General features: G+C 48.4%; 7 protein-coding genes across 18 annotated transcripts in view; 3 read left to right on the top strand and 4 right to left on the bottom strand.

Annotated features, from left to right (window-relative positions):
* The first annotated feature begins 55,198 nt into the window (after window positions 1–55,198).
* Window positions 55,199–69,230, top strand: CUEDC2 (CUE domain containing 2). Of its 2 annotated transcripts, none has more exons than XM_068400013.1 (10): window positions 55,199–55,282; window positions 56,261–56,388; window positions 61,821–61,914; window positions 62,761–62,904; window positions 63,228–63,289; window positions 65,132–65,265; window positions 66,317–66,487; window positions 66,830–66,891; window positions 68,548–68,608; window positions 68,998–69,230. In XM_068400013.1, exons 3-10 carry the CDS (start codon window positions 61,841–61,843, stop codon window positions 69,142–69,144), a joined length of 855 nt encoding a protein of 284 aa, XP_068256114.1. In that variant the 5' UTR covers window positions 55,199–55,282; window positions 56,261–56,388; window positions 61,821–61,840; the 3' UTR covers window positions 69,145–69,230. The 2 variants fall into 2 exon arrangements, with proteins under 2 accessions (XP_068256114.1, XP_068256115.1); XM_068400014.1 differs by lacking the exon at window positions 55,199–55,282 and adding an exon at window positions 55,420–55,567.
* Window positions 67,798–73,586, bottom strand: FBXL15 (F-box and leucine rich repeat protein 15). Of its 2 annotated transcripts, XM_068400011.1 has the most exons (4): window positions 73,534–73,586; window positions 72,475–72,725; window positions 71,219–71,721; window positions 67,798–70,846 (listed from the first exon to the last, which is right to left on the bottom strand). In XM_068400011.1, exons 2-4 carry the CDS (start codon window positions 72,655–72,657, stop codon window positions 70,657–70,659), a joined length of 876 nt encoding a protein of 291 aa, XP_068256112.1. In that variant the 5' UTR covers window positions 72,658–72,725; window positions 73,534–73,586; the 3' UTR covers window positions 67,798–70,656. The 2 variants fall into 2 exon arrangements, with proteins under 2 accessions (XP_068256112.1, XP_068256113.1); XM_068400012.1 differs by lacking the exons at window positions 72,475–72,725; window positions 73,534–73,586 and adding an exon at window positions 72,346–72,465.
* Window positions 73,587–86,850: 13,264 nt separating this feature from the next.
* Window positions 86,851–124,037, top strand: PSD (pleckstrin and Sec7 domain containing). The gene is made up of 16 exons (XM_068400001.1): window positions 86,851–87,627; window positions 87,707–87,809; window positions 88,340–88,808; window positions 94,487–94,930; window positions 106,487–106,681; window positions 107,169–107,249; window positions 107,807–107,919; window positions 108,696–108,754; window positions 109,271–109,360; window positions 119,027–119,070; window positions 120,363–120,541; window positions 121,390–121,460; window positions 122,031–122,188; window positions 122,527–122,671; window positions 123,374–123,517; window positions 123,798–124,037. The coding sequence occupies exons 1-16, from the start codon at window positions 86,851–86,853 to the stop codon at window positions 124,035–124,037; spliced, it is 3,312 nt and encodes a 1,103-aa protein (XP_068256102.1).
* A 1,501-nt stretch (window positions 124,038–125,538) lies between these two features.
* NFKB2 (nuclear factor kappa B subunit 2) lies at window positions 125,539–137,359 on the bottom strand. 2 transcript variants are annotated; one of them, XM_068400003.1, is made up of 24 exons: window positions 137,321–137,359; window positions 134,028–134,219; window positions 132,891–132,935; window positions 132,329–132,407; window positions 131,800–131,840; window positions 131,599–131,697; window positions 131,206–131,357; window positions 130,291–130,397; window positions 129,959–130,117; window positions 129,747–129,851; window positions 129,516–129,601; window positions 129,253–129,391; window positions 129,053–129,172; window positions 128,782–128,964; window positions 128,505–128,646; window positions 128,242–128,356; window positions 127,841–128,048; window positions 127,581–127,750; window positions 127,315–127,417; window positions 126,954–127,183; window positions 126,695–126,764; window positions 126,419–126,591; window positions 126,231–126,342; window positions 125,539–126,133 (listed from the first exon to the last, which is right to left on the bottom strand). In XM_068400003.1, the coding sequence occupies exons 2-24, from the start codon at window positions 134,070–134,072 to the stop codon at window positions 126,012–126,014; spliced, it is 2,805 nt and encodes a 934-aa protein (XP_068256104.1). In that variant the 5' UTR covers window positions 134,073–134,219; window positions 137,321–137,359; the 3' UTR covers window positions 125,539–126,011. The 2 variants fall into 2 exon arrangements, with proteins under 2 accessions (XP_068256104.1, XP_068256103.1); XM_068400002.1 differs by lacking the exons at window positions 134,028–134,219; window positions 137,321–137,359 and adding an exon at window positions 133,778–133,827.
* A 1,722-nt stretch (window positions 137,360–139,081) lies between these two features.
* TMEM150A (transmembrane protein 150A) lies at window positions 139,082–148,373 on the bottom strand. Its single transcript, XM_068400015.1, has 7 exons — window positions 148,207–148,373; window positions 146,026–146,073; window positions 143,731–143,802; window positions 143,503–143,570; window positions 143,249–143,376; window positions 142,088–142,265; window positions 139,082–139,387 (listed from the first exon to the last, which is right to left on the bottom strand). Exons 1-7 carry the CDS (start codon window positions 148,284–148,286, stop codon window positions 139,143–139,145), a joined length of 819 nt encoding a protein of 272 aa, XP_068256116.1. The 5' UTR covers window positions 148,287–148,373; the 3' UTR covers window positions 139,082–139,142.
* A 3,933-nt stretch (window positions 148,374–152,306) lies between these two features.
* GBF1 (golgi brefeldin A resistant guanine nucleotide exchange factor 1) lies at window positions 152,307–260,229 on the bottom strand. Of its 8 annotated transcripts, XM_068400000.1 has the most exons (41): window positions 260,010–260,229; window positions 254,185–254,290; window positions 252,813–252,879; window positions 198,094–198,225; window positions 192,849–192,967; window positions 192,114–192,222; window positions 191,691–191,751; window positions 189,938–189,992; window positions 188,395–188,493; window positions 183,291–183,426; window positions 180,790–181,019; window positions 179,670–179,838; window positions 179,272–179,483; window positions 178,496–178,594; window positions 177,891–178,085; window positions 177,313–177,499; window positions 176,732–176,872; window positions 176,090–176,178; window positions 172,730–172,932; window positions 172,154–172,277; window positions 171,723–171,848; window positions 171,017–171,099; window positions 168,520–168,756; window positions 167,560–167,653; window positions 164,654–164,830; window positions 164,088–164,152; window positions 163,863–163,986; window positions 163,336–163,407; window positions 161,871–161,965; window positions 161,258–161,411; window positions 160,818–161,040; window positions 158,998–159,161; window positions 158,440–158,686; window positions 157,857–158,056; window positions 156,749–156,899; window positions 156,263–156,393; window positions 155,822–155,923; window positions 155,120–155,233; window positions 154,702–154,879; window positions 154,344–154,481; window positions 152,307–153,994 (listed from the first exon to the last, which is right to left on the bottom strand). In XM_068400000.1, the coding sequence occupies exons 1-41, from the start codon at window positions 260,015–260,017 to the stop codon at window positions 153,708–153,710; spliced, it is 5,703 nt and encodes a 1,900-aa protein (XP_068256101.1). In that variant the 5' UTR covers window positions 260,018–260,229; the 3' UTR covers window positions 152,307–153,707. The 8 variants fall into 8 exon arrangements, with proteins under 8 accessions (XP_068256101.1, XP_068256094.1, XP_068256095.1 ...); XM_068399993.1 differs by lacking the exon at window positions 188,395–188,493; XM_068399994.1 differs by lacking the exon at window positions 188,395–188,493 and having other exon boundaries at window positions 157,869–158,056.
* Window positions 260,230–267,037: 6,808 nt separating this feature from the next.
* Window positions 267,038–285,417, top strand: part of PITX3 (paired like homeodomain 3) — a 22,263-nt gene continuing 3,883 nt past the window's right edge. Inside the window, exons 1-2 of one of the 2 annotated variants that reach the window (XM_068400009.1) lie at window positions 267,038–267,299; window positions 281,645–281,782. In XM_068400009.1, the coding sequence (XP_068256110.1) occupies window positions 281,677–281,782 (106 nt within the window). In that variant the 5' untranslated portion in view covers window positions 267,038–267,299; window positions 281,645–281,676. Of the gene's footprint in view, window positions 267,300–267,332; window positions 267,412–281,644; window positions 281,783–285,417 lie in introns of those variants that run through there. The other variant, XM_068400010.1, reaches the window with a different exon arrangement.

Here is a 285,417-nt window from a genome sequence, read left to right as displayed (position 1 = left end):
TCATTAAATGAAAATTTTTATAATTTCAAAGCAATTGCAATAATAATTTCTGTCAAAGTGTGAACAACAGCTCCAACAAAAATGCTGATGGTATTGGCAACACATTGTGAAATGCATTAGTTTTGTTAAGCAAGCAGTTGAAAAGTCAATAAATGGGAAGTTTGATAGACACTATCAGATGTCTTCTTCAGACAAACAGCAGATCACAACAAATACCAGCTCATACCCAGTGGGTTTTAGGATTCTACCCTAGGCAGACAAATAAGGACAACTTCTCTTCATTATTAGCTGCTTCAGATCTTTGGAGAAAGCCCAGTTAACAGTAAAGAATTGATCACATACTTAAAGGGAATTTTCCCCAGACAGAGCACTTTAACTAGAAGCTCTGTGGGACAAAGTTATCTTTTATTTTGCTTCTGTACATTACTGGTGCTAGAGAACCCATGACCAAGCCACCACAGGTCAATTAACCTTTCATGGCAGCGTAAGAATGCATTTGAAGACTGACCAAAGCCCCCCATTCTCTACACAGCATCCAAATTACTTGTAGAGTCCCAAATTCCTTTCTCCAAATTTCTCCTCTTCTTCCTGACATGAGGTGACTTATACACCTCCACTTCTACCGGTCATGACCTAACTATCAAAGTGCCACAGTCATGTTGTAAATACTTTGGGTGAGATGCAAGCAAACTGTCAACCAAACTCTGGATTCTACCAAGATGAATGGGTGAGCAGGTAATACCCTTCTACAATATTCATCGGGGATCTGATAGAATAATCAGATACAGTAAGTGTCCCATCCTTCCCAGGACAGTCTAGGTTTTGCTTACATCCCACCTTTACCAGGAAATTCAGGTGGAATCCTTTGGATCTGGCCATCTGTGAATACATACACCAGTGGACAGATACCCTGGGCTAGACTGTTATAGCCATTTCAAAACTAAGCAAATAGCTAGTAGCTCTCAAAGTCTTGCTTCTACTTCAAGCCTAGCAATAATTGTGGGGACTAAAAACTCTGATCCTGAATTGTAATTTGGCATCAAATTAGAATGAAATGAGAGGAAGCTAGAAGCTAAGCTTAGGAACCAGGGAACAAATCACCTGACACTCTGTAACAGACAAGCTGTTAGAGGTCTTCATAAAACAAGTTTGAGTGGTGTCTGCCCATTCCAGAGCTGAAAGGAGTCCAGAAAAATTTACACTCTTGGAAATTAGAAAGAATTGAGAGGTGAATCTAGATTCTTTTTATCCCTTGTCCTCTCTTGTAAAATGATGCAGGGCACATACCACACCAAGACTGCTGAGCGTTTGATTTCACTGAAGTTGTACCTATTAGTCTGCTTTCTGCATATTGGACTACAGTTCTGTCACTCAAACCACCCCTGATTTCAGCAAGAATTGATTCTGGCTCTGTTCTTCCTTCTGTGGCACTGGCTGACATTGGGAAAATGAACCATACCGAAAAGGACTTATATATTAGCCTCACCATCAATGCCATGGGGGTAGTGCAAAAAGAGCCTGGGTTGACATCTCACAGAAAGCAAGGGTCCTCTGTTTACACAGCAAGTGAAAAATACTTGCTGCATGCAGAGACAACAAAGTAAGTGAAATTAAGTCAGTACCCAGATGGTGCCTAGCAACTAATACAGGATTAGGCCTTAACACAGCAAGAGTAAACAGATCTAGAATGAGTGTTGCTTACATACACAAACAAAGTCTAGGGATGCGAGTTGCAAGCAAGACATCTTGCAACGCCTTTCAAAGATGAAGCCTTGCTCCTCCAGTTCAGTAGAAGAAAGAATCCTACCCTTTTGCCTTCCTCCAGATAAGGAAGCATCTCCATTGTTGCTCTATAGATGCCAAATAAATGTGTCATGCATTTGTCCCTCTCTCTTTCCAGTAGGAACAGAATTGCATCCTAGCATGGCAGGGACCCTAAGTGGAAGGAGAAAGGATCTACTGGGACAGATGGATGAGCAGAGATGCAATTCCAGAGCAAAGCTGCTGTCATCCCATTAAAGATGAGGTTAAAGGTAGCAGCAATGAAAGAGTGGGAGATATTTCACTGGGGGAAATGGAGTGGCACCGAGCTTTGAAATTGCACTGCGTGAGAATATTAATAAAAAAGTTAATGACGCAATGTGCTTTTTGCTCCACATTAATTACACTTTTACATTCCAGTTTTTAATGCATTTTGCACTAGACTTTATTTCACATTCCAAGAAGGGGAAAATATAATTGCAGCTTTAATTTCTATAGCCAAACCCTGATAAGATCACAGCTGTGAAAATCTCATAAAAAGCTTTAAATTAAGTTTAAAAAACAGTTCCCTTCCCTCCTCCCCCTGCTGCTCTTCCTGTATGAGGTGCCATCAGCAGAGATGGTGAAAAGTGTTGGTTCAAGGTACCACTGTTCCCTGGCATGGAGACCTTTTCTGAAGTCACCACCAGTTACAAGGCCTGGACCATCCAACACCAGGTACTGCTGCTGGGTCTCATCTACCTCTTTGTGCCATCAGTAGGAATAAAGCCCCTACCAGTGATCACTTGGGTGCACAGGGCCCCAGCTGAAGTATACACAGTATTACTGCTGTAATATACGTAGTTCTGGTTATTACCAAAGGCACAGACCCTGTGCTGTGGCTGTACGTGCAGACAAGTCTAAAAAGATCACACTGCTACAGACTGAGAACTGAGGCTCAGTGAAATAACTGGTTTACATGAGATAAACCAGAAAGTCAGTGTGAATGACAGGAATTGCAGATTATTGTTCGAATCCTGTCAGAGATGCCTCCTATCACTGCAGAAATAAAGATGGAATCAATAAGATATCATGAAACTGAAGTAGCCTGATGCTCCTACCTTCACACAATGTCTTTGTAGATGTAGTGACCCCTCTACAGCTAGACTGTATCAAGTCCTAAGGAGTCACTCCACTTATCCCCTGCCTTTGACGCTCCCTTCACTCAGAAATCCCCATAGATCTCAGGATCCAACACAGGCATCATGCAAATCACAGCACGACTGCACATCTACGTCACAGACAGTCGTTTCATTCAGGAGTGTGAAGAAGGGCCATCTCGTCACTGTGCCTGCAGCCCTTAGTGCAGCTAAAGCAGCACAGCCGCACTGTGTGTGCACAGAGGGTTGGTGTCTTACTGTGTTGGTACAAAGATATACCAGTCTGTATATGCTCAGAGCAGTCTGCTGGTATAGTGTATCTTCATTCCCCTACCAGGAAATTGCTTTACTTATGGAGACAAATTGAGACCTTGCTCACACCTGGACAAAACCAAAGGGGAAACAGACCCTCATCTGTTCCTAGTACCAGTCACCTACAACTTGAAACAGTCGAGCAGCCCTTTCCATCCATTTCCTCTTTGCTATTTGTGCTGTGTATCCTGCCCCATCACTTTGATCCTCCACATCCTCATCCCAGGAACTCCAGGACAAGCCACTGACTTTGTCACGTCATGCCCAGAGAAGCTGCGGATGCCCCCTCCTTGGCAGCGTTTAAGGCCAGGTTGGATGGGGCTTTGAGCAATCTGGTCTAGTGGAAAGGTGTCCCTGCCCATGGCAGGGGGGTTGGAACTAGATGATCTTTAAGGTCCCTTCCAACTCAAACCATTCTATGATTCTATGAAAACGTATCTATTCCAATGTAATGTCAGTGTTCCTAAATTTGTGGATCCTTATCTCAAGATCCTTAATATAAGTTACAGTATCATAAAAGTGAGAAATCGGATAATCCATCCTCCTGCACTTGAAAGGATCACTTATACAAGCATCTTCCTTGACATGTATTCTTACATGGGCCCAGGCCACTTCTGTTGGAAGCCTGTGACCTTGCAGAACCACTGCTCCTTGGATTCTGACCTCTTTCCCTCTAAACTATCCAAACTGGCTCTCCCCGATTTTTTTCCCCAAATTCAAACCTGGTCCTCCAATTAGACTTGTCTCTGTATTCCTGTCCACCATTGCCACCTATGCCTGTTCTTGTGGCTTTATTGGAGAGAGAACAAATCTCACCCATGAGAGTTTCTGCAGTAACAGCGGGTAGAGTACCTCATTCCAAAACCCCATGCAGACTGGACAACAAGAGCTAAAGAAAGGTTCACTTCTCCATAAAGGCTTTGTTGAACCTCTTGAGCTCCTTCTCCAGGATAAGTTCCCAATTTACACCTCTGTAAACAACAGCAGAATCCATCACTCAGCCATATTATTTTCTTTGATTGTTCCCTACATGCAAAAAGCAGACAAGGAATGTGTTTTCACAAGTGAAAGAGAGAGAGAGAGGGAGAGAAAAAAATAGGGGAGATTGAGAGAAAGGAAGAGAGACAGGCTCTAAAACCTCATTTTCCTGGTAATTTACTCTTCTATTCAGTTGAGTCCTGCTGCTCGTAAGCCTATTCCTGTTACAATATTAGATATAAACAAGTAAACTGTGTAATGGATCACATTAAGCAGGCCCTGCATCTTGAGGCAGGATTTAATTTGCATGGCAGATTATCTTGTCTGCAGTAGGAGAGGCACCCTGGGGCACTGACTGCATTAATAGGATCTAGTCTCTTAAAATCCATTAAGTCAATTGAGTGGACCAGTCTATAATCTCATTTCAAATCCAGCGTGAAAATGCTTAAACACTAGCCCTATGACACCGACAGCAGAGAAGTGACTAAAGGGACATTGGAGACCGCACTGTGCCATATTGCCTGCCTGCTAAGAGCGAGGAAGGGAGGGGAAGAGGGTAGGGCTCATTCTCTTTTAGCAAACTCCATTCAGAAAGATGCTGACAGCAGGAGCGAGGTGAGGAGAGGAGGCAGGAGCTATGTAAGGGGAAAGACAGCGGAGTTTATCAAAAGTAATGACAGTGGGTTGTTAAACAATGTGAATTGGCTGATGAAGTTCTGGATACCTTATTGCTCTGACATACTGGACTGCAAAGGGGGTATGCCTTTACAGGGATGTTCTACTATGAGCCACTGAGAATAGGGATTTTCAAACTGTACAGAAAATAGGATGAGTCTGGGAAATGTGGCATTGCAATTAAAATGCAGGGCTAGAATATGAGAATGTCAAAGCTATGGAAACCTAGCCTTGTGGCCCCTTTGCTCTGGACTGCCACCAGCAGGCAACGTTCTTGTACTCAGACACATTTGCACAAGGTTATTCTTGGCCCAGCTGATCTGAGTAAACTTTTCCCATTTGCCCCATGGGAGAAAACTAGATAAAGGCTCAATTTGTCTTAAAAAGCCTGGCCACAAGCTCCCTGAGGTAAAAACCGTTTTTGGTTTGGATATATGTAAAATATTTAGTATAAGGGTCTCCAGTCTGAGGTCTGAGCACCCTGACCACATTACACTAATCCTGTAACCACAGAAGTAGCAATAATAGCAGTAGAGGACAAAGCCAGATATATTCAAAACAGACAGATAGAAACTCAAAATGAAGCAAAAAAGACATAATAGCATAACTAAAAATTGAAATAGTAAGAAACCTCCAGGACCAGATGGCATTTATGCAAACACTCTAAAGAAATCAAAGTATAAAGAAGTTACTACAAAAATATTCAATTTATCATTAAAAACAGCCACTCTCCCACTAGGCTGGAGGGGAGCCAACACTCTGCACTTCTTTTAAAAGAGGTGCTAAGGGCAATCATGGGAATTATAGACCTCAGTGAGCCTTACGCCAGTACCAGGAAAAATAGCTGAGAAAATCGTTAAAGGCAGAGTTATAAAGCACCAGGCTAGGTGAGCGTATTGTGATAAAGAAGCAGCTCAGCTTCTCCAAGCTGACTTTCTGACCTGCTAGTGTTCCTTGGAAATGTCAGCAGCTCTGAAGAAGCAATGATAAGTAGGAGTCACCTAGCTATTAAGGATTTCACAAAAAACACATTCAAAGATTTTAGGGCTCCACTCCTGCTAATATGCAGAAGCCCCAAGGGTGGGATTTTACAGCACGCCATTGATTTCAAAAGAAGAAGAATGAAAGTGCTACTAAGTTCTTTTAAGAATCCCATTCCTCATAAATGGTGGCAATGTCTCTAGAGGGGATCAAATTTAGGCACTAAAACCCAAAAGACAGGCCTCTCCCACACAAGCTACAGGTGAGCTGTAGCAGCCAACTCTAGCAGGCTGCTGAAGTGTTTGGTTCCTGGGGAACATGCAGGACTGCATGTCCTGTGTATCTGCAATGGATTTCAGATGACCATACCAGGTACGTCCTTAATGCTGAAGCATGTTGGGAGCAGGCTGCTGCTGCAAGGGCTGTAGCAGCACTATTCAATAGCCCACTATTGAAGAGCGGCAGAATATTGCCCAGAACCATTCCAAGCTGCCATGAGTGAGGCCAGCCCCACAAGCCCACGGCATCCAAGAGGTCAGAGGCAAATTGATCATGTTCTTAAGCATTTAGGCAAAACCCCAAAATGGCATCGGTAAGGAAAACCTGCTCTATAGCCAATAAATCTCCCGCTTCTAATCCCACAACTGTGTGGCTTTGCTCTGATGGATTTACAACATTTTGAATCGACTTGAGTTACATGCTTCCACTTCTCCTTATTCCTTCCCAGCTGGAGATCTCCCAGCTTGCCATGCCTGGCAGCACTCACACTGTTGGGAGCCTGAGGGACTGATATTCATCCACTAGTGGCTACCAGTTGTAACGAGCCCAATATATTCTCCATTTCAAGAAATCTCTCACCTCTGATTGCTAGATGCTATACATCAGAGAGATCACTATATACCCATCCTGTTCTTATACCCTTCCTTGAATATTCACTTTGTAGGGAGACAGGATTCCACGGAAATGGATCTTTGGCTTGGTCCAGTGCACCAGATTTTATATTCTGAGCACTGGACTCTTGCACACCAGAGTTTTTCCAAATTTGCAGAGGCACAAGCACAGCCCCACTCTTTTCCTTCAGAGTTGCTTACTCTGAGTGCCACCCTCCCTAAATGGACATAAACATTCACACAGCAGTTTCTGTTCAAGCTCAACATTTTCCCAGCAGTCCTCACCCAAATTGCTGAACATAACCTCCAGGGTCATGAGGGATAATGGCAGTCACACTCCTTTGAACTCCAAAATTGCACTAGGCAGTGCCACAGGACCCCTGATGGGGTAGATGCCCGCAGACAAATACCTCTTCCACAGACAAGTTGATATAAGAAGGAGGAGCACTTTTGCCTGGGGTGAACAACTGCTACATGCCCTGGAGAGACACAGAAGGGAATTTTCAGCTTGTGGGGTTTTATTGCTGGTTTTGGGCCATTTCCTGCTCTCCCTAAAGGAGGCTTGTGGCTTAAAGACACAACCAAGGCTGTCACCTTTTCTTAAACATAGACCATGACACAAGTGAACTGCAACTTGTAGAGCAAACCACATCATCCTGCCTGCTCCCAATCGCTCATGTGATGCTCTGCATTATCACAGATTTACACTATTCTTTTTCTTTGAAGTAAAGAGAACCATCAGCTGTTTGCAAACCACATTATCATCTACCTCTCCCACACAAACCACAGATCAAAGGCCTCCCCTATTCCAAACCACACAGAGGTCCCAGAGGCCCGAAGAAGATGTCTAGCAGTTCACTTTCTGCTAGACACACACATGCAGGACTGTGCAGTCTCTGCAATATATGGTAGAAGGGAAAACATTTCCCCTTAGGTACCCCAGGAACATATCTGAGATACACAAAACCACCCAGTCACTCATATCTGCCTTTAGGGAGGCACAGGAGAAAGTGAGGAGAGCAGGTGAGAACTGTTATACAGAGCTAGTGATACACAGCTCCAATGTGGAACACTGGCTTATAAATGGAGTACAAACAGCAAAGCAAGGATGAGAAGTTTGCTTCTGTACGTTGAAAAGCAAGACCCAAATTACAGCAGGATATATCAGGAATCATTTTAACACCACCCCTTCTGCTCTTCAACTTCAGCTTCCATTCTACAATGAAGCAGCCCACCTCTGCCCTGAGCATATAGGGAAAATTGAATGTGTACCATTTCTGAAGCCATTGGTATCTGCTCGAGTCTGACAAGTTATTGAAACAACACTTCTGAGAAGCGCAGACTGCCCCATTCATCTCCCTGAGTGGCTCACTTGCCTCCTAATGACAGTCTGCTAAATATCTCCACTTAATTAGATCGCTGTTCCTTGAAGCAAGTAAGAATCCAATGTGAAGATTGTGCTAGGACTATCTTTATATAAGCTACTCAAAGAGACAGTTCATTTGGTTGAAAAAAAAGAGCTGGCAGTTTTGGGGGATGCCTCAACTTATCTTTTCCTCATCAAGAATGACTCGGATTCAACAGGCCCAAAAAGACACCAAGACAGACAAGCAAAAGGAAACTACAAAGTTCTTGAAGGTGCCCTCCAGAGCCCACAGTGTGACTGAGTGGATGCTGTGGGCTTCTGGTGTGCTTCAGAGAAGGGTCTATCTGCATTTGGGGGTAAGAAGGGTCATGAATTGCACTTAAGTGAGGATGCAGGGGAAATATACAGTTTCAGGAGACTAATAGGAACATTAGAGAGGTCTCTGGCTTGCAGAAGTGAGGAACAGAGAACAAAGCAAAGCTGGTCTCTCTGGTCAATTTAAGTATGTATCCCTAATAGAAGGAAATAAAATAAAGGATATATACAAGAAGAATAATCTTTGAAAAGAAGTCAAATATTATGTTAGCACTACTACTTTATCCAGGACTGGCAAGTATGGTGTGAGTGTGCAGTGAAGAGTGTGAGAATAGACAGTAGAATTTGGCATCCATGATGGGAGCGTTATTTAAGGTGAAAAGAAAGATGGGTTTCCATGGGCCTCAGCAAGTCAGAGATGAAAGAGGAGCTTCCATCCAATAACAAATTCATTAATTTTCCCTATTAAATGTGCTGAGCCAAGACATATATCCCCCAACTGGGAAAAACTAGGAGCTGCTGTCTCCTGGAGCGTCACAGTGCACTGGGTGACTGCAGGCAATCTCTAAAGCTTGACAAGGGTATATCTGCTAAAGAGTAAGGACTGAGTGATCAGAAATCAAATCCTCTCTTTGGCAGCCCACTGCACTGCAGAAAAACAGATGTGAAAGCTGAAGTGTATGGGCTGGACTTATCCCTGGGTAAGTCCACAGAGTCCAACTGACTTATTAGAAATGGCTTTGGTCCAACATGCGTGTGACAGTCAAAAGTGGGCATGGTCTACGCCAAGCTTTGGCTCAAACCCTGAATGGAGATCATCTAGAGTGCCTTTAACTAAAATTAAACATGAAGATTATCAGCTCGCAGTGAGTGCAGAAAATAGAGTCCCCAGCCAGAAGGAGAAAGGAAAAGTGTTAGGCAAGGTCACTAGCAACCCATTCTTCACGTTCTGGATGGTGGCATTTGTTTCCCTGTTACCACGACATTGGTTCTTCCCAACTGTATGCTACAGCATCAGTAACAGACTGCCTTGCTCCCATGTATACATTCTCTTGCTTCCTATCCCACAGTGTACTGCTTCTATATCCCCCAAGCATATGGAAAGCTAACCTTACATAATGGATATTTTATTTTAAAGAGAGAGAGTTCTGCTAGAACCTCCTCTTTCTACACAAAATGACCTAGAAAGGTAACATAAAAGCAATACAGAGTTCAGTTTTATTTGCTCTGTAATGCTGACATTTTAGCATGTACTAATATTTATGTACTCCCAAGCTGAAGCAGTGGCATCTAAGAGGGCATCCTGCTCTAGACTAGGATGTGCCCATCCGAGAGCACTAGCCCTTCTGTACCTGTAGCGAGGAAGCATGCAGGGCCCATACATACCAAGGGATCCAGGCACCAGACTATGAGGTGAGGAAGATGAAAGCAAATATTGGTAAATAGCCGGTGAGGGAATCCCACTCATTCCTTCCCCTAGGTGCTGAGTCTACTTTCCTGTTCTATGGTCTCTATAATGTGTATGTAAATCTGAAGACCTATAGACCCTGGTGGTCTCAGAGTCCCAGGAAAAGGGACTTTGAACATGTAGCAAGGAAGGAGTTCAAGGTAGTTAAGCTGTTTGTCTCCTTAGCGCTGCAGTAATTTCCCAGCTGATTTCTGAACTCCAGAAGAAAGGACAAGGATGGAGGGGAGGGGTGGAAGCAGAGGAAATGACGACTTCATCATTCAACAAGAGTTTGTGAGAAAGAAGGTTATATTGGGGGACCACCAAACGCGTCGTCTTTCATTGCCCCACCTCCCACAATGCAAAGGTGCAGTGTTACTTCTTCTCCCCCCCCCCCACCTCATCTACCCTCAGCCAAAGTACTCCAGAGTTCACTATATAATGCAGTTTTTCATGGCATGCCTGCTTATCAGGGCTCTGAAACTATGTGAGACATGCATGCAGACAATGGGCCTGTCTCTCAGCCAGGGAGGGCTCTGAAGGGATCCCTTTCAGCACTCACAGATTGCTCTGTGTTCCCTTAATTGACAGACCCGGCCAAGTCTGACAGCAGTGGCGTGCAGCTGGTGCGGGCTGCTCTGTCTCAGGTAGGCCACCTTTCAGCAGGGAAATTGCTTTTGATTGGCTTTATTGGAAGTAGCTTCTCCTGTTCAGCTGGCAAAAGTCTCTTGTATTTTAATGGCTGACAGTTTAGGACCAAACTCTCTTTCCCAGAAGGTTACCTCTTTTCCCCATTTCCAAAGCCTCTTAGACCTAAATAAGCTATCTTGAAAAGGACTGGACCTCAATTTATTTGGTCAGAACCGCTAAGGATCTGAGACTTTCTGGAGCCCAGTTTCTTTTACCTCTCAAATCTCCAAGATTTTGGCTAGAGCCTACAAAAACTAAGAGCACAAAGCAAGAACAACAGATGAGCTGACAAGTGCTAACAGGAAGTTCTTGACTTTAGTGCCTGCTCTGGAGCCTCAGTGTGACAGCCTAGGCTACGACTTTCAAGAAGGCCTGCACGAGTTGATCTCTACCTTCTATAAGTCAGTGGATGCTGAACATGAAATTCCACTCAGGCTATCTTCAGCCTCAGGTATCTACAGCACCAGTTATTTACAAAGAGTCTTTAGTGTGCAAATGAGCATTTCCTGATGGAAAAAAAGGAGGATGATGAGACTGGTATGCTCATCTCTAAATTGGTAGCCTGAATCTGACTATCTTGTCTCTTCCTTCACTTTCTAGTATGCTAGATGAGGCTGTACAGGCTAAGACGTCACATGCTTCATGGGCTACCAATGCAGTCCCTAGTTCTTTTTTGCATTCAAGATATCCCATCTGGGAGAACGGAATAAGGCTTCAGCTTTATCACAGGGAAGTGTAAAAGTAATTTCCAATGCCCTCCATAGCCATTTCTTTTCCAAAGTTTTGTTGGCCTTAAGATTTTTTTTTTTACATCTGCACTTGGCTTTTCACTGCATTTTATTATAGCCCTTCTGCCAAGCTTTGCTTAACATCATATAGAAAGAGGTTCAATTTTTAGGGGTCATTAGTAAAGACCACTTTGAGAACCCACTCAGAAACCTGAGAAGATTAAACTAAACTACTTGGGCACTCAATGAGCTATGCTTCTCCACAAATGATGACTCAAATGACCTAACCAACGAGTTCTTCGATGAAGGGAGAAAAGAAAGAGAAATGGAAAGAAAAACATGAGTTCAAATAATTAAAAACTGCAGTTTTCTCAAAAAACAGCAAAAAGAATTTAAAGCTCTCTTCTCTGATTTGCTGGTGCAGGAACAGCTGGGGCAGCAAGTTGCTTCCTACTACCAGCAGTAACACACAATCTAGCATGCCTGTGCCAAGTCAGGACTCTGCCCTCTGCTCTCCCAGGTAGTAAGGTGGCACTAGGTTGCAGCTGTCCACACAGCCACCCCAGCCCACTTCTCCCACCCATTCCTCCTTCCCTAGCCAGTCTTGTTAGCCACTGTCGCCACCAGGCATTTCTGCCTAGCCACTGCTTTTCTCATCAGTTGCTCTCACTTGCTGCTCCTCATTTGTGTGATATCTGTGCTTTAACTAGCATAACATATGTCCTGGTTTGGCCCAAACCAGGCCAATTAGTCTTAGAGAAACCAAGGTCACTGCTAAATTCCTCACTGCTTATGAGTGAAGAGCCAAAGGGGGGTCGCACCTGCAGGGAGGAGCAGATAGGGCAGGTGACCCAAGATTGACCAATGAGGTATTCCATCCCATACATGTCATTCTCACTTTCCTATTTATCACTAACCCACTGCCTCCTGGAGGTGGGGCCCAGGAGGGAGGGGCCCTCCTGTCTCCCACTGATTGGTACCAGCTTTGCCAGTTTCCAGTTAAAAGCCTGCAGGTGTGATGGCAGGGGGAGCTATTGCATTTTGCCCTCTGCCCGTGCTGGGGGGAGCTACTGCATTTTCCCCTCTGCCTGTGCTGGGGGGAGCAACTCTGTCTGAGGAGGATTTCCAAGCTCTCAGTCTTGGTTTTGTATATATTTGTATATATTTGTATATATTTGATTATTTCTATTATTATTGTTATTATACTCTTTTTCATTATTATAGTTTATTAAAACTGTTTTAACTTTCCAACCCATAAGTCTCTCTCTCTTTTCCCTTTCCCTTAGGGGGGCGGGGAGAGGGTTAACAGAGAGCATCTGCCACCTGGTTAATAGCTGGCCCAGCTTTAAACCGTGACAACATAACATGCACTCCATGAACAGTCTGTATTGTCTGATAAAAACTTCTAAAACAGCTTCTTTCCTTAAATACAAAGCTTTTGCATTCTGGGGTTGTAAGTTAGAGTATCCACACCCATAAGGTGCCCTCAGGCAATTGCTTTGTCCAGCTTCATCCAGAATGTTGCAACTACATCATTCCCCCAATTATGACAGCATCTTTTTAAAGAGAAACAATGCAAATACACGAAAACATAAAAGCAGGTTAAAGCTGTGCCAGACCTCACACAGATCCCTTTCCTCTCTCTCTACCACATGACAAGAGGATGTTCCTGTTCTTCAGGGCTCCAACCTTCCTTCTCCTTCTAGGAAACACTTCTCTTGAGGTATCAAGCTACTAGAAATGGGATCCCCGAGGTCCTGCCTGTTCAAGAGATGGAGGTGCTCCAGAAGAAGGCACACGTGCTTTTGCAGTAGACTCCATGCTTGAGTAATTTCCCACTTTAGCCAACTGTGCCACCTCTGCTGAAACCTCTACAAATGGTCAGCACAGATGAGGACTGAGGGAACTGACATCCACCATCAGATACAATGACTGCGTGTTCATTGGCCTTGCTCTGTCCAGGTCTTAGCCTAGACGCCAAAGCAAAAAGGAAGCTTGTTACGTGATCAAAGCACTGGACTAGGATTTGCAGAATCTGCATTCGCGTTTAACAGTGATGTAAGATGATCTAAATTTCTTTTCAAAAATTCCAGACATTTCCGTGAAAAGCACAGACTGCACTTCCTACAGGACTTCAGGTTTCTGGTGCTGCTTCGCAGCTATGTAGGGTATTTCAAAACAGTGGTGTTTAATCCTTTGTATATTACTGATACAGAGAGAATAGGAATTTCTAGCAGAAGGTCCACACATTAAACTAGCAGAAATATCACAGTGATATGCAAAACATCATCACAAGTTGCTCCTACAAATATCACCTATCAACGCCTACCGCTATAGCATCTGGGCATTTTCTGTGTGACACCCTTGAAATCCTCCTCTCTCTTCTGCACACATGTCTGTATGACGTATTGCTTCTTATTGCTTGCTGATTTGTTTTAGCTGATTTGTTTTAGCTGATTTGTTTTATGCAGGTCTGTACTTTCCTTTGCTTAATGTTATCTGGAGTGGCTGCTTGAACAGAAGGGGATGTGAAGTCACAGGGAGGTTTTTTCACAGAAGACTGTCTTGTAGGATTTCCTAAAGATGCTCAGAAACTGGATTAATTTGCTCCCTGAAGTCCAATCTTCTTTCCAAGCAAAGATCTGCTGCATCTCACCTCTACCATGTTCTGTCCCTATAAGCTGCAATATACTAGTTGCCAGATGAAAATCTGACCTTTAAGGTAGGTAAGGCTTATACCTTAGGAGCAAATCACTATGGCAGAGATCTTCTTGGCTGAAGACAGTCAATTAGACTGCATACATGTACACAGACAGGGCAGGCTACAGGCTCTATTGCACATCATAGAAGCACAGGGCAAATGGTATAGGTCCCACATGGGATGTGCCCTAATCTCCAGTGAACTCACCTCTGTGTGCACTACATGACACAGAAGGAAGCAGAGTTTCTGCAGGGCATAAACTGTTGAGTCTGATGTTCCTTTTTTCAGGCAGACAAGAATTCAAACTTTTGCTGTGTGGGCTGACATGCTACGTGCTAGGATAGACAACACAGGCACACCTGAGCTGTCATAGACAACATTATCCTGATACTTAACATCAGCCCTTTGGCAACCACAGGCATATATTTTGATTTATAAGCCAGTGATCTTTCCCAGGGCTTATATCACTCTTTCAATACCTGACAGCACATGCTGTCAGGTCCAGCAAGGACCCTTTCTCTAGGGCTACTGGGACAAACTAAAAAAAGAGTGGTCTCAGAAGCACTGAGAAAGGCACGACAGTGGCACAAATTCCCACTGAAGGGGGATCGATCTGCGAGGCTTTTTTTCCCATGTGAAAGCACTTCACTGGGAAAGTCTCCAAGCCAAAGAGGAGAGGCCCAGAGGGAGGGAAGAGCAAGAGGCCCCAAGGGCAGGCAGGGAAAAATGCTTCTGACTCAGCTAGGTGACATCTGGATAAATAGCAAATGCTTGTCATCCCCTGATGCTACCTGGGCTAGGGAAGTGACCAACCACTAAGGGTCTGAAAGGCCTTCAAGTTACTGTGCTGGAAAGTCCAATGTTTTCATCATGACCACTCCAATGGGAGTCTGATCACAGACAATTCAATTAACTGTGCTCATAGCCTGATATAAGGCTTTGCTAAGCTCCCAGTGCTGACTAGCCCACACAAGGGCAGGAGGTCCAAGGAACGTGGCTCACAAGGCAGAGGCTCTGGGCCTCTCCCAGTCCCTGAGGTCAGATAAGGGGAAAGGCTGTGAAGGATGGGATCACAGGGGGTGGCAGGGAAGAGAGATGTTCCAGGGCTGCGTGCAACGACTGCCATGGGGCCAAGCACATAGCCAGGGCTCTCAAGCAACCCTTGCAGGGCAACGTCTGTCATTTCCACTGGTGGGGGAGGCGAGGAAGAGAGCTAGGAGAGTAGCTCAGCTGCAGCAAAGCCACACAAAGTTGGTCTGTTCGGCTGCCTTTGTGGCACTGTTGTATTTATTGAAGGCAGCAGCAGTTTGTTCTGTCCTTTCAGTCACTGTACGGGACCCGATCGGGGTGCAGATGGGACTACAAAGCAGCCCTTGTTGTCAGTAATGTGACTCACATGTCAGGCTCTTATTTGCTGTCAGTGGCTTTATTAAAGTCTACAGTTTCAGACCCTAGACCCTTGCCTATTGTATCCCCTGGCCCCAGAGATTCTCTTAGGGAGCGTTCACAATTACCAACTCTCTCATGAGAGCACACAAACACACTGAGCTGGCATAGCAACTGTGCACTCAGGGGTGATGCCCAGGCTAAAGACAAGCTGGGGACTTTTCATCTTTAAAACTAATACATGTACAGAAATGGACAGAACAGAGCAGAGGCCATTTCTGGAACAGGATCTCTCCCTCTAAGACCACCTGGTAACGTACACATTCATTCACATTCATTTATTCACATGTTCTGCACTTATGGATATGCATATACTCACACTCATGCACACAGATGCATTCATGGCTATGTCCTCTCCCATGGCAACATACACATTCACACACATGCTCACTTACATGTTTGCACATGCATGCTTGTGCACTGACACAGATGGGCCTAACATTTGCACATTGCACAGCACACGCAGTCACGTCAACAAGCCCCTGCATGGGTACTCGTAGTCCTTAGTGTCACACAGGCAGGTACACATCCTCTCACCACTGCATTCTCACACTCAGCTACACACAGCTCACAGACTGTAGCCTCACACTGATGTACATGTTTTCACAGACTCAGCAGGTGCTAGCATGCCTGCACAGCCACTGGTTAACCCAGATGACAATTCCCACAAAGGCACTCACATCCCTTCACTTACAATTGCTTCAGGTAGAACAAAATTCCCATTTCAGAAACTCAGCTGAAGTTAAAGACTGCTTCCTAGGCAAATCTTACTGTAAAAGGCTCAGGCTCTGACCTCTACATAAATGAAGAGCAATTCCTCTGACTTTACTAGACGCTGGGGTTGCTGAGAGCAGAATCCTCACTTCTTTCTGACATAAAATTACCTTTCAATGCCATGGTTCTTCCCCTCCACCAAAGGGTTCTCTTTCTAACCCTAAACTAAAAAGCAGGAGACTTTCCACCAGCCCTGCTGCAGTGCAGAAAGTCTGTCCCCCTGAATCAGACATCTATAGGAAAAAACAAGAAACAGGCTATCAAGATTACTAAAAACTTCTAGAATAAGAATGGAGAAAACTGGGCCAGAAGCAGTCAGGAAAAGACCTTGTGTAAATAGAAAAACAAAACAAAAAAGCCCTCAACACAAGTTTGAGAACAAGAATGCAAATGCTATGATAACAAAGGAGGACTGGCTCGGACACCCTGGGGCATCACTGGGAATCCTTCTGCTGGCTTCTGTATTGGATGGGACATGGTGTCACACTAGCAGTTTCTGTTCAAGAGTCTCTTCAATAGCAATGAAGTAACCATCACACATACATGTGCTGTGCACCCAAGTCAGAAGAGTCATGTAAGCTCATGCTTATTCTCATTTCTGTTCAAAAAAAGAGCTTATGCATATGCTTAATGTTAATAGCAAGCTAACTTCAATGAGAATCAAGTACGTGATTCCCTGCATAAAGCCCCTGTGATACAAGGCTGTATAATTCTCCCGTATTATGAAATGGCCATGAGATAAATACATTTTTTGTCCAGGTCACAGAACAGTCCTTCTGAGTCCTCTTCGAGTGACTTAAGCACAAAACCAGCCTCCATTCTACACAATTCCAGATAACCATGACAAAACTTGTGGGCTCTGATCTGCAATGGCGAACTTGACCATCTGTGGGCTTTACGGGCCTTGGACACTGCACAAGGATCGTGATGCTGGAGCATTGGATTCTTCACACTCCAGCACAAACCACGTTAGCCAGCCACTTAAGTAGCTCTGAATGATTCACTAGCTTTGGTATTTTTTATTGCCTGCTGTTAAATTTCTGTGTTGTTTATGTATTGGTGTGCACTGGTATATAGCTGTTTTACTCTACCCAAAGAATTTCAATGATCAGGTGATGTCAGAAGTGCTTTAGATGTGAATGAAAGCTGTCATTTTAAAAATTGTCTGTTAATACTGTAATTGCCATTATTGTTGTAACTTTAATGTCATAAGAGAAATCCTTTTACTGCAGAATTCACATAGGATATTTCAAACCAAAATACTCTATATTTACAACTCTGGAAATAGATATGAAGAAAACAAGTCCAAAAGAACAGTTATATTGATTAGTAAGGGCTCTGGATCTGCACAGATTTATTTCTGCTTTTTATTTTATACATCTAAGCAATTACTCTGAAATCAAACTAAACACGCTAAAAAAAAATCTTTTCAGGATTGGAGCCAATAAATATATACCAGGGACCTGATGTTTCAGAAAAGGTCTGTTTCTTAAAGAATCCAAGTCTGAGTTTCTAAACAATACAAATCTCATTCCACAAATAAACCTTAAAATAGGGAATATAAAGAAAACAGAACTGTACCAAAATACAAAGTAAACCACCTTCAGGTGCTAGAAGCCTATTTATTTGCTATTTAATATCATGCAGAGTGAACCACACAGATTGCACCATCATAAAACACAAGGATACTTTAAATCACCTAACTTCAGCTATGTATACACTTGACTCATATATATATCTGTATGTATATATATATATTTTATCTCATTCTGACAATACAAAGGCTGGTATTTCTGTTTCTTTCTGGAATTCTGTGTGCTGCAAAACAACCTTACTTTTAGTCACAGGGCAAGCTGCATGGGAGTGGGCCTGGACTGGTAGGAATGGCTCTGTATCTGCGCCAGCATTAAGGAGAATGCTGTATAATGTGTGTAAAATGAGATCAAGGCTGGTGATAAGTGTAAAATATCAATTAAAGCAATACAGATGTACAATTGTACTGTTTCTGTCAGAGGATCCCAAACTCCTTTGCAAATTATTATTGTTCTGCTATTGCTGCATGTGATGGTAGCCCCAGTGGACTTGATCAGAAACAGGACCTCCCCAAACTGGGCATAATAGCGATGTTTCCCCGACACACTATAGCCTAGCCAGAGGTTATAATCTGAACATGCTAGAACCTGCTTGAAAATTGTGATATATTAAAACATGGTGGATCCTGGGATGCTGCATGTTTAACTGCTTACTATTATGCTTCCCCCCACCAACTAGTTTGATTACGTGCTTCTATGGAAGGGCCTTTTAAGATCACTTTGACCGTACTTATTTGACTTTAATAGTAGTTTGGCTGCAATTTCAAGCTCTTGACTATGCAGGTCATATACAGCTCATATCAAATTATAGGAGGAGCTAAAAACAGAGTATGAAGAGCCTCTAGATGATCCAAGACACAGATATAACTAAGCAGTCCACATAACCACTAAGCTTTATAGCCATCCTCTCTCTGTCTTGGAAACTTGCTGTGCCCTTCTGCTATGTTACTGCACAGTTGACTTTCCTAATTTACCTGTTAGCACAGCTGCCCTCTCTCAGTACCTCTCCACTGCTGCTTCTTTCTTTAACACAGCAATCAGAAGCTACTTGTCTTCCCTCTCAAGGACTTTCAAAGCTACCTATGCTCTTAACGTCTCTTATTTTGGGCAAGAAAAGACAGCCCCACCTCTTATCTGCCTCTACTCCCACACCCACTGTTAATTGCTGCATCTCTAAATCGGTGCCCTTGTGTCTCCTCCTGGGTTGCCCTTCATGAAGGAACAGAGCTTCTTATAAAAGTCTCTAGGTTGTTTCATTGGTCTCCATCAAAATCCCACCTGTAAGGTCTGTTACAATCACATTTTCAAAAATTTAGTCCCATTTGGCTATGCTGCTATGGCTACTTCAGACAGTCTCCATACATTCCCCAAGCCATGTCTTAGTCTCATTTCCAGTTGGCTTTTATCTTACAGTTTCTTTCTGAATCCCTAGAGCAAAGACTGCCTTTTCTTCTCTGTTTTCAGCAGCTATTCAAGCAAAACATCAAGAGTTTAGGGAATGAACTTGGAAATGAGAATTCTACAGTTGGTTTCTGACTCTGCTGTTTCACTTGATAACGTTTGTCTTTGCTTCCCTCTCTAGTAAAGGGTCTGCTTACCTCCAAGAGCATTTGCCACACATGCAAAGTATTATGAATTAAAGATCAAGTCCCACAGGTCTGATCCAGTTCATATTCAAGCAAATTCCCCCTATCACCAGAGAACACCCCAGTGTGTGATTTAATCCCAACAATCACTGCCAAATTATTACTCCAAAGACTAAGGCTGCCTATTTGGATTCTTGTACCTTCACTGTCAACATGGAGTTAGACCAGACCAGCAAACTCCAGATGCTGGCATAATTCAAAGCCCCTTGGGGTAACTGACCATCTCTGGTGGTAACTGGGCAAAACACTAAAGGTCATCAGCCTGTTACATCTACTAAAAAGCTCCATCTTCTAGCTCACAAATTAAAAGATCCAAGACGGAACATTGGCAGCTGACAACACACCCTTTGTATAGCATTTTATCAGCTGCATTAAATTGGGTGTGTGGAAGTGCAAGAACTGCAGGATATTGAAGTGACTGGGAAAATATAACAGCATTTCTTCTAATTCAGGCACATGGCCCAATCCCGTAGATATTTCACCTTAAGGGTTTTTATCTACTGACATAGCTTAAGACTGTGCTGGCTCTCTCTTCAACGTCCTATCTGCTGGCCCTGCTTGCTAGATAAATACCTATACTCATATAGAAAAACCTGCACTAATAAAAATGTAGGCAGACAGAAATCTGCTGCCAACAAGCAAAATATCCTATATTTCACTGCTCTGCCATGGGAGAGTCATATCTCACTGAACAAATATTCATTCCCAAACACTGTGCTAATGCATAAAAGAGTCTCCAACATATCTTGGAAAAACGACTGAAAAACAAGGCAGCCCGAGCTTCAGATTCTCTTTGCTTTGTTTTGCATCTCTTCTCCTCTTTCCTCCCCATACACTTGGGACCATTTGAAGAGAAGAGGATTTTAGATTTTTCTATGTGCTTTTGTTCTTTAACTCTTCCCTCTCTCCAAGTCGAGTGGAACTGTGCTTTGGCCTGGTTTTGGTGGGTTTTTTTGTTTTGTTTTGTGTTTTTTTTAACTGAGTTCAACCAGAAGCAAAAGCACTGGCTTCTCTGGTGTCAGTCATAATGCTCTGATCAGTTTGTAATCTTCTGTCTTAGACTGCTAGAACTTTGAAGCAACGAATCAACTTTTGTTCTGCATTCGTACGTTGCCTAGCACAGTAATGCCTACCTAGGTAATATGGATCCTTGGTATTCCAGCAATGCGAGTAATAAATACTAGTAAGCTAGGCTTGCAACAGTGAATGTGGTGTGTGGTTCCCCTGATTTAAGTCACCCAAATCAAAAATAGGTTATTTGTCCCCAAGTCACACTTGGACTATGTTGTATGACTGCAAGGCCCTTAAGCACAAGGAGTTCCCCCAATATAAATGAATACTTGGAAACAATTCAGCTTCTGGATTGCCAAGAATCAAGAGGCCACCTCTGTCAAATAAGTAATAAAGCCATGCCCTTACATAATTTTTATAGCTTGGGGCAAGCAAGGACTTTTTCTTTAGAATGACTATGTTGCAAGGCAACTATCTTCTTAAACTCCTTTTCTGATTTATAACAAACAAGGAATTCTTCTCTGCTTGCTCACTAAAATGTTTGTGTAATTCTGATGCAAACTCTTCAGCAATTTCCACCTTCTAGGCCAGCAGAGGCTGCATTTCTTAAGAAGAGTCTCTCAGTATTTACTGATGAAACAGTCATATAATTGCATTTGGTGTCATAACTCAGGATGCCTGTGTGCTTTGAGATCCTTTAGAATGTCAGGCACTACAATGGTAATGTAATCAGTTATTATATGACAGACAGCATTTCAGAAAGATACTGACCCAAACATAGCTTCTTATAAAACATACACAGCCCTGTACAAGGCTTCACTGTCTGGAAAGCATGAGCTAAGAAAGGATGCCAAACATTTCTTAATAAAGCAAGTCTTAACTATTCTGTCACTTTCAAAACTCATGCTCCTGTCTGCACAGAGCTTTGGTAGGCATCATTAGGATAAATAAAAAATTTTAAAAAAGGAAAAAAGGTATGAACAGAACCACTTGGTACATAAGAGAAGAACATCACACTGCCAGGATAAGAAAAGGACACACACTGCTTTCCCGTACCTGCCTCAGCTCCCCACTGGGTCCCTATAGATCTCAAGCTCCCACCTGACCACCGCAGTCAGGGATCACTGTCTAACATGGCCTCTGTGTCACTAGTCCTCGTCTTCCCTCAACCCAGCTTGTGTATGTAGTTGACATTTATATATTTTGGGCAGCATTCAGAAGGTTGATTCTAGCTTCAGTAGTTATATGTGTATAGCAAATAGCAGGATAGAGACTGATCTTGGATACATTAGAAGTAATATGAAAAATACCATTGCTGGGAAAGAATCAAAAAGTTCCTTCCCGTGACTCAGTTTTTGTAGTTGGAATTAAGGATGAAAATCAAGTTCTCTTCCAGTCCCAAACATAATTCCACTAAGAACACGTTTCACATCAACAAATGCTAATAGAAAATGTTCCCCACTGCTTACATGAAACTTTTATGCAGATGAAACATGTTTCCTGCCAATAACGACAAGTTACCTGCGGTTAAAACAGCAGCTAATCAGCTTTACTCACATTATCGTGAAATGAACACGATGCTAAGACTACAAAATGTTGGATCAAAACAGCCATGGTGGTGAGTTGGCTATACCAAGTGAGAGGTCCTTATCATGTTCTCTAAGCACTGTATAAGCACAAGTCTTTCAAGACTGCTTTGTTACACTGAGGCATCACTGGTGGAAGATGTTTATTCATAGTATCAGGCAGGAAAAGTTATCTGTGGTTTTCACTTGCTCTCCAGCTTAACGTGCATTTCCCTTTATTTCACCTCCCAGTAACACCAGCTGCTCATGGGGTTGCCCTATCCAGAACACGCTGGTGACCAACAGCCTCCCCTGCTCAAGCCTGACTGCCTACTTGAAAACAAAGTTGAAGGCATTTCACTCCCCAAAAGTGAACAAGCAACTTAACGTCCAGTTGTTTCTTAGTTCAGCGTTTTGGTCCCAACAAGATGATTACAAATTTCATGTACACCAGGTGGCATTTTGTCAAGAAAGATGACATCTAATCACAAAAACTGAGAGTAGGAGCCCTCTGTAAAATCTAACTCCAGTGTCCCAAGTTCCTTGCTATGGCCACTCATGCCACAAACGTAATTAGCAGCACTGGAACAGGTCTTGATCAGACACGCCAATGCCACTATATTTGATATTGAATTAAAAATAGAGAGATTTGCAGTTGTTTCTTCAACTTCTCCAGCACCGTGACTCCCACCAGGTTCTCTAGATGCTATTCCCACATGCTAGCCCTCTGGCCAGAGTAAAGCATATACAAGCCTAGCAGAGGCACAGGGATATAGCCATCAGCACACATCGTTTATAGATCAGCCTTGATTTTTACTCAGCAAGGCTCTACACACACTCTGGTATAAAAGCACAAGGATCCTTTAGCCCTCATAGAAAAGCAGCATTAGACACTTTCTATCGTAAAGATCTATATGTACCAGACCATATCCATCAGCTGGCATAAATCAGCATTGTTCCCCTTGAATACAAAGAAATTACATTATTTATTCACCACTCAAGGGCTGAGATTACTTATTTTTGGAATACTGAATTTTCAGTTCTCTGTAGCCAAATCACTGAATACACAGATTACCCATACCAGAGTCACTCAGACAGCTCGGGTTAAGTAAGGTCGTACCTCAGGTGCAAGGCTCTCCTTTGACCATGCAAACACAGCATTCTGGTGTCAGTAGACTCAAATGTCTTATTACTAATTTTGAAGCAAGGGAAAAATGTTTGGTCTGTAGTAAAGGCTGGCGTTTTTGTTAGGAACAGGATTAAAGAGGTGTGGACAGAGAGCTGGATATTTGCTGAATTCTGCAAGATAAGATAAGGCTAGCACAAGTAGATTCACATTGTCTGGTGGCAATGAGAGTATAGTGTATAATGCTAGTATGTTTGAGATTTGAATTAAAATTAGGGACAGCAGGATTTGAGGAGCCATATTTATTACTGACCTCTGTCAGACCTGTAGAGGAAAGCCAAGGTCTGATACTACTAGATGAGAATGCCAAATTCTGGGTTTCTAAACTGTGGTCAAAAGTAGGATTAGAGTTGGGGACAGGGTCTGGAAAAAGATAGGTTAGAGGGGAAAATTAGTTGTCTAAATCTTTAAGACTCACAAAACTGGATGAAAGTTGGTGTCGCTACAGTCAAATATTTATTCTTAATTTTCCACTGATGGCAAGTGTCTGGGCAGAGGTCAAGGCAGGGTTAGGATTACAATTAGGCTCTAGTTTAGCATTCCAGAAATAAGGCTCTGCTAAATAATTTTTGTTGCTCAATTCTGCCAAACCTGCTCAGGGATAAGTAGATTAAAATGTATCATTTTTAATTGTCAGACAGAATGGGGTTACTGAGGCATGATCAACGCTGGAGCCGGAATGGCATCATTGCTTGAGGTAAGATAAGTGGTAAAATCAGTATCAGCACATTTAAACATCTTCTGATACCTTTTGGACATAACTGAGTTTCTAGGCCATCACCCGTGCCAGGAATAAAGTGAGGACTAAAACCAAGATTTAGCATACAGTTATTTGCAGTCAGGTTTACTGATGAATTCTGCCCACTTTGTGAAGGTCTGGTGAAGGTTTCACACGTTTTACAGGGATGAGGCATAAGAGGACAGATCTATGCAGGAATCAATGGCAGCCTGGCTTACTGCGAGATAAGACCTCGCTGTCTTATTAAGACCTATATGTCATGTTTATCTCACACCCTAAGCTTTGCTGGGTTTGGGGTTAGGCACATCCTCCTGAGCAACTCGGACGTGGTGCCGCATATAACGGGGGACTACGAGTTCGCGCGGGTTTAGGGTCTAAGCAGGGAGCGTGCGCTCGCTCCTCCGCCTGAGCCGGCGCCAAGCGCACCGCACCGGGCCGCCCGCCTCCGAGCGCACGGTTCGCGCACCGGCCGTACCCCGAGGCCCCCCCGCCGCCCCTCGCAGCCGGGAGCGGCCCGCCGAGCCCCCGCCCCCGCCCGCGCCGCAAAAGGCGGCCTGCGGCGCCCCCTGCTGCCCGCGGCGCCCTCCCACCCCGGCCGCCTGCCCTCGCCCCGGAGCGCAGCTCCACGCTGCCGCTGCCCCGGGTGCCGAGGAGAGCGCGGTGCTCTCTGCCGAGAAGCCGTGGTCAAAAAGGGCCGGGAGCCCCCAAACCGTCTGCAGCTCCTCCCTCGCCCCCCTTATTCTCGCACAGCTAAAACAGCAAGTGTGCGTGCAAAAACCCACCTGGCCCCGTTGCACTCGATGCACGCTCATTTCTATTCCTTTTCATTCTTCACAGAACACGTTATAATCTTTGATCATCATTTATTTAAATTGTATAAGTAATCTGCCCAGTTTTAATAGGATTTTTCTATGAATCGGCAACAAACCATGAAATGTGATATTTTCACCATGACCGACCCAGGAAATTAGTCAACTTTGTCCTTGATTTACATGGGGCCTGGCCAACTTCTCGCACATCACGGCGGCAGGAGCTCGCTGCCTGCTCCCTCTGCATTTCCATTCTTTATTTCCTTCTTCTTTCTAAGCAGGGTTATATACACCGCAGATGCCCAGACTTGCCCTGCATAAACACAGCCTGAATTCAGCAGTGGCTCTATGACTGCTGAAGTAGCCCAAAGTAATGAGCAAGGCCCCAGAAAACAGAGACTGGAGAAGAGCACCAGAGATTTATTATTATTATTAAACACAATAGATTTGGGCATCTTGTTTTCAGCCTCTGTTTCTGATCCTTTTGAGGGCAATGAGACCATTTCTTCAAGTTTTACATAGCAACGATAAGAACAGCTTTCTTTGGAGGAAGCTTTGCTTCATTCTCGGAGACGGGGCTTACAGGAAAAAATAATTGCTCTGGTACTCAAAATAAAATGGCCAGACTTGGAAATGTTGAGCCACTTCTGGGGCAGATACAAGTACAGCTGTTTGAGCCAATCCTTCTGTCCATCCATCCATCCAAGCGTTTCGCTTTATTTTAAACAATGCCCAATTTCCTTCCTAGCCCATATGAAAATCACTTTTATTTCATTGTAATTTCAGGGTTTGGGTTTGGTTTTTCACCTCGTTGTTTGATGGTGTGTGTACACGCAAGCTTTTGATAGAAATTACAGCTGCAAGGCAGTAATTTGGCACCGAGACTGTGATGCAAAAACACCCAGCATGGTCCCTGCCTGGGTGACAAGTTTCTCAGCCTGGGCAGACGAGTTCAGTCCTCCCCATGATGACAGGTTCCCAGTTCCTGTGCAATACTGCTCTGCAGGACACTACGGCTGTATGGAGTAGGGTGTTCTTCCAAACACTCCAGGCTCATGAGTAACCTTCCAAAGAAGGTGAAGACACTGGCAGGCAGCCTTGACAATCACAGCACAGCCTGCAGGAGCCTACTGCTAGCAATTTAAATAGGGAAGAGAAGGAAGGAAGTGGTCCTTTATATACTTCCTGGGCAGCCACAAGACAGAAAGGACATCTATACTGAGAAAACACATGGACACATTGCCACTTACACTCGGTAGTGCTCGGCCTCTGCAATCCCCCCCAACAGGCACCCTGCATGAACACGCAAACGCTAAGAACGTACCCATCTGCAACAGGTAAATATTGCCGTGTTACAGAACACATCACAATTATATTCAAAGTTTCCTTCCCTCTCCCCAGACAAGCATGGTCCCTGCGTGTGTGTCAGCACACAGCATTTGTTCTGGGTTCCCCAGTGCAGTGTCTAAGCCATTACAGCAGATGCATCCGTGGTCTGGTAGGTAGCTCACGCAGCACTGGAGGAGCCAGGGTTCTGGGCCACACACTGGTCCTAAGCCACCTTCTGACTTTATATTGGCTATTTCCCCCCACTGCCTATTTTGGGTAAAAATCTCTTGCAGATAGGGACTGTCTCTCACCACACGCCTGTTTCTTATACAGCAGGGTAGGACTGGCCACCAAGCTGGCTCTTGGGGTGCTTCTCTTGTCCCTGAGGCAATACTGCTTTTTGTCTCACACAGAAAAGCCACCACATTCCTCATCATCGAGCTAAACCAGCAGAGCTGCAGCCCCTTCCTTCCCATACTTGGCCTCAGCTCCTCGGGGCACCCAGATTCTGTACCCTGGAGGCATTTACACCCAACTTTCCAACCCAGGCCCCCAGGTCCCCCTGCCCCCACATCCCGTGCGCTCCCCAGTACGTCGCCCCTCTCCGCTCCCCGGCTTGTGAACAGCCCCTAAGGTTAGGTTTTATATTTCTTACGCGTTGGCCCCTCCACTCCCACCAAGTCAAACTTCAACCAAACAAAAAAGAAAACAGAGGGAGAGAGAAAGGAAGAAAGAAAGGCCCCAAGAGGCTCCCGGTCGTTCCAATCAGGTCACTGTTTCCATACCAATTAGGACAGATGCAAAGCACATTATTAAAAATAGGTCTGCAGACCCATCTATGTTGATTATTGTCCTCCGTTTCCGTCCCCAGCCAACTCCGTTAATTAATAAAGAAACTGCCAGGGAAGGAGGGGGAGAAAGGGTGGCAGGGATTCCCCTGACTGGAGCCTCCTGTTCAGAGAGTTCAAGAGAGAAATTGGACACTTGAGCCCCTCTGCCATTTTCCATTGTGTGTGTTTTTCCTAATGAACAGTTTAGTGATGCAGGGCTGGAAGTCAGCTTTACCCCACCCCCACTAACTACCATCCATCATTAAGTGACCCAGTAAGAGGCATTTAGTACTTAACCCTCTCTAGAAGAAGTCAGATTGTTGTGGGGCTGGCTTTTCCCTCTCCATCCACCCCTTCACTCCTCATCAGTTTGTCTGCCTCTGAAACCACCTCACTATTTTTTGGAGGGGATTGTTCTTCCTTAGAGGAGCCCTAGAAAAAAACAGCAGTAGCCACCCCAGAGCCAGCCTTTGTACAGAAGAGGAAGCACTCATGTGGTGGAAAACCAGGGATGAGATCCTGGCGTTGTTGACATTGCTGGGGCCAGGATTTTGCTCTCACAACTGTAAAGACATCTGCCTCTGAGAGGGCAAAGAAGTTGATGGAGAGATGGCCCTGTAGCCTGTGCAAGGGATATTGCTGATCAATATACACATTGGTGATTTGCAAGAGGAGAAAGAATACGTAGTCAGTAAAAGTCAAGGAGGGCTGTGAGAAACGTAAGTGATAGATAATACTTGCAATAGAGAGAGCGCCTGTCTCCTCTTAATTCTGCTAGCCCTGCAGGACTCTCCTCCAGCCAAAACTAATTTATCTTCATAACCCTTCCTCAAAAAGCAGGACAGTGTTATTAGTCCCATTTTGACAGTGGGGAAACTGAGTCAAGGACAAACTAACCTGACCAAATCATTAAATGAGTCAGACAGAGCTAAAAATGGAACTGTGCAGTCCAAGGTTTCTCAGCCAGTGCCTTTGCTTTAACATGGAAGTTAGGGGGAGGCAGAGAGGTTAAATGAACCATTATCATAATTAGACTTGATGAAAGCAAATCTGGGGTTGGGCCCAAGATGGCAGATCACGTTTACCTTGAATGAATGTATGTCACTGCATCTCCTAAAAATTCTCTATTAAAATGCCCTCGTGAGCTCTGAACCTGTGAGGTATAAGTCCCAGATGTAATTTAGAGTACAAAATGCCCTGCATGATCTTGGTCACATCACTTGATCTCTAATGACCTCTAAAGGCTCTCTCCATCTCTAAAACAAGGGCTGTCACACCAATTTGGACTCTAAGCTATTTTTGCAGTGTCTGTTTCTTACTAACACACTTTTACAACACTCATTTATGTGATATTGGGAACTGCTGATACTTCTGGAATAAGAACAGCAACAAATTGCAGCCATCTCTGCATCTCTGAGCTGACAGGCAGAACACACACACAAGCACAAGCAGGAAGGAGAACTGTAAAGCATAAGCAAAACACCCACCTGCAGATGCCAGCAAGGCTGTTCATCTGCGGACTGACTGCAATTTCCAATTAAATTCCAAGCTACTTTCACACAGACTGTTCTTCCGTTAGACTGAAGGGTTTTGTTTTCCTTTTCCTGAGTCACTCTTTACTAGAGACTTTCCACATCACATGTTTTATTTTTCACAAGGGCTCTAATGCACCACATAATAAAAACTCATGTCATGAGTCCAGAAAATCCACTGCAGGCTTCAAAAATACACACAAAAAAAGAGGTTTGGATAGAAAAAATGTTTGGGTTGTTTTTCAGCTTAATCATTTTTATGACATCCCCTGCCCAGCAAATTGAACCAAGGGAAACATCAGATGATTGATTTAACACTGAGGTGCGATAACGTGCTTTCCTACATGACAGAACTGAGCTTCTACTGCAGTATCAGGCCTACTATCATGGAGGAAGGAGACCACGAACAGAGAACCACTTAGTCTGATATCCGCATTTCTGTAAGAATCACTAATAACTTAGCATGCCAATAATCAACAGCCAGCATGGATACATTTCAAGTTCACCTGAAAAAACATATATGATGAGAAATAAGGTACTCCTAGAAATCCAGAGCATCACCAAGATGCCTATAGAGGGGAAAGAGGTCTGGGAACTGAGTGCTGCAGTGAACCACATGCTGGAAGTGAAATTCACCTGTGTATGATGAGACACTTCCGTGTACATAGATAATAAATTGCAGTCAGTCACCCAGTCGCAGAAACAAAACCTACATGAGGTCTGTATGTGGCAAGAAGCAGTCTTTTGATCCTACTGTGCTAGGAACATAGTATTTTTATCATTTTGGTTTCTGCAGAGTACAAAATACATGTGAGGCTGGGTACTATATCTTCAATAGCTACATTGGAACTATGCCAGCTTGGCCTGCACACCTGTGACTGAACCAAGGACACCTAGAATTAGAAATAGGACCCATATTGTTCATGGGTCACGTCCGGAGAAAGAAATCTGTGACATACCGAGGGGCCATAGAAACACGGATTATTCTCTGTCCCACCTGAAACACATCCCAGGATTCAGCAAGTACCTTTCACTCCTCCAAACCTTTGAATCTGGCCACTAGGAGCAAAGAATGTATCTGACCCTCTCCCTCATCCACGGGTACTGTATCATGCCAATGGAGAGCTCTCAGAACACCCTTTTCCTCCTTCCCACAAGTAAAGCCTTTGTCCTGTGAGTGGGACTCCCAGGCTAACCTTTCATTGGCTGTCCGCAAGGTGCAGGACTGGCAGAACCATGGGAGAAACTCCTCTTCCTTGGGAAAACTTTCTCCTTCGTGTCATTTTTTCTGGAGCTAAGGCCCAGAGTAGCCAAAATCTGACCCTTAAGTGAGTCAATGGGACACCCCATCAGCTGAGGAAATGGCATCATCCTGCCTTACATTCATCTTGTGGAGCCAATTTCAGGAGCACTTCACTTCTGAAGCACTTTTAGGCCCTGGTACAATTTACGCAGGACATACTCTGCTCTCCAGCTAAGCAAACATTGTTTTGTTTTCTTTAGTTCTTGAGAGCTCTTGCCTCCAGCGTTCCCCCAAGGGAAAAGGAGCAGAGCCTCTTGCGTCGGTTGACTGCTCACATGAGAGGCTGGTAAACCAAGTGGTCTCTCTTGGCTCATGTACAGAGGAAACACAACCCATGATGCAGCACAAGGTGTGGAGCTTATCCTGTATCTGGGCCTGCTCACTGTCTGTTTGCTCCCCTCCTCCTTTACCAATTTGTGTGCAAGTCTCTGACCTGATTGGAACAAACCCTTCAGCAGATGTTTCCCTAACTTCCTGAGCGGCATGTTGGTGGCTCCTTGTTGGAGAGCCCTTAGATCAGGCTGAGAGCATCCAAGTGAGTCTAAAGCATGCAGGAGGGCCCTTCAACCACAGAGAGCCCAGCCATCCTCCAGCTGCTAAATAAATATAAGCAGCAGTGACAGAAAATCAGCCCTCCACAAAATTGTTATGGGATTTGCCAGCAAAACTTAATACCAGAAAGAGCAACATAGTGCTGAGGGGGAAAGAGACTATTAATAAAGGACAAGGGAATGCCAGGGTGAGCAATGGTACTGTCAAGAGGCAAGCCAGTGCTGAAGGGGCAAAAGTTGGCATGACCATATTGAATTTGCCTCTTCTCTGACAGCAATTTGTATGCCAGCCACCAAACAAATACTGATGATAGGAAATAGTGACAGACAACTGGGGAAAAAAAAAAAAAAAAAAAAAAAAAAATCAAAGCCAACACAAGTAGAGAGCAACCAGACTTCACCTAAGGCAGATCTGGTTAGCGTTGAATTCCCAAACCAGCGCAAGAAGAGCCAGAGCAGGAGGAAAGCCAAGCTGGAGAACTAGTCAGCATCTAATCCAACGAACGCAGCACCGCAACAAAAATAGACAGCTTCAGGCCCCACTCAAAATGCATGTGAACTGGTGTTCAGTGAGTTATGGGTAGAAGTGAACATGCCCTTCATTCCCAGGATACTCCTTGCTCAGCACATGGAAGAGGCAAGATGACCAAACATAGAGTCCATTATCTGTTATACAGTGTGTAAATACCTAGCTGTTCATCAGAGATGTCTCCTTTTCTGTGAGTTTGCCCTCCCCTCTGCCCAGCAACTTCTATACCCTTTGGCCTACAGTGCAAATCTACTGCTTTCTCATCCAGAATATTTGATTATTTATAAATACTATTTCGTTATTTATAAATAGGATCTTCACCAGAAGCAACTTAAGAAGCTTCACCATTGGAAAAATTCAACACCCTAGCATTTATAGCCTGCATCCAGTTTTGAGTGAGTCCTGTGTTCATACAGCAGACCTAAACAAGGAGATATTCACAGCTATGAACCTCATGAGAAGACAGGTATTTCTCTCTCCCGGCAAGAGGCAAGTGCCTAACTCCCAGACTACACATCCCACCCTGCTCCTCAGCACTTCTCACCCACTAGCTTACACAGGTCCCCATTCCCATGTACTGCCTCCTTACATCCACATGTGCCCATATTTAACTCAGATGTCTGAATTTCACTGCAAACAAGCTGCCTGAAAACCAAGCAGTGCAAGGTCTAAGCTCTTTTGTGGATTCTGCCCCTCAGCTTTGTGTTTTGCTTCCCCATCTCTGAAATGGGAATAGCAGAAAATAAAGATGGTGAAGTGTTCAGGTACTGTCATAATGCAACAAAACTCAGTAACCGAGCTACCAAGTTTAAGGAAGGGACAATTAAAATCCCTATAAAAGCCGTTAGAGGAAAGATATTCCTGATTCTTCAACCATACCACAGCCTTTGCAGTTCACTGTCAAATCCCAGTTATATCCTCTCCAGCACTACCTCTGCCCTATGCAAAAAACCACACAGTTCCTCACACTACTCTAGTGAAATTTCAGTGATAGCACAAAATAGATGGGAGGTGAGAGGTTTTATTGAATAGAATGTTATGGCATTGACTCAGGACACATTTTAGTACTCCAGTCCATAGAAAACTCTAAAGGCAGCTGCTTTCCCAACATACTCATCTTTTCACAGAATCCAATGCTCTTAACACCACCTATGCCCCCTGCACATGCTGTTCGGTGTGTCATCCTACTATTATTCCAGTGTTTTTTTAATAAGACTCTTAAGTGGTTTTTTTCTATTCAATCTGAATTGTGTATTTACACTGTAAGCTCCCCAAAGCAGAGACTGTCTCTCATTTAACTGTGCCTTTTGGCATGACTGAAATTTAAGTGACACTTAACAATTATGCCCTGGTCCTGCTGCAGCATACTGACTTGTGGATTGGGAAGGACCAAAAGAGTGCCCATCACCTTCAGTAAATTTCCTGCCTTGAGTTGTATAGCCTTATTTTTTTGTAACTGATTAAACAAACACACCATAGAAGCAAGTTTCAAAGAGAGAGACAGAAGTCCAGTACTCTAAGATCTTATTCCTGTGCTCGTGCCATTAGATCCAACAACTCCCCAAAAGAAATCTAGGCTTGATAATGCTGCTCAGAACTTCAGGAAAGACCTGGAAAGTGTCTTCTGTCAAAACTTGCAGGCTGATTCACTGCTCAAACCACAATAGTCCAGCCCTTGTAGGAAAACACAGGCTGTATCTGCACCTTTGCTCTTACCAAAAGCATGTGCACCATCCAAGGAGAATTAGCTCCAGCACACATCACCACCACTAAGTTTATTTATGTTAAAGTAAACAGGACCTCTCCTTCCTCCCCCAATATTATACCTTTTCCTCCAGAATTTTTCCTGTGCTCCCGCTGTTCTTCCCCCAATGACCCCCACAAACACAGCTCCTAAAGTCCTGTCAGGAGACATGAGGTTCAGCAAAGCATGGCCAACACAGCAAAGCCCCAGAATGACTCCTCGGCTTCATCCCCCCATCACCTGCCCCTGTGGCCCTAGCAAAACTGGTGACATAACAGCTGGAACATCCTCCAAATCTTCACTAATTATCCCCACAGCCTTCAGTGTCCTCCAGAACCATTTGGAGGATCTTCCTAATTACTAGCCAGACAATGGAGAGTGGAGTTGGGTCCCTGGGATCCTCCAGCCTGGCATTCTCATCCATGCATGTTCCTATTTGGCCTCTGTGGCTGACTGCTCCATATGGAGACCTCCACCCCACACTCCCCTGCTTCCATCTCCACCCAGCTCCCTCCCTGCCCCCATCACCACCACCCCCAGCATGTGGATTTTATGAATGAAACTTTCTGACAGTTATGGGGTTGGCAGAGGCCTATTCAGCAAGCCGGGGAATGTGTGAACATCAGGCTTCATTAGAGACTTCTCCCAGTCAGCTGATAGCTCATTAACTTAAAGTGGCCTCTTGTTTTAAAACCTCAGAGACCAGGAGGTGGGGTGTAGAGAAGGGGGGGATGGTTCTCATTGTTCCTCTTGCCTCTCTGCCCCCTGTGAGATTAGGCGCCCTTGGAGGGGCGAGAGAGAGGCTAAAACAACTTTAATTAGTTATTTTCAAAGATTTTCTCCCCCTTTCTTCCTTTTTTTGTGTGTGTACGGAGCAGGGGGGGTCCCTCAGCTGGGTTTTTCTGCATGGAGGAGCTCACGTCATTATGCTTAAATCCAGCTCCTCCGTCCTTTGTCTCCTGGCCAACAATAGAAGAGGGCTTGTAAAAAGCTCCTTCCAAAACTCCTGGAGACTGTCTGAAAAGGAAGATGGGGTGAGGACTCCTCTCTTTCCTCCCTCGGGCACAAAAGTGACAGTCTGGTGCCTGTGCCAACAGCTTTCCTGTGTTAGAAGCTAGTACAGGGGTAAGTAGGGCAAACAGAGTGCTGATTCCTAAATGGCTGCTCTGTCAGATGAAAAGCAAAGCCCAGACTCACATCACAAAGTGTCTGGTTCTCTGTGTGGATTTAAGGTCAGGCTGGAGCTCCGGACATGGAGGTCAATCTTAGGACTTTATCCCAAGTCCTGATCCTCCTCTATCCTTTAGAGAGATAATAAGAGCAGCAATAGGACAAACCCTCCTTCATGACCCCACTTCAGAAGAACCTGAAATAAAAAACTAAGTTACCATTATTGTCACCCATACGGTTGTTTGAGGAAATTGGTTGAGACCAGCACATTTATTTCATATAGGCAACCAAACTACAAACCACAGTGGCTTTCAGCAACTCAAGCTAGATGGAATTTAGCAGAACAGAGAAGGTGCCAACTCCTCAGCTGTGGTATAAGGAGCAACAAGAAAAAAGAAAAGCATGTTTGTACCTTGTTAGCACCAAAGCCCAGAATAGTACCCTAGAGCAGCAGTTGCTACAGTGCCAACCTCCAGCTTCTCTTATAGCTCTTCTGTCAGTACTGCAAAGAAACATTTCTTTTCATAAATTCTCTTCAGGCCCATCCACAAAAGAGATGTGCCTCTGAAGAGGATATCAGCTGAAGTTTCAGTGAGTAGATGAGTTCATGTGTGAGGCAGAAAAATTAAACATGAATTGTGATCTAACCAGGACATTTATACACTCTGTAAAACACATTTAACAACACCTCCTTTGCCTGTTTAAACTAGTAGTTCCTAAGCATTTGGACTAATAGACTGATAGCTCTTAAACGTTATCCTTACATTCCAGCACAGCCACAGGAACTGATGAGCTGGTGAATGCTGCAGTTGAAGGGGATATGATAGAGTCAGTGCAGATTGCCTACCATGGCTTCATGAATCAGATTCAAAAACCAACAGTTTAGGCTATAGGCTTTTCAGGGTAAAGATTTCTACTGCACTTCTAAGCACTCGGTACCCAATTTGGTCAGCTTTCTTACATGAAACTAAACAGCTTTCACAAGTTCTTGGAAACAAGGACCACCAGTTCCCTGCACCTACTGCAAAAACAGGGCATAAACCTGTTCCTTTTCAAGTCAATGGCATTCACCTATTACCCTTCTGGGGAAACAGTGGGCAGGATTTTGCCCCCATTTTAACACCTACAGGCCAAGCAAAGTGGTTTGGAGTCATTTGTGCTGTGATCCTGCCAGTTCTCATAAGCACAGTAAGACTGGCTGGCTCATTGCTTCATAATCCTCCAAAGAGCTGTGCTGTGCACAGCAGTGCTGCTGAAGTGGTGAGCTGGTGTCTCCAATTGGTGGTAGGAGGCACCATGCTGCAGGACTTAAAGACTTTCCACTAAGACTGTAACCAGAGGTTCTTGTAACATTTTTGTTGCAAGACTTTACAAGACTCTTCTTTTTGGCAAGGGCTGTAAGGATGATGACTCTTTTCTCTCTGTTGTATCCTTTCTCTTCTATTTTTCCTGTGCTAATTCACCCCCCATGGTTTGTGGGGATTTTTTAAAGTTCAACATCTCCAACATCCCATCCTAGAAGTGACTGTATTTTGAAAGCAGTAAGCATGATCCTTACATACTAATCAGAGGCAGAATCATGTTCTGTCATTGGTTGTCTAATGAGCCTGGCATCTTTGAATTAAATAAACTCTGCATGTATTACTTTTTACTGTGCTTTCATTGAGCAAAGAAGTTTCTTCCCTTGCTGACTGCATGGATTTTAAAACATGGATTCATTTGTGTTTGTGGGAATTTCTAAATCTACTACATTTTGTGATGAGTCACATCAATTTTCACTTGCCACAAACTGGTAGGGGGGGTGGAACTAGATGATCTTCAAGGTCCCTTCCAACCCAAACCATTCCATGATTCTATGGTAGGCCCAAATGTTTCTAGGCAAGGCCACTCCCCAGATTTTGTTCCATCATTGTTGAATTTAGAGCAACAAAGCCTTCAGCTCTCTGCTGCAGTTACCACCAGAAACAGCTGTACTCATCAAAATATTGATTTTTTTCCCCCAGGAAAGCTTAAGGATTACTCACAGGACACTTACCAGTAGAATGAAATCAAATTTATAACAAGACAAAAGCAAAGATAGTAGTACTATAAAGGTAGACAGAAAGGAGAGAGCGCTACAACACTACATTTTGTTTATCCCTCACTGATACAGAAGCATACCAACATCACAATGCACCAAGTACTACGCATATGCAGTTAAAAGATAAGCTAAAGAGATGTTTGAATATGGACGGGTTTCCAGCCTTTGGATCTAAACGCAGAAGCCTAACTGAGACAAGAGAAGCTCATCAACCCAGGCTGTGGCTCACTGACTAGAAAGGCACGCTGCGCTGGGCAAGTCTACGTTAGACAAGACAGAAAAGAATGCGAGAAGGAATTGTTGTCTTCCTCACTTTACATTTGGGTAATGCAAAGAGAGTACACCTTCTCATGATCAAACTGCACATTTGTAACAGAATCAGAAACAACAGCTACATTGCCTGAGTACCACCCCACAGACTTTGTTTAAAAAAAAATTTTTTTAAATCTTGTAATAAAGAAAACAGGACAAGGTACAAAAAAAGCCTGTTTTTTTAGACCAATGGATATATTGACATTATTTCAACCTACAAACTTTATCTACTCTGTATCTTTAGAGCATCATCACTGCAACAAAATATTGTGTCACTGAAAAACTGCATTCACCACCTCTTTTGGAACATTTCCCATGGCAAAATGGAAGCTGGGCAGAATCTGCAAAGCAGTATGACAGCTCCTGTGAGGCTAGCAGTTAGAAAAGATTGAGCAAAAGATGGGCCAGAGCATACCAACCAGTGGGCAGCAGAAGTTTTGTGCATAACAGTGGCATTCAAATAGGAATCGTTCAAAGACATACAGCACTGACATTTTAAACTTCTTTCCCAGCATGAAGGCTGCTTTCTGACATGATCCAAATTTAACCTTGATAGGCTCTACGCTGCCACAGCTGGGATGCTCCCAGTACCCGGGGTAGCTAATGCAGGCTTTGCTGAATTGATTTATTTTTTGGCACCAGTCAGAAGCCCAAAGCACCTTTTACTTCTCAGTCCAATGCACAATTCCTGCCCTATGGAGGCATAGATTGTTATATTACTGTAGTATTGGAAGACTTTAGCCAAGATGAGGACCATCTCCCTTGCTGGATGCACACATAGGAAGAAACACTTCTTACTCAAGAAGTTTGTGATATGAGTGGACTAAACAGGCAAAGTCTAGACAAACAAAGAGATGAAACAACTTGCTGAGGTCACTGGATAGGCTAATGTTATATCAAGGATAGGGCTTAGTTTCTGTCTCTATATTAAGGTGCACCCTGGAACGGAGCAGCTTGGTGCACACAAACTACTCACTCCCTTGAAGATCTTTTTCCTAGTAATGGATCTACTACAGGACAGTGAGGCACAATCATTCCCTCCGTGCATGTGGCATAGACTCCAGGATTAGCACACGACAACCACTGCAGCATCACCGGCTTTGTATTATTGCTGTACTATGCCAGGTAAAAAATTCACTTAGGTACTGGCAGCTTCCTTAAGGCATGCTCGGTAAAAAGACACTAAAAACCTCCTACCAGCGTCTCCCAGGGCACTACTTTTCACTATTAGCACTTTATTTCCCCCCCCCCACCCCCCCCAAGCACTTTTCCATTTCAAATCCCCAGTCACAGGGTATGAAGAAGGGAAGGCAAAATTAACAGATGAACCAAAATGAGTGTTCTTGTATGAGCTGATACTTGCTACGGCTACAAGTATTTGATTTTCGTTCTCTGCTTTCACTGAGGCTCTGAAAATGTTCCAGCAGGTACTGGTCTTAGGTTTACAGATACTGCCCCACTCATCTAAATGAGAATTTTGGGGCACTGAGTATCTCAGCTGCCTTTTTTCTTTTACACCAAGATGTTACACACTCTCTTCCTTTTTTTCCCCACCCCTCTCCTTCAGTGATGCCCAAAAAACAAGCATGCCACCAATCAGTGTGAATCCTACTATATCAGATAATGCCATGCATTCATCTTCCCTGAAGATGAAAAAGTATGTCTCGTCCCAAAAATGGCCAGAGAGGGAAGATGCTCTGTTCAGTGAAGCATCTCCCGGTTGGTGGGAAGTGACAAACATTCTCTGTGCCCAAAACTACATGAGGATGAACTTTTGACTTCAACCCCTGCCAGGACTGAAGAACTTGAAACTTCTTTGTCTTCTCTCTTTGTAAAACAATCTCTTTTTACTGTGATGTCTGTGTGAAGGTGGCAACTAAGGCTCAGCCTTCTGTCATGGCCCATATCATTCCAGATTTAGCCTGACATCATCAAAGCTCATGCTGATCCGCCAACTTCTCTCCTTGTTTTCATCAATTTGATGCTTTTTTTCTAAACATATCCATATGTCACAACTCTGACGGCATGCCTTTCCTAGCTGTCTTTTCCTCCTCCACTGACACTATTTCATTTATGTATACAAAGATTCCTAGATCAAATACAGATCACTCAACATCCTGACATTCTCAAGAGCTGGCTATGAACTCTGATTATCATGGAAAATTTCTCCTAAAACAAGTATCAAATGGAGTCTATTTTCTCTTCACAGTGAGACCTCAGCCAGCATAATCCTGACATGTGGAACTTCCACATGCTCAGCCACTGGACAATCCTATGGCATAAAGAGACAGTGAGTCATCGCTCAGAGCCGCGAGTTTCTGCAGGTGTGCTGCACTGGCAGGGAAAGGTGAAGTCATAGCTAAGAGAATGGCACCTTACCAAAAAATATACTCATTTGTGATAGAAGGCAATGGTGAAGCATTACAAAACCCAGCACACGAGTAAAATGCAAAACAATGATATGTTTTCGCTCCCCAAAAGTGATTTAGGGGAGCTCAGAACATTTCAGAAGACAGGGCATCCCAACAGCACAGCCCTTCAAGTAGAGAACGGTTGGCAACAGCACAATCAACAACAGTGGTTGGATAATGAAACACTTGCCTGTATCCCGTCAGCTAATATCAAGCTACAGTGGAATGCTCTCTATTTTAGCCCAGTTCAGGCAGGTTCTCACAACATTTGGTTAGTTATGAAATTCTACTAGGCAAAAGGAAAAAATACCAGTTACAAGTCTGACACCAAAGACAGTACAAGAAAAAAGGCTGCCATGAGGGGGCACTGAAAGAAGGTACTAGCACTGCAGCCAGGGAAAGGGTAGGGAGAGGATTCTTGCAGAAATATCGTTACGGGGGATTAGGAAGAAAAGGCCATCTACTTGGTGCCTGTTCTGAAGGATGCAATGTTGTCAAGGAAGAAAGCAGAGAAGGAAAGAAAGAAATAAATCAATATGAAGTTCTTTCAGGAATGCAGTGAACACAGGGGGTGCCTCTGTTTGGCAGCCCCAGGACACTTGCAGCCCTGGCTCGGATTGTGTGGATATGTTTTTGACTTGTCCCGGTCAGCAGATTAATGGCATTAACGAAGTTTCCATTAGCATCGGAGATTGGGGAGGAGGGTGAAGAGACAGAGGCGTCCAAGCGGAAAGCCACATGACTGCAGAATTGATAAGGCTAAAGATGAAACGGAGCTTCATTGGCAGAAGAGAGGCCAGGAAATGCCACTACAAATTAGCCCCAGGCCTCATTTCTTTTCCCTTCATTATCCAAACCCCTTCAGGAGAAGAATGGAGGAGGTTATGACCCTCTCCCAACACACACATACACAGATATTGAGTGAGTCTCTCTCAATGAACATAGACGTGGGTATATCTGTGTGTGTCTAAGGGTCTGTGTGTGTGGTATATTTGTGTCTAGGCAAATCTGTATATATTAAGTAAAAAAAAAAAATATCTGTATTTGCATCAATATATATCTGAATATCTGTATACGTAAGGGCATGTGTTCTCATATCTACAATCTTTGCAGCTAAACCATGTAATTTTTTTCATATTAGTGAGCTTGCACTGAAAGCAATGCCATTGAAAGCAAAGACCTTGCACAATTCAGTGAAAGTTCCAGCACCTGAACATTCTGTATGTGCCCACAGTAACATACATGACTTACGCAATTACTGGGCATATGTAAGTTTCTACATACATGTTTTCCTGTAGACTTATCCTTGTACCTGCTTCTGAAGGTCTACATACAGGGCATTCTCTAGAGGCACCTACACTCTTCCACATGCATTTTTCTTCTTCCATGTGTGTATCCTCTGTGTGTGCTTCTGTATTCCATCAATTATGTGGTTGCTTGTCTCTGTGTCCCAGCTGTGTCCCTTCTGTGCATGCATGCCTTTTTTAGAAGTCTGCATACCCCAAATAAGTTCTGGTCTGCATACATGCTCCTGTGTGTCTTTCTGTTTGTGTATCTTTGAATATACGTACATGGGAATACATGGGTCAGTGAACATTCTCCTGTAAATTACATGTAAACTATTCTGTGTAAAACTGTGGACAAGTTTTGCTGCCTGTCCCTGCAGATATAATTCTTGAGTATATATAAAAAATTCTATTTGTTGCTATTGACTACTTATTGCACCTGAAAATTAATGAATACAGGTAAATACAGCAGTGAATACTGAGAAGTATTTGTCATAAGAAACACACAAATTCCATTATACAGGTATAAGAACTAGCTAAGGAGAACAGAGCAGAGTGTGAGATCCGTTTTAACTAGTCATTCATATCCAGCAAATTTAGGGGGAAGAAGGTTATTTCCTGCATAGATTAAAGAATAACATTTCTCCAAGTCTAATGACATCTATGTTTTGTTAGTAAGAAAGGCAGGTTCTCTTCAAAGAGACTGCTAGCCATAGGCTACTAACATGAGAGACAACTTCGCCTAGGGGTAAACAAGAAAACAACCTCCTTCTGCGTTTGGAAAACAAAAAGAGGAGAGGAAAAAAGCCGGGGAAGGATGTGTAAATGGAGCTTTGTGCAATGGTGCTCTGTTATGTGAGCTGTATGTGACAATAGCCCTGAAACCCTATGCGAGCAAACTCATAAAAGAGGTCACTGTCTCTTTAATTAAAGCTCCCTGGTTTGAGGTTAAAAACAAACCCAGTGTTTTATGACCAGGTGTGCGTGTGAAAGAGATGGGAACCCGATCCCCAGCCCAGTGGCACAGCAGCAGAGAGGAGATAAGAGAGGAAAGCTTTTTATTAAGGTGTCGCTTGAATGCTGCACCAGGCAAGGCAAACGCTGGAGAGGCAGGACACACAAGCCCCTGGGGACCAAGGCTGCAACAGGGCAGCATCAGGCAAGGGGAACGCTGGAGAGGCCGGACAAGCCCCCAGGACCAAGGCTGCAACAGGGCAGCATCAGGCAAGGGGAACGCTGGAGAGGCAGGACAAGCCCCCAGGACCAAGGCTTTCCAAACCGTCAAGAGCAGGAGAGGGGGATGTAGGATTATCAGCAGTAGAGGGAACAGGAAAAGCACCAAGAAGGTATGGGGAAAATGGCAACCATTAGCAATCTCTAAGACCTACAGAGGCAATGACAACAGTGATCGTGTGGTATCTCTTGGTTGGCAAATAACCGGGGAGCAAGAGCAACTACAGAGCCCTTGTTGGTAGGGCTTGAGAGGGACCAACACTTAGCAAAGCAGTCTGCAGGCAAGAGCCTCATATTGTTTGTGGAAACAATAGGGACTAAACTGATCCTGGCATCTAATAAAATGCCAAACCAAGATAAGAAGCAGAGAGGTTGCACCCTCTTCCTGAGCCTTTCCTGTCAGTGATGTATATGTTGCTCAAGACATTCATGCCCATGACGCCATTACTGACAGCAAATCACACTTGGAGACTGGGGCCTGCATTTGCCGTATAATCTAATCTTTAGATCTCACTTCTAAGGTACCTGTCACTATAATATTGAACTCTAATGAAGTGCCTGTATCCCATGGGTCCATTTGGTTATGGGTCCTTTCTTTACAGAGCCTCCAGCTGTCAGTTTCTATCCCTAAAACTTATCAACAAGGAAAACATCAGTCAGTTCTCTTTTATACTGGCACCAAGAGCTACAAATGTCCAATTCGAAACAGGAAACAATCCAGAACCAAGGCCCTGGGTAACAGGCCACAAGATCTCCTGGGTAGAAACATAAGACCAGCCTTATATATCACGGTCTCTGGGCACTTGAAACCATATGTTTTGAGACACAAAATCCGAATTCCAACTTCAGCATCGCCATGATTATCCCAAAAGTTGAAGTGGCACACCTATGAGATCCACGGCAGACAGATTTGCTACAGTCATTACTAAAAAAAAGCTGAAATGTAACATGGAACAAAAAAACCTTGTGAACCTCATTACACAGCTACATAAATAACAGCAACAAAACATGATCTCAAAGTGCTGTATTATGAACAAATGGAAGGCTAACTTGATATTTGCTCTATTCGAATGTATGCGGTTTTCTCAAAAATTGTTTTAATTTGTATTTTTCTTTAAGAAAATGTAGAAAAAAATTTAGTAGATACAATCAGAAGACAGTAGAAGGTCAGCATATCATTTACGGCCTTCAGTGAAAATATCAGAGGCCTATGGATGGGAAAAGTAAAATGAGAAATGCAGAAGAACAAAAAGGGTAGAGGAGAGAGCTGACTACAATCTCAAAAGTGATATTTTATTCACATTTATCAGTCTTCTGCTGTAGATTTTAAGTTTACTTCCAGATGAGATTAAATATCCTATCTCCAAGCCATAGGCAGAGAAATTAAGACACAGAGAGGAAGCCTGACTGACACACAATTAGGAACAGAACCAAAGTCTCAGCCTTGTTCAAGAAAAAGAACAATTGATCACTGGAGCAAGCTTCTAACAGCACTTCCTCCATTTCTTGAGACTTTTCAGTGCAGAAAGATGCCTTTTTTCAAAACATAACAGTTGCTAGGTTTGATCCTGAATAACTGGGTGAAATTCTACAGCCTGTGGTATGGGCAGGCCACAGTATACAAGCTAATAGTCCTTCTGAGCTTGAAAACTATGAAACTGAAGAATAAATTCATGTCTGGTGTAAATCCAGTGGAATTAACTGAATTTTACCAGGAATGGGTTTAAACCAGTTATGTTAACCTGTCTGCTAATAGAAGACAGATAAGACCCTGAACTACAATTCTATCATTTTTGTTCCCTTGTAATGCACACAACTCTTCCCATACAATGCTCCCACAGTCATGACTGCCCCTCTTGTTTTTACACTTGCTATTATGTCTGACTTCTAATTTCCAAAGTAGTGGGGCAAATTCATTGGTGTAATTCTTTTACTATCAGTAAAGTTAGACACTACAACTGAGTTTACCCCTCTCTAGTTTCACCATCTGTCTTTATTCAAGCTGCATGCAATCGTCCAAGCTGACATGTATTCTATATATGAAACAGTTCAGAAATAAAACACAGAAGATGTAGAACAAAGAACTTTTTTGTCTCAGATGGAGTGACTGAGCAAGAACTTAAAATGCAGATTTACATTGACCGCAAATTTCTTTCAAAACTGTCTATTTATTTGAGCCTATAAGAATTCATTTTCTGAGAAACCAAATCATTCAATTTGATATTCTGAATATGAAATGTATACCCCTTTAAACTCAAAGCTGTAATGCTTTCTTAAAATTTAGTTCAATTTTACTTTTTTTTAAAAAAATGACACAAATTGTAAACATTTCAGGAAAAAGGAAAAAAATGCTTGTTTTAAACTAAAAGAATTCTCCTCCCCCTTGCTCCATATCCTCCACTTTTTTGGTGCTGCAAGCAAATCAACAGATCAGTTACTGGAAATATCCTACTTCAACATCCAATAATCTGTTTTTCCTTGGGCTGAATCTTCTAAGCTTCGCTCACTCCTGCCCTGCTGCCCCTGACACCAAAGCAAATCAAGTGGAACCTGTGTACCGATGAGTACCAGTTAACAGGGATAACCACTTCCACTTACTTTGCGCTTGTGTAAATAGTCACATAAAAGCGTGGGACTCTGGACATATGTCTATAGTCTCCTGCTGAGCAGGAGCATTGCCAGCATCTGCTTTGTGACTGATGTTGGGTCGCCTAAAACAAGATTTTAGTGGCAAGAGTGAGTTACTTCTTTGTTGGGTTTGGGGTTCTTTTTGGCACATCTTCCAGCTTTGGTTCTGCCTCTTCTACCTTCCTTCCCAGCTTTGAGGAAAATACTGTCTCCTGTCAGTACAACATATTAACTTATATATGATTTTCTGTGCTCTTCTTTTTTAAAAAAATAAAATGCAGCTCGTTGGCACAGTTATGAGCAGATTGTCAGCCAGACCTCGCTGGCCTTGGTGCAGCAATGCTGATTTACACCAACAGATTATCAAACTCTGAAGAGCTAGGCACAAGTCTTAATTTTTTTTCCCCTACATTACTAAGGTGATTAAAGCAGTAATATAGGTTGCAAAAGACCTAGCTGCAAAAGTTGTGGCTTCCCCATACCTTCATTGCCAGGAACTATAGCTCCTTGGATTTTCTTACATGTGCTGAAAATGTAGATTCAGCACAACAAAACTTTTTTCAGAGCACAACCAATTTTGACAAACCACACTAATTAAAAAATGTGTATGAAAAATATTTTTAAATTTGTATGAAAAGTTCCAGTTTTCACATTCAAAATTATTCCCAATACTAAGCTTTTTTAAAAAAAGCTCTTGATTTCCATTTGACAGTTTAAGATCATAAAAAAAACTTAAATTCTCTCCACAGACCCAAACCAATGGTCGAGGTTTTCTCTCATTGTACTTCATAAAAAGTGCTCACAATTTTAGTTTCTCATTCTTGCTCAAGAAGGAATGATTTATCAGAATTTAGGGCTTTCCCATTCACAGTTACAATAATTTTGTTGTACCACTCCACAAATACCATTATTGTCTTTGTACCTCAGTACTTCACCTGCAGAACTGCAATAACACTGCCCTCACTTACCAAGGCACTAAAACCCAGGAAAGTTTCTTGAGATATTTAAAATATTTTGATATTTAGTCTTGCTTAGGTATTCTTTGCTTAAGGCTCCAAGAAGGAAAGAATATCCCTGCGATTAAAGGTATCCATATGAGACCATGCAATATAAATTCAATTCCAAACTCAGCTACAGTTATCTGACCGTAAACAAACCATTTGCTTTGTTCCTTGATATCCCTTACTTATCTCGGTTTTTCTATCTGCCCTACGCAAACATTTTCAAGTCTTACAAAGATCTGATTATATGTTTTTCAAATCTGTGCTTGCATGGGTCATTCTAGATGCTACCATGAAGTAAGAATAATAATAGGAAAAAAGCTTAAGCCTCCTACAAATACCCTTAATCAAGCAGAGCTCTTGGATAACTCCAGTTCGAGGGTTGCTTTCATAAAAAGATTCCCTCTCTTTTTATTGCAGACTCTGTACATGTCTATGCACTATGGGGTAAGATGCTTCAGAATTTTTCTTCTACTACTACTTTCATATAGTTCAGCAAGCAAATTGTGGAAGTACCAAGACAAAACAGCAGTGAAATATCCTTCTAAAGCAGGAGGGTAAGATAATGAAAGGAAAAGGTATTAGAGGAGACCCTTGCAGATAAAAAGTGATACATACCTGTATGGATGTGTTCTGCTATTTTTCCTACCCTGCTTTGTATGGCTGAATGAGATCAAGATAAGAGGAAGAGAAAGTTGAAACTATGTAAGAAACTAACAATCTTTTACATACAATTATATATAAAAGTAAAGCTCTAGCTGGTTGGGACTGCACACCAAAGGAGACTCAGTGGAAGAATACCCCCAGAGAACTCCACGTACTCTGTAGAGGAGAGCTGGAATGCAAGACTGGCTGCATTTACTCTGAGCAAGAGGTTCTTGCTGCAATGCCCCCCCGGCTCCCCATCCTCCTGTCAGCCAGCTCAGGAACCAGGCTAGCATGCCCCACAGCTCCCTCCCTGTTGGTGTGCCTACCTGCCTCTGCAGAGAAACTAGGGGCAACTGGTGTATGATCAGGCCTCACCCCTCCCTTCCCACATGGGACAAAGACACACACTTGGACGTTGAAGTATTTCTGTGTTCTCCAGCTTGCACATATCCATAACAACCAAAACTGAGATGCAACAGGGAGTGGCTCAGAGACAGCTGTAGGAGAGGCCACGAAAGAAACCAACTTATTCTTAAAAGACTCACAAAAAATACCAAAATATCAGCATCACTTTGCTCCTAGAAAAGAGAGTGTGTTAACTTCAGCCATTGACTATCAGTTCCATACCCACCGAGTTCCCCTCTTTGCTGTTCTTCACGACAAAAGAAAATTAATATAGTCCCCCACAGACTCTTCTTCTAAAAGCCTGACACACCATCTCTTTCTTCCACAAACCTTTCTTCCACAAACAAATCCTTAGAAATGGGATTACAAAAGTTCCCCTCTACATTTTGTCCAAGAAAGTGAAATAAGATTAAAGTAAAAACAGAGGCAGCACTATGAAATGATAGGCATTCATCTACTCTGTGCTACAGCCAGCGCACAACACTGATACCCTGAAACTCTTCAGAGCTAGATAAAAACCGGGAGAAGTCACTGTAGAGATGATCCTGTACTGCTTCCCTGCAAGGGAAAGAACGGCTGATCTAATACCCCTTTTACATCTCTCATTCTTTACTCCTTGCCTCATCCCATTTTTCCTCTGTTCTTTAAATTATTTGATTTCACAAACTGTATGAGAGTGAAGCAACCACAAATAGAATTTAAAGGTAATGCCTGAGATTTCAAGAGAGACAGGCTTTCACTCCCAGTGTCTGCCACTGGCTTTTTGACAGTACTTCAAACAACAGAGTAGAGGCCTACAGTTTTTACCCATGCTAGTACAGGTCCTAACAAGCCAGTTCTCTTCATAACCCAATCCCTCTTCCTCTGTTCCTACCTCTTTCTTTTTCTGCTGCTATTCTCCTCCCTGGCTTTTGCTCATTCCTCCCCATATCTTTCCTCCACTTTTGTTTCCCCTCTCCCCCATTTCCATTCCAAAAGTTCTCAGTTAAAAGCACTGCCTGAAGCAAGATCACATCTCCAGTAAGAGAGGCAACTTCATTACAGTTTAACATAAAAAGATCAGCTGATATCGATCCATAATTTGGACAAGTGCCATGCTATTGACAGGAAGACAAAATAAGTTAGAATGGCCATGTTTCAAAATTTCTGTATGTACACTCAATCACTAGAACAGAAATTGCAGCCGGGTATATAACAACACAGCCGTGTTCTCTGTTTCCCCTGTAGATCAATGCTAATATGAGGAGGGCCACAGAAGATGGATGTTGCCAACAGAAAACCTTAAAATTCCGGATTAGGACTTAGGTGGCTTCATGGATAAAAGAGTGTGTGTGCAATGGCAGTGTAATTTAAATACGAAAGACCAAACTCCTTCCTTAATACCTGAGAATGCTCTCCTTCAAAGTAGTCACTTCTGCATTTAAATTCAAGTTATCGAAAACAGAAACCGACCCAACATCCTGCCTTAGATAAGTACAGAGGCTTTAGTTCACACACCGAGGGGACCCCAAATAGATTACCTAGTAGGGTTAGACTATATATTGTATAGGACAGTATACCTTCACATACTCATAGATACACAGAAAAGTACATATGAGCTTTCTATACATTACTTAACAATCACTCTGCTAGAAGGTAATTTTTCCAGAAGGTAGGCGGTGGCAGGAGAGATAGAATATTTCTTTCTGTTACTTCTTACTAGAAACCATTTTGCCAGGCTACTGAAGTGCCACGAAATTTCTAGCCCATGCTGGCTATTGTTTCACTAGGAAGGTTTATGACCCTCATGTAACAGATGTTTATACTGATCAGCAAGGAGCAAATACAGGAACTTCAGCACCAAAAATACAATCCTCTACTATTTGAACTAACTCAAACAGCTATTTACTGTAACAGATATTTATTATTTGTACAGACCAATTGGTACAGAGAATAAAACTGCCAGACAAGGCATTATACTTCCACACATTGCCAAGAGCAATTCTTTTTGAGTACTTAACTCTATTAAGGTCAAATTCCCACACACACACCCCTCTACCATAACAAGGTTGGATCCAATCATAGCTCATGTGGGAGGGTTGCACAAGACTACTACAGGCCACCGAAGCAATGCTAGTGTCCCCAGGAAGTTAGCACTCCAAAAAACTCAGCTGTGAGACATGTACCTCTACCATTCCTGCCTAAAAAAATCCTGTAGCCAATACCAGCAAAGATCTTATTTTCTCTATAAGCCTGCTATTTGAGACCAATATAACTCACTTAGCAATGCATTGCACACTATTCCTGATTATGAAGGAATACCGAGCAATTGAAGAGAAATAATACGCATCAATGACTAGGATTTTTACCAGGATTTATCCCTTCCTGTTTCCTCCAGATTGACATGTATTCACCTTCAAGGCTGAGGACTGCAAGCCACACAGTTAACTCAAAACTCTGATGTTGCATTGGTAAATCCTTCCATATAACAGGAGATATATATATAAATATATATATATTTCTCTGCTTTCACTACCTCTATTCAGGAAGCTCCTTCAATATGTTGAAGCAACACATTCACGTTGCTAACATTACATTGTATGAACGGAGAGTATTTTTTAAAAGACGTACAGTCTGGGTCATCCACAGAAAGCGTTCACTTTCAAATTGTTCAGTAAAGCAGACTCACTTCCCAGAAAAGATGCTGCCCCATCAAAACTGCAGTTCACATTTCAGCATTGATCTGAATCCAAACTCCACAACTAGCCTTTATCTTGACAACAAGCCAAACCTTTTTTCAGATACTCCTGCATTTTCTGAGTTGCACAAAACCCACACTGAGGTTTGTGACTCATGCTCATTATTATAGTCAGATTATAGACAGTTTTGATGTCTGGTTCTAAGTACAATGCTACAATGTTTAGGACATGTATGGGAACAGTGAAGGGGATTGTTAACTGCATTTCTATTGATGATAAACTTTTATAGACCTACCTGCAGAGGGACTGTACCAGCAGAAATACTCTAAGAGCCACAGGTCTTCAGATCATCCTTAACCTCTCCTGAAATCCCATCCAGTGAGCTATAACTGCCCTTTCACCTTGCTTTTCCTCCTTCCTTCTGAGCCCACCTGGCTAATAGGTCAGAAGTGAGGACACCTGTGCACAAAGCCATTGAAGCTGGGAGATTATTTGCTAACTCCAGAGGTTCAGCTCCTATCCCAAGCACCTGCTGTTGGCCCTGGCTCACGTCGGGGCTGAATCCACTGCCGGTGGCCCCCCATTCACCCTGTGGCTGTTTGCTCTGTCAGCCTCCCTGGGCGCAGGAGCAGGGCCTACATCCCTGGAGGGAGCTCGGGGCTCCCCGGGAGGCACCGCTCACGGTCTCCACCGTCGTGCTGCGGGGCTCCTACTGCGGCCTCAGAGTGTCACCTAGTGCCGAGCTGCTGCGCTGCTCCTCTGCTCAGCCGCCCTTCGCACTCGGCTTAGCCCCCCTGCTACCCAAAACCAGGGTCAAGGTCAAGGTCTCAGACAACAAGCAAAATAACTGGGCTGCCTCAAGGAAATGAGTGCACTTCTCCAATAAACTGCAGGATTCCGTGGGGAGCAATCAGTAGTACAGTAAAATAAAAAAGGGAGTAAACTTACCCTTCTGGTTAACCAGATGGTGCTGTATGAAGAGGATAGTTTCTATAGAGCCCAAACTAGGAGACAGCAAGTTCTATTTAACAACATTCACCCTCCACCCTACACTTGTTACAGTGGTTTTACTAATATGTACCTACAGAAATCTGACTGGAATTACTAAGCATTTCTTCGAAGGCCATGCCTGTTCTCAGATACTGCAACTTTTATTCACTGCTGCTCAGGAAGAATTTGTCTCCTAACCCTAATTTTTCAAACTTGTTTTCCCTCTTCTTCTGTGAGCCAGTCACATCTAAAAAGCAGAACCCTCCAAGAGCAGGGCATCAAAAGAAGACAAGGAACTGAATGCACGTCCAGGGAATATTTTCCAGATATCAGAAATAACAGCTATCAGAATCCAAAAGACATAAATTGCCTGGAGCTCTTGAGGGAACTCCCGAAGGCAGAATCCTTTTCTTTTCTTATTTTTTTTTTATTACATGATTTACTCAAGTATAATTTTATGATGTATAATTTAATCAGAATGCTCTGCAGGCAGGTACATTATCCCAGCTGAGTATGTTTCCTCTTTTCTCTCTGCCTGAGATTAAGTGGTTGGATATGTTAAAGAAAAGCTACATAATTATATAAGTAGCGTGTAGCTTTTTAATACACTTTTCAGTAGCAGATCTCAAAGTGTTTCAAGGAAAAAAGGTCAAATGTTGCTGGCTTTACTTTGTCCACCTGTGAAATGAAGATAATACCTGAAGACAGAGCGAGGTGAGGATCAAAACGCGAGTGTCCTGAGCTCCTTCCAGTACAGAAATAGTTAGATTTTTCCCATTACATCCAAACAAAAGAAATTAGAGACAGCAGTAAGACAGAGTGCTTAAATCATGTTCTGATCCTCTCCATATTTTAGTTCTGCCAGCTGCAGAAGTCAGGCATTTATTATGTAAATTCAGAGACATGTTCAAATATAGCCAGATATGTAGCATAATTTTCCAGTTCTTAAAATTTCACTAAATTAGGGAAAGCCTTTTAACTCGAATTCTGGCTGAGCTGGCTGCTACAAGAAATAGAAGACAAAAATGACTTTCACATATGAATGCAACAGAAGAACAGATCCTGTCAGTATATTATCTATAATACACATGACAAACTAACAAGCTTCCGATAAATTAAACTTAAAACAGTTTGGCCTTGGCCTGGCAAACTGTGCAATATCTATGTATTCTAGGGTCAGAAAGTTCTTCTTGGCAGCAGGGCCTACATTCACAGGTAAAATGCAAGAAATCACAACAGTATTGATGCTGCAAATGTCAGTTGCTTCAGAACACCACAACATCCATTGGTAGCAGACTGTTGTCCAAGGCCAGAAATAGTCCTGAGAAAGCCCTGTATCATACTTGCCAAAAAATAAAAAAGTGTGTTGTGGGAGTCATACGCAATGACTAAGACCCAGCCTGTTACTGAACTCTAACTAGCTACACCCACAAGAAGCTCAGAGCAGCTGTCCAATATAGAGCACACAGCACTTACAAGATCTGCACCATGTGTGTCCTCACCATGTGCAAATACTTAGCAGTCTAAAAGCTCCTCCTAGCTGTGGGATCTTCTGACATTGTCAGCTGGGAAGTTCTTTTTGCTATAACAATCACCAATTTTAGAATTACTTTTTCCACAGGCCTAAGTACATCACCATCCTATACAACAGCATCAAGGGCCTTTTGCAGAACAAAAGCCTCTTCAGTACCATCTTCTCACTGCTCCTTTACAGTTGACCAAATCGAAGGAGCAGCTCCAGACACCACTTATAGACTAGCTTATAGACTAACTTTGCTCAACATGTTGTAATCAGAGACTGAAAAAAACCTTTGTTCCCCAATTATTTTGTTTTTTTCACATCCTCAAAAATGCTTCTCAGTAGCACACTTCTAACTGTAGTATGAGTCAGGGAACACAAATTCCTGATTCTTTTTTCTGGTTCTAGCAGAGACTCATACTGAGGCTTTTGGAAATACTTGTCATCTTTCTGTGCTCCAGCCTACTGTATATAAAATTGTAAGACACAAATGTAAAGCACAGTGAGTTCCCTGACAGAAAGATGACAGACAAATTATTCATTTACTTATTATTCACGTACTTTGCTATTTATTTTTAGACAAATTGCTCATTTCTGTCATCAAAAAAAAAAAGTTTTTATACTGTGAACACTAGAAAGCTAAGTAAGTTACAACACAGGAATAAAACAGATTCGTTTGCCACAGACCACCTCAGAATTGTCTGTTGTTTGACTACAAGACCTTTGTAACCGTGATAAGATGTACACGTAGCAGTGAATAAGAGGAAGCAAAGCGTGACAAAAAGAACCAAGGAAATATTCATGTAGAACTTTCTCGTTACCAAGGAATAGTAAAGACAAAAAGGCTCTAACAAATCTAATTGTAACCTCGAGATGCAGATCAATTTACCAGCAAGACTCTGAAATTGTAACATGAGTTTTCCCAGGAGCAACGGAAAGAAACATCTTTTGGATTTCAAATTAAGCCCATTTGTAATCACCTGCGGATGAAATAGGAGAGCACGGCCGTAGCGGTTTCGGAGTGCGGTGAGTGCCGCTTTCGTGTGCCTGCCTTCTCTAACAGCCCCAGCAGAGGGCTCCGGGACCCCGGCCTTGCTCGTCGTCCTGAAAAGCAGCAATCCTCCGAGGGTCCTGCAAAATCGGAATGGGAGAGTTGGAGAATCCTTTGGTTAGAGCAGAAAATCTGGGAGCGGTGTGCGCTTTCAAAGGGGCGTACAGAAGTTGTTGAAATTTCTGTAAGGGTCTGAGATTGAACACTCACTGCTGTTTAAAAAAAAAAAAGGACTTTGTTCTCAAAATGCACTTATTCTACATTGCAAAAATGGGTTTCTGTAGAGGACTAAAGATAAATCACAATTAAAATGCAGTTTGGTTTAGTAAGAATAAAAGCAGTGGGCAAAAATTAAAGCTATGCACAGATATTCTAGGCTTAACAACAGGGAAAATATTTTGAACAGCCTCAAGGGCACATATGAATGTGTGATAGCATTAACTGAAAAAATGGGAAATAAAGCTAGAATATCAAGAAATGCAACCCAGTAACGAGCTCCTTTCTTCAGATTAAGCCCCATCTCACTGCAGCCTTTCAAAGCCAGAGTAGGCAAAAACTGCAGAACACCCATTGTAGGGAACACGCCTGCATTAAGCAGGGGACAAAACCAGGTGGAAAAGATACTTTTTTGCTCTCTAATTTCAATTCAAATACAAAAGAGAAACATATGTAACAGTTAAAATTACTCATATACCAATATCATCCACCCACATATTAAAATGCCACAGAACAAGCTTATTTCAAGTACGTTATACAACAAGGAGTTAATAAGCTGGAGAAGGAACAATTTTCCTCTGGTTTGATTCAACACACTTGCATTATTCATCTCGTTTGTGAAAGAATATGAATCCCATCAAATGATTAGATGGTGTGTTAACCTCCCCGGTTCGCAGTAGCCTGTGACTGACGAGTAGAAGGGCTCTCCAAGCACCATTTCCTGTGCCGTCGCTCCCTTCCGCCTGCACCCTCCGTGAAGGCTGTGTTCTGTGTGTTTGCATAGGGAATCCCCGTGGAGTTTTTGTTGAGCTTTAGGTCAAAACCCTCTGAATTTAACTTTAAATTGGGGAGCTATTAGATGCCATATTTGTTCTGGTATCTATTACCAGTACTACAATACTGGTCACCTTCCATTAGTGTAAATGAAAAAAAAACAAAGGAACCGCCCTCTTACATCATTTTGGATTAGAGTAAGGTGGGAAGGTTAAATATCAAATTGCAGCAAAGTATACTAAAAGTGAGAAGTCTAAGTAGTTATAGGAGAATTTTAGTGGCATTTTAACTAACTAAGATTTTCTCAGGCCTCTGCTTCAAAGCCCAGTGTGGTTTTCTCCTCCATTACCTCCAGATTAGACTGCCCTGATCATCAGCCAGGTTGATGGTCAACTTCAAAGTATTTGTAGTAGAAAAAAAACCAAACAGAGGTCCCGTCTGTTGTTGGTCTAAAACCTATAGTTTACAAATCATAGGATTTGTAAGGATTTACAAATTGTCTGAACTGACGGCATCTGAGAACTCTCAAAATTTCTCATGGGTCTCAAGGTTTCCAAGCAAGTCAAGGAAACTACAAAGCAGATTGAGACAAAACAAATATAAATCCTTAAATTCTGCTGATGAATTGGGTCCCACCAACCACTTGTGGAAAAAGCTGGCAGAACCTCATGTGCTCTCATAACATAAATTAGTTTAGGAAGTTCAGTCCTAGTTCAGTCAAGAATTGATGGGGGAAGTTAGGTCAGACGAGGTAACTGCAATTGTTTCCCTTAGCTTTAAAGATTGTTAATTTCTAGGAGCTTTACATGTGCTGCTTCATTTTCTTCAAAAATTCCCCTTCCACTTCACTGTGATGTAATCCAGTTTCCACTGTGTACCTGCACCAGAAGCAGCTGCATTGTCAGCATGTCCTTTATATAGTGGGGTCACACAAGTTGAAACCTATCCTAGAAATTAGAGTCTTGTTGGGGGATTTTCAAACTGTTTCCCAAATTAAGGTAAAGCCACAGATTGGAGGACAGATAATGCACCATACTTTCAGTTACTTTATGGATAAGTGCAGCAAAAAACAGTCAAAAGCAGAAGAATTCAAAGACAGTAAATACTTCTACAATGAAGTACATTCATACAATGTCAAGGGAGGAATGTATAAACATTTAAACGGAAATAAACAATGGAAACAGACTCTGCTCTTAATGACACTGAAGTGAGGGTGGAGTGATGTATCTTGCCCAGCTGGCGTTACTCTGGATTTTTCCTGGTACTGCCAAAGGCAGAATCAGGTTCATTTGTTTGGTATTTCGCAACACATTACTGAGGAGCATGAGTCAGAGAATAACTATTCTTTGCTGCCTTAGGATTTTTATGAAGGAGAAGCACCCGGCCTCAGAGAGTTACTTTTCCAAAGCTGCTCTAGGAAGCACCTACTGTCAGTGTCAGAACCAAGTAAATCGAGGAGCAGCTCACCTGACTGGGGAAGGGGGACTGCAGGCAGCGAGCAGGGCAGAAGCTGCCGTCCTGTCCTGCAGCACAGCTCTGCTGCGACTGCTCTAAGAGCCTGAGGCCGCCCTAACGTACAGCAGTCCTCCACGTCGCCAGAACAAAGGAATAAGCAGCGGCTCGCCAAGCGTGGGGTGGAGCAGTGAGGCTTTTTAGTAGAAGAGGAAACGGAGCCGGGAGACTCTGCGTGCAGCTCCCGACCTCTGCGAGGACAGCGGCTTGGGGAACATCCCCCGGACGGCCCTTCCACCCGACAAGAGCTTCGGCTAGGGAGGAGCACCGCAAAGAGCAGGGCAACCTTGCCCAAACACTTCAAAATGTGCTACTTTCGTCAGGGAACACGTCTCTTGTGCTTGGCAGGGAGGAGAATTTCGCTTAGTCTTTATGAGGGTCACTCCGCAGAGCACTGCCATGTTCCCGGGCCTCACAAAGACACTTCTGTAACACCGAGGCCTGGGCACGCTCGCGGCTGCCGCCCTGTGCCGTGTTTTCTTTCCTCTCTGCCTTCTGCCCAGGTGCTGCCCCGCGCCCCGCTCGCCTCGGGGCCCCAGCCCGGGCACCGGCAGGGCTCTCCAGGGCACACCGTCGCCTCAGGCCCCCGCAGCGGCCGGCTCGTGGGGCGCCGAGCACGGCGGTGAAGAGACGCCGCCACAACCAAGATGGCGGCGCGGAGAGCACGGAGCCGCTCTATCCTCCTGCGCCCGCCTCTATGGCTGGCGGCGGGCGCGGCCACGTGACGCTTTCAAGCGCGCCGCGCGGGACCTGCGCCTGGGAGGGAGCGAGGCCGCGGCGGGGGCGCGCGGGCGATCAGGTGACCCCTGCCCCCACCCCTACCGGCGGCGCGCGCCCGACCCGTCCCTCCGCGGGGCCCTCGGGGCGGGGGTGACCCCGGCAGGCCGGGCGGCGGGCCGGGACACGGGCACCGGCGGCGGCGTCCGGGGCACCGCTGCCGGCGGGCTGCGAGGAGCCAGCCCGCAGCCCCCTGTCACCGTCGCGGCCGGTGTCCCCGCGGCGGCGCCTCGGGGAGCGCGGGAGCCTGAGAAATCCGGGCGTTTGGCTTCATCCCGGGGTCCGCACCGCGGGGACGCACCGGCAGGTGCGGGAAGCCGGCTGCTGCCCGCGGGGAGGACCGGGGCGGGGCGGGGCGCCCGGCCGTCTGCGGTGCGAGGGGACGCGCTTTGCAAGCGGCGTGGGAACTCGGCCACGGCGAGGGGCGCGGAGGGGGCTGGGTGCGGAGGCGGGGCTCGGTCTGCGCACGGAGCAGATATCGGCCACTGGCCAAATTCTGTCAAGCCCCCTGAGGTAGGCAGTGGGTCTTGTCCTCTGGTGAGGCGGAACAGACGCAGTGAAAATAAATAACGTCCCAAAGTTACTCGGCCCATAGATCTAATGTTACAGCTGAAGATAAACGCCAGCCACGGGCCACGAGCATGCAGAAGCAGCAGCAGGGAAACCCATCGCTCGCCTTCTGGTCTGTCCTGTTAAAGCCACGAGGCACGAGTTCTGGAATACATGGGTGATGTTCAGACACCGCTGCAGGCCTTGCTACGGAAACTGTAAATGTTGGAAAACATCCCAACGTGGCAGTGAATATGAAGGCTGACAAGTACACTATTCTCACATCCACGTTAGCCTTTCACATAATACATTTTATTCCAAAGGATAAAGCTGTGCCCTTTGCACTGGGGGAAACAGTCACAACTGTCATCAAGCATAAAGACACCAATATACAGAGAACAATTCTGTTGTGATCCCTGTCCAGCTAATTCAGCTTTCCTTTCCCATAAAGGGCTCCCTCATTCTTGGCTTGGGGCAAGCCGTCACAGGATGGACCATCAGCTCTTCTGCAGGCACTGAGGTGACTCGTAGGTGCTGACCGTGAGCCGAGGTCCTCGCATGGGCAATACTTCTGTTCAGGTAAGGGCCCCTGTCACCACCCAAGTGCAGCTGTCCACAGAGCTCTCGGCAGCGGGGAAAGGTCTGGCCACTGGCATTACTATCTTCTATTACTGTAATTTAGTGGGACTAAGTTATTAACAAAAGCCTTATTTTAATATTACAGCATTAAGTAGTTAATTGTGTTAACATGCACAATCACTTCAGCCTGCTTTCTCATAGCAACCACACTGTGAAAGTCCTTTCAGGGACTTCGGTAGCAAGCAAAACAAAAAACAAAAAGTGCTGAAATTATATCTGTAAGGTGTTACTCGGCTTGGAAAGTTTTCTTTTAAGCCAGCAAAGTTTCAGGAGGTAAAGTAGTTCAGTGGAATGTAGCCAGAGCCTCCTCTGTCCTGCAGGTCTGGCTTTGGAGAGATTTCCTCTGAGGCTGTAAGTCACAGGCTACGCTGAGAGTTCCTTACATCCCAGGGATCCACACTTCCCGAAGCACAGGCACACGTGCCGGTGCACACACACACAGAGCTGCGTGAGACATGCTGTCTGCTTTCTCATACCAAGTGTTCAGAGAGAGGACAGCGAACCATCCCTGTCCCATTACTTACTCAAGAATAATCACTGAAACTTAAGTTAAAGAAACCTTCTCAAAGTGTTTTAGTCAATCCCTCAGACAGACCAGATTTACCTAAACTTTCTTTAACCTGTCCTGAGAAACATCCAAGGCGTACAACACCCATCTCCTTCCACTTGCAGAAACCTCAACTCATTGGTAGGCAAATTTATGATCTCATAAAAGTTGATATACGTCTGAATTGCAGTTCCTTTTAGCTCAGAAACAGTTTCCTAAATTGCTCTCTTCAAGTCTGTCTTGTTAATATAAAGTCCAAGGCACAATCAATCATTCTCATCCCATCACATTGAGAATGATTACTGAAATTTGAGTTGAAAGAGCCTTTGGAAATGATCTAGCTGTACGCAAACATTTCAGATTTCCACCCTTTTTTTTTAAGGCAGGCAGATTCATATGAATTCTACAAAAAGAAGCCAACTTTTCTTGAATATGGTATAAGTAGATATTTCAGACACCATAAGAATAATGGTACTTTTAGAGGGGTATTACTTCTGCAGCTGTTTTACAAAAAAAACCCAAATTTGACATTAACATGTTAGGAAGGAAAATGCAAGGGTGATGGAGATTACCAGGTTCTCAAGACAGACAGTAGGGTGGCAAACTCTGCTGAGCTGCTGGCCAAAGTAGTACAGAAAATAATTCTCACATTTGCATTTTGAGAACTGATACCACTTTCCTCTGCCCGAGGTGAGGAAATATGTATGCCACATGATATTACGTGGATCAAGTTCTGACAGTGCAAAACGGTGAGGCTCTAGCTGAGGGCAGAGCAATAGGAATACCATTTCTTGACCATATGTTCTACAAAACATATTCTGTGCAACATGTTAAGCAGAGCCCACATTATGACAAGAAACATGGAAGGACTTTCACAGATATGTTTGAATCAGCTGACAACTACCAGAGTGATCTTAAAATCCACAATTATGGCTGGAAGTTTAAAACAATTGTAACACCTTTTCAGTAAAATTGAGCTCTCAGGAGAGTGATTTCTCCTGTCTTTGGGTTTTAGATCGTTCTGTGCATTATAAATCACTCCTCCACAAGACTGTGCACATAGGATAAGCCCTTCTAGTAAATCTCCCCCTTAACTATTTCAGGTCACCGCTAGAAAAAATGTGGCATTTGAAGGTATAATGCATAAGGTGTTTTGGTGTCCTGAGGTAGGTACTTCTCAGCTTTGCTCTGTGGGGAGGAATATGCACCAACATCAATTTATTCCTTGAAGAATCCATTTTTAAATGTTTGTACGTAGGTTTTTAATCAGCTCCCTCTATTTCAAGAAAGTACCCACCAAATCTGAAAGGCTGGAGGACCTTCAGGACTTGTCTTCCACAAACTTCATTCAGCCAAGACCATTGTGCACTACAGATGCCCCCCATGTTAAGTTTTTTTAAGGGCTGTTTACCGGGGAGTAATATCTCTCCCCCATGACAATAAATGATCAAATGCAAGTGCGTTTGTCTCTCTTGGTGCCTCGGGTTTTACAGGAGTGGAGTTGGGTTCTTCAGGTGAAAGGGTGATGGCTGACCCTTGAAGAAATACTTGATCACCTAGCTGCTTTCTGTCCTTCAGTGTAAGACTGTGCTTTTGTCATTTAAAGAGTTTTCTTTCTGCAAAGGCAGGCTAAAGGTGGCAGCTTGTCTTCTCTGGATGTAGACCTTAAATCCGAGTGTGCCGGTGGATGGATTTGTCAGAGATGCCAGAGAGAATTTATACCCAGTGGTTAAAACCTGCTGCCGCCTTTCCTTGCACAGACACAAGAAGATAGCTTTTGTTCAGATACAGCATGGTAACTCCATAGGAAAATACCTGAATATTTTCAAACACTTCACACCAGCATTTCTTGTGGTTGTCAGAGGTCAGGGAATGGATTCATGACCAGTTAGTGGCTGGCCATAGCTACAATACTCCTGTTGCTGAATTATTTTTGTCTGTGTTTCTCTTGCCCAGTCTGACACTTGCCTGCAAGTGCCTTTGATTAAGGAGATGAGTGACTTTGCCTGTTCTATTGATCAGAATAAATTACCAGGAGCTAATTTATGGACCTCACAAAAGTGCCTTTGACACGGTGAATTGTGCTCTGTTGTTCAGGTAATTGGGTTGTCAGGAAACGTTATTGGTTACTATACAGTTATCTCTTATGAAATATTGGCCTGTTTCATGGAAATGGACAAAATCTTTTCGACTTCCAGTTCTCAGGATGTCATGAAGACTCTGAGTAAGAAGGAAATAAGCATTCTTCTTGATAGTAGTGACTGTAGTAAGAACATTTTGACTGCTATATGTTGATTTCCCATCCCTGATTTTTGTAAAAAAGAAAATCACTTTTCTTGTACTTGCAAGTTCAGGGGGCTTGGTGGTTGCCAGCAGTTGCAGATTCCCCTTAAAATGGGGGAAGAACATGCTGCTTAGGACAGTATTCTTGCCAACAGTGAGATTCAAAATCTTATTGGATATTTGACGTCTGAGAAGGATAGAACAAAGCTCACCTTTTTTTCTGGGTATGTTGCAAAGATGACAAAGATAAACTTGGTTCTGTCACACCACTAGAGAACACACAAAACACATGGAAACAACAGATGGGCAGCGGGAAGGTGTTTTTACATGTGGTTGTTTTTACGGCCAGCTTCCACACTTGCAGGCCATGACATCTGCAAAAGAGAGAAAAATGCAAACAAACGATTCTTGCGAGGCTGAAGAATAAAAGCAGCGCAGGAGGTCAGGAGCTCCCTTTGGGTGTTTGTGTGAAGAGCTCCTACCTGAAAAAGTTCGGACTCTTGTTTTCCTCTAATGCTGTGAAATGGGAATTTTCTAACGGAAATTACAGGAGGCAAAGAAATTTTTTAGCTTAAGACAGAAACAGCAAACAATCCTTTCTGATGATGCCTTCCTCTGGCTGTTTCTGCATGTGCTGTGTTTGAATGCATGTATGTTGGTCAGTCAGCGGTTTGGCATTTTTAACTCGTTCATTTTCCTGAGAGATGTGTAAAGAAGGTTTGTTTTCTTTTTTAGTGACTGGATCTAGATCTGTGGGAAGGTTGATACTAATAGTAGCTGCAGGAAAGTTTAGGTGATTAGATGGCTTTTGTGTTTAGCTTTGAACACAGTGAAATTTGGGGCAGTTCTTGTATATGAGTCTGTCTCACTATTCGTGTCCCACTGCTGTGAGGTTCTTTCCATCCATATTTGTCTCCCTACTGCCCCAAGGGAATGGCACTGACACAGGGAGTCAGTTAAGATGTGGTCCTTCGGGTGGCAAAACCTGTATTTGTTCAGAGCCCTGAACAGTAGAAGAGCACTGGGAATATTTAATGGGGAATCACTGCAGGGAGATGCAGTGTGGGAAGCCATATACCCAGCAGAGCGCTTTTGCCTAAGCCTGTGTCACAGCTTTCTCCCTCAATATCGAGGGTCAAACCCCTAGAGCCTCAGTGTGAGGCAGGTCTGGGTGGCTTGGGCATGCTCCTCTGGCCAGCCACAGAGGAGTGCATGTGTGCTCTTGGCACCTGCAATGGTGGCCAAGCACAGCGCAGCGTAGAGCTGGAATGGGCCCCGAGACTGCAGATGGACCTGCCAGCAGGCTGCTGGGCTTTGGTTCTCTCTAGGTCCTGCAGGAGCAGTGCTGAGTGCCATGGGATGGTTTTGTTTATATCCTGCTAGCTCTGGAAATCTCATCTCGGGAAATCCCAAACCTTTTTGATTCCCATGGGAACATGGGAGTTGTCTCTCTGTAACCTGCACGACTGCTCCATGAGTTCTGTGTCAAACAGACCTGGTCAGGTCCTGGTGTGGTTGGAATGGGGGAGCTGCACTGGTGGGAGCCTGATGACCTTTGGAAGCTCTCTGGCCAATGACCACATCAGTTTCTTTATGTGCAGGGCTAGTTTCCTTCCTCGGAAGAATTCAGTGCTTACACCAGGGGTTTGTCCACACAGCAGCTTTATAGACCCCAGGGGGAAGGAGTGGTTAAGGAATGGCTTTTCTCCGCCCAGTTCAGTCCAGGGCCAGTACTGATAGCTGAAGGAGGGCTGTGGGCAGCCCCACTCTGGCATTGCTTCTGTTGGAGCTCTGTGATTCTTAGAACTCCCCTGAGTTTTGAGTTATCAAGCGCCTCTTGTTGCAGCTGCATCAGCTGCAGAATGGCTCATTTACTGAGCACAACAACGGGCTCCTGTCTGGGCAGGATTCCACTGGCAGTCCGTGCCTGACCAGGAGACCTTTGATATTTTGTCTGGCAGACTAGTTGTCTGTGCCCTGCTTGGTATTTCCCTGTAAAATACACTCTAGGTTGTCCTTTCTTTAGGAGACATTACCCTTCCTCCCACTTGTTCCTGAGTCCAAGCATCACTGCGAATGCTCTTAGCTGGAAGGTCCACCTCTTTCTGCACTGAGCATGCAAACCCACTACCCACTGCTTCCTCACCGGCCAGCACAGCATTCCAGCTTGGGAGGTGTCTCTGAGGTCTCTGAGATCTGGACACGTCTGCATTTCCAGCTTTGCTTCCTAGAGGGGACATTTTAAATGTACAGTACAGCTGCATACTGCCAGCATCAACACAAGCAGGAGAGGCTCAAGACATTGGGCTGCTTTGGGATGGTATTTCCAGTGGGTCCTCATAATGCTGCTTTTTGTGGATATCTTTGCCTGCTGTTACCCAGGGATGACAAGATGTATTGGAGGAGTTTGTGAATTGTTCTGATGGGAAGAGCACACTTGCCTATACCATGCCTACCTTTTGATCTTCTTGATATTTTAATCTACTTCTTGCATTTGAAATTACATGGAGTTTTCTTTTTCATCCTCTTTTTTTTTTTTTAGAGTAAAAGGTTTAGAGAGACATGGAGCTTGAAAGAATCATTCGAGACACACTGACACGCTTCATCCAGTCCCACATCCCTGCAGCAGACCTCAGGTATGTTGAGATAGGAAGATCCAATATCATTGTTTCAGCTTGAACTCTGCATTAATTGTCCCTCTACACATTATACTGAACTCTGTAGCTTTCCTGTACTTTGTGTTGCTTTTCCTTAAGTCAGATCCAGGTAATTTGCACAGGCTCTGATGTGAATGCTTGAACAACCACCGTTTAGCATTGCAATCTAGCAATGTCATTTCTTTGACGACCAAGATGATTAATTTCCTGTCCAGTAATACACATTAGAATATGGGATTCCCTTCGTTCCACAGTGCTCCCAAAGGGCTTTCTGAGCAGCATAACAGCTGTGTCAGGGCTGTCCCTGTGTTGAACTCTGCCTGCATGCAGAGATACAGCCACCTTGAGGCTGGAACACGGCAGCTGGTTTTGCAAGCAGTGGCAGCAGTGACACAAATGTGGAGAGCAGCAAGCAGAGAACACTGCATCTTATAGAAATTGCAACTTGACAGAATAAGATGACCTCACCTTAAACAACAGTCAAGATAGAAAAGTCAGGGTTTGAGCACTTGGAATATTTTCATTAGCTCAGCTGAAGTATCTACAGGAGCATAGCCTCTGGGCATGTGCTGGGGCTTTCATTCAGTGCTGCCCAGGAAGGAGGAGGGCATGCAGTATTTTACCCATAAATGCCTCCCACTTAACCACTGACTGCCTGGCTTTACAGGTGAGATCTGCCCATAAGATAAGATACAGTCCACACAGGTCTTTCTCCTGCTCTATTAGAAAGACAGAAGGTTAGGAGGAATGGGATGGAGAGAAAGAGAGAGGAAAAAGTGGGCCTGTTGACCCTGCTTCCATGTCCTGTGTTCTCTCTGTCTCCAGTGGGATGGATGATGTTTTCTTCTCTTATATCACGGGTGTCCTGGAAGAGCTGGGCTCACCAGAGTCCTCTGAGGAGACCTTTGACATGGTCACCTTCGTGGAAATGATGGAGGCATATATTCCTGGTTTTGCAGAAATCCACAGGTATGTGAATGTTACTGTTTTGTATGTGCGTGCCATGCACTGGAGGCCCAGACCCAAGCCCCTCAATACCATAAATTCTTTTGTTATACCCATTGAGGATGTTTTAGTACCAAACCTGGGCCGTTATGATTAAGTCAGGCTTTGCCTGAAGACATAAATGCTAATCCCAGTATAGTTTACAAGTATGTCCTTGGTAATCTGAAATACCAGTTTATTTTATTTGGCTTCCCATCGAGCCTCATCTTTCTGTAAAGAGGTAGCCAAGTAGAATAGGCTAATGCTTTTATTCCTCATGCCAATTATACATCTTCTGTCTCTTGCAGTGGGGATATTTGTGAAATGATGTTCTCCCTCTCAGAAAGGCTTGGTGAAGCTCGCAACAAAGGTGAGTTACACAGACAATTTCAGGACAAGAAGGTATATTCTGCACAAATTTTCAGTCTTAGTGCTTGGAGTTGAGCAATGTCACAGGATAAAATACAATCTTGTTTGCCTTGATCTGATAGGGTAGCCTGAATTGGTTGACAATTTTTTTTTTAATGTTCAGTCAGGTTTGTGATATCAATACACGGGAGGTTTGAGTCATATGGAATACTGTCCAAGACATACTGGGGTGAAAAACACTTGATCAGATCTCCAAACACCTCTGTTGAGATCAAATCCGGAATAAAAGAGAAATAGCAGATACAGGGCTGCTTGTTTAAATTCTACTGTAGGTTATTTCTGAAAGTGGGGATTTCTGCCTGCCTCTCGTAGCCATCTGCCTAAGGGCCAGTACCACTAGGCAGCCTGTGTCAGGTGCATCATCAAATAGAGAATCCATCTGATTATGTGTATCACTTCTAGACTTTGAGCATCCTCAACGCTCCCTTCCCATTCACCTGTGAACCCTGGTGTGCATGCTAAATCAGCAGTGATATGCTCTGGCCTGCACTATGCAGGACTGCAGAAGACTACACTATCCCAATGGGCCTTTCTAACCTCAGCATTCCCAGATCAGCTGCATTGCTATATTAATCAGCCCCAAAGTACTTCCCACCAAAGAACAGACAGGTGAAGTGCCTGGATATTAAACCTTTCAGGACACACCAGTGTGGGTTTTGCTTTTCTAGCAACATCACTCTGTCTTGCCAGAAGGCTACACAGTATGGAACAGACAGTCCTGTTTTTTATCTTACTTGCTGCTTTCTTGAACTTGACAAAACCTACTGCTCTCCTCTGGTCCCCAGCATCCTAGCCTTTGAGGATCTTGCTGTAGCCAGAGCGTGGAAGGACAGCACCATCCCAGTTTTAGAGAGGACAGAACAGGGCTGAAATGATTCTTCTTACAGTGACGCAGAAAGAGCCTGTAAATGAGAGGTGCGTCAGAGTAACCTGATCCCAGGATGTGCTGGCTCACATACAGCCAGGGAATGACCGGTGTGTATTCCCAAATTTAAAATCAAAACCACACCTTAGTTCAAAGTTAGAGCAAACACCAGAGAATTCTTAGGAATGTAACAAAAATACTGTAAATATCTTATGAGGAGAGGCTGAGGGAGCTGGGTCTCTTTAGCTTAGAGGAGACTGAGGGGTGACCTCATTAATGTTTATAAATATGTAAAGGGCAAGTGTCATGAGGATGGAGCCAGGCTCTTCTCAGTGACATCCCTTGACAGGACAAGGGGCAATGGGTGCAAGCTGGAACACAGGAGGTTCCACATAAATATGAGGAAAAACTTCTTTACGGTGAGGGTGACCGAACACTGGAACAGGCTGCCCAGAGAGGTTGTGGAGTCTCCTTCTCTGGAGACATTCAAAACCTGCCTGGACGCGTTCCTGTATGATATGGTCTAGGCAATCCTGCTCCGGCAGGGGGATTGGACTAGATGATCTTTCGAGGTCCCTTCCAATCCCTAACATTCTGTGTGATCCACAGCCAAAGCACTAGAGGGCTGAGAATTGACAGTTAGAACTGAATTTGCAAGCAGCCCGTGCCTGGTAAGGCCTGGAAATGCAGCACGCAGGCACTCTGGCGTGCACTAGCACTGCCTTCCTGCAGGTCAGTGTGAGCAGAGCTGCAGCTGTCCCTGCTGAGGGCAGAAGGAACAGTAGTGCTTCCCAGTCTTGTCACTTAAGAAGGGATTTGCTTTGGTACATGATGTACTAGCAATCTAATGCCAACAGAAAGCACAGAACTCCAGCCGTTGTCCGGCTGTTCCTCAGGAGATATGCTTGTGTCTTTAAGAAAAACGTGGCCAAAAGGCTGTGGAAAGCAGGAGTGAAGCACCCTCTGAAGAGCTGACCAAGGGCCAGGAGCCTGAAGCTGGAGCCTGCAATGGGGAAAGGCTGTGCACTCCAACAGACGGAGCCGGGGTCCAGGTATGAGCATCCCACAGAGGAGCAGGAGCACTGGGGACAGTCACCCAGCACTAGGCTACCAGCACCACCTGAGGGCATTTTCTGGCTCTGAAAGCAACCGCAGCATAGGCTGTGACACAGCATCACTGGTGTCTGTGATCTCCTCCAGTGTATGGTCTGAGCAAGACTGTGTCAGTAAGTGGAAAAAGAAAATTATGTGCTGGCAGAAGAGTATGAGCCATCGCTCTGGCTCATCCTTTCCAGCCCCTGGGAAGGATGAGCCAGAGCTATTGTTGAGAGAGCCTGTCCCAGTGTCCTCGGAGATCCCACAGCAGCACCGTAGGGACCCCTCTGCAGCACTAGCCAGGCTCCACCCCACTTCACCCCACTCCACCCCCACGTTCCCCTAGCCTCACTCCACAGTTTGAGCTGGATCAGCATTTCTTTCTCCAGCTATCAAGCCATGTCTGCACAGGAAGCAGTCACATCTGGGTGTCAGTCCCAAAGACACCAGTCCCACCCTCAATGACCTGTGCTGCATGACCTGTGCTACAGGCATTGCAGCACCTGCCAGAGCCCCCTGCAACCTCCTTCCCCCACGCTCTCCTTGCAGTTTCTCCAGTACTGATCTCTTCCTGCTCTGCATCTCAATCATTCCGTGGCCTTCTAGCAAATGCTGCTGCTGCGCTTCCTTCTGATGTAGCCACAGGTCACTGTGTTTAGCAGTCCCTTCCCTTTCTGATCAGAGTACATACAGCTTCAAAAGGTGAGGGAGAGCTCAAGCATTTGCACCACAGTGTCCAGAAAGCTGACTCCTAAGGAGATACATAGCATGGTCACACAGATGAGCCAGTTCACAGCAGCTGTACTTTAAATAAAATTGAAATACAGAGGGAAGAGATTAAGGAAGAGTGACGCTTTATCCTTGCAAAGATACAATACCCTGTTAGCTTCAGGAATGAGATTTAATCGCACTTGCAATTCCTGACTTAATGCAAAACCAGAGAGGCCCTTTTCAATAGCCACCTCCTTACTGCATCCCCAACTTACCTCTGTCTCTTGCTCCAACTAGGAAGGCGATGACTTGAAGGATGGGGTGGAGCTGCTACTAGAGATGTTCCCGGCCTGTACCGTGAGCCAGGCGGAGAAGGCACTTGCCATGGCCTTGGGGAACTTGGAGGAGGCAGTGCAGTTAATTGTGGAGGAGAAGGTGGAAATTGGCCCAGCAGGTGCGAGTGTGAAGGTACTGTACTCTGAGCTGGGTGGCAGCAGGCCAAGGAGCAGGGCAGAGCTCAGGGACACACAGGCATCCCAGCTGTCTGCTGGAAGCAGAAGCTTTGACTGCAGGAACTTTCCACGCAAGGAGCCAGGGGGATCACCCAGAGCAACACCACCTCTCACTCCCTTGGCTGAGTAACAGCTGTGCCCACAGCCAAGCCAGCACCCCAGCAGAGCTGTGGCTGGCACCCCCTTTCCCACAGGCACTGGAGTGCTGCACCAGCAGCTGGGCTCACTGAGCTAGCAGGGGGGAAGCTGTTCACCCCATGTGTTGTGCTACTCACACGCCTGCCTTGTCTCCTCCCAGGAACTGGCACGGCCCCGCAGAGCACCCAACCACGAGGAACTAAAACAGGTTATCCTACAGAAGTAAGTACCCAGCAGCAATGAACCCCTTATTCTGCTCCCAGTAAAGGAGGAGGTAGCAGTTTGAGAAAGGTCAGAATGACAATGGGGTCTATAAAGAACTTGGGGTGCACAGTGCTTAGAAAGGATGCTGTGAAGCTGATTTGCGTATAGCTGAACACATCTAAGCACAAATACAATCATCAGGTGGGAAAAAACAGGTTCAGGTTTCTTTTAGAGCTCTGACACAGAAACAGGTTACCTGCATCAGATGGGTCACAGCACTAGCTGTGTGTGAGGTTTCAGCCTCCTACAGGTATAGTGTAAGTCACAGTACTGTCAGTTGAGGTCCTGGTTAAAGGCACAAACATCGTGATGCAGCTCAGGTAACACATGGTGACTTGTAGAACTACAGCAACTCATACTTCCATCCTTGGAGACAGTCCAAACAAGGCTAAAGATATCTTTAAGAGACTGCCTGTACAGCAACACTGGGAAGATTAAATCTCAGTTGCTCAAGGTGCGAATTCAATGCATTAAAAGAAACCTCTCTGAAGTCCCCCTATGGACTTCTTGGGAATGAAAATGGCTTTAGATTGGTTTACCTTTATTGGTTTCCAAAAGCATTTAATTCTCAATAGGGGAACCCACACTGTGGTTTCATCGATCCGCTTTAAGATCTCAGCTTTCATAAGTATCCTCCTGCAGGCACGCAGATTCCACGTGTCTATCCAGCCACATCTTTTCCACCACTTTGCATCCTCCCCAGTGACAGAATAAACAGCCGATGGGCTAGGGAAGATAAAGCAAGGCAGAACGGCATCCAGGCAGAATTAGCAATCCCTGTCCTTGTGTCTCCTGTGCAGGCTTGTTTCAGAGTAACATGCAAGGGAACAAAAAAGCACCAGCTGCTAGTTAAGTTTCTGGGAATTTCACTTTTAATGACATTTTGGCAACATCCTGTACTTTAAACATCACTCAAGCACAGGTACAGAGAGCAGATCACCATAGCTGAAGATACACACAGGAGAAACTATACTAACTACTGAGGGAGAAGTCATGGTCAGCTGTGCTGTGCACCTACAAAACCAGCACCAAAGTCTCAAGAGTAGTAACTCAGCAGTACATCAAGCAAATGCTTGGGCCCTGATCTTTCAATCACACAGGGAATGAGGTGATGCTTTTATGAAGTTGCTTCCAACACAGACCTGTTCCGTAATCAAGTAGTAAGTAGAGTGTGAAAGGAACACCATCTCTTCAGGGCAGAAACAGCCATCTTGGTCCTGTAATCTCACCTCTGTCTCCTTTGGCTGCCATCACTCGGGCTGAGAAGGAGCAACACTGCCCCAAGGGCAGAGCACACCAGACCTGAGCACACCAGACCTCAGCACCTCTCTCAGTTCTGCAGGGGCTATCGGCATTCTCAACAGCCCATTTTCAATACCCTTCACATATGGCCAAGGATGCTACTCCAGGAGAATCCTGCTGGATTCTCACCAGAAGGATGACACACTTCTTGCCCGTTTCATCCAGAGGGGAGTGTTAAGTGCTCTTAGCTGCAATCCAGGCAAGTAGGACACATTGCACAGCCACAAAGCAGCCAGGGAGAAAGGATGTAGGTTGTGAATAGCCCCAGGCAACGCACATTACAGTGTTCACTAAATGCTTTTTGTGTTCCAGATACATGATGGTGGATAGCGCAGATGATCAGAAAACATATCGGCCAGCTCCACCCAAAGAGGTAAGAAGAGCAATCCCAGCTCACCACCAGTCTGAATGTCCTTTGGCTACAAGGTTTAAAAATCAGACTGCAAGTCCAAGAAGCAAAGGGGCAGGCCAAAGGCAGGACCATTCACCGAACCTGCTGGTCAGCAAAGATGAGCTTAGCTAAGGTGCTGCAGGGTCTGTCAGTTCCTACCATTCCTGACTAGCACGGCTCCTGCTCCCCCCCATCAGACAGCTTCCTTGCTAGTTTTGCCCAAGATTCCCAACACAAAGGATGGATAAAGCAGCCCACCTCAGGCTTCCTGCAGCTGCCCCCCAGAGCACAGCTCTGCTTCTGCTTGTCCCCTCCCTTTCCCTAGCAGTGTGGCTGTCCATCCACTTGGTGTTAATGTCTTTCCTCTCCAGGCTCCCAAGAAGTTGATCCGCTATATCGATAACCAGGTGGTGAGTACAAAGGGAGAGAGGTACAAAGACGTCAAGAAGCCTGAGAGTGAGGAGATGAAGAGAACCTACATCAGCCTCAAACCAGCCAGGAAGTACAAGTTCCACTGACAGCCAGGTCCTCCTGCTCTTCAGCCTCCACCTTGCCAGCCAGGCATGGCAGGAGGGACAGGTGGCACTAGGGATGAGGGGACTCCACCACCTGCCACTAACTGGAACTAACCTGGGAGCCAGCACACTGCTTACAGCTTCCTCAGCTAACCAGGTTGACAAGGAGGAGCCTTCTCTCCTTGAGTAGCTGTCCCTCTGCCCCCAGGGGCACACCACAGTGGCTCTCTGGGGCCTGGGCATTCTCTGCTATCCTTGCATGGAACACTTTTAGATCTAAGATGTGGCTTGTGCTTTTGCAGCAAGCTTTTTACAAGTCTGTGTGCACTGTTGCTTTAAATTGAGTGCCAGTGTTAATAAAGGTGATGTGAGTTGGTGTGTAGTTCAGCCAGACCATGCACATGCTTTAAGGACATCGCCTGCAATCCCTCCTGGGACCAAAGATAGGAGCAGGGTCATCCTCTCTTCCCCTAATTAGTCTCTTCTTCATGTCCACCACAAGATGTGGCTGCTGTTTGGTTAACCACCTAGTGGATACAAGGACTGAACTCTAGACCAGAGCTAGGCTCTCCCTGCCAGCACAACCTGCAGTGCTCCATAAACTCCAGCTGACAGCATGGCCAGGGCTCCTGCCATTTCTCACCAGTGTTGTGTGTCAAAGTTCCAGCCGCACAACACGGAGCAGGATACAGTAGCAGGCCTGGGCACTAATGAAATGTTAAGTCTGCTTAACATTTTCTGTTAAAATGAAACATAACTGTTTCTTCCAGTTAAGAAGCTGGAAGAAACAAATTGCAATGACCAACTGCTTTCAGTGACAGCACAGACAAGTCTGGTGGTTTTCTGTCAGTGAAACTGCAGTTAGGAGTGTGTTCCCCCTGAAAACAACTCCCACCTTGCACCAGCCTAAACCAGTGCCCCAGGCCTGAACGGACACACTGTTTGCACCGGGGCCATGCTCACCCTTTGGTACCAGGTTGGCCAGTGGCCACGGGCTGGAGCTGGGCTCACTGCCCTCCTCCTGGGGCCCAGAGGGGCCTGCCCTCTCCCAAGAGGAGGGCTGGTGGCTTTTCTCCTTTCTGCTCCAGCTGGCCTGGTTTGTTCCACAGCTCTGCTGGCATGCCCTACACACCCACCCCACGGGACAGTCCCCATCACACACTCTCCTGCTCTCTGGACAGCTGCCGCTTAGTGGTTTAAAATACAACAAATAATAAATCCTATCTAATTAGCTGGCCTGGCCAAGGCCTGTTCAGCACCATGGTGTTCCTGCAAGTCACTCGCTCTCTCCACACCACTGCAGAGGGAATTACTTTCCCCGGAGGCACCAGTGAAGCCCACTGACAAACACTCAGTGGCTGCTAAAGAGCCCCAGAGGAAAGAGTGAGCCCCACTTGCGCCAGCCTCACCAACGGGACCAACCTCTCCCTCTGCACGTCTCCACAGCAGCTGGTTCCGGCATCCTCCCGGGATCCCAGCATCGCGTCAGTCCCCCCCGCCCCAGCAGCCGCAGTTCTAGATCTGGAGGTTGATGAAAGGGGCGAAGCCAACCACGTCCTGCAGGAGAACGAGAGCCCTCTGCAGTGGAGGCTCCACATCCAGCTCCACCCCACGGCTTCGGAGGATGCTCAGGCTGGACTCGGCCACGTTGTGGCAATGCTTCACCTTCAGCGAGCGCAGCTTGGGACAGTACTCAGCCAGGACCCTGCCAAGAAAGAGAGCACATGGAGGTTGTAAGCCAGGACTCCTGAGTGCACCACTCACCCTCTTCACTACTCCCAGCAGCCCAGCACTCATGACTGTGCCACACATGCACCATCCTTTGGGTGCAGCACCGTGGTGGGCTGAGGGAAGCTCAAGGGACATGGTCAGATCCCAGACCTACCCTCCATGACATGCTGGGAAATTTGCTGTTAGTAGCACACAGTGCCTCTTCTGAAGGGCCTGCTAGTGGCTTCTCCCCCAGACTGAGCTCTCATTACTTTCAGCATGAAGAAATCTGACTTTTCTGATTCTCTTCCTCTCCCCACTCCAGACACCTGCCATCCCCACCCCAGCTCCCCACATTGCTCAATACCTGATGGAGTCATTCTTGACTCGCAGACACCCCGTGAGGTCCAGGTGCTCCAGCTCAGGGCAGCACTTGGCAATCTCCTCGACTGCCACATCACCCACGTTGGCATTGACAGCCAGTGACAGAGACTTGAGCCTGCTGCACTTCTGCACCAGGTAGCAGATGGCCTCATCCTTCAGCTGGCGACAGGCCGTCAGGTCCACGGCTTCCAGCACCTTGCAGTGGTCAGCCAGGCTGCGCAGGGACAGGCTGTCCACCCACTCGCAGTGAGCCAGGGAGAGCCGGCGCAGGTTGGGGCAGCTGAGCGAGATGGCTACCAGCGCATGGCGGCTGAGCTGGGCACAGCCCTTCAGCTGGATCTGGTGCAGGTGGTGGTTCTGCCCGATGACCGGGAGCAGCTCCCTGTCCGTCAGCCAGTCGGAGCAGTTCTGGAGTGCCAGCTGCTGCAGTACTTCGTTGTCCTTCAGCAGGTTAACAAAAGCAGCTCGAGGGATGGGAGGTCCAATCTGTGTGGGGAACCCAGGAAGAATGAGGTGCCCCCCCACAGTTTCAGATCAGCCTGATCCTCACCAGATACTCTCTTCCCCTCCTCACTTCCACTGTGACAGTGGTGACCAAAGCCATCCCCTCTCCTCATCCCAGGGCAAACCCTGCTGTCGGGCTCTCCTCCCCTCATGCCAAGGCTACTGCCACAAGCTAGAAGATGCTCTAGCTTCTCCATCCCCCATCATCCCCCCTGCATTTATATACTCGTGATGAGCTCCACACCTCTGCTCTCCAAAAACTCTATACTAGACCACTCTGTGTCCTCACAGAACAGCAGCTACTCCCATCTTTCCAAGTCCGAGGCAGTGTCTCCCAGGGCCAGCACAAGCTTTCCCTGAAAACCAGGCAGTGAGTTATCTCCCATCAGACCCACCCTATTGCACAGCCTCTGCGATGACTGATAGGCCATGCCACTTCAGAGCTGGCTTGTGTTTCTGCCAGCCGTGCCCCATAATGGCCTGGGGGGAGCTTCCAGGCTCACTCCTCCCAAGGCCTCTTGCTAAAGACACTGGCATTGCTGGGCCCTGAATCACCGCCTCTCCTCCCTGAGCCCATCTGTCCAGTATGCCACTCAAGCCATTAACCTGAGCTCCTGAGCAGAAACCAGCCTCCTTCCCAGGGGTTTCTTCTCCCCACATAGTCAGATGCTCTCACATTAGCTCTGGAGCAGTAGGTCATCTGTGTGTCCCCCGGCCTCAGAGCCATGCAAGTACCTGGCTTGAGTCAAAGCAGCGCATGTTGGCCAGGTATAGCTGGATGAGAGACTGGAACGACTTGCTGACCCTCTGCAGGCTCAGGAGCTGCTGCAGTGGCAGATGACAGAGAATATGTGGAACCAAGATGTCTTCCCAGGGCAGGTCCAGGAGGCACCCCCTGGAGGGGGTCAAACTCATCATCGGACACCAGGGAGCCAGGCTATGGCGAAAGCCAGGCTGTATCACCTCACACCTACTGCCAGGTGCCTCTAGGAGGAACAGCCAGAAAAACACACTCAGCAACATCTCCCACAGTCATCCCACAGGGTAAAGCCCCTTGGCTAGCCATCAGCAGGGCACGCACCTGCCACCTGCGTCACCTCCTCCCCAGCCTGGGACGTTCACTGCTTAGGCATCCAAGTCCACCTGCCTGCACTGCCCTCCAGGAGAGCTCGGGTGGGGCTTTCTACCAGCTGCTTAGGGAGTCCCTGTCCCTCAGCAAGAGGGGGACTGCCGCAGCACTGCCACACCACCCGCACGGCCGCTGTGCCTACCTGTCACGTCTAAGCACCGCTCTACCCGGCAGTTAGTCCCCTGCATCCAGTGCCGACACCTCGGGCACCACGCGAGGGGGAGAGGGCAAGGGCCTGCTCCTTCCCGTGGGGAGCAACAAGGCTGCGGGCTGCCCCCCGACAGCTCTCCCCCGAGGAGCGGGGACATAGCATCGCTGCGGAGGCCGCAGCCCCGGGCGGCGAGGGGAAGGGCAGGAGCCGAGGAAGAAGCAGAGGGGTCCCGGCAGCCCGGAGCCTCCCGCGCTGCGGCTGCAGGCCGCGAACAGACTGGGCCCCAGCAGAGCTGGTATCTGGGGGGGTCTCTCCCGCGGCCATTCCCCCCCGCCGCCTCACGGGGCCCCGCTCGGCCTCACAGCCGCCCCCCGGGCCCGGCTGCCCTGCCACCGCAGCAGGGGGCCGCGGGAGCCCCACCGGGGCCTGCGCACAGACACGCCCCCCCACCACCCCCCCCTGCAGGGCCCCGTGGCGAGGGGGGGACCGGCCCCCGCCGCTCCCAGCCCGGTACCTGACGCCCCGCCGGGGCTCCCCCGGCCGCTCCATACAGCTACGCCTCGCCCCGCCCCCGACGCCGGCGTCCAGGCGTGACGTCACGTCGGCGGGCGGAAGTGCGCGCGCCCCACCGCCCCGCCCCCAGCCCCGCCCCCTTACCTCGCCCGGCCGCAGAGCGCAGGTTACCGTGGCCCGGCCGGGGGGCAACGGGAGCCGCTGCACAATGGCAGCCCTCGGGGCGGCGGGGAATGCTCGGCCCTGCCGGGCCGGGGCACTGGAAGGAGGAGAGAGACTCCGGCGCTGCGGGCGGGCCAGCGGGGCCCGGCGGTCAGAGGTCCCGCCGGTGCCCCAGTGGCTCCCGCAGGCTGCTCCCAGCGGCGCGGCGCTCGCTCCGGGCCCGGTACCCCAGCTCCCCGTGCGCACGCGCTCCCCCGTGCACACCACCTGTCCCGGTTCCCCATCGCACACTAGATCCCCGGGGCACACCAGTTCCCCACGTTCCCAGTTCCCCAGCGCACACCGGTTGCTCCAGCCCCGCGGCTACCCCGGATCCCCGGTGCACACCGCCTCAGGTCCCCGGTGCGCACCAGATGCCCCCGTTCCCCGGTCCCCAGCGCCCGCCCCTGCACAGGGCGGGCGGCCCAGCGCATGCGCAGCGCGGCGGCGCTGTCCGTTCAGCACCACGCGGAGCCGGGACCCGCCGGGACCCGCCGCAGCCGGTGAGCGACGGTGCAGCCCCCGGCCCCACCAGACCCCCCCGGCCCGGCCCAGCCCCCCAGACCCCCTGCCTGGCCTCGCCGCTCTCCCGGCGGGCTCTGCCACCCCCTCCCCGCCTGCAGGAGTGGAGGGGCCTCCCAGTAAGGCCGGGCTCCGAGGCTCACCGTTCTCACAGCACCCCCGACCGGCAGCCGCCGGGCCCCGCTCCTCCGCCGGTACCGGGCTGCCCCTCCCAGCGCCTGGGACGGGACGGTCCTGCCCGCCTGGAGGCCGCCGCCCCCAGCCCGTATCCCCCCACCCCGCCAAGCGGCTCCCCGCGCTTCCCTCCCCCGCCGGTGCCCCGCCTGCCCCGGTAGCCCCGGGGAGCGAGCGGGGTCCGTCCCGTTGCCAGCACCCCCGCGGAGAAGCGTCCCTGACTCCTGCTGGCTCAGTTGCCATAACGACTCCTGGCAGGGCTCCCGCAGGAACAGAAACTACTCTTCCCCGGTTCTCTTCTCCCCGCTGCCGGTTTGCAGGGCAGGCACCCCCGTTGGTACGGCACCTCTATGGACGCACATCACACCTCAGAGCTGGCCCTGGACGGGTGACCCCATCCCTGGCTCGGATCTGAGCCCTGCCGCTTTGGGCAGCACCAAGCTGCTGACCACTGCTGGCAACGGGCACTATAAAAAGCTTCACCTGGCAAAAGAGCAGGGCTCACATACAGTGAGCAAGTCCCAAATCCCTGCTCCCAAATTTCCTGGAAAGCAATGACCTGCCTATGCACCCTGGTCTGCTCATTCCCTCCCAACATGGAAGCTAGTTTGGGGAAGGGTCATCTTACACCAGTGCCTGTCCTCTGGGGGTAGTTACCCATGGTACCTGTCTGCCCCTGGGCATGTAGCACCTGCCCCTCGAGGGTCCCAGTGGCTCCCTGAGTTAGCACAGTGATTTTCTCATTTACAGAAGGACAAGCAAAGCAGGGATTTTCAATTTTCTAAAGGAGCTGAGAATGCCCTCAGCTATGGCCTAGGACAGCCCTTCCTTCCCCTGCAGTGGGGGCACAGAAAGCTCTAAGAGAGCTGATCCTGCTTCTAGACTGGGAGGGTTCATTTTGCCCTTAGGAGGTTTCAGCCCTGTGCTCACCCTGTTCTCAGTTCCTGCTGTGAAATAGAAGTGTGGCATCTGCCAGGGAGTCCCTTAATACTGCCCCTGTAATTGAATGACTGTGACTGAAGTTGGCTACAAGGAGACTTTTTGAAAGTGGTCTTGATCTGGATAGGGGGTAAGGGAGCACCCGTGAGCAAGGGAGTGCAATGCTCAATTACATCTGGCTTTTGCCAAAAGATTTCTGTGCCAAAACAGACCTGGCTGTGAGTCCCCAGCTTGTGATGAGTCCTTGTTTGCAGGAGCTGTGTTGGGGATTGCTTGTTATCCTTCTCAGCAACACATGTGCTGGGCTGGCAAGTGGTGTTCCCACACCAGCCTCTGTTTATGCTTTTCATTTCATCTGATGCAGCTGGGCTGGCTGAGTCACTTCCCCAGGATCTTGCTAGTAGCAGGGCTCAGAGGAGGGCTGAGAGTCAGCCCAGGCAGATTCTGGGTACCATAACAAGGTTGGGAGCTACTGTTACAGTAGAGGCAAAAGTGAGACCCCATTGTGTTTGTTTGGCCTCTGTTGCATCCCAGCCTTTTCCTGGCTTATGGCTGCACAAGCTTGGCCCTGCCCATGGAGAAGGTGAAGACTCTCCTACCTTTAATATCCAGTGCCAAGGCCTCTGCCTCAAGAGCTGGTTACCACAGGACCATCTCTGCTGAGCTGCTCTCAGGACTGTTCAGGAATCGTGTCTAATCCAGCTCACTTCAGCCAGCTTGCAAAGCAGCAGTGGCTGTGCTAGGGCTGAGACGCTGCAGCCTCAGGTGGTGCTAGATCTTTTCCAGACAAATCTTACAGGGTTGGCATTGCCCTGGGAAGCAACAAACAGTTTCAGATCCTGCAGCCTGAAAACAGGCTCCCTAACGCACCACCACAGCAGGTATGGTGCCAGGCAGGACCATAGTGATGGGGTAGGGCTAAGGTCCAGCTATGGCATCAACCTACAGAGAGGGGTCCAGATCAACATAGTCCAGCTAAACCAAGCTAAGCTAGAAACCAGCACTCCTAAAACATTGCTCAGCAGAAACTAAGAGCCCTTGGCTGAGCTTAAATAGAGTCCCTGGGCCTATGGACAGGAGTAGGTGGAGGCTCCAGGTGAGGCTGGTTAGGGCCACTAAGGTTTATTAGTGCTTCTAGGGCCCTGACAAGCTGTTGGTTTGTGGGATATATTGTATGTAGGCTTAAGGCTATGGAGATGTATGAGCTATGTATTAGGAGTTATGAACAGTTTCCAGCTGCAAAATGCTCAGACTGTTTCTCTTTCTTCTCTGCAGGTTGATTGCAGATGCAGAAAGAGCACTAGAGCCTGCTACTGCATTGTAGAGGTGTATGCTGAGGCACATCAAGATGTTTAGTGGAGCTAGTAACCTAGGACTACAGCAATGGTAAGGGTCCTAAACCAGTACCCTTTTTGTGTTCACATCTGTAATGTTTTGCTATATGCAGAGTGGCTGTGGCATGGCTGCACAGCACTGTAGCATAGGCCTTGGGTGGTGTTATCTACTGTGGCTTAGCAATGAAGAGACAATTCAGCGCAAAAGCTTGAAAGACCAGAACTTTGTTCTACTCTGCTCAGTCAAGAGTTACAGCAAGTTTCTACCTTTCTGGTAGCATATGCTTTGGCTAAGTTGGGTCTGCATTTTTCTTCAGAGGTATCTGTAAGTCTCCTTTTTAAGCTTCAGCTAGATGCATGTTTCTAGTTGAGCCCTAATACTGCAAACTAGTCTGCCAAAACAGCTTCCTGAGTTGGCCCTGATGTCAGGGGTTTCCTTAAAATCAGGGGAATTCACCTTGCCAGTCAAGCAGTAGGATGAGGACAGAGCTTGGGCTAAAAACTTTCTGCTATAAGCTTGAATAACTGCCAGCTTCTAGATTTTAAAGAGGATGCGGGAAAGATTATTGCAACTGCTCCTGTAAGACCAACCAATTCTCTTAATTTATGATCTAAAATGAAATAAAAAGGGCTGTGGTCCTGTTCATGTGCAAGTCTACTGGTGTCTGTAAGTGTTATGAGTTCAGTGATAAGTCTGGTGGAGACACGATGTGAGAGATGGGGTAATGAAGCTGACAAGCACTTAAGTGAACCTAGCTGGCCTGGCTTCAGCGTATGCCCTGTTAGCTCTGTGGTACACTGCATGCCTGGTGTCATTCAGGCAGCCCCAGCTCCTGTCTTAAAGAGGGTGCCTCCTGCAAGATCAGTGAGCTGAGCTTGGTGGTGCTTCCCTTTCAAGGCAGAACTGTATCTGTCATGAATTACCAGGTATGTGCCCATCACTTCTGCTTTGTCCCCTTGTAAGATATTGTTTTGGACAAAGTGTGTCTGAAGCTGCCTGTTCCCAGAAGCAGTGCTGGGCTGTGACACCCACAGTGCTTGCAGGGCAGCTGGGGAATTGTATTGCACAGGTACCCTCAATGAGCAGAGGATACTGGTCAGTCCCATGGCCTTCCTGTTATTTCAGTGACCACTGATGTCCTGTGAAGGAAAGCGGGGCTCCTGTGTCAGGCCTTGAGCTGATCTGTAGTGACGAGAGACCAAGCTGAGCCCTGGGGGGAGGATGCAGATTAGCTCACAACTGCTGCTGCAGCTTTCTTGTATACTCTGTGGAAACATATGGTGCTGGCTGCCCTCAGAGCCAGGGCATGGCCTTGGGTCTGATCCTGCTGGGATCTTCATCCTCATGAACATGCCCTTGAAACGAGCAGAGATTTCAGCCGGCTCCACTGCTGCAAGGCAGCGCTGATGCCTAGCTGTACTTTTGAAGAGTCTAGAGAGGAGCAGTTTGGTCTTGACCTCACCTTTTGGGAAGCAGGGGGAGGTTTAGGAACTGGGGCCTGAAGGGCTCTTGTGGTTAGAGCCGACCTTGAGTCAGGAATCCAAGCTTTCATTCCCAGAGGTGCGCTTGATTTGCTGGCTGATCTTGGGCAAGTCTTCCCCACCCATGCCCCTTGACTTTTTCCCTTGCATTGAAAATGCAGTTATTTCCATGTCAAAGGTGTACTAAGAGGTTGGATGGGTTTCCTCAAACATGCTGGGATCCCCAGAGGCTGGTGCTGTGGGAGGATACAACTTATTTTTAGGGCATTGGTATGGTGCCAAGCCAACACTAACCTGCTGCCCTAAGATCACCTTATATGTTGGCTTGGCACCTTGCTGGCTAAACACCTTTAGCCTTGCAAAGACTTTGGAGGCATTTCCTTTACAGTTTTCTACTAGGCTCAAGTCGGGACCAGAGGCAAGGTCGTTTCAAGAACACAAGTAGCTCTGCAGTGCTCACTCAAGATGAGACATGGGTGCATGCAGCACTCCAGAAGTTGGGTGAAGTTGGGTAAAGTCTCTCAGCACTGTTTTTCCTTGGAGTCTCACCAGGGTTTTGCAAAGGATCTGGTTCCGTATCCTCTCTGGCTGCAGAATAAGTCTGACACTCTCCATTGCTCTCAGGGTTGGAGTGGACCACAGATGGACTTCTTGGTTGCATGGGAGAAGGTGTTGAGCTCACAGGGCAAACTCTGCTCTCAGCAAGTGCTGAGCTTGTACAGTGCCACCAGGAGCCACTCGTAAGCTGGTGAAACAGGAACCCATGATGCCTTCTGTTCAGCTCTTCCCTGTACATGTCACCTTCCCCTTTCTCTTTTTGAGAAGAGAATCTGACAATACAGTCAGGGCTAAAAAATAAATAGAAGTAAAGCAAGGCCAGAGGGTGCAAGTCAGGGTTGGAAGAGGAACATGCATGAGGAGCTCCCTCACACCAGTGCAGGCCTGTTCTGCAGCATCCCCCTTGTGAATCCACTGCTTCCAAGCTTTCAACGTGTCTTTTGCATGTGTCTCCACACATCTCCATGTTGTCAGGTTTTGCTCAGTTTCCTTGCTATGCTTGTAATTACTCCTCCTTAACTGACCTTTTAGGGGTTTCCACACCTTTTATACAGTTCTGTATGTGACCACACACTCCCTGTGCTGAGTCAGGCTGTATGCCTGGGGTTTGCTGGCTCTTTTCCACATAAGATACTCCCTGTATTCATTGCTCTTACTTCTCTTTTCACCTTTCCCCATGCGAATCTTGAGGCTGAAGATGGGGGGTAGGGATCACATCTTACCATTGCAGAGACTAGCCAGAGAGCAGCTCCAAAGATCTGCACTGCAGCATAAGCTGTGTCCTGGGAGGCTACATCAGAGAACTTGTGGTTTGGGTTGTTTCAGACTAAATTAATCTCTTTGGTGTGGTGATGCACCACGGTGAGGTGGGTCTGAGTGACCTGCTGGCACCCAGGAAGCTCTCTCTTCAGTGGAGAGTGTATCCCACCAGCCAGAAATCTCCTGCTTTCCTTCAAGACCATCTTTTTCCCTGAGCATCTTTTTACCAAGAGATACTCCCACACAATCGTTCCCCTAACTGCTGTGTAGGGAGATTATTTATGGCTCAAGCTGTGATGGTGCCCCACATCCCTAGGACAGGTTTTAACATGCTGGTGTTTTTGCCTTCGTCCTGCCTGAGCAATGCCGGTGCAGGGGGAAGCCCGCTGGCTGTGCTGGTGCTGCCCAGGGCTGGGACAGGCTCAGGGGATTTCTGTAACAGCAGGTGTTCCTGGGGCATTACAGAAATATTTTGTGACAGCTCGCTCTGAGGCCCAGCACACAGCTTTCGCTACCTCCTCTCTGCTTGCCTCAGGTCTTCCAAGTCTGTGTCCTTCCTATGGGAGCGGGCAGCCCCAGGTAGGAGCTGGGACACTGGGGAGAGTACTGGCAGTCGGGCAGCAGCTACCCCTGGCATAGACTGTAGCCTGCACTGGCTCTTCTCTCTAGCAAGACATTTGGCAGTCTGTGCCAGAATGCCTTTCACCCTGAAAAATCCTGCTGGGGTCCTACGTGCCTGCCCCGCACAAGGGAGCAGCAAGAGGCACAGGATGATGTGGGTGTGCTCTCCTCTGATCCAGGTCTGGGCAGGAGCCTGCAGTTTGGGCAGGAGGGGCAGGCAGGATCTCCAGCACTGCCTTTTTGCCCTACGTAAGTTGTAAAGCCTCATTTGTGTAGCAGTCTGTCAAGGACGGGTATTTTCACCATTTATCCTTAACCACCAGCCTGGTGGGATAACAGATAAGTGCATCAGCCCATTAAAGACTTGGCTTATACTGCAGTGGCTTTTTTAATATACAGCTAGGATGTGGTTGGGTATTGGCACCGGAGGCAGAAGGTGTTAATTAGAGCAGTGTAGTTAAGTCTAGGCCCTGAGGGAATACGTGTAGCCTCACCAGTTGCACCAGGGCCCTCAATGTGGAGATGAGGGGAGTTCAGCTTCCCTTGCCCTTGCTAAGACCCATCTCCTGCTGGGCTGGGCTTGCTATTTCCATGGTGCTTCCAGTGAGCTGGGTGAGGAGCACCTACCTGCTGACAGAGTGGCTGTACACACTTGCAGGGCTATGCTGTGCCCTGAGGCCAAAGCACGGCTCCATTGACTGTGGCAGCAGTGAGTCAGAATATGGCCCTTACGCCCTTTGGTGTGCCTTAGACATGGGCTGGGCTGGAGGAAACAGCTCTGACAGCCCACCTGTGCTCAGGGCAGCACCCCAGAGGTGCACCAGGGTGTTTACTCCATGTGGAGCCACAGCTGCAGGAGAAGTTGTCAGGCCTTGAGTGGTTGGGGCAGGAGAAGATAAGCAGTGTCTGCGTGTATGCAAGAGCCCATAGCCAAGGGGCCTTGGGGGCTGCTCAGCAGAAAGGGCTCGCAGAGTGAATGTGAGGATGCCACTGCCCTTGTCCTGCATCCTGTTGCTGCTGTGAGAGCAAATGTGTTGCAAGGAACAAGAAGTAATGCAGTTACACACTGCAGAGCCAGGCTTGGGAAACCTTATTGCTTGCCACCAGACACTATACCTGCATGGTCCAGCTGTGCCACATGCCTTTCTAGAGACCACCAGCCTGTGTGCCTCAGGACAGGCTGAGAATCAGCAGTATGTCACTTTCTCCTGGAGCCAGCCAGGGAAGGAGCCCTTGTCTACCCCCTCCCCACCTAAATGTCATCTGGATCTGTACATCTGCCAGGACAATATGACATCCCAGGTTGGTTTCTTCCAAGCAAGAAGTTCCTCATTGTGCTGCCCTGGTGACACCCACACCCTTCTGGGTGCAGGAGGGAGCAGCGTGTTGCAGGTTTGTGAAGATGACCAAGGGCAATGCTGGCAATAGTTAGAAGGAAAACTCCTGGAAGCTGCCTTTGGCCAGGCTTGAGGAACTGGCAGGGACCAGGAGGTTGGAAGGGATGACATGTAGCAGGTGGACTCTTGTGTAGGAAGGATGTGGTACCTGTTTGCAAGGACTAGAGGTGCTGAAGTGCCCAAGTGACAGTACAGAGGGTTCCCAGTGCACCGCACTCCTGGCACTCTAGCTAGAGTGCATGGGGCTAGGGCTGTGGGGTAGAGCAGGGGGGATTCTCCCTGTCCACTTCTGTCATCTGCCAGAGGGATTCCCCACTGCCTCCTGCCCTGCATCAGCTGGGGAGGGATTCACCGCAGGAGGGGTTGGGGGAGCCAGGGCTAAATCCTGATCCAGTCAGACCTATGTCAGTGCTGGCCTGACCCACGTATGTGGGCACACATCCTTCAGGAGTTGTAGGGATGTGGGAAGGTTAGGGGGATACGGAGCAGAGCGTGATGGGGAGAGCAGCAGCTACTGTGGGGGAAACATGCGTGGTTTGGAAGGAAATGTGTTTTCCAAGGATAGCGTGGATTTCCAGCCAGGGTGGCAGGAGAGGACCTCTCCCTTACCCCTTGCAGATCTCAGCAGGGCTGCCTGCAGGCGCTGTGAAGGTGCAGGCATGCCTTGTCCTGGTACAGACACATCGGGAAAGCTCTGAGCTCTTCCACTTGGTTAAATTTGTCACTCTGGCTGCAGCTTAGAGAAAAGCCTTCCCCCTCCCCGCCCTCCTGCCATCAAGAAGCTGCTGAAGGAATCGGGTCGTTGATCCTGCAGCAGCGAGGCCCCTAATTAGCCCAGCTTCTCAGAGTCTGCTGGGAAAGCTGGCTGTGTGTGGGGCAGCTTGGGGACCTGTGGTCCCCGGCGTGGGGGAGAGAGGCCCCACACAGGCAGGAGCCTGGAGAAGGAGGGAGAAAATGGCAGTGTTTCAATGCATTAAACATGAGGAGAGCTTGCTGAGCCTGCTGCTTTCTCCCCACGTCCCTGTGCCTGGGAGGGGAGAAGGGGACACACTTTCTGGGTGACAGTGAGGACAGGCAGGCACGGATCTGGGCTCACTGCAGGCAGGGAAAGTGGCAAGGAGGGGCAGTTGTCCCCAAATTCCTCTTGTAGGCACAGCGTGCACGTGAAGCCCCGGTTCCCCTGGGCCTCTCGTCTCGCACACATTTAATAACGATTGCTGGGCTTGGTAATAAAGTGCTGTTTAATAGCTAATCGATCTGGCAGCTGGGGCGGGCAGGGAGCGCTGGCTGCCAGCCCCGGCGGCTGCCACGTGCAGGCCCAGCGTGGTGGCAGCATGGTGGCCAGGGCCCCTGCCACAGCACCCCTCACGTTGTCACCTGATGGCCCTATGCTGGCTCTGATCATGCCTACCCCTGGTACCTGCAGAGCCCTTGGGTGGGATATAAAGGATGGGTTTTTTTCCCCTTGTAGCCTGAAGTGGTTTCCTGAGACTGGGGTGGCGTTTCCCATTCTTGGAGTTGCTGATGACACAGCGGTGTCAGGTCCCTGGTGGCCTGGGACACTTTGGTACCTGTGACTGTGGTGTGGTTGCGGTGAGACACCCTCCCCACTCCCAGAGAGATGAGTCCCCAGCATGAGATCTGCTCCCCAGGGCAAGGGTCAGCAGCTTGCTGGGGGTGGCTGGTGTCCCAGGACATGGCAGCTTTTGTCTTCTCACCCTCGTGGTTCCCCAAGCAGTGGTGGAGCATGGGGGCAACCTGTGCCCTGTGGCACAGGACATAACACACAGGGCCATGCATGAGGATGCATGCCCACGGTCACACAGGAGCGTGCATGCTGCTGAGCAGCAACATGCCATGCATGACAATGCGCATGCTGATGAACAGGGATGTGCACACCAGGACGCGGGGATGTGTGCGGTGGGACACGGGGAGGTGCACAGCGGCATACGGGGTTGTGCCCGCCAGTGCACGACGCCAGGTTCATACTGGCACATGGGGATGTGCACACCGGGACAGCAGGACCTGCACGGTGTTACACCGGGACACACGGGTGTGCACGGGGCTGCACCGGGACGGAGGGACATGCGGATGTTCACGGTGCTATGCCAGGACGTGCGCACTGGGACACGGGGACGTGAACGGTGCTACACCGGGCACGCCCGCCCGCCCGCACACGGGGACGCGCACCCCGGGGCGGGTGTGGGTCCGGCCGCTCCTGGCTCCGCGTGTGCCGGTGCCATCGGGTGGGGCGGGGCGCGGCGCCCGGCCGGGGTTTCCCATTGGCTGCCGGGGCTGTCAGCGGGGCGGAGTGATAGGCCCGGGCCGGGATTAGCGCGGCGAGGAGCAGCGGGCTGGGGCCGGTGGCACCGTACCGCACTGGACCGTACCGTACCGTACGGTACCGTACCGCGACGCGCCGCGCCGCGTCGCGCCCGAAGGGGTGGACCGAGCCAAGCCGTGCCGTGCCGTGCCGTGCCGGTGGCAGCGCGGAGCAGCGGCGCGCAGGATGCGGCGGCGGCACCGCCGGTAAGGCGCGGGGAGCGGAGCGGGGCGCGGCGGGGGGCGGAGGCCGGAGCGGGGAAAGTTGCAGCAGTTGTTGCGGGGGCCGGGGCCGCTCTGCGCCCTCCTGGCAGCGGTGACCGGCGAGCAGCGGCACCAGGCTGCGGTGGCACCGGTGGATGCCCGGCGGGGCCGGGATCCTCCCGCAGCGGAGCGGTGCCGGTGCGGCGGGACGGCCAAGGGGCCCCTGCCCGGGCAGGGGGGGCCCGGCCGGGGCGTGGGGGGAGCGGGGGAACGGGAGGCTGCGCCAGCCCCCCTGGGCGGGGGGGCTCCCTCCTCATCCGGATGGATGTCACATCCACTCAGGGCTGATCCCGCCGAGACGGGAGGTGCCGGGCGAGGGAGGCCGGGCTGGGGGGCCGGGGAGCGAAGGGCAGGCTCAGCCCCATCTTGGCGGGGGGGACACGTCCCCTGCCCTGACACCCCGTCGGGAAGGGGTCCCCTGTTCGTCCCACAGTCCCAGGGCCGCCAGGGACCCCTCCTCAATCACCAGTGCACCGCCGACACTGCTCCGTGTCCCTCCGGAGTGCAGAGGCACCTCCTGGGGGCCATCCTGCCCCAGCTCCATCAGATGGCCTGTCACCCACAGCCTGGTTTCCTCCATTCCCTGACACCACTGCTGACAGCGGCACCATGTCTGGCACACAGATATGGCCCATCGTGTGAATTCAGGCCCCAGCCCTGCACCTCTTGCTTCCCTCCCATCCCTGTCCCGTTCTTTGCCCATTCCCCTTACATCCTCCCCAGCTCTTGCGCGTTGTCCCCACACACCCCAGGCGTGGGGGTGCTCTCCCCCCGCAGTGTAAGCAGTTACTGCTGCCTTCACCCTGCATCGCCCCACTCAGCCAGGCGTGTGCCTGCTCGGGGAGTAACCATCCCCTGTTGCACCAGGTACAGCTCAAAGCAAGGGCTGGGAAAAAGCCTTGGACATCCCTTTGGTTGCTAAGAAGGAACAGCCAGGAGGAGCAAGTTTCTTGTATGTATGAGGTGTTTTATTGAACAAATCAAATCCCCCACTGATGCGGAGCCCCCGGCTATCACACTGCAGCTCCTGAGTTTTTCTCTTTGAACACGTGCCCTGGGCTGCCCGGTCAACCTCCCTGTGCCTTTCCTTTGTGAGACTTCTCCTGCCTTCAGGCAGTGGGACCAGCAAGGCTCCTTCCAGCCCACCGGTGCCTTACAGCCCAGCCCATTCATCACAGTGATTTAAAGAGCATCAATTTGATTCACAATTTAAATCAGCAAGCAGGAAGCCTTAGCTCTGTCATTGATTTTTCATCTCTCTTGCATTTGTGCTTTTTACCTTTCATTATTAAGAAAAGCTCACTCTGCCGGGTGGTGTAGCCATCCGGCTTTAGTGGCTCTCGGGCAGGCATGGCCTTTACTCTGAATTTGATAATTCTCCTTTGATAACCATGAGGACACGCTGTGCTTATGCCATTTATTTTAGCAATAACTCACATGTATTGAGATAGGCTGTTTTTTTATAGATTTGTTATGTTACAGTGAATGCCAACTATTTCTAGTGATAACTTTTTTTCCTTGGCATGTGTGTCAGTCTGCGTTGAGATAAAAAGTGGAATTTCATTTGAAATGTATAAACCCCACATCTTTATTATTTATCAGTTAACTTCAGCAACCTTGAATGTGAACACAACCATAACAGGGGAAAAAGACTGTAGAAACACTAACTGATATATTAAACAGGAGAGTGGGGTTTTTTTTGTGGTGAGTGAATTACAGATTGCTGCTGCTCAGCAGGAGCCAGATTTTTTAGCAGTGTGATAGTGCAGATAGATGGGCGCCTGCCCCACGGGGGTGATTTGGTCTATTTTATTAAGAGTTATGTCTCTGCATCTCTGGAGCCTAAACGTCATTGAAAATCCAGCCCCACATCCTTCAGGAATTTAATCCTGTCTGGTCTGTACTTGGAAAGAGGGAGAAGAAATCATGCTTTCCTCTATTTGCAACTGGCATTTGCTTCCTCACTTTCAAATGATGAGATCTAAGTAAGGGACTTAGTATCTCTGCACCTGTCAGAAGGCAAAACCAGCCAAGGCAGAGTCTTCTCTGCACACCAGGAATTTGGAGAAACTCGGGGCAGGATAAGGACAAGTTTTAACTCCACTGGGAGAAAGAAAGCTGTTGGCAGCCCTGCCAGCGATGCTGATGGGGGCTCCAGGTCCTGCCTTCCCCTGCAGCCCTCCACCTGCCACTTTGGGGTGGCTCGTGTCACCTCCAGATCAATGCTCTCTGCACAGAGGCAGGCAGGCAGGCAGAGCTGCGTGGGGGGCCAGGAGTGCTCCATTCCCCCAGGGCCGGATTGTCATAACCACTGCTTTTTGAAACTATGGGTGCTGACAGCTCTGTCTGTGCCACCGATAGCGGCTGCGGTATGTGCTGGTGTGACACACTTTAAACCCAGGCTGACCTCCAAAGAGAGAGGCTTCTTGCCCATGCTGCTCATGTTAAACTCCTTGAGCAAGTGTAATTGGAGGATGTCTCGGTGAGCCAGTATATCATTTTTTCCCCCTTATTGAAGTGATTTTAGTAGGCTGTGGGTAGGGAATATATTCAACCAAAAGCAGGATGACTCCTTGTGTCCTCCCTCCCCTAACCAGCTCTCCTCGCCCTTGTTTCAGGGCTGCCTGAGAATGCATCACCCCTTGACCCGGCCATCATCTCAGGGGTGCCGAGAACCCACGTCGCCATCCCTGTGCTGCCCTGCCAGGGTCCGGACCTGACGCCTCCGTGCCCTCCTCCGGCAGGATGGCCCAGGCGGGGGTACCTGTCCGCTTCCACCCCGAGGAGGGCTGTGCCGCCTCACCCCCGCCGTTTGCCCGCGGGGTGGACCGGAGGCCCTGGCTGGCAGGAGGGAGCCCCGAGGCCGGGAGGTGCAGCCCCCCACGCTGCCTCACCCCCAACCTCAATGCCGGCCGCCTCCACCTCCTGCGCAAGGGCCTGGCCCCCGACGTCCGCCGCTGCCCTGTCGGCCTCTACAACAGCACCGGCTCCTTGGCCCGCAAGCCGGCAGAGGCGGCTGCTTTCGGCAATGGGAGCTGCCCGGGCGCAGGGCGCCTGACGGCCCCCTGCACCCCGCGGCGAGGCCAGCCCAGCCCCGCACTCTGCTCCCCGGGCAGCCGCAGCCCACTGGTGGCAGCGGCCCCGGAGGGACACAGCTCCGTCGTCACCTTCCGCTTCATCGAGAAGGCCAGTGTGCGGACCCTGGGCAGCCTCCCGCCATCCCAGCCCCGCCGGGACAACGGCCCCCGCAGCCTCAGCTGCAGCCTGGAGCTCAGCGGGGACGCGGGGTCCCCCCAGCCCCTACCCCTGCCCCAGGAGCGGCTCCTGCGCATGCTGAAGATGGAGGCTTCCGCGTCCGACCCGCTCCTGGCCGGGGGCAGGACCCCAGGAGGGACACATCCCTGTGGGAAGGAGCCCTGCACCCTCGATGCCAACTGCCTCTGCCGCTCCCTCACCAACGGGCTGCCGGAGGATTTCCCTGCCTTCGCCAGGAGCCCCCCAAAGCCGGAGCCCCAACCCCAGGTAGGTGCCGGGGTGTCCTGCACCAAGCGCAGGCTCTGCCCCGGGGTCTGTCACCCGCTCACTGCTGTCCCCTCTACAGGGCAGCGCCTGGCCGTACCTCCGGCAGAGCTCGGCCCATGCCCAGCGCATCGCCAGGGCCAAGTGGGAATTCTTCTATGGTTCCTCGGCTGCCCCAGAGACAGGTAAGAAGTTGGTGGGGGGATGCCCTTGGCTGGACCGACCTCTCCTTTGCAAGTCTGAATCTCTGCTGGGACTCCCTCTGGGGCTGCCCATCCCTCGGGACTTGTCGGTGCCCACTGGACAGCTGAGATGCCCCCAAGATTGGCCAGTCCATGTCCTCCTGAGGCCAGATCCTGCACGCACCAAGCTCCCCACAGAGTCCCCTGCAGCCATGCAAAGCATTGTGCAAAGGGGGCGATGCAGAGGCCTGACCCCTGGCAGCCCCGGCTGCCGCTGCAGAAGGGCTTTGGGGTTCAGATGGGAGCTCAGGACTGGCTGCGGATGCACTAGCACTGACAGCACCCCACTCCTTCCCCTCTCTGCCTCTCCCCACCCTTTTTCTTTCCGGCTCTTTCTTTCCTTCTCTCCATTCGCCGGTGCCTGTTACACACACAGCCCTGCTCTCAGTGTGTGTGTGATGCCACGGGAGCAGCTCCCTGGTGCTCGTCGGCACATTGCCCCACAGCTCTGAGTGCTCGTGGCTCCCTTGCAGGCTCCTCTGCCCCTGACATTGCTCCCCTGGCCAAGCCTCCCCAGAAGCCTGTCCGCCCACTGCCCGCCGAGTTGCCGGGGTCAGTGCCCAAGCACAGCCTGAGCCATGTGGAGGTGGAGATAGAGATGTCTCCTCCGGGCGGCCAGAAGCCCGGCTCCTGCGAGACTGGGATTATAAGGAGGACGGTGAAGTACTCTGAGACAGACCTGGACACCGTGCCGCTGAGGTGCTATCGCGAAACCAACATTGATGATATCCTGGCCGAGAAGGAGGAGGTGGATTCAGCGATTGAGAGCCAGAAGGACAGCGAGAGCAACCCAAGCTTTGGGGGCACCCCAGGCAGGAGGAACAGCACACCAGAGGAGCCTCCCACCCTGGGCAATGCCTTCCCGAAGGATGGGCTGCAGGATGGGGACGTTGATGAGGATGATGATGTGTTTGAGGCGACGAGGAAGGAGAACAGGGAAAGGTGAGGCTCCATGCACGAGGGCAAAAAGCTCCTCTTGCCCTCCTTATTGTCCCCTGCATGGCAAAATGGGCTCTGCTGAAAGAGTGTCTGAGCCAAAAATCCCTGTATCTCCATGCGAGCTGTGCATAGGGGTCAGATGGGGTCCTGGATCGCCCCGCTGGGATTGGGACTGGGGCTGGGAGTGGGAGGAGGCCCTCACTGCCCTATGGAAAGAGTAGGGCAGCACAGGTGATCCAGCCCTGGGCTCTGCACCATGGGCCTCGCTCCCCTGGGGTGCGCCCTGCAGCTCAGGTCACCCGGCTGAGCCAAGGCTTCCCATTGCGAGTCCCAGCAGGTTAATTACATCCTGCCCCTGTGCTGCTGGGCATTGGGGTGATGCTGTCAGGGCACCTGAGCCCAGGCCATGTCCCTCCCCTCCTCAGACAGCTGTGCTTCAGCGGCAGGCATGGTCCCTTTTGCTTGCCCTCAGTAGGCATTTGCTGTGTTTGGAAAGCGTGGGGGATGCATTGGGCTGGAAAAAGCCTTTTGTTGTCTTTCTTGTCGTTTTTCACTTGTGTGCAAAACACCCTGTGCTGGGAGTTTTGCGCACAGGGGTGGAGTGGGTCACACCAAGGTTATCATTCAGTTGCCCACCTGTGGGCAGCTAATGCCATCCGAGCTGCCGTCTGCCCTGTGCCAGGCACTGGCAATTAGGACCTATGGGAGATGGTGCTTTGGCCTGGCAGCACAAGACTCTGCCTGTGGAGTGTCCTCTGGAGTGGTGGTTTGACCATGAGGAGTGACGGGCATCATCTGCCTGCCCCAGGAGGCATCGGGAGGGGAAGGAGCTCCAGAGCACTGCGGGACAGCTGCCTGGAGGGGAAAGGCCCTGGCAGGGAGCGGGAGATGCCCGTGCAGGCAGCGGCAGCCAAGGGCATCTCTTGACATGTATATTGGGAGAGTCTTGGGTGAGATGAGGGGGCTCAGCATCATCGGCAAGCGCTCCACAGGAGTGAGGAGAGGTCTCGCCTGGGAAGCGCAAAGCCAGGGCGATGACTGGGGTGCCGTGTGGCAGCATGAACTCACCTGGCTGTGCAAAAGGCAGGCGGGGAGCATTTAGGTGGAAGAAAAGGAAAAGGGAGGTTTTGATGTCGGTGGTGGGAAAAGATAATGAAAATATAACCCCCAGTGGTGCCCCTGTGCTGGGAAGGAGAAGCATGAAGGTGCTGGGCTGATGAGGAGGGAAGGTGTGCATCCCAAGGGGAGCTGGGCTCCTGCCAGTTTGTCCAGTCCTTGCATCTCTAGTGGAGGGGATGGATACAGCCCGCCCTGCCACCTGTCCTGTCCTGAAAAACATTGGTTATAGAGAAAAGTTGAGAATAAACCATTTTTTATATTTTTTTTTTCCAAATGAATAGTGATGGAAGTTTTGATTTGTAGTTTTTGATTTGCAGTTTATCACTGCAAGCAAGTTCTTCGAGTTACTGTAACAATTATCTTGCATAGTGGTATTTTATTTCCATATATGTACTCAGCCACTACAAGTCCCATGAGCTGTAAGTCTAGACCTGCTTTTTGCCCTCTGGGACACCTTACTGTAGCTCTCCAGACAGTGCTGGAAAGCTTGGACGTGTCCTTAAACGCATTGTTGCCCCTAAAGATGGTGCTCATGGTATAATTATTGATGTGTAAATAGGGGTATCGTGTTCATTTTACATGGCTTCTTTGTAGACCAGTGGCTCTTTTGATTTGCAGCCCCCTGAATATTCCCCAGGTAGGTGCAGACCCTGTGGGCAGTGTCTTGAAAACCATGAGCCTCAAACCGCAAGCTTGTTCAGTCCCTGCATCGCAGCCCTGTGTTTTTGCTTACGCGCTGTTTCTGAGGTCTGCAGCTGCAGCCCTTCTCCCTGTTTACCAGTCACCAGTATTGATGTTTTCTACTTCAAGCTTTCTGCTTTGCCTTCTCACAGGAGGGGTGATACTGGGGTGATTAAGAAGCCCCCCCAGGCTCCTTGGAGCCAGTACCGTTCTCCTGCTGCAGGAGCTGCTGTACCCCAGACCTTACCCGCTAGCTGGGAAGGACCAGCCTTACAAAATTACCAAAGCACCTTTGGATGCTGATTTGCAGCACTTAGATGTGTAAATCCCTTTGAAAATCTAGCCTTAAAGGTTTAGCACTCTCTGGGAAGGGATTTTGGCTTGGTACTCTCTTCTTGTCCTTCATATTCTGGCCAAAGGGCATCTTTGGTGATTTACCGTCCCAAAATAAGTGTGCTAACAGCTGGCTGGACATTGGGCTAAAAACACTCAACACCAAATCAAATGAGACATGGAAAGCAACAGAACAAACGGTGTCTTCTTCCAGCAAATCTGCTCCCTGAATATATTTAGAGTCAGATCTACTGACTCTAATGACTAGTCTAAGCCTTTACTGTCTTTATTCCTATTAGTCCTGGAGAACTGACACCTGTCAGCGAGAGCAGGCTCAATTCCCTTCCTCCCCGAGCATCGGCAGAGGTGCGGGCTAAGCTGCAGGCAGGGCCCATCTTGGCCCGCAGCATTGGTGCCTTGGGCTGATAAGAGAGAAGAGGCTTTGCTGGGGATTGCCCCACTGCCCCCAGAGCGGGGAGGGCTGGTGGGAGGCAGAGACACCTTTTCTCCTTGCAAGCAGAGCAGCCTCGCCCCGGGAAGCCCTTGAATCTGCTACCTGGGGAGTCTTTCCAGAGCTTTTGTGCTCGCAGCTTGGCAGAGAGAAAAATAGCTGCAAGGCAAGCCTTGTTGGGGATTAAAAAATGGTTACGGCCCTGATTTCATTGATCGCTTAAGCATAGGCTTAGCCTGCCTCAGTAGCCACAAGCCTCTGACATGGCCCAACGTGGCCACAGCGCCGCAGCTTGGGGTGATGCTCCTGTGTCCCGCGGGCTCCCACTGGCAGGGCTGGAGAGGGGACACTTGGGGTGACGCCTGCCGATGAACAGGAGGAAGTGTCTGCAGCTTATGGGGGAGGACTGGGGGCAGTGTGACCCCAGCGTGACAGTGTGGACGTGGCAGGGGAGTGTGGGCAGCCGGCGGGGGATTGCAGCACCCATGGTCAGCACCTGCGGCTGACCACGGGTTGGAGTTGGACACTAAGCCCTAAGAGTGGGCAGCTGACAGGCTGGAAGAGATGTGTGAAGGAGCCTGGGGGGAGTGTGCGGAGCTGCTGGGGCTGGTCTGTACAAGAGCTTTGTTCAGAGAAGAATAAAGCAAGGGGCTGCTGGGTGGTGTACAGCCTCACCTTCTTCAAGCTGAGCTGGGATCCCCACACAGTGCCTGCCATGCCTGTGCAGGCAGGAGGAGCGGGGCATGGCAGGGTGCAGTCAGGGGCCTGGAGGGACACAGGAGCATTTGGCAGAGAGAGCAAACTGCTGAGGGCCTGAGGAGAGAGATTTTCCCCTCTCTCCCCCTCACTGGGGACGGCGTGCCTCTGCAGCACCAGGCGGGGAGAATGGGGTGAGCCCTTTCCGTTCCATCAGCCATCAGTTTCTCAGACCCCCATGGTCCCCGCAGGCAAACCTTCCCCTGAAGTGCTGCTGGCTTTGTCACTGATGTGCAATGCAGCGTGGCCATTGGCTCCCAGGATCCGTGTCCCCTCCGTCCCCACCTGGCCCTCTCCCAAGGAAGGCTCACCGCCTCTCCCACCCCAGCTCAAGGCTGGAGACCTATTTGCATTCCTGCTGTCCATTGCCCTTGTGCAGATGCTCTATTACAGCCTCTGTGTCTCCTCCCCTCCTCTGCTCCTCCCAGCTGTGTTTGTCTGGCTTGGTGATGCTGGGGTGACCCTTCCTGGGGGGCTGGAGTGGGGCGCAGGAGGGCAGCAGCCAGGGAGGGCTGGGCAGCACAGTGGGTGCTGATGAAGCGTCTAGGTCTGAGCAGGAGTGGTGTGTGCAGGCAGTGTTGTGCCTGTGCTGCTGCGACTAGATCCTTCTGGAGCCAAATGCCTTTGTGCTTGATATTTCGGGGTGGAGAGATTGCTCCCAGAGCTCAGATGGTGTGGACAAAACCAGCTATGTTTTTTTCTGTGTCTTGGTGGCAATATACTTCATCACAGGCATGAGCCCAGCTCCTTCTCCTGGGAACAAGGTTCCTGCTGTCCGCTGGCATTGTCCTCCCCGGCACAGCCCATCATCCTCCTTATGGATTCAAGGTGCAAAATGAAGTCAGTGGCCCTAGCTCAGTTTAGTAGCACACAGCTGGGTGGTAAGGACAGTGAATGCACATTCACATCTGTAAAGCTCATCTGCAGATGTTGAAGATGTCTCTTCTGCCTTGTCCTCACCAGAAAGCCACCCCAGAGGTGGCTGCTCCTGGGGCTCCTACGGGAATGGTAAGAGTGTCAAGCAGTGCTGCACAGCCAGGGAAATGCTGGTGGAGGGGCGAGAGCAGCCTCCATCCTGCCTTGCTTACCTGCATCTGGGTTCACTGTGCTCCCCTTGAAGCCAGCCAGCACTCTGGGGGAGTCAAGCTGCCAGCTCTTGGCCTGCTGAAGTAATCGGGGTGAGATTTTTGAGCGGTACGGGGAGGCTAATGAATGAAAATCATTTGGTGCTTGTAACAGCAACACACCTTCTGAGCCCTCTGTATGAAGCTGTTTGTTCATAACAAACGTTATGACAAGCTGGAGTAGTTCCTCTCCTTTTATCAGAGGAGAGAGTGGCACAACGAGTGCTTTTCCGGTGCTTTAATAAAATGATAGTGGCTTATGAGTAAAGTAGGCTTTTAGGGCTGTGTTTATGCTTGTACGGCTGAAGCATTGATGTTCCCTGGGTTGGAAATGTCCCTGCTGTCACATGCTCAGACGTATGGGAAGGCTGCACTTCACCTCATTTACAGGACAAAACACTCAGGGCTTCAGGGTTTAGAAACTCTGGTGTCAGGCTGAACCCAGACCTGTACTGGAGACAGGCTAGGCCTTACTGCGGGGCTGATCCCTGACAAGATGATGAGCCAGGACCAAGCCTGGCATCTAGGACATGAGCCAGCTCAGATCCCTGAGCCTAGAGCTAGGTGTGAGGCTCCCTCCATGCTGCCTGGGGAAACCTGTGGCTCAGCATCACCTTGTGCTGGGTCCCAGACATCTCCTGGTGCTCAGCATTGCCTTGTGCTGGGTCCCAAGACGTCTCCTGAGACCAGCCAGCAGACCTTGCAGGTGGGTGTCAGTCATGCTCTGAGCGCAGTGCTCAGTGACCATGGTGCTGTGTTCATGGAGGAAGGTGTCACACTGTCCTGAGCAGCTTCAGGAGGAGCCTTCTGGGTGCCAGGAGCTCTGAAGGCTCATGAAAAATTCAGGCACTTCCAGATTTGGTTGGAAATTGAGCTGAACCACATCCTGCTTCTGGTGCTTGAGCCCTTTATTGGATCTAAGCTCAAGTCAAGTGACTGGGAGCAGCAGCCATCTCATAAGCTTCTTATGAGGATGAGCCACTAAAGGAACAAAAGTCTGTGGCGCATTAAAGGAGAAGCATATGTCTGGAGGGAGGCCAGCACAGTTCCTCTTCCCATGATGTTTTGGGCAGGCGAGGTGTTTCCCTGGAGGTCCACAGATGTTCAGAGATTTCTGCCCTCCACAGTTTCCTTCTGGAGCAGCGCATAGGCTTTTGTTTCGGGGCTTTGATCCCTTCCTCCTCAGTGACCAGTTCTTCTCACTTTCTTCCCTCTAGGATCGTGGACCAAGACACACAGGGTATGCTCAAGTCTCCGGTGCCCTTCCTCCTAGGGCACAGCCTCTCCAAGGATGGCATGGACTCTTTCAGCAAGCATTTTGAGAGTATCATGGAGTCCCATCGAGCCAAAGGCACATCTTACACCAGCCTGGACTCCATTGACATCCTCTCCTCCCCAGCCCGCACCCATGGGACCTTTTTCACTTTTGACCTCCCAACCCTCACCCCAGAAATACAGGGACAGATCCGAGACAGCGCCAAGCTGATCAAGGAGAACTTTGCTCCTCTAGCTCACTTGGAACCAGACTCTGGGACCAGTTCAGCCACAGATGGCCCCTGGACCGAGAGGGAGGAGGAGCGCGGAAGACGAAGGAAGGGTGCTCGGCACAGCCCTTGCCGCTCAGAGGACAGCTTTGGTATTCCCTTGGCCTCCAACATGAGGTGAGTGACCAAAGTCACTTGCTGTCCAGCTGCGCCACCAAGGCTCGGTGTGGAGTCTAACCCTGTGCGGCGTGTTTTGCAGCCAGAGCCTAACCTGTATTGCTGGGGAAGGGTCAGGACTAAGCATGCTGGATTTCCTGTGAAGTGGCCAATCAGGCCAGTGATCACCATGGTGTTGTGGTAGGCATGTCGGTGGGACCACATCTCCTTTTTCATCTTTGCCAACTTTGTTGGTGCTGGAGGACTGTGAGCTTTCCTCCAGCCTAGCAAGCAGGGATTCCCAGGACTTCAGTCCTGTGGTAGTTCCCATAGCAGGACAGTCCAGCGTCTGTGGTGGCTGTGGGGGCCAGTCAGAAGATGAGTACCGGTAGAAATTCAACAGCCTTTCCCTCCTGGAGGCCAAGGCTTCCTGATACTGCTGCATCCCTCATCATCCAAGCAGCAGCCTCCTGTTTCTTGAGGACAAGAGTCCTATGGTCTTGTACCTATTGTCCTGGGCTCCTGAACTTCCTCAGCCTTGTCTGTGTTGGGAGATGGAGAGCAGAGATGAACACAGCCCACCAGAGGCTCCCTGTACATTGCTCCAAGCCTGCCTGCACCCAGGCTCAGGATGACTGCCCCATGCCTGGGGAGATCTCTGGTGGAGTGGGCTGGGGGAGCTCAGCACCGCCACTTACAACCTGTTCCCATGTGAGACCATGTCCAGGCTGAGACACTACCTTCCTGCACTCCACCCCCTCCCAGCAAGGTCTTGGGCTGAGGCACCTGTGATGTGGCAGGTTGGCAGGCCGCATCTTTTCCCTTTTCCAGGGCATGCTCATCTGGAGTGTGGTCAGGTCCAGTCTGGATGTCAGGTCTGGTGCAGTGGTTCAGCTGCAGAGCTGTCGACTCTCAGAGAACTTGGTGTCTCAGTCATGCTAGCGTTGACCTTCCTGTTTGCATTGCCTCCCTGCAAGGTCTCTCTGCCCAGTGGCCTTCTGTGCAATGCAGAGCCTCCTGAACCCCTCACCAGCTTTCTAGGCTTTGGTCTTTTCTACACCAAACTTTTTGGGGTTTGGTCTTTTCCAGACCAAACCTATGTCACTTCTGGTCACAACCTGTGCCATCTCCATAGGCTCAGCTTGGGGTGGCCAGGTGGGGTTCTGAGCTCTATGTCCTCTCTGGCGTCTGCAGTCAAGAGAGGACAGTGGGGTATCACATCTGCTCTGTGGTCCCTGGATCAATCCAAGGGCATTTTGGGGCAGAGAGGTGCTGGGGTAGGCCTTCCCTTTCTTTGGGACACTGAAGCCAGGGACTTGGTGGCACAGAGGCCAGGCAAGGTTAGTGCAGTAAAACTGGTGATGTCCAAGAGGCATGAGGCAGCGAAGGGTGGCAGCATCCAGCCACGAACAGTGCTGTCTGCAGGAAGAGTTGGCTTCCTATTCCTCTGCCAAGGCAAGTGACCAAGACAGAGCACCCTGGAGAAACCAAGAGGACAGAATCACAGAATGGTTAAGGGTTGGAAGGGACCTCTGGAGATCATCTAGTCCAATCCCCTGCCAAAGCAGGTTCCCCTAGAGCATGTTGCACAGGGTTGCGTCCAGGCGGGTTTTGAATATCTCCAGAGAAGGAGACTCCACAACCTCCCTGGGCAGCCTGTTCCAGTGCTCTGTCACCCTCAAAGTAAAGAAGTTCCTCCTCATATTCAGATGGAACTTCCCATGTTTCAGCTTGTGCCCATTGCCCGTTGTCCTGTCACTGGGCACCACTGAGAAGAGTCTGGTCCCCTCCTCTTGACACCCACCCCTAAGGTATTTGTCTTCTCTTCTCCAAGCTGAACAGACCCAGCTCTCTCAGCCTCTTCTCATAAGAGAGATGCTCCAGTCCTCTGAACATCTTTGTAGCTCTTCGCTGTAATTCCTTATCTTTCTTGAACTGGGGGGCCCAGAACTGGACACAGTACTCCAGATGTGGCCTCACCAGGGCCGTGTAGAGGGGCAGGATAACCTCCCTTGACCTGTTGGCCACACTCTTCCTAATGCACCCCAGGATACCAATGGCCTTCCTGGCCACAAGGGCACATTGCTGGCTCATGGTGAACTTGTTGTCCACCAGAACACCCAGGTCCTTCTCTGCAGAGCTACTCTCTAGTAGATCAGCCCCCAACCTGTACTGGTGCATGGGGTTATTCCTCCCAAGGTGCAGGACTCTACACTTGCCTTTGTTGAACTTCATGAGGTTCCTCTCCACCCAGCTCTCCAGCCTGTCCAGGTCTCGCTGAATGGCAGCAAGCCTGCTGGCGTATTGGCCACCCCTCCCAGTTTTGTGTCATCAGCAAATTTGCTGAGTGTACACTGTTCCTTCATCCAGGTCATTGCTGAATAAGTTAAACAGGACCGGGCCCAGTACTGACCCCTGGGGAACACCACTAGCCACAGGCCTCCAACTAGACTGAGCACCGCTGATCACAACCCTCTGGGCTCTGTCGTTCAGCCAGTTCTTGATCCACCTCACTGTGCACTCATCTAAGCCACACTTCTTGAGCTTTCCTATGAGGATGTTATGGGAGACAGTGTCAAAAGCCTTGCTGAAGTCAAGGTAGATAACATCCACTGCTCTCCCCTCATCAACCCAGCCAGTCATGTCGTCATAGAAGGCTATCAGATTGGTCAAGCATGATTTCCCCTTGGTGAATCCATGTTGACTACTTCTCATGACCTTCTCCACATGCTTAGAGATGGCATCCAGAATGAGTTGCTCCATCACCTTTCCAGGAATGGAGGTGAGGCTGACCGGCCTGTAGTTGCTTGGGTCCTCCTTCTTACCCTTTTTAAAGACTGGAGTGACGTTGGTCTTCCTCCAGTCCTCAGGAACCTCTCCTGTTCTCCATGACCTTTCAAAGATGTTAGAGAGTGGCTGGGCAATAACATCTGCCAGTTCCCTCAACACTCGTGGGTGCATCCCATCGGGGCCCATAGATTTGTGGGTGTCCAGTTTGTCTAAATGATCTCTAACTTGATCCTCCTCAACCAAGGGAAAGTCTTCCTTTCTCCAGACTTTCTCTTGTACCTCCAGGGTCTGGGATTCTTGAGGGCTGGCCTTAGTAGCAAAGACTGTGGCAAAGGCGGCATTCAGTAACTCCGCTTCTCTGCATCCTTTGTCACCAGGGCACCCTCCTCATTCAGCAGCAGGCCCACGTTTTCCCTAGTCTTCCTTTTGCTGCTGATGTACTTGAAGAAGCCCTTCTTGTTGTCTTTGATATCCCTTGCCAGATTTTATTCCAAGCGGGCCTTGGCCTTCCTTATTGCCTCCCTGCATACTCTGACAACCTTCCTGTATTCCTCCCAAGTAGCCTGTCCCTTTTTCCACATTCCGTAGACTTCCTTCTTCCATTTCAGTTTTGTCAGAAGCTCTTTGCTCATCCATGCAGGTCTCCTGCCCCCTTTGCTTGATTTCTTACTCATAGGGATGCACCGATCTTGAGCTTGGAGGAAGTGATGTTTGAATATTGACCAGCTCTCATGGACCCCGCTGCCCTCTAGAGCCCTAACCCATGGGATACCCCCAAGGAGGTCCTTGAAGAGGCCAAAGTCAGCTCTCCTTAAGTCCAGGGTTGTGGTCCTACTTATTGCCCTGCTTCCTCCATGCAGAATCCTGAACTCCACCATCTTGTGGTCGCTACAACCCAGGCTAGCCCCAACTTTCACATCTCCAACCAGACCTTCGTTATTTGTTAACACAAGGTCTAGCAGCGCACCTCTCCGCGTTGGCTCCTCCACCACCTGTGTCAAAAAGTTATTGTCAACGCTCTGTAGGAACTTCCTGGACTGTGGGTGCCTAGCTATGTTGTCTTTCCAGCAGATATCGGGGTGATTGAAGTCTCCCATGAGAACTAGGGCCTGCAATCACGAGGCTACTTCCAGCTGTCTGTAGAAGGCCTCATCTACTGCTTCTTCCTGATCAGGTGGCCTGTAGTAAACCCCCACAACAGTGTCACCCATGTTAGCCTGCCCCTTAATTCTTACCCATAGGCTCTCTACTCATTCTTCATCCTTCCCTAGGCTCAGCTCAATACATTCCAGTTGCTCTCTCACATAAAGGGCAACTCCACCTCCTCGCCTTGCTGACCTGTCCTTCCTAAAAAGTACGGGCACCAACCTCACCTTCTGTTACACATGCACGCAGAGTCCCAAGCAACTACTTTCCCCATTTAGAAATTATTCCCTTGGTTATCAGTAGGTCCCTGCCCATCTCCTGGGCTGAGGGTGATGTTCAGACCCGCCATGCTGCCCTGCCGCAGGCCCCCGGCAGGCAGCAGCCTGGCTCTCTGCTCCCTGGCATGGGGCGAGCCCCCCCTCGCAGCCCCCATGGGCAATGGCAGACAGGGAGGCAGGTGTGGTTGGGATCTGGTGTCCTGTGCGGTGGAGAGGAGTGGAGACTGGGACTGGCATCATGAGCTAGGCTGGGAAGCAGGGAAGGCATGGGGTGCCAGAGGCTGAGGCAGCCCGTCATCTGCAGGGTCAGTCTCAGGCAGCAGGGCTTTCTGGCAAGGGAGAGGTGCAAGAAGTTTCCTCTTTCCCCATCGCTGGTGCTACCAACTTTCTAGACTCTGAGTGGAGCCAACCATGAAGCTGAAGCTTCCCAAGTAGTTTGAAGAAGTGTCTAAACTGGTTGCTCAAAGATTCCCATGAGCTGGAGTCAGTGGCTCCTGGTGCCTGGCAGGGCTGATCTCCTCAAGCGGGGAGTATCCTTGTGACGCTCCCATTAAGGGGTCTTTAATGGAAATTGCTGGGGAAAGGAGCTCAGGAGCCTCTGCAGCCATCATAACGCAGCATTACCTGTGCCAGCAGGGCCAGAGCAGGGAATTTGCCACCACCTATGGTCACAAGCAGTACAGACCGACTGCCACCAGCTCAGGGGGACTGGGGAGCCTGCCTCTGCAGTGGAGGCTGTGCTTTACACTGGCTGTTGTCCTCAGGGTTGGCAGAGGTGACCTCGGGCTGCAGAGCTTTGGCATGAGGGGTGACTGATGACAAATGCCAGTGGGTCTAGACCCATGTGTGCTACCCTGCGGCCATCCCTCTTGTGCCCCCGAAACCTTTGATGTTATTTGTTGCAGTGGTTGGGGTCTGGATGGCCCTGCAGGCCATGACTTTCTGTCTCTCTTGGTGGCAGGAGCAGCCAAGCCGGTGGTGCCCCCTGCATTGCCGGGGACACACAGTGTCCCCCATGGCTGGCAGCCTTGGTTCATGCAGCCTTATGGCTTGTGCCAAGGCTCTGGTGTCCCTTGGCACAGGATAGTCTGAGACCACACTTTTATCTTGACCTTGCACACGGGGAGTGTGCCTAAGTGCAGACCTGGTGAGGCCTCCCTGGGCACTGGGATGCCTCCGCCTCCTCTGGTGGCCTTGGCTAAAAGGGAGGGAGCAGTGGCTGAACAACAAGGGTCCCAGTGTGGGACTCCCCACCCCTCCACAGTGGGACACCCCATGGTGGCATCCCCAATGTGTGAGTAGGTTATTGCCCCGTTTTGGCAGGAGGTGAAAGTGAAGGTGGGGTGAAGGTCCCCTGCTCTCTCTGGGCAGAGGGCTGCAGTTGAAGCAGTCTGGGGCCATGAAGGTGAGACTGACGTGGGGACAGAGCCCTCCAGGGCTGGTGGGGTCCCTCTGGGGCTGGCGGGGCTGGACGGGGACAGATGTGGTGCTGGTGAGATGGCAGGGTGGGAGCCAGGGCAGCCCTGGGGACTGCGGGGAGGTCACTCCTGCGGTGACAGCCAGACTTTGCAACTGTGGACTCGAATCCCTGGGCTTTGCCGCGCTGCCGGGTGTGAGCGGACGCCCGGAGCGCTGCCTCACCTGCCCAGCCCCATACACGGGCAGCCCGGGGCTGCCGGCCCCACAGGCGGGATGGGAGGTAAATGGGCACACCGCACCTGCCGGGGGGTGCAGGCCCCCCAGACCCAGCCGCCCAACTTCCCTCGCCCGTCCCACCCCTCCGGAGCCAGCCGTGGCCCCAGGCACAGCCGTGCGGGTCCCTGAGGGGTGGCAGCGGAGGGAGGGGATGTGAGTCGCCCCCAGTGCCACCCCCAGTGCGAGGGGTGAGCGAGGCTCTGCCGGGACGGGAGCCGGGGGCGGTGCCGGAGGTGGGACAGCAGGAAGGACAGGAGGAGCAGCGCGAAGCGGGGGCTGCACACCGCCTGGGGAGAAGGGTCCGATACCGCGGCGAGGGGCGGCGCGGCCGGAGCCAAGCTAGAGGGAGAGCTCAGCCCCGGACCGCGGCGGCGTGGGCGGGCCCGGGAGCCTGCAGGGCCGGCAGCCGCCCGGGAAGGGGGGGTCCCGGGAGCAGACCCGCTCCCCGGCCCGCCCGCGGCCGCCGGCGTGTGCCGGGGCGCCGGGCCCTGCCGGTAGTCCCCGCTGTGCTTCTTTGTAAGGGCCCTTTCGTTACGGCAGCGGTCGGTGAGCCGGTGCCCCCCCCTTCCCGAGGCCGGCGCAGGTCTGTCAGCTGGCCTGAGCTCCCAGGTGGCACTGGGCAAACTGGTGAGATGGTGCCCAGTTTGGGGCCCCGTGGGGTGGATTCGGGGTGTGATGTGGGAGGGTGGGGGCAGAGGGCTGAGCAGAGGAAGGAGGGCAACGAGGAAGGGATGGAGACAGGGGAAGGGAAGGATGGTGTGGGGTGGGAGCACAAGAGGGGGACAAGGCTGGGGCACAGGATGAAGAGGTCTCCTCACGAGCATTGGCACGGCAAGAAATGGGGCACAAGCCTGGAGGGGATTTTCCCCCGAGCATTTCCATGTCATGCCATGAAGGGCAGCAAGAGCTGGGGCACAGGATGGGGTAGCAATGTTGGGGGCTGGGGCAGGCGCTCCACAGCACGGAGGATGGGGGCAGCAGGCAGGGTCCCAGGGCTGGCAGGGCTGTCCACAGAGGCACAGGCAGTGGCACATCCCAGTGGGATGCAGCCCCTCATGTCAGGCATTAATTTCAGCCCCCCGGGTCTGATCCAGAGCCCCTGGGCTGGGCTTTGCCCAAGGGTCTGAGCGACCCAGGTTTCCCCGCGCTGACCCCATGGCATCTGTGTCTCTGAAGGAGAAGACAACCCTCCACCCAGCAGGTGAGTAACCAGATTTTAAAGCTCTCAGCTGGCTCCAGAAATTGTTTGGTGGAATTGCAGAGTCAGCCCCTGTACCCTGCAGGAGTGTTTGTGCCCCCTACAAGAGGGGCTGGTGGGAAGGGGCAAGGGAGGACAGGCAGGCATCTCTGGAGAGGGCTGGTGCTGCAGGGAAGGCTCTGGAAGTCTGCAAAGAAACAGAACTGAGGAGGGGTACAGCTGCCCAAAGTTTGGTCCTACCTGGATCTGGCAGCAGTAACGCTGGCGTGTGCTGCTGTGGCTGGGTGATTTCAGGACCAGGTTGGTCTCCAGAGCTTCCAGAAAGCAGGACCAGCCCCGCCTGTGGTTGGAGGCTGGCCTGGCTGACCTTCAAGTGTCCTCCCAGCCCTAACTTCAATTCTGTGAGGAATGAACCAGCCCAGATCTTGGCTGTCATAAATCAAAGTCGCTCCGCTGAGACCGATGGAGGGAGCTGCGTTTATTTAGCTCAGCCAAAGATCCGGTCTGGTACATTCTTAGCAGCAATATTAGGCAGGCTGAGCTCGCTTGGCAGAGGCATCGGACATCTAGCCATGCATGCGGGGCATCAGGAATCGAGGGCAGAGTGCTGCTCTGCCCCATGCATGTGTCCCTCATGGACTCGGACCAGGCTCCCTGCCCTATCCCTTCATGGTGCAGGATGCAAACCAGCCTCCTGTGGGGACTAAGTGTCGCTTGGATTGTGGCTGGAGGTTTTAAGTTTCCTACAGCAGGTGTCTCACCTGGAAAAGTGTCAGGCAGGACCTGGACAACCCAGGAGCTCAGCTGAGCACCCCCAGCTGAAACCAATGGCCACTGGCCCAGCCTGTCCCCAGGGATGTCTCTCCTTCCCTACTCCTGGGGAGCAGGGAGCTGGTGCAAGAAGGGTCCCACCATGCAGATACAGTGCAGGGATGGTCCCACCATGCAGATACATCCCTGCTGGCAGCCACGAGCTGGAGGTCAGCCCTCTGGGGCAGGCTTTGCTGAGCTAGTGCCTTATTGCTGCTCCACATCCAGAAGATTTGCTCCTGCTTGCTGACAGCCATGGAGAGAACATGGTGCCGAGTGAGCACAGTTTGTGGTGGCAAGGTGGAGAGGACGTTGGGGCTCCTGCAGTGACCTGCTGCATTGCAGCCAGGGAAGGTGCTGCGGTCTCTGCTGCTGGGCTCCAGGCAGTTGGCCAGAGGAGGAATACTGGGGCAAGATGAGGATCCAGCTCCAGGAAAGGAGCGTTTGGCCCCAAGAAGGAACATTTGGGCCCTGGAGAAGCATCTGGCCCTGGAGAAGGAGTGTCTGTGGTGCAGTGGCCCCGAGCAGGACTGTGGTCCTGCAGCAGCTCCCCAGGGCTGGGAGCACAACGCGGTCCTCATGCTGAGCTGGGGTGGGAGGTGGTTGGTGAAGAGCCTCTGTCCCGAGGAGACCCCTAAGCTGGATCATGCGCCTTCCTCGCAGGGACCCCCATAAGCGCCTTGCTGCTGCCAACACAGGCAGTGGGGACCCAGGCTCTCTAGCGAACACCTCTGAGGTGGCAGGGGGATCTGCGCTCCCAGGGACATGGAGGGTGGCAGTGGCTGTCCTGGGTGGGCAGCAGGGAGAGGAATGAGCTAGTGGTGGGTCCACTTGGGGATGACTAATTTCAGGCATGCTGAGGATACCCGCACAATACCAAATTTGATCTTTATTCCTTAAGTGTGGGCCAGTTCTCGGGTTGAAAATGTATCTAATGTAAAAAATATCTCAGTGTTTCTTCAAGCCAAATTGAAATGTCACTTCAGAAAGTACGCTTAAAAAAACCACCCTGAGACATTAGCTCACTGGCAAGAAAATTAGCATCACCTCAGTTGCCTCAGACATGGACACATCTCTTTGCTCTGTTCTCCGTTTGCTTGAGGATTGGGCTCTTGGTTTTCTCTCTTTCATCTACACATTCTCCAAGCCAGCTGGGGCTCTGAGTGGTAACAGACAGGTGCCACGACTGGGGCAGTCCCAGCCTATCGAGGCTGATGGTCTGTATTTAACAGCATGAGACTGGCTTGAGTGTTGGAAGAAAATCGGTTTCGTGGCATGGCTGGGTAGTGCCTCATCCTGAGAGCAAGGTTATGCTTGCTGATGTAAAACCCCAAATCAGTATGGGGACTCGGTGAGGGAGGCGACAGTAGATCCTGCTGGTAGAGCTGCTTTGAGACCCAGGCTGTGATCCCCGCATGCCCATTGCAAGAAGCAAGGCAGGAATTGCAGCCATGGGTTGGGAGCCTGCAGGGAGATACAGATGTTGAAGAATAAGAGAGGCTTTGTAAATGGCCCCATGCCTGGATGCTCAGCACTAGGTGTGAAAGCTGAGGACCACCAATTGGGGAGAGAGGTCACAGGGGGAGACTCAGTGCTCTAGGTTTGCCCCTAGAGGCTCCAGGAACCGGCCGTGTGAGTGAGGACAACCTCTCAGGCAGGACAGGCAAGGTCCATGAGGGTATCGGGAGATTTTAGAGATAGTGGTTGAGAAGAATGAAAAGGTCTTCAGAGGGTGACTGAGCAGCCACTTGCTCTGGAGATGCAGTTGGAGCATGGGAAGTGGTGGAGGGGTGGCTTTGAGCTTTGTAGCTCAGCCTGTGGCTTGAAAACCAGCCTTGGAGCTAGTGGGCTGGGAAGGGGACAGTGCCTGTGCCCTTGTGATAGCAGATGAAGTTTTAGCGAAAAACACAGTCACCACAACCCATGGCTGGCAGGTGCCAGTTGCTGGACGGATTCATCTCCTCTGCTACTGGGAAGAAAAGAGCCTGTGAGCCCTGTCCTTGGCTGAGGGCACAGCAGCTGCAGCTGTGCAAGAAGCCGAAGTGGGGCTGAGGTGTGTGCCCAGCACTGGCCCAGCGGCACGCAGCCTGTTCTGCTGTTGGGTGCTCCCTGGGGCGGCTTTGTCCCTGCCAGCCAGTGCAGGCACAGCTGGGCACAGCTGGAGGGCAGTGAGCACCAGGGCTCATGCCAGCAGCACCTTTGGATGCGGCCACCCTATTTTGGGAGGAGGAGAGGTTTTAGGCAGCTAGGAGGGATGCCCACAGGGTGGGGTGGGCTGGTGGTGTGGACGGTGATGCTGGAAGCGCAGCTGCCCAGAGCAGGTGGACTCAGAGCTGGTGAGCTCCTAGTGACCCTGTGGCCGCTCTTGTGGCTGCACCCACCAGAGTGGCATGGGGTGATGGACAGGCTCCCTGGGGAGGGCTGGGGCCAAATGGGCATGGGTCTGCCCTGGGTCACCCATCCAGGTCTTACCACAATCACCGCCCGGCACTGCCAAGCTCAGCGGTGGTCTGAGCCAAGTGCGTCTCCCCAGGGACTCGCAGGGCGTCAGAGCTGCTTTCACCAGGGAGGTGTCTGGCCCATGGGTTTGAGCGCAGAGCAGCTTCCCTGGCTGCACGCTGTCTGGGGACACCGGACTGCTGGGAGCAAGGTGCCCGAGAGCCCCCCGAGGCACGAGGCAGCCTGTCAGTGCTGCACAGGGCTCCCCTGGGACAGGCGGCGCTGAGCAGCAAGGAGTCCTTTGTGGAAGAAATGGAGCCTCAAGGAGACTGGCCTGGGTAATTGGCTCAGGAGAGCAGGCCTCTTAAAAGTCAATTAGAGACTTTTAAAAATAAATCAGACTGGAACATTGTGAGGGCTGCCAGAAAATTTGGGCGAGGTCAGAGTTGTTTAACGTTCGTTGTTGATGAGATTCAACCAGCTTTTTGGTTGGGATAACTTCTGCGCCGCTGAGTCAGACTGCTTCGGGGGCTAAGCCAAGAGCGTCTCCTAATGTGGCCATTTAAGGCATGGTGGGCTGAGAGCTGATGGGCAGCCTGAAGAAGACAGTACACACTGCTGTGAGCTGGGAGGCCAGGGGGGGTTTCCTTCATCGTCACCCTCTCTGCCTTGGTTTTCTCTTCTGTGAAGTGCTTTGAAGTCGGTGGGTGGGAGCAGGCGAGCAAAGGAATTATAGTTGTCTTGTCTTGTCTTGGCTAGAAACTGCACTCGAGAGCAGCAGGAAGAGTTTGTCCAGGCTGAAAAATGAGTGCGGATGTGTAGGACATCATGTGATGTGCACATGTTTCTGCTCCAAGTCCCCGCTATGGCTGAGCTTGGCAGAGCCTGAGCCCACACATGCGGTTTCACAGGTTCAGGGTGGGGGACTCTGGAGCAGTTGTCCTTTCTCTTCACATCCAGTTTGGACGTGGGTTTGGGTCCTGTCATCAGTCACTGGAGCTGTCCTGTCACCCCACTCACCTCTCCTCCAGCCGCACCCCTAAATCTTTCCTTAGCTCCCAGACCTGACCTTGGAGTGTCTCTAAACAGTGTTGTTCACCCTGGGTCCCAGCAGTGAGTAGCTGGTCTCCCAAGCAGGGTGAGGAACCTGCATTTCCCACAAAGCTGAACGAGGAGAGGATCTGTAGGCAGGCTAACGTGGAGTGTCCCTTCCCATTGCAGTGACCCCCCCCTGAGCCAGCTGGTTTCGGACTCGGACTCGGAGATGGACAGTGTGGAGCAGCTGGCCCTGGGCAGCACGGACACTCTCTCCAATGGGCACAAGGCTGACCTGGAGGCCGCCAAACGCCTGGCCAAGAGACTCTACAACCTGGACGGCTTTAAAAAAGCAGATGTGGCCCGTCACTTGGGGAAGAAGTACGTGTGGGTATTCACAAGAAATGGCCTGTTCTGCAAGGAGCCCACCTGCACCCGTGGAGTACCCACAGCTGCTGCCCTTGCAGGGCACCAGGCTGGCAGGGAATAGCTGGCAGGACCCCAGAGCCCATTCCCTGTTCCCTCTAAAGGTCTTAAAACCTAAGAGACATCCAGGTTTTGGTACCTTCCTACCATGACTGCATCTTGGATGCTTCACTGAGGTGTTGGGGCAGGGGGACAGCTAGCTGAGTTCTTGTGGGCCCTTCCAGCTCTACCTTCTCCAGTTTCTCTTACATGCTCAGTATTCCCATTGGATCGTGGATGACTCCTCTGAGTTTCATGGGAGTGTGGTGTGTCTCTGTCCCCAGCATGCTTCCCAGAGCCCTGAGGAGCTCCTAGCCTCCTGATTCCACCCCACCCTTGAGTGCCTATTGTGGTCCCCATGGTCTGGTTGATCCCACTCTCATCCCACCCTTTTCTGTTTCAGCAATGAGTTCAGCAGGATGGTAGCAGGGGAATATCTGAAGTTCTTCGTGTTCACAGGAATGAGCCTGGACCAGGCTCTCAGGTCAGAGCTGAGTGTGTGTACATGTGTGTGTGCGTGGTGGCCACCGAAGTGGGGTCCTAGCAGATCATGCCCTCTGCAGCTCCGCACCCACACAGGGATCTACAGGAGCAAGCAGACCTCACAGCTCCCACCTGGAGATCCCCTTACCTCTTGTATGGCAGGGGTTGAGTCCCAAAGTGGTCTCTCAGACACACAACTGTGAAAGAGCATCCCTGGTCTTAACTCACCAGTCTGCAGTTGGATGACAGTCAGGTTCACCTAGGACTGGCTTTCCAGGCCTTGAGACCAGAGCCTCTTGGTGTCACCCCCACCTCCTTCCCTGGTGTAGTGCCCAGGGCTGGCTGTAGGTCTCTGCAATGTGCCGGCAGGGTATGATGCTGTGGGCTTGGAGGGGACTCTTGCAGTGGGTTGGGAGGGATGTGCGATGGCAGGGCTTCATCCAGCACACAGCGAGGTCTCCAGACCAGAAAGCACAGCTCCACTCCTGCACAAGGTGGGTTGGAAAAGCTGCTGGTGGGCTTCAAGTGTGACCAATGCTGCTGCTGCTGCTTCTTCAGGTCCTTTCTAAAGGAGCTGGCCTTGATGGGAGAGACACAAGAGCGAGAGCGAGTGCTGGCTCATTTTTCCCAGCGCTATTATGAGTGTAATCCCAACGCCATCTCTTCAGAGGGTAAGAAACTTGCGCGTGTGTGTGCGTTTCAGCTCGGTGAAGGTGCTCAAACTGCAACCAGAGAGCAGGCTAAGAGCCTGTACTGACGCCTTAGGAGATATCCCCAGTTACGGAGATGTCGTTTACCTCAAATGACAGATGCTTTAGAGGTTTTTTTTTTAAAAACCTCCTCCGGTTGGATCATGCATAATTAGGGCTCAACCCATCCTTAATTCTGCCCTTGAGCAGATTAGCACAAGAGGCGAGAGAAGGCCCTCCTCACCAAATAGACCCCAGCTCTCAAACTCTCGGCTCAGGGAACAGCCAGGTGAGAAAACTCGGGTGCCCGGCACGTGGGGTGGCACAGACACCCACTTTGTACTGTTTCCCGTCTTTGTGCCTCCCCTGTGTGCGTTCACGTGCTGGGTCTGCTCTGGGCTGGCTCTGGGACAGGTGAGGTTTGGGCTGCCTGGCTGGCAGAGGGCTGTGCTGGTCCCACCTTGCCGTGCTAGGAGCTCCGCAGGGTTATCTGCAGCATCGCTGCCTGGCTGAAGGGGTGCAGGCTTGGAAGGGAGTTTGTACACTCAGGTTTGGGACCAGCTTTAATTCAGTGGCCTCCTACCTATTCTCCCGCGTGCTGACTGCTGTGTGCCCTGCGTGCCTGGGGTGGGAGGAGCGGGCTCGGGGCTGTCTTGGGGGCTCAGAGCCCCCGTGCCCTGCGTGATGCTGTTGGGCTGGAGCACCAGCTGTGGGGCCGAGCCAGGGGCTCTAATTCCTGTCCTGTGCTTGTGCTGCAGATGGAGCCCACACCCTCACCTGCGCCCTGATGCTGCTAAACACAGATCTGCATGGACACGTAAGTTCTCACTGCCGTTCGCCCCGTCTGTCCCTGCACTCTCTGTCCCCACTGCCCTGAACTGCAGGTACAGGGCCCTGAACCCAGGAGGGCTGTTCACCCCTAATGTGTCTGGGGAGGAGAGAGGGGAAAGGCTGAGCGAGAGAGGGAGCTGGCGCAGGATAAGAGAGTGGGGCTTTGGAGGAAACTTGCCGAGCTGGAAGATGTGGAGGTGGGATGAGGACTGAAGGGGGAAGTGGACAGGGAGAGAGGGTGGGAGTGAGACTCCAAAACTAGCTGCCATGGGGGCAGGTAGCACCCAACTTAGAAAAAGGAGGCTATTTAAGACTCCCAGAGTCTAGGCAAAGCTGGCAGCTTCCCAACACCTTCAAGCAGCCTCCCTGAGACCGGGCTGGTCCTTCACCCCACTGCAGAGATGGGGGGGTCTGTTCCTGGGCTGTGGGACCTACTCCAGCCAGCACCAGCCCCCTGGCCCAAAGATAACCTCCTGTGTTTCTCTCCCCCTGGCTCCCCCAGAACATCGGGAAGAGAATGTCCTGCTCTGACTTCATTGGCAACTTGGAGGGGCTCAACGGAGGCACTGACTTCCCCAAGGAGCTGCTCAAGGTAACTTCAGTTGCTCTCCCTTGCCAGCTAAGCAGCAGGAGCAAAAGCAAGAGCTTTGGGTGGGATCACATGGATGACTATGTGGGATGCAATGAATGTGTCCATCCTCATGCAGGAGGTGATGGTCGCTTGGCCTGCAGCTTTCCTCCTGCCTTGCTGAGGGGAACATGGGTTGCCCCGTTCCCCCAGGAGGACACTGGAGCTCTAGCTGGGGTCCTGATGCTCTCACTGCTCTTGCTCTGCCTGCATCGCAGGCAAGGGGGTACATGTGAGGCCAACTTGCTAGGGTTGGTTTGCCCAGCTGCAGCCAGAGGCTTCGTGGCGTTGACTGCATGGTAGTCAGCACTTCCTGGCTCCCTGGAACACTGGAGCCCAAAGTCATGGCCAGGCCCTGGGACTGAAGCCACCTCTGGTGGCAGAGGGAACATTTCTGGTGACACGGGCAAGGCATGGCGATGGGGAGGGTGGACTGGTGCTTAAAGTCCCGGAGCTGGGAACTCACCGCACTGGTGTGACCAGGGGGATTCCTGCCTTCTCCCTGCCTGACCCAGTTCCCAGCGGGGCTTGGCCAGGGAGGGCAGCGTTCAGCGAGCACCTCCGGCCTCAGACTGATGTGCTTCTCCGGCATTGCCTGTTCTTGGGAGGGTTTTCTGAGCTGCTGTCTCCCCATCTCGGGCCCTGGGAACAGGATTAGCTCCCATGGGACCTGCCAGGCAGAAGCCATTGCTCTTGGTGAAGCTCTATAGTTGGCAAATACTTGTGATATGGAAGATGGGTTCCCACAGGGTGCCAGAGCCACAATGGAGGGAAATGGTTGATGAAAAAGGCAATGCAGGGTGAAGAGCTGAGCTCCCTTTTCAGCCTCTGTGGGTCTATTCCTGGCTGTGTCTCTCACCCCATTATTAAGGGGTTACCAGCAGCTCTCAATAGGGCTGTCCTCCCTCTCAGCCCACGCTTTGCCAGTAAAAGGAGTTACTCAGGAAAAATTCTCCTCTAATTTTAAACCCAGCTCCAGAAAAGGCTTTAACCACCCAAAATGGAATAGAAACATCCAAAATGAGGACCCTGAACCCCGGCTCTCCAGTGCTGCTGTGCCCTGGAGCATCTGAGCTCCGCAGGCTCCTCAGTGTGTCCCCTTTGCAGCCCCCGGCACCCTGTGGTTGGATACCCCCGCTTCAGGCACCGCCGCATCCCTGTTAAACTTCACCCCCAAAAGTACTGGCAGTTTAAACACGCGAGGCCACGTTGTTCCATCAGATCCCAGTGGTGGGAAATAGGGCAGCGAGCAAGTGCCACGAAGCTACAGGCTTTCTCTCATGGGCAGGGGCCAAGACCTTTGCTGGGTGTAACGCAGCGGGGGGAGGCTGCAGCGCTGCAGCACAGCCCCGTGCAGCTCTGCCCGCAGCCCAGCAGTGGGGAGGCTGCTCTGCTAAAAATGGCCTGTTCCCTCTGCAGCTGCGGTGCTTCCCACCGCCGCTTTTCAGCCGCCTCTGCACAGGAGCCATGCTGGGGAGGGGGAGCGAAAGGCAGCGCAAGGGATCGTGTGTGGGGCAGGCTGCAGCTCTGCTTCAGGGAACCCCTGAGTGAGGTCCCGGGGCGGGTGAGTTGGGGAAAACACTGTCAGCCTGTGCTGGGGAGGGGCCCGGCAAGGAAGGACACCTGAAGAGGTTGTGCCTCTCCTGGGCAGCCTTTGCCAGGCTCAGCTGGAGAAGACACCCTCTCTCTTCTGCCCACTTTCGGCTGCTTGGTTCTTGGTTTCCACACAGGCTTAGGGGGCAGAGAAATGGGAAAAGCCTCTCCAACTGCCCTCCCTGCGGCAGTCTGTGCCAGTCCCGTTATCCCGGGTAGGATGCTGCCTCCTTGGCAGACCTGGCTGGTGGGCTGTTCCTGGGGACTGAGGCTCCTGTGCAAGCGTGCTGCACAGCTGGCTGGCTAATTTTAGCCCTCCAGGAGCACGCGCGTTTTCTAAGGGCAGCAGGGGAGAGAAAGGGCTAGCAGGCTTCAGAGGAGCTTCTCAAAGCTCAGGGGTGAGTCTTGGGCAGCTCCAACAGCGCAGAAGAAGGATCCTGGGGGTTCTTCCAAGCCTGTCCAGAGAGATAATGCAGGCTGCTGCCCCGCAGGCTTCAGAGCTGGAGGGCTTGAGGTGGCCCCCAACCACAGTACTCGCCACCAGGGAAACGGGGACAGCAGGGCAGGACCTAGGTGGCTGCAAGGGACACAAGGCCACCATGCTCTGTGACTCTGGGGACAGCATCAGGAACAGACCTGTGGGGAGCCTGGGTGCTCCTCTCATCTTTGGCTGCAGGGAGTCCCAAGACAAAGGCAGCACAACGCCTGAGAGCGGGTGGCAGCTTGAGTCAGATGAGAACTTTATCTGCTACTAGATAATACATGTAAACAATCCCAGTTTTATGCAGAAGAAACGAAAACACTTGAAAGCTTGTGCTTTCACAGCTGAACACCACGTCCCCCTCACTGGCAGTGCCTCGCCATGCCCTGCACGGCACTGCTGCTGGAGCTAAGGCAGCGATGCCTTACTGGCACTCGGCTGCTGCTGCTGGAAATCCTTTTCTCTCACTCTGAAAGCTCCCCTGGAGAATCGTACTCTGCAGGCAGGGCTGCCCAGCTCTCCGACTTGGGTGTCTTCCCCACCAGGGCAGGGAGCCTTCCCAAGGATATAAGTACCCATGCCCGAGGATGCCCATGTCTGTAGGCTTGGACCCAAACTCCTGTGGCCAAATGAAGGCAGCTGCCCACCCCGCAAGGAAGGAGGCAAAGCGGAACCTCCTGGAGCTGGTGGTATTTTCGTTAGCTCTTGAGATGTTGGTTGCTCTTCTCTTGTCAGTGTGATTTTAGCCCAGCCCCCCTGGGATTTCACTCACTGTTGCTGGTTAGCTGTTATATTTCAGGTGTGGATTTGACCTTTACATCATTGATCACTCTGCGGAGCCTCAGCTCTTCCCCCTCTTCCTTACTACTTTAGCTTAACCTTGTGCTTTGCTGGCTGGCAGCAACGCTGTAGGGGCAGATCAGACCCCATTTCTCCCTGGTGCTGCTTAGCGATTGCAGGAGTGAGCCGAATCTGTGCCGCCTTCCAGCCTAGGAGCTGGAGCACTTCACAGATGTTAATGAACTAAGCCTAACAATGCAGTTGGGTCCCCGGGGGAGGAAGATAGGATGGGCCCCCACCTTCCAGCTTGGAGGCACAACCACACGGCTCAGATGCTCAGAGTGCTGGGTAAGTGATTAGCAATGTGGGAAGAAAGCCTGGGCTCCCATTTCTGAGCTATAATCTCAGGAACGCTTCCTCAGTGTAATCCCCCGGGCTATTGGGTTTTTTGCCTGTTTCCCCTTGGAGCAATACGCTGCCCTGCCCCTGGCTCTTGTGGCTCCCCCAGCCTCAGGGGCAGCGCAGCACAGCTGATAGGCCAGGCACCCATGCCCCCTTCCTCGCAAGTTTTGCCCAGTGATCACTATGCCAAGCAGTTAGGACAGAGTGGAAAATTTCCCCTTCTTCACTGGCCGCATCTCCTACTCAGCCAAGCCTAACTAAATTACTCATCGATCCTCATGCCTTCTGCAAGAATGCCCAGCCCTTTGCTTCTTCACAGGAGAAGCTGCCTGGAGCGTCTACATCCTGCCCTTAACCAGCTGGATGGCTCCAGCTACTGATTTTTCTGGCCTGACCTTGAAGGAATGGGCAGGAGGGTTAAGTGTGGGGTGGGCACTGAAGATGGAAGATCTGAGATCTCCTACCAGCTCAGCCCTTGGGAGGTCCCTGGTGCAGGCTAGGCCGCAGCAGCAGCTCTGAAGCCTCCCCAGCTGGTACAGAGTGGAGGAGCCGCCTGCCCGATGGAGCCCAGGAAGCCCCTGAGATGTCACCACCACTGCCCCCCAGCCCCACGAGCCCAGGGGGGTCCAGCCACCCGCTCCCGCTCTCCCTGCTGGGACGGAGAGGAGGCGGGGAGGGCCAGGTGGTGCAGCGGGGCCAGCGCCGGGGCCAGCGTCGGGGCCAGCGCCGGGGCCAGCGCCGGCAACTCGTGTGGCATCAGCGCCAGGGTCGGTGTCCCACCGCGCGGACCCGCCTCCGCCGCTCGGCTCGGCTCGGCTCGGCTCGGCCCCGCTCGGCTCGGCCGGGCTCCGCGGGTCGCCATTGGCTGCGGCGGGCGGGGCGGGGCCCCGCCTCTGTCGGGCAGCAGCCGCCGAGCCCTGCCCGGCCCGGCCCGGCTTCAACAGGCGGCGGCGCGGGCCGCGGCAGGCAGGGCGGGCAGGGCCGGGCAGGGCCGCCGGGCACCCCGCTGCCCCCCCCTCCCCGCCGCCGCCGGCACGATGATCGGTGTCAACAGCATCAACAGCAGCGCGGGGCGCATGCGGTCCCGCTCCATGTGCTCGGTGCGCTACGGGCGCAACTACCGCGGCGCGGAGACCTTCTGCTACGGCTGGCCCCAGCGCTCCCGCACCCTCAAGCCGGTGCTCTACACCGACCTGGTGGTCAGCCGCCTCCAGAGCCGCCGCAAGAAGAAGCCGGTAAGCGGCGGGCCGGGGGAGCGGCGGGCGCCGCGGGGGGATGCGCAGCGCACTGCGCCCCGGCGGGGACACGGGCGGGCGGGCGGGCGGACGGACGGACGGACACGCCCGGACAGCCGCCGGCCTGCCCGCTGCGAGAGCCTCAGCCCTGGCGTGGAGGTAGCGAGCAGCCAGCCCCGTCTCCCTCCCCAGACTGATTTCTGCGGAGACGGGTCCCCATCAGCCCCCCTCCGCCCGAGGGGCCCCGTCTCCAGCCCCGCCATCCTTCCCCCATCCCACCCCGAGGGCAGCGGGAGCAAGGCAAGACCTGGGTGACATTGCGCCGCTTACGATGCTTTGACAGCAACGTCTGCTCGAAAACATCCCTGCGAGAAGAATCCAGGACAGAGCGGTACCGCTGGGACCAGCCCTCCAGCTTAGCATAAGCGACAAGCTCTGCGGGCTCCTCGCCAAGGGCTGCGCTGAGCCGTGCCAGCCCGGCCGGGGCAGGCTGGCACCCGGCTGGGGTGGCGGGGAGAGCAGCAAGGCAGAGCAGAGGGGCAGAGCCGCAGCCCTGGCTCCCAGCTGAGCGGAGCTGGAGAGGAAGGAGTGGCTGCCTGGACAAAAAAGGGCTTTTTTACTGCCAAAAGCTTGCTCGCTGTGAGCCGGCATCCGTTTTGGAGGTGTTACGCTGGTGTACATCGGCCCTAGGTGGGCAGAAGCGAACAGGCTGCCTCTGGGCACGTCCTGCCTCAGTCAGGTGCCTGCCTCCGGTGTAGCAGCAAGGGAAGAGCCTTCACCAGCCCCCGTGTTGCAAGCAGGCTGGGGCAAAGCAGGCAGGGGTACCCGCAAGCCACCTGGGCTGCCCCTGTGGTCAAACCCAGCCCGGTGGGGACATCAGGGCCGTGCCAAGCAGTGATGCTGTCATAGCGCAGTACGGTCTGGGGGCAGCAGTAAGTTGTGACGCACTCAGATGGAAACATGCAGTTGGAAGGGAGACACTCGGTCACTGCTTCCCGGCTGTGCTGGGAGGGATAGAGGGGTCTGCCGTCCTGGGGGTGGGTAGTCAGCTGGGTAAGGGATGTTTTGAAAGATGTTGGTGCAACTTACGATGTTGCTGAATCGAAAGTGTGGGGCAGGGATGGGTAGCCATCCCCTGCTGCCTGCTATTGCTGCCTGCAGCAGGGTGGAAGGTGACGCATAGGACACTGTCCCTGTGGCGGCCCACCCAATGGGGAAAAAACTGTCCCCAAGTCACTCTGCACTGTGTGCACGCGGGAGCCCCTCTGCAGTGGAGGAGGGGGACACGGGGTGTGCACAGCAGGGTTGATGTGTGCCAGATGATGAGTTGTTCTTGAGCATGGATTGTGCGTGCTGGGCAGGCGGCAGTGGTGGAGGGGAGGCCGTGAAGGTGAATAAGGGACCTGATAGGTACAGTTCCCACTGATATACGTCCCTGATCTGACAGTGCCGTTCGTATCTGCGCACTGAGGTCTGAGTGCCTGGAGGACCTGACAGAGCTTTGTGGCTGGGTGTAGAAAAAGGTATTTTGCTAAGGAAAAGTTGGGGAAAGCTAGCAATTGAGCTCTTGTATTGAAAAGGTACCAGGCACGGAGAGAGGGAGAATGGCTGCGGGGAGGGCGCTTGGTGTCTGTGGCGTCTGTCTTGCAGAATGTCACGCAGCGTGGCTGGTCGTGGGGCTGGCAGGAAGAAGGGGAGCCTTGACCTGCACAGGGCATCTTGCAGCGCTGAGAGCCGAGCTCTTTGTTGCTTAGCAAAGGAACCAGCACACTGGAAAGGGGACATGTCCGCAAGAGTTATAATCCATAAAAGAGGCACCCCAGAAAGGGTTAAAGCCCTCTGCAGGATGCCTAAATTCCTGCTTTAACCCTCCTCCGTTACTTGAGTGCTGGGCTACAGCTCTCGGTACAGTCCTGTCTGTGCCAAAGCTGTGTCCAGGCCAGCTTGCTGCTTGGCTCCCAAAACCAGCACTGGATCTCCTCTCTGATCTGCTCTGGGCTGGGGAGCTGAAGGGGGACGTCTTCCCCCTGCCCTGCTTGTGTAGGGCCGTCCCCAGCAGAGCTGGCGCTAGAGCTGGTCTGGGGCATCAGAGCCACCTGCCTCTTGCCCAGTGCAGCCCCCCACCCCTCCTGGAGACGTTTGCTAGAGCAGGACTCGGGGATGTCCTCTCAGCCTGCTTTTGGGAGGGAGCGCAACAAAGAAAGATGTTGTTGATTCAGTTAGAAATCCCGCTGGGACAGTGTATTCCTAGGTTTCTTCAGTGTTGCACATGTCTAGGGCAGAGCTGGCTGGCTAGCCCGGCATGCTGCAGCAGTGAGCTCATAACCCAGTGATGACAAAAACCCCAACCACACTTGGGGTCAGCTGTGGTGGCATTGGGCCAGCGCCCTGCTTTCTCTTAGGCAGTGCTTGCAAGTTCAGAGCTGCCAAGAGGTGCCGTCCTTTAGGCCCAGGGGGAATGAATCCATAGAGCAAAGACAGCCTGGAGAGAGAGACCTGCTGAGCAATGACACGGGTGTCTCTGGTCTCTGCTGACGTGGTTGTGAGTTAGGCTTCAGGGGCCTCCACCGCCTGTGCTTCCCTAGCAGAAACGGTCCATGCACCAAAAAGCCTGGAGTTTGGTGGACTGACGGGCAGTGGTACTGCCACGGGGCCAGAGAAGCGGATTGGGCTTTGTGGCCGGAGTGCATCTTCTCAGCCAGGACTTGGGCTGAGTCCACCAGCTTTGTTCCCGAGACCGGTGTTGGCTGGGGGTGGCGTTTAGCCAAGCAGAATCTTGGCAGGATTTAAGTGTAGACGTAAAGCTTTGCATTGCCCTCTCAATCCTCCCAGCCCCCCCGTTTGCCTTCTCACTGTCCCCCCGCACAGGAGTGCTGAGCAGCCCCTGCTCCCTATCTCTGAGGTGGGGGTACTTGGCAGCTCCTGCCCGCAGCAGGCTTGTGGGATGCTGTCAGGGGCTTGTAGTGGGGCAGCTGGAGCCTTTCGAAGCCACAAGGCAGTTCAGCCTTTGAAGTGTTCGCTGACAGTCCCAGAGCCCAGTTTTTTTGTAGCGCAGTGCTCTGCCGAGCTGTTCTCCAGCACTGTGCCATCCAGAATTACTCCCCAAGCATCTCCTGACATCGGCTCGTTCACTCGGCATTTAGCAGCCATCCTCCTGCAAGCCCTGTGTGGGGCTGGGGGCCGCAGTCCTCTCCTGCGGCGCCTCGCCCTGTCCTCCAAAATCCCTGCTCAGCTGGTTCACGTCTCCCTTCCTTGGGGCGCAGAGCTGACCCCTCTCTGTATTGCCGCGTGTCCTGTTCTACCTGCCTTTTCTGAGGAGCTTTTCTGCAGTTTCCAGTCCCCACCTCTCTCTGCCAGTTTTCCAGTCTCGTTTTTGTTGACTCTCAGCATCTCTAGGCTGTGTCCCCAGCAGTGAGTAAGATCCCTTCCCTTCTGTTTCCCGTGATGATTCCTTATCATCCACATTGCTCTGAGACACCTGCTTCTCCCCCTGCTCTACCCCCAGGTTATATTCTGCAGGACTTTGGGTTGTTTTTTTTCCCCCAGGCTCTTCTTTAGGTCTCTTTGCAACCCGTGCTCCTCTGGCCGCCTTGCTCACACCTCAGCATCCTGCTCCTCTGGCACTGGGGTCTAATTTCCTCTCGGTCACCGAGGCCATACTCCCTCTGTGAGCCTTCTGTCTTCCCAGGAGACAAGTGAACCCCGCTTTCTGCCTGCTAGATCGACACGATCCCTTTCCTCCTCTGAGAAACAAGCTGGTGCTGCGCCAGTGTTTCCCTGACGGTGAAGTGCAGGAGGAGCCAGGTCCTCGCTCTGTCCTGGCTGCTGTGCCTCTCGGGGGAGTGATGGATGTCCCTTCCCCAGACACCACCGGGGCCTGTCTGCTGGCTGGCTTTCCCAGACCCCTGCACGCCTCCAGTTGTACTTCCTCAGCCACCAGCAAGATCTCTCAGCAGCAGTCTCTGGCCCCGTGATGGATGTTGACAGCTGCCTGAACAGCCTGTGCAAGACTCGATTATTTTCCTCCGAGGATGATGCCTTCCAGATCTTGCTCCAGAGCCCTCTGTGAGCACTGTGTTGCAACCCTCTCCAGAGCCTCACCGGCTGCAGAGCCATGCTGAGTGCCTCTGGCTTGCGCCCAGCTCGGACCGGACAAACGCTTGGGAGAGGGGCCCCGGAGCATCCCGCTGCAGGCAGGCTTAGCTTGTTCCTGTGCCAAGATGCAGGCAGCGGGTCCTGCCTTGCTCAGCTTGGTGGTGTTTGGGCCGGCACGGAGGTCACGGTGCTAGGAGGTGCTGGGGAAGGGGTAGGGACAGGCCACAGCCACCCCAAGCAGCAGCAGCCCAGGATGGGCAAACACCCATCCTACCTTGACCAGCCATGAGGTCCTCTGAGGGCCTCATGAATGACGACGTGCTGGTGTCTTTGAAAATCCAGAGCTAGCACCCTGCTGAAGTCTTCCGAAGCCTAAGCATGCTCCTGGACAGCCTTCCACGGGAGCATCGCGTCGCTGTGGAGTGGTGGGTGCTGCCATGAGCCCGCCTCTGCCAGCCCAGGACAGGCAGCCGACAGCAGGGAGGTCACTGGCTGTGGTGCGCCGTGGCATGGAGCTGCTGGAGGTGCTGGGGCAGGCTGAAGTCCTGCTGAGCAGGGTGCAGGCGTGCACCATTGAAGTCCAGCCCGAAGGCTTGCTCTCCTGGGGCCCAGGCCTCCAGAAGGCCATCCCTTTGGCCAGCCTAGGATGCCCTGGAGTGGGGAGAAGTGGCTCTCCCAAGGGCTTGGAAACGTTTGGTGCACCTTGCCATCGTGCTGCTAATGCCGTGCCCCCATCATGGGTAGGCAGGGAGGAAGGGGAGGAGAGAGGAGACAGGCAGAGCCATCCCCAGCACTGTGCCCTGGGCGTGCGTGGGGTTGCAGGTCCCTTGGTGCCCAGGAGAGGTGTCTGTAGCCCTGAACCAAGGTCAGCCGGCTGGCTGAGCCTTGTCCATCCTTGTCCGGGGATGGACAAGGATGAACTGACCTGGGGTTGCCTTAACCTCCAGTGCCCCTGAGCCAGCCTGGCATGCCCCCCAGTCCCACAGAGCAGCTCCCTTGAGCTGGCACCACTCTCCTGCTGACCCTCTGCTCTTCTCTCCGCAGGCGCTGTATGGCTCCATCAAGAACGAGAAGCTGCAGTGGGCCATGTGAGTATGGATCCCTCCCAGGGGACACTGCCGCACGGCACAGGGTGGGCAGCGGGGCCACTCTGCCGGCACGGGGGGCTTCCTCACCCCTGCCGCCCTCCCTGCTGGAGCACCACCCTGCCCCAGAGGCCCCATCAGCCATGGTGCTGCAGGGCTGTGAGGGCGTGGGATGGGATGGGGGTGCCTGGAGAGCTGCAGTGGCAGCATACCCCTGGTTGCCCTCAGCACCTTGCTGGGGGCCCCTTCCCCGGTGTGCTGGGCGAAGGCTGCCCAAGGCCAGCTCCCCACAGCCTCAGCGTTGCTTCGTGCCTCTGTGGCCATGCCCAGGGTGGGAGCGGGCAGGCTCTGGGGGGCCGTGGCTGTGCCGGGGCCCCGCAGGGTGCCCGCACCCTCGCCCACAGCTGCCATCTCCCGCAGCAGGAGCGGCAGCGCCCGCGCTGCGGGGATTAATCAGCCTGGCGGCACCGCCAGCGCTGAGCCAATGCTGCTGCCATGGAGACGCCGGCAGATGCTGAGGGGTTTAATTAGCAGCGAGCGGGTCTGAGGGAGGGGGGAGGCAGCAGCGCTGGGCTCCCACATCTTCCTGCCGGGTGCGGGGAGCAGCACTGATGCAGCCTGCCCTCAGCATGAGGGGCCATGACCTGGAGGGAAACTGCAAGCGGGGGCCTGCCCCTCCTGCTGCCGGGGCTGCCTGCGTCCTGCTCACTCATGCTCCGGGCTGGTGCTGCCCGAGGCCTCACCACTGCAGGCTCCCTGAACCCCTTTGCTGGTGGAGCTGAGCCCCATAGTCCAACTGCAGCCCTGAAGGCATGGGGACCCCCTTCTTTGGGGGAGTTTCCCTTCTAGTCACTCTTTCCTGCCAGCTGGGAACCTGCGAGCCCATACACCACAGGCTGGGGGGCTGCGGTAATGCCAAGCCCAGCATTGCTGCTCCTCCATGGCCCCCTGGCTCGTCAGCCTGGCTGGCATCAGTCTCCACCCTGTCCAAAAAGGGTTCTCGCTCCCTGGGGCAGGCAGGAGCCTCACCCTGAGCCGGCAGCAGACACGCCAGTGCCTTCTCTTTCGAGGGGCCAGGCAGCACCACAGCTGCCTAGAGGGACGGGGGCACAGAGGCACGGCTGGGTTTGGGATGCCTTCCAGTGGTGATGGGAGACTGCTCAGCCTGGTCTGCTGCTCCTGGCCTCCCTTTCAGAAGCCATGCCTAAAAGCGGCACTGGCAAGTGGGAGGCTTGGTATTTGTTGTCCCCAGCAAGGTAACAAACCCTTTCCCCACCCAAATCTGTGCCTGGCAGAGATGAGGAGGAGCTGAGAAAGTCCCTCTCGGAGCTGGCAGACCCCAACCCAAAGTCAATCAAGCGCATCAGCAGCTGCAGTAACCCCTTTCTGGACTTCTCCCAAGACTCCAGCATCACCATCTACAAGCACGGACTGTTAGTGCGCAAGATCCACGCTGATCCTGACTGCAAGAAAAGTAAGTTCCTGGGGAGTCCATGGGAGGGACTCGGAGCAAGAGGGCACCGGTGAGCTCCAGAAACCCGAGGGGGAGCAGGGCAGGAGTTACTATGCGACGTCTGACTATAGCATCATGCCAGCCTTCAGCATCAGCCCCCTGTGCCCTGTCTGTCCTGCTGTGCCAGGCGTAATTCAGCCCCCAGGCTGGGGAGCCTGAAAGCCTCTCCTTGCCCATCCACCCCCACCATCAGGGCTGGGCAGAGGCTGAGATGGTAGCGGGCAGCACAGCCCCTGTCCACGGCCCTGGGAAGGGGGCAGGCAGGGAGGTGGGGTGGGCTCCCCGGGGGATGCACCCTTGCCACAGGATGGCAGGGATGAAGGAAGGTGTCCTGTGGTGCAGCAAACAAGCTGCACAGTGGGCTGCCGCTGGCTGGGCGCTGCCAGGCACGTTCACCGTTTTCACTGTAAAATCCCCTCTAAGCCCTGGCCATCTAATACCACTTTGATCTGATTAGATGTAGCCGCCCTCCAAAGCCAGCACTACCTGGCGGGCAGCACCGCCTCATCCCCGTCCCCAAGCAGGGAGGCGGTGATGAAGCCGAGTGGCGAGGCGGGCGGCAAGGCGGGGAGCACAGCGGTGCCAGCCCCGGGGGGCGGCAGGCGGCCCCCCTGCCAGCAGCACCATCTGCCAGCCACGCGGCCGGCACGGGCTCAGGTGTGCGGGGACAGTCCTGGCGCGCTGCCCGTCCCCGGGGTGGGGTGACGTGCGCCGTGGCAAGGCTGGCTGGAGGAGGATGAAGGGGGGAGATGCCTTTCCCCCGCTCAGTGCTGGGGCTGATATCTGGGCTGCTCTCTCCTCCCTGGCAGCGCCCCGAGGGAAGCGCGGCTGGAAGCCCTTCCACGCCATCCTGAAGGGGATGATTCTCTACCTGCAGAAGGTAGGCAGCAATGGGGCCGCTCGTGTCTGTGGCAGGGAGAGGGATCGTCCCCAGCCCAGGGAGGGAGGTCACGGCAGAGAGAGAGGGGCTCCAGTGCGTGGCATCACAAAGCCCCTCCTAACCAGCACCATGCCTGCTTGAACCATTGCTTGGGGACCTGGTGGCATCTCTGTTCCCGGCATACTTGGGCTCAGACTGGGTGATGAAAGTGGGTGCCAACCAAGGGCCCTGCGTGCAAGGGCTTGGCTGGGGAGAGAGGAGGCACCGGGGCCTTTGCCCTGGGCAGGGATTTGGGCTGCAAATCCAGCCTCCTGCAGGCACACACGGTGCCCAACTGTGGGGCAGTGGGGAACAGCCACTGTGCGTTTGCCAAGCCCATGCACCCAGGTTGTGCAGCCTCTCCCCATGGGTATAGCATGAGCTGGAGGCAGAGCCTGCAGCAGCCTGGCAGAGGATGATGTCCAAGCCCCACCACTGCAAGCACTCACCTGCAGTCCCCACAGCCTCATAGAGCTGACTCGTGGTGGGGTGAATCCCTAAGCTGGCTCTGAAACGCCCCATGATTCGCAGGAGGAGTATAAGCCAGGGAAGGCACTGGCGGAAGAGGAGCTGAAGAACGCTATTAGCATCCACCATTCGCTTGCAACGCGGGCGTCTGACTACAGCAAGCGACCCAACGTCTTCTACCTCAGGACAGCTGACTGGAGGGTCTTCCTCTTCCAAGCACAGTGAGTCCCCTAGGGGCTGGGCCCCGTGCTGGGGTGCAGAGGCTTGACCAACTGGGGTGGAGGGTGGGATGGGGCTTAGGGCTACATCGCTCTCTCCTGTCCTGGCCCTTTCTGGAAGGAAAGGGACCTGGTGTCAGTGCTCTGCTTTGACCAGCTCCTCTTCTTCCCACCCCAGTGGGCTCATGAGGGCCAGAGTCGCTGGGGGCAGAGCCCCAGGTGCCATGGCTGGCCAGGGTCAGGCCTGGGGGACCCAGATCTTGTCTGTAGGGCAGGTCCCTCTGCCTGTGACATGGATAGTGCCACTTAGAGCCTACCTGTGGTTTGGCCTTTCTCCCCAGGAACCCTGAACAGATGCACTCGTGGATCACACGCATCAATGTGGTGGCAGCCATGTTCTCTGCACCCCCCTTCCCCGCAGCCATTGGCTCCCAGAAGAAGTTCAGCCGCCCACTGCTGCCCAGCTCCTGCACTAGGCTGTCCCAGGTGGGCCATGGTGTGTGGGGTAGCTGGGAGCATGGGACAGATCTCTTGGGTCTGCTGGTGGCAGTGTCCCCTGTAGAGGGACCCATGTGGTGCTGCACGCCCAGTGGGGTACAGGGCTGAGGGAGCATGGCTGAGGAGACACGGAGCAAGGGGGTGCTGAGGTTGGGGGCAGGCAGCGAGGTCTTGTTCCTGGCAGCGGGGACAGGAGACAGGCAATGGAATCAGACCATGGAGGAGAACATGGTCCCACACCATGGCTTGCAGGGTCCTGCCAAGGCCAGGACCTTGAAAGGCGACCGGCAGGGGGGGATTAGCTGGCACTCGTGCGTGCCAGGGCGGTTATTCATAGAGCAGAAAGGATTAAAAAAAAAACCCACCAGCCTAGTTTGAGAGGGGATTAAATTCTTCTGCTTAAAGAATGCAACCAGCGAAGAATCCCGCTGCGAGGCGGGAGCTGATTGCCCCCAAGGGCCTGTGCTTTTTTGCCTGCCGTATTAAAAAAAAAAACAAAAGAAACCAAACACACCCCCCCCCCCCCCCCCCCCCCAAAAAAAAAAAAGAGCAGAAGCTGAGATCCTGGCTGGACCTAGGCGGGGCCAGGGGTGGGGAAACAACCCTGTTCTGGCCCCAGCTGGCACACGCTGCTGGGGAGGCAGAGCAGAGGGCAGAGCGGGGCACTGACATAGTGCCACCCTCCTCCAGGAGGAGCAAGTGAAGAGCCATGAGACCAAGTTCAAGACAATGTCAGCGGAGCTGCTGGAGCATCGCTCTTCGCTGCCCGAGAAAAAGATGAAGGGCAAGGAGTATGAGGAGCTAAAGCAGAAGGAAGAGTACCTGGAGTTTGAGGTGAGCTGGGAGACAACGCCCCCACCCCCAGCCCCTCTGCCCCTGCCTGCTTGGCTATCCCGAGTGATGGGACCCCCTCAGCCCCATAAGCTGAATTGCCGTGCTCTGGCACCACGAGCATCCCCCCACCCTGGGATGCTGGCTGGGGTGGAGGGACCACGAGCACCCCCCGACCCTGGGATGCTGGCTGGGGTGGAGGGACCACGAGCATCCCCCCCACCCTGGGATGCTGGCTGAGGGGCAGTGCCAACCCCTCTCTCTGCTGCACTGTGCCCCTTAGAAATCCCGCTACGGCACCTACGCCATGCTGCTGCGGGCCAAGCTGAAGGCCGGCTCCGAGGACCTGGCAGCGTTCGAGTCCACCCTCTTTGACACAGCAGGTGGGGAGGACGATGGGCTGAAACAATCCCACTCCAGCCCCTCGCTGACCGCGGAGCCCTCCAGTACGGCCACCAAGGTGAAGCGCAACGTCTCGGAGCGCGCGGGCCGCCAGCCCCCTGGCCACTCCCAGAAGTCGTAAGCGAGGGGCATCGGCTGCCCGCGCTGCAGCTCCATTCCTGCCCCTGGTGCTGGGATGGAGGCCATGTGCCTGCCAAGACCCTGCATGAGTCTGTCCATCTGTGGCACGAGCCTGGGGGGGTGACAGCCCTTCCCTGGCCGCCAGCACCAGCCAGGCAGGGCTGCGGCCCCTCTGCCGGAGACGGTGGCAGAGCAGGATCGTCCCCAGTCCTTGCCCACAGGAGCTGCCCACACCATTGGCCCCATCAGACTCATTCCTGCCCCTCCTTGTCCTGCCTTGGCTGCAGGACCCAGTCCTCCACCCCAGGGAGGGGGGACAACTGAAACCCACCCACTGGGCTCAACTCTTCAGTGGTTAAAAAAAAAAAAAAAACAACAAAAAAACCACAGCAAAACGAAGCAAGCAGCTGCTTCTCCTCCAGCTCTGTTGTGCCATGGGGGGCAGACAGGAGGGGGCCAGCCCTAGCCTGTCCCCTCTTCTGGGGCTGGTGGCCAGGGGAGCCAGGGTGATGGCACCTGGCCCCCTCCCTGCTACCCCAGCCACCTCTGCACCCTCCCTGCTTTCTTACAACTTTTGAACGGTTTTTGTGATACAGTTTTGCACTTTTTAGTACCAGATCGAGCTGACCACCAGGGAGGGGTTTTTGCGGCTACTTTTGATGCTTTTTGGGAACTGTTTAAAAATACAAACAAAACCACAAACCCAGCCATGTCCTGTAGGCACTGCAGTCTCAGGGGAGGAGGTTTTTACATGGACTCAGGGGGAGACCCACCTGCCCCCCTGCATCAGGCTAAGCATGGCCTCCTGTGTGTGCTGCTGCCTGCTCTGACGCCAGCAACCCTTTGGAGAGACACAGCCCTGTGGCCACCGGCACCAAGGAGGCAGCCTTAGGATGGCAGCACCCATTGCTGCATGTGTGGCTGCACAGGGGGGCTGATGCTTTGTGAGCCCCCCGCCTCCGGCAGCCTGGACTGGCCCTCTTTGCACCGTCTGGGCATAAGCATTGTACCTGGGGCACGTTCAGCAGCAGCACGTAAGTACTCCCAGTGGGGAGGTGACCCTGAAGCCACAGTTGACTTGGGGCTCTCCACTGCTCTGTGGGACTGGAGCCAGTTTTCCTTCCTGCGCTGCTTCTCCAACGCATGGCTGGGGCCTTGAAAGCTGCCAGCAAAGCCCAGTCCTCAGTGCTGCGAGGTCCTCATGCTGCAGCAGCGGTGGTGCAGCCCTGTCCTTGGCCATGGGCTCCCTCCTTGCCCCAGTGAGAGACGGGCTGGGGCAGCCCCTAGCACCCCAGAGTGGGCTGGAGGATGCTTGTTCGGAGCAAGGTGGTGATGGTGGAGCATGGCCACAGGAGTGCCCAGGGTGCAGGGAGGGCTCTGGGGACAGCAGAAGGGCTGCAGGTGGGGGCTGTCACAGACGCTGTTCTCGGCCGCCCGGGACCTGGCGGGTTTCAGCACTGACTTTTGCGAATGTGTCAAACTTTTTATTCTGCTCTTTTGAGTCTATTGAAAAAAAAAAAAAAAAAGAAAAATAAAGGAAAAAAAAAATCCACCCTTGCCCCAGACAGCTCAGGGGAGAAAAACCTTTGTACAGCTTCGTCTCTCGGTTACTGAAGTAAACGTTGCTCTTCGCTTCTTGTGTGTGCTGTGGTTTCTCCCCCGTGGCTGGGGACAGCCCTGGCATGGAGGGATGCTGAGGAAGGGCCGGCAGCTGCCTCCTTGCTGCCAGACTCCCAGCTCCAGGCAGGGCTCAGGGCCAGGGCTGGCGAGAGGGAGGGCAAAGGCTAATGGAAACTGTCCCTTTATTCAGAAGAGGGACCATTAAATAAGAGCAGAGAGTGGCAGGAGCCATCTGCGTCCCGACCCCCAAGTCCAGGCAGCTGGGCCCCAAGTCTCGAAGGCACTTGCGTGGGCAAGGCAGGGTGGGGGGGCGATGCGGCCCCCCCCCCGGGCAGGCACGGGGGCTGCCGGCCCCTCAGTGCACCTGCGGCTGGTGACTGTGGGGCAGCTCACTCCCCGGCCCTGGCTTCAGGGCCAGCGCGGGTGCCTGCTCCTCCTCCACCGACTCGCTGCCGTAGGCACTGTCTTCCTTCAGCTCTGAAAAGGAAGTCCCGGGTGCTGTTAGCGATGGGGAGTCAGGGAGGGCAGCAGGGACATTTCCTCCCCACACACCCCAGTTCCTCACTCCCTGTACCTGTGCTTTGCAGCTTCTCCAGCTCCTCGGTTTTGTGGAGCATCCTCACGGCCTTGTGGAGCCCCATGGAGTCCAGTGCCTCCAACAGACCCCCCAGGCTGCCCCCCGCCAGCTGTAGAGAGAGGGCACTGAGTGGGGCCAGTGGCCGGACGGGCAGGGGGATAGGGGCACGCCAGTTGGGCACTGACCTCGTAACTGCGCAGGAGGCTGACACTGGGCGAGGGGGTGTCCTTGTAGGTCTCCACCAGGCTGCAGAGCCCCAGGCGCTTGGCCAGCTCGATCCAGTCCAACCCACTGCAGTCCTGGTTCAGCAGCTGCTCCAGCCCCTGCAGTGCCTCACTGTCCAGCGACAGGACCTTCCCTGCACCGGAGAGGTGCCTCCATCACGTCCTGCCCGAACCCGCTGCCGGCAGGGTCCTGCCCTGCCCAGGCACGGCGCTTTTGTGGGGAGAGGGGCTGCTCACCTGGCCGGGGGGCAGCAGGCAGCTCTGCCTCGGGGCCCTGCTGGGAGGCCTGCAGCAGGATCTCCCGCACCTGCGGACAGATACACAGACATCAGCATCCCCCAAAGCACTGGCCAACCTGCCCCGTTTCCCCACGCCACAGATGTCCCCAGGACACGGAGGGGCACAGGCATCCTCACAGGGGCATCTCCTGAAGCTCTGCCCCATCCCTGCCCTGGCCCCTGCAGAAACGCTCCTGGGGGTTTGATCCCCCACACACCTTCTGGCTCTGAGTCAGGTCCAGGGGCGTGTGGCAGCGGCGCTGCCTGTGCCCTGCCTGCCCGTGCCCCTGCGTGGGGGGCTCGAGGTTGGTGCTGCGCTCCACAGCCGGGGCCGGCTCGCCCAGCTCCATGGCCAGCTCCTGCTCCTCGGGGTCAGCGTCCGTGTCGCTGCTGGCCTCCGACGAGGATGGGCTCACAGGCTCGTCGTTCTCGCACAGCACATCCGCCCCTGTCAGGGAAGGGTGGACTGAGCCCCCAAAGGGCAGGTCGGCCTGGGGTGCTGGGGTCTGCTCTGCACCCGGACACTCCCCAGCATGGGCAACTGGGGCTGCGGGGAGGGGAGGGAGGGCAGCACCTTACCGGCTTTGAGCAGCAGTTTGGTGAGGGTAGGGGAGCCCAGGCCGGCAGCCAGGTGCAGCGAGGTGTTCCCAGCGAAGGTCCGGCTGTTGACATCTGCTCCCAGCTATGGAGAAAGGTGTGAGGCCGTGAGGATGGGCTGCCTGGGCACTGATCCCCTCCCTGGCCCCGGTCACCCCAAGACCACAGGGGACTCCCACCTCCCCCAGGGCACTGGGGGAGGCTGCACCCCACCCCACAGCCACCAACCCACCATCCCCACCCCATACCTTCTTCACCAGGTGGGTGGCCATGTTCAGGTTCTCCATCTCCACGGCCAGGTGCAGCGGGGCCCTCCCGCCCTGCCTCTCCACCGCGTTCACGTCCGCTCCTTTCCTGACCAGCAGGTCCAGACACGCCAAACTCTTTGCCTTCACGGCCAAGTGCACAGGCAGGAGGCCTGCAACAGGGGGAGAGGCTCAGCAGCCCTCCAGCCGAGCCCATGACAGCACTGCTGGGTTCCTGCCCATTGTCTCCCAGCCCCACTCACCATGGAAATTGGGCAGGCGGAGCAGGTAAGGGGCAGCCGAACCCAGGTGGGCCAGCAGCGTCCTCAGCATCTCTTCATCACCAGCCTGGAGCGCCAGATGCAGCAGGGAATTGCCATAGCGGTCCAGCAAGGTGGGGTCGGCATGGGCTTGCAGCAGGAGCTGGACCACTTGGGGCTGCTTGGTGATGACTGCCAGGTGCAGCGGTGTCTGCGGGACAGCAGCACCCCCTCAGCAGTGCTCGCAGGAGGAGCCCAGTCCTGCACCACTGTCCTTGCCAGCATGGCCGCACCGTGCTCAGCCCTGCAGCCTCCCTCCGGCGGGAGCAGCAAGGGGAGCCCCTGGGGTTGGGAAACCAGAGTGAGCCCCAGGCAGAGAACCGGCTGTCCCGGCAAACACGTACCTGCTGCAGGTTGTTGGAGATGTTGATGATCTGCTGGCTGGGGATACTAACGATGACCTCGATCAGCTGCTTGATCACAGCCGTCTGCTCATGGATAATAGCGAGGTGCAAAGGCCTGCAGAGAGAGCAGCTATGGCCCCTGGCTCAGCTCCACACCCCTCCGAGTCCTCCCTGTCACCTCTCACCCCTCAGAGCTCCCATAATGGCTCTGGCAGCCAAAAAGGCTTCTTCACTCTCCCCCCTCAAACCCCTTGTGCACGCACGTGTCTCCGTTCTCGTCCTGTGACGCGGCCAGGTGCCTCTGGACTGCCAGCAGCATGCGGGGGTCAGCGGTGACCGAGTAGTCGAGCAGGGCATGGGCATTGCGACGGGCCAGTGCCAGCATCCACAGCTGGCAGAGCTGGGCTGGGGGGCGAAGCAGGACGTCACCTCCGGGAGCAGCAGCCTCATCCACCCTCCTGCACCCCCCTGGGCGTGGAGAGCAGCACCCAGCCCCCAAAGGTCCCCGACCAGTGCCCCCCTCGCTCCAGCCCAGCCTACCGTGCTTCTGCAGCTCCTTGCAGTACATGCTCTCCGCAGGCGCCTGCCTGTCGCCCCCGGCCCCCTCCGCCTCGGGGCCCTTCATCTGTACGCCCCCCTGGTAGCCCCCCACGGGGTGGGGGCCGGGCGAGTAGATGCTGTTGTAGGCCAGCCCAGGGGAGTAGGGGAAGCTGAGGTTCCCGCCTGCGGAGCGAGCGGGACGGGTGAGGCTGGAAGGGAGGGGGCAGCCCCCAGGGCTGGGTGGGGAAGGGGAAGAGCCGTCTGCACTCACCTCCTCCAGAGTTGAAGCCCCCGGCACCCCCGCCGGCACCGCCCATGTGTGAGCCCCCGCCAAAGTGCTGGGGAAACTGAGGCAGGACTTTCTTGCGCTTCCTCTCCACTTCTTCCTTATCTGCAGGGAGAGACGGGCAGTGGGATGAGGGGTGGCCCCAGCGGCGGGGGGCACGCCGGCCTGCCCAGTGGGGTGCTCACCTTCCACGACAGGGTAGTAGGTGAACTGCTTGGAGTCGCTCACGTCACCCCCCCGCTTCCGCTTCAGCTGCAGGAAGACGGTGACAGGACGGTCGATCTTGGGCTTGTGGTAGGGCGGCGTGCGGAAGACGATGGCGTACTGTGGGCAGGACAGATGGATGTAGGGTCCCGCTCCTCCCCGGAGCCGGGGACAGGGCTCCCCCACCCCGCTGGGCACCCGCCTGCCTCGGGACACAGCAGGACACCCCCCTCCTCCCCCGTACCTGCTTATGCACATCAGTGGGGGAGAAGTCCCCGAAGGCCTGCCAGCCGTTCTCGTCATCCTCATAGAAACGCACCTCGATGTCATCTGGGGAGGGAAGGGGCACCTGGCACCGACTGTCTCCCCGCCCCGGCCAGGCTCCAGGGACACAGACCCATGGCTGCCCAAGAGCCCGACATCTCTCCTGCCGCAGCCCATCTGGAAGGTTTCAGCTGGAAGGAATGGCTTTTACCTTTCTGAACTTTATCACACAGCAAGTAGACCTCGTCCCCTCCCCGCACGGAGCCTGCTGTCTTATCCATCCGCGAGATCTTCAGGTTGGAAGCTCCCGGGGACTCTGCAGAGAAAGAAGGCGTTGGGAGCTGCCACGGCACAGAGCATCCCTCACCTCCTTACCCCGTCCTTCCCCATCCCCTCCCCTCCCCGGCCTGGCCCCACACTCACTGCTGTCGTGGATGGGGTCCGAGATGATGGGCTGGAGGGCTAGTGTGAAGTTCCCACTGCTGTCACGGAGGTAGGCAGTGAAGCGCAACCGCACAATGCTCAGGTCCATCACCTTCTTCAGCTCCTTCGCCTCCAGCTCTATCTCACGCAGCTCTGCTTCTGCCAGGGTAGGGGGAAGATACCGTCAGGCTAGGTGAGGGTATGTGCTTCAGGTGCCCCTGCCTGTACCTCCCAGCCCCAAGCTAACCCCAGCCCCCTCAGCTGTCACCCCACAGCGAGTCCCTGCTCCCCCCAGGGTGCTGAGTCCCACTGAGCCCCCAGGCTGCCCTCACCTGTCAGCAGATGGCTCCTGTTGCGCATCTTCTGCTGCTTCAGCTTTTCCTTCATGATCTCCATCATATTCTTCTTGGTGACATGGAGCACACCCAGGTTGCTGAACCTGGAGAAGAGAGATCCTGCTGGGATCTGGGAGTGCCAGGGCTGGTAGCAGTCATCCTGTGGGGCACATGGGTTCTCATGGCTGGGGAGGAGCTGAGCAAAGCACAGAGTAGTGCTGCTCGGGCAGCGGGGGGTCAACATGTATGGACCATAACAGGAGCAACCGCAGAGGAGAGGAAAGGAGCCCAGATAAGAGGTGGCTGGGAAACTCCAAGCTACCACAGGTGACAAGTCCAAAGGGGAGGACCAGGAGGGATGGAGGCCAGAGGGATGCAAATGGAACCAGGCTGAGACAGCAGCCAGGGCTGGATTTGTAAGAGCAACTGCAGCAGTAAAGTGCACGCAGCTCTGGCCCCTTCTGTCCCACTCCAGCAGAAGACCCAGGGAAAATACCCTCTCCTCCAAACGGGGCTGCTGGGCCAGCAGTGTCAGGGCACAGGGCACCCAAGCAGCCAGGAGCCTGCCTGCTCCTGCCTCAGCAGCTGTGGGGGCAGGGAGCCGCCCGCCAGCGCTTGCCGAATAACCCTGCAACTGAGGCTGGCTACAGAAGTCATCTACAAAGCTGGGGAGATGCAATCCCAAGGACAGAAGCCCAAATCAAGCTGCATGTGCTGGACCCAGAGCTGGGCAAAACACTCAGGGGACAGAGCTGTACCGGTGACCTTGTCTAAGCCCACTCCTGTCCCCATCCAGCAAACCCAGCTCCTGGACGCACTAACCCTCCTCTTCTCCCCAGCCCGTAAGCTGCAGCCAGCCCCCCAGCCGCCCCGTGTAGGCAAGAGGCCACCCCAGGTCTCCCCTGCACATACTGAGCCGTCATGTCCTTGGGTCCCACGACCGTGACGCAGTTGCCAGCCTCGTTGCACTGCTTGCCCACCAGGCTGTGGGCATGCACGCGGGGAGGGTCGCTGTGCGTCACCAGGTCCACCTCGATCCGGGCCATCCCGGTGTAGTTGCAGATCTGCAGGGAGAAAGATGGGAGTCAGGTATTGTACCCTGGGAGCCTGCAGGACTCTCTGGAAACCCCTGCTATCCCTCCCCACAGCCACCACCCCTCCTGCTGCAGCCCTCCCATCCCTCCAGCGCCAGGAGACATGCAGAGCTTAATATACAGGTCATGTCCTTCCTTCAAGGCACCCTCCTGGTGCCTGCACACACCGGCCAAAGACACTGCCCTGTCCCCTCCCCAGGGCAGCTCTCACCTTGACGGTGGGATAGGTCTTGCGCCCCTTCTCGCTAGACGCTCCCGGCAGCCCCCCATGCGAAGGGCCCTCGCAGCCGTACCGAAACCGGAACCCCCGCTGCGGAGGCAAAGAGAGGGTCAGCCAAAGGTGGCCCAAACCTGACACCATGAGAGCCAGGGGTGACAGCTACACCTGCCCTTACCTGGGTGACGTCCTTACCTGCTTTGGCTGCTCAATGATGACAAGGTAGGGACCTTCCACTGGAGGACAGAGAGAAACACAGAATAACCAAAGCACCGGTGAGAAACACAGGATAACCAAAGTGTGTGCTCCCAGTAAGGATGCAGGAGGTACAGGGGTGGTGCTGAAGGTGAGGGGACCCCTGTCTGTCCCACGGGGGTGCTCAGGGCCCCCGGCCCCTGTGCTATCAGAGCCCAGCCGGGAGCAGCAGTCAGAGCAGCAGGGAGAGGAGGGAAGGGCCAGAGGATGCTCTGGCACTTGGGGAGCAGGGAGCCCCTTGGGACCTGTCACAGCCCAGCCTCAGGTCCCTGGTAGACTGAGCAGCGGGGCCAGACCGAACAGTCCCTGTCCCAGTGGCACGGGGCAGGGATTCCCAGCCAGCTCACAGTGGGGCCAGCGGGGACACAGCCCGTGGTGCTGCTGGGAACTACGAGGAGTGAGTCAGCCTGCGGGGAAACCCCACTGCAGCTGGGGACCCCCGGGAGGGCATGGCCAGAGGGGCCCTTACCTGTCTCCATCAGGGGCTCCTTCTGCTCCATCATGTGGGGGCCAAAACTGAAGTCGTCATAGTCAATCCCATCCAGGCACTGGGTGACGGAAGGGAAGATGAGTGTGATGAGTGTGTTGGGGCTGGAACCCCCAGCTGCCCAGGGTGGCAGGCACAGTCCCCATCTCCCACCCTGGGGTGGGGGGCAGTCTGGCACAGACCCCCATTGCCCACCTTGGGGCTGAGAGGAGAGGTACAGAACCCCCATCCCTCCCGGGGAAGAGCGGTGGGCAGGTGTCGACCCCTCACTGCCCACCCCTGGGGGCACCAGAAGACCCCCCTTGCCCACCCTGGGGGCAGACACAGAGCCCCCCATCTCCCATGCCGGGGGCAGACATAGAACCCCACCGCCCACCCTGGGGTTGGGCACAGACCCCCGTCTCGCAGCCCGGGGGCACCCGCAGACCTCCACCTCCCACCCGACCCGTGGGTCAGGCACTGCCCCCCGCCCAGCCCCGGGGCCGGGACCAGGCAGAGCTTCACCCCCCTGCCCCGGGGCCGAGCCGATCCGTGCCGCACTCACGGGCTGGAACTGCTCGTCCATGTCTGCGCGGGGCCGGCCGGCGGCCTGCGGGGAGAGCGCGGGGGTGAGCGGGGACCGGCGGCGGCAGGAAGGCACCGCCGCTCCGGAAAGTCCCTAGAAACCCCGCCGAGCCGGGAAATGACGGGACCGCGCGTCACCGCCCCGCCCCGCCGCGGCCCGGTGCGGAGCTCGGCGCGGCACCGCCGGGGCTCGGCTCGGCGCGGGGCGCGGCACCGCTCGGCGCACGGCACGGCCCGGGTCACGGCTGGGCTCGGCACGGCCCGGGGCACGGCTGCCCTCGGCCCGCCGGCGCGGCCCGGGGGCGGTGGGACGGGCCGTCTCCCCGGCGCCCGCGAGTTTTGGGCTTCGGGCTCCGGGCGGGCTGGAAATCCCGGCGGCCGCCCGCCCGCCTTCCCCGGCTGCTCTCGCTCGGGCGCTGCCTGGCGCCCCGGGCGCGCCCGAAGTTGCCGAGTTTCCCCCCGGGAGCACGGAGGGCTTTGCCCCCGCCGTCCCCCGCCGCCTGCCCCGCTCCGGTCCCCGCTGACCAGCCGTCACGCCCTTTCCCGACGAGACCCGCAGCGCTGCGTGGCCGAAACCACCCGGACCGTGCCGTGACACCCAGCCGCAGCCCCTGGGGCCTCCCAGGTCCACACTCCACATCATCTCACCTTGATGATGCACCTCCTGCACAGGGACATCTCCTCCAAGCCCCCCTGGACCCAAAGAGGAGCAGCTGCCCCGAAGTGCTGCCCCAAAGCCCAGTGTCTCCCCCCTGGCCAGGGGAAGCTCTCCAGGACTCTGCAGACCGAAGCAGGCACATGGCACCCCCTTGCCAGGCACCCAAAGGGGTGTTTTCCCTCTCCCCTGCTGCCCCAGTTTCCACTTACATGGCAGCCCCTGCATCCTTCCCGCAGAGGTGGCCTGAGAGAGGCGTTTGCTGTCTGTGTTCCCATTCCTTCTTTCCCTCTAGGAAGCATCTGGTTTCAAAGCAGGAGCAGCAGGCCCAGAGCCCCGCGTGGGAGCATCTCCCGCCGCCCCAGCACCCGGTGCTGCATGCTCCCCACCAACCCCAGCAAGGCACTGCCAGCAGCAGGGCCCTTTCCCTGGCAGCCACAGCGGTTGCACTCTCCTACTCACCGGAGAGGAAGAGGCTGGTCTCAGCAACCCGTCCAGCCCCAGCATCGCCACGGGACGGCTGGCTACCGCAGACAGGGGTCCCACTGAGATCACAGTCTGCCTGACCACGGGAAACCACCAGAGACTTCTAGTAAAGGGTCAGGATCAGAGCAGATCCTCCAGGCACGCTCTCTTGCTCCACATTTCTTCTTGCTAGGCAATGGAAAGCGAAAAAAGAAAAAAAAAAACCCATATCTGACTCCGTGGTGCCCTCATACCATGAATTTCTGAATCAGTGGTTGCTGCAGGTCCCGCTCAGGGGATTTTGGGTGTGTGGGAGAAGAGGGGAAGGAAGGGGATTGTTCAACCCGTGCGTGACTCATATTCTTCAGAAGCTGAAAAGAGCTTTCTCAAGGAGATTTTCCAGCCACTGAAGTCCTCCAAAGGGGCTGCCCTGTGGCCCCAGACCTGAGTTTTTCCCCAGCTGGCCTGCCGCCTGAGCCCAGCTGAGCTCTGGCAGCCGCTGCCCAGCCTGCCAGCACAGCCTGGGATGCGAGGTCCAAGGGGTCTGCAGGTGCAGCGGGGGATGCGAGGAGGGTGAAGGTGGAGATCAAGCACTGCCAAGTGCGGTGGAGTTCTCCTGCCACTTTGCAGGGGCTTCTGAAAGCCTGGGAGCATGGGCACAATACCCGCTGGCCTGTGGGAAGCAGCACGCACTGCCTGCTGTCAGGATCCTGACGGACATCCTGCCTGCGCAGCCTCAGCCTGCCACCATGAGCCAGCCACCTCATCTGCTGGCACAGATTTCCCAGAGAGGTGAAGGAAGGGACAAATATCCTTGCTTGGTGAGCTGGCAACAGCCACCTCTAACGCTACCCGCTGAGCCTGGCCGCGGGAGCCCAGGCCTGAAGATGCTGGAGAAGAACAGACTGTGCCCCTTGAACAGAACAGCTCCCTTTCTCCAGTGCCATCAGCCCCATCCCCTCTAGAGGGGTTTTCACAGCTCTCTCATGGCTGCCCTGGACACTTCCACTTGTTGCAGCAAACAGAATGACTAAGGAACGTCATGGGGTCATGCCTGCGCCTCCCCAGCCCGCGCAGCTCTGGCTCACTCGGGAGGTTGCTGGCTGTGTGCCTGCACACTTGTGCAATGCACATTAGAGGAAGCCCACCTTGCTTGCTGAGCAGAGCTGGAGCATCATTGCCTGCTTCCTTGTTCCTGGAAGAGCAACCTCAGGCAACCTCAGACCTGCCCTCAAGGTAAGTCCTGCCTCCTGTGCCGAGCAGCCGTGCCCTTCAGGCCCCCAGGGTTCCCCTAGGAGTGTAGCACACTCGGCTTTTCTCCCCCACACTCCTGCCATCAGTAGCACCCCCTGCTCCATGGTACCCGGCGCATCTGGCCCGGACCCTGGATTTGCACACACACTGCAGCCCCTCTCTGCTGGGCTAATCCCTCCCTATCTCCAGACCTTCCTAGGTCTCAGGAAGGATTCTCTGGGCATTGCTGGGAATGGGGGGAAAGAGCAGCAACCCAACTCTGATGCACTGCCCGGAGCAGCACCAGCTCCCTCCCCCAGAGTGCAGCACTGCCACAGCACCCTTGCCAGATGGTGCAGCCTCCCCGTGCCAGACAGACTGTAAGGGCCAGCTGCCGGCAAGTGGCGTGAGTTAAAGCCATTCTTCCATGCCTGCAGCTCCTTGAACGTGACCTAGTAATGCAGGTGCTATTTTCTTTCCTCCCGTGACAGCCAGCTGACTTGCAGAGCCGATGCCCTGCGGGCAGGAGGGAAATGTCCATCCATCCGTCTGCGGCAAGAGTGTTCAGCAGCCATGGGAAAGGGAGCTCCAGAAATGAAGGAGGCAGCACGAGCGCAGCTCTGCTCCGAACCACCCTGGTGTACAGCTGACATGTTCCAGCCACCCAGCTGGCTGCTCCTCTAACATACTGTTCTGTATGTGTTTTCTTTCCCCCAGGTCCTAATAACGCCTGCAAATGATGGCCCTGAATACCTGACCTTGCTTTCTTCACAGATCCTGTGCTCTGCTCCATCCCAGGAGTCCCAACAGCTACTGGCAAGAGTCTGGCAAGAGGCTGCCAAGTCCCTCTTGCACAGTGTTCACAGGGACTTTGTTCTGAGACCCTTCTGGAAACTGAGTCCTTGACCTGCAAGTACAGCAGACAGAAATCCCCTCTCCCTGAAAGCTGTCCAAGCCTTCCCCTCCCCGACAGCCTGCCCTCGAGCGCCGAAGCCATTCATATCTCTCTGTATAAAATGCCTTTACTCCCATCGTGGCTATCAAGTTGGTTTTGGCAAACCCTAGCCACCCACTGATCTGGTTTTCTCCTCCAGGGGCTGTAAATCAGCTGCTTTGCTGTTGTGTTATGAACCAGCCGCTCCAGCTGTATATCTGTGCACCCTCAGAAAACCCCTCTCAGCGCCAGCCAGGCGTTTGCCGTCTCTCACTCTCCCTGGTTTCCACTTTGCCCATAGTATCGCTACCACGTTGGCGTTCACGGCTCCTTTTGGGGTAGAGCTAGGTGAGCCTGTGGGCGCGGATCTCTTCCCCTCGGGGCAGGCAGCAAGCCAGCCCTGCTCACCGCACAGGCAGCGATCAGCGAGCAGAGGGAGAGCTGTGGGACGGGGCAGTATTCACCGGCAACGCGGAAACAGGAAAATAAGCAACTTCCCCACTGGCAGGGAAATGGATGTCAGCACCCTTTGCTTTCTCTTCCCCACACCAAGAGAGCAGATCTCTCTCCAGCCTGTATCTTCCCAACATCTTCTCTCCCAGCTAGCCCCAGAGACGGCCGAGAGGCAGTCAGGGACCAGAATGGCGGCTGTGGCGAGCAGGAGGCCAGGCGCTGCCGAGGGCTGGCCACTGCAGACCCCCCCGCAGGGACGGGCAGCTCTGGCACTGAAGCTTTAAACCTCTCGACCAGTTCTGCTCCCTTTCCACTGGGAATCCGGGTACATCTGCTCCAGCCACCCCAGCGTGCACACGGCAGGAGCCGAGGAGCCCAGAGCAGGCAGAGCGCGGGAGGCTGCTGTGCACGACGGCCAGCCGGGCTCGGCAGCCCCCCGGAGCATCCCCCCGGGCGCACCCCCCCGGCCGGCGCTGGGCACACGGGGGCTTTCGGCTGATGCTCTCCCCGCGACGCCGGCAGCCCTCCCCGCCGCCCGGCGAGCTTACGGCTCAGCCGCCCTCACCCCGCTCCCGGCGGACCGGCACCCCCGGGCAGCGGCCCCCACGCCGGGCTGCCCCCCTGCCCCGCAGCCTGCCCCGGCCCTGCCCGCACCGCCCCGGCCGCTTACCTCCAGCCCCAGCCGCAGCGCGGCCGCCTCGCCCCGGCCGCGGCCCCGGGAAAGTCCCGGCCCGGCTCCACCTCCCGGGGCTTCCCGGGCCCGGCTCCGCCCCGGCGGGGACAGCGGCAGCAGGGGCCGGGGACCCTCGACGGGACGGGACGGGGACAGGGGGGTGCATCTCCGGGCTGCTGCACGCCGGGGGAAACCGCTTGTCTTCCACCAGCCCGACACTCGGGACAGGGAACGGAGCCCCGGGCTCACAGCTGTCCCCGAGACCCGCAGGACCCTCCGTCCCCCATCCCTTTGGACCCTGGCCCCAGAGACGGTTGCCACCCCAGTCCAGCACAGTGGGGAAGGGCGGCTTGCCTCACCCTTGGCTGATTGTCACTTTTATTCTTGTAAATTCACTGTTCTCTCTTTATATTTTTTTTTTAAACATATATTAGGTATAAAAGTCAGAAATGCTCTTCTTCGAACTACATATACTGGTGGATTTATAGGCCAATTTGGAAAAGGTGGGCAAATCAGGCAGCCCAACCTGATCAGCACGCACAGCAGCAGCAAATGCCCCTCTCCAGGGACAAGGGAAAACTTTTATATATATATATATATATATATGTAGATCTATATATACACGCACATACAGACACACACACACACACACATTCTTCCCTCTCTACCCTCAGCCTCCCCAGCCCCCTGCCCGGGCCATCCCAGGCCAGGGCTCAGCCCGAGGAGGCTGGGGCTGAGCGGGACAGGCTCTCACCAGGCTGAGCACGGGGGCAGGCACCAGAGGACGGATTTGGGAGTCCCAGCAGAACGGGGCGCGGGCTTCCTCTGTTCCTACAGACAGAGTCTCTGCTTTCCGTCCCTGTGCTCCCTGAGCAGGAGGGCTGGCAGCAGCCCACCCTCAGGCTGGGAGACAGGGACCGGGGTGTGCAGGCTCCGCGGCGGGACAGCACTATGAAGGGGAAATCCGCCGCTCTGCCAGCACCATGGTTGCAGGACATCCCTGGTGTGACAGTAAATGCAGAGACCCATTTCCTAACTGAGCAGACCTCCGGGAAGCACGGGAATGCCGTGGCCCGGGAGGTGAAACCTGCCTCAGCAATTCTCCTCCAAGCTGAAAAAATGTAGGAAAGTCATCAACTGGAGGCATGGAAGGGCCTAAGCAGCAAGACCTCTGGCTGGGAGGGCCAGCACAGTCCCACCGGGGCTGCTGGTGTCATCCTGCAGCAGGGCAAGGCACTACCCCCACCCGGGGAAGGAAGGAAGGAAAGCAGGGAGAGACTCCCTCCTGCTGCCACCCTCACTGTAGGTGCAGAGAGACTGCACTGCCATCACCTGCCGAGGAAGGGAAAAGGCACTCTGGGTTTTTGGCTCCTCTGACACAGTCACAGCGTCCGGTGGCAGGCTTGCCCTGCCTAGCCCTGCCCCGTGGCCGTGGAGGAGGGAGGAACGGCGATCCCCCTGCCCAGCACGCCAGGTCTGCATGGCGAGGGGAAGGTGAGCCCCCTGCTCCCCTGCACCCCTTACAGAGGGGCCTCTGTATGATCACCTACGACAGTCCCCGACTCAGACAGGGCAACCCCAGAGGCTCATCCCTGCACCCCTGCAGTGACCCTAAACTCTGTGGGCAGGGAGGGGGCAGCTCCTGCAGGGGACACCGGCTGCCAGAGGAGCCCCGGCCACAGCTCCCACCAGGAGAGGAGGGCACTGCACACCCATGCGTGCACACACATGCACACACACACCCCAAGGCAGCCAGGATCTCAGAAAAGCCTGATTTGGGGGTCCCCACTGTGAGCCTTGAGGCCGCCCCCCATGGGTGTCAGGCCATGGCCAGGCTCTCCACATGGCTGTGGATGTGGGCTGTGCTGGACATGCCACTCTCGCCTTTGTAACTTTTGGGGGCTCGGCTGGTTTTCAGCAGGACCAGGAAGGTGTCTGTGGAGATGGCCCCAAACTCAAAGGTGAAGGTGCCATAGAAGACCAGGACATCAATGATGAACATCCACTCGCACAGGGCGGCCACGTGCTGCAGCACAAAGCTCTCCTGGATGAAGAACACACCGCCTGAGGGCATTCCCGTCAAGAAAAGTACAGCTGGACCCCAACCACCCCATGGAGGACCACGTCCCACTGCCCCTGCATGCTGAGGCGGCCATGAGCAGCTCCCCTCTGCAGAAAACACACCACCCCTAAAACCAAGAAACCTCACATGCTTTCCCCAGCACCGGGAGGGCCCCGGCACAGGTGAGGTGGTGGCACGCATGCCCAAACCAGCCTTGGTAAACCACGGGACTGACACCAGGCGAGGATTTTCTGAAGAGGCTGGGGCAGGAGGAACTCAGGCTGCAGCCCTCAGGGCAAGCCAGGCATCCACACCCCTCTCCTCTTCCCAAAACCGGGCTGATGCTCCCCATCCTCTCACAGGACATAAAGTCAATAAAACTCATCAGCCCTCCATCCCCTTGGTAAGGGGGTTTGGGCTGCTGCGTCCCAGCCCCACAGCACCCCCCCGTCTGACTCACCCTGGAGAGGGGTCCTACTCCCTCTCCTCTATCGTCGCCAGAGCTTTTTTACGCTTCCCTCATCCCCACTGGGGATCTCTAGGAAAACCTACTGCCAGCACCACCATGGGTGAGGGGAGAAGGCAGGTACATCCCTTAGCCCTCCAGGTGAAGCTTCCAGCAGTACCCTGCCTTCTGCCAGTGAGACCAAGGTCTGGGAGAGCCGGAGAGGCAGTGACACAAGCTGCGCAGCAGCTGCTGCGCAGAGCCTGCTGCTCACTTTCCCCATCCCACCAGAAGAGGTCCCAGCCCTTTCCCCACACCGTCCCTACCACAGCTTGCTGCTTTCCCACTCCCAGTCCCCCGTGCTTACAGAGCAGCCTGGCCACAGAAAACGGGCACCAGTCCTCTCTCCCTTGTCCCTACATGCCCTGCCTGTCCCTGCAGCACTCCTGCCCTTCCCAGCTCCCTGCCTGCTTCCCGGCCCGCCTGCCTGCTGCAGGGACAGAGCGGGAACCTCTGGCACGTCCCCGGCCCACCAGCACTGCTCACCCCCGCCAGACCCCAGCCAGCCTCTTTGGGACCTGTGGACATCGCATGCTTTCTCCCCTTCCTGCCCAATAACCACCACCTTGTTTCCCAATTTATCCCTAACCTCAGTCCCAAATAAGCCCCTGGCTCCCCGGCCACACACCTGGGACCATTCTTCCAGCCCCGCTCTGCCTGCCGCCGTGCCCTCCCTTCCTGGCGCGGTGTTTGCAGACCCCGGCACCTGCTCGCGAGCCCTCCCTTGTCCCATGGGCAGGTTGGCCAGAGGGTGCTGGTAGCCCCAGCTGGCAGAGGTGCTGCCACGCGCCCGCCTGGCACCGGCACAGAGTGTTTTTGTACTCAGCTTCGGCCATACAGGAACCTCAGATGGACATCGCATTGCCGAAGGCTCAACATACCTTTGTCTCATTAAAAAAAACCCAAACAATTAACCAGCCCTTCCACTCTCCAAGGTGTGGGGCTGGAGCCTGCGGTGGCTGAGCTGGGCTGGGGCAGCCAGGGCAGGGCTGGTTTGGGGCACCCCAGCACCCTGAGAGATGCCCACCAGCATCCCTGCCCCAACTCAGCCCTTGCACCTCCGTCTGCCCAGCATGGCCCGGATACCGCTGCTCCCCCAGACCACTCCTGCAGTTGGCTGCCCAGCCCCAGCCCCCTGCCCAGCCCCTCTCCTGGCACCATGCTATGCTGCCAGATCAAAGGATGGAGGATGTGGGGCATGTACCCCCTGGGAGGACCGTCTTTCGACAACCTGTCCCAGATCTCCTCCCCACACAGGATCACAGAATCAACCAGGTTGGAAGAGACCTCTGGGATCATCGAGTCCAATCGTTGCCCTGACACCACCCTGTCAACTAGACCATGGCACTAAGTGCCATGTCCACTCTTTTCTTAAACACAGCCAGAGATGGTGACTCCACCACCTCCCTGGGCAGCCCATTCCAATGTCTAATGACCCTTTCTGAGAAGAAATTCTTCCTAATGTCCAACCTGAACCTCCCCTGGCAAAGCTTGAGGCTACGTCCTCTTGTCCTATCGCTAGTTGCCCGGGAGAAGAGGCCGACTCCCACTTCACTACAACCTCCCTTCAGGTAGTTGTAGACTGCAATAAGGTCACCTCGGAGCCTCCTCTTCTCCAGGCTAAACAACCCCAGCTCCCTCAGCCGTTCCTCATAGGTCAGACCCTCCAGACCCTTCACCAGCTTGGTCACCCACCTCTGGACTCGGTCCAACACCTCAACATCTTTCTTGAAGTGCGGGGCCCAGAACTGAACACAGTACTCAAGATGTGGCCTCACCAGTGCCGAGTGCAGAGGGACGATCACTTCCCTAGACTGGCTGGCTACACTAATAGAGGCCAGGATGCCATTGGCCTTCTTGGCCACCGGGGCACACTGCTGGCTCATGTTTAGCTGGCTGTCGATCAGCACCCCCAGGTCTCTTTCCGCCAGGCCGCTTTCTAACCACTCTTCCCCCAGCCTGTAGAGCTGCATGGGATTGTTGTGATCGAAGTGTAAGACCCGGCACTTGTTCTTGTTGAACCTCATGCCGTTGGTCTCGGCCCATCTATCTAACCTGTCCAGATCCCTCTGCAGGGCCTTCCTACCCTCCAGCAGATCGACACTCCCACCCAGCTTGGTGTCATCTGCAAATTTACTGAGGGTGCACTCAATCCCTACGTCTAGATCATCTATAAAGACACCCTTCAGAAGGATACTGAAGACAAGGGTGACGAAGGCCACAGTGGTGAGGATGCTGCGTAAGTGACCGGTCCAGTACTGCCCACGGGTTTTGGCCATGCGGTAGGTGAGGATGGACTGCAGGAGCAGGAACAGCATGCTAGTGGGAAAGGCCACCCCCGCCCCGATGTAGTGCAGCACCTTGGCGTGATCCACCTGTGGAGGAGAAAGACTGTCGGCATCCTGGGATGCTCCCCCAGCACGGCTCTGCTCCAGCGGAGTGGGTTTGTGCCCAGGCAGGGAGGCAGCCAGGGCCAGGAGTGTGTCCAGGCAGCTTGCCCCATGCCCAACGCCTGGCTGAAGAGCAGATTTAGACACACCGGCTGCTGCTGGGATCTCAAAGTGCTTCTGTTTCCTTCATCCATGGGGTGGTAGCTCCCAAGCCACTTGGGCCAACAGCCCTGCCATGCCCAAGGGCATGGGGCAGGGGCTGCCCTCGGCCCCTGAGCATCACTGGGGCTACCTGCACCCCCTCCTGGGGGTCACAGCCATGCCTTCAGCAAAGCCATTGAGCCACGGCCGGGGCACAAGCGGGATCGGGGCCAGCAAAGCTTTTCCCTGGGGGTGGTGCCCGCAGCAGCCTCCTGCCAAGCGGAAGGGACCGGCTGCCAAAGGCGGAGGGCAGGCAGCTGCTGGGAGCCCGGTGCCTGGCAGCGCAGGCGTGGGGGTGAGCACTGCTGGTTGCCGCCAATCCCTGGACTGCTCCAGACCCTGTGAGCGCAGGCTCTGCCCAGACACGTTTCGTGGCATCACCCCCGAGCAGCAAACACCCACGGTGGGACGGCTGGGCAGTGGGAGCATCGGCTGCTTGGCCAGATCTCCTCTGCCTGGATGGTGCATCCCTGCCCACGTAGGGTCTCACGCCCATGGAGGGACAGACCGTGCAGATGGTCTCGGATAAGGGTTAAACCAAACCCAGCAGCTTAATCTGGACCTGAAACTATGAGTGCACAAGCAAGGAGGAGTCCCAGCGCCTGGGGAACTGTAGCGCTTGGCAGAGGGAATGCACAGAGACTGGGGGGCTGAAACAAAACCATCACCCCAAATCCTACATTGCCAAGCGTTGCCACCACCCTGCTCCAGCCAAGTCCCCCTCCTGCCCCCCCTGCCCCCAGGGACCCCCCGAGGAGACACCTTACCTGGAAGTTGCCGACCATGGTGAGGCCGGCGGCGCAGACCCAGCCGGTGGCCAGCCCCAGGGTGTTGAGGAGGGACGGCCCGAGGCGCTCCAGGAGGTGGGCGTAGCGCAGCAGCCCCACCAGGATGACTGCGGGAGGGAGACACAGCCCCATCGCATGCCGCCGCCTTCACCCCCCCACCTGCCCCCCCAGCCAGCGGATGAGCTCCGCAGGGCACCCCGCTCCCAGCCGCTCCCCTGGCAGCAGGCACTTACCCATGAAGGAGCCCAGGCTGCAGATGAGGCTGAAGAAGCAGCTCTCGGGAGGCAGGGTGCCACACTTGCTGTGGGGACAAGGCCAGGCCCAGGGAGCCCTCAGCCGGGGGGCACTGGGGTGTGGCACTTGCCCCCCTCCCCGGGACATGCTCCTGAGTTGCCCCGGGGCGCTCTCGGAGCAGCATTGACCCCCGGCCGGCCCTGTGCTCCCACCCCACAGCTGCTCACCTGACGAGGGGGATGTGGTCCAGCGTGCAGCAGGAGCCAGGGCTGTCCACGCCGCACGACTGGTTGTAACTCCTGTGGGGAGCAAAGGGACACGCTGGGAGAGCCGTGCTGCTGCCCGGGACCCTCCTGCCCCCTGCCCACAGCCCCGGCAAAGGCAGCAGCGTTGCTCCCCAGTGAACACAGCCTGACCGGGGATGTGCCCGCACCCTGGGGCCAAGCTCATCCAGGGAGCGACCCGCTGCCCGACAGGGTCCCCTGGGAGCATCACGCCCAGTGTTTCCACAGCCTGTCCCCTGCCCGCTGGCTCTGCTGCCCACCCCGAGTCCCTGCCTGCAAGGGAGAGGCCACAGCGGCGCAGGGGGCTGCATGTACCCGCTGAGCGCATGGCCCAGGGTGCTGGTCTCGGGGGGTTCTTGCAGCCCTGCACCCCGGGCAGGAGCGGGAGCACCCAGGTGCCAGCCCTGGTGCACACAGCCCTGGGTGGGAGCACGGGTGGAGCCGGGCACGCAGCCACCGACAGCTCCGGGCTTGCACTGGACAGCGGGAACGCCGAGCGGAGCAGGAAATGGCCCCCATGGCCACAGCACCCCATGGCAGTGCCACCCTGCCCGGAAGGGGACACAGCAGCAAGCCCCCAGCGCTGCGGGGCTGGGGCACGGCTCTTCTGCCTGCAGCCACCGCAGAGCCCTGGAGGTGCCTCCCGTGGCCACAGACCCCGTGAGCCCGGGGACCCAGAGCTCTTATCAGCCCGAGACACCTTCCTGTACCACAGCTGCCGCCTGCAACCGTAACCGAATCCCCCACCACGGGGGTACACGTCCCCTCGTCCTCCCGGCTCTCCCAGGAGCTGGCACACACTTGCAGAGGGGTTTTGGGCGCCCCTTTGCTGCAGCATCACCCAGGCAGCCAGCACCTCTGCCTGGCACGGCTCAGCAGGGCCCCTTCCCCGCCCCGCAGGCAGGGAGCCCAAAGCGCTGTGCCCCAAAGAGCCCCCTCAGACACCCCCAGCCCCATGATGGGGACGGGAGCCGTGGCAGGGCCAGCGCTGCCCTGCCCCTGGCCGGGGCTGGCCATCGGCCACCTCCAGCTGCTCAGCAAGCGCACGGTTAAAAAGGCCTTTTTGGAAAGGGCTGGGCTGGGCTCTGGTGTTTCTTCAGTCTCCTCCTTTACTGGTGGCTTTGTTTTCCAACCACGAAACCCCAGCGAGGCGTGGAGCCCCATGGCCTCCTCAAGGGCTGTTCTTGGGGCCGTGTTTGGTTTGGGAGGGGTTTTTTTATTATTATTTTGTTTAAAGTGAGCAGCCCGAGGCCGGGAAGCATTATTCATCATTAAGGGCTGGCTGTGTGGCAGAGACAACCCGACATCCACATTCTTCCCAGGGCAGAATCAGCCATCAGGCAGGAAATGGCAGTGGGGTTTTTTTTCCCCCTTCTCCTTTAAACACTCCATCAAGAATTAAACTAACACGGATTTTTCTGGGCAGATTTTTAAGGAGACACAACAAGCCAAAAACCCTGCAGAAGAAGTGGCCAAGAGAGCAAACAGGTTTTTTTTCCCCAGCCCTCACCTCTCCTGTGCCTCGTCCCCCATCCTGGGGCGCTGCAGGCAGCTCTGCCCGTGGGGTGCCCAGGTGCCGCGGGGCCGTCCCATCCCCCTGGTACTGCCAGATTTAGCCTCAAGCAAGCAAGCTGCAACCTTTTCCATGGAGACACGGCCCTCTGTAATTCCCTGACCACTTATTTTCATACTTTCTCCATGCTGTGTGTTTTCAATGGCCTCCTTCTCCCCGCCTGGTGTGCAGCGGGGCTGGACCATTCCCCGGAGCAGCCGTAACCGCAGGCGAGCCTGGGCCGGGGAGGGAGGGTGGCTTTCGATAGCCCTGCTTGGCCCTGGCACCCTCACCGCTTTGCAAACACGGGGCCCAACCCTGCCAGCAGCTAGTCCCCAAGCAGCTCTGCTCCCAACAGCCGCTCGCAGGGCCGGACAGGAGACACACGCCTTGGGATGACTGCGCCCCATCAGTGTCACCACCGTGTCTCCTGGGGGAGAAGGCGGCTCTGTGCCCCGCTCGATGCTCCCACCTCTCCCGCCATCTCAGCCCCCTCCCCGGGCCAGCCTGGCCCCTGACCCCCCTTTCAGCATGGTGATGGCACAGGGGGGCCTTGGCTTCCCAGTGATCAGGCACAGCACGGCAAGGTTCAAGCAAGACAGGTCTAGAGGAGGACCCAGCATTACCGGGGTCTTTAACCGAGACGGTCCTTGGGGAAGGGCCCTCACCACCCCCCCAGGCCTTACCAGTTGTGGACGGGGCAGATGTGGTTGTTGGAGAGCGCCATGGCGTACCTGGGGGAAAGACAACAGGGATTACAGCAGCCACCCGCATCCCCGCATCCCTGCTCCTGGCCAGCACCGGGGGCTAGCCCCAGGGACCAGCCGCAGGAGTGGCGGGGTACAAGCCCTCGCTGCCTGCCAGGGGCCAGCGCTCACCCTGGGGCACTTCTCAGCCTTACAAAGCAGGAAAAAGAAAAGCAAGTGCACGGGCCCAGCCTGTGCTCCGGGGAGCTCCTGCTGCCAGAACCAGGTCCCCTGCCCGGTACCCCCATCCTCGCCGAGAGCCGTCTCCTGCTCCAGTTCAGTGCAGCTGCGGCTGCTCCTCCAGGGCCTCTTCCCCACCGTGCTGCCGTGCTCCTCACACTCTGGGGGGCTGCTCCGCCACGGAGCCCCTCACCCCGGCATCCGGGCTCTCCACCAGCCTACAGCAGTGCAAGGTGTCAGCCGATGGCCACTGGGCCCTGCCGTGCTTCCCCCAGCCCCTGGAGCTGAAAGAAGACTGGGAAAGTGGCCGGTGCGTTGGCAGGGCACTTGGGGCAGATCAGCTCCATGGAGCATTTCACTGTGGAGTCACCCCTGCACCTCGGTCAGCGTAACAAGCTGTTCATGACATGCATCCCGCTCAGCTCCGCGGGGAGTCTCGGCCCCGTGGTCCTCCAGCCATCAAGGAGCCCTCCCGCCCAGCAGCCGCAGCAGCGAGTGGACCCGCGCTGTTCAAATCGCCACTGCCAGCGGCCATAAACAGCTCAGGTTAAAAATAGGCCCCGACACCGGTAAGAAAACACCTCTCCCGCCCGAGCTGGCCACGTAACAGCTAGGCTGAGAAAACGATGATCCCAGCAGAAAGGCGCGGGGGCAAAGAGCGGGACAGCTGGGGGGAACCAAGAGGCAGCGCTGCCCACCCCAAGTGCCACCCACCAAGAGCATCGACCCCCTGCAGACCCCTTGCCCAGCCACTTCCCAGCACAGGTCTCCCTCAAGCACCCAGTCCCCGTCCCAGCCCTCTGTGCTCTCCTGGGAGGGAGGAATAAGCCAAGAGAGGAACAAATGGCACTGCCCCCCTGCAGCGAGATGTCCCCCCACCCGCCTGTACCCCCTCACGGCTCTGCACCCCAGGCATGGTTGGTGGGGCCCTGCATGGGCCACGCATTCTCACATGCAACTGCCCAGCCTTACCCTGCACTGCGCTGACAAGGGACACAGCATCCCCCAGGCAGCTGCAGGACATATTCAGGGCAATGAAAAGGGCCGAGACCACCTCTCCCAGGGCAGCTCTCGCTGTGAGGATCACGAGCAGCACCTCCCACACATGCTGCTCCAGGCTGGAGGGGCACCTGCGCCCCAGGGTCACCCATGGGAGATGGCCAGGGCTTCACGAGGTGTCCAGGAGAAACAGTTAGCGCATGAGTTCCCCACATGAGGGTCAGCATTCGGCTTTGTCGTGAAGGAGGATGGGGGATACCACAGGGGGAAAGCTCTCAGAGGGACCCATGTGGTAGGGGATGCGTTTGCTCCATCCCATGCCCCACAAAGTTTCATCACCTACGCTGGGGCTCCCTGAGCCTTTGGGAAAAGTCCCTCATCCAGTGCCCACCACTCCTGCCGTAGTGGCATGGGGGGCTGATGGACTGGGGCACGACAGCCCTACGTGACCAGCCAAGGCTTGGGGAAGGGACTGGCAGGGTGGGCTAGTGCTGCTCACCCAGGTGACACAGCCTCTGCCCCCAGCACAAGGGACAAATGTCCCCTGGCCCTCCCATCCATCCCATCTGGGGCCAGGATGGGTGCCCACGTGCTGGTTTACGGCCCTGGCACTGCAGGACCTGGGCTGGTGCTGTCGCTCCCAAGGCCATTCCCGTGCCGCACTCACGCCCAGACAGGGGCATGCAGTCCCACGGGGTGTCAGGGGCGCGAGGCCAGGGAGGCACATGCAGGGGACGCGGAGACCATGCAGGGTGGCTGTGGGGGGACGGGGAGGTGTGGGAGCGACTGAGCGTGCAGAAGCACCCCAACATGACGCGGGCCCAGCCGGGCCCCGCAAATCCCCATCCCGCAGCATCCCGCCCCGCAGCCCGGGCGACCCCGGCCCCGCCGCCGGAGGGGCGGGGGGCTGGCGGCGGCTCCGGGTCACCCCGCGGCACTCACACGATCCACATGCCGGTGATGGTGAAGGCAGGCAGCGTGACGGGCAGGATACCCCAGGCCGGCATCCTGGGGCCGGGCATGCCCCGCCGGGCTACGGGCGAGCGGGGCCGCCGGCGGAGCCTCCCCGCTGCCTCCTGCTGCCGGGCCGCCGCCGGGCCGCGCTCCCCATGGGCGGCCGGGCCGGGGCCGGGGCCGGGCGGGGCGAGGGCCGGCCGTGCGGAGCGGAGCCGCGCCGTGCCGGGACAGCCCAGCCCGGCCCCGCCCCGCGGGCAGCGCGGGTGCCGCTCGGCGGGCAGGGCCCGCCCCGTCCGGCGCGGAGCGGGGAGAGGGGACGGGCTGGCCCCGGCGCCACGTGGCGGCCGCGCTGCCGGCCCGGGGGGACGCGGCGGCACCGCCGGCCGGGCAGGGCTGGGGGCGGGCGGGGGGCGGGCAGGGCGCGGGGCCGCGCGGAGCCGCTCACGGTCGGGGCCGCAGGGCCAGGCGGGCCGCGGTCGGAGCGGCCCCGGGAGCGCGATCTGCCGTGCCGTGTCCTCAGCGGGACACAGCCCGGGCAGGGACGGGCTCCTGCTCGGCACAGGCAGCGCGGAGGGGGCGGCAGGGCAGCAAACACCCCCGCCCTGGAGCTGCAGCCTGGGGCAGCCTTTGCCGGGGCAGCCTTTGCCAGGGCTGAATCGGGTAGCAGCTGCTGGCTGCAGGGAGCTGGGGCCTCGCCCCCCCCCAGCCCTAGACGATGCTCTCTCTGCCCCAAACACCATCCTTGCCCCCGCTCCACGAGCCGTGGGCTTCCCCAGCAAGCATGGCCCCAAGGGCCCTGTCTCAGTGCAGGGGTGAGGCAGGAGGTACAGCACCAGGTAACAGCCAGGCACAGAAGACCTTGCTCAGTCCCCTCTTCTTCCTTATGGGCAGAGAGTTAACACGGGCTCAGCCTTCCCTCCTGAGGACAGGGCTCAGTTCACGCCCCTGCCTTGACTGATCTTGTGTTCCCACTAAATGGCTACGCCACCTCGGCTTCCTCACACACACTCTGCAAGCCACCACCCGCACCCACCGCCCTGACCCGGTTAGCCTGACTCTCCCAGACACTTGCTACAAATGGCTCACCTAGGGATCAAGTTTAGCAGCCACCCACCAACTTTGCTGCTCAGACAAATTTCTATTTTCCTCACATGGGAAACTTGAAAAGAGAAGAGGAAGCACAACTTTCCCTGGCAGAGCAGCCAGGCTGCGGCAAGGCCACGGCAACCCCATTTCCCTATCAGTAACTCGGCAATAACCTCCCCTCCCACCCCGCGGCTGCTCGCAGCCGTGTGTTTGCAGGTCCCAAAACATCCGGTGTAGCCAGAGGTGCGGCTGGTGCTCACAAAGCCTGCAGCTTCCCCTGCCTTCTGCAGCGAGGAGCTGCCCGGGAACAGCACGGCCCTGGCCTGCGTGGAGCTCCTGCTGCCCACCACCTCGCCAGGGCCAGGGTGCAGGTTACACAAGTGCAGTAGTACTGCACACTGGGACTTGTAGTCTCAGGGAGCTCGTCTCCCTACACGTCGACTCGCACTCCAGGCAGCCTCCTCACAAGCCCAGGGTCTCTCCTTGCTGTTCAGCATGTCAGTGCCCCGACCTTTCGCTGCAGGAGTTGCACTCTAGAACTTTGCTCCCAAGCCAGTCGTGCTCCCAAAGCTGCCCCCTCGATTCCTGTCTGCTGGCAGACGGCGGGCCCGGCCCTCCCTCTCCCGACAGCCCCCACGGCCGCACGGACAGGCGGCGGGGGGAACAATGCCGGCCAGGCCGGCGGGCGCAGGGCCAGCGGCGCAGCTGCTGCCGCCGCCTCCGGCAGCCTCGGTGGGGCTCAGATTGCTCCGGGGCCATGGGGCAAGCAGTACAAACCCCACTGGGCTGCCTTCCACCCAGGTGGAGCGAAGGAGCAGGGCGCAGGATACTTTAGGCTCTGTAACAGGCACTGATTTTTCTAGAGGCGGTCAACAGCTGGCATTTCTAGGAGGGAGGGTAACTTCTAAAAAAGCCAGCTCACTGCTGGAAGATACTTCATGGAAATCTTCCCTACAGACCAGAACTTCTGAGTATGCTCAGATTCAATTTAAAAATTAAATCTAAAAAGCAGCACTGCTTCAGTTTGACAGGTTTCAGTGCCAAATTTATGTTTTACAGCCAGGGCTTATCTTTCAATAGGGCTTTCTCCCACTGGGAAACTTCACACCAACAAGGAAAACACCAGCTCCACAGTAACCTGTCCTACTGATGCAGGCTAACTCCCAAGCCTTATTTCTGTTCTGTTTCAGTGGTGGAAGTTCATAATGTAAACGGGAACAGAAGAGGTATGTAAATCAAACTGTTGTGATGTCTGTCCAGCCTCCTCTGGAAAATAGTGAGTCAGACCCATAAAAATGAGAAAGAAATCCAAGACTAGAAAAAGTATATGCTGGGACAAACTTGAAGGCTAGTGTTCTGAACACCGCTCCTCACCAACGGCCGCTGGTAGTATGACTCTCTTTTATGTAATGTAAGTTACAAATAGAGCTCAAGAGACTTACTCATAAAAATATGTACCACAGCACATGCTACCTGTCAGTTGATTCTGATCTCCTTTCAGTTCACTTTCCCTGTTATTTTTTCTCTGTAACACATGAAACCTCGTTACTGCAAAATCCAAACAAAGTTCAAAGAATTTTTTTCTGGTTTTCCACAGTCCATTCCTATTTACAGTCTGTGAAAACTGTTTAAAGTGCAATTCTGTCTGTCTTTCCAGTCAACATTCTTGCCATTCCAGTCCCACTTCCTGCGGTTTCTTCGGGTGGCTTTTGCTTTGCACTGCAATTGTCTGAATTAAGATGTAATGGTCTCCGTAGAAACTGGGTTTGCAAACAGAGTTTAAAACATAGCATTCCCCAAACAACTACCTGAAGGCAGCAGGAAAAACTGGGCTTTGCCATTAGCTGACACCACTCCAAGAAGTCAAAGGACCGCCCGGGGATCAGAGGGCAGGAGTGCCGACATCAAGGCACTTGACAACTGAGCAACGGTTTGCAAAGAGTTAATCTAACGGTTTCAGCAAGCATTTTGGAGACAGCTCAAAAAAACAGAGTGTAAATAGAAGTGAAGGCTCAGAAATAAAAGACAAAGAGGCAGGCTGGATACAGAAGGGCCATCCATGGGCAGTGCAAGGATTCAAATACATGAATGAAAACATCTGAGGGCTGGAAGGACACAATCTGGAAGCTGTGGAGGGTGAGGAAGAGAAGGCTTCAGCAGTGAAAAATATTCCAGGAATGGTGGAAATGGGGTAAGTGAACCAGGATTTATTAACAGGACTTCCCTAGGACATGCATTACTCTTCCATTACGCAATATTTAGACCTTTGCTCATGCAATTCAAACAATCTCCAAGTTTTTAAACCCCTTATCAAGTCTGTAGGAGTCTCTTGGAATCCTTGCGATGAAGAAGGCATTGGTGCCTCACACAGCTCTAAGGACAGTGTGGCACTGCGTGGATCTTGCCACAAGACAAAGTAGAAAAAATCAGGAGGGAAGTATGTGTGGTTGTCTGTATCTGTGGCAAGCATTAGCCCTGGAAGAGCCCAGGATCTCTCATGACCTCTCTGAGTCCTGTCAGTGGCAACAAGGATTTCTTCCTCATCAGACTTTCTCCAAAGTCAGCCAGGTTGTCATCGAGGTCTGGCTGCATGCCGAGATGCCGCAGGGCACCTGCTCCTCAGCCCTAGGCTCTGCCCTCAGTCCTGGTGGTGCATGAGCACACACCAATGTAACACCACAAATTTTACATCGACACTAAACTGTTGCCAGAAGCAAGAGCAATCCAGCTGTCACTGCTCCACTTTGCCCATGACGGGAACCATTTCTGTGTAGCCCCTTGATGGCCAGCCTGCACTGCAGCCCCCCCCGGCACGAGCTGACCATTTGTTAGGGCAAGTCCTTCCGTGCTCCGCCTAGACAGAGCACACTGTTGGGGGATCCTGGTACGTGGAGCCAGGGGGCTGGCAGACGGGCACAGCACCTTGACAACTAAACTCCGCTCTTCCCAAAGCTCTGAGATGCAGAACCATGACAGAAAAGGAGTGCAACACTGGAGCATTCATTTACAGGATGTATTTATTACACTGTAAAAAGTCCATTGGATTTGTAAGCCATTTACTCTATATGTACACTGGTTGTACTCCCACCCCAACCACAGGCTCCTCTCAGTACAGTATACACTGGGTTGGAGTCATGCCCATGCCCCTCCCAGTCACCAGTGGGATTTCCAAGATCAGTATTATTGAGAATTCAGCCCACTAATCGAGAGAGGAGGAAGAATGGAGATGCAGCGCTTGCCAGGCAGCCAGCTCTGCTCTGGGCATGAGGGGGTAGAAGAGCAGGACATCCTTGCTGCAAGGCAGAAGCACAAGAATGACTACCAGGGCCTGAGCTGCAGGGGTGTTCTAGGTGGACAAGGAGGTGGGCTCCCAACAACTAGAAGATACAGAAGGGTGTCATCTCTGCAGAGCTTCCAAGAGAAAGCACAGCAGACTTGCTGGGCATCTGTCAGCAGGTGGTACAGATCCTCACATCTTCTCTAGCTGAAGAGGATGTTCTCCTAAGGAACGGGGCTGGACACTTAAGAGGCCAATGTAGCAAGTGGTGGACAACACAGCACTGCTGTGCACCCCAGGGGAGTGGCTCCCCAAGTGTTGTTCGAGAGATGGCCATGGTGCTCTGCTCTCAGCTCATGGGACTCCACATTTCCTTCTTATCTGCTCAACTATGCAGAGCTTTCTGAATTTGCTCCCTCCAACCAGAAAGCCTGATTACATTTACAGGAGGAGCGAGGAAAGCAGTGCCGCCCCTACGAGGCTTCCCTGTTCCCTACTCCCTGTCTGGCATGGGGATTTGCTGTGATCCAGGTTGCAGAAGGAAAGCAAGTGGCTACAGCAGACAAGAAGCCCTATGTAGCAAGCTGGGAGCCGCACTGTAAGCAATCCACATTTCTACTCAAAATTCTCAACCTGCTGAACGCAGGCATGCCCAGACCCCAAAGCAAGCAGCATGACCAGAAGCACAGGCAAGAAAGATAGGGAATGGCTGGGGAATTGTCCAAGGGCTGGACTGAATAATCTGAAAGGCAGTCCTGTACTGCAGCCCCTCTCTGGTGTGACAAAGAGTTTTCCCTCTTCAACATATGAACTGGTGGCAGCTTGGTCCCAGGCTGCTGGGTGCGGGCGTTGCCTGGCCCCTGAGATTGCGAAGGCAGGAAGGAGACTGGTCAGTGGAACCAGGCACCCATCCAAGAAGACAGGGATTTATAGGCAGATTTCTAGGTGGTTGCCCCAAGAAGGGAGCAGAACATGATGGGTTCCAGGGGGATTGTGGCAGCAGCCCTTTCTGCTCAGGTTAGCAACATCTTCTAAAACAAACATGCCCGCTACCAGAGAACATTTGGCCAGCATTCTCCACCCACAGAGCTTCCTCAGCTGACAGTTTGCAGACACCCTCAAACTAATTGACTTCAGAGGTAGTCATGGGGTCAGTGGGCCGTGGAGTAGCTAAGAGGGGAACAGGAGAGGTGGCTTCAATTAGGGCTGGGTTGAGAATGATTGGCAGAGTCATAGGTGGCACCCCAACCTGCAGGGGAGAGGCAAGCGGCTGCAGGATGAGTGGCGGCTGTGCTGTCATAGGAGGTATGTCTGTAACGGGGCTTGTCTTTGTTGGAGCTGATGCTGGGAAAGAAGGAGAGGCAGAAGTGCTGATGGTGGGTGAGGCAGGTGCAGGGGCTCTCTCAGACTCTGGAAAAAGGAAGAGACAAAATACATCCTTACACAGGCCCTGACAAAGTCACCTTTCAACTCAAAGCTAAGCAGGGCTGAAGATCAACTCAGGGGCCTTTTCAGACTTGCCCCTTCCACATACCTTCATACAAGGCCCTGAGGTGCAGGTGCTGATCACAGGCATCCTGCCCCAACCTCTGCCCACCCCAATAACCTCAACAAGAAGGCCACAACCTGTCCATTTGGAAGCACAACAGTTCCACACCACCAGAGGCCTGGTCACTGTAGATCAGGCTAAACCAAGGAAAAGCAGATCCACGCCACCATTCTGGGAAGATGATTCCGGAAAGAAGAAAATGGGACTCACCACTGGCACCCAGTTCACCGGGCTTCTCCAAAGGAGCCAGGTGGGTGGCTGGTCTCACATCCCCCACAGGAGAAGGGGGCAGGGCAGACACTATTGATTTCTGATGCTGCTGCTCCATTGGTATGCTGGGGACAGGATCTAGCAAAACAAAACAAGCAGTGAGCCCACACACCAGTTTGCTCACTCCCTTTGCCCACCCTCATTTTGCTGTCCTTGCACCAAGCTCCCACAGCCTCCTGCACCTATCATGTCATCAGCATCCAGGCACTATGGCAGCTGGGTACTAGACAACGTGCAAGCTGTTGCTTGGGTCCAGGGTCCAAGACCTGTTTTCTTAAGGTTTCTCAGCCCCTTGTACCTTGGATGACCGTCTGTTTGAAGAGCTCGTCCCGCAGCCTAGGTAAGAAACAGTCAATCCGCTCCCAGGTGATCTCCCAGAGATCTGAGTATCCCGTCCGTGAGTCAGCACTGTGGAATATCCCAGCTGTATCCATCACAAGCAGCATATTCTTCAGAGACTCTGGGATGGCCTCCAGCTGTAATCAGAGAAACTCCTCAGGACACAGAGAATGGACACAGAGCAATGAACAAAAGCTCAAAACAGCTGATGGGCTGCCTTGAGAACAGAGGCCAAGGGGAGAGACCATAGAACAAAATGGTTTGGGAAGGATTAAGGGGGGCGGGGGAACAAAAAACCACACCACCTTTCAAGTTTAGAAGGTCAAAACTGATGAATGGTTGTTCAAGGCACTGCAGCATCACTTTCATCACCTTACCAGTAAGTCACTGGAGCCAGCATGCATGTATTTGTCCATAAAGTCCAGGATTGTCAGCCACAGGGCAGCAAAGGTGGTCAGTGAGAGCAGCGGGGACAGATGCTGTAGGAACACCTAGAAAAAAACACAACTGCTGTCAACAAGTAGTATGAGGGCTGCTGCTCATAGCTTGACCAACCAGTCTTGCAAATCTGGAATTCCCCCTCCTTGTGGCAGGCTAGGAGCATGCACAGGCCCAGCCTGAGGACACCAGAGGCCTCCACTCTTCTGAGCTGCATATGTAGAGGAGTGGATCTTGTCTCCTTTGCATGAGGCCACTGCAGTCTGCATCACCATGTCTTCCAGCCCTTCCAGACTCTCTGCCTTATGTCAGTACTACCAGCTTGTGACATGCATCATTTAACCACTAAACAGACGGGCTTCAACTAATGTCAGGTGAAATACTTCTCTCTCCATCCTTCATAAAGTCACAAACTCCTTCCTGACAACTTTTCCAAAGGCCAGTATCATGGAGACAGTTCTGGAAAGGAGGCATGTCCCAACAGCAGAAGGTGGTGGAGCAGCCCAGCACTGAAGACAGTCAAACTAGCAAATGGACACCTATCCAGATCAGAGATGCTGAGAAGCTAATACGGCAAACAGTTTGTTTTTCTTGAGGCACACGGTTTCCCCTGAGCTTTCAGGCAGCAGAAGCATGCTCACCTTGGAGAGTAGTGTTGAGGCTCTCATCCTAGTTTCTTCCATCCCACCAACGTCAGCTGGGCTGATGTTCTCAAGTAGCTTGGTTAGCAGAGGGAACAGCACCTGTTGGATCAGACACATTGATACTTCAGAGCTGAAAAATCACTAATGAGATGTGCATAGACAACAGCAAGGAGCTGGCTTTTGGGACCGGTGGCTTCTAGGCAGAGAGCATGGGAGAAGCAATGGGAAGTGGAAATGAGCAGATTCATTTCAATACTCCAGGAGGCTCTGTCAGAAGCCTAAGCAGAGAGGAACTTTTCACAGGATCAGAGTAGGGAGCGCCTTGTCTGTTGTGGTGAACAAGCTGCTCAAGAAGACAGTGCTGCCACTCCCACACACAGCTTTGCTCTTCGTGACAATGCTGCCCTGACTACACGTCCAGCCCAGCCAGGAGGTTACCTTGTTGAAGCAGGACTCCCATTCCAGAGCATCCAGGGCCTGCAGGTCATGTACCAGGAGGGCCCGCTGCAAGTAAGTGAGTGCCTGCATCCGTACCGGGCGTCGGGCATCACAGCACAGCCAGGCAATACCTGCAAGAGAGGGATTCAGGGCAAAGCCCACAGAGAAAGTGTCACATCCCTGAAAAGCCTAATGAAGATCAAACACTTTCTGGGGTAAAAAAAAAAAGAAAAAAAGAAAAAGGATTATACTTGTTCCAGGCCACAGACTGGGAATCTACTGTCAGGTCCAGAGGCAAGCTGGCAGCTAACTCATGCTAAAGATACCTTTCCAGATCTGATCCAAGTTCTTTTTCAATTCGAGCAGACCCTAAAAACAACCTCCGCCTGCTTTCTGCAGTTAGTTTTTGGCTCCTCAGCTTTCCTGAGTGCTACCATTATTTTGGAAGTGTCTCTGCTCACTCTCATCACAAGGGGATGGCTTTACCCTGTAGCAAAGGACACCAGCAGTTGGACCAGAGTGTTCGGGAATCTGCTTCGATTTTCCTCCCTGCTGTCTCTAGATGGCGTTGCTCCTCTGCCCAGGAACTGTAGATGGTGGCCGCTCGAGTGTGCAAGGTGTGCATGAGGTCCAGGAGCTGCAAGTCAAGCATCACATTAAGCAACGCACAGGACTTAAATTTTTGAAGCAGTCCTGGTCTCTGGCTCTTCCCCAACCAATGCTAAAAGGCTCACAGCTATTCAAGCCTGCTTTCTGTATGTACATAACCATGTATAGCTATAGAGATGGTGTCAGGCCTTGCTGTCTGTGCCCTCCCTAAGTGGTCAAGTGCCAGGCATCTTCAGCAAGATTTGTGTCAGTTCAGTAGCCATGTCAATCCCATCTTCGAGGAACAGCATCCCAATCCTGCCAGGAGAAAGAATGGAGCCTTTCCTGACACAGAGCACTGACTCTTCCAGGCAGAGAGAGAAACCCTGTGATTCAGCTATGCTGTCCAGGGATGACTCTCTGCAATTATTTTTTTTTAAAAAACAAAAAAGCATGAAGCACATGCAAAGCTCCATCAGAACAGCTCTGTATGGACAGCATTCTAGTCACTTTACTACTGAACTGAGACCCAACAGCCTGGCAGTCAGCAGGCCTGTGCCTTAACACCTTGAAGTACCAGCTGGAGAGAGAAATGACTCCCTCATCCCAGTCCTCTGTAGTTGAAATCCCAGTGTCTCAGCCCACAGGGCTCTCCCCTCTCCACAAGCTCAGGTGCCCTGTCAGACTCCTCACTAATCCTACATGAACCTCATGCCTCCAAATGCCCTTGGATCCACCTACTATAGAGACTCACAGCTCCAGACCCCATGCCTCCTTGCTTTTCAGAGGACTTCTCTCTCCACTGCTATTCTGCTTTTGCCTGTCCGAACTGCAGTCTCTTCCTCTTTCACTGCAGAACCACGCACTGCCACCAGAGCCACCCTCTGCCATTCAGTGCCCACTAACCCAGGATGCAGCCCACCCTCGCTCCCGGAAGAATCCCAGTGACTCCCTAGCAAGGCCCTGAGTATGGGAAAGGAGAGCAAGAAATCCTTGCTATACTTACGTCCTGACTAACCTGTAAAGACACAGTGTGGTAGCTGGCAGGGATGCTCTCATCCTCATCCTCATCACTGTGTGTGTGCGCCTGGTGCTGGCTCAAGACCCGTGATCGCCGTGTGGAGCTCTCCTTTGGCTTTTTTTTTAACCGATTGGATTTACTGTCATACCTGTGGCTCTTCCCCCTCTTCTCTTGGGACTTGTAGCCTAGAAAGTAAAAGGCAGCAACATACCATATACACACTCTATCACAAAATTTTCTGCCTTTCAACACACAGCAGTCACCTTTTGATACCCTCAGCGGAGGGCCGTCCTGTGAAATAACAACTACCCGCTTGAAGAGGTGCCCAGCACTCCTCAGGAACAGCCTTCAGCAACAGCTGATACCTCCACATCAGCTCCAGACTTCCCTTCCATCCCACAGAAAGGGATAAGAATAAGATCCCTGCTGCGAAGGAGCCAGGACACTTTTCTCACAGCAGACCATTTTCTGGGGGTTGGGGACTTGTTCCCTGACAGTATACTTCACACTTCTTGCTGACTGGCCACCCCAAGCCCAATCCCGATTGTTGAACCACGGGCCACCTTACCCCCATTCAAGCTTGCCTCCACAAAGATGCGGATGGTTTTGACACAGAGCTCGAAGTTCTCAGGTGTAACATGGGCAGCATCTCGCACGATGAAGGACAGGGACTCTACGCACTTCATGAGAGACTTTGTGTCATGTGGGCCCAAATCCAGCCCCACAGTCAGGCTGTACTGGTTGACAAGAGGAGACGGCCCCAGCCTGCTGAGCCCAGCGGTGGATCTGGAGGTGTCTATGTCATCTTTCCCCACCTGCAGGGCACAGCAAGAGGGCAGTAGGAGAGGGAGGCGTAACAAGCAGCACCTTATGCACACGCTGAAAGGGCCTTTCCTCTGAAGCCAACAGGTAACGTTTCTGTAGGATCCATTTCCCTTTCTTCCTCATTTGCCTTCAAGCTTTCTCCTCTCCATCTGCATCTCCTTCCCATCCTCCCTTTACATTGTCAGCTCATCTTAAGCTCTCTTTTCTACTGTCTTATTCTTCCTCTCCCTACCACACCCTTTGACCACAACCATGCTAGAAGTAGTCAACTTCAGGCACCAGAAGCCCATTGGCTACTCACCACTAGCCAGCCACTGTTCATGACATCCACATCTGTCACTGAGCGGTGCATCTTGCCTGTCTTCCCATGGTCCGTGTACACCTCTGAATCAGAGGTGTAGCCACGGTCCAGGCTCATGTCACTTGGATGATAGGAGGAAGAGACCTCACTGTCGGACTGAGCACCTTCAAGACAAAAGGCATGGGTTTTAGATCAAAGCCAAATCAAGAGCTTAGAAGAGTAGATGTGGATAAGGGAGAAGCAATCCAGATTAGTCAGATCAGCATCAGCTAGAAACCATCAGTGAGCCCTGAAAGAAACTGGGCCAGGCCTCTCCTCCTGTGAGAGGAAGAACTATGACAGGAGCATGCACAGGAGACAGCAAGAAACACAGATCTTTGACACTGTTTCTCCCCTGTAGGTATGTTTGGCTTTCCCCTTCAGAGGGAAGGGGCTTTCCATCTTCTGCTGTGTCACTTGTCAGCCTGACTGTGGATTTAAAAAGAGCAGGAAGTCCAATGCTTTAACCCTGGGGGAAGAATCACATGTACCACACACTTGAAGAACTACTGGAGGTGCTAGGTTCAGCCAAGACAACTCCGAAAGTGCAACACGGAATGACATGACTCATGCAGGGCCTCTGGGGTCACTCAGCTCCACACTAATACTGGTAAAGTCTTTCTCATGAACATCAATCTACATTAACATGTTCCACACCTGTCAGATCTACCTTCCCTGACCTTTCGGATAACCTTAAATTCCGTATGTCCCAAGCACAGAAATCTTTGCAAGGGCCAAATTTAAGCTACTGATATGTTATTTAGAAGCAAAAATTAATTCTCTCAATCATTCAACATTATCTAGAAGCTCATCAGCAGAGAGACAGACTTGCTGTGAACACAGTGCACCAAACATTTTCAGAAGTAGGTAAAGAGAACTAATGTTCTGATGTGCAAGGTACCACAGTCAAGTAGTTTGCTCAATCAGCAAAGACAGAAGCAGTACAAACAAAAAAAACAATCTAACAAAAAAGATGGGAGAAGACAGCCCACCATTAGCCCAGAAGACAAAGGCCGTAGGAGTTTTACAAAATCAGGTTTCTCCCATCTGTCTAGCACAAAGCTTCAGGACCTAGCAAAGACGTTCTAGAAAAAGGAAAATGAAGGCTTCTGGAAAAGTCTTTTCTTGCTGTTTGCTTTAAAAATCGGAAGCTGTCAGCCTCAAATACATTGCCAGCTGGCTAAAGCTAAACAGGAACAGTTTGCTGAAAAGACTGTCGTTCTAACAGTCAAGAGAAATGGGAAATAGTGGGTTGGTCTTGCGGGAATGGTTCAGGCACTCTGAACACAAATGGATTTGGAAATAGAATTTTAAAGAACAACTCAGTTTACGAGCTCCTTAAAATGGGGACAGAAAGGAGTCAGTCCCACAAAAGCAGCAAGTATGACAGGAACAACAGCTGGGTTTACATTACACACCCGGATGAGAGATTACGGCTATATTACCCAAGGCACCAGACCACAACCAGCAGAAAAAGCTCCTTGGGTAGAGCAAAGACCTTATACAGCTGCTACAACTGATATCAGTTTTCCTCCCACTGCTCCCCCAAGGACTAGCACCTGGACCACTGCTCACGGAGTAGGAAGAGATGGCAGAGTAGAGACAGGAACAGACCATGGGGTAAGAGTGAACAGCAGGTGCTGGTCTTTAATCTTGCTAATGTAGTTTAATATCAGCTTTGTTTTCTTGCAGTCCCCTTTGCTAATTGGAAAGCTTGAGGAAGCAGCTGCTTATCTGGCAGGCAGGCATCAGATTTCCTAGCAAAAGCTGGCCTGTCTTACCTGTGTCGTTATCTGCCCTTGCTGTAACCTGCAGGGCTGCAGGTGGCTTCACCCCAGACCCAATACACTCCAGGAGGGTGAAGAGTGTGTACCAGTCATCCCCAGAGTGAATGTTGGCAGCATTGGTCTTCAGGAGTTCATGGAGGCCATAGGCAACCTCATGGCTAACTCTGGACAGCACATTTGGCTTCATCATAAGCAGGATACGTAATGAGAGGAGAACCTGGCCAGAGAAGGAGACAAGAATAACAGACCCTATTATTTACACTCCATTCTCCAGCAAAGTCCCCCTTCGTTTATTTAGAGCTACTTATAACTGCTGTTTGTTGTTACCTGCAGCACAGACAGGTTAAATGTGGGTTCATCCAACTGCAACTGGTTTCCTGTGTTGCCAGGTGTAGCCACAAAACCCCAGTAACTGACTTTCAAAAATCCCTTACCTGTGCACTGATTTCTTCCCGACGAAGGAGCCGAATTGCCAGTCTCAGCAGCCCCACCACTGCCCTCTCCACCAAGAAGCAGAACTCCATCGCATGGACACAGAGATGATAGAGGTGGTCTCGGACAGTTTGCCAGACACAGGTCACACGGTCCCTAGCCACAACAAGGAGGAGGGAAAGGGTAGGATGAAAGGAGATGAGACAAGAGGGATCCAGCTACCTCTCCCAGAACTCCAGACAACTCAGTATTTCTTTGTTTCAATGAAAAACTACAGTCAGGAGATATAAGAACAGACACATAGAAACAACAAAGCCACCAAATTTCTTATTTACTTCATTATTTGCAAAGCAATCAGGTGGGAGAAGTCTCCCTCCGGAGTTTAGTTTCTGTTCTCCAAATCTCAGGATATCAAGCAATAATTCATGGGCGAATACCCCGTCTGTTTGCACATGCTAGAGTGGAACTGCTAAGCCCTGAAATTACAGCCACATGGCAAATTCTGGCTTCAGCTGGCAAATGAAGCACATAAGGAACTCATTCCCTGGACCCAGGCAGCAGCTGCCATAAAGCAGGGACATTTACAGTGAATCTGCATGTATTTCAACGTCATACCTATTCTCTAGCACAATCCTCAGAAGCATCTCCAAGCAGAAGGCAGCATCCTCTTCATCATATGTCTCCTCATCAGGAGTCACAGAGATTAGAGCCTGGAAAAGCCAGGAGATGTTTGTGAATCACACGCCCCCAAAACTCAGGGACCAACAAATGGGGACCAACAGAATGCTTTGAGACTGGGCAAAACTGCACTCCACTGGTGAGGAGTCATGCACAGTCTATCAAAAATGCATTGGATAGAGGTCAAGCTAAATATATGGAAAAATTGTATTTTTTTTATTATGCAAGATGCAATATGAACTTAAAAGATGTTAAACTGACGAAGTGTCTCAGATGGAGAGGAACTGTGAAAGCTAGCAGCTTCTTGCTAAGAATATGTGAAGCACAGAAAAGGCAGACATCCCTAGGAATGACTACAAATACTGGAACTATTCCTCTCAAGCTATCAGCTTGCATATGAAGGAAGAATTCCTGACACAACAGGGGTAAGAGCAAAATGTTCCCCCAGAACTGAGATGGCACACAAAAACTCAGTCACCACTTCTCCATGTGGGCCAGCAACATAGTGGTCTTTGTGCGATCCACACACTGGGTTCTGCTTTGGCTGTTTTAAGTGTTCTTTGGGGTTCACTAACTTATCTTTATTTTGAAACTCAACACCTACTCTCCTGAACCTCTGCAGCAAGCCCTGATAAATAAACCTTTCCTTTGTTTTAGCACAAGTCTCAACAGTTTCATGCGCCCTATCGATGAAGCCAGTGAACTGCAACTACAGCAGCCTGAAGGGAAAGGCACGTGCACTTTAAGGAGCCATGGAATTAGGCAACACACACTGCCAGCCCACACAGCGTCCCTGCAAGGGCTGCACTGCACTATTTGCTTTTGGAAACAGTGAGCATCAGCCAGATTTGTTCCACACCCTGGAGTGGTCTCAAACTCCACACTAGCCTGAGAAGCCACTACCAGAACCAGGTAAATAACTACCTTCCCCCAGGGAGATGAGCTTCTCTAGCCCAAAGGCTAGTGAGTCCAGTCTCCCACAGCAGCCAGGTACCACGCTACCTAGGGGCACGCAGTCAAATATTTCTGTACAGCTCTTGCCTCTGAAGTGGCCTTTTAGAATGTTCTCATTAGGTACACAGCACACCAGAAAAGATGAAAAAGCATAACCTTAAGCTCCTACACAGACCTACACATATTTTCAAACACTTACCATGACCTCCTCAAGGCTTTTAGAATGCATTCCGCAATTAATGTCTTCCTCTACTACTAAAGCAATTGTGGCTGCCAGCACAGAAGATACATGTAACAGCTGAACTAATGACTGAGTTCATATCCCAAATAGGTCCAAGACCTCCTTTGGGGACAGAGGAGCTAGGTGAGTACACAGCATACATCCATGATCATGCATAGCATACTTGTTCCATCACCAGTCCAATTCCTTGCCCAGTATCTCCCTCACCTTCATGAGCTCCTGGAGGGATTCAAGTTGAAGGAATTTGCTTTCTGTGATCAACTTCTCAGGATCACACTGCTGCAAAAGACAGAAAAGAGGACTATGAATCCTGGGGATGGGGAAGGCATACGAACAGATCCTGCTTGTTCCCAGGGAAGATACAAATAGTGGCTTTAACACAATTACCTGGAGGAAAACTCCTGCCAGCTAGTTCACTCCTTTAACATCAATTACCTTTAACAGACCTGTTCTGTGCTAGACAGATTTAAACAGATAACTCCTCTGTCCACACACTGCTCAGACCACAGGTTCAGATTTTAGTACCTTTGACACCATACACCTTAACCCTGCCTTGGAAAAGATCAGTTATTTGAGAACTTATATATGGTCCTCTGTAGTTTCTTACAATTCCCAAGTCCTCTGGAACCCACAATACTGCCTAGAAGCATGCATGTTTATACTTCTGTTGCCTGTTATCCATGTAGTACTGTCACCATGAACAAAAGCAGGTTCTTTTGCAGCTTGTATGTTACCTTTATGCACTCCAGAGCTGTTCGCTTTGCCTCCTGTGTCTCTGTAGATGGCCCTCTCATACCAGATTGTTCTGTCCCACTGAGGGTGAGCCAACTAACAAAACTCAGCACTGTAGATTCACCACTGCAAATCAGAAGACACCAACATCAGTGAGAAAACAAGAAATCATATTATTCTTCAGCTTTGGTACAAAAAGGACTGCCTGGGCCATTGACACCACTTACCGGTTAGATGGTGTCTCCTCACGTTGCAGATAGATTTTGCCATTAGGATCTACAAAGTCTTCGACCTAGAAGGCAGACCAGAACACATGTATGATCAATTGTCTGCTTCTTTCTAGCCTTCCCCCCCAACCCCGTAATGTCTCACTTAGTGATGAAACGCTACACCCAACCACCCATGTGTAGGCAGTCAACCCCAGCTCTTCACCGCCTCATTCCTTCAGTAAAGCGTCACCCCCATCTGGCAATACCAATGCTGTGCTCTAATACTTCATGCCTATAAGCGTGTCCCTCTTCTGCACAATATTCAAAATCTGTTCAAGTAAAACGAATGCTGGAATTTCTCTAATCCAACAAAAAGTAAAATGAGAAAAAAATGAAACCTTATGAAAGAAGCTGGAGCCTGCACATAACTTGAACACTACCCTTTGCAGGCTTTCTACCTTTGTACACACTTTACCAAAGCCAGGCCCCTGCAGGAGAGCTCTCCTCCTCTTTGAACTGGTTCTATGAAAAGCCAGCTTCCCACTCCCCGACTCTTCAATAACCCATGAGCCAGCTATTATTACCTCCACCATGGCCTTGGGCAGCAGCTCTGCTCGGAAAAGCTGTAGCATGGCCTCCATAATGTTTTTCCAGCCCTCCCGCAGAATGTCACCATGGCGATGGGCCAAGTGAAACACAGTCTTTGCTGCAATATGGGCCTTGGGATTACTTCCAAAAACAGTGGGCAGGTTCTCAATAGACTGCAAGAAAGAAGAGGGGGTGGCAATCAGTCAGCAAGAGATGTTTTCTTTTCAACACAAATTAGGGCAGACTTTTCAGAACTGGTTACAGGAAAGACAACAATTCTGTGTATGATGCTCGAGTAACTCCTCAGCTCATATTCACTTTGCACAAAAACAAGGACAAGACAGCTTACCTGATACAAGCTGAATCACTCAACCACCTAGACATAAGCTCTCCAAGAACGACAACAATACAGAACATTTTCAAAGTCCTTGCTAAAAACTCACTAACACTAATTTACTCTGCTATGGGAACTCATTCCAGGATCAAAGCCTTCTACAAAAAGTACCACATCTCCTCTGGAAGCAACAATTACTCTGCTCTACTGTTAGAGAAGGAAACTATGGCTGAAAGAAGTACTGACTTGCAAAGCTACTCCTACCACTACTTACAGCAAGATTCAAAGTAAGAGTGAGGAACCCTGACAGTCTCTGCTAATACTGCTGGATCACAATTCCACATATCTGTTCAACGCACTCACAGCTTTTCAAAATATAAAAAGTGTGCTAAGTCATTTAAACCAACAAAATATATGCTGCTAGAACAAGAAAAAAACCAGCAAGTGAGCTAGTATCAGACACTGTAACATGCTCCATGTTTCTGCAGTTACTTGAGCTCATTGCAATGTTCCTTTTAACAAGGGATAGGCTTTGCCATTCTCTTGCTTATGCAGACAAAAACCATACTTATTTCTTCATCAAGAAAGGAGAGAGAAGACAGGAGATTGGACAGATTGAAAACAAGGCTCTTGCAATCTCAGACGTGAAGTTCAGAAAAACTAGCTCTTGCTTCAGCCAGACTGCTGGCAAAACTATTACCAAAATGGGTCTTTGATCTAGAGTTGAACTCCACTAGAAGTGCCAATCTGGAAGTCTGGCAGAAATGTGACAACCCATTCGTTTTTTCTATTGTTGCTATGGGGAAGCCACATGAATACATACATCACTGAAGTCTCAGAGTGAAAACAGCAATATGCCTGGTTTTGCACTATGTCAACAAGCCACCGAATTAAAACACACAGGGGTTTTGCTACTACTTATACACTGAGTCAGTATGAGTCTTAACTGCAGATCAGGTAGTGGGGCACTCACTCTTCTTAAATCACTTAATCCCCCTCCATGTTCCTTTCCATTCCTCTTCTTTCAAGCAAAGTGGCCAGGCATAGCTATTGCAGTTGCTTAGAGAGGATGCCTAATCACTGCGATGACCTGACCTGGGAAGTGACTAGCAGCTAAGTGACACTTAGGTGTTCTTCCCTTGCCTTCTAACAGTTGCTTTGTTTTGTCTCCTCAGCCCCAGAAGACAGCTCCTCCTTCTCCCCTTCCACCAAACTGTCTCTCAAATATTTGTTCAGTTGTTGCATTCTACTACTGTCTCCAAGCCTTACAGGAATTTACAACAGCAGAAAGTAATTGGTATACTTGGAATCTGGCCAAAGATAAGAATTCACAGCCGCCTTCAAATCCAGAAGTCCCTGATTCTACGTCATCATCAAAAGACACGCTTGCTTAATTTACACAGACCTCGGACTGCCCCAGATTCCAGTCTCACAACTAGATGCGATGCAGCTGGCAATAGCTGGTGCCTCTGAAGGCTTAGTCTAGTTGCTTCTACTGTGTAAATCTGTGTCAAACAGTTGTTTCATGGCAGACATTCCTCTGCTTGTGTTATCTGTTGGTAGTTTCAAGGTCTGGTATGCCTGGAGAGGATCAAGTATTTCATCTTTACTGTTGTGAGCTGTGGAGGAAGAGGGAATCTAAAGCAACCCCACCACTTGGGATTTGTCTTTTAATAGTCAGCCTGGTACTTTTTTGCTGCTACCAATGCCAAAATGCAAGTGATACAAAACACCCAGACCAAACAATTCCACTTCCCTGCAGCCTAATTCCGTTAATTGGATTAAAGTGCAGGACTCTTCCCCTTCTGCTATCCCTTCAAGGGATTTTAAAAAAAAAATCACCTGTCTTGGCCTTTTTACTCCCATGCTTTGAATCTTCAATGATCTTGTTTCCCTTTTTTGTATGTGTAGCAATTCTATTCTGCTCGCTGTGGGTCTGGCACTGGTTCTCAGAGAAATGCTGTAAGATTCTTTGCGACTTCTGACCCTTTAAAGAAGTTGCTGTCGTCTCCTCCATAGCACAAAGCATGGTCTGCCACACACTGTCTATCAAGCACCTTTGGAAAAACAGGCTGATGGTGTAACACACAGATTTGGGCAAAAAAAAGCTTACACTAACCACTGATACCTTGAATTTATTCTCACAGAACAATCCAGCGAAACAGTCTTCAGGCTTGCCAAAAGTGGGGCTAACAGCTCACAAAACGGTCCCTCTTGGCACCGCATAAGCCCTATAACTAAATATTCAACAGCTGAAATGCATAAACTTTCTTGGGATCATGGATGATCACTGTCTTGATCACAGGGAGACCTAAGTGGGTGGAATAAACACTTCTACATCATGGCATTGTGAGTGAGTAGAAAGAAACTAACATATTTGAACCTGTCCTATGGAAGTCCTACTTCACTACACACTTTTCATTGCCTCCTCCGGAAAACTCTGGGCAGGGGCTGATAGATATCCACAGGTACTGTGATAACTAAAATAAGCAAGCATTACGGCTTAACAGAGGAAGAGAGCTCCGATATACTAAAAGCCATGCTTCTTTCCCCTCCTTGCCAACCTACCTCGCTGCTGAGGGCTGTGAACTTGCAGAGAGAAATTACGAGATTGTCAAATACATCACTGAGGCCATAGTGAGCAGAAATCATTGCACATTTCCTGGGGAAAGAAGAAAACAGAAAATAATGTAATAAGTCAGCACAGAGAAGTCCGTCACTCATAATGAATGCTGGTGTATAGAAGTCTACCATTATCCCTCAAATAATCTCAATCCTCACCCACAGATCCTGATATTTGTCTGTGTTGATGCAAGGATCACTTTCAAGAAGTGAGTCTAAACAGATAGACCACTTGCACCTGAGCCAATCTACCTCATCTCCTGTCTTGACGTAAAAGAGAGTTGCTGAGATTGGTGTTGAAGGTCTAGTTTCCAAGAGATCATGGCTACAGCAGTACATTAACAGAGCTTTAAAACTATGCTTAAGGCATCATTTGGTCTGGATCTAAGCATGACCAAAGATCATCCCGACACAGTTTCTCACAGATAGAAAGTTTTTTGAATACTGGTCATCTGGGAAAGAAAAAAAAGAAAAAAAAATCCCCCCATCCCATTCAGCCACAAATATGGCCTCATACACAAGAGGTTTTGTTTATATACAGGGATTTTGCCAGCATCACTGTGCAAGCTAAGAGTGACTTTTTCCCCTCACTTCTAAGCAGCACAGCTATATCAGCAGATCTTTTAAATGTAACCGGGTTAGAGTTGAAAAATACATACCCCAGACACTTTGATTCACTACAACACTGCAGCCAAGACAAACAGTGAGCAGCAACCAAGAGAGGTCAAGATGTGATGGATCAATACAAATGACAGAACAAAACTAGAGGACTGCAGGTCACAATAAAATGCTCTTCAATTGCTAGGAAAAGTAACAGTTGATATTCACAGTGATGTGTATAGCAAATAAAGAGGAGACAATGGCCACACTTTAACTCTTCCGGGTCTTCACGAATGCAAGAATTACCTGAAACCAGAGATAGCCTTCTGGATGATTGTTTCTTCTAAGCTCTTGTCAAAAACATAAGAAAGTGCTGCAATGGTTGGCCCCCACGTCATGGTGAAGAGATCATGGTCATAGCTTCCGGGAGGCACATGGAGAAATATTCCCTCATCAGTGGCACCACGATGTAGCAGGACATTCCAGATATAGTTTTCCTTCACTAGGCCCGTCTGTTCTTCTGGCATCACTATCTCATCATTTCTACAAAGGAGCAAAGCAGAAAGGTTGAATTTTTCATTCTGAGCCAAATCTAACATTTACACAGTGCCTTTCACTACATGGTCCCAAAGCTAAGTGATATCTACTCTGGAGTGATTTTGCCAGCTCCTGAAACATTCTATTTTCCTAGGCCTGCCTGCTTCCCCTGCCCCTCTTTGATTTCCTGGATATAAAGTCTGGTGGCTCTCGGCACCACCCAGCAGCAACCGTGTAAGGATAGTATTGAAGAAGCAGCTACTTAACACTACAAGTGCAAAACGCAACACATACTGCAATTAAATGATGGGAAATTTTGGACAGCACACTGACATAGCTTCACCGCCCCCATCTCAACTCTCACTCCATTAGAGTGCTCTGCATATCTCATAACTCCCAGATAAAAAAAAAATTAAATTGTTGTACCATTGCAGTCAACAGTAGGCATGAGTACTTTTGTACAAGAATAATGCAAATACTCATACATGCCAAAATCAAATATCAGAAAGCCAAGTAGTACAAAATTAAAGATAAAACAAGAAACCAAATGTATGATGGGTGATTCATAACCAGGGTACCACAGATCCTTACTCTAACTGGATTAATGCTAGACCATAATAAAACAATTATGATTAATGCCAAGTAGCACTTGTAATCCCAGGCTGAAATATCAAGCCTAAATATACACTCCCTAGACTTGGGTAACACTGCACAAGAGAGAACCCTCTGCAAATGACCAACTAATTGAACAAGAGTCTCAAATCTACTAAGAATAGTAGATTGCAGCCAATCTGAGAAGTAGAGGTTTTTCTGCAACAAGCAAAAAATAACGTGCTTCAGTTTCCACAGAAGTAATTTGCATGTGCTAACAACAACTTTAAAAAACCCTCTTGATTTATGCATAAGAAATAAGCTTTTCTCAGTTTTCAGTGCCTGTGTATTTTGACAAGAGCAATCATTACTGAGATTATACAGGAAAGTATGTTTTCAGTCAAGAGTGTATTTTTTCTAAGAACCCATATTTGATTAATATTAACAGAAGCAAGCGAATGGGTTTACTTGGAAAGTCTCAGGAAATAAAATTGTGCTCAAAAGTGAAATGCTGAGATCCTGAAGAGATCATGCACTACTCTGTACAGATTACAGTCTCATTTTTTCCCCGCTAATAATACAAAGAAAACAAACAGTTCCTCAATCTCAACTATGATACTGGGGCAATCTATCTGAGATGGAGCAATACTGAAAGGATACATCGTTTTAGCCATAGAACATACTGAAAAAGCTAAGTGTCTGGTGAAGGGAGGATAAAGGGGAATAGACTGGGATAGAGGCACTAGATAACTCAGAGATATGAGGATATTCTCAGGGTGCTACTCAAAACATTAAGAACACCCTCCGGAGAGAGACGCCAATGAAAACTAGAGTTCTATTTGAAAGCTAGAGCTACCTCTTGAAGAATTTTGAGATATTCAGTACAGGCAGCATCCCCACCTTCCTGGAGAGGCTCAAAAGGGTGGGTCAGCCTAATCACGCTGCCCTGCTTCCAGCCTGAGCCACTGCCTGCCACTACAGACTGAAACCAGTTGAGAGTCAAGAGTTGCATCCTGTCTCCTCAGAGATGTAATCCTCTCAACTTCAAACTGGCTGGGCCTGGATTTACTGATAGGTTAGATTTCTGAGCTATTATTAAACCTCCTTGCCCAGAGCTAGTCTGCGCACAAAAGGGCCTCAGCCACCAGGAATTCTCCTCAAATACTGATCAGCATGCCAAGAGCTTCAGGGGTGGCAGAAGAGATGGGTGCAGACAGCAGCCTCATATGAAGAGCTCAAAAGCAGAACATATGAAACTGAGACCTGGACATATTATGCCAGGGCACCAGTGCTGTCCTGGGGATGAGATACTATCTCTAGCACTACATAAAAAGTTCTAAAGAAGTCTAAAGGCCTGGTCTGGACAACAGAGCCTTCTTAGATACAGCATTTCACATGTGCTGGTCTTGCTCAGCCATTCTTTTGCATGTTGATGGAACTTTAACTTTAGATTAAGCTCTGTGGATTAAAATACCATGGCAAGAATCCAAAGATACAAATCCAGTGCAATCACTGTGACAGGCTTATTACCACAGCCCCACACGGAGCTGGAAGTTGGTCTGAGGCAAACAGGCACGCAATCAGTGAGTCTCTCTCTGTGCTCTCCACAGGTCTCATAGACCAAAGAACTCTAGTTTGCTCTCTGCATACAAGGAGATGACAGGTTGATTCTTACTTGATGGCATGGTACATGTCTTCCAGTATGTCCTGTTCAAAGTCTTTGCCTCCATTCACACCTTTCAGGTTCTTCCGAAACTCCTGAAAAAAGTTATACCAACATTAATTCCTAATACATACAGCTTTAACTGCTTGGCTAGGATCAGTATTCCACTTGTTTTTCATGGGACCAGAAGGAGACCTTCCTGCGTTCTTCAACATGCAGCCTCAAAGTTCGAAGACTAAATGCTATTCTTAGCGGCAGTAGTGTGCAGCAACTCCTGTCTCTGCTCACATGGAAAGAACAGAGACACAATGTAACACATGCTTAGCTGAGGCGTGTGTTATGACGCCTCTCATTCTGGACATCAGAATGACAGGTCTGTACCACTGCACTGACACTCACAGGATTTGAACTCTCTAGAAGCCCAGAGCGGTTCAACGATCTTCTCGTTCTTACTATGTTTTAGGATACAGTTTGCTCACACATACACAAGCCTCGTGACGAACTTGGCAAGTTGTCTGCTAAGCTTGTATTTCTTCAGATTGCCCCTTGCCCACAGCTCCCCTCTCCAACTGTATTCAACTTCAGTGCTGCACACCAGCTTATTGTGTACAAGTGACAAATGCCAGGGGAAAAAAAAGAGAATGCCATTGAGATAAAAACAGGTACTACATTGCTACCAAAACCAGAGAAGACAGGTGCCTACACTGGTAACACCCACCTCCAGTGTCATTGGGACGTTCTGCTTACGGACATTATGGTTGTGCTGGTCAGTGTTCAGCATAATAACTGCATAGGCCAGTGCAAAGCAGGCATCACTATTAGCAAATGGGGACCCATTTGATTTCTGAAAGGCAAATGTACGGACAAATTAGTCCTACAGGAACAGCAATATCAGTGACCCAAGACAGCCATTTTCCTACCCACAGTACTGAATCATCTCTTGGACAAACAAAAACCCCAGGCTCTGGCTCCAGCTTCCAAAAAGCACCCTGGAAATCTATGTGCCACTGCCACCTCCTACAAAACAACAGCTGCTGCCTGAAGGGCACACTAAGCTTATATAGGCAGCTTGATCTGACATGGCCTTCCTTCATGGCAAGCAGATGCATAAGAATACAGTTTCGAGCTTTCTGCCCACTGAGTACACACCCTCCAATGTTCTGTGAAAGCTTCCAACAGTCTTTGGATTACAGGCGCCTCTCCTGGTAATCTGAAGGCCTCTAGATAAAGTCGTAAAGCTTCATCCAGCCTTAAACCTTGGAAGCTGAAAGTCCTGCAAAAAGAATGAAATGCAATGAGAAACAGAAACAGGATGGGAAAGGTAGGATAAACTTACTGACTACAGTCTTGTTTGTTTCAGCATCAGAATACCAGATTTCACAGAGAACAGACAGTAAAGAGGGGAGGGTGAGAAGAAATATACCATGAACAGGGAAAAAACAATAGAATAGGGTCAACAATCCTACAAATGATTATGTATGTAATCATCTGTCCAGTCTTCACCAAGACTGGCCCTACTGAAAGGAGCTCAAGTATCATACTATTATAGGTATCTAAGGTGTAACCATATGCAAGAGATGCATAGAATTGAGGCATGGTGGTACACAAAGAACCAAGCTATACAAATCCAGTGCCTCCAGGAACTACTGTTCTACTGCTTTTTTTAATCACTGAACTCTTAATTTTCACCCCTTTCTGATTAAAGAGATACAGAAAGATACTCACCCAACAAAGCTTTCCAGCAAGTCTATGTTCTTACGGTCACTCACAAATTCCCCAATCATCTTTTTGTCCAGGCGAGGATTTTCCCGCAGCCACCTGGCCACCTCATTGTTGTCAATGGGGGTGGCAAGAAGGTTCTTCTCCTGCAGAAACTGTATCCCTTTCTTTGGCTTTTGGTTGAACTGCTCTGTGCCAGTTATCAGGAGCTGAAGGAGACATTCTGATAATTACAAGCTTGAAGTGCATTTCTTACTTTAGATTGTTCTTGGCATTTGAACCAAAAGCAAAGTAGAAAATAGATCAACCTCAGCATGATCAAGTTTAATCCACCAAGAAGGCTAACCAAGGCCAGAAAATCTGCATTCATCACAAGGATTTACTATCAAATAATACTGGACAGAGCGAGCATGAGCTGCTGTCTTTGAAAAGCTTTGACATTTCACCAAGCAATTCTGCTACCCAAAATGCCACACCTGCTCTAGTATGTAAACAGAACAGAGGAAGGTCTCTGATGAACCCCAGACATGTGGCAAGATCAACTCTACTCAGATACAACAGCAGCACTGCTCCATGCCCTCTTTTGTCCCCTTTGGCTCCAGACTCTTGTATTCCACCTCACTGCCAGGAGACATGCAGCAAGAATCCTTGGCACTTATTCAGCAGGTGCAAGGAAGAAGCGCTGCAAAAGCTTAAACTAAGAACCAGAAGACATTCTGCTAGTGAGACATGGTCCCAGGAGCACCTGGTATTCCAGCATGACAAGGCTATCTGTAGGCTGGGAAGAGCAGGTGCATTTTTGGTTTTGAAGGAAAGTCAACTACTCTGCCCTGATTGGTTCTTGTTTTAGGAAACTAGACTGTACCACAGTCACAGTGTAATAAAACACCTGACTAAGGAAGGGTTAACTGAATGTTCTTGGTGGTGTTCAGAAAAAACAAAAGCACAAACAACTGTATGAACTTTACTAAGGCACCAGAATAAATGTCAGTTCCCTGTTAGCTCCTATCACGATCAAACTGCTAGCGATGACCTAGTGAACTAAATTCGTGACCATCATGATTACTAGCTCCCCTGGGTTTTTCAGTACCTCAGAAGCCACCAGCCCTCTGTCCTCTGCTTCCCCTGCCTGTGTGAACATCCTCAAATTGCAGTGAAACACAGACCCTGAAATAGCATGGAGTGCACAAGGACCCAGTGAGGGCATAACAAAATAATAACCATGTGCTGCCCTGGTATAACAGGCCTGAAGGGACTGTATGACACTAGCAGCATTTCTGTTAAGCTGTAAATTCTGTAACCCAAGCCCTAGGGTATTCTATGGACTGGTTACACTTCTTAAGGCCACCTGAAAGGAAACCAGACTGCTGGCAGTTTGTCACTGCATTTATAATCATGTCAGTCCTATGTTTCTGAGCTTCTGGTCATTGTCTTTGAAAACATCAAAGAAAAATTTCCTTTTGATGCATAATTTGTTTTCTGCTTTTATTTAGCTTTTTTCCTCTCTCCAGCTGTGGTAATGTTTAGTACTTCAGAGGTTAAAGGAAGCAAAACATGCTGGTGCCATGTCAGCATCAACATTACTTAAGCTGAATGTTTTGTGTGCCCTGTTTACATGCTCAGGATGAAACCATTAGCAGATTTAGGGTCAGGAAAGGATTTTCCCTGGGCAAACTAACAGAGATTTATGAACATCTTTCTGCCCTCTGCTGTAGTGCAAGGCACTGCCCTTTTTGTAGGACCACCTGGAACTTTCTTTAATGAACTCTCAGCCACTGGCAATGCTCTTGATTTCTTCTAACCTTATTTTCCAGCGCAGTAAAGCTGGAATATTATCAGAGGTTTTGCGTTAGAACAGTGGAACCACTACACAAGCTCCCTTCTCAACAATGAACTTTCACACAAAGTCCATCAGCAAAGCTGCCGTGAAAGCTAGATTTAACGCAAAACAAAGGGCTAGAAATGAAACAGTAACTAAATCAATATTCATTTCTTAGAAATTAGCTAATGCCAAAACTCAGTGGTTCCTTTGAAGACTGTGCTGACAATCACTTCCCCCGCACTGTCCTTGTGGCTCAGGAAGCCAGTTAGCATTATCCCACTGCAGCACTGTGTTGTAGATAAAGAACCAAGTTCCTAAGTACTGCAGCAGACCTACTAGAGAAAAAACAATGCCTTAAATTACATTCAGATCCAGACTGCCAGAGCGGATCACAAAGCACATATTAGTATGGCAGTAGAAAGAGATCTGTTGTACTTTCTTCAGTATTTTTGTTTAAGTTTAAACAAATATGACCACCACTCCCTTATAATAATGTAAAATAAAAACACCTATGCTAGAGAGAGAAGTCAGAAGCCTTTAGTCAGGTACAAATCAAAACTCTTTCTCTTTACCACCAATGAATCATTCAAAGACATTAATTTATTTTTCCACTATATTATCTGGCTCCTTACGTCCACAACTACTATGGCCACTCACGTTTCACCCAGAATACATGTCATTTCATATTGAAAATTTAGTAATCCCTCACTTCCTAAATAACCTACCTACCTCACGTATATGCTGTGCAAAGAGAACAAAATCTGTACAAAGAATATCTGTGAACAAAAAAAAAAAAACAACCACCCAACCAAAAAAGCCAGTCCTATGTAACCCATAGGGACTTTAGATTATTCATCCCCTGTCTCCAGAGGTGAACAAGCAGGCCAGTACTTGATGTTTGACACAAGACAGCAGATAAATACAACGCCATCAGCACGGAGTGCCTTTGTCAACACTAGACGTAGAGTGGAACCACTCAGGGAATGGAAAAGCTGTACAAAGTTTAGACTGACTTGGATTAATGAGGTTCAAAGAAACAGACATCTAGACAAAGAATGGCTTTGCCACAATCAAGACAATCTTTTCAATCACCCTTATGATAAAGCAATCATGGGAATAAACAAATCAGAATAGCATACTAGACTGTTAATGTCTACTACGGGCCTCTTGCTATGCTCTCCATGTACAGGTTTGATGAGAGTAGGGAACCTGCCCTTTTTGATGGAAGTAGCTGGTCATCTCCTTAAAATCCAAACTGGATCCAGCAACTTTCCCACCCAGAAACCAGAGGGACCTAGCTTACAAATTGTGCCACAAAATTTCCCCAACACTTCTTGCAACTTTTAGCACAACTAAACCAGAACAGATAATAATCCCTGCTGTCTCTGCAGTGTAGCAGGATTTTCAGTGACTGACTATTTAATTCTTACCAGCAGAGACTAGAACTCAAAGTTCTGAGATATGACCAGTCATGCAAAGCCCATATGGGTTGGGAAACAAGGAGAACACTCAAAGATCCATTTGCAGTATATTCCCAACCATACCTTCTTTTTGTTCTTAATCTGCATAAGTTCCTGAGGGCTTGGAAGGATACAATAAAATCGTGTCGGCTTCCTGGGGATACTCTTCTCAGCTAGAAGGACAAAACATCATTACAGTCAAACCTATCCTCAGAGTAGCACTCAGCCTGCTATAGCATCCCATCACAACTTTCAGTCACGGAGTCTTGCTGCAGTGTGCTGCCCTGCAAATGGCAGTCACACTCCTACTATTCCATTACTACATTCCACCCACCCACATTTTCTTCAGCATAATTGCACAGTAACTTCTGTTCCTGGACAATTTCACACACCCAGAAGATTTAATTTTCTGACTATTTTGACTACCTACATTACTGATCCTCTGGAGAGCCCCTAGCTACCTTAAAAATACTAAGCACTGGTAGGAATTTCATACTCTTTTGCCTCAAAGTGACCCACCAGATCTAACCCCCTCCCAGAAGAAACGCAACAGTTACTAGGCATATATAGCACACATATAAAAAAGATATTCACCACATACCTTCTTCTAATTTTGAACACACAATAGCTACAGTGGTCTATAGTATAGCAGGACCGGTCAGCAAATGTCAGAACCATTCTCAGCATATACACACTCAGAGTGTCAGGTACTGCGGAGACTATTACCTGCCTCACTTCCTCCTTCCAATTCCATGCAGCCCTCCTTCATCTGGTCAGCCATAAGGCACCCACTGGTGGGAGGACATGCCCCAGCTGTCTCTGAGATTGCACTGGAAGATTTTTCCTCACTGAGTACTCTCTCATTATCTGTAGAGGTTTTTTTAAAAAAAAAACAAACAACCCACACATAAACAAACCCATAAGCCAAGGAAAAAGCTAGCAACAAAGAAATAACGAACTGATTACTCTAAATGTAACGTGCTTATTCAAAGGAGTTCCCCCTCATAACTGTGATTCCTCAGTATTTTGTCTACATGAAGTCCATAGCATACTCTCCTTCTGTTGTGACTGCCAGTCTTGACATGGCCTTTATATAAAGCTTCACATGCACATGATGGGCACATTTTAATATTTGTAGATTTTACAAATAGCAAGGTTATCAACATCAGTGTGTAATTATAAAACATGCAACAGGAAGACTGAAAAGATACATTTAAGGAGCTTACTATGTCAGCTACCAAAATGAGATCTACAAGTTTAGCACAAGACTAAGCTTAATATCAAAATATCAAAGAAAGGGGACTTACTATTGCTTGTTTCTTTGGTGCTGTTCATGGTTTCTAGGCTGGGTTTGACAACTTCCTTCTCCTGTTGATGTACATTACTCAGCACTTTGGCCTGGCAATGTGCTTCAGTGCTATCTATCACTGTCAGCAATGCTTCCAGAGACAGCAGATGGACAGTATACAGCTGTCCAGAAACTGGGAAGGCATTCTGGGAAATAAAATATAAGTATTAGTCAGCTTTTGTGCCTCTTTCACCCCAATGGAGGAAGTAAGTTTCCCCCACAGCTTGAGGAAACCTAACGCGTACAACAGAACACCCTGAACTTTTCACACAAAGCTTTCTAGCATATACTTAATGGTTTATCTGCTCTGACATTATTAAAGCATCATGGCTATTCTTTTCTTTTCTGCTTCCAAATGTTAAATGGCCTTCATCTCTACAGACTACTCACCCTGAATCTTTCAACCACTCCCATTCTTAAGTTCTACATCTTCACGAACCCTTGTTCCGAGTTACTGCCCTCCCCTTCGGCCCCCCGCTGCTCCCTCCCTCTCTCCAACCCGCCGAGCCCGGCAGCCCCCGGTCCGCGGTTCAGCACCTTGGAGAGCAGCTTGGTGAGCTCCTCGAAGAGGTTGGCGCAGTAGTAGTCACAGTCGTAGTTAATGTACAGCTCGGTCACGAAACTGGGAATCCTCCACAGCTGAACAATGGCTTCCAAAGCCATCTCCTTCATTTCATAGGGCATCTTTGGGTTTTCCACAGTGATTATTTCCATCAGCTTCTTGACATACATCTGACAGAAACACAGGGCAGCTCAGTTTAAGGAAAGAAAAAAGAAAGCAGGACAGTGAATAGCTTTGAGGACTACAGAAATAGATTTAAGCTTCATCTTCCCACATGACACTCCATCTTTAAAGCTGGCTCATTCTGAAGGAGGTAGTAGAAAGGTTTCAAATAGTTCTGCCATTCAGTGCACCTGGATTTACCGTTGAAAAAAACGGCATAAAGGCAGGCAGTGCAGCACACCAGTCTCAAAGATTTTATTATCCAACAAGAAAAGGCCTACACAGCCTACCATAACCCACTGAGTCATTTATACAAAGGTAAATTGATATTTAGGCTGTATCTTACTGCCTAGCTATATGCAGTCAACTGAAGTCCAAGAAACTATTACTAGGCACACAGTGATACTCAAAAACTCACCTCCAGCTGGAATTTCAGATGCTCTCTCATGCTCTCAAAGAGAAGAAAGCATACCCTGAGGGAGGTTGCATACAGATTGAGCCGTTCAACACTCAGTAGCTGAACAAGAAAAAAAAACCTTTAAGAATTACAAAGGCTAGTCATTATGTGCTATAGGTAGCAGTATTGTGGCACTGCAGGCATCACCTGCAACAGCCTTGAGATCCACACTTTGCCTCCCATGGCAATGGTATTTCAAAAAACAATCCATTATTCAACCTCCCGGTCTTGCTTTTTGCTAGTGAGGATAAATATATTTAACTTCCTTCTGCTTGTGGTAGCACTCTTCCTACAACTTTGTTCTTTTGCCAAGTCCACAGATCCTCTTAGTGGAAAAGGAACTTGGGAAAAGACCTGTCTCTGAGATGGCCCTTGTGCATTTAATAGCTTGGTATTCCAGAGGTTCTGCCTACTACTACACTGGTAATTTGCATCCATGATTACCTCAAAGCCAATTATATCAAAACACAGTGTTATCCCACAGTAACAGTTCATTCAAATCACCTTCATCCTTCTTGGCCCTGGTCTGAAGAAAATAGCACATGACAACCTCTCTAGCTTTACAACAGCACTGTTTCACTGGTGCAATTCAGAACTCTAATTGCAATGCAGCAGAAAGCTTATTTGAAGACTGAGACTTGCCAAACCTCAAAGTACTAAATTCCAATAGACTCTTTGTTGCAAATTAGTATCTGACTCCCAGTACCATATGCCATGCTAGCATAAGCCAGACTCACTTGAAATAGGTGCCGGCACAACTCCTCCTTCACAAGTCCCAAGAGGGACTGGCAGTTTGCAATGGGTGCTGACTCCAGGGCAACAGTTAGCAGCTGCAGTCCCATGTGGATCATCACCTCAGAGTTGTGGCGGTCATGCGGGTTGGTGAGTGAGATAAGAAAGCGGAACAGTTCTCTAATACATGGTAGTCCATATGGGACCAGTGCTGCTCCTAAAAGAAAATGAAAGAGATTAGCACTCTTAACTTTGCTTTTGCTTTTTGCAGGTGCCTAACACGTGGTACAAATGAAACTGTTACAGACCAGCTGAGAAACGGGAGCTTATAACCCCCTTAGCAGAAAGTGAAACTGAATAGTGGAAAGGAGAAAGGACTTTAGCAACATTGCCCACCTCTTACCTTCTTTTTGGGAAGACTGAGTAAAACGTACTCCTCGGGGATTTACATAGTCCATGTCATGAACCGAGGCAGAGTCAGAATGTTCTGCTACAGATGTGCACTCCTCTAGGACCTCAGGGATAGACTCAACAGAGGCTGACTGGATCTTCTCCTCCCTCAGACTTTCATTCTTCATCGATATCAGTCATTTGAGAATGAAAGAAGCAAAACAAGAGTTAACAAGCACTAGACAAGCTAGAAGAAAGGCTTATTTGTTCACAGTTCATTCAGAACTATTAAAACTACACAGGTGACTCATGGAAAAGGAGCAGGAAAGCAAAATTTAAGAGAAAAGAGCACCTCTAGATAATCTGCAGTCCTCTCTGCCCTTTCACTTCCACCCAGTTCTTATCTATTTTACATAACTCTAGGTTGCAAGACTAAGGACTTTACTTTGAAAACACCCCTATAATCTATCAGTTCTTACCACCCCTGAGGTTAGGATTTGGCTCATTTTTTGGTTTTAAATGCTACATAATTTCAGCACACTATTTCCATCTACACCTTCTTAGCATTTTTAGCACTCAAAATATTTGCAGCTCTGAAAGGTTCCCTGCAGCTCTAATACATCCTCTCAACAGTACTACTGTTGCAGGGGAAGTGGAGACAACATGGAGGAAAACTTACTGACAAAGGTCTTGGTTCAGGTTAGTTATATTTCACAGCCACAGCACTGCATGGGCACAAACACCAACAGCTGAATTTCTACAAACTCAAGAAAAAGTGTTCCCTAAGGATAGTAAAATGAGTTCTCCTGCAGATTTCCTCTATGTTTCCCTGTAACACTTTCTCCTTTAACTAAGGTTGATTGTATTGGCAGAAGAACACTAGATACGTAGGTGCATTGTTGGGCTGCACAGTTATAATTTCTGAGCCAATGGGGACGGTCTAGAAAGAAAACAAAAGAATGAATGTTTGTGAATTTACAAATCACTTACAGCGAAGGACGTTTTATTCTGACCCTAAGCCTTAAAACAGAATATAAACACTATGACCAAAAAGAGAGAAAGACAGAGTAAGTGCGCTAAATTCACAACTGATGATGCTGGGAGTTTGAACTTTGTAAGTTATATGCATGTACCTGCAGTTCAGGCTGATTTTGATTTTCAGTGACTTTGGCCTCATTTGAAGGCATTCCTGCATTAAGTCCCAAAGAATTGACTTGGTCCAAGTCTGTCAGGTCTTCCTTGGAGGTAGTCTGTGAGGACAACTCCAAACCACTGTCTGTAGCAGGGCTGACCACAGATGAAACATTTTCTGAGCTCCCAGAGGAGCTGGGAGAAGGAGCGTCTATGAAAGTAACTCCGCTTGCTGATGAGAAACAGAAGCAAGAAGATCAGTGTTATTCTGCCCCTCAACCACAAATTCATACACTGAATATAGCAACAAAGAATTACTTTGATTACTACTTCGCACTACAAATGATCTCAGATAGTTACGCATTAATGTAGATAAATTAAGTTCTCTTTTGCCAGACATTAATCAATCAAATAGATGAGCAGGTGAGATACTAGAAGTTCTCAAGATTAAAATACAATACTTGGAATCTAACAAACTCCGCAAATAAGATAATTCACAGTTAGACAAAGGGTGCAGAGGGTTTCTATAATTAAGAAGAAATCTGAAAACAGTCCGAAAGGTGTACTTTACTCTTTGATACAATGGCACAACCACTTTAAAGATGTGCATCAAAGATTAGTCATTCCTTCAAAGTGAGAATTTTTAACTTGATTGGAAGGCAAGACATATTTCTTTAATTCTCCTTAAACAAATTGAAATGCAATAGAATTCAAATGGGTCTGAAATGGAGCAGTGAAGTATTTTCACTTTTTCTGTAAATGAGATAGTGCTCCAAGAATCTGAATTTTCCTTTAAAAGAAACCCACGTATTTGCAGCTCTTATGGTTCTGAGGAGAACTTAAAAAATGTAAAACAAATATTTAAAAAAGAGAAGATATACTGCAGGGCACAGTAATAAAATAAAGGCACAAACCAGAGTTATGTTATGAGTTTACATGTGAAATGTGTATGGTTTTGCACAGGGGTGTTTTATTGCTGACTTGATTTTTTGGAAATGTCTTAAGTAAGTAGCAGGACGTTACTTGATTTTTAAGAAATGAAATGGAATACGTGATCAATTTTGCAATCCTTTCTTCTTCATCTGCTAAGCCAGGATTCTGGCCTAAAAAGCACAACTAATATATTACCTAGCACTACAAGGTCAGAGTTAATGACGTGCTTTGTAACACAATTCAACTCTCTCTAAAATGTTACAGGAGTTATAATACTGTTTAACAGAATTTAATATCTACTTGGAAACTTAAATATAATGATGATTTACGTAGGGATAAGTTCTCATCTGGATGGATGTTCTGAGTTACATGCAGTTTGATCACATTTATTACTTCCTTACTTTTCACCAACCATGCTGTTTTGTAAAAACACACTTGGAATCATTCACACTACACTGAATAGTTTCCTGTGACAGAATAAATGTCAGAACTAGGTATTTTACACAGCTATTGTTTCAGTTTTCCTGTCTGCTTCCTTTTGCTGTTAATGTTTATGTCTGAGCCATCAAATTGTAGAGTGCACAAGAGACAGAGTACTTTGCAGCCAGAGGGACTCATTTATTCAGAGGAGGTTAAAAACAGTTGTAACGATTTAGTCTACTCCTATACAACAATAGGATCTGGAAGCCCCACAACATTATATTCTTGAGCTCACAGCACTAGTCACATACTGTATCACTTCTGCAGGCTGAATCAAAGCACGTGAAAAAAGATTCATGCGTATACCCACTAGTTTCCTGCACACAATCCTCTTTCAGGTACTTTTGCTTTTCACTCTACTTTTTTCCCTACCTAATAACAGTCATAAACACACCCCATATTTCCCTGTCCCTTAATGAGTGTAGCCTTTTATTCAAACTTCATGGACTGTGAGTGCACGCTTTCAGTCTTTACATCTGTAGTGAGAGATCTGTTCATTCACCCATACTTGATACCTAGGTTTCTGCACATCCCTCAGTTCTACCGGTGTATTTTCCTCAGTCACACTTTGCTCTTCCCTTATTGCCATCACACCCACACCCTTTGGTACACCCTTCAGGAACACAGGAAAGAATATGTCACTTAAGTCGGCAATCTCCTGTTGCAGGAAACCTCTCCCTAGCTCCATTCCCCTTAGATCTCCTCTTGCCAGTGTTCTTGTTCTCAATCTCTTCCATGCAGCTGCTGCACCCTCCAACTCCTTCACACCACATGGCTGCCCACAACCTCAGCCACCTCTCCAGGTTCCCATTCCCTTTTGTACAAACTACCCCTGTAAGGCACGCTGAAGGCAGAGAAACGCTGTCAAGTTAGCCACAGGACCATGCTTTCCTCCATCAATATGTATTCCATCTCCTTCAAACTCTTTCTCCTGGACTTGAAAAGCTATGATATGCTTTATTGCTATAGTCACCGAGAACTAATACAAAAGTCTAATGCAGAACATCTTAAGAGAAATTAAATAAAGACAGATTCCAAAAAAGCTCTACAAGAGATGCTGTCTGGTCTCTGGAAACAGATTTCAACTTACCTGCAATGCTACTAGCATTGGCTGCTGGTTGTTCTGTTCCAGGAGAGACCTTAGTTACATGGCGAGGAGGCCTTGGTGATCTCTTGTGCTTCTTCCATTTTGATGGTTCGCTCATTCCTCCAGCTCTCATTTTCAACTGAAAACCGTAAATCATTAAGAATATCAGTAGAGCAAAACCACACAGCACAATGGATTACACAAGCCAACCCACAAAGGCTGTCTCTCTCAAAGTCAGGTGACCTCAAAGTCAGGCAACAGCACTTAAATATATCACACAAATTAATCAGCACCTTAAAATCATGCAAACCATCCCCTGACTCCCCACTACCCACACAGAAGCCAACACTCCACACCTGAATCAAGGGACAATTTACTGCAGTTGATCTGCTATTATATACACTTAACAGTTCAATTATCACAGCACTCCCTCTTCCCTATCAGTACCTCCTAGCTTTGCATTAGGATAAAGAATTCTCTCAGACCTACAGGCACATGTCAAATCTCTCTGCTTTTGCCAATGTTTCTAAAGGGCATCAATTAAGTACATAAGCAAATACTAGTTAGGTTTGAAGTTCAATGAAAATTTCACCATGTATACAAAAAGGCTGAGAATGAAGCCTGAGCACCCAGTCCCATGCTGCACAATCTGCAGCTCTGTCACTTGTCTCTTGCCTCAATTCACTCATCTTTGTAGCAATGCCATGTTCACTTTCCTTCAGGTATCTTTCACTATTAACAAGTGTTTCTCTAACACTCCACTCACTCCTGGTGCATGACATACTGTAAATACCACCGTAGTGGTGTAGAAACCAACCATATTCTGCTTTCACCTGCCTTCTGTTGTTACTCCTCTTCAGATCTAAATCTAACCTAACCCTTGACATCCTTCTTGACCAGGATCCTACTTCTAGTTCTTACACAGATCTTTGATCAGGCAAGCAAGAACCACAGTAGGAGCAGTGCAGACTGCATGGCACTTGCTGCAGTGTGCTGTTATTGAAGGCACACACAGATGCCGCAGAACTTCCTAAAACCAATATGATATTTAGTCACATTGACAATGGCAACAGTAGGCCTGAAAAGAGCTTCCTTCTAAAGTAAGTTCCTTTAAGTGCAGGATTGCACTTACTCTTGGGTTTGGCAGCTGCAGTCAATTTTTCTGATGCTGTCAGACCTCTTCAATTTGGGGTGAAAATTTAACCACTGAACAGGTCCCTTGCATGTCGTGGAAACCATTCAGCAAGCCTCAGTACCAGTCCCTACTTGGTATTCTTCTTCGCAAATTTATCACGGTTAGTTATATTTTAGGTTATAATATTCCTTATTTCTTATATCCCTAGCATCAGATTTTAATTCTCTAGAAGACAGCTATATTCTTTAGTCTCTTCCTTTTTCTGCAACTTGCCTCCTTCCAGCTACTACTCTTCTTAAATGCCAATAAACCTTCTAGGTTCTGCTACTGTTTTTCCATCTCTTTCCCTTTTCCAGCTAGAATTCTAACTTGTACATGGCTTGTAATTTTTCTCATTTAAACAAAGCTTGTGAAAATGTTATGTCCCAGTGCAGTAAACCGTTTGCGTAACTTTTCTTTGCACCACAAATTCTATTTGTTTGACAACTAATCCCCAAGCTTTTAGCTATGCTACAGTTTCCTTGAGCTTGTTAATTAACAACACTCAGACTTTCTTTGCTCCTTGTTACTTCTTCCAAATTTTGCAGCAAGAATCTCCTAAATCACAGCTTCTGACAAACACTTATGTGACAAGCATGCAGCTAAAACCAAAATTTTGCAGATTTCACAATGTTTTAAAATGCTTATGGATCACAATCCTTTCACATAAAAATTATCAGCTCTCTCATCCTTCCTATTCATTACTTCATAGGGCTATATAAAACATGCTATCTTTCACTCTTGCCAATTCCTAATGTTTCACTTCTATTTGTTTCCCTTTCCACTTAAAAATCTCTCTGAACCTTAAACATTACCAATAGTTTCATTCATTAAAGGCTTAAGCTTCTAATTAGACTAGGTAGTTTTACTTTACCTACCAACTATTCTAGAAATAACCATATTGATTTTTTCTCCTTTTCAGTAACTAATATAATAAAATCTGACGACTTATGGTTCATTGTACTGAACTACTTCAAGTAGGAAGGAAACTGGAAGCATTACGTGTCAAGCCCGAGAAAGTCTGTTTCACATAATTTCAAAATAACAAAACACTGTTTCTATATCCTGTTGCCATGATTCGCCAGGTAAAAAGTTACTTGCTAATAAAAACTAGAGTGCGGCGCAGAATTGAATCAGCAAAATGGAGTCAAGATATTGCTAGGAGCTAACCATGTTGGTCCCACTCTTTTTACCCTCAGTCATGCTCCTGAGAACCATCCTATCAGAAGGTTCAAGCTGACAGTTTAGTTACTATTTCTGATCTCTGCTTTCACACACCACCAAATACCATCTCAGTTCAACACTAGCCCTTTCAAAAAAGCACTTTTCCTCAGACACAATTCCCATTTTTAGTTATTGTCATGTACTTTGTATTAACTCCAAGATTTTTCCTCTTGAGGTTCATAAGGGACATATGCCCATCTGTCACCATTTTGAGAACCTGTGACATCTTTCAGAGATGAGTCACAACACCCTCACATGGATAGGAAACCATTTAGTCAGGGAGTCAAAAAGACTCAGTTGATTTTTAAAGAATCCCAAACAATTAAAGTATAAAGCATTCAGACAAGAATCTAAGTTTATTTGGGTTTTTGGGTGGGGTTTTTTGGCTGGGGGGGGTGGGGTGAGGGTGAATTGGCAGGGGGGAATGACAATTTAACAGACAAGTGAGATTACCCAGTAGGTCTCTTCCATCTTGTACCGTCCAGTATTTCACATTCTACACAAACAGGTATCCTTTTATTAGAACTACCTACTAGGACTACCTAGGACTACCTCACATACCATTCCCCTCCTCTCTTTTTTTGTCTTTTGCTATCTCCTACAAATAAGAGATAGCCAACTGCAATGACAATTGCACAGCTTAAAAAAAATTGCAGAAGCAAACAGAAATCCTTAATAGAAATGTTTCAGCAGTGTCAAGGGGCTTTATGTTGTTTTAACAAACAAACTCTGAGTTTGGGAATTCTAAAACAATATATGTATCAAATGACAGCAAAGTAGCATCTTTCATTCTGTATTTTGTATTGAATTAAAATGTAAGTCCCATAACTTCTTGCTTTTTATATTAGTATAAAAATGTTAAAAAACTTCTACAGTTTGTCTTTGACTAAAGGAACTATTTCTAATGCTTGTTTTTACCTTCAACACCAAGGCATTTCCTGATTTCACTAGAAAACTTGGTTGCATGTTAACAGGCTGAGATTTTAAACCTAAGGTTGCCTTCTTGACTAAATGCTGCAGGTAAATAGCATTTAATAGATCATTAAAATATCCTGACTTTTAAACATCATCTAAAACTCTCTTTTCCTCTCCAATGCTCAGTAATATTATAGTTGCATTAGTTTTCTAATTATCAATGTCCTTCAGATTAGATTAATGCTGTACTTCCACAGTAAAAAACAACTAAAGTTAGTTTTTAAAAAAACATTCTTTAGAAATTAGAGTAGAGAAGCTCAGAGCTACTGCTCATTCATCATGGAACTTGGTACAGATTCCATTAAATTTATCTGAGTTACCTTTGCATAAAGAAACATGTAGACAGAATCGTAGAAAAAAAATTTACAAGACTCCAAATGCTTCCTTTGATAGATGAGGTTTTAACAATAAAACTCCAGCTACTGCCTAAGAAGGTGAAGGAAAATGTAATGCTATAGAATTCTTTTTAAAGGGTCTGTAATATCTTGTTTTTCTACAAGCCACCTTACCTGCACTCGTTTGTTTTTCCATAAGATACTGTAAGCCTCAAGAGAAAAGGGCAGGGGCCAGTGATTAGTAACTAAAGTGATTATACTAAAACATGAGCTCATTCTAGATGCAGAATGGAACTGGTCAGCACACCAAGTAGCGTTCAAGACACAAAAGCATGCAGAGAGAACGCAGTCCACGACCCAAGTCCTGGAGACACTGATGCGGTCCAGTTATCTCACTTACCTACCTGCCTGCACTGCAACAACTGATGACATTTCTTAGTCTTTTCTACTGTGTAACTGCATAAATCTGCGAGTCTCCAGCCATTGTCTTTTCAAACTATCCTGATCATAGACACAGGACAAAGGAATGGCAAACGCATCTCCAAATGTTCTGTTCAGCTCCTTTTGCATCAAATAGCATTAAGGGCAGACAACAACTAAAGCTACATTAAGTTTATGAACCAACATGAAAAACTGAGAAGGGTCCCATCTAAGCTAGTTTCCCAGGGTTTCTCTCATCAATCTAAAAACAACAATCTGCAGGCCTATAATATTTCTTTAGGAGTATTTTCTAGGGGAACTAGCAGGGACTAACACGTTTTGTAATTCAGTTCAACCCCACCCATCACGCATTAGCACATACTGTGCTGGGAACCATATTTAATTTCAGAAGAAATGTGGCCAAAGATGTTGAAAATGTACAACAATCTCCTTCAAAAAAGCTTTAGAGATCACTGAACTCTGTGGTCTTGTGTCAAGTAACAAAGCTCAGAGATTCACCTTGAGTAAAACTGTCTAAGGCATGCTGGGTCAAGAGACTCCTCAGGTATACTGCTACATCTATAACCAAGAGCAACAGCTGGACACAGAACACTTGAGTCTTCAGAGAGCAATCTACATTTTTGACGTTTCTCTTCTTCAGTTTTTCACTGTCATAGAGGACTCAAATCTTGCCCATGCCCTCCCACTCCTTTCATTCAGAGGATGCCGTGATGGTGCCTTAGGTGGCACTTACCAAGATACTGAAAGCTGCAGTAAAACAAGGGTCTCTCCCTCCCAAGCCTGCCCCAGCTGCAGCCACAACACTGCAAAGCAACCGCTGCATGCATTGTCCCCCAAGCCATGCCGTGTCAAATGAGTGGAGGGAGATTTGCTGCACACAACAAAACTATCTCTCAGGTGGCGTTTACAAGAGAAGGAAGAGGGGAGTAAGGTAAGAAGGAAGAAGGGAGAGAGAGACCTTCAGGTTCTTAAAGAGCAATACCCTCTCTAATTGGTTCAGGGCTTTGGGCTGTTCCCCACTACTTAGCTCCAGTTTGTTGAGGAGACATGAAGAGATCTGTGAAAGATAGGCAAATGCATGGTTTAAACAAAGCAAAATAAACCCCAAGAGAAGAATAACCTGGCAGAGTGCAAGGCTGCAAGACAGACTCCTGGCATGCACAGCTAAGAGACAGTACAAGGTAACTGCACAGATCAAGACACAAGACAAAGCATCACTTAACTGAGCTGGGAGCAGCCATCACTTGATAAAGGTAACCCTCCTAAATTCAAATTCACCTTCACATTACATCTTCTCTACACAGACCATGACAAATTCTGATACCTGCAGTACATTAGCCTGATCTCTTTTAGCTTTCCTTAGGCCAACCTCCCATCATCACAAATCTTGCCACTTTTCTCCCATAGCAAGGGAAACAAGCAATCATTAGGTTACTACACAAGAACTAAAGCCCCAAGCTAGTTTCAGATTCCTACAACTAAGCATTCAGTCTCTCGAAACACTGCTATACTGGCTCTGAAATGTACATTTACCCAATGTTGCCACTTTTCTCAACGTGTTAAAAATAAAAACAGAGTGGAAGGTATAATGCTACAAATAGTATATTCAGTGTAAGTTCAAAGCTGGTTATTTCTTCTCTAGCACTCTTCTTCCCATCCTGTTGCTCTCAAAAGTAGAATCCTGTATTTTTATTGACATTCTTTATATAGAGTATAAAAAATATATATATGTATAGAAGTATATATGGAATTCCTCAAGTGGACCTCCCTCCACCTAAAAAATTATTACATTAATAATCACATACAGTCACATTTATGGTATTTGCCATACAGAATCCAGCTGCTAAAAACCTCACTGTATAGAGGGAGGTGGTGGTGTTGAACAAACCTGGACCTTTCACCCTCAGAAAATTGTGCTTTAGGGAAGGGGAGAAAAAAAACAGTCTACTTTGATTTGGCTGCTAATAAGAGATGGCATTGCCCATGTGAACTAAGGTTTTCGCTACAGAATGTTGCTCCTTCTAGAAGCCACCAAAGCTTTTTCTACAATAGTCCAATTTCATAATGCTTTCATGCTGTTTCACCAGCCTCAAAAAGTTTCCTTTCTACACAGGGAGAACTGGACAAATAATCCTGAGAGCTCAGTATTAGACCTGTAGTGAATGAAGATGAGAAAGAAGCTGGAGAGAGAGTAAAAGACAGCAAATTATCAAAAGACATCACCATCAGGTCCCACAACTTGCTGGGATTTTCTAGCCCACAGCAGCTGATGGCTGTTCCCAGAATCCAGACTGACTCACTTAGGCAGCAGCATCATTAACAAGATTCACTACTGGACTATGTGGGCTTAATCCGACAGAATCAATGAAGCTATGACCATTTATGCAGTTAAACATGCTCTTTCAGGGAACTAGGGACTTGCAGATATGAAGAAATCCAAGTGTGAAAACAAAGCAAGCCTGAGACAAAAGCAGAACAGCCAATGCAGTGCTGAGTCTTACCTTCTTCATGTTTGTCCCCATGTAGCTTTTAGGCTCTTCTTTAAACTGAGGCAACCTGCAAGACAGAACAAGCCAAAATACATAAACTTTCTTGGGTTAACAAAAAGGGGAAAAAATAGACTGGTCTTTCCAGTCATGCTGCAGATACTAGAAAACCAAAATCAGGTTTTTTCCACAAAAAGAGATGTTCTTAGTGTCTTTTCCTGCCAAAGTCTGCTGAGAGGAAAAAAAACAAGTATAGATGAGAGGTGTTTTGCATGCTATTACTGCTAATGGCAATCTTGTTATATCGATTTTCATTGTTAATCGTCATGTAAGTACAGTTTCTTTTCCTTCAGTATATGTTTTCAGAAGTGGACTAATTAGATTGGTTCAAAACAGGTTTCTTTGATGCTGCTAAAAACAGCCGCTGAGCCAGAGTGTCATTCACACCAGGACTCTTGCAGTGTACATGTTATTACTAGTCATGGCAACCCTTTTCATTAACTTTGTAGAAACCCCAGTAGTTACCCTCTATTCTGCATCCTATAAATACAATTATAGCACACAGCGGACCTGAGTTTAAGCTGAATGCTTTGAGCTAAGCAGTCCCTGTCTCAGAAGTAAAGGAGGTAGACAGCTGTCGCCTGTGCTACCAAATGACAAATGCATACAGCTCTGCAACTCCACACACCTTGCTCTCCCTTCTGTTCCTATACTACACTTCTATCATTGCTTGCTGAAGGGATAAAAAGCCTTGCAGCAGAGCTTTGGCTGCTTCTTTTTCTGGAAAGCAAGACGGCCAAACCACTCCTGCAGTTGCTGTCTTTGCCTTGCTTCTATATCCCAATGTCCACAGGCACAGATGGCGGTGGTGTCTCCAAGCCTTATCGAGAAGGACAGAGGACAGGATACACGATAAGTAATGAATAAGCACTATAAAATTCACAAATGCATTTGGAAAAAAAGTAAAGTGCTCTATCCTTTTTGGAGAGATTGATTCTGACTCTGCCCCACATTCATCCAGTGCACTGCGTGACAAAGGGTACAGAGAGAAAAAAAAAAACCCTGAGAACCCCCTGGAACTGAGTGTGACAATGGGGGAAAAATATTATGAGAACTGTGTTTCACAAGCTGTCAGTTTTACTACAATCCTTTCCTACTAAAAGTATTTCTATATGTGCACATTTCCTTTTCACAATACCCAGAGAAAGTCTATGATTATTTCACTACCTGGAAAAACAGTTTTGAAGTTAAATAACTTGCTTGAGTTTAAAAGAAGTAATCTTAATTACCCGAAGGGTGCTGAAAAGGGCAGAACACTTGTCCCAGACATATGATCTCTAGAGTTTAAAATTCTCTTTGATACACGAGGTCAAAGCTCTCAGCTTGAAATCAACATGTGACTATTCAATACCATTTCTCTTCTCCCTCCTGAAGAGAACTATATTTTTTTGAGCTTTTTTTTTTTTTTTTTGAGTGAAGTTTGCACTCTCTGTCCTCAAACTGGTTCCCTATCCTAAAGCTCTTCATTACTTGGCTGTCCATCTCTCTTCAAAGGACACCTTAAACCAGGCAACCTTCCCTACCTCTGTCTCCCTGCAGTCTGACAGGGTCAGCCCAAGAGAAGAGTGCCAAATCCTTCATCCCCTTCCACCTCTAAATAATGACCATTTTGGATGATTTTTCTGAGGGCCCTTAAGTGGAAGCGTGGAATCCTTCTGTCCTTAGAGGGCCATCTCGGCAATGCTGAGGCAAACACAAGCAGGTTTACCTTGTGAAGAGCAGCTGCACCATGTCGACCAGAGTGTGCTCTGCAGATTTTCTCAATAACTCTGCGAAGACAAAAACAAATAACACAGGTGTCATTACTCAGTGTGATATTATCAAGAGGCTTCTTCAAGCAGACTCCCCTCCAAGCCTTGTTTACAGAGATTACGGCAAATTTATTAAAACCAGCTCTAACACTGCATTACTGCAAATGGGCATATAATCACAAGGTGGCGCCACAAAGCTGGGGAAAAAGAGCAGTCACAACTTGTGACTCAGTGAACTCAGAACAAATTTTCCATGAAGTTGTAGAAAGACACAATTATAAAGCTCAGCAGCTTTCCACAGCTGCATGTTCTACAACAGAACTTGTTAATGCTAAGGAAACCCGACCATTTTTCAATTGCAGAAGTATGGACAAACCTACCGCTGAGCCTCATTTCAAAGCATATGCGGAAACAGGACTGCATGATCTCACACACAGATTCATTGGTGAGGTGGGCTCCCACTGGAGTAAGCAGCAAGGTCCTCAAAACCTGCAAAGAACAGCACCCGTATGTCCCACAGTACAACGACACTTGCATGCATTTCCAAGAGAAGGTTGGCTTCCTCAAGAAGGACTGCCATGAGCAGAAAACCTAAGGGTTTTCCATGAGTCATTTCAAACTGAATGCTGTGCTCAAGAAACAGACAGATTAGGAGACACGAATAATCTCCCGACCCACTTCTAGAAGAGGCCTGATATGCTGCATGCTACCTAATATTTAAATTCAGTAACTGGCTATCTGCTCAGAAGTACATAAACCAAAGAGGTGTATAGCTCATAGGTTTGTCTCTACAAAGAATTGTTCTCAAAAATAAGTCTGAGAGCTCCATATGCTTAATTTCCCCCGCACTAACACAGACCATGCGCAAGGGACGATTATCAACACTACCACATTATCAAGCCCTTAATTTAAAAATCATTTAATTTAAGCTTTTAATTATTTTCATTTGGAAAAGCTTTTACCACAGGTATATGAGCCATCTGTTTAAAAATAAAGTCTGTCACTAAGCTCCTACAGAGTCAAAACACTGCTCCCTCCTCTTCATCTCCATGTAACAGGATATGTTCTACAACGGGCAGCAACCATTATGGTAATTACCATTTCTCTCCACTTACCTGTAGGATTTTCATCAAGACAACCTCATCGCTCGCATGATCTGTGCCCACAAATCGGGCATGAGTGACAGCATCTGCCATGTTCTCCATCCCCTCCGCTGTGCCCTCATGGCTGGGATCTGAGTAACAGAATAAAAATGTATGACAGGGAAAGGCTACCTACAACCTATCACCTCTGTGGGGAGACATCTACACAGAGATACTTTGTTGCCATCTGCTTCCTTAATTTGTGTGTTGACCCTACAAGAGCACAACTCACCTCCCAGTAACAGAAGTTTAAAACTGGGAGTTTTCAGAATGACTTTATCACGAGTCTATTTACATTTGTGAAAAGATGTCACCTAACAGAGAAAATAATTACAATTCAGTTGTTACTGGCTCCATATTTTTTTGATGTTAATTTGTAAGACTGTGTCCTGTTCCCTACAGTATAGCACAATCAGCTGTTAAATGTATTCAGTTCCTCCTTGGGAATAAAGAGAAAACAGCTCATAAACACAGGGAACCTCAAATTCACTCCCACGAGAAGAAAATGCCAAACAGGTTCCACTAGATTGAGAAGGAAAAATTGTCTCTTGTTCTATAACCCTCCCAAGGAATAGGAGATGGGGAAGGAATGGACCAGTAGCTTTCCCTAGGGACAACAGCAGACAGACACCATCACAGTTTAGATATCACAGTTGCAGGCCTCCCGCTTCAATCATTCATCAAGGCTCCTTCTCTCTGTTTCAGTCTTCTGTAGCTACAAACAACGATGCAGTTGAGAGAATGTTTAGGACGAGATTGTTGCTAGTAACTGTATCTTGTGCCACATTACAGTGGCTTCAGAAAAGCTGCCTCCGGCTTTGATTTCCTTCTCACTTAAACAATACAGCACTGGGCAAGAATCTTGTTACCTTCCTACCTAAACAGTCATTAGGAAAGAAAAGAGACAACCTAAACACGAGTTAATACCTCAGTAATTGGCAGTAGGGCCTGCTGAACTCCAGCAAGAATTAAGCTGACAGAAGAACCAAGTAAGACCTCGTATACTTTGCAGAGAAGCTTTGCAGACTCCCCCCGACTCCAGTTGTGTTCACATCTACGAGAGGCTAAGCCCTAGGCATTCAAGAAAGCTGCCCTTATTGTGGTCCAAAGAGAGCAGCCTCCACCACACTGTGGGGATTCTGAGGGGCGGCAGGATGAGAAACTTCTCATAGTTGCCCAGAACTGAAATGGCATCATTGTACTTCAGAATCCCATAAATCTGCATAGGAACAGCACTTCTCCTTTGCCAACCCTTACACATCCCTATTAAGAGGGGAGCTTGCCTACTATTGACATAGTTGTCTCACACACACACACAAAAGTCTTTTACAGTTGAGAGTGAGTTCCTCTCCTGGTTTGCTAGTCAAACCTCACTGAGCTATCAAGGAGTCTGCTCTAAGATCAATCAGTCATTTTTTACCTGCATCAGCAGCAGCACTCAGCAGGATACCAAACTCTGACACTAGGAAGCATTAGGTAAGAGGCCTGGCTGTCAAAGGCTGCTCTCTGTGTACCTTTGATAATGACTTAGAATCCAGTTAGAAGCTACCACTCTTCTACCAGAGGCAGTAAAGTCAGCCATATGTTGGTGCCCCATGCACTCTTATTCACAAATGGAAATAATAGCTTAAATCACCAATGGTGATGTAGGATCATTCTAAATTCCCTCAATTAAATCAGGCAAAGACCAGTGGTGTTACAGTGCCAGCACCTATGTTAGCATTACTGTTAAGCAACCTAACAACTACAGCGGAAAGAAGCTAAGTGGGCATCAAGAGGAAAAAGCCACTTGCTGCAGAGAAGGCTCCCACAGGCAGAACTCACAGAGATTCACTTCACTGTCACCTCTTCCAACAGGTGTGAGTTGCCCTAGGGCTAGGGATACATTCAGTCATTATTATGGATAAATAGCCTGTGTGAAAAGGAAATGGAAGCAAGTTGTGCATAAGCTTCTTTACCAGATCTATGACTACTGCTTCGCTGTTCTAGCCCCTACCTTCAACACTAATAAACACACCTCTATCCCAACACACATCACGCCTGACTACTTCAGTCCTGGCTCCCTGGACCAGCTCTACAAATTCAGGTCAATTTATAAAGCCTCTTGAGCTCAATTAAAAGCACAGATACTTCTACTTAGCAGGTTGATCTTTTCTGTGTCTTGTTTCTGCATCTTTGTTCCCTTGTGAGAAAACAGTACAGAAAAATGTGTCAATGCCTGCTCAGAATCACTAGCAAAAATAAGTTTGTGTGAGGCAAAATACCAGTTTGAGAATTGCCACCTACAATGCAAAGATCCGGAGACCCCATCTAGACATACACATTTCATATGGGATGTACTCTCACAACAGGCAGGCAAAAGAACAAGCAGAAAGCAGAAAATCCAGGCTCTCAACTACCAGGGAAACCCAGGAAAGCCAGAAGCCTGCTCAGTAACACCTTTAATGGAACTAAAATAAATCACCAAGGAGACAGAGAAGGTAGAGGGGAGAATAAGCTTTAAACTCCCCAAACAGCAAGTCCTCTCACTGGAAGCTGAGCAACAGCTACTCACTTACAGATATGTCGTTTTCAGGAACACCAGGGAAAATTAACTTTAGAAATGGAGCCAGAAGCTGCTGTGGACACACTGTGATAATAAAAAGAGCACATATCTTTTCTGAGGAAAATACAACAAATACAATTCTGAAATTCAGCCACTAGTCTTCCTATAGCTAAGGTCTGAGCTCATCAAAAAGGCTGACAGTTAGCTAGCTAGTGCAAAACTGCTGAGTAAGGAAATAACTAATCTGCCAGATAAAAATCAACGGGAGTTTAGTATTGTCGCACGGTTTTCTCATACTTTAAAAATTACTATGAAATTTCTCAACTATAACTCTTGAAACAGTAGTACTTAGAGCAGAGGATAATCTCTGTAAGGCTAACTATTCCTACTAAAACACAAGCATGGTGGATATCAAGTCATTTTATCTGAGCTGTGACTGCACACTATACCATTAGTGAACTGCTGCATGCAACAATCTCAGAACAGATCTTTGCAATTCAGACTACTAGAGATGAGAACTCTCAAAGGCTACTCAAGAATTATTATTTTCTAACTGGTTTTAAAACATATCCCTCAGCAATACTAGCCTGAAAAGCAGACAGATAACCACCTGCTGACATGTGACAGAATAAGAAAAACAGTGAGATGGCATGAGGATTAGCAATGAAATGCTTTGGAAATAGGAAAAGAAAGCTGTTTTAAACAAAGATAATTATCAGAGGAGTTTGGCCCTTTCACTGTCCGCTGGTTTTCAACCCAGTGTGTACAGCAAAAGCCATCCACTCACAGAACAGATACAGCTAATGACACTTTTGAAAAAAGTGCTGGTTTCACCTGTCAATTATGCATCCCCAAAATGTACCACAAGTAACTGCTGCAACGAAGTTTCCTCACTGTGGTTATGCCGGAGTCCTTCCTTCCTTGGGTCATACATTTTGAAACAGATTTGTACATTAAGGACAGTTTTAAGCTTTTCCTGTCTTTAGGCAAACAGTCTTTAGACTACCTTTAGTCTTATATGACAGAGAGAAACATAAGGCCAAAAAGCTTTAATTTAACAACACAACCCTAGCCAGATGTTCAGTCAGCACCACTAATCCCAGCCCCAGTGGTATCTGGAGCAGCACAAAGGACAAGGCCACTGTGAATGTCACCTGAAGCAGCAACAGAGGTCTTAGATTACAGGTTCTGCTCCACAACAAAAGCCAGGCAGAGGGTCTTTTCCAAGGTCTACTACAAAGACACGCACTCATGGACAGTTACAGGGATGCGCCCTTGCTGGAGTGACCTAATTAATATTCTAAATAACAAGTAGCTACAGAAAGGCTACGAATTCTTAACCACATTTCTTCCTGTTTCTACCTCAAATGAAGTATTTGTAGTCAATTGCTGTGCAGACATTTGCCTGGACACATGATACCAGCCTGATGTTCTGATCCCACCCAGACCATAAAAGCACAGAAGAGGAGTCCATCCTTCATTCTATGTTGAAACTAACATATTTTGCATTATTGCTTAGTCCTTCGGGGGACACATTATATAGGCTTATTTATTTTCTTCATTCTCCTACAAAGTGACTTCATTACTACATCCTTTTAGTTATTTTTTGACACCTAATTGTACCCAATACTGCCCACTAATTGATGACTTGATACACTAAATTTCCATCAAACTCTTAAAAATTTTTTTTCCTGCAAGTCCCCATTTTGGCTCATTTTAATTTTGGATCTTTCCCACAAAAGTGGTCTGCATCTACATCAAGCCCTTTATTCCTCTAACTTCTTTCATGCTAACTCCAAAGAACAAAATATTTAAAGCAACAGTGTCAAAAATTCAACACTGTTCACTTACAATGTAAAGGAAGAAAATAACTTAGAAATCTGATCTTAGGGGGGAGGAAGACAGGTAATTTTCTCCAAGTGAGACTATGCATAAACAAACATAGATAACAAGTTTTGTAATTCACACAGATACGATCAGAAAGTACTAACAGAATTTACACAGAAAAATCAAGCACCACTAACAACAGGATGACACATAGAAGGCAGACAGAAAGCCAGCTAATGAGTTACTACAAGCCAGCTGAGCCATGGGAACTAACCACATGCGTATTATTAGTCTTTCACAAATATAAAGGAGAATGCACACATCTGAAAGTCTGGGAAGCAGCAAAACTGTCTCTGCCACAACAATTGTGACAAGCGAAGAGTACTGGCACACCACTGGACAGGGTCTGGGACCAGGCAAAAAAACATCCGCACTCTAGAGCAGAAATATTAGTCCACAAAACTTAATAAATTCTACTGTGTTTATGTATATTACAACATTGTAATCCAAGCTCATATTCTCCCCTCCCTGGCCCTTTGCTCAGATTGCATTAAAAAGCAGTTGGTGACCACCACAGCCCAGCAGTGGGCCGTAAGCACACATAGCAGCCAGGGCAGACTAGAAGTTTTGGCTCCATTTCCACCCATTGCTGCAGTGCCATGAAAGACCAGCAGGTATGATATTAACAATCCGCAGATGTATATTTCCCCAGCATTAATGACTATTTTCTTATTTCCCCAATCTCCTCATTAAGACTGCAAGCATGTATCCTGGCCAAAGACACATCTCTCAAGGAGATGGATTTGGCTGGCATTTTGGTAAGTCCCAGGAAGTCACATAACATACCTATTAGTGCATATGAGAGGAACTTATTCACAGAGGTGAGGGCCAATCCAGTTATGGGGCCTGTAGTGTCTTCAGAACGGATTACTTCCAGGAAAGGCCGAAGAAAGACGTTGGGTTCAATTTCAGATAGCTCTGTTAAAATAAAAATAATTTTAAAGAGATGTTTAATTAGACTTGATTCATTAGGATTCATTTTCTCTTTAAGAATCTACAGCAAGCTTAATCTCAGAGGAAAGAAGCCTGCAACAGCTTAGTTTCAGGAAGCTGGTGGGAAGGTCAGGGTTGTTTTTAAATATATATATATATATATACACACACACACACGTATATGTATATCTTTTTAAAAGCAATGGTTTGTGAAATTCACTTTCTTACGATCTTCAAAACAGCCTTCTAAAACAAATCCTATTGTAAGAACGCTCTATAAACACTGCCGCATAAATTCATGCTTTAATTAATTGGCAGGCATTCTCCTAGTACTCTTGGAACTGTGTGACCACATAAACTATATAGACTCTGCCTCACCTTCTGCCACTTCTGTAACATCCTGCTACACATACAGCCTCATACTACTCACATACATAGTACAAACATACAACCAGGTTAGTTGTATGTTTTGCCTGAATACAAATTGCATTTCTGCAACACTAGAAGTCTGCTTGGCAATTTTAGCAAAAATCCACAAGTTAAACAACTTTAAAGACTCTTCTGCTTTGTTCTTAGAATACTGGTATAAGCCTCTCAACCAAAGAAGAAAAAAAGGGCACTCTTCTCTACTTGCTGCTTTGGACAGCAAGTATCCTCTCTAAAGCTGCAATCCAAGAAGGCAAATGCACTGAGCTGTTGAGCTGGAGAAAGAACAACTAACAAGCTTCCTAAATTTTTCAAGATGATTAATGAAAGCTTTGGGAATGAAAAAGAAATAGAGAAAAGAACAGCCAGAACTAGGGAATATGACAAAAAAAAAAAAACAAACAAAAAACAACCAACCTCCAAAATCAAAACAAAAAATTAAAAACAAACAAACAAAAAAACACCAAGAAAACCAACACAGGGAATCAAGATGAGTCCTACGGAGGATTTAGGAGAAAAAGCATTAAAAAGCAGGTGAAGTCAACCACAATACAGCCAGTACACAGGCAAAGAAGAGTGTATTAAAAGTAACTTGGATAATCCTGAGACCAGAAATATCTAAGTACAAACACTTGGCTCAACTTGCTGAAACATACGTCTTACTCCTAATAAAAGTTAACAAGGCTAATGGCTAACAGTGTCACAGGAACATTGGCATTTATATTCTTGATGATGCAATATTGCACTTATCTGTCATATGAGCTTTTTTGAGCTGGGGGAGAAAAAAGCCTGTAATTCCTGAATCCTTAGACAAGCTGATGCTTTTTTATCTATCAACATAACTCAATTATTTTACTTAAAAAAAAAAATCCAAATCCTCCTGATTCTAAGGTAAGTGAAATTCCATTTTATCATAGTTCCTATTGAAAAGCCTTAAGTATCAAAGTAAAAAGCCTATCAGAAAGCATGTTAATGTAACTGTGACAAATTACAGTGAGGAAGCAAAGGAGGAAGAATAATGCAGGATTTTTTCTTTTAATAGTTAAGACCACGGAGAACAACATCAAAGTGCAATAGTTTTGCTGTTAACTAAAGCAAAACTGAAATTTAAAAAAAAAAAAAAGAACTTTGGGAATCACTGTGCAGTCTCTTACCTTTCAGCCACCAGTTCAAGTAAGGCCAACACCACTAGCTTATACGAGGTTAAAAGGAACGTGATGATTCAACCTTCTTGGCTTAAGAACAACTCCCCCAACTTGTCAGATAATATCCTCGTGTGACATTACAATTGTGTCACCTCTCAATAGCTCATGGAAATGCAGAGGATCATAAGATATGTTTTCATCAATGTTTATTTAAGTGTGCTTTATAGAACACTTGTCTTGTTACAAGCACTTGGACAACACCACTGAACTCTTCTTCCCCAAAACTGATCCTTTCTACAGAACAGTCACCACCATCATAATCCTGCCAATTCCTCCAGCCTCCTTCAATCCAGTGAGCCTCAGGATGGAAAAGCTGCCCCTTGATTAGTAAGAAAAATGAGACTTCAACCAATATACACAGCTGCACAGGTGGAATGAGATGATGAAGACAAACTTGCTAGCAGAGGATACATAGGTTATCATACTCTCCAGTAACCCATTTTCAGGACAACAAATAGACACTTTCTTTACAAAAGTGGGGGGAGTTTCGTTTTTTTCTTTCAATTAAAGTTGTGAATGTTGATGTGGTTAAAGATTAGATTCCCCTTCAGTCTAACTGAAATTCTCAACTTACATGAAGATCACAAAATGGCTTGTCATAATTAGGATTTAACTTAGACACATACTGTTGATTACAGAGCAACTCTGGCCAGCTTCCCTGATATTCAGAGACTCTAGCTTTTATGGTAACACAGCATTTTACATTAAGCTTTCTGAAACTGACTGTGTATGCTGTAAAACTGTTTCAGACTGGATAGCTGGTGCTGTTGTTATTGACAAAAAAATTTTCAATATACTAAACAAGAGTATTTTTAGTGCAAGACTTATCCCCTAAAGGACTACTGTCTGAAAGATCTAAATTTCAGTGAAACACCAATCACACTGCTAATTGTTTGCATCTGAGGAGTATTCACTTGATTACTACAACGAGCTCTTCTTACCTGCAGCATTTGCAGGCGTTGAGGACTTACAGGGGTCACCAGCTCCCTTTTCAAAGCAGAACTCAATCTCGGTAGCGGTGCTTGCTTCAATAGGAAGACTGAGAGCACAGAAAAACACTCATACTGTAGCTATTCTTGCTATATCCTGTCTTGAAGCAGATTACTCTCATTGGCTGAAGTATCAGTTCAGCATCTGAAAGTGGTACTAAAGCTACTTGGAACTTTTCAACCAAGTAAAAATTTTGCAAATAGTCAGTAAGTCACAGATCAATCCTCTTCTTTTAACTCAATGCTGTTGAGCTCACCGAAATTAGTTCAGAAGCTCTCTCCCCGAAAGGTTTTCATAGCCTTATACATGGCAGTGTCCAAAACCAATCTGCCAGCCCTTTCAGATCAATAACTACAACTGCAAGATGCATTCTCTGCTAGCTTTTACTACCAGAGCTCAAGTATAATCTAGAGTACAGAACAGTAGGAACTGAATAATGCTCTTTTCACAAAACTTTGGTAAGGTAGGACCATAGTTTTTAAAGGGAATTGTTCTGCCCAGCAAGTTAAAACTTCATGAAAGAGACACTACATAAAGTCTCGATCTTTTTTGGCACTTAACTGTAGAAGTAATGCTATGCTCTCCTGAAAATATCTTAAGAACCTCAGAAACATCAGTAAGATCAATTATAACTTTAATAATTCCTTTGCCAAAACAAAGGCTATATAAAGTAAACAGTGAGTGTTTGGAAGTACATACTTGAACTTTTATAACAGCTTTCCAAAAAAAGTAGCTCTGATTTTTCAACTCCCTTGTTCTTGCAATGCCAGATTCAGGTTCAGGCATTACAATCAAGGAAACCATAACCAGTGAGAGACTTGTGAATTGCTGAGAGAGATGTTTCTCCAAGTATATTTCCTGCCAAGAGACATTTCTCAGTGTTTGAATTAGAAAACACAGGACAGTTCTCTGCTTAGGTAACTATTTTCAGCTCTGGGGAAAAAAAAAAACAATAAAAACCCACCACAAAATCCACCAACCCTGCAAGCATGACCTCAGCCTAGGGTATGACAAGAGGAAAAACTGAACAAGTGTCCACAAGGAGATCAAAATTTCACTAGGGATTCCTACAAGCAGCCTTCCTTTTCAATCTACTCAAAGCTAGGGAAAATGGTATTAAAACATGATTTAGTCTTACGTTAAGAGCCTGGGCTGCTTTGGGGACCAGCTGGAAAGCAATTCCCATTCTTTTCACACAGGTCCCTTCAACCAAATTTCAGGGAAGCAAGCAGAGACCAGCACCAGCACTACACCCAAAAATGCTCAGCTAGCTCAAAGCAGTGCATGGAGATTGAGAAGAAGGGAAAGAATATCTTAAGTAGCATATCAGTCATCTCTTCAGGCTGGAAATTTTAATATGAGGCGGGAATTCCTGAGACCACAGTGCTTTCCTTCATTCATCCTATGCATTATTTGCGCTTAGACACACAGGTCTATAAAGATATTTAAACAACTAATTCATGTTTAAGCACCTAACTCCCATTTCAGCAATCCCATCCAGCCATTCTGGCACTACAGCAAACAAGCTGCATCAGACCTCCGGTGTCCCCTTTCTCCTGAAGTACAGGAGCAGGTCCCCCTCGGAAGAGGTGTCTTATTGTTAGCACACTGTTGGCACATTCCTGATCTAAAATGCTCACATAAGCTGCTTTCTCTGGTAGTTCAACTCTTCACTCCTGAATGACTCTTATCAGGATCGGCTATGCGTTCCGAATCAGAGTAAATGAACGAGAAAAAATTGTTTATGACAAGTTATTTCAACATCATTTGTCCCCAGGACAGGCAACTGCAACCCAAACCACATGACCTGGACTCCTCTTATGCAGCAGCTGTTGGCCTTTGATGCCCAGCCTCCAGAAAGGCTGTCTCAATTGTATCCCACGCACCTCTCCAATGCAGAGGAGCTCAGACAAGAGCAATGCTTCACGCATGTGCTATTACCTTCCCTGCTTATGCACTGAACTGTACAACAAACAGGCATCCTCTTTTCTTCTTCAGGTGAGAAAAAGACAAAAATAACACTGTAACAGAGCAGAAATCCAGCTCTTCAGGACTCCTGCCTAGGAGCTCAATGAGTTTATGCCACAGAAGACTGAGGTAACAGCAAGTGCTTCCTGGCTCACCCTCAAAAACACTTTCTGCAAACACCGGCTTTCTGGCCTACGTGACTTTATATACACTTTATTCTCCATTCTCCCACCAAACACCAAAACATTTTGTCTTTTCACCCAAGGCTGAGAAGTCCCTGCAGTCTCTCTCAGCAAGTTAGAGAGAAGAAAAGTTACAAGGAAAAAAGGACAAAATTGTACTCGCCTTTTAAAACCATCTAGAAGTATTGAGTAGCCACACTCTTCAGATTTTCAAAAACATTTCTGAAGTCTTAACTGCTGAGAATAAATACTGGTTCAATCTCACCCAGATCAAAATGCAAGATCACAGGGAAAGGAGAAATTCCTTTAAGTTAGTCCTGTGATTATCTGTTGGTTAATCCAGAGATTAACAAATCTAGCGAACAGAACTACAGTAACTTGTTCCTCTCTAAAAATCTGCAGAGCTCGAAATTGCTTTACACAGAGTCAGTTAGGTAACAGCCACAGAACAGCATATGAATATTGGTTCTAGGTTCCCTGGCAAAACTACATTTTCCACAGCTCTACAGCTGATGAGCAGAGGAGCCGCATGTTTCATAACTCCAAAAACAGATTCTCCAGACTGACTGGAACACATGCCACCCCGCACCTGCAATGAAAGACATGCCCTGACTTCTTCTAGCTAGGAAGTTTAGTCCAACATTTAACTCCAGTTCACTAACAGCCAATTAATATAGGGTAACAAGTGTAAAAATGCTAAGCTAGATGATCCACATTGATTTGTTCCTGAATGTATGTTGCCCTTGGCACAGTCCTGGTACAGTCAAGGTTTCAAGTGAAAAGAATCCTCCTGCCATCTCTCCCCTCAAGGGGTTTTTGTTGTTGCTTTGGTCTTGTTTTTCTTGCAAGGTCTAGACCAGCCCTTGCAACACAGTGCAATGCATACCACATTTCTAGAGATTTTCGTATCTGAAATGAGAATGGACTGTTACCTGTATAGTCTGACCTAGCAGCTAACATGATCAGAGAAATCTCTAGTCCTACTTCCTGAAAATAACGATGGCAATGTCCACTAAACTTGATAAACAAGAGGTCATAAAAAAGAGTAGTCACCTGACATTCCCTACAGGTTCCCCAAATCCAAGCTCTTAGTAGATGAGGAGAGCTGGATTCTGACAGCTAGGGAGAAGCTGACGAGCCAAGAGCCTACACCCTACCTTCCAGAACACATAAATACTGCGAGCTATTTAAAAAGGCTGCTGGGATTGCATAACGCAGCATACAAGCTCACTGTGGGGATGTATGGAAGCAAGCTTTGTGTATCTCTGAAATCAATATTTCACTACAATAAGTTACCAAAAACTTGACAGAAGTAAACACAGGCCCAAAATTAAGGATATTCAAGCCAGCGAAGGAAAAGTGAGAATTAACTGCAATCCTTTTCAGTATGCCTGTAAAATATACTCTTCAAATCTAAATTCCCTGTGAATTAAAGTCATCGTTCAGGGGCCCAGGCCCACCATATTAAGAGGGAAACGGTGCCATTCACAGCCGCACATGAATGCAAGGCTAGAATTACAAATGCAGTTTGACAGGGGGAACCCAGAGCTGTCAAGCCTGTTCTGTTTGCCTAATTTCATTACAATGGCACAAATGCTTTCATTTGTCACACTCCAGCTTCATGTGTTTATCTCCCTTTCATTAAACATGACTTTAACAAATGATTGTTCCATAGTGCCAAGATCTCAAGTGCCCCTCAGAGCTGAGATTTTTATTTTGGAGAAGGATGACAGAATGCATACTGAGTATTTGACTCTTGATATCCTCTGGCCAGGACAGCATAAATTCAACTGAAATAGTGTATCCTATAGGAATTATTTACATCTACTGGCAAAGCAAAAGCACTGACAGTCCTACCAGTGTTAGCCATTAGTTATCAAGGGTTTCATCTGATGCTATGCTTCAAATTCAGTTGTTCTGACTGCCCATTAAAAATCCCTGGGCACTTTTTCATAAGCAGGTACTTGCTAGAGTATCTTCAGCCAAAGTTACACTGAAAATTCCTCTGTGTCTCCAATGTTATTCCAAGTGCTTTTCTCCCAGATGTAGTATTCTGCTCCAGAGGGAGTGATACGAGAAGTAGAAGATACTCACTTCATTCACAAGGGAAACAAATGCCATCAACAGGAAGCACAGAGCTAAACAAAGTGCAAACTTCCATGGTTTCTATCCAGATGGGCTTAAAAGTACAGACATAACTATTCACTTCTTGAATTTTTAATGCCAGTCATACAGATTGCTGAGTGCAGAAAAAAATTAAGTTGTTGGGACAGCAGCTTATTTCAAAAGTTCAAGTTGTTTAATTCTGCTTTTATTTCTTAGCACTGAGGAGACAGCAGAGATGGGAATAATTGCATCTTGACACACTTTTTTCTGAGCTATCACTGACATGTATTAGTCAGAGGATACATTCAAAAGGCTCTGCTTCAAAATAAGAATCACTCTTAAAGGGAGCTGAGGGGTAATTTGGCATATCAAGGCTGAAGGTCACCAGAAGATCTTGCTATGAATCTTAGAGCATTTCCTCCCACCCTGTGACCTGAATACCTCTGAAAGGACCATGACTATTCTGATGAAAGGCAACAAATCAAGTAACTCTACCTAGTAAAAGCCTACTGTTTCCAAATTGGTCTCCTATGAGTGTGTTTATTGCCAGTGTGAACAGTAATACCCACCTACCTTTAAGTGTAATTTCAATGCTAATCCATACTTGTTTTCTAGAAACCCTTCCTCCTATGTCATACTAGAGGATGAGCACTAGAGCCACACCTGATTACGTTAGCACATTCCAGAGAAAGATTAGATCAAGACCCATGATTTGTAAAGCCACATATGCAAATTCAGAATTACTTAAATAAATTTTGATCTCCATTAGAGAGAGGCTGATTGCTCTCAGGGAAAGGAGATGGGGGAACACAGCTGACCTGATCCTCTGCTAGGCTGTGGAATATGCAACTACTTTTGTGGCTTTTTCAGACAGATGCAAGCTCTAAACTGTTAGTGCTAATTGTAATAGCACTTAATCCTACTCTAGAAAATTGAACTCCTCAATAGCTCTACAAAAACTGATTTGAGATCCTATCCCTTTCTGAAGGGTTTTTTTCCCCATGGGTGGAAGTTACTTAACAAAAAGCTCTGAACAACTTCCAGGGAAGAGAGATCAACCTTCCCATACACCTACAAGGAAAAAGTCCTTCAGTAAGCTAAAATGCAGAGGTTCACAGGTAACTGGAAATTTAACATCTATTCTTTAAAAAAAAAAAAAAAAAAATCCCATTACCACAAGGTGAGTGAAATGCAGGTACGCTTCACCTTTTGTCTCTGTTTAGAACCAGCTGAAATTGTTTTGAAAGATTTCTTACAGAAAATCACCATGCACATGACAACAGCCAGCTCTCATGATAAACCTGCACCAGCTCTGAAGTGCCCACGGGCACTCCTCTGATCCCGTGACATTCAACTCTAAACGAAATTACCAAACCAAACTAAAGCAAAGCAAAAAGCCATCATCCCATGACAAACTGATCTGCCCTTGACCAATCGCTGATAGTTATTGATCTTGCTGCTGTTCTGAATTAGGGCCAGGTTTCCCAAGGTTCCCTCCTAATATGAGGAAGAGAGCATGGCAACTCTAACAAGGCCAACTAGGCTAAATGAAACCTATGGGGAATCACATTGCACACTGCCAAGTCCAGAGGATGGACTGATCCATCCATCTTACTGACAGCACAAGTTTGATATATGTCAAGTTTAAGCACTCTTTTTCCTTTCTAAAAGAAATTCACACATGTCAAAGAACAATTAGGTTGTGACACTTTACAGAACTCTCACTGGCCTTGCTTCACTATGGTATTTTATACATCTTGCACAGTACCAGGCCCGAACTAAGTAGGCAATTTAAAAGCCCAGGAGAAATTAAAACTTCTTCCCTGGTATTTTAAAGCACAGTAATTCTCCACAGCTTTGTGTGTCTACCACGCTGCAAATAGCGCTCTCATTGCAAATTCACCACGTTGTGAAAATGAAAGCTTCACTATTTCTAAGAGACTGGAGAAAAAGATTACGGTTTTATCATCAATTAGTTGTCTGGATGTTACCCCATTCTGTTTATTCCTTCCTCAAGGGAAGCCCACGAGTGCCAAGGGGAAAAATTAAAAGGAAATTGAAGAACAACAAATCCCAAACAAGTCAAGACATTTCTTGTGTTGCCAGAGAATCTAAAAAGCATCAGTGAGACAGACAAAATCCGAAGGATGAAATGAAGAAAAGCCCGATGGCCCAAGAGGAAAGAGAATCTTTTAATGACAAAAAATCTCTCAAAGGTTTAACGTACCCTGCTGTTATGATCTACGCAAATTCTTCTGTCTAACCTGAACCAATCTAAGAGACATTGTGCTTCTCCCTGTTATTACCAGAAAGTAAAATTCCCAAGTGCTAACGGCAAGACACAATTACCCCGAGCTCAAGAACCAACACACTAAGTTACCACAGATGCAAAACAGGAGCTTCAGGGATAGGAGGGTGTGAAACACCATGGGAATATTAGTTTCAAACCTACAGGAGTGGAAACAGAACAGAAGCAAAAGGGAGAAGAGACTGGCCTGGTGGCAGTCAATCCAACTCTTGCCTTAAGACACTACAACAGTAAGAACATTAAGCAACTTCTTTTTTTCCCCCCACGGCAATAATTGAAGCAATCAGTAATCCGTGTACATAGACACAAGCAGAAATTCAGACTGCCTCCATCAAAAGGCAGCTCGATTCCTAGAGTGATGAAAACAAGTGAATGTGTTCTTGAGAATGGACTGGGGAAAGAAATTTATTTCTGCATACCGCTATGTGCTAGAGCAATCTACTGATACAAGGTGCTGATGGTACATGAATGGAAGCAGAAGCCCAAGATTTAACACTCATTTACAGTTTGTGCAATTGAAGAGATCTGTGAATGCAATTCAACTTCACGGACCACCAAACAGGATGTATCTTTAGATAGGCATCATGGAAACAATATTTCATCAGCCCCCAACTCAATTAAACACATTTTTTTTCCATGTCCTGGAATCAGGCATCAGCTGTATAACAATAAAATGTCTGTGAGGAATCAAAATGACCTAAAAATCTATGTGAAGAAATGAAGGGATTACACACATTCATAAAAAGTTAGTTGCCCTTATTGCAGCCTGGACAGAGGAATACACAAACAGTTACCTTCTCTACCAGCTGGGAGTCTAAGCATTATACTTCACCATATCTGAATATGAAGACAGTAATTCATCCTCCATTAACAAGCCCCATTAATTACTAGGGTCAAAGCACCATCCCAAAGAGCAGTTATGAACAGGTGAGAGGTGGAAAAGTATTTTTTGATTCCTATTCTGCCTGCTCCTCCAGACTCAGAGGATCAATATACTTAGTTAAACAGAAATTATATGCCTTCAGGAGAAAAAAAGGTACAGGTAGTTCAGAATTACTCCCAAGCAGCACGATTTTGTGCCATTTGGGGTTCAACCTGAACTAGCTGATCCCCCAGCAAGAGATGATCTTTGTTGGCAAGGTCCATAATTGGCAGTCTTAAACCAAAGTTAAGATTGTTTTGGTCAAGAAAACTTGCCAAGAACATTTTTTTTCCTGACAGCCTATAAGGTTAAATACTATTGATTTTGTTCCACTTGCTCTGTCTGAAGAAGGTGAGTGACAGAAATAACAGAATTTTAGGATTTTCAGAATTCACATTGTGCTCTACCCAGTTCTATAAACGTATCCAGGATTTTGACATGATTTTCATCAGGAGGTCTAAACAATGCTGCAAATCCTACTTATGCTACTATTTCAGAACACGCACAAGTACAGGTAGCCTATGAATGCAACTATTTTCATGAGGCAACATGATACTCTGAAGCACCAGACTGAGTCAAAGCTCCCTCTGCAACACCTTTGGCCAATGACTGGCTGCAATCCCAGACAAAGTTTTTCTGCTCACATCCTTAACATTGCCAATTTATACAAAGTTTTTCAGGACAGAAGGAGTCCACATGTATACTGACAGCTCATATCTCTCCTGGTAAGACTGCAGACACCAAACAAAGAGTCAGTTCCAGTATGGCTTGACATTAGCAAGCCCATGATCCTGCTCCTCATTGCATGAGCTTCTCTGAAGCAGTCATGTAACACATGACAGATAACCGGTATCCTGAGCAGTAGGCTTGTATAAGGAGGATGAGTAACTCCTTGGTATACAGGCCACTAGCACTACACCTTAGAAAGAGAATACTGGTTACAGTCTCTAAGAAAGTGCCAAATAGATCTATTTTCATCTGTTGCTAGTGTTTTTGATCTAGTACATGCCCATTACAGAAGAAACCACTAGAGTGCTTCAGAAGCTCAACTGAGTGATCCTGTCCTAACTTTACAAAGGCCATCACTGACTGCATGCTGTCCAGCAAGAGTGATCTAAAAGTGACAGCACAGCACAAAACTTCAGCTCACACAGATAAACAGGGCTGTTTGTTCATGCCAGGCTCCGGTTCACACACTTATGTAGGCTTCTTCAATCCCTCTCTCCTTCCCTTAGGGCACAACGCAGCCCCGGCTCTCCAGCTGAAATACACAACACACACTGAACAGGTCAGTGGACACAACTCTGCTTTAACCTCTCACCCCTAGCATTTCTGCTACCATGACCTCTGGGATGGAACCATTATACTTCAACAGCATTTGTTCCCAAGACTTGGTAAAAAGGCAAAGACCGAAGAATTTCCTTCCAATTTTCAAGTCTAGACCTATAGAATTTGCTCTGACAGGATATAAGCACACATGCAAATAAACTCAGCATCAGCTGATAACAAGGTCCTTGATCACAGACAGGTAAATCAGTCTACTCAGCCTCTGCCACTCATCTCCCCTTCATGCTCTTGGGCAAGTCACTTCATCTCTGCTTCAATTCCTCATATGAAAGGGGAACACATTCGGCCTTTGTAAGTACTGTGCCATTAGATTAGCTGGAAATAATCTCAAACAAGCAGCTCACAGTAATAGCAATCCAATAAAGGCTTCCTGCCCTACCATCCCCTGTTTCCCCAAAACCCAGAGTTAACTACAACTCTTTGTGAAGGAAGCTATTTTCCAAGTTCATATTTAAGTTAGGGAAATATGACAAGCACTGTATAACACAAGTTAAGATCAAAATAATCTTTATAATCTATCACACGAAAACCAGTAGTCCAGTTTGTGAAGTATCAAGGAAATTAACAGGGACATACGGGACTCACATCTAGAAACAACTTGACAGTGCTTAGCCACTCACTTTTGGGGTGTCAGCGTTAAGGAACATTATTTAAAAAAAAAAAAAAAAAAAGGAACCTAACTTTCAGAGGAGCTAATGAATGAGGGGAAGAAAACATACATAATTTTCTAAAAAGCAGCAGTTAAAGAGCTAGTAAATTCTCGCAGCCTTGTCAGAATGAAACCAGTTGACACAGAGCAGCGTTTTGTTCAGCTTTGAGGCCAGTGCTTAAAATCAGAAAGTGACTCTAGGTAGCAGAAGGACTTCGAGGGCTCTTCCAAAAACTTCGGATGAAATCCCAAAGCTCTGGGAGAGCAAGGCGAGCACCTGTTTTCCTGAAGAGTTGATTTTTTTATGCTGCATACTTTAAACAGAAGCTGTATTATTCTGGAGAAGCTGCATTCCAGCCAAAAGTGCACAGTTAATGTTTTTTGCAGCCCCCAGCCTCCAGTGATGGATAACCATTTTATAATGAAATACTTTATGCTCAATCAACTTACAAATAACGGATGTTTTATCACACTGAATTAAAAAGCAAGTTTTTAACAAAAAAAAAAAAAAAAAAAAAGGGCAACAGACAAGAGAATCAGTGATGAGCAGAAGCAAAAGTTATTCCTGTTAAGGGTGGTTAAAAAAATCCAACTGATGTTTCACTTTAACTCTTTCACTGCTCTCGAACAACAAGTGGAAATGATGCATGAGCTAGTATATGCTTTGAAAACACCTACACATAAGTCCTGGTCCAGACTATTGAGACATGAGAATATAAGCCTTCTACAAAAAGGTTTTGGTCTGTAATGTCTCAATTGGGTTTCCAAAAAGCTAAGGCTAATAACTAAGCACTGTCTGAAGATAAGCCTTTCAAAATACTTTAATCTCTCATGCCCATTCAACATTACAAAAATCATTCCTCAGACACCCCTTAATCAGCTGTGGGGTTTTCTCCTCCTAGCACTGCTTCCACCTGTCAATACTGAGTGATAAACCAGAGAAACAAATGCCCTGCACTCAAAGACTACTGTGATTTCTAGATCAAGGTTTAGAACCAAACACCCAAATTCAACTGATAATCTTATTCAAAACTTGGTGCTTGCTGTTATACCACAACTGTTACTGTTGTTACACACTACAGGTCAAGAAGCCCCAGAGCTTACATGACCATATTTGAATCAACACTAGCCCTTGAAAAAGAACACAGCAGAAGCACTCATTGTGGCTTTTCTCACAAATAGCACATGAAAAACTCTCTAATATAGTTCAAACATGGCAGAATGTCTCTTTATTCTCTTATTATTACACTTTCAGGAAGAGTCTCTTCTAATAGGAATAAAGAGATGGAAGAATGCAGATGTGTATTAGATGCAGTGAACACAAGCTGCCAACAAGGGAAATGCCAATTAGATATTGTGAAAGACATTTTCTAAAGAAGGGTGGTCAAACATCACAACAGTTTACCCAGAGAAGTTTTAGGAGCTCCATACCTTGACATAATCAGAATTAGGCTGGCTCTAACCCTGAACACAGTCTCACTTCCAAGCTGGTCCTGCTTTCACCAGGGGACTGGAGCAGATGACCTCCAGAAGTCTCTTCCTACCTAAGTTATACCAATTGACTTGTGCTTACCAGAAACAAACAAGGCCACTAGCACTGTACATTACAAATGTAGCCACTCTAACATTCACTGAGTGAAGTTTCCCTTCCCAGATCTTCTACTGGTTAGTATCAGCAATAATTAAACACAAAGCAGGAGCTCATTCCAGAACTATCCCTAGAAAACATTCATGATTTTCTAAACCAGTCTTCTAAACAGAAGCTGCAGACTCAGGCTGTGACTGAAAAAAAAACAAAAAAAAACAAAAAAAAACCAAACCACCACCAAAAAAACAAAACACCACAGTTTACCAAACTTGGGGACTTCCAGAAAACTAGCAGAAATAGACCATGTGCTCCTGTTTTCTCTTAAAACTATATGGCATCTGCTGCAGATATTAAGGTCATCAAACAAACAGCACCTTGGTCCTGAGTAACAATTTCAGATCTAGATCAATTCCCCCAGTCACACTGCAACCACCTCAAGCTCCACTAAGTTCAGAGTTAACTTATGGACCCTGCACACTACTGTTTGAAGCACTGCAAATATTAATCAGTCCAAGATTTTTAGTCACAAAATCAATTTTCCTCCCCTCCCCATTCCTCAGCTGAAGGCTGGCACTCAATGAATCAGACCAAAGGGAGAATAGAGTTTCCAGCACCTGCTTCAGCTTTTAAGTGTCCAATTGAAACTGCTGTGATCTGGCAGCAGGCAGTCTGAAGATGTTATTTTCCTGCTCTGTGAAGGACTGAATCACAGGACAAAAAGAATCCAAACAGACAAATGAGTGAAAAGAGCAGCAGCGGGCAGAGGAAGCCACAACTTAACTTAAAGAGCAGCTGAAGATAGCGTGCTACAAAGTACCATATCCCCTCTACAACTGAGCATCTTATTCACCCTCTGTCTCAAGCTGATTACTACGGGCAGTGCTGAATATGCATTATTTTCCACATTTGAGACAACGCTCCTTCAAAGAATGGTGTAAAATATGACTCCACTCTGTCGTGTGCTTTGGAATAACCTTATTACTAGGGCATTACAGACTAAGGTTGCCTACCACAGTAGCATCAGGATTTTTAAATCTGGACATACAAAATACATTCCTTCTTGAAAGGGAAGTCAGGAAACAGAGCCAGCATGTTCGTTGTACACCAGCACACTGATGGGAAGCATCCTTCCTTTACATAAGGACACACTGATAGCTCAAAAATACAATTCAACACATGCTTTCCTCATGCAGAGAAATAAAGTCAAACACATTTATTCTTCCTTATAATAGGTCTCTTAACAAGTGACTGCAAAACTGAAACAAGAATATACCTACAAGCAGATTCCTCCCACAAACACGAAAGAGTCCTTCACTCTTAGCACAACAGTCTTCAAGACAAAAAAAAGAAAAAAAAGAAGGCACCTTTTAGCCCTGGTCAACATAGAGCATCTGTACCGTTACCTTAAGAATGTAATTTAAGCCTAAGAGTTAGAATAGCAAAAGTCCTAAGATGAATGCAGCTTTACTGGGGTAAGAGCCTTTGCAACACTATGGCAGTGCTCACAACAGGTCGCAGCAGGTAGGCTGCACTTAAGACTACTGGCAGCAGTTTAACTTCATTTTAGATTTACCACTAGCACAGCGCAAAAATGGAGGAGTGCAAGGATTGTATAACAAGTTTGCAAAATTACAAATGTCTCAATTGATTTAAAGAAATTATTAAAAAACTCCTACATACATCACATCAACACCTAACCTTACTTAATCTTATTCCCTTCGCTAATACGACCATTGAGATCTAATTCTTCTTCCAGCTCTCAAGGCTTCCTTGGTCACAGAAACTGCTCACTAAAGTTTCCCAAAATACTGGAGAGGCAGAAAGCGGAGTGAAGAAAGGGTTAACCCACAGCTGGGAGAAAGTTTCCCTGGAAAATTGGAACACATGCTGTGGCTGTGACTAAATTTCACACTGGTTCTGTTGAGTACAAACATCCACAACTGCGTGCATTTGAGAGAGTCAGAGAAAAAGAAATGCTCCTTATATATTAGCTTCACCTGCTAGGTTCCTTCAAATGGAGAATGACATGCTCTAGGGAACAGCACAATCCTGCAGATTCACTTCACATTTCAAGCAGAGATGAGGTGCCAAAGAGGGGGGGAGGAAATAATAAATGGAAGGAAGTAGTCCTTCCCTTCCCTGCTCCCACATTTTTTGGAACATACTAGAAAGTCAAGCCCATGGTCTGGCAGAGTTGATGCCACTGTTTAAGACTAGACGTGTCAGCACGGAAGTCACCTGAGCTGACACTGAAGACATTTGTGCCATCCAAGCACATAAAAAGGGGAATTGTGCAGAGTGAACAGGGAAGAGTGTGTGCGCACATGCACACATGCACATGGATTTTAAAGATCAACTGATTATGTTTTAAACAAACAGGCAGCGCTTAGCTGGTCAGAGATAACTACACAGTGGAGATTAGGAATTACCAAGATCAACCAGCACAGAACTCCAGAAAGGTTTGGACTGGAAAAGGTCTCTGGAGGTCACCTACTCCAACTGCCTGCTCATGCAAAGGACTGCTCTAGAGTTGTATCAGGTTCCTCAAGGCCTTATTCAGTCAAACTTTAAAAGTCTCTATTGATGGAAATTCCACTCTCTCTTCCCATGTCCTAGTATTTAACTCTCTCCAGAAAGAGTTTCCCTCTACACCCAACTGGAATTTCTCATCTTAAAAATACATGACCATGGATCTCAGCCCCTCTGAGAAGTGACTCTGTCTCTTCTGTGATCCTCCTTTAGATAGTGGAAGACTGCAATTAGGTCCCCCTTCAGCCTTTTCCAGACTAAATAAACCTACACATTTTTAGAAGACTACAGCCATGGGGCTGTGCAATAAAGAAAGTGTCTGAAAGCAGTGGACTGCAAAAGGAACAAGCAAAGCAGGCTGCCATCCCCTAGAGTCAACAGTGAAAAGAACACAACATTGCACAATGTGGCGATTCTCACATAAGTTTTAATTGGTTAAGCACACTACAGTTGGAAAACCACTTCTTAAGCTTCAGAAATGAATGTTCCTAAAGAAAGATGGGGGGAAATGGCATACTGTTTTCATCCACACTGGTATGAAGACCAGGAAACTGAGAACTGCTCTACTGGAGAGCCACTCAGTGTTTTAGGGAATACTTCAATATCTGGAGAAACGCTGGCAGACTGCATGGACAAAATCAACAATATTTATTCTAACTGAAGACTGTTCTGTTAGAGAATGGTAGGAAAGCATTTAAAAAAGGAAAAAGAAAAAAAATAAAAGATGCATCTTCACTGAAAGGAGAGATCTCCCGAGGGGTTATCAATGCCAAAAGACAGGCACTCTTCCCTATAATCAGTAAATAAGAGTAGATTAAGTATAGAATAACACTTTCTTCTCCTCAAAGCATTTTTCATCAAACTACACAGGGAGAAGCACAAAGCTGGCAGACAAAATATCTAAAGTAGAAGGAGACATACAATTACCATCATCTCCAGGATGCCCAACACTGTGCCAGGTAGGAACAGAGAACTACTGCTCTGCCCTTTTCAAAAGGGGATTATGTGTCCGCATTTAAAAAGAAGGCAGGTGGGGAAGACCTTGATTAACTATACCAGTCTTTATCTGGTTTATTGACTGTTTCCCAAATGCCAACAAAGTTCTGTTCAAGTACGTAAGGATCATTTTCTAGCCATGCCTCCTTGACAGGAACTAGTAAATGCAGGGTGAACAGACTAGAGTAAATCACTGCTTCAGTTTTCACTATCCATTTGACTACATAAACTAACTTAAAAGGTTACAAAAGACCCTCAAAGCAAGGTATTAATCACTTACTCTTACCATGGCTATGTAACAGACTTCCCAGCTAAACTTAAATACCTACTTTCACACTCCCAATTCTTTTCCTTAATGGATACACCAACTTTTTTTAAAAAAACAAACCCAACATTCCTCTATCCCCAGTGTCCTCTTCCAATGAAACTAACCAAGACTCCAAGTGAAACAGACATGATTCATCCCTAAGTCATATCACATGAAAGTAAAAGTACTTTGTGAGCTTATTTTCTTTAGCCGAACTGCAATCAGGTGTTGATTTATATTTTTTTACATATACTGACAGTGACTTATACTTTCTGCCCCAACTATCTACCACAGTGCTCACACAAGCAATATATACCTGCAGCTAATCTTCGAGTTTCAAAGATTACAGAACTGTAGTTAGCTACAGACCCTAATGCCTTACATTCCTCTCTGTCTCAGAGAAGGGCCACCTAGAATCTGGCATTGTTCTGTATTGGATGTTGTTAGATACTGGCTAAGAAACAGATAGAAAGATTTCTTTAAAAAATTTTTAAAAATTGTTGCCACACACTATGAAAAACAAACTCCTTAAAAGACCACCAAGTGCCAATCACAGACTTAATTATAACCAGGACATAGTAGAAGTTCATATTCAGGGGTGTGGGTGGGTAGCTTCCAATAATACAAAGTATGTTGTTGTGCAGTCCCCATCCCTGGAGATACTAAAAAGGTGCCTGGACATGGTCCTGAGCAAGCAGCTCTGGGTGGCCCTGCTTGAGCAGGGGAGTTGGACCAGATGAGCTCCAGAAGTCCCTTCCAACCTCAGCCATTCTGCGATTCGTACAATTCTACCTTGACAGCCATGCTACTGAAAATGTTTCATAAGGGCTCAGGTCCAAAGAGAATCCTGTGACTACTAGTGGCTTAGTTTTCTGCTAAGGATTTCTATCCTTTAGATTTACTGAAGGCCACTTGAAAAATGAAACCTCAATGATGCAAAGCTGAAACTGTTTTAAATAACTCTAAAATTAATTATCAAAGATCTCATGACTTAAAGGTTTTACTCATGGCTTCAAATGCTTGAGGCCATCAAAACCAGAAACAGACTGGAGAGCTTATTCAGCTGTTCTTTTTAATGTACCTCAGTAATATGCAAAGAGGAGGGGGCAAATTACTTAATAGCATATCAGACTCTGCAGTCTTTATTCTTCCACTTATATGCATGAATGATGATTGGTGTGGCTGCCTAGCAAGACAGACTTCAGAAGAGATTAGAAACTGACCTATAATTCAAGATATCAATATTTATTATCATAGAATCATAGAATTGTTCGGGTTGGAAGGGACCTTAAAGATCATCTAGTTCCAATGCCCATATTAACTATGCCATCTAGGAAAGCTCCTAAAGTGTGTTTGATTTGGGGTGTGGTTCTTTTTATTTTCAGGCATTTCAGGCACTAAAGATAACTCTTAGAAAGGAGAAGATGGAAGTTATCTTAATTTTGAAATTAGCTTTTGTACCACCTCAACATTCTCCTCCTTCAATCACTATTATCTTGTGGGAAGCAGTCCCTTATATTTTCCAGTTCTCCTTGAAAGTGTAAGCAGCTGCCTTGCTTATAAAGAAGCCAAGTTCTTCAGACTATTAAAACAAAACAAAAAAAAATTTGCATTTTTAGACTTTGCTCAATTCTAAATCCTTTTAGTTGAAATGTTATTAACTGAATTTACAGGCATTTATTTCCTTTAGAAAGTCATTGGCAGGGAGCATTTAAGAAATATCATACCCTCACATTTTACTTGTTACTATACAAATTAATGTATGACGACATTCTAACAGAATTCAGCTGAGAGTTACATCTGCCCTAACTGTACTAATAGGTGATCATCAGTCACTAAGCCACAGTTATCTTTTGCATAGTCAATGCTGCAGTTCACAAAAAAAATTTCTGCTTCACTGTATTATAAATAGCTCCTGCAACCACTGAACAAACATCAGCATATACAAATGTGCACTATTTGAACAGCAAGCAACTAGGACAAAACAAAGCACTTTTCACAGACTAACAGAAATCACAACTGCAGCCTATTTAAAATACATTTTTCTTAGTTAAGCAACTCTCAGAAATAATTTGACCAACGAATGAACAGCCACCAGGTAAGCTACCAAAAAAACCTCCCTGCCTCCTCATTATTAGGCTTTTTAGAAGCAACAATTATATATCTTGTTCTGCTCTACATTAAAATTCTTATTTCCTGGAATAAGTTCTAGCAGTTTCTTAGCTTTCTAGTACATTTTCAGAGAACAATCAACATGGCAACCCAGAAGTTATGAGACTTCAGAGGATACGTGGATCCTCCTACACATATTGGAATTTCACTGTCTTCCAAACAAATCTTTTGTACTGTCCTGTTAGCCACTGAAGAGCTGTAGCAGCGCTAGGGAGAGGGCTTGAGGTGAGGCTGGGGAGAAGGTACCTCAAAATCTGAGAGTAAACATGGGAATGTCAGGGTTCTATTACTATTACTCAGTAAAATCCAAAATCTAGTTAAAATAAAACAACATAAATTGATTTCATAAATCATTAATAGGACAGCAATTATTTTGACAATCTTATAATTTTGTATCAAGCAATCCGATTTCAGAACCAAGGACAATATACAACAAAAAACCCCAAATGTACAGGACCAAAACATACATTTCAGCAAGCTTCATATTTAGCATACTTTGAATTTCCTTAGCCACAACCAGATTTATTCTATCAGAAATTGTATATGGTCTCTGAAGAACTAGTGTATGACCTTGCATCTCTTATGAGAAGTCACAGCTGTATTCCCACATTGACTGATAAAGACAACTGAACAGGCAAGCAGAGTCCCATCCCCTCTTTGAAACAGGCCAGACATTTTAACTCATCTCACTGAAAAATGATTTGCTGCCATCATAATTAAGCATTTCTGGCATTCTATAACATGGTTCAAAACAAAACAGATACCATTTAAAGTGCCAGACAACTTCATACTCTGATCCCAAGGGACAAAAGGCAAGAAAAATACCATGGGGTCTCATACATCCCCTTTTAAAGGCTAACATCCTAGCAACACAGATCTTAATATGGTCAAAATTGGGTTAGGTCTCAAAGAAGATTCAGTCCAAAACCAGAAGTCTTTGAAGTTGGAAAGAAATGTCAGGTACAGAAATGAAAAAAACAAGAAAAAAAAAAAAAGAGATATAGGAGTTGTCGAAGCAGAATAGCTGGTTAGGTAAAGTATGGTTAAAGCAGCTCATAAGCAGCAAGAGGGGAAAAAAAAAAACAAACAACTTGTTGGAAGAACTTATGGTTAACATGACCAATGTATCAGGCTGATACTTTGAGCAACAGACTGGCCCAGAGTTAGCAAGTGGTCAATAATATCTGTCCCATTGCACAGAAAGACTAGTCTGTTAAACACTAGTGTGATACTACACAGATATCTTCCAAATCTCTGCCTAGGTAAGCATTTCATCTTGAAATGCAGCTTTTTGATCTTATTAATATTAAAGAAGTCAGTAGGACAAACTGCACATCCTCCTTCCACACAGAGAATCCCTCTTCAATTCAAGTATTCTTTAGATACAAGACTCCATTTCTTTTTCTGAAAATTTAAGTGAAAAATAAAATCTACTAACAAATCATTTCTGAATTCGTGTCAGGTACAGCTCAGCAAGCTCTGTCCCTCACACCCAGCTCTGCCTCCAGCCTGCAGCCCTGGTTTAACAAAACCAACCCTTTGCACCACATTCCGGGAAGGATTAATCTGGCCACAACACAGTTTACTTCCCACTCTGTTAAATGCTACTGGTCCAGCCGTGTTGGGTCCATATTTTCGTTCTTTGTGAGTGAGCTACTGAAAGCATCTCAAAACAAGCAGTCTCAAGAAAAGCTTGAGGTGTTTTTAACTAAAAAGATTTAAAGTGCAAAAAGCAAATTATAGATATAAAGAGCTTTAAATCTTTGCATATAAATCTTAAATCTTTCCTTGACAGTTTTTGCATGGCCTCTTCAGCTCACACTAAGGTTTCTTCTAGGATAAGCAAGGAAACCTGTACTGCTAACAATGCATCTTGCAGCCTGTCAGCTTTAACAGCCACTGATCAGATTGAACTTAGATAATTTCCTAAAATCTCACAATCTTCTAACTCCAGCATCTAAAAATTGATCAACTTTACCTTTGATCTCTCTTCCCTACCATGTCAAAATGGGCACGTCATCAGGGCTGAGGTCAGGAAGTTGTCTCTTCAGAGCTAAGTACACAGACACTCCGTGCCCAGACCACTGTCTTCTGCTCTGTTTCTTTAAACAATCTTTCTTAATCAAAACCAGTAAATAACCCATCAAAAACACTTCCACAGAAACCTCTATCATGCACATAAGGAAAAAAGCCAGCTATTTTTCCAAACCATTGTAACAGGAGCTTCTGTTATTTTGACATAGCAGGTTAATGCTCATTAGCTTAGTACTAATTAACTGTCTTCCTATTCTATACCTGGAATGTTTGCAGACAGGATGTTAATTGGCACACTGCATTGGGAGGATCAGAGTGGACAACAAAGAGGATCTGCTTTCTCCTCACAGTACAGCAAGGGAAGACAAGCAATTTCTGCTGTTGAGAGCAGTGTATAAATGTATCTGCGCTTCCCTCAGTCTCTTAATTCTATTTTTTAAGCCTCCTTTAGGTTGCAGTTACCTCTTGGCACATGCTGTGTCCAGCTAGAAAAATCACTACTACTAATCCAAAAAAGGTAAACTCCATTGAATCGTACAGTAAATATCCCTTGCACTCCTGTTTCTTCCTAGCCTGTCCTGCAATTGTGTCCCAATCTGCCAGCATTAACACAGATACACAGCGGTATTTATTTGATGCCTATTCCACCAAGCTGTATTCACACTAAATCCTCCATGTGTATTTAATAAATCACACTAGTTAGGTGGGCAGGATTAGTTCCAAGTCACCTAATGACTATATCATGAGCTGCAGTATTAAGGGGATTAATATTAATCTTAGCCATTTCAATTCACTGCGAGAGGCCAGTCCCCGCTCCAACAGGAGCCGCAGCAGGCAGCGCAAGAAATTCTAAACAAGAGCGTGAAGATTAATGAGGGCTTCCTCATTCTGCCTATGAGTCTTCTCTACCAGGATACAGGGCAGCGAATCCCCAGCAAAGACAGGCTCATAAATAAACACACAACACCACAAATACTTTGAGCAGCTGAGCCCAGCACAGAGTTGTTTTCACTCGCTATCTAGTTCTCCTGTAACCCACACCTCCAAGCACACTCACGAATTTGAAAGGCTTGCACAGCGGCTGATTTGTTTTCTTTCACATAAAAGCACACACCTCATTACTCATAATAAATTACTCATCTTAAATGAGTTTGTGGAACCAACAGCTAAAATGAGTTGTGTTCATAGAGGATGAGACCAGCAGGGGAACCTGAAAGGGTTATTCATTGCACTGAGGTTAAAAAGGACATCAGACTCCAAGATTCGACCTGCTTTATTCTTGGCAAGAATGATAGTTACAAGCAGGAGTCCTTAAAAATGGAGAGAAAGCCCTTTCTACAGTGTTCATATTAAACTAAACCGTAAAAATGGACTGACACAACTAACCAAACTGATTTTCTGACAAGAGTGCTGCACTTCATCATAGCACTGGCAAAGATCCCAAAGTGAGGGTCCTGGCCTCACCTTCATTAACATGTAAGAATATCAACCATAATCATTAGCACAAAAATTCCAGAAGTCACTCTTGGTCTACTGCAAATTTAGATGTAGTTGAGCGCTGCAAAAGGAATAGCCTTTTACAGCTCACAGTTAATTTGGAGCACCACAGAAGCTACAAGAGTCAGTCAAACAGCTGCATCCTGGGCACTAGCTAGGAATAACATTAGATGGAAAAGGGGGAGTTGAGTCAGCAGTATTCCCTGCCTTCACTGAAAAACTCTAGACCCCCCAAAAAAAGTCAGAGATCAGGTTAAATTGGAGTATAGGCCTGTCACAAGCTATTAACAGCTCAGCAGGTCCTCCAGGCGCAACAGCCGCCTCAACAACTCGGTGTGGATACAGTTCAGAGCTGAATACAGTACACCCGCCTGGAAGCATGCAGTTCACAACTGACAGAACAGGAAAGGACCACTGCATTAAACGTGACAGTGAAAAAGTCTTGAACTTGTGTTACACTAGCATGTAAGTGATGTGAGGGAATGGTGCCAGTTTATCCAAGTTTATAAACTAAATGCCAGCAAACAGACTTAAAGTGGAACTGCATCCCATGCACCTGAGCAGATGGGAAGGGATCTATTAAGTTGCACTATCCAACCCTTCCAGAGGCAGAATGGAGCAGAAATGGAGCTGACATTTTCTGTATTCGTAAACAATCTGCTGTTCTTTCACATGAGAAATATCTGGCAGCAAGGAAGTGCTCAGTTCATACTCTTACACCTGTTTGTTTTGTTTGGTTTGGGGAGTTTTTTGTTTGTTTGTTTTTTTAAGGAAAGGACAAAGGAGGAAAATTCAAGATTCAACAAGATGCAATATGCACAGGTTTTATACTCCATCAGCCCTCAGCGATCAAAGAACTCAGGTCCCAATGCACCTTTTAAAAGGTAAAGGTATGCTATGGGCCATGCAGCTAAAACCACTTCATATGCTCGAGGAAGGATTTTGTGTAGGAGGCCACGCTATTTTGGAATGGATGGAACATTTTACATTCTAAACGCACACTCAGATATAGGCACACTCTTGAATATATTTTTCAGGACAAGTAACCAGATAGCCAATATAGCCACATAAATGTTTAATGGTTTTTAATTCTAGAATGGCTGACTTAGAAACGGACATATATTGAGTTTGATGCTTAAAACCCCGCAAAACTGATCTCTCATTCTCATAATTCAAAACTATTATAAAAAAAAAAATTCTGAGAAATATTAAATATCTGCCTCCACGTTTGAAGGTTTTAAGTTCATATTAAGCTACCCTCAAACCCCACTATGGTTAGTCCAACAGCAAAGTCACATCCGCCAAAATTCTAAGACTGCAAGAGGCTGGAGCACTTGACATGTTTTTGTCTATGCGCACCCTTAATACTGAATGTGCAGACTCTGGCAAAGTACCACCCAAAAGAAACAAAGTAGTAACCCTTATACTCGTGACCAAATGGGAGTCATTAGTCATTAGCTGGCATTTCACATTTACTCTAGTCCAACCTGAGAGACATACTCAAAAACTGTAGTAGCTCACTTAATTCTATTTCCGGGTTCTCTTAAACAAGGCAGTCTTCATCAAATCTACTTTTAGAAGATGGGTTTCACCGGAAGATAGCCATCCAGCTTGCAGTTTGCTTTTTGAGCTGTGAAAGCTGTAACTCTGGTAACTTAGCTGACACAATGGGCAAGAAACTAGTTTTCTTCTACCTACTAAGTTTTATTTCTAGAAGTGTTTGGTCTTCATAAACCAAAAAGAACAAAATACTACTACGCATTAAACACCTTCTAAGTTGTTTGTTTTCTGGGTTTTTTAGGGTTTGGGGGGAGTTTCTTTTAAATGCAGAAAGCAAGACATGAAAATAGAGCCCTCTACACTCAAACTCCCCTACCACTGCCAAGAACGCAATCTGTAACTTTCACCTTATTTTACAAAACCAATAAAAGTAAACTCAGCTTACAGCTTCAGAAGGGGGGTAGATGGCAGGGTATTTTTAGCACTTTGGCAGGGACAAAGACAGTCCCAGTACCAGACATTCTTGCAGTGCTAACAGGCTGCAAAACCCTCATACGAAGATGCTATTCAGACCTGTGGACACTGTATAAATATAGGCGTATGTGAGAACTATTTCTGTGCACGATAGCAAATTTTTCCTCCCCATGAAGTCCTGTATAGATGAAGCCATTCTGCCCGCTGCTGTGTCCACAGTCCATTCTGCACACAAGGTCAGGCCCATCCAGTGGAGCTGCATCAGTCTCCTGGAATGCTGAAGTCCACATATTTGCCATTCAACATGAAAACTGCTTTTCAAGTTCAATCAGCTATAAATGTTGCTTTGTTTTAATTTTCCACTGAACTTCCTGGAACCTATTATCAGACTGTCAGGGATGTATATTTAGCAATGGCAACATGGCCTCTTTGCCGCTGCCCCACTGCTCATGTCACCTCCAATAAACAGAAAAACAATCCCCCAGCAAATGACATTTTTTGCAGGCTATTTACTGCCAGTGCAAGGTAGTGGGTAAAACTGGAAGTGCACAGGGAAACCTTCATCCATTTAAAAAAAAATTAAAAAAAATAAATCAAGCAATCCCTAAGGAGAGGGACAAAAGGGAACACTAATTTACCATTTACACATTAAGTCTCATCTACTGCCTTGAGCGGATATGCACAAGGCTCTTAGTCTAAGTGAAAAATGTTTGCAGAGAAAAGCTGACTCAGGGAAAATACTTGCCTCTTACACCTGCAATTGTCTAAATTTCAGAGTCCTTTTAAATGGCCACACATGAAATGACTGCATTTGCATAAATGGTTATTCTTATGCAGTATTTCTTGAGCGCTAGACCTTAAAAAAAAATGAAGATGATGAAGTCTGGTTCACCTCCCTGCTGAAACATTACCTCATAGAGAAGGGTTCTCACACCTGTTTTTACTAAATAAATTTAGCAATATCAACTTCTCTCAAAAGAAACAGAAGACATCACCAATTGGGAAAGGAACATAGATAAAAAAACTAATGGACTGCAGTATATTGTTAGCACCCTTTATGACAGATGGCAAGTTACATGTGGAACTAAGAAAAATAACAGTAATTCAAAGTATTTCATACGGAAGCCCACTTCAAGAAATCAGAAAGTCACCAAGTCAAATATTCAAAACCCTTGATACAGCTAACATCTGCATACAACTAACTCTAGAGTGTGAACAATTAGTCTATCCATCCTTCCATTCTTCTATTTATGGCAACCTTCACTTGAGGCTTGAAAGCAAATACTGCTTTAAACCTGTGGAGATGCGTAAAGCCAAGCTCTGGGATCTCAGATTTTACCTCTCTGTAGATGGAATCATTAGGTTCTGCATAGGAAAAATATAAAGGGAATACACATGCTGGTCATTTCTGATTTTGAGTCTGCCTGAATAACTAAAGGTTTAGGTAGCCAATAACTGAAAAGAACTGAATGAAAAATTCCAATCTTTCTCAACAATTTGGAGTACTTTGAATACCACATCAGTCAGATAATGTATCAAAAAACTCTAAAAATTTGGTACACCAACATCAGAACAATTGTTGCACCCTGAGACATGCCAGTTTTTAAATTGGTTCATTAACAGACTCTTCCTGAAATAAATATTCATCAGCACTATGAGTACAGATACATCAAAAAGCATACAGCTAGGAAGTGCTACCTGGGCACTCTGAGCACAAACAGCCTCTTTTCCTTTCTCTCCTACTCAGTTGCTCCATGAGGCTCCTATTGGACAAGAAAAAAAAAATTACCTACAGTTTTGAGTTGCATAAAGGTGAATTAAGAGGCAAAAGTCTATTTATGACTTGAAAAATAAAGTTGTTATCATCTAGGGATTGTGATAAACATCTCCCTGAAGGCCAGCTCTTGTGACACCTACAAGATGTTAGCTCTGCTATACTTGCTTTACATACTTTATCTTAAAAGAATAGATAATGACTTACTTTTGCTGAGGAAGGAGGCTGAATATTAGGAATAAAAACCCCTAAGACTCAAGCTGAGGACTGCTGAGGCTGGTAATTGCACTAACAGATAAAGAGTGACTCAGTGCTGAGAATTTCTTACAAGCAGGCATCTAACAGCAGAGAGGCCTACATAGCGCCAATGGCCACCCATCTTCTCAACAGAGAGTTGAGCAAGGCAGACTGTTTCCCACTTCTTTTCAGAACCTAAGGATTACTGTAATAAATGTATGGGTGCAAGCACCTTGAAGACAGAACTAGATGAAACAGCCATTCAACATTAAACTATCGATAAATGGAAACTCACCACCCTCAACACAAATACTCATCAGCCTAATTTTAAGCAAATACCCGACTGCTTTCAGAACAAGGGTAATATAATATAAGCTCCTTGGGGCTTTAGTTTATGGCTTTACACAGCACCTGGGATGACCAGGCCTAATTTCTAACTGGGTTCTTTGAATGATGTAACAAATTAAGTACTAAGAACATTCATCAAAAACACACACAACATGGTACAGGAAGACCCTTGTAAACATTCAGACCCAGTGGAACCAGATTAGTAAATGGAAATTCTACATGAACTCTGAGCAGAATCTCTTTCCACCTTTCAGATAATTTATAGCTTAATGTCAGCTAAACATAGTAACTAATCCCATTTGTCCACTGAAAGTAAATTCTTGGCTGCTCTTCCAACGTCATTGCAGACATTGCTGTCAATCCCCAAACGGTGGCTTGTCCAATCAAAGTGTCAGCACTTACCTGCTGCTCAACACTTCAGACACATGGGCTGTCATATCAGTCAGTGACTGATCAGGCGCAGAAATCAGACAGAGCTTTCTCTTGACAACCAGATATGATTAGAGTCCAAGCTACGCATCAGTCTCAGAAGCCTAACAAATGCATGCCAATGTTGCAAAAGGCCGCTTTACTGTTTATGACGAAGCTGCTATCATCTTTGCAAACACTTGGTAAGATCTGGCCTGTAAGAACAGCAATAGCTGCAAAAAAACAACCCCCTCCTCCTTTTCTGTGTGTAAGTGATTACAGTTGAAAATGCTAAACAACTAGTCCAAGGATTAAAAGTCCTCTGCAGACTCACAGAGGAAGTAAAAAAAAACAAGGAGAAACCATGACCACCTTGAGCCTGAATTCCCACTACAAAGTCTAAATCCAGAGATGAAGGAGTAATTCTTGAAATAAGACTGGTCTCTCTCCAAATGCACTTTATTTTTTACACTAAGTACAAGACATCAACTGAAAATGATAGCAGAAACAAAATGGTATCATTCACCTTATAGAGGCTACTGAGTAGCTGAGAAAGAAGTTTAATTTATACCTGTGTTTTGGAGGTTCAGAAGGTAGTCCTGAAATTTAAATTTTGCATGTGCATCTTTTTTTTTTTTAGCAACCTCTTCCCTGACCTTGGCTGCATATGAATCAATGAATGTAAAGTCATTTAGAATTTATATTTAGAATTTTAGATGCTTCCAGCATCTTGTGCTGTGTGCTGGTTTTGTCTTTGCCAGGTAGGGCTCTGTGCAAGTCATCTAGTGTGCTCATCTAAGCAGGAAGAAGACGCAGCCATCTTGTCAACTCACTGTTCCCTCAGTGAGTCCGCAGCCCCAAGGCAGCACTGAGCAAATGCAGGCGAGGAAGTATTACACCATGCTATTTCTAGCTCACACCAATCACTTCAAAACAAGCAACGTGGCCCCAATAAAACAGGCCCAGCCATTCCAGTATTAAGTTTATCAGTAATAATGTCAAAGCTCCACAAAACTTTTCTTCCCACCACAAGTGCAAAAAGTCTATGCCAGGATGACCTTAGATTTTTTTTAGCTCATGAGTCAAGTTTGCCCAGTGCTGTCATCTTCTAATACAGAGCACGAGCCGGACAGCAGGAAATGAATCCAGAAGCCACAGCTGTTTCAGAGTCCACTCTTCATCTTCCAGCCATGAGAACTACTTTATTTCCTTCTTTGATCAACATGCACAATGACTAAAAAAGGATGGTGCCCCAAACCTGCTAATAATAAAGAAATTTATACCATTAACATCTCCACTTCAAAGGCAGGGAACATCTATGAAAGAGCCGTTACTTCTCTATCCATCTGCTTAGGAGCTCAAGTCCTTAAAGACTTGCTTCTCTAGCGTCGTGCATTCACAGAGCTGTACCAACAAATCATGTTCAACAGTCCAAAAGGCTCAGAAAAATTCAGTATGGTCCCCCACAATATAATACGGAACAACAACTGTCCTTTACAACAGAAATATTTTAGGATAGAAATGACTGACTGCAAATCCACATTGCCATGAAGACTTGAGGCCACTGGGAGTAATAAGATTATTAAAGGCTTTCCAGGCAATATTCAAAAAAAAAGTCACTAAATTCTTCTGCCCACAACTGTCTTCTAGTTCCTTTCTCTACAAGAAGCAAATTACAGTCTCGGGGAAAGAGGGTAGTGGAGATGCATGTATGTCTGAATATCGTTTTAATCTCCTGTTCTTAGCTCTCTATTTGGCTAAGTTGAAACATAAAATGAAAGTGAAAAACAAAAACTGCCAGTAACGAAATCCCTTCTCATTTCAATTTACTTCAATATGCCACATTCAGAAAGCTAGCTTTGCAGTCTGGCACCAGATTAGATCCACAAGAAACACAGATATAATTCCTTGGGGTGTGTACATCAGAATTCCTAAGGAACCCAGGAAGGTTAATTCTGTGCTTCAATTCCCCATCTGTAAAGCAGCAGCAATGCTTCCTCTCTCCTGCTCTGTGCCACTTTTAACCGAAACATTTACACATGCTCAATGCTTAAAAACAATTGGCTTAACCACACCTGGAGCTTCTGAGAACTACCAAAGCACGAATAATATTATTAAAAGAAATATACTAAAGCAGTAGCTCACACTTTGATTTACTCAATAGAGTTCAATTAGTCACCAGATTCCTGCGAATTATTTTCATTGAAATCACTGTTGAATACTGTTCTGCATCCATTGCAAACCAGTAACTGTGGCTTTGCAGACTCCCAATGTACTATAATCAACAGTTTGAGAACAAATGGACTCCACTATATTGGAGACTGATCGCAACTCCATAACTTGAGTAGCATATGAGGACTTTTTCCCAGGAGATCAACTCCTTTATTTTATAGTCCCTCCCTCCAAGAGCATATAGGGAGGAATAACTGTTTTCATAAGGAAAACAACTGCCTCACAGTTTAAGTAATAACTTAAAACAAAAAAGCTAGCAAAAAAAAAAAATTCCCGACCCACTCCATGTGCATTACTTTTATCCAAGCATATCCCCCAATAACAGAAAATAGGGACTGTCAAATTGCTCCCCAGCTACTCTGCTCCCATTAGCCTAGGAAAATCTGCAGCTGAACAATGCTATGAGCAATAACTAGTCCTAAACATCAGAGCAGTAATAATTCATGATTCAGAAGTAGAACTGCTTGAATGTGTGGGGAAGAAGTAGAGAACATCCATTTCCCAGTTCTAGTTAAATACCTCTACATATTCAAGAAGAGGAGGCATTCAGTCCTCTTCACAAACAAAGCGGACATCAGAGGAAAGCATTAATGTACAATCTGATGATGCACCAATACCTACTCCATCATCTCTTCTCTAAGGGAGAGGAAGGGATACAAACTAATGAATGAGACATTCATTAGGGTTTTGTTTACACATTATTATTCAATACTAACTTTCAAAATGGACTATGATAAACAGGAGAAAGGTAACCTATACATGGTATTATGCAGAAAAGCTGCTGTGCTTTAAATTCACCTCCTCCCTTAAAACAAATTAACATTTAAAGGATAGATAAATTTTTACTGGGGGGTAAAGTGACTGCTTACAGAACAAGTTTGGGGTGGGGGGAATTACTTGCACACAATACAACAACAGTGCAAAGATAACAGAAAACTGGGTATTTTCATGCATAAATAAACACATTGTAGTACCCTCTGCATGACTTGCATTTGAACATCTAATTTACCAATAATCTTTAAAAACTCAAGGAAGAGTGGAAAAAACAACACCTGCAGAATTCTAATTTGGGGACAAAAGTACATACTCATCTTTACTTTTACATATTGTCCTTCATTTCACACTTTACCCTTCATTTACTTAGTCTGCCTACTAATACACGTTCAGTGCTAGAAAACAACTTAGCGACAGTACCAAGACTACAATGAAAACTTAATTCTATTGCCTGCAGGCTGCACATAGGCAAACCATTGATTCTGTCTAGAAAAAAAAAAAAAAAAAGAAAAAAAGAAGAAATTAGGAAGGTACTCTTAATCAGTACCAGGACTGCTGGCCTCAGCCTCTCCTCTCTCTCCTCCACTTCATAATGCCTATTATCTAACTGAAAAGGAAAACTTTGATCCTAATGGTTTCCGACACCTGATGAGAATAAAGAAACACAAAGGGACCTGGTGATGTGTTATTTAACGCATGACTGTTTTAATAGGGCTGTCTAATTTTTGGAGGCACAGGGCCCATATCCAATGCTCCTCATAGCAACCCATCAGCTATTTGCCACATTCCATTCACCAAATCACATGACTGCGTTATTGGCAGTTCCTGAAGGTTAGTTTAATCAACTTTTGTATACTACGATAATTTCCTGGGTTAGAAAAGGTTAATTAGAGGCAGAGCTAAGAGCAGAACAATTTGCTACATTGCAATATTATGAAATTTTTACTGTTCACAAAAATCTCAAAACTAAGTATGAGTTACAACCAGTTACACATTACTACTGTATTTTTCAGCCTTGTCTCTCCCAATGCATTACATGTTGGTGTCTTTATAGCCTAATTTTCTCAATTGTGAAATTTACGACACAGGCTGCCACAGTGATTCTTCCAGTTCCCATTCATCTAAATATCAATTCACCTAAGTATCTTGTTAGTGGGTATATACAAAGTCCTTTACACCAACGTGAAATTTCTGCATAGAAGTCAGCTGCACAGGAAGAGCAATGGTTACCTCCACCGTTGTAACCGTCCACATCTCAGGCTGCACAAGTTTCAGGTCACTAAAGGACAACTTCTTTATTAAAACCTACTTTTGCCATTTGTGCCTAGGCTAGCTAGATTCCCTATTCCCAAGTTTGAAAAAGCCATCTTCCATTAAAACCCAGCTCAGCTTTAGACAAAACCCCTGCATCTCCATTTTTAATTAATTTTAGCATAAAGAAGCTTACTGACAAATTCTCAGAAATCCATTCTATACTGAATATCCTATACATTCACAGAGGACGTACTGAATTTCTTGTCACAAAGGAAACCACCTAACCCCTAGCCTTCTGTTTAAAACATAGGCTTATGTAGGAAACCAAAGCTAGTATTTGTCCAGACAAAGCTGACATGCTACAATTATTTGGGGTTGAAGGGGAAGGCAGCACTAGTACATCAGACAATTTTAACTTGCAATGGTAAGGTAGTAAAGTTAAGTACTTTTCTGACACAAACTAGTCCCATATTTCAGTCTTTAAACTGGACTTTCCTATAAGGAAAAGAAAGTCCCTCCCCAAGGTGGTTCATACACAAGCTTCAAAAATTTAAATGTCAAATTTTAAACAGGAAAAAACCTGCCCCTGTTCTGTAAAAAAAGGTAATTCTCCAGGTAGCCAGTTGAGTGCTTCTCCTTACCACCAAGTCTCACTCCATCTTATCACGATAAAAAACAAAACCTGTCACCAAGCAATCTGCCCAATAGATTCCATGCTTGCTATTCCAAATACTGATTGCTCAAGCAGATACCACCAACCATTCTAAAACCAAGGGATTAAACTAAAAGTTGTGAGAGAAGACTCTCGCCATGAACAAAGAATGACGAAGCCAGATTTGGTTACCCTAGAAATTATTAGCCTCCATGAATGCTGGAATTTTTGTCTGCTATAACTAACAGCAGATTAAATACAAGTGCCATCCAGAATCAGGGGGTGCACAACACAGCAAACAGTCACATCTCCTTTCTAATACAGGGAAACAGCCAGCTAAGGTTAAAATGTGCTACAGAAGAACAGAGACCCTGTTTCACCACTGCTTCATCAGTCACAATCAGAACTACTACCACTCTGATTTATACTACCACCAAGAACCCATGCACCAGACCAATTGCTGAGCAACTGCCATTCAGCCTCTTGCAGACAGTACAGGTCAAAGCAAATCCAGCAATACAGCGGCTGCAGTGCAGAAGCTGGTTTTGTATCCTACACGATGCTTCTGTCAACACCCCAGAGACCCCAAACCTGATTAATTACATTTGTCTGGGACCCTCCATCCACCCAGCATATTGTTGAAAGCTGTTGAAGCAGGACAACAGTTGCACCCTCCTTCACACCAGGCATAAGCCAAACTTGTCATTCCCTGTTTAAAGTGCCATTAACTGGCCAGATTTACAGCTCCAAACCAGCCGCTCCAAGGCAGCTCATTGTAATGACTTCTATTCATCACTACAATTTGCCCCAAGTCACATGGAAACTTGCAGTCTTTCGGTCCTTCCAGTCCATGTTACACAGGTAACAACATTTCATCCCAAAAGACTACCTCTCTGCTCTCAGCCACAAGTCTCTTCAAAGCCCACACAGGCACCAGAATTGCACATTTGTCTCTGTTTCTGGTAACATGAGCAGCAGCAGGAATTCCGCTATCATTCCAATAATTTGATTTATGTATAGGAATAAAATTTTCAGATATTAAAAAGCCTAAGGTAAAAAAAAACAAAACAAAACAAAACCCAAACCTTTAATAATGTGACCTTCAGTGTTACATGGGTGGCTTAAAAGAAAATTAACTACTATTCTTTCTACACCTGGTCATTTACCAGTCCATGAGTCCTGGAACATAATCCTTCAAGCAGCAATTCACACAGTGACTGAACACTACGTTCTTCTTTACAGACATGTATTACTAACAATAGAAGGGATCCATCAATGTGATTGGAATTTCAAAAAGTTAGAGAAAACGACAAGATGTCCTTCAAACACCTTCAACAGATGTAACTCATCTCCAAACATGTAAGAGAAGTGGCCAAGATGAAGCCAGAGATGAGTCAGGTCAGGCAGCTGTCATCAGCCTCCATCGCTGCTTAAACACCAAGGAAACCTTCCCATTGGTCTTTCAAGGGGCGATGGGTGGGGGTATCATCCCAAACATTTTCCAACAAAGACAACAGGAAAAAGTTACTCAAAAGAGATAAATTAAGTATACATTTAATTGAAGTAATTTGCATCCCACTTTCTAACAAATTAGCAGATTAATCCTTTATGCTTCCAGATAGCTCATTAGCCATGCAGAAATCTCTTTCTCTCTCTCCTGGCTTATTTCAAGTCACATCTGGCCTATATTACCAGCACAATCAAGACTCTGTAGGCCAGGTTATCTACACAAAAGGCAATTATCTCGTGTTTTGTTTTAATTTTATTCATGCCTTTTTAGTTAGCTGTTACCTTCATGTCCGTCAAATGGCCTTCCCCAACAGTCTTCTGAGGCTCCAGAAACTTGGGTGGAACACATTTAAATTAATCATTGAAAAGAAAAGAAGAAAAGCCTCTGGGATACCAAAGTCTCTTAATGCAATCACTAAGAAGGACAAGCTTTATGCACTTCCCTTCCCTCCCATTCTGACTAACCACAACCTTATGTTTAAAATTGCTACTCAGGTCAAACCCTTTGGAAGGCCTGGCTCGTCTATAAAGCACCAAGGTTAATCTTCAACAGATTCCATTACAGTCCATTCAGCTATTCTAGCAATGCTGTTTGAACACGCTTCCTCCACAGAGCAAGTCTTTTTCCAAGGTGGCGTTAGCTGTCTTGTTATTTTGAGAAAGCAGACTATGTCCTTTTCTTCAGCTCCCATACCCAACCCTTCTCATCCTGGACAATATGGAACCCAACACAGGCTTTACTCATTCCAAGAATGAGGAGTATAAACACAGCAGTACAGTCACTAAGCACAGTGACAAGCAGGCTTCCTTTTGCTGGTGTCAAGCTCAAGTCATCCTTGCCCACCACATTTTCTCACTTAGCAGCCAAAAGCCATTTGCATAGGAGAGGTGATGAGTTAACACATCATTGTGAGCGGTTGCCAAAATAGTTCTTCATTAGCCAGCCTTTAAGTGGACCTCATTTAGCCAGTAGACAGCGTACTAAAATACTATGGACTGTCATCCTTCTGCTTCAGAACAGCAGGCTCAAGAATGAAATGGTATTCTAGCATTGAGGCCAGTCAGAATCAAGACCTTTTTCTAAACAGGAGTGAGCACACACAACCTCAGAGGTCAGTCCCTAGGGCTCCAAAACAACTGTTTGCCACTCTCATCATGAGGCTGAGAACTTTGCAAGAAGCAACCAGCTAAGTCTGTACCTACTTAGACAATGTACATCTAAGGCAGTATAGAAACTCTTGTGTAGCTACAGAACATCTCCAGAGAAGTGTCTTTGCAACAGCTAAAAGAAAAAAAAGTAAGACATAAATATTAAAGCAAGCTGACAGTGATCTGTGCTAAAATATTTATAATTTTTCTTTATTTTTCCTAACATCAGATCACAGTCTAACCATTTCTGGTATCTCAGCTGTGTTAAATCCAGTAAACGTGCTAAGTCATGAAGACAGCTCTGACAACCCTCCTCCCCGCTCATACTTTTCCATCGATACACAAAGCGCCCACAGGAAGAGCATCCTTGAAGTCATCTACACTGTGTTGCTAGCTGTGATGGAAAGGAACTGTAAGATCTAGGTTCTGAATACACTGCATATCTGCCGTGTCTGAGGACGTGTATTACACTGGCAAAATTCAGCATGACAAAAGTTAACAAAACTGCTTTGTGCTTAACTCTACACAAAACATGCTATGTAAGAGGAATGACTTCTGCACATCTAACAATCCATATCATACATTTATATAAACACAGTGACAGTGGTTAGGGAACACAGTTTTATGAATAACTAGCACAGATGTGCTGACAGACGTAAACAGCACAGGTAAGCTTGAGGAGCAGATAGACTAGCTCTGGAGAATCCTGCTGTGATGAAATAAGCACTCAAGATTCTGCCCAGCCCAGCCTTTGCAGCTGTCTGCTCCACCTCCCTCCGAAATTATCAACCCCTACAGTAGACTTAAACAAAGGAAACATATGGCCACTCCACAGCCACCTCAGTATGAAGTCCAGCAGATGATAAAAAGGCACAACCCCTGACCATTATCCCTATGTTGACACAAATTTTGTTCACTGATAATTACACAACAAAAACTCCACCCAACCAGCATAGTATTTTGCTCAATGGAATGGTTTACAATATTGTAAAACACCACAGTATGACTTGCCAGATCTCACCTGTCAACTGCTTTAGAGAACAGAAGCTGTTCTGGGTAAGAAAAGGAACTTCCCTCTCTTAAATCTTTTCCCTTCACCCACACTGAAGAAAGGCAAGGATGAGGACTTCACAGGTACTGAACGATGCCTATGACTAGCTCTCCAGGGAACAAATCACTGCCAGTCATCCCTAAAGAAAGGGGATACCTAGTCTTCATTCACATCCCAAAGTTCAGCAGCACATCACGTAGCTTTTTCAAAGGTGAGTTGCGTATAACTGTATAAAACCAAACTAAAAATAGCTTCAAGAGGATTTAACACTGGGGACTCCGTTACTTCATTGACTGGATCAGAACAGGAAAGGCTCAAAATGATGTATTTTGCTGTCTCACCAGAAAGGACTAGTGCTAGATGAGTAAATGTGGCATGTCCAGATATGACAGCTCTTCAGCTTTGAGCCCTACAGCCAGGAGCACCCAGGACAAGATTCAGGATACAGCTCCGTAGCTATGAGGACACCAGCCACCCTGTGAAGCCAGCCCACTCAATGACACAAATAGATGCAATTTCTACCATGCATTCCCTGTGCAGTGTCAAGAGTTAATATTAAGATGGCAGGTTCAGTCCTGAAGAGACACATCTCTGAATTGAATTTAGGTTCAGAAGGCTTGTACTGAGCTTCATGTGCTTCTGAATCCTGGGGTGACTCTTGCTCACTGAACGCCGATATTTGTATGAATAAAAATGAAGGGATTTAACTAATCTTGTTCCTGCACACAGTTGTCAAAAAATTTGACCTTTAAAACAGGAAAAAGAGGGGGGATTTAAAGGTTTAAAGAAGAGGCAGTGGCTGCCTGATGTATAACAAACCTTTGAAAAATTATGAAGCAGTGAAAATCCCCTACAGGTCCTAACAAAAGGTGTCCAATTTGCATTCCTGCAAGCCTTCCACACACACCACTCTGCTCCTGTGTGTACACAGGCAAATAAATCCCTAGGAATAATACATCTGGGACCTGAATCTGATCTCCGATATATTATTGCTCCAGAGCTCCATTCCAACCTTCACAAACGACTTTTTTTTTTGTTCCAGATAACTAAATCAAAGCAGTCCTGATAAGCTTTCAAAGCAGGGAATGTGAGGAATGGTTTAATGAATGTTACAACTCAACCTATTACAGACCACAGAGCATTACAGAAGACGATGGGGGGGAAAAAACAAGCACATGCGACACTCCATGTCTGGAAGTCTCATAAATTCAAATCCAGAAGCACCTGCTTTCTAAGCTGCTTTATATTAAGCCCAACAAAAACTTAGTGATGACTGTGCAAACAGACATAAAGAACGGGAAGTGAGAAGAACTGTGTCAGACAAATACAGGCATTTTCCTATTGAAAAGTTACATTACTTGTAAATTTGACACAGAAAGATTGGAGTCTTAATAGGCTTACATGGGAACAGACAGCAAAAAAAACCCATAAAGTAACAGTAAAAGAGAAAAAGGGAACATGAGTCATGGAAGACAGAGCTAAAAAAAATTTTTGGAAAAGCATGCTCTTTTTGCAAAGCAGCTTCTGTGGCATTTACTTTCTACCCTAAGTGCTGTTTGTGCACTACAAGAAACTCAGGCAGCTTCTGCAGGTATAAAACTTCAGCTATGCATGCACAGGGTACACTTGAAAGGTCTATGTTCCCAGTCCCAAGTTCTGCCTTGCTTTCACTGCTTTTTCTGTCTCTAAGCATAAGTGATTCTTCTCTCAAAACCAAAAATAAGGTTGCAGCATAAATCTTTTACAACAGCCTGTTGTAGCTAATAATGTTCTGTGCAGTTTAAGTTTGTGGGCTCAGACTGAAAGATTAATCTAATACTTCAGGTGATTTTCATAAAGCGGAATTTCAGCTCAGAAAATACCAGACACTAAGGTATCTCACAAAGGCAATGATCATCTCCATTCCCATACAGCTTACCACCTAGAAGGTGTTCAAGAGGAGGTCAAGAACAAAGTAACCATGCTCCCACTTAGATTCTATATACCTACATGTCCCTGTTTGTTCCTTTCATCATCTTACGTACATTCTTGTCCCAGAATTAGTAGCTAAAACAGTAAAACAGTTTAAAGGTTTCAACTGTCTTCTTCATACAATTAAACAGCTGAGATTATCAGAACAGGTTAACAATTCAGCATTTACTGCCAATAAATAAGGCTTAAATACCATAAGCTTTCAGTATTACCTAGACAGTTACAACTGACTGTTGTAGAATGCAAAATAGTTATATATACAGAGATTAAATGCTTCCTATTTAACATGACAACAGCTATCAACACAGCTAGATCAGAGTTATATGTAATTCTACAGCCATCCTGAATAAATCATCAATGCAGACACGTCCAGAGCAAAGACATTATTATCGTGGAACAGTCGTCCCAGAAGAAATCCCTGCAGAAAACACTCCTGTAGAATAGTTTTGACTGTTCTAGTCACCTTCCTCACAGCAGTAGGTCCAAAACCTTCTATAATTGTTCCAAAACTGCAGTCTGAGCATTTTTCTGGTTTTCATTTATTACCAAATCTTTCTCTTTCCTTTCCTTCCAATTTCATCTAGCATAAATTATCTACTATTATTCTTCCTGCTTCAACTTGTAATCCACATTTGGTTCCCTTACAATGTTGAAGAGCACTCCATGCAAGAGGTATGTAGTCCAGTACTGTGTCCAGTTGTGGGCCCCTCAGTTCAAGAAAGATAAGGAACTACTGGAGAGAGTCCAGCGAAGGGCTACAAAGATGATCAAAGGACTGGAGCACCTTTCTTATGAGGAGAGGCTGAGAGAGCTGGGTCTGTTCAGCTTGAAGAAGAGAAGACTGAGAAGGGATCTTATCAACACTAACAAATACCTTAGAGGTGGATGTCAAGAGGAGGGGACCAGACTCTTCTCAGTGGTGCCCAGTGACAGGACGAGGGACAATGGGCACAAGGTGAAACATGGGAAGTTCCGTCTGAATATGAGGAGGAACTTCTTTAGTTTGAGGGTGGCAGAGCACTGGAACAGGCTGCCCAGGGAGGGTGTGGAGTCTCCTTCTCTGGAGATATTCAAAACCTGCCTGGACGCAACCCTGTGCAACATGCTCTAGGTGAACCTGCTTTGGCAGGGGGTTGGACTAGATGATCTCCAGAGGTCCCTTCCAACCCTTAACCGTTCTGTGATTCTGTGTGTGAGTAAAATAAGCAACAGAAATCAGTACATTTTCTACTGCTTTAAAGACATTTAGTCATCTTGCTCATTAACAAGTCAAAGAAAACTGATTGCTTTTCACAGACTATGAATACTTGGGCTTCTGTTTGGAAACATTAAGTGTTTGTGGGAAATTTAAACTCTGCTAATACACTGATACCCCTTTTCTTATGCTTGTTCAAACTAACACCCCTCTTGTACGCCTCCTAATACTACTCCATATTTCATTGCGCATAATACTTCACAATTTCAAAGCCATTTACAAATAATCTCCTTGTGCTTTGGTCCTTCTAGATTTCTTTCAAATTTAAGTAACTGCAATTCTTTTTAATATCACAGTTTGATTCTTTTAATACACTTTTAATGCACTGTAGACAATCTCAGCTTCTTGCCTTTAGTTCACATCAGAACTCTTCCATTTTAAAACAAAATACAAATGTCAGGGAAAGGAACAACATCCTTTATTAAATGCTGGCAGACACATAAGCAGAGATAATATATTCTGAATTTAGGTTATGCTTTATTTTATTTCTGTTGTTAGATATCTGATTAAAATGTAGTTCGTTGCCATACATACTGACAGCTGATGCATAGAAAAAACAAACAGTTTACCAGTACCAGATGATCAGACAACACAGGCATCCTTTGATGTGAAATTTCACCTGCAACATGAAATTTAGCCCTTTCAGTTTTATTCCACAGTGAGTCAGTCAAAGGAAAAATAAAATGGAATAAAGAACTAGATTAAAAGGGCTTTGAGGAACAGCGTCTGGGCAGTCTGAAGAGAAACAGACTTCTAAGGGGTAGACTTCAAAACTCCATTGCTGGAAGCTGGAACACCTGGGGTAAGAGGCATGCATGCAAGCAACAGTGCAATAGTAAGATGAGCACAGACTTTTTCTTTTTAAATGTATTGTTCCTTCTGATGAGGTTTACACTGCAAAAGGCCTAGGCAAGTCAGGTGTGCTATGTGACACAGCTAGTAAATGAAGTAACAAGTCTTGAGTGGGCTCTGTGAATGAGAAATGGTGAGGTTTTATCCCTGCGTAAGTTGTGACAAGCAGCACAGTATTTGGACCTGGTAAAATCAGAAGAAATAATGAAGTAATCCTGAAGCCTTACAAATATTTTTGAAGAACACTGTACATTGACAGAACAGTTTTCTCTACTTAGTCATGCATGTTTTACCCCAAAAAGCACAGAATCCCATATCTCATACTACAGCTTGTAACTACAGGAAGTTTTTGGACAGCCCCTAGTCTGAATCAGTTGCATCCTCCAGCAAACTACTGATTTTTTTCCTATATGCCAAAGAAAATTCCAGCATCAGTTTAGCTCTTCAGACTTCTGAGGATAAAAATTGAAGCTTATTATATGGAAGTTTGTGGGGCAGATTTTCAAACAGACTCTTTGCTCAGTGAAAATGTTAGCATTCATGTAACACTTTTTGCAACTACAGTTATTTACCCCCAATGCCCTTGGACACAAATTCTCTGCCTCCACATTCATGTGGTATGCTGTGCACCTGTTGGTTGCTAACCCCACCCCAGACACAGCCACATCACAGGGCAGCAGACTGCGAGCTCACTACGGTGTGAAGCAGTGTGCAAGCTCTCAGGACAAGCTACAGAGTCAGTAACTAACTGTAGGCAGCTACCATGCACAAAATTGTCAGGGGTTCCATTTTCCATAAACTCTTGAGCAAGCGGGTGAAAAAAACAGCCCAATGAATCAAGAATATGCTGCAAATAGTATAGATGAAGTTATTCAATGCTTTATGGAGAGAGAGAAAGCATAGTCAGCTATTACTGATGTTTAAGTAGGGTTTGGGTTTTTCTTTTTCCTCCAATCTGTAGTCATCTCCAACTTCCCTTGATAAACTTCAGAAAGTCTGTAATTTATTGTTCCATTTTCTACTGCTTGCACCCGTTAAGATTTTAAGTGTCATTGCCCATGATTATGCTTTTCTGTTTAAAATACAGCCTACACCCTCCCATGCTTGCATAGATTTCTGTGGGCCACTCTCTAACGCCGTTGGTTCAATTTTCTCCACAAACAGTATAATTTGTGTTCAGACTTGAATCAGTATCAGAATGGTTCGAGAAGCTTTATGCCTTTGCCAATCAGCTTTTGCTGGAGGAAAGCCTTGTAACTGGCTTTTTCTATCCTTGCTCATCTTCTACATATCAACTGCCAACAAAAGAAAAGAATTTTAGAATATGGGCTTTCAGCTCATTTTCAAGGGGGGTTTTGGTGGTTTTTTGTTTGGATTTGTTTGTTTGTTTTCTGGAACCCTGTGGGCTAGAAACAATTTTGCACCTAATCAAAAGTCAGGATTCTTCAGTATTACCATGTCCTGAAACTCTGGGAGTTACTTTTCACGTTTGATGTCACTGCCTATTTTCAAAAAGAGCTTAAACTAGAACAAAGTGCGTGCCACTACTATTTAAACGCCATAGGATATAGTGGTATCAGATCTCTATAGCTACTCCTACCAATTTTACCATTTCTGGTAACACTCCCACCATAAGAACACATGACAACAGAACACAACAAATACATCAGATCTTTCTGGTACCTTAGCTACAATGAAAGAAATAGGTAAGTCTCAGAAATATAGAAAATTGTTATTCAGACAACAGACAGACAGCACTTCCTTTCCCAGAACAATCTGTCTCCTGCCCTGACAGCCCATTCCTGCTATATTTACCCGATCAAATTTTGCCAGTGATATATTTCCAGATGCACTTGAGCCACATGTCCCTGTCAGTCAACCCAAGCACAGAGGAATCTGAGCAGAGAACAGCTCCTAGAAATCACTACATGTTAATCCATGCTTCCTCTCTTGCTTGCCTTTAGACTTAAAGGAGACAAAATGTGTAAAAGCATTATTCTCAGTTTATTTTGGAAGCAGTTTTGGGGACAAGAGGTACTTCATTTGATACAGCTATTTACTTCAACTGCTTTCTTTATGGCTGACAGAGACACCTGAACAGTAAAAAAAATTAAAAATCTGAAACATGTAGTTAAAAATAACTGTCTGTTTCAAGCAATTAATACTGGGTATCTAGAAAGAAATTGTAAGGCTGTCTGAAAATAGGCTGGATGCTAAACAAGGAGCTTACAGCTCTAATCTGCCATGGGAGAGCCAATTTCTCGTCCAGGGAAAAAAAAAAAATTGTGCCATCTTTGCTGAAGAAAAGCAACACACACCAAGCAAGGAAAATCTGTTCTAGATTTCAGATAGTTCACTTTAAGAATGATGACCAGCTAAAATGAGTTGAGTTGTGGAGCAATAACAATAGGATCTAATGAAAAGCTAGCTTTATTTCTCCTGAGCTAAGCCACTTTCCTATTTTAAATTATATTCTTCCTATATTCTACCATATACTTCTGATCTCATGCTCTCTCTTCCAACCCTAACTGCGCAGCTAGGTTCTTTTATTTTCATAATTTTATAAAATACTTAACACCTGACTTCTGATAATTATCTTGGCTCTTGCTGAATTTCTAAGGTCCCTGAAATCTTTGTGCAAAGGACCAAATAAACTCTCTTCCCCACCTCCAGATTTTAAAAAAATGCTTTCCACAGCTCCTACCTCAATATACCTTCGATTCCAAAGTGCATTTTTTGAGACTACAGCAATGGGGAAAAACAAAACACAAAAACCACAAAACACTAAAGTCACCTCTCAAAATCTTATTAGCAAGAATAATGCTTTGTCATCACATTGGTGGCCAGTCAGTGGAACCAAGGTATTTCTCAGTTCTAGGTAGTATGAGTCTTCCAGAGAAGGAGACAGGAGCTAAATCAGTGATACAAGAGGAAGAGGTGAACAGAGGAGCTGAAAGGGTTTTAAATTGTAAATATCCTTCCTTTGGCTCCCTCCTCCCCTTTTCTGGAAAGTGCAGACAGGCAGTTTCAACCTTTCCACCGTTTATTTAACTGGCTTAACAGAGGGTCCTAACACGTCACAAATAAGCTTTTTAAATAAAAAGCACAAGTTGAAATCAGCTGTGGATATATCAAAAATCATGGCCAGGCCAATTTTATTACTCGAGGTGGAATTAAAAACCACTGCAGCCTTCTTTTAATAGCAGACTGACATAACAAGACCTCTTCAGCTAGCTGAATGCAGGCAGATGTTCCTCAGAACAAAAGCACTTTTGACCCATTCTTCCAAAACAAACAAAAAACCACCTAGGTTTGTATCCAAAAGTAGAATTCCTTAAGGACAAGTACATCCTTTAGAACAGTCTAGATTATTTTCACTACAGCATTCAAACTTTAAAATTTCAAAATGTTTTTGCTAGAGAGATTATTCCTGCTTCCTTAAACCCTATACATTTGCATGTTTTCTGGTACCCTTTCCTTTTCAAATCTGTAACACTGGAACATGTTTCAAGCATCATACGAGAGGAGTGGAGACCAGCATGACAAGAAAGAAAATGAGCATCTATGGGTGGCATTGAAAGATGTTAAAAAAAAAAAATACTGGCCGGTGCTGAGTAGGATCAAGTGAAATGTGGACAAAATATGAACTGCTTTACATGTTAAGAGTTTATTAGCAGCCTCATACAGCTGCTCAAATTCAGGCATCTAATACAGGGATGTGAACAGCTGGTACCATCACCTGCTGTTCCTGCAGAGTGAAAGGGAGTGTGTGACCTTCCACTGCAGCACATGGGTCTTGTGCATGTGGACAAGTACCAGTATGGGTTGCGAAACTCAATAGCGTTAAGAACTTCCATCTAAAAAGAAACTACAATTTAAAGGCAGCTGAATGAGAATTAACTTCACTTTCGGCATTACAATGGATTATTAGTAAAAGTGGAAGGGAGAAAACAGTTTGCTAAACTTAAGTTGATGTTGCCTCTGACACAAACCTTTAATAGTCAATTACCAAACAACCACTAAATTATTTCAGGATACCTATGATGGTCTCCCCCCACCCCCCCCATTATTTAATAATATATTTCTTCAGCAATTTCTTTTTCTCTGAAAAAAACTCCTTTTTTCAATTATTAAACTACCATTCAGCTACTCTGTTAGAGTTGCTCTATTGCTTTCTACAATGTCTGAATCTTTTCATTTCTTCCTCTCCTATGTTTCCAACACCCTTAGCAAAGTTTTTTCCCCAATAAAAGCTTACTTTTTAATTTATCAAACATGGATATTTCTTCCCTTATGTTCTTAATGAAGCAGAGCCTTCATGACGAAAGTGTTCAGACTCCTGTATCATGCAAAGAAGTCATTTGCTTTCAGAAAAGTTTGTTATTTAGAACTTACCTCTTTGCCAAACCAAAATCTAGTTTTCCTACAATATCACAGTACTCCTGTTTCAACTGAAGTCTCTTCCTGTTGACTGTATTTTAACAGACTGGTAAATATTTGAGCAAATGTACTTCCTACACTTTTGTGTACATCATCACCAAAGTAAATATTCCCAGGAGTGCGTTCTCCCCACTCCCTGTACCAGCCTGATCACTTCACATCTGAAGTGCTAATTTCATACTGAGGCAGAATGTATTTAAGAGAGGGGAAGCACAGAAGTAAAATTTGATAGTGCTTGTTAGATCTTAAGTCTGACTGAATATATTTGCACTTCAGACACTGAAAAAACAAATGTTTTAACTAAGAGCTGAGTATGCAAAGAAAAACATAGTATTTCTGAACAATAAATGTGAAAACCTCAGACTGAAGTGAAAAACAGCTAATGATGTCTCCTCCCATGCTGCCATGACAGCCATCTCAGTTATTACAGAACTATAACAGGCCACTATAAACTGTCTAATCCTGCTTTGAAGAACATCCAAGTTCCTAAGTGCAGTCACTAAAGATGCTTACATAAGCAACCATATTTTACCACTGCCATTAGTTTTATTTCTAGAATAAAGCCCCTCTCCTAGGCTATACTCTGATCTAGTAGAATGTTCTCCTTCAATACACCATGATCAAGATAACAACCACATCTTGATTTATTTCAACAATACCTCATATTTACAATTTGCCACCTAAATTATTTCAGTAGTTAATCAAGAGGTAAATGGAATCTAATTCAACAGCCACTTGGCAGACTTTGTCACTATATCAAGAAAAATGACAAATTCTGAAAAGTAATGGGCACAAAGACACATTTTAATAAAAAACTTCCTCCCAGAATTAAGTCAAACACGATCAAAAGTGAACAGCATTGTTTTCTCATTTAAGTACCACACATGTCAAGAATTACTTACAGTCATGCAAGCATTCAGACTCCTGCACCAAGCAAAGGCAGCACACACTTCAGAAAGACTGCTCTGTTTATAACTTACTGTTCAATATGGCTAGGAATAAGTTTCAGCTTACTGTTACAAGGACAGAACTGGAAGTGAGAACTTCTGAAGTGCTTGTATTAGGGTATAGATAGAGATGCAAACAATCAAAAGTACCACCCATCACTGAAGAATTTAACATATTCAGATAACAAGCATTAAGCAAGTGCACCCCTTGAGTATTACAATTGCTTGATTGTGATTACAGGGCAAAAAACATTAGCATAATCTGTCATGGAAATAGTTGATCAATCTATTCATTTTAACAGGATAGCTAAAGCCAGTATCACCCCAAACTTTAGTTCTATCGCATATATATGCAAGCTCTCATCTAACGTATTTTACTTTTACTTTTCTACCCATCTCACATTGTCTTTTTTTTTGGTCATAATGTCTCACCCTGCTCCTCACCTGTCACGTAACTATACACCTCCTCTTTCACAATGTGCTTGAATACAAAAGTAGTTTGAACTGACAAGTTTTAACTTCACAACTGCACCATGCAAAGAGCACGGACACGTTCACTGCATGACGTTCAAGTGACGAGGAGCCTGCGTCTATCCGTACCTTTAAACTAAACAAGAAATGTTCAAATATAATTAGGAGTCCAAAGCAAGAGCAGGTTCCAATGGCATTTCAAAGTCACATGGATACAGTACATCATATAATGCTAACATAGATCTATCAATTTTCTACAATAACTATGACTAGTTGGTAAATGTTCCTTCTCAAGATGGGTTTTATTTCCTACAATTTTGTGATGACATGTACTGATTCACTGTCCCTAGAATGTTTACATACACTTAACTCACTAACAATTTAGCCTTCCTCACTCTATTAACAAATTCACAGATTTCCATTCACTCCCAAATTTTTTTTCCTGATTGCAAAGAAAAACCTTCAGCAATAATCTATTCTACAACACTCAGATAGCAGGCAAGCTAGGTACAGCTACCTTAAGAAGAAAAAGTTCTTGCAAATTTACCTGAAACAGGCAAGCCACCGACTGTATATCCCTCACTATTAACATTCCCCAACCAATCAACATTAACAACGTTCTCCATTACTCTGCTAGTTAAATACTTACTTTAAATTCCTCCTGTTCTACCTCTCCCTGGCTTTTTTCTTTCACACTAATTATTGAGTGAAGCAGTACTTTATCACACATCCCTGCACTATTCCTGAAAAAAGGACATTTTGCCCAATTGAATCTTCTTTCAAACCTCTCCTTCAAACTCACATCTTGCTATAAACCGTATTAGGGATCAGCCAACAACAGCATGTTTGAAGGACAAATGGAGGTAGTCATTAAGAAAAACCCTCAGGTGTTTAACAACTTTGTATACTTAATGACTTCTTTCTGCTTCTACCCTCTTAAGCTAGGAACTCTTCGAGGTGAGGAATGCTTCAGTATGCTTGTTGTGTATGTATGACCAATGCTTCTTGGCAGTCCTATTACATATTATGCAACAATATAAATATGCACCTGCACTTTCTGACACAAGTTATTGCTGCTTTGAAGTAAATCACCTTTGAGACATTGTTTTTAAGAGGTTAGATGGCAGCAGTTTAGTGAGAAGACAGTTAAAAGAAAGAAAGGTGACAGAAGAGTTATATATTTAAAAAACTTCTACTGGAATTCAGCATTTTCATGTACAATCCTACTTCCAGAGGGCTTCTACTGTAATGCAAATAGCCTTAACATCTCTTAATTGGCCACAATTCCTTTTAACTAGTCTTGACTAAAACAAAGACATCATCATCAAAAAAACCTGGAGTAAAACCTCTATGGATTACTTAAGAGGAACCTTAACTTCAAGGAGCATCTGGTACTGCCTTTCTACCAAATCAAACTGCAATTTATTGCCCTCTAATGTGTGTACCATTTCCTTTATGGCTCCACTTCACACAGCAGCAGTAACTGAAGGAAATAATGGAGTGCCCAACAAGTGGGAAAGTAATTGCTCAACAAGCGAGGAACAAGAGAGAGTCAGTTGCACACTGTGCACATGTGGCAGCTCTTCAGAGCCCAGCCCTGCAGTGGTAACAGAAGGCTGGTGTTAGAGAACAAGCCCACTGTCGGAACTCTGCCAAGCAACAGCCAGGAGTGCTTGTCCATCTAAATCCTTGGGTCCTTAAGGATTAGGGATCAGGAAACAATTTCTTCCAACAGCACCACCTCCTGCCTGTACCTGCCAGTCATTAGCCATGCACAGATGGAAGACAGTGAAGCTCCAAGCTCCAGTCTTACATCACACACAAAGAACTGTATTAAAAGGATGCTTAGGTGGTATCAGAAGGGTGGTGGTGCTGGACTGCAAAAGGGATAGTTCAGAGGCTGTGACTTTAAGAGAAATGCAGAAATACCTTGTGTGAAGACCATCTTACTGGGTTGGATGGGTTTTTTTGCTCTAGATATTCCCAGAGTCACTCCACTTCTTTTGAATTTATTCAGTAAGTTTTTTACTACTCAGAAAGATAAAAAAAGAAGATGAAAACAGGAGCTAAAATGTTATCAGTTTAAGGATGTTACACAACCACAGTTTAGCCCTTTCTGCCTGTTCAGTCTTAGTTATACAATCTCTCAATTATAAGGTTCCCCTTCTCAGGAGTCCCAATTTCATTCAGTAACCTATGTTGAAGGGCTCAGTGAACAATTCAATGGAATCAGTTAAGGGTTCAGAGTGACCCCCATCCATACCTGACTCTCCACACTCTGCATAAATGCTGTCCTGCACACAACAGAAAAGCCTTGGAAAAGGTTATGATGCTTGTCTTGGTGCATCTACAAGCTTCACAAATACTAACAGTTATTCTTCATCAAGCACATTCCTCATCTTTCTTCCTTCATACAGAAAATAAACTAAATCTTAAGTGAAATTATGACAATTTTGGTGTTAGTTTTGGGCTTGAGAAGTTCACATCCCAAGCCTCCCAGTGCAGCTTGCATTCTTAGGGCACACTGGTGTCACTCCAGGAAAATCGCTTAGAAAGTAAAGTACAAAATTAGCAACCACCTGGGAAAAGTCTGGTTTATTATTTCTCCAGTAACACCAAGAAAATCTATGCCAAAAACATCAATAGAAACCTATTATCTGAGGGAAATTCAGACGTCAGCCATAAGACAGTCATTTGATTCATTCGATGCTACAGCGAGATTAAAAAGATGATTAATCTCTCTCAAAGAGAGTATTTGGAACTACCTGCAGCTTCAAAGCAAAAATACTGCATTGGTTTACACTTTGTGCACTTAGACGGATGCCTGCATTCATGAAGACTAGGAACTTGCTTTTAAAATTACAACTTTTACAGCGTCTGAACACAATTCGCAAAAATCAAGTCTGGATTCAGCCTGCAAGCAAAGCATCAAATTAAGGTTGTCACCTTGATCTTCATATTTCTTATAGTAAGAAGGTGACAGAAAATATTAAGAGAAATTAATTACCAGTTCTGTACACTGTGTCAGGTCATTCGATATGGACTAAAATTGTATTGCCATCCACTAATTAGAGTGAGGCTGAGTTAAAGTTATGGAAGAAAACTTACTCTATCAATCCCCTAACCTTTCTTACACCCTTTTCATTCTTAAAAAAATTTTAGAGAACGCAACAAAAGCTAAATGTTAGCCTGAGTTGCCTGGTCTTCCAAAATACCAAGTTAACATGTATGGATACCTGTTATTTAAAAAAACCAAAACAAACAAACAAACACACAACTTTTTTTTTAAGTTATCATAGAACAGACATAATCTAGGAGACCAGTGAGTCTTCTAGATCTTTTACATGAAGCTGATATGCAACAGAAAAAAGACTAGGTGATTTTTTTTTTTTAATGTCTGCTCTAGGTAACATTGTAATCCTTCAACGCAAAGGCAGAAGTATCACAGCTTACAGTTCATCAATATTTGTTATTTGCTAATAAGTCCAGGCACTTCCTGCAGAAACTCAAGATATAAATAATAAATAAAATATGCCATTGCTCCATTGCTCTTGTCTGCAAAGTGCAAAGTAACAAGCATTGCAGCACTGTACATAACACAAATCCATATAATCTAATTCCCACACTTCTTAAAAAATATTTTTTTTTCTGATTTCTTAACTTGAATAGACCACAATGAATATCTCAGATTCTATTCAACAGGACTGCAATAGAATTGAGAACAGGCCACATATTTATATTTACTACCAATCTACCACTTCATAAAACTAGATCTTTCAGAAAAAGTTCAGACATTAATCCCAAGTCAGGATAAAATTCCTGTATTGTTTTACAAGAATGTCAGTTTTTCCCTAAAAACTGAGTTTCTAGAGCTCAGACATGAGAAAATGAGTGTGCAATCAAATCTACATACCAGAAAACTGATGGCTACAGTAACAAGTATATTAAGTCAGTACACTGGGCAAAGGTTCTCCTACAGTTACAGTCATTTGACCTTTAGCCAGCTCTTAATGCCCCAGCCAGCCCTCTAAAGATGGAGATTTGCAGTAGCTTCTTGTCTGAAATAAGCCATGAAAAGATTCTTCTCAACCCACTGTACAAGCATTCATTTAAAATGTCATGAATGTGCATGAAATCAGAGTGCTTCTAACAGCTTACTTTGCAGCTTCTGTTTAAATGCACTAACTCCGAACCACCAGAGGATAAAAGGACTCAAACCTTCCAGTCTGGCACTCATGGACCTAAAATATACACAAGCACCTCTTCACAGGTGTGTTTACCTAGTTTAAACCTTATTTAAATAGACTCTTGATGCACACACTTTCCACAAACACCTGTTTCTCCCACTGCAGTGCTGACTTGTACAAGGCAGTTGTATTCACTCATTTTCTATCCTAGAGCCATCCTACACACCAGCAAGCAGTACTTCAGTCACGAAAATCCTGGTTACTCATCACCCCCGTCAGAGCAAAGCACAAATTCTGCAATAAGGAGAACGACTACAGAAGTACCTGCTCTTACCCCTACATCATACTGGAATGGTCGGAAGACTTCAACAGCCACAGCATGATTTAAGGAAACCCAATCCTCATCAGATCATGGAAAAGTAGGCTTATAATTAATTCATATTTCCAGCCATTTGTGGTTATAAAACCTCTCCCTAGTGAGCTCAAGTGCATCCGAAGTTGGAAACACGCATGAAAGAAGATGTTCAGTTATCAATGGATGTCAAAAGTTTCATTTTGTTGACCTAAATCCATAACAAAACTGACAAAATGAACAAATATCGCAACATCCAAACACATTTTCTAGGTACTTAGCTTACTTTAAAAAGCAGTCAAATGGAAGTTGTGGTGACAGTGACCCTAGATCCATCAGTTTAAAAATATCCTTTGAAGATGTAGTTGTATTTCAGTCTCGCATGCATGGACAAACTTGACAGTCACTGCTTCCATATGGTCATAACTCAGGACACCGATTTTTGCTTTTCTAAGCACTGGAAATACGAGACACCACATCAAACTTAGTCTTACAGAGCTTATCTTAGTACAACAAGCATTCAGCTATCAAATTTATCCTGGGGTAACTTATGCATCACCCAAGATGACAGAACCTCTATTTTTCCTTTCTGTTTTTCAGGCAACTACTATCAATAATAATTAAAATATATGCAGCCCATAAAAGTGTAAAAATGGCATACAATAAACCAAATGATAGTGGATCAGAGCAGACATGCTGTTCATTTTCAAATTATTAAACCGTTTTTATAAATCTACATAAAATTGCCACAGAAATTAAGTTTCTCCGTCGGAATTTGTAAGAGCAACATCATTTCACATAATTCAAGTCCAAGGCCTTTAGCTAGGTATGCTGAACTGTAGAAGTGAAGTTACTCTTACCATAATCATGGGATTGTTTGTGCTGAGCACCAGCATCTTCTCTAGATGCGTCCTTCAAGAGCCCATTTAGACACTACAATGGGATGGGATGCCACTACTTAGTTGCAGGCAAACTGTTACTATTTTGGTAATCAAATAAAACACATTATGTAGTTTAGTTACTCTTGAGGAGCAATACTTTGCAATGGGAACCTTTAGCTGCTGGAGGCATACGGTGCATCTTTATACCCTTGACCAGGGTATTTCAGCATCACAGTCATGACAGAGTTAATACCCACTAGCTCAGAGGAGAACAAAAGGTACTCCACTGCAACATGCCTAACATTTACATTGCCTCTCTTTGCTCATTAAACAGGTTTTGGTTAAATAATGAACAAACTGTATTACAGACTCCGATGAGAATTCCAAAATTATAAATCAACTGGTAAAACCCAGAGGAGAATGAAGGGAGTGGGAGGGAAGGAAGGATAATATTGACTAATATAAAGGGCGCAGCTTGACAGTGGATATTCCTGCCACACCTGATCAAACATGCTCCATGGGGGAGGGGAAGGGAGGGCGAGAGCAAGAGGGGAGATGGGACAAGGCAGCCTGAAATTTGCATCCAGAACAGATTAAAATGGGTTCTTGGGGGACTGAGAAAATACATAATATATATTACTATAAATGCAAAATTGTACTAAAAGCTAACTCAAATGTCAAAGATTACAGCTTGAATAAATTTAAATATAAAAGCAATGCGTTTCCATGAGCTAATGAAAGAGACATGAAAGGAAGGTCTAGGCAAAAAAGAAAAAACACCCACAAAAAACCTAAGCTTGGACTTTTCATTGCCTGGAAGATGATGCAGGAGATTCTATATTGTTCAAAGTATTGCTTGGGAACCCGTCCATGTCTAAAACTGAAAAAAATGGAGCATAGCAATGATGTTCTATCTCAAGACACTAGTCGGTAAATAGCAGTCACTGAAGCTGAAATTACCTGTTTAAAAGAACCCCATGTAGTCAAACCAACATGCTATCAGCCCCATATACAAGCAGTTATTATCTCAGCATGAACCACACTTACATGACAAGTAATACTCACAGGTAGTCTCTGAATCTCCCAGTACATTAAACTTTGCTTTCTCTAACACAAGCAGATAGGGCTTGCGTTTTTTCCCCAACAAGTCAACAGCACATTGTATCTAGCTACTCAAGATAAATGGCCAGTCCCTGACATTTACTTGTACTGCATTTATTTGAGCATCCTGACATTCCCTGCTCTTGTTGATGATAGGAGATATTTGCAATAATGGCAAAGAACTTAGGAGTCTTATTTTAATGAAAATTTTATCTCATAGAAGGGAGAGAAGGAAAATTTCCTCCCAAAACACTTTTGATGACTGTATGCATATGTACAGAAGATGAGTAAGCTTACAAAAAAACACAAATCCAGACTGTCACGTAGGCTGGGTACAAGCATAACATTCAGAACAAAGATACTATCCAGAAATGCAAGCTGTGCAGGAGTTCCCTAAGATGTCATGACCTGACAGAAGAGTCTTGCTCACAACCAAGGGAAGTTCACCTGGCAAAGAAAAGCAAAGCATTACACTTACAGGCAGCCACAAAAGAGGAAGGAATAAGGGCTTAGAACTGGCACGTGTCCTCAGCATCTCTAGTCAGCACCTGGAAGCGGCACTACTGTACTTCTAAGAAACATACATATGGGATTCCAGGCTCAGCACAGACACAAGAATGGGCATGCTTTGCAATTAGAAATGCAAAAAGTCCATCTCAAACTTATGTTGAGTGCAGGTCTGAACACTCACAGTAATAAAGGGACCAGTAATACAGTTTACTTTCAAATATCACAATCAGCAAGACAAATCCTGGGAAGAACCAGCAGAATGTCACACGCAGCTCAGGATTAGCCTTACTTCCAGACTCTCAACATATACTTAGGTTACACTTAAACAATCACTCCTGAAACTACAAAAAGAGAAAATGTGGGGGGAAAGGTGAGATAGATGGGTTTGGAAAAAAAAACTGGTCAGAATACACATCACAGCCTTGTGTTCCACTTCCATAATCAATCTAGATTTCCAGTTCCTTTCAGTGTAATTGGTCACAAAATAAGTCTTTCACTTCAAGATTTAAGAGATACAAATGGAAAGTGAAGTCTGTGCTTCACTTATTACTGATAACAGATGATGAAAACCAACAAACCAAAGAAAGTGAGGAGAAAACAGATAATGGGAGGCTACTTTCTAAGCAGACTTTTCCCATCATTCACAGAGCAGAAAGCATAAACAAAGCACAGAAAGACTATGCATAATAATACACCAGATTTCATATATTAGTACAAGGTTCAGTATACTGAAGAAACATGCATATTTATATATATAAACGTGTGTGTATATACACACACACACAAAAATATATTATACATACACACACATATATATCTCCAGATAATGGCAGCAGTGGTATTCGTGTACCAGTTTACATTGGTGTTATTTGTCTAAAAGTATATACGTATGTGCTCTTTTCTTGTTATTCAATGTAGGACCTCTGGATAGTAAATAAGACAAACAAGTACACCTGTACATTTATTTGCATATACCCTAGCAGGTATACATACCTGCTGATTTCTGTATAAGCTTACCTGTTATATTATTCAGCACTTCTTTTAAGAGGCTAAAGCTATGCAGCAGGGGATCCCTTTCTTCATCCTATAGGTTATATATAGGAAGGAATCATTAATGAGGCAAACATATTCCTGAAGATAAACCTTAATAATGGGTCTGTAAAGATCTCACCTTCACATTCACATAAGTACTGTGAGTTGAGTTTATCACTGTCAGCACGTTTACTCCATCAAAATCAAGAGAAGCATTTTTATTTTCCTGCTAATGCTCTCCAATGTCATACAGCTCAAATGTCAAAGCACAGACTCAAGACTGAGCATTCTGGTTTGGTTTTATTGTCCTTAGAAGTATTTCTGATGAGCCTTCCGCTGTTCAATAAATTTCAGAGCAAATCTACCTCATGCCATCTTGAAATGGCTCATCTGGATTTGCTATAATGTTAATCTATGCAGATTGTAATGGGAACAGAAATACAATGACATTTGGTGCCATTAAAATAACTTGAAGAAAGAATCACAGCGCAAAATTTATATGAATAGCTGCATCCTTTAGCCTTAGTCTATCTTTACAATGTTAAAATAAGGAGCAGCAGCAGTTTCTCCAAGCTGCATACATCTGCAGCAACACCTCCTACTGGGTGGCAGTGAGCTCTAGTGAAGAAACGCCTGTTAGAAAGAAAAAGGGCCCTGCCCTTTGACAAACTGAAACCACTTGTGCTGGGTGACAGTCGTCTGCTATTCATGTGACATTCTGAAGTGCACCACAGATACAGTACACCATATGCACACATTTACACTCTGGAAGCCATAAACTGACCAATACATCATTAAACTTGGAAACATTCTGTTAATGGCTTTAAACAAAACAGGTTTGAAACTATTAACTGGTTTCAGTCAGGAATATAGCTAGCAGTCACAAAACAGAGCTAAAAAAAAGATACTATGCCATATGAAAAATTAAAAAATACCCTATATATAATGATTTCCCCAATTCTAATTTCATGGCTTTCATGATGAAGACTGTCTTCTCTAAGAGGGCACAAAAGATATACAAAAACATTCTACTGAATAAAATAACACTATATATTCAAAATCCCTGACATACCAGGCAATAAAAGTTTAAAGGAGATGATTCCCATGTGGAATACAAGGTGGGTTTTTTTTGTTTACAGGGTATATAGGTAGAAGATTTCCAGCTTTGTACCTGTTACTTGCACACAAGAAGCCAAAACTGCTCAGCATGAAACAATGTAGAAAGTTATTCCAACTTTACTTACAAAAGTACTATAACGAGTGCTTAAAAAAAAAAAAAAAAAAAGGAAGTACTTTTCTAAAACCAGGTTGTTTCTGCCATAGTATGAACAGGTAGCAACAATTCAACATAACTTACCAGATGTGTGTGAGTGCTCCATCGGGCATTACGCTTTATTGCTCCCACCACCGCGTTGATTTCACCTTGTACAATGTAAATGTTCTTATCCACCATCCTGACACTCCTGAAAACAGAGGTAATTCAAATTAATCTCCAGCCCCTCAGAATCATTCTCTTCCTCAAGTGAAACATCAAGTTGGCGCTAGTCAAGCAGGAGGCCTGCAGAGATGCAAGAAACTCTTTCAGATCTTTGTTTTGTGCATGCAGACAAACACAGTTATTTTGTCTAAAGGAAGACAAAAGGAAGACACTTTTCCAGAGTGTGTTTTCAAGACCATGAGAACAGTCAGTCAGTTGTAACAGGGCATCTGCGAAGCAAGAGACAACTTTGCCAAGGCACATTCCTCATTTTTTTCCAGTCTATGTAAGTTCACAGAAAGATAAAGCGTTAGGGTACCAGGACAGACATCCATGACAATGGAATAACACACGCATCTCCAGCACTTATGCAACGTCCCGCAGCTCTACACAGAACACAAAGCCAATCTTGTACTCTGTTAAATAAGCACCAGTGGCTTGAATAAGCTGGCCAGAGCAAAACTCTTTGGGACTTTAAACTTTGACAAAATAAAGTAATCCATAACAGATGTTGATTTCACACTTGCTTCATAAAAAAAGCTTTCAAGAAAGCAGGCAAGTAAAAAAGTAATGGGTAAGACCCCACAAAGAAATGAGCAAAACTAGAGACAAAACTGGATGGAACACAGGGAGAAAGAATGAGAAAGCTAAAGGCAGACATTTACTGTCACGTAGCCTGAGGTCTTAAAGGACAAAATTTAAACTGATGTACCCAGAGAGCCAGAAGGGGGGAAGAAATTTTATAAGCAAAAAATATTTGTAATGGTCTGAGAAAAAGAAACAGAGTGGGTTACTATAGGATTGTTCTCTCTATACTAGCTGCAGCCCAGATACAGTTAAGCATAAAGAAACAAGAATGGAGGGGAACTAATACACACAACTGTTTATAAAGAATAAACAGGACTTATGAAGAGGCCAGAGAGTCAGATGATACCATGTCTGCAAATGAGAAGGATTTAGTGAAATGGTAGCCAAGTAATAAGACTTTCAGAAGAAAATGAGGAAAACAGCTTAGAATCACAACAGGCCATCCATAGGGATGCAGAAGACTGAAAACAGATGAAACATTGATCATAACACTCAAATCAGACAGGCTCATTTAAAGAACTCAATTGGGCAGGGAGGGGGGGGCAGTAATAAAACACAGAGAATACGAGAAAGATTTCTGTCTATGTAGCAAAAGCAAAGCTGGAAGGAAACAGTTTTAGTGTAATACTCCAGACCTCAGAAACAGCATCAGAGAAATTTCAGAGCATACATTCCGGATCTGCCAGGCTTCACCATAATTAACACATTTGAATTACCAATAAGATTTGAAATATACAAATACCCTCTCAGTGAAAGACTAATTTGCTTCAGGACTCTGTAAATAATGGAAAGAAAGCAAAATATTACAAAAATACCCTATCAAGGGAGAGCATCAGATTTGTTGTTTCCGTTTTTTATATGTTTGTAATAGGATGAATAATCTTATGGCAAAACTGGTTTTTACTTCATTAGATTAATTATACATAATGGCGTTCCTAAGTGATACACAATGAATTAGAGGCAAAGACAGAAGTATTTTATAATATAGGAACTGCCATGACAGACCAGATCAATAGTTTATCTCATTCACTACAAGATGATTCAGAAAATAAACAAATAGATCTGCCAAGTAGCTTGCTTGTGCCCTGAAGGACAAAGGTTCATATCCTCCCTCCACAGCTGTATATAACAGAACTACACATATTCTTTCTACTCACGTGTCTAATGCTTGAGAGATGTTCCCATCCTCAATAGTAACTTATTCCATATATTATTCATATGGCTGCATCAAAATATTGCATAAAAATACCCTTGATCACAATTTTTTCTACTTCAGTATGTTGCCTTTGTTTTAGTACAAGGCATTAATGGTGATTTTCTCCTTCACGTAAAATTCCTCACTTATTTATTTCTTCTTTCAGTAACCAACATTTCCCATATTTCTACATAGGCAGTTTCAGGGATCAAAACTCTGGTTCACAGAAGTACTTTTGAGGAAATACTTTATTGAGCATGTAAACTTTGTAGTGCCATCCCAGTCATTTAGCAAACTGACATGGAAACAAAGACTCCTCCAACCTGATTTGGAAAAACATGTAAAGAAATACCAGACATATGTATCCCATGCCTTGCACATACACAGATACAATAGTTCTGCCAATATTTAAAGTGATGCCAAAGCTTAAATGCTATTCTGCATACTACCTAATCTGCTTTTAGGACTCCCATTTCTTCTCTTCTACTTGTAACCTAAAAGAATCAAGATGGAAAATCTGGTTAAACTTAGTCCTTCCTGATGTAGGAGACTTACAACGCTCAGCTGTTCCCAAACATGGTGTTATCTCCAAGCAGTAAAATATGAAGACGACAGACACAAACTTCTATCACACACCTTTTCCTTTTAACCTGACAGGAAAATAAATGTGCGGATCCTTTCAAACTAGGGTGCAAAAAATCCATGTTGCTTGGCAGGGCTCTCCTGACATATTACAATCCTGCAAAACTTAAGGGTGTTTTTTTTTTTGCAATTATATCTTTTCATTGCTAACTATTTGAGGCACTCCTTCCCTCACTGCAGATTCCATTAAATGTAGCTTTATTCAAAAGTACAAAAATTCCCTTTACATATGCCAAAAAAATTACTGGTCCAATGCAACTGAAATAACCTATCATGCTGGAGACACAAATTCACTCTCAGATCTTCTCTGAACATCACACATACAGCCCACTTCACCACAAACACTGGGTAAAGACAGGGGAAAATCCTGCTTTACATTTAAGCTTGCAGTTAACCAAGCAATAGCACACACACATTCCAAAGTAAACCACGGCCAACTATCTTCATTCACGCAAAGGACCTTTGCAGCTGTGTGCTGGAGAAGGAAACAGAAAATAATTACAGGGTGGGGGGGAAAGCCAGACAACTATTTTCAGAGATGCACCTTGTAAGCTAAACCCACCAAAAGCACCATCCATCCTTGTAAATGTTTAAAAGTGTATTTCAAGCAATTGAATAGCTTTTCTAAACTCTGCACTTCCCAAAGCCTACCCCTTTTAAACTATCAGATAATTTCAGTATGCATTGCTTCAACTATATCTTCATCACAAGCAACAACTGCTCACACTTTAGAGCTCAGTACAGATGTACTATATTGAAAGAAGTTTTAAGATTGAAATTAATGCTCTGAAGCTGCAGAGGGAAAGCTACAAGATTCAGACCAGCACTGAATAATCAATTGGGTTTACGAGAACATGGTGGTAGTCAAGCAAAACCACTACATGTTTGTTCAACATACCAAAAAATTGCTAACATGAATTCAGGCTTAATGTTAGAAAGGTATGGTCTGACGAGTGCGATATTGTACAAGCGTTGGTTGGATAGGTTAACTACTAATGCTGAAGATCATTTAAAAAGTTGAAACAACCTTCCTAGGAAAGCCATGGTTCCAACACCTCTTGATGTCTCCTGATTAAGACTGGATGCCTTTCTCGAAAGCAATCTTTAATCAAACACAAGATAGTGGACTCAGTACAGAAACAAATGGATTAAGTTCTGTGATCTTGAGTTACGCAGAAAAAACAGGAAAGGTAACTATTAAATTTCAAATGCTTCTTATCTCTGCAGTTAGTCCTACATAAAGTCCTGTTTCTTTCTCATGATAGGTTCATACATCTGCTTAGATCTGCAGACAAGTCCTCAGATTGCGCTCCTGTGCAGAACTTTGACAGGCAGCACAGTGAAAATGACAGCACCAAACCAAGGCAACACAGCTGCCCAGCCCACCATGAGAAACAGGGAAGCTGTTAGCATTCACAGCCTCACTGCTAACGAGGTTGGGAACACTATGAGTGGAAAAAGTGAGATGCCTGAGCATACCATAAAAGAACAAAATCTAACATTCATATGCTTCTCAAAGCCTTCAGCAATGTTCTATGGACAGTAATTATCACTATTCTGAGACTCCTGAAATAGTATCAGATGTGAAATCTTGATATAAAAACACTGACAAGATTTATAGCTGCAAATGTCATCTCACACGTGCACTGAACACTCCACTGATCAACCTTGGAACACACTACCCCAAAACATCCCAGTGCATAGGAACCCAAATTTTTCCTGGGTATTACCACAAGAAGTCTCAGGTACGCTTTTAGGAAACACTCCCTCCCCTGCAGGGAAATGTCTGCAACTCTCCTGGAAACAAGCAAGAGTTAGCACCAGAAGTGACAAAGTCTGGCAAGCTTCCATCACGTCACTTCTTCCTATCACTAACTTTAGTCTTCAGCTATGGTAACTGACTCAAACCCAGCGAAACTACTCCAACAAATAGCAATAATAAAAACCAACATAATCACTACATATGCAAGGAAGGTAGTATTTCAAAGTAAACTTCCATTGACCTAAATTTGCACTCTTTATGATAACGCATGAATAATGTATATAGTCTCCAACCTAGATTTGGCCACTCGAGTCCTGATACAATACACTGCTACCAAACCAGAACACACAACACCCTTCAGTCCATGAATCACAAACAATTCCTGCCTAACTCAGAGCTAGCTAGGTTACCCAGAAGCCCCGCTGACAATGAAAAAGCTCCTTTTCTTCCTTCTAAACCGCACACAGAAGGTACATGAATCTCTGCCAGGAAATTTAACTTGCTTGGCTTTTTTAGATAATGCCTACTCTGCAACAAACATCACCAGCAGTAAAAGCTCAGAGAACTCAGGATGTTTCTCCAAAGGCTAGCTACTAATGCCTGGACAAAAATAATATGAAAGCATTAATTTGTAAGTATGGCAAGGAGCTGTGCATTCCAGTGATGCCAAAATTCTGGGCAATTAAGAATGCCTTTTAAAAGATAAGGAGCAATAACATGACAGTGGTGGCCCATCAAAAAGGAAGGCAGGACAAGCTTCTCTGCAAGTGTCCACACTTAGTTGCAACAGTGAGATAGCACCTGGGAATCAAGAAGAGAAACCAACTCACATTTACCTGTCAAAACTGCAGAGTAAAAATGAAACCTGAAGTAAATATGGAGGGGGGGGCTGTTCTTCCTTCCAGTTACTTCATGTGTTCAAACTAAGAAACATGGTACCAGCTGAACTCATAACGGACACCCTGCGTTAGCTCTGAGCCTTCCTCCTGCAACAGCTCAGAAGCCGGCTACATGCTGGGAAAAGTCTCTGTTTCCACCGATTTTTAAGCAACCCAACTTCGCGGACGGTAAGCGGAGGCCTATGCAGGTGCCGCGCACACCCGGCACCTGCCCCCTCGGCCCGGCCACCCGGGCCCTGCGGGGCGGCCACGAGTCCCGCTCCGAGCCCTGACCCTGCTCTTCTCTCGGGCTTCCAGCCCGCGGCCGGTCGTTGCCCAGAGGCGCGCAGCCCCCCTCCGCCTGGCCGCCCACCGCCCCGTAGGGCGCCTCGGGCAGGACGTCACGCGTGTCACCTCACGGCCGGGGGCGGAGGGGGCGGCTGCCAACCCCCGCTGCGGCCCACCCTCCCCCCAGGCCGCTGCACCCCCTGCGGCGGCCGGCCCCCGGCTCGCCCCGAGGCTGCCTCGGCTCCGTCCACGCCACCCGCCGCCACCGCACGGTTCCCCCGTTACAGTCTCCCTCCCTCCCGCCACCCCGTCGCGACAGTATCGCGACAGGCACTAGCCGCCCGGCACTGACCCCCGCATCCAAAATGGCGGCGTCTGCTCCCCGCGGCAGCGGCCGCTTCACATATCGGTCAGGCGGGCGGCGCCGCGAGCGGGAGGGCTCGGCCCTCCCTCTGTCCGGCCCTCCCGGCGGCGGGGGGAAGCGGCGGCGGTCCCGGCGAGGCCGCCAAGCGCGGGGTCCTCCCGGGCACGGGCACGCGAAACCGGCTCCGCACGACTCTCACTGACGTGGAAACAGGCGCACCCGAACCCGCTGCCTGGTTACCGCGCCGACGAACAGCCCGGAGAGCCAACCCGCGCGCGATGCGGCGGGCATCTCCCTAAAACGCCCAATGGGATCACGGTCTGAAACCGGAGGAGGCGGGCCCCCAGTGACAAGCGGAAGAGAGCCAATGACCGGAGAGAGGGTAGAACTAGCAGAGCCGCTGGCCAATCGCAAAGGAGTCCTGCGGTCGCGGGGCGTGGCCTCGCCTGAGTGGGCGCAGCAAGGGTGGTTGAGCAGAAGCCGGAGGAAGGGCTGCCCTCGCAAAGCATTGTGGGTCGGGCCGCCCGCCCGCCCTTACGGCGCCCCGGGGCGTGTGGGGACTCCCGGCCACCACCCCCGGACTGGGCCGGGCCGGGCAGGGCAGGCCTGTGACCCCGGGCCGCCCCGGAGCCTGCACGCTCGGCCTGTGTGTGTGTCTGGAGGGGTGGCTCCTGGCCAGCCCGCCTGGACGCGGGGCAGGGTGGGTGACCGAGAAAGCCTGTGGGTCTTCCTGCGAGAGAAGCACGGCACGAGGGATTGAAGAGGACACAGGGCCTACAAGGCAATGCTTGGACCTGCTGCCTCTTGTCGGCAAGGTGAAGCAGTACCTGCAGCAGTGCCTCTCCTCCGTGCTCTGCAAGTATTTCCCAGCTTGCTCCTACAGCCTCTCCCAGCTGCTTCTCTGGAGCCAGTTGGGAGGTGGTGCCCAGCAAGCAGGTTGTTTTCTCCTGGGCACCTCCCTGGGTCAAGTTTTACTGTTCCCATTGCAGGAACAGCTCCCCCAGACCAGCCCATGAGTGGGCAGGCACCCACCTGGACATGACACTGTGCAACCTGCTCTAGGTGAATCTGCTTTAGCAGGGGGTTGGACTAGATGGTCTCCGGAGGTCCCTTACAACCCCAACCATTCTGTGATTCTGTGAAAATTCCAATGGACGAAACATGGCACACAGCTATTATGAGACTATACACAGTAGTGCCCAGAGGGGCACACGCAGCTTCTTCCTCCACAGGCCTGCTCACCTGTTAACTTGCCTGAAACCTGAACACAACTGATGCATACTCAAGTTGGGCTACAAGCTGTACACTACAGCCTCAGTTCATCCAGCCCAGCTAGCCTGGCAGCTAGGGACCACAGTTCAGTTTAGCTACTCTTTGAAGCCAGTTTGTTGGCCAACTTTTTGCAGTGAGAGCAATCACAGCTTTGTAACCATACAGCACCTGGCGCAATGAATTCTTGGTGCTGGTCCTACTTTCTCAGCCACTTTTCATGTCTACTCCCCAGTGTCAATGCAATGTACTTTAATAGCAGTAATTTGCAGGGGTCACTCTGCTTGTTTAAGCCTCTGCCCATTGAACTTGGGGCAGAGGACAGAAGGTTCTTGCAGTTTCCTAACAGTTTTATAGCGCTAGCATCTGCAGCCAGGTCAGCCTGGGGGACTGTCGTGGCAGGTGTTAGAGTGGTCAAAGCAGCAGCTACCCCAAAATCTTATGCTCTGTCCGTAGGGAAAACACAACTCAAACTGAAAGTGAAGGAAAGGTGAAAGGGTCAAAAAGTATTCATTCACTGTTATAATCACAACTTCATCTGCTGCAGTGTGGCTGAAGGGAGGCAAGCTCTCAAACAAAGGCCCAAGGGAATGCACAAGACTCTTCCTGGCCAGCCAAACTCAAATCTGAGGCTGACTCCAATGCCACCCTAAAAGATGGCCAGATATCTTCATGTCCCTCTCTTGAGGGCACAACCTCCAGAGAGGGTGTTGTCCCATGAAGGTGTGGGATGGGACACTCTGGAAATGATGGTCCCTCTCTACATGAATAGCTGCCCAAATATTGCCTGATCAAGAATCAATGTATCTTAGGTTGAAACCGCAGTTATCTCCCAGCTCTGCAGCTGGAGGCCAGGGGACCTGCTTCAGCTGGGCTGTACCTGATAACATGTAGGAAGTCTTTGGAGTTGGAAGTTTAAACTGTAATTGCATTAAGTGACCACATTTATTCCCCAAAAGTGGAATAAGAAACAGCATGTTCCAGTGGCCTAACCATGGGCTTGGAAGCTAAAATGTCTCACCCCAGCCTCTACTGCAGCCATGGTACATGCAGTTTTTATCTTGAGCTCCTCAGCTGTAAAACAGGCAGTCAAATACTTAGCACAGAGAGATTGCAAAAGCCACCTAAGCAATGAGTGAAGGTTTGCAGAATAAGAAGATTAGTTGCTAGTGCTTTCTCCCTCCCTTCTGCCCTGCTCCAGGAGCCGCTAAAGCCCCTGTGGTATCTGCCAGCCATTTGGAAACTCCCAGGAGTTTGTCATTACCGCTCTGTCCATCTGCTCGCTGCTCAGGGAAGGGGGTTTCGGGTGCTGGCTCAGCCGTTGCCCACAGCACAGCTCAGTCCAGCTCAGCCAAGCCTGCCTGCCCTCTCAGGGAAGGGGCTGGAGCCCTCTCTGTGCCTTCTTGCCCCTTCCAGTGCCAGCTATGCAGCTCGGGCTCCCACCCAATCTGATCTGGTGAATCAGACCCTGCTAAGGTGTTATTTATGGAAGCATGTCACGGACCTCGAAACCGAGCCAGCCAGGAGCCTTATGCTTCACTCGAATGCATCTTAGGGCATTAATAAAGAGCAAACATTGCAATGTGCTTTGCATTTTTACTTACAATCCAGCACTGTGTTGTCTAGAGAGAAAAACAATATGGTACCTCCCTGCACTGCCTGGGGAGAAAAGAGTTCACTCGCACGCACTATGGCACTGCGTTAGTCAGCCCTCAGACAGCCCATCACCGCCCTGACTGCACAGAAAATCCTGCTGATGTGACAGTGTGGCGTCAACGCCCCCAGCTCCGCAGCAGCGGGGAAACCTGGGTTGCCTGGACTGCCTGATCCAGCAGCACTTTGCCAGAGAGGTGCACAGCTGCGTACAGATCATGTGTGGACAAGCTGAAGCACTCTCTTTGCACCAAAGGGTCCAGGTGTAAGACCAGGACACAGGACAGTCCCTTGTCCCTTTATCCCCAAGGTAATGCATTAGTTCTTACACACAGCATGGTACAATGAAACCAAAGATCAGACAAGCACAGTCTGTGCAAATCCCTCAGGTTCCCGCTGTCTGGTCAGGAAAGTCGGGCTTTATCCTCACTGCAAAGATGCAGCTTTTCAGCAGAGTTTCTGTCTTGAGTATTCCTCCTCAGCTCACAAGGATCATATGGAGGGGCTGCAAACTCATTGACAATCATCCCCTCAGGCCTTGCCTGGGTACCTGGTCAGCTCACCTGCTTTCATCTGAGACACTTGAACAGCCAGCTCCTTGCAAAGAGCAGTGTCTCCATGGGGCACACCAACTGCCTTCATTTGCATCCAGACTGACAGTGTAATAGCCTGCTCCCCACAAGCCTTTGATGACACTGTCACAAATCCGTGTTGCCAACCACCTCTGCCTCTGCAATCTGCATGGGTGGATGGGACTGACTTTGCACAGTTCATTACTCTTGCTCAGCCCCTGCCAGTTCACGGTCATCCGCAGAACCCAGATATCAGACCCATGGACACGTGCAACAGAGATTTTCCAGCAGGTTAAATAGTCTGAGAGAGGTTGAATCTCCATCCCCTCCTCTTGGAGGCTTTTGCTATTTCTCAGAGGCTTAGTAAGGTCTCCAGAAAAAGGGCAGAAAGAGGGAGTTGATTTAAAAGGTACAAGCAGTTGTCACAGCTAGAAGCTACTTGCAGCCACTCTCCCCAGAGCTGAGCATCCCAAAAACACTACAGAATGCTGAACGCAGTGGTTCTAAGCAGCTGCACCTTTCCACAGCAAGCTCAGGTAGAGGCTAGCCCAAAGCCAGCTGAAGGCACTCTAAAGGACAACTGATGTGCTGCATCTGGTGCAATCTGCACTCGGGCCAGGACCTACAACTGAAGCAACAGAGCTAAATTGAGACACTCAAAAATATTAAAATCTGTCTTGGGAAACTGTACAGAGTACAATATTGAAGCTGCAGAGCAGCCTCCTTAGGCCAAAATACCCTCCCAGCTGTTCTGCTTAGCCCGTGTCTCAGGAACACTCCTGCACTTCCTGGTGACGTGAAACTCTCCCGATGAACATCCCAATGTAATGTTTTCCATTGTCTCTTCCCGGCCGAGGCAAGCCATGCCTTTTTGGCAGGAGCAACCCGGGCTCAGTTAGTCATATCTTCGTCACCTCTTGGCTAGACTGTAGCTACGTGATACACCTGGGCATGAAGCCCACAGCGCTTGGCAAATGCCAACCAGAAGAGCATGCTGCAGTGGGAGCCCTGGCTACCACAAATGCATCAAACCTACCCTCTGCTCCATAGGCCACCTTTTGGCTTGGAAGCCAAGCCAAATTCAAGCCTGAGTCCTGATCTTCAAGGCATTTGATGGCACGGACCCAGCGTGGCTAAAAGATCAGTTAAGACACAAAGATGGAAACCATGATCAACAATCAACAACTCTGCCACTCTCTGGGAGCAGTGGACCCATCCAGCATGAGGACCGCGTTTGCCTGTGAGAGAGACAGGGTTTTCTCTGAGAACAAACTCTTCCTGGCTGGTGAAAAATGAAGTATGTCTAAGATGCTGAGTAATTCCCTCCTTTTGCATATCCCGTCTCCCTGCCAAGATGTGAGTCAGGTTCACTCTGGGTTTAGTTTGCTTTTGCCTTTTTTTTTTTCCCCTTTTCATTTTTATTTTATATAAAAAGTAACATCTGTCTCCTCAATCCAGGTGAAGTTCTTGGTCTCTTCCCCAGCTGTGAATTCTCCAGCTGGCAGACAAGATGCTAGGAAGTCTTGGCACTAACCAGCAAGATCTGCCACTACATTTCAACAACAAACACTAGAGCACTCCCTCCCAAAGAGACCCTTCAGGGGTCAGTCCAGCAGCTGCACCAAGGCTGTCCTAATGAAAGACTCCTAGTGCAGGTCCCTGGATGGTCTAATCCAAAAGTCTTCACGCTGCACTCCACAGGGAGCAAGCTTGTGACATAGTGTTGGTTCGTATTTCCAGTTGCCGAAGGGAAATAGCTAAAAATACCTTTGTTTCATTATTACTTGAAAGCTTAAGCACTAACTGTATTTGCTGCGAGCTACTGATGGTGAAAGGTTTGGAGAGAGAAGGAGGCAATTCAAAATATGGTCCCTTCATTGCTGCAGACTTGAGTGGGGTTTTCAGCTTCCCTGCGGCATGTGGTGATAGAGACAGGGTGCCCCGTGGAAAGTGCTAGTGCTGCTATACTGTGTCTGCTTCTTCTGATGGATACAAGCCTATGCCGGGATGGATTAAAATCTGGGCTGGAAAAAGATGTGGTCTAGCTTGCTGTCATGTTTGGCAGGCAAAAAAGCAGCAAGGCAAACACAAACCTCAGATTACTACCATTAAAAAAAATACAGTAATTTCTCATGAGCATGTCAACATTGTGACTCCTTTTAAACTCTCTGCGTTTCTACTGAATTAGTGTGTTTGTGCATGTTTTTGAACTGTAATCCGTAATGCCTGGGTCTATTTAACCTCTCTTTACATCCTGTGCTGCTTTGTGTGCGTTTGTCTTCCCATACAAATCTATATGCCACGTCATGCATTTAGCAGGCTCCCTAAATATGGCTCGTAAGTCACCCAGGGTTAAAACTCACTCCTATTCTCACATTATTTCCTGATCTCTAAAACATGCCAGTGGAAGAGCTTGAGGGTGACCTTTGACATCATAAATCAGAGCGCAGGTTGACATGGAAATGACCCCAAGACAATCAGACCATAGAATCACGCACCCAACTCCGTAAGAGCCTGGCAGGGATAAACCTCTTCCCTGGGCTCAGGCACCCTGGGACAGGACAGAGCGACTAAACCCGACTTCTGCAAGCCTCTCCCGGTGCGAGAGGGGACACGCGTTCCCTTGGAGTGAAATGTGTGTGCCAACGCGTCCAAGGCTTGCTGTAGCGGGGACCAGCATTTGGGGACATTTCAGGAAGGGGTCGCACCCGGCACCGCTGCACCGGGATTTTGCCATGAACTTCGGCAGGAGCCAGGCTGGAGCCTGGACTACAAGTAGCATTCAGGTTCCCACAGAGCCATCAGCGGGCGGGAGCGCGGTGTTTCCCGCACAGCCGGCAGCCCCCGTGTCCCGGGAGAAGCGGCACGGTATTGCCAGAGAAGCGCTTCTCGGTACCGCCGAGAGCCGCGACAGTGCGTGCAGTAATTAGCTCGTAATTAGCAGCCTCTGCAACCGCTGCTCCATCGTGCAGGGGAACGCTTCCAGCAGCCCACTACGGACTTGGCTCCCCCCAGAACACCCTGCCTGGCCGGTGGCTCTAACTGTAAAGCCCGAACAGGCTCGCCGCGCCGGTACTGAGCGGAGCGGATGCCCAGCACGGGCTCCGGGGTACCGGATCGCCAAGCAGTGAACAACGCACGCAGGTGACGGTAACGGCAGCGGTAACAACAATATATATACATGTACATATATACACATACATAGACACCCCCGTGTGCCCTCAGGGCTGGCAGAGCAGGGAGTGCAGCGCCCAGGAGATGCCCCCGCCCGCCGGCCCGCCGCTCACCCTGCCCGGCGAGGCGCAGGCAGCGGCCCCGCTGCGGCGGGACGGGGGCGGTGCCAGAGCGGTGTGGGGCGGGGCCTACCGCCCTCCTCGGCGAGGCCGGAGGCCGGGATGCGGCGGGATGTAAATGAGGCGCGGGGCGATTGGGCGGTGGGAGCGCGGGGCGGGGCCGGGGCGGGCGGTGCTGGACGGGGCGGGCGGCGGCGGGCGCGCAGCTGGAATGGGGCGGGCGGGAGCGGGGCGCCCGGTGCAGCTGGCGGGGGGCGCCGGCCGCCCGCCATAAAGTGAATGGCCAGGGTGAATGGGAGGCAGTCGGCCGGCGCCCTCCGCCTCCGCCCTCCCCGTGAGCCGCGGGCCGGCAGTGAGGCGCAGAGTGCCTGGGGAGCCGGCGGGATTTACTTTCTGACAGCGGCAGAGCAGCCCGGGCCGCGGGGTGCGGGCCAGCTTCGCCCCTCTCGCAGGATTAAGGCCGCTCAGCCAAGCCCGCATCTGGAGCCGCTGTAAGTGCCTCTCCGTCCCCGCCATCTCGGGCAGGGTTCTCCCCTTCTTGCACCGTGAGCCCCTCGGCGCCAGCCCAGACTGCGGCCGCAGCCCTTCCGACGCCGGCGCGGGGTAAGAGCATCCCCGGCGGGGCGGCGGCGGCCCCGCTCCTGCCCGGGACCCGCGCTCCGCCGTCTCTCGCGGGGCGAGGGGCAGGGGGAGAATGGGCGGATCGCGCCCTGCCCTGCCGCCCAGAAGGGGTCCCGGGGCCGTGTGTGGCAGAGCTGTCCCCCGGCGCTGCCGGAACTGCTGCCCACCCGGCGGCGGGGCGCGGCGCGGCGCCTCCCCCGCTCTGCCTTTGCAGCGCTCGGCGGCCCCCAGCCCGCCGCCGCCGGGGTGCCGCAGCCCAGGCCGCCCCCTCGGGCCGCCGCGGGCCCCTCCCGGCAAGCGCTGCCGGAGCCTCTCGCAGTTGCTAAACTTAGTCATTTTCCACTCCGGCGAGCGGGGCAGGGGCTGTTTAAATTAGCCGGGGCTCGCCGTAAATAACGGCGCTGCGGGCTGCGGCTCAGCTGTCTGCAGGGTCCGGGGGAGAAGGGCGCGGGGAGCGGAGGCGGGGAGACGTCGCCGGGGAAAAGGAAGGCAGCCCGACGGCTTTTGGACAGTTGGATAAATGATATTTATGTAACGGGCTGGCTCCTGTTTACAGCAGAGCCGACCTCCCTGCTGCGCCGGGGAGAGGGCGAGCCGGCCGCCGCGGACGGGGCGAACCTGCCCCGGAACGCCGCTGGCTCCTGTGCCCCGGCGGCCGGGGCTCCCGGGAACCCGACCGGCAATAACAGACCTGGCCGGGCTCCGGGGGAAGGAGCGGGGGGAGCGCCGACAGCCGCGGCGGCCCCTCCGGGAGCTCCGAGCCGCCCCGGCGGAGCTGGGTCGCCTGGCGCCGGGAGGCTGCGGGCAGAGCCGGCTGTCGGACCTGCGGGCGCTTGCACGGGCTCTGCCGCCTCCCCGGCGCCGGGGGCACGCTACAAACCGGCGACCCTCCGTCCCACCGGGTGCACGGGAAGCCCGGCCGACCGCAGCGAGCGCCCGACAGAGCCCGGTAACGGCCGCTCCTCGGCTATTTCCCGCTCAACGAGTGCGGCCCCGAGGGAAGGGCTACCCCGCCAGCGCGGCACCCCCTTGTGCTTCCCCCCCGTCCTCTTCCTCGGAGCGGGGCAGAGAGACGGCTTCGCCGCGGCTCTGGCGGGGAAGGGTGGCCGGGGCGAGGGCCGACGCCCGCGCTCCGCCGCAGCTGCTGGAGCGGGCGGCGGGGGGGCGGCGGGCCCGGTGCCGCCGAGCGAGGCACACCTGTCGGCCCCTCTCCCGGCGCCCCCGCGGCTGGACAGCTGAGGGCCGGGTCGGGAGGGGTGCTGGCTTCCCCCCCAGCAGTGCCAAGGCCCCGCAGAGGGGTCGCTGCAGCCCCCCATCCCCGCCGGGGCTGGGCAGCCCGGAGCAGCCGTCCCCTGGCTGGAGCTCCCCGGGGTCCGCACGCCTTCCTTTCCCACCCGGCCCGCCGGGTTATGAGATACAGAGCTGGGCTCCGCACGGGCGACTGCAGAGGGGCACGCTGCTGCAGGACAGGGGGGGCTGGCAGAGCCCGGGTGTGAGCCCCCAGCCACTGCACCCGGCTGATACTTCGAGCTGGCAGAGCAAGAATCAAAACCAGTCCCTCACCTGCCTCCCCGTTCCCTTGCCTTAGTGGGAGGCTGCCTCCCAACCAATGGGTCCGTCATGTTTCTAAGTGGAGGCTAGTGCTGAAGGCAAAGGGGAATTTGGCATCCCCCAGACAAGCGAGTCCTCCATGCCTGGCCTGTGGCCTGGAGGACGCTAGGGATGAAATGGCTTCATCCCCTCTGCAATTTTGGGAGACGCTAAAAGCAACAGCTCAGGAAGGTGCCTTTCAGGAGCATCACCTCTGTTCCTGTCCCACCTTCCAAAGGTAGGGAAAGGACCACCTTTTTGGCGATGGGATCAGGGTCTCCCTGGCTCTCCCCACTCCCTCCCAGCCCCTTGGCCAGTTGATGAGCTGGAGGGATGGGTGTTTGTGCAGGCTTTGATGGTGCCTTGCTGTGAGGGACAAAGAGCTGCCTGCTGGCTCCTGAGGGACCAGCAGAGCATGGTAGCTGCTTTCAGTCTCCACAAGTGTCTGCAGAAGCAGAGCAGGGTTTGATTTTCATTAACAAACGGTCATACCATGCCTGGTACTCCTTACAGGGACCCCTCATGGGGACATGTCTTTCCCTGACAGCCCGGAGAGGGGTCTGGGCGAGGGCGATGCTTTTCCTGCTGTTACTGATGTTACTGGGATTGCATAAGTGGCCTCAGACCTGCAGCCCAGGCTCCCCCCATGAAAGCCCACCTATATCCCTGTAACTGAATTGTCTCCTGCCCAAGGCACTGGTTTAAAAAACAATATCTTTCTCTCTGGCAAAGAAACCGTTGCAAGCTTCAAGTAATATATATTACATTTCTATAAGGGCTTAATTCAGGCAATTAATAGATCTGCAAATTGTGACTGGATTGCAAAAGTGTGGGTTAATGTAACCCTATGGGGAGTCGGCAAAAAAAGAGTGGCATCTTCTCTCTCTGTCAGATGCTACCCAAAACCTTGAGATTGAGAGGTGAGGCTGACTTTGGAGACTGCCAAAAAGAAAAAGCCAGAAACCCGATCTAGGAGACTGCTCCAAAAGGAAGGTGAGATGAGCTGGGGCCATGAGGTCTGTCTCGTGACCTGGCACATGTGCCCTGGCTCTGGGGACAGGGGAGGTACCTGGGCTGGGAACGAAGTCCCAGATGGGGAGAACCGGTGGTTTCACACTGCGTACCCTGTGTTGGGAAGGCAGCGGGATGAGACTGCGAGGCTGTGGAGGCAGGGGGTCAGAAACGGGAGGCCGTGGCGTCTCTGAGCAGGCTCAGCTATTATCTGGCTGTTTGAAAATGGGAGATTGCTATTTACTTAGGGCCTGATGCCAGACGGGGCAAAGCTCCCCCTTTTGCTGAGGGCATTGGACTGTGCCAAGCGTGGGCATTTGCTGTTGGCGGGGGGACAGCCTCCACCAACTGGCATCAAACTTAGTGCTGAGGCTGTAGGAAAAACCCTGTCTTGTCAACAGCCGGCTGAGATGGGCTGGGGTTTCAGACGGCTGGAGAAAGAGGATTTCTGGGGCCAGCCCGCCATGCCGCACTTCCCTTCCTCCCCTTTGTGTGCCGCTCCCCCTCACCAACACCCCTGCCCTCCTCCTGCCTCACCTCTGAATATTAATGCCTCTGGCAGATTGGATAATAATGTGACTGGGAATTGAATGAAGCTGGTTATTAGCTCTGGGCTTCCTTGGGGCATTTAAGGGAGTCCACAGGCTGTTCCTGGAGGCTCAGCAGCGTAAGGGGCTGGGGCTGGACTCTGCGCAGAGGAGGTTGCTTCTGTGGGAAAGGATTTGCTCGAAATCCTGCCTCTGACCCCAGAGGAGGACAGGTACGGCAGCCTGGCCAGAGCCGCAAATTCCTGCAGGACGGTTAGTGATGGATCTGCTGGTTTTCAGCAACAATTAAGTATTAAAAGTTATTTTTGGAAAGGAACTAGGAGATCTAGCTGGGCAGAAGCTGAGAAGCATTTCTATTATTATTGGGCTTTAAAAAGAGATGAGGAGCGAGCAAGGGAGATCCCCTTTTTCCCTCTCCACTGCTGTCAGAGTATTGCCCAGCAGATTCGGGAAGAGGGCCGATCCTCCGCACACTGAACAGGAAATTTCCTGCTTATTTGCAGGGTACGAGTTCAAGCTCAGAGCCCTCATTTCTGAAGAGCTGCACCTTACAATGTCTCTCCTCAGGAGCTACCTAGCCTTTCCATAGGCAGCTCTCTGGATGCTTTAGCACGAAGGGAATTATCCCTGTTGTGCAGAGGAGAAACAGCTCTGGCAGAATTACCTGAGCTGAGCCAGAAATATAACCTCTGTCCCTTGACCCTCAATCTGATGCTCTCTGCTATCTCCCAAACCACACCTCCACCAGAAAATAAACATTTACACCCTGTTAACTAGTGCAAAAGAGGAAGAAAACCAGAGCTGAATTTGTAGAAGCTGCTATTAATTTTGTCCATCTGATTTTTCAACTGTTTGAAGTGTTCAGAGATGCATTAACAGGGCTGTAGCTGCTGGGGATCTCAGCTGATGTGGAGAGCTGGGTCCTGCCTGCATTAAATTAACCCCTCCAAATCACCATCGGAGCTACTGTGAATGAGACGCCTGTTCGTAAAACCCTGTCAAACAAGTTCCACAGTCCCAAACCTGACAGCCTAAGAAACATTTCTGTCTGCAGGATATAGCACTTATGCCACTCCATTTCCCATAGCCCTGATCCTGCAGACTACTCTTACTAAATAAATGCATTTATTTGCTACTTGGGGAGCTTCAGTGCGATGGTGTGGGCTGGAAGGCTCAGCGCCTGCACAGCTGCCTACAAAAACTGAAAAAGTACAAAGATTAAAGAAAACGGATGACCGGAGAGTTCGCAGTTAGTTTCGCCTCTCTTTCTCCGTCTTTGTTCCTTTTTCCCCCCCAGCCTCATTTCAAGCAGAAGCATCCCTGCATTGCCTTTTCTCCTGCTTCCAATACTGCCATTTATGCACGTCTAATTTTCTTAAAAAAACATATTATAAATAACCAGCGAGAAGCATGAGGATTTAACTCTAAATCAAGTTGACCTGTCTGTGTGTGGACATTTTTATTTACTCCTCTTTCTGAAAAACAAATAAACAGAGAATGCTTCCCAAATAAAGCAGCTCCCCACTTAGATTTGAACACACTTTAAAAGAAATCTCTTTTGTTTTAGCCATTTTTGTTTCCTGTTTGTTTCTGAGCTTAGACTTGACAATGGAAACCACATGAAATTCCCTTTTTGTTCCATCAGTTTTATTTTTGGTGCCACAATATCCCAACTTCCAGTTCTACAAGTTGGGGTTGGTTTTTTTTTTTGTGGGTGCAGTTATTGCAGGGTTGTTTTTTTTAAAGTAAATTCATGGAAATTTTCCTAAAAAAAAAAAAAAAGTTGAGACGTTCTGGAGGACTGGATGTACCAGGATGATTAAAAAAATAAGATCTAATTCCTTAAACTAAATTAATTGAGCCATAAAAGCCAGTCTGGGTATGGATCCATACCTAACCAGGGAGAAATTCCAAAGTGATGCATGATATGCACTTTTGTGTCCCATTTAAAAGGATTTTGCAGCTTAATTTGTGTTGGGTGGGTTTTAATAATGATGTTTAAAAAACCAAGTGCTTGAGCTCAGATGTGCCCCTAGTCCCTGGCCACGGTGGGAGCCTGGGGAGGCCACTGCAGGTGGGGTTTGCTGGCGGGCTGTCACAGGGGCTCGGGTGAGGCAAAGGTATTTCTGGGTGTAAAGGTCCCTGTCCCCAGAGCAGGCAGGCTGGCGGGGTGGTTGAAGGGAGGTGGTGTGACCCAGTCGGCAGTGTTTTGAGCCAGCTCACTTCCCTCCCTGTGCCCTGTCCCTTTTCTCTCTGAACCGCTTTGATGGGATTGCCCGAGGGCCAGGCTGGATGAGTAATTAGGGCTCTGCAGCTTGCTTTCCTACCCACCCAAACTGCCTACCTCCCAGGGCTCCGCATGGGATGCAGCCTCTGGCAGATGGAAAAACTAAGGATTTAGGGGTGAAAAAAAAAGACTTTGTACACAGTCCTTAGGCAGCACAGTGCATTTCAGGATCCTGAAATTCAAACCTCTTGTTTTGCTGCTTGTGATGTCTGTTGTGCCTGCCACCGCCCCAAGTGGGGCACCTGGGCGAGAGGCTGCGGGGATGGAGGGCTGACAGCCCTCCCTGCTCACCCACCCACTGCTCCTCCTCCTCGCCCCCGATACACACAATTTAACCGATCGCTGTGGGCAAGTGGCTCGATGACCAGGCGATCTGCGGGCCTGATCCTGCCAGCACAGGCCGCTTGCAAAACGCTGCAGGATCGCACCCCAGCAGTGTTTGCAATGGGGAGGGCAATAGCCTCCCTCCGTCCCCTTCAAACAATGTCTGGGTAAACAGGCTGACCTTCAGGGCATGTTGCAAGGTCCATAAAGGCAGAGTGGGGGGAAGTGAGCTCCAGCATCCCTCCCGGAGCCACCCTGCCCCAGCGCAGTATCCCAAGGAAGAGGGGAGGGATACTGCGGGCTGAGATCATCTGCTTGTTTTATTCACAGCAGCCTTCGTCCTGCAAGGGTTTTCCTGCCAGAAAGCTTTAAAAAAAATTTAAATATAAATTGCTTGGGGAAAAAAAAAAAAAGACAAATCATCAGGAAACCTTACAGCCAGGCGTAGCAGACATCGGCTGCCTCCGGCGCTGCGGGTTTGCACTGTGAGACATCACATCCCTTGGAGCGAGCCAGCTGCTGCTGGGCTCTCATTGCCTTAACCAACAAAGCCGCTCGTTGGCCATGGCCATGGGGCCGTCACAACACCTTCAGCAGTCGCTGCTTTTCCCTTTGCATCTCTGCAACCCTCTGGGCTCCATGGGGTTGTCTTAAAACAGCAATCCAGCACCCGCCCGCCCCCCCCCCCCCCCAAAAAAATCTTCTTTCTAGTTGCTGGTTTTGCCAAGTTTTGTCACAGAACAAATGTTTGTGATCAAGTCGAACTTCTTCAGAAAGGATTTCTAGCAGAAGTGCTGACGGATGGTGGACGCGGGCAGCTCTACAGTGCACCGAGGTCAGCCATCCGTAAGGGTGTGACGTGCGACGGCGTGGCGGGATCCTTCCTGACCTTCAACCCCCTGCATCACCCGCTTGATTAGGGGCTTTCTTGAGCTTGTTTACTAATTGCGAGAATCATTTACATCTTCAGTAATGTCTGAGTCATTCGCTGCCCTCCATCTGCATACAAAACTACTGACAGCAGCTGGAGCTGTATAGCTCCAGTCCTTGATCTCGCTATCTGAGCCTCCCTAAAATGGGCCAACTTTATGGCCGCAGAGATACAGAAATGACCCCAACATGCTGCTGCGAGCGCAGCCGCCGCTGGAATTGGGCCAGTTTCCTTTGACTGCCAGAATAATTAGTCAAATTCATACAATCGCCCAAATAAATACAGCAGCGCATACCGATCTGCTGATGCCAGGCCTTGCTGCCCTTTGCTGCTGTGTGAGCGGTGTGTGCCCAGCCCCGAGCTGCAGGCAGGCTGCCTCTGCCTCTCATGCCTGCCCGGGATCCTCGTTTGCAACTGTCTCGTCTCACCCCTGCCTCTGCTTCTGCTCAGCTTGCGGGTGCAAGGGGGGATCACAGTCCGTCGTACGCTGGGGCTGTGCAGCTATTTCTCCCATGCAGACAAAGGCAGATCCTGCAGTGCTGGCGCGAGTCGCTTTGAAGCCTGCCTGCCGGGGCTGCGGGAGCGGGCAGAGGCAGGCAGGGACAAGCAGGGTCGGTACAGCCATGCCAGGCCAATGCCGGTGCTCCACCTTAGTGGGTCCTTTGTTTTGGTTGCGAGATTCTTCCAGGCAGAGTTCCTTACTGAAATCGGTCTCTTTCTCCCTTCCTCAAAGGGATTAGTTTCTCGAAAGGACTTTTCTTCCCCCTTGCTCACATTCCCGGCTCTCCTGGGCCGTGGAGCCTCACTGTGCCAGCGACTTTGTGCGGTCGCAATTCATTCGGGCAAAACTGAGCCTTTGCTGATTTATTTTGTTCCAGATGCCTAACAAACAAAATAAGCCATAACAAAGCACGGCTTTATTAATATAGCTGCATAGCCTGTAAGAAAATCCCAGTCCTGGCTGAGGAAGCCAAGGTGCCAAAAGCCCCACCGAGGCAGGACATTCAAGGGATACCAGAACCCCAGCTGGACACGGCGAGACCTGCCGTGCAATGCTTACAAGAGTGCAAGAAGCATGAACATTTAGTTTAGGAAAAGACAGACTTTGCAGAAAGTCTGGCAGGACTTTCCTTCTGCATTAGGATTAGCTCTTCATTTCCAGTTTTTGGGAACTGTTTCAAAAACCAACCAGGTAGGCCAAGGGCAGCACTGGGGTCCTAAGATACTAATGCAAATACCTTAATTTAAGCCAAGCCCAAGCGTGTTGCCCTGTCTCTACGGACCCCCACGCTTTAGCTCAGCAGGGTCTGCACCGGTGCGATCCGGGGTCCGCAGACTCACCTGTTGGGGAGGACAACGTGTTATGTACGGGGCAAAGTTACATCAGGGCGCTTCCCCGGCATGGGGGCATGGCGCGGCCCATCAAATAAGCGAACGGGACACATTCCATTGTGGGCTTTTTGTGCTGCGGACATGGGAATGGAGCTGTTAATCCTTGGGAAATTTCCATTGTGAAAATCCTCCGGAATATGGGCGATTTATTAACCCTCTGCTGCCCAGAGCAGACGTTTCCGCCATCACCCTCCTCCGCAGCTGGAGGCTCCTGTCGAAGCAGAGGAAGCAAGCTGCTTGCTTTCACCTTGCAGGCTGCTGCCAGCCCCTGGAAACGCATTAGGCAGTGTCCAGCAAGGCTGGGCATTTCCCTAGCACCTCTTATCTGAGGATCTGGAAGCACTTAAAGGAATTTTACCTCATTGCCTCTACCAGCTTTGATAGGCTCATTAACATCGTTTCTGAGATGAAGGATGGAGTCCCAGAACAGCAGAGTGATTTTACCTACATCATAAGCCAAGTCAGAGACAGCAGCTTATCTCCCCATTCTCTCCCCGCCCCACGTTACCAGGATCGCCTCTGTGGAGCCACGCACAAAAAGAGAAGAGAGTGGAAACAGCCTGGAAACCCTCTTCAGAAAGGCAGCCTGTGCCACCGGCTGCGGGCAGGAAGCCCGGCAGCAAGAGTCGGGGCTGCTGCGGTTAGCATGGCGATGCTCTTGCAGCCCACACTGTGTGCAGGGCAGTGCCAACCAACCCAGGCAACTCGCTCTGACAGCAATAAGATACCAAGCACCTCGGGGAGCTTTGGCAATTCCTACTGATGGGAGGAAAAAAACTCCAAACCATGTTCCTGGCTTCAAAGCAGCACACGCCGCTATGAAACCACCCAGTGCCTGAGCTCAGGGGTTAGTGCCTAACTGCAAGGACTAAATCGAGAAATAAAGTTTATTATAACCTGTGACTCAGCCCTTGCTGGAGGTCAATGATCCGTTTACGAGTGTGCTCCTGAAAGCGCTGCTCAGCCAGCCTGGGGCTGTGCGCAGCCTGAGGTTTTTGGAGGCAGGCAGCTTGCTCTCCTGTCCCATAATGGCTCTGAGCTCTGGGTCACCCGTTGGCTGCTGCTGTTTATCTTCCAGTGATTAATGGTTGCTCTTGGTTCCTGCTGCAATTCCATTAAGATTAGAGACTTAAAGCTACACTGAGATGTTTAGCAGTGGGTGACCCTGGTCTCCCCATAGTTGTATTTCTATAGTCTTAAGGAACAGAAGATTAACTCTTGTCTTGCATCCCATCCTTTTTGCTTTCTAACCGCAGGGAAAGAGCCCCTCACAGGCAGCACTTGTGTTGGCCAGCAAAGAGAGCCTGACTCTCAAGTCGCCGTGCGATTCATGTGCCATGCAGGCTGTGGCACTTGAAAGCCCAGCCCACAGGCACTCTGATGGCACCATCCTCTGAACAAATGCATGGATCTGGAGAACAAAATGCTCTTCCAGGAGGGGACAGGTGCAGCCTCAGCCCCTTCCCCTTTCCTTGACATGGGGCAGAGGAGGAGGCAGAGACTGCTCCATCTTAGCTCAGCCCTGCTTGGAGACTGAAGTACAGAGGCAAATCGTCTTCCTGAAAATGTACAGTTAAATAGAGTCCCAAATGTTTATCTCTGCTAAAAGTAAATGAGCATACAGGGAACATGAGCATGAGAGGAGTGAAGCAATCAGCCAGACTCTGTCGGGAATTCAGTTACTCCCAACAGTTTGACTTCTGGGATCGATGGAGCAGGAAGAGACAGCTCTGACCCTAAGGCACCTAGTGTAACATCATACCTTCATCTCAGGGGATGAAAGAAAGAAAAGATGCCACCCCCCCCAGCTATTTGCAGAGCACCCTTCAGCCTGAGGGATAACCCTGAACCCTTTGGGGAGATCAGCAATCCCAAGCAGAGGCTGCAGCTACCGCGGCCCTGGCTGGAGGCACAGGGGATGGGGGAAGCTCACATGTCTGTGGGGCCATGCCAATCTGCCAGAGGGGGCCCGGCCAGCTGGGCTTCCCTCCTACCTGCAGGTCACCAGCCATCTGTGTGGTGCTGCCTAGAGACCCCAAGTATCAGGTCCCCACTGAAGCACCCCTGTGTGCCCATTGGAAGCCAAATAACATCAAAACAACCCCACAGACAGCTTTTCCTCCCCAGATCAACCTGCCGAAGCAGGTTCAGCAGGTAGCCTGCTCCCGACGGCAGCAGGGAGTTGAGCAGCACGCACTTGTCAATCTGAAGACAGCTCTCAGCAGGCAACATCCACATCACAAAAGCCACCACTATAATTAGCCTTATTTGGCTCTCAGTCAGCCTTTATATTTCCTTCCCACCCCTCCAAAAAAAACAAGCAAGGCATCTTGCTCCCGGGTGATGGAGCAGCATGTTACTGAGAACCAGGAGAGAGGTCACCGGGACCCTCGCTCGCTCTTTTTGGGTAAACAAGGTTGCCCTCCTTCTTCTGCCCCAACAGCCCTGGCTTGGGCAGCCTGGCACTGACGCAGAAATAGAAAGGGTGTGAATTTGAAAGGAGAAAAAGCCTAGAACCAGAGCAGCTCTTTTCCCCCTGCCCTCCACCATGCCATGGGGCAGGGACGGCAGCTCCCTGTCTGGCTGGAGGGACCTGCGGAGGCAGGAGTCACACAGGTAGTGACTGGAAGAAAAGGCGTGTTTGTTACAAATTTGGGAATCTTTGTCTTGGGAGCAATTACTTACGTCGATGAAAGGAGTTACAGGTGCTGAAGCAGGCTAGGAGCCAGGGCTAGTTCACAAAACTGAAACCTCTGAGCAAGCCTGGCTGCATGGTGCTACTACAGGAGCTGTCCCTAAAGAAGCCATTCTTTTATGTTAAAAGAAAGTGAGATGAAGACTCAGATGGAGATGATAAATTTGATTTTGTCTAAAGGTGTTTTTGAGGAGCCAATTTCAGTAACTCCCCGAGACCAGGCAAACAACTTAGTAGAAATGCCATGAAGGTTTAGCGTTGACTTTCTTACTGTCTCTGCCTTTAGTGAGATCTAGCCAATGTAGAAGAAAGCTCCTTTAATTAAATCCAAAAGGGCTGTGTAATCTAGAATACCTACAGCCTTTTGCGTCAGTGGCATGAGGTTGCCTTTGGGTAAATGCATTGGTACAGAGCTCATGTGCTGTCCCCATCGCAGACTTTTCCTGTGGTCCTTCAAAACCGTGCTGAGCAGATCCCCGTCTCCCTTTGTTTTTGCTTCTCTGTGACCTGCTCACAGCAAGCTGAGAAGGCCTTCCTTGATGCCACCACACAGGGCACATGCAATAGGTATGCAATTACATACATACAAGATCTCTCTGAAATCCTCCTAGTTTTAAATTCAGTTCAAAAAGCAAACTTAGAATAAGTCGCAAGTCCCAGTTTCAACTTGAATATGGGCCACACTTTAAAACCAGTTTAATGTAGGTGCCCACTGCATCTCTAAGGCAGGCCAAGCACACTGTGTTGTGCCCAGCGGCTTAGATCAACCTCGTGACCACTGCACTGGTGTGGTTCAGGATGGGGCATGAATTTTCAATACCAGGACTGGGTTCCTCGGAGCCTTGTACCTTGTGTTGTCATTTACACCTATGGATCCAGCTGTAAAATACTTCCCCCTGGTTTTCCCATCTCTGCTCTAGTTTGCAAAGGTGAAAGCAATGCAAGATGTGCAAAGAAAGTCTCAAAGCAAATGGGACCCTGCACAGGAAGACACTGTCCTTCAGTTACAGCAAGGCAGGAGTCTGAATTCCTCCTTAAATCTGGTCCAGTACAGAGTCAAGCCCTAGAAGAGAGGAAATTGTGCTTGACAGATGCAATCATATGCAAATGGCTGTAGAAGAGGGGAAATTATCATCTACAAACATTGGGCAGAAATTCCATCTGCCGCTGCCTCAAGAAGGGCTCTTAATAAATTCTGAGACAGCAAAGTGACACACATCTTAATCAAGACTTAATCCATGGAATTAATTCACTGCGCGTTTCTGCATAATTCCGAGAGTAATGCTAAAAGCCATGGCAATAGCAGCAGCAGATGGACTCCCTCTACTCCATGCAAAGGTATTAAAGAAAACACAGCCCCTATCACACCACTTCGTGTACGTACACACGGCAAAAAGCAACAGGGCTGTGGCCTGCTGCTGCCAGGAGCTTACGCAGCCTGTGGACATAAAAGGTCAGGAGGCTCAACCGCGAGGTGGAAATGGAAACCAGCCTCACGGCAAAGGTGGAGCCCCTGCCACTTCTCTTCTGCGCCAGAGGAGAAGCACGGAGCGAGGCTAAGGTCTGGGAAACCGGCACCAGGTCCCTACATTAGATGCTGCTTTTGGAGAGCGCTGATTGAGGCCAGCGTTGAGACAGATTTGTCAGTGCCCAGGAAAGACTGGGGATGGAGGTTAAGTGAAGGGGAGAGCTGGAGGAGGACTAGAGAGCAAGGAGAGCTGCTGGGCGTTTCGTGAGCAAGATCTGCTGCAGAAACGAGGCGGATAACCATTAGAAATGGCTCCGTGCCCTCTCGCCACGGCCTGGGAAGCACGCTGCAGGTATGGGGCCTAGCCTTGCCAAGGGCCCTGGCGACAGCCCTGCTCAAATTGACAGGAGGTTTTAGACAGCTCTGAAAATACATTCTTAGTCACTGTCATCCACCTCCAAAGGAGGTGCAACAGCTATGTGATTAATATCTTGTTTACATGTCTAAACGCTAGTGCAGTCCAGATGAAATACTCCCTTCAGCAGGCTCTGTCCCCAGCACGCACAGATTTGAGGGGACGGGCAATCCTTCACCAGCTAGAATCCACTCTTCCCAACTGACCTCCACCTGCAGTTTGGAAATCCCAAACGCCTGGTCCAAATCCCCCTAAACCCGGGGGTCCCAGGTCCCAGCCTGGTGCATCAGCTGCTGTTACGTGGTAGAGTGACAGGCTCCCTAGCTGGGTAGGTGAGATACTAGCTGGGGTGACTGAAGTTTCAGGAGCTGCTGTGGTCCCTTTGAAAGCAGTCCAGCTTCAGAAACTGTTACACCTGCACTGGTGACAGTGCATCATACTGCATGTGGCAGGGCTGGGAGCCAAAACTTAGATTTAAGAGCTAACACAGCGCCAGCTCACCTCTCCAAGGTGATGTGGCTGGGCTTGTAGCACCTACTGCTTCACAGCTGCCTCTTCATGAGCTTCCAACACAGTCCAGAACAGAGCAGTGCTTTCAGCTGAGCTCTTCTGGGCAATACAGGTGGATGGCCCAGGGACCCTGAGTAAGAGCATGATGAGAATAAACAAGACAAGTGTAGAAAAAGGTGGTCAAGGAGTCCCAGTGGTGCCTGCAGATGTGGGAAGTAGCACTACCAGGTTCCCAGCTGGGATGCTTTCAGCCAGGGGAGGTGGCCCGCAGGCACAGAAGAGTTGCTTGAGGGAACGTGGCAGCCTTTGGCCAGGATGACCTAAGGCTGGAAGTGAGCTGCTGCTGCAGCTGGGCACACTCGTCCCCAGGCACCCAAGGGCATGTAATGTGATTCCCATGTTAATTCAGGCTGCAGAGGTCCTTGTGTACCCGAAAGGAGCCCATGTGCTCTGCCCTGCCCCGGGTCCCTGCTCCTGGCAGCGGCTGTGCAGGCTGACGTGCCCTCCTATCCATGCCATGCACAGGAGTGCTTTTCTTTTGGGGTGTATGCATGTATGTCTGCACTAACCGTCTCTGGACTGCTTTCCTGCATTAAGCTGTGTTTGTGCTTGACCAGTTTGTGAAGAAGTGAGGGAGAAAGAGGAGGGAAGCTGGGCAGGGAGGACTGGAGAGGCGGGATGTCTGGGGAAGGTGCTAACAGCCCTTGGCTGGCCCAGAACCACTTCCTCAGATCTCCATTACACAGCATGCTCCTGGCGTTGCTATTTCAGTCTGAATGTCACCTATAAATTGGAGGCTCTTTCTCTGAAGGCTGCAAATAGAAGTGTCACTAGATGATCTTTGATTTATAGGGGAGCTCAGCAGAAAGCCTGGCATGTCCATTTTCCAGCCAGGAACTCAAAGGACTCCAGGGATCACACAGGGATCCTTTGCTTTTCCTAGACCTTTCCTCAAGGGTTGGCAAGTCCCTCCCGGAGCGGGTGGGGAGAGGTCACACATACAGATTCATCTTCCTAATTACCCTGTGCCTGCTGCTTTTTCAGATTCCTCCTCCTCCACCGCCCATCCTTGCCTCATGGATTTCAACTTCTGCAGATGCGGAGGCTCGCAGCCCAGCCTTGTCTCTCTCGACTCTGGGACCCCTCAACACGAGCACAGCTGCAAAGGGCAGGACCACAGCGGTGAGTGTAAGGCTCAAGATGCAAGAGAGGTCCTGACCTGTCCTTGCAGGTGGATCCGGGTGGCCAGTGGTTTTCAGAAGCCACTGCGGTGCTTCCTGGGGATGTCCTGAACTTACTCTTGTACCTCAAGCCAGCACAGTGCCGCAGCAGCACGGCCATCCCAGTGAGCAGGGGGAAGGCACAGGGGCACGTATTGTAATGACAGCACTGTCTTGGCGATGGGGGGTGCCTGGCGTGGCTGCAGGAAGCCACCGCTGACAGAGGGCACAGCCTGCAGCAGTCAGGCAAGCCAGGTCACTGCCCAACTGAGATTTTATTGCCTTTGCCTAGACTGGGTTCCCAGAGCAGGAGAGCTCTCCTCACGACACGGGAAATCCCAAGGCACAGAAGGCTACATCTAGTTATAAACTGCCTCTTTTTTTTTTTTTTTTAAACTCTGTTTAAATTGCTTAGGTTAAAACTTCCCATGCTATGGGTTAACCTTGGGCTGAACTTTCCAGGTTCAGGCAATAAGAAGGAAGTGAAATACCGTCTTGCCCCTGCTTTAATTGAAAAAGCTGGGTCACCTGTGCCTCTGGAATGTTCCACAGTGGGCAGCAGGTTGCTCCTGTCCCGAGGAGGTACCTATGACCATTCCCAAAGGCTGAACAAACCCCAAATCTACTGCATTCTTTATGAGGCTCTGAAGAAACATCACCATTCAGACTTGCTCAGAAACCAGCTACCAAATGCTAAGGCTTCCCCTGGATTTTGCATCTGTCCTGTGACTGCTCTGTCTCTCATTGCTCTGGATGTGGCAGGACAACGCAAAGCTGTCCCTGCCAGTGCCACTGCGAGGGGAGGCAAGGGCTGGGGACAGCCTGCTATTCCCCGCGTAAAGCCTCCAGGCTCACCCACATGCAAAAGCTATTAAGCATAATGATGCAGATTAAAATTCCCTGGAGTAAGTGTTGTGAAGGGAGTTACGCTGGGATAACTATGGTCAGAGAATCCACCCGCCGAATTCCCCACTGCACGCGTACCTTAGTTGGGCACATCCCCAAGCTCAGTGGCTCCTCGTCATCTGCTTTGGATGCTCAGCGGTCATCTCCGTTCAAGTGGCCTTCCCGTTCGAGCCCACCCTGGCATGCCACAGAACTGCCAATTTAGGAGCTGACTTTTTTTTCCATTAGGCGTGAGCAGCTAATTCCAGCTATGACCGCAGTCGTTTCATTGAGTGGGCGAACGTGCATGAGATATATTCCACAACCTATTTTGGGTTGACAATAAACGCTGCGTGCCTGGCTACGTCACTCCCCACTGTCTTAAATGGTCTAGAAATAAAATGGTTCAGGGAGGTGGGTGTTTGCCCGTGCTACCTGCACACAGAGACTGGTAGCTCATGCATTCACACCAGAGGCCAACGGCAGCCACGCATCACCAGTGCCAGGCAGAGCGCACAACCGAGGGCTGCCCAGGGCAGGGCGGGGCTGTGCTTCTAGCACTTCTTGCCTTTCCTCAAGAGAGCAGTCCCCCTCCTCCCTTCTTGGCTCCACATCCTTCATCTGCAGAGTAAGAGATCCTGAGGAAGGGAGCCAAACCTTGCTTGACTGGGCTTGGCTCTCAGAGATCCCAAGTGTCCTCTGATGGTGTGGAGTGGTTTGGGACATCCCCTCCTGTTAGGTTTTATCAGGCAGCACAGGTCAGGAGGAGAGCAAGGACAAGGAGGGAGGAGGTGAGGAACTGCCCTGTATCTCCCCGAATTCTGCTCCTCAGCATGGATTCGGGGCACCCACAGGGTCTGTCCTTCCTGAGGTGTCCCTTGTTTCCCTGTACTGCCCAGCTCTTAATCCCCACTGCAATGCCCAAGCTCTGCACCACTTCCAGAGGGCACTTTTACTCTGCCTAGAGAAGAAGTAGAAATGGAGATGATAATCACTATAAGCAATGCTCAGGAAGAGCCACAGATATCAGGTGCAGAAACAGAGAGGACAATAAGAGGAACATGTAGCTGCAGAGATTTTTTCCAGGCACAAAGTCAGGATTCGCACATCTCTTTGGACTTCACAAGATTTATGGAAAATTCTACACCAGAAGGTATGGAGAAGACAAATACCAAAGAAAGATACTTGGTGAGCTTTTCCACCCAGATGCAGCCCATAAGCCAGTGGTACGTTTGGTCCATTCTCCTTCCCTCTCTGTATAATTTCTTCCTGCGTGAAGAAGGGCAGTCCTGAGCAGGAGCTCCCGATTAGGGCACAGCCTCCTGCTCCCGATTAGGGCAGCTGCCCCTTCGGAAATCTGCATTTGTCAGGGGCTCCTGTGGGAACATACCGCCCGCATGCACCAGGCTCTTAATTAACCCAGACTTAGCAGGTGAACAAACCAACCAAATGTTGTCCCTTCAGCTGTACTGAGCCATTCCTAATAACTAGCTCAGATGTGGTGGCATCACTGCCCTTTTAATCTGTTTTAGAGATGGATAATGTGGGAATCTCCCTCTTCCAATACTGGCTTAGAGCACTGAGCTAGAGAAATCAGATTTATCCCCTTGGCAAGAACTGCTATAAAAAAGAAAATCCACATTAAGAGCATGCTTCCAAGAGTTCTGCTGAACATGGGATCCCCACATAAGGATGCTCATGGGAATGAGGAGAGTACCATGAGACCACAGCCAGCTTCTGCCATTCCTCTTTCCAGGTCCTATGGCTTCTTCTGTTTCAAGAGTGCACTGTGAAAGCTTTCGTGCTGGTACACCCTGGGTGGAAACACAAGCTGGTCCTGGCACTGGGAACGGGAGACAGCGCGCTCTTGCTCAGCACAGCCAGCTTGTGCCCTGCTGTTGTGAGCCAGTGCATGGTAGAGGCCTCTCCAGCTGTCTCAGAGTGGTTCTCAGTAGTCAGCTAGCTCTGCTTGCTTTGGCTTTCCTGCTGGCAGATAGCACTAAATGTGCCACAGAAGTGGAGGCAGCTGGTGGGGAGCCTGTGGGAACCCTGCATTGCCTCAGTCAGTACCCATAGAAACAAACCTTTTCTGACCGCACCCAGGCTCTCCTCCATGAAGAGTCAGCATCTCTCCTGCAATCACTCTCCATGGCTCCAGCATCGCTCCTCCAGAGGAAGGCAGGTGCAAGGAGGGTTTTTCCCAGGAACGGCAGGGAGAGGTTTCTGAATTAACATGCTGCCACAGGAACGGGGTAGTGGCACCAGGTTCCTGGGACAGGAGTGTCTTCCAGGGCCAGGCTCCATTAAGGCACCTGGTGGTGGGTACAGTACTGCCCTGCAGCAGTCTCTTTTCTCTGTCGGGGCTAAGATGCTTTTCAGCCTCTCTCTTAGGCTCTCTCTTCCATTTAGCTTGTATGGGACTTATTTTTTCAGAGCATATCCATCTGACTTGAAGAACCCTCTTCTCACCCAGCTGTATTCCAAGTTACTGTTTTCTTGCCTCCTTGCTTTTTAAGGGGCTGTACAACATACCTTCCATGTTAGGATTTTTCTGGACTTTGAAGCCTTTTAAGCTAGATTCCACTTAAAAAGTTACAACCAAACAAAAAAATGCTTTTAATCTGAATCTCATTGGAATGATACCAGGATTTTTTAATGGTTCTTCTTCCAAATGCAACAGTTTGGCAATTGTTTGCATTAATTTCTGCTTAG

This window comes from Nyctibius grandis, chromosome 4 (genome assembly GCF_013368605.1).
Source record: "Nyctibius grandis isolate bNycGra1 chromosome 4, bNycGra1.pri, whole genome shotgun sequence".
NCBI classification, from domain to species: Eukaryota; Metazoa; Chordata; class Aves; order Nyctibiiformes; family Nyctibiidae; genus Nyctibius; species Nyctibius grandis.
This window is presented reverse-complemented; position numbering and strand designations above follow the sequence as displayed.

Bases quoted from the DNA above. Each gene is read 5' to 3' on its own strand.
- NFKB2 (XM_068400003.1), bottom strand. From the start codon at position 134,072: ATGCTGGGGCTGGACGGGTTGCTGAGACCAGCCTCTTCCTCTCCG. The intron at 132,936-134,027 runs GTGAGTAGGAGA...CTCTCCCCGCAG, and splicing joins GACCAGCCTCTTCCTCTCCG to GCCGCCGGCCGGCCCCGCGC. The intron at 129,392-129,515 runs GTACGGGGGAGG...TCCTGCCCACAG, and splicing joins CCACTGATGTGCATAAGCAG to TACGCCATCGTCTTCCGCAC.
- PSD (XM_068400001.1), top strand. From the start codon at position 86,851: ATGGCCCAGGCGGGGGTACCTGTCCGCTTCCACCCCGAGGAGGGCTGT. The intron at 87,810-88,339 runs GTAAGAAGTTGG...GCTCCCTTGCAG, and splicing joins CTCGGCTGCCCCAGAGACAG to GCTCCTCTGCCCCTGACATT. The intron at 107,250-107,806 runs GTCAGAGCTGAG...CTGCTTCTTCAG, and splicing joins AGCCTGGACCAGGCTCTCAG to GTCCTTTCTAAAGGAGCTGG.
- CUEDC2 (XM_068400013.1), top strand. From the start codon at position 61,841: ATGGAGCTTGAAAGAATCATTCGAGACACACTGACACGCTTCATCCAG. The intron at 62,905-63,227 runs GTATGTGAATGT...TGTCTCTTGCAG, and splicing joins GGTTTTGCAGAAATCCACAG to TGGGGATATTTGTGAAATGA. The intron at 65,266-66,316 runs GTATGAGCATCC...TGCTCCAACTAG, and splicing joins CAGACGGAGCCGGGGTCCAG to GAAGGCGATGACTTGAAGGA.
- FBXL15 (XM_068400011.1), bottom strand. From the start codon at position 72,657: ATGATGAGTTTGACCCCCTCCAGGGGGTGCCTCCTGGACCTGCCCTGG. The intron at 71,722-72,474 runs GTACTTGCATGG...TTCCCCACACAG, and splicing joins GCTGCTTTGACTCAAGCCAG to ATTGGACCTCCCATCCCTCG. The intron at 70,847-71,218 runs GTATTGAGCAAT...CTTTCTTGGCAG, and splicing joins GTCAAGAATGACTCCATCAG to GGTCCTGGCTGAGTACTGTC.
- TMEM150A (XM_068400015.1), bottom strand. From the start codon at position 148,286: ATGCCCGGCCCCAGGATGCCGGCCTGGGGTATCCTGCCCGTCACGCTG. The intron at 143,571-143,730 runs GTGAGCAGCTGT...TTGTCCCCACAG, and splicing joins GACCACATCCCCCTCGTCAG to CAAGTGTGGCACCCTGCCTC. The intron at 139,388-142,087 runs GTATCCTTCTGA...GAATGCCCTCAG, and splicing joins CTTCGTCACCCTTGTCTTCA to GCGGTGTGTTCTTCATCCAG.
- GBF1 (XM_068400000.1), bottom strand. The intron at 171,100-171,722 runs GTGGGTGTTACC...AACTTTTTTCAG, and splicing joins ACGTCCCAATGACACTGGAG to GAGTTTCGGAAGAACCTGAA. The intron at 161,412-161,870 runs GTATGACGTTGA...TGTTGTGGCTAG, and splicing joins AGGATTGTGCTAGAGAATAG to GGACCGTGTGACCTGTGTCT.